This window comes from Chiloscyllium punctatum, chromosome 35 (assembly GCF_047496795.1).
Source record: "Chiloscyllium punctatum isolate Juve2018m chromosome 35, sChiPun1.3, whole genome shotgun sequence".
NCBI lineage: Eukaryota > Metazoa > Chordata > Chondrichthyes > Orectolobiformes > Hemiscylliidae > Chiloscyllium > Chiloscyllium punctatum.
The window spans coordinates 20,646,268-20,891,644 of record NC_092773.1 but is presented as its reverse complement, the minus strand read 5'-3'; the positions used below and the strand labels follow the sequence as shown (position 1 = coordinate 20,891,644).

The window sequence follows — 245,377 nt, the reverse complement described above, 5'->3', positions numbered from 1 at the left end:
CAACGAAGCCAAATTAGCAATCAAATTTGATTTCAAATAAACCTGGTGTCATCTGACTTCTGACTTCTAAATAATTTATGACTGGGGCAAATGAGGGATATTGGAATAATACATTGGTTAGTACTCTGTTGTGGCTGCAGTGACCTCAGTTTGGTTAAAAGTCACACTGAACAGCTTATGTTCCTGGAGATTGTTGTTGAGGTCCTGCAGCTGATCCATGATGAAGTGTTGGTGATGGATCACGCTTCTTGCAACTCACAAACCAGCGACTCCACCAACACAATGTCACAAGGCAGTGGCTTCCTGATGAAGGGCTCCTGCCCGAAACGTCGATTTTCCTGCTCCTCGGATGCTGCCTGACCTGCTGTACTTTTCCAGCACCACTCTAATCTTGCCGGTGGTTCATTAATAGCTGAGGTGATGTTCAAAGAAGCTTAAAAAAAACAGACACCAACAATGGCATTTAGGTGAAATTTAGCTTTAAAGGGAGAGGAGAGAGATGCGAAGGGAGAGAATTCCAGAACTTAAGGCCTTGAGAACAGGTTTTTAAAAGAGAAAAGAGAGATGTAACAGGAGAGAATTCCTGAATTTAAGACGAAAACAACTGAAATCAAGTTTGTCCATGGTGAAATAGAAGGAGATGAACAGAAACCGAATCGATTTGGCAAGTGACTTCCAATAGATTCAAAGTTGATCATTGACTTACTGAGAAATCATAAATGTAATGTGCCAAATTATAATGGTGACAGAAATATGTCAAGTAATGGTTATTAGTAATTCTACCTATAGCAGAATTAGGTAGCTTACTCATTGAACCAGTGGGTAACCAGTGTCCCTGAGTCAAAAGCTCTGAGTTTGAGTTCTGATCTCAGGTGATTGAATGGATGGAGATCCCCTTATATCTCAGGGGTTTTCATTGTTCCATACCCAGCCCTCATTTAGTAATACATTTTCTGACAGAACAGAAAGCCAGACCACTGCAAGGTGTGGCTGACAGTGTGAGTACACAACACAGTCACACTTCAACAGACCACAACCCCAGTCTCATTCTTGCCCATATTAAGCAAAGAAATATTGGTGTAGCATTGTCTCTACTTTGATGATGACTAACATGTAAATGTCCGATCAGTGAGTTACGAGGACTACTCATGATACAACCATCTCCGCTTCTTCCGCTCCATCTCTGGTAACCTGTGAACGAGCGTAGTGATTGATGATAGTGCTGCAAGAAAATTGAGAGAATTGGATGAGGTGGCAGGAAGAAAGAGGACTTTTCAGAGAAGCTGCAGTGGAGAGAGTGCAAGAGAAGGGGTATGCAGTCTATCCTGCAGAAGAAAGACTTCATGCCAAAGGAGAATGAAAAGGGAAATTTATCCTTCCAAGCTACAGAGAGAGAGAGAGAGACCACTGACTGTCAAGATCTTAGGATTGCAGCATTGTCCCTGTGTGGCTCAGGTGGTAGCCTTCTAACTGCTGAATTATAAGGTTGTAGATTCAAGTTCCAGCAACTACAACAGAGGTACTGGGCTGATATTCCAACAGTACTGAGGGAATACTGCTGTCAGAAGGTCAGTTTTAGGGCTTGCTGCTCTATTGGAAGAGTAATATTAAGAGAGTGTTACTTGGAGGATCAGCATCTAGCCAACACTACAGTGTCGAAGGGAGTATTAAGGGAGATCTGCACTACTGCAGCGACAGTACTCAATGAGTGCTGCACTGTTACAGGAGCAGCATTGAGGGAGCATTCAACCATTGTAAGAGCAGAAACAGAAATCATGGGGCCTGCTGCTGCTAATGGCCCAGATCTCCAGCCTTGGCCCCAAACCCAGCATGAACCAAGTGGCCCTGTCCACAAGCTGAGCACAACAGTCCTGGCCCCAATCCAAGCTCAACAGGCCCCAATAGCCCCACGTTCCAGTTATTGAACCCTGATACACCTTTGTCCTCATCCCTGACCAGCACTTTGGGAATGGTGCACTCTCAGAATAAAGTATTGGAAGAGCAATGTTGCAGGAACAGTTTGAGGGAGTGTTGCAATCTTCGGAGGGCAGGATTGAGGGAACGTACCATGAAGACTGACTTGCGCGAAGAGAGGCATTGAGGCATTGCTGTACTGTTGAAGTAGAAGTCTGAGGGAGCATCGCATTGTTGCAAGTATAGCATTGAGGAAGTATTGCTCTGTTGGAGGAATAGTACCGAGGCAACATTTCATTGTTGCAGATACAGTACTGAGGGAGTGGTACAGTGTTGGAAAGTTAGTTCTGAGAAAGTGTTGCACAACTGGATGGTCAGTTTTGAGGAAACATCTCATTATTGCTGGTTGGCACTGATGGAACAATGCGCTGCTCCTGGGACAGCACTGAGGGAAGATTGCACTATTGGATGCACTGAATTGTGGATTAAACATTACACTGGGATCAAACATCCCATCTGTCCGCTCAATGGGTGAAAAAGGGCAATATTTGAAGAAGAACAGGATATTAGATTAGCTTACTTACAGTGTGGAAACGGGCCCTTCGGCCCAACAAGTCCACACCGACCCTCCAAAGAGCAGCCCACCCAGACCCATTCCCCTACATTTGCCCCTTCACCTAACAGGACAGGCAATTTAGCATGGCCAATTCACCTAACCTGCACATTTTTGGACTGTGGGAGGAAACCGGAGCACCGGAGGAAACCCACGCAGACACGGGGAGAATGTGCAAACTCCACACAGACAGTTGCCTGAGGCATGAATTGAACCCAGGTCTCTGGCACTGTGAGGCAGCAGTGCTAACCACTGTGCCACCTTGCCAACCATCTAACAAAGAATATCAGACCATTTATTTCATTGCTGTTTGTGAGGGCTTGCTGTGCACAAACTGGGTACTGTATTTCCTACATTACAACTTGACTAGAAAAGAGCTTTGAGACGTCCTGAAGTGGGAAAAGGCATTGTGGAAATGTGAAGGATGAGAAAACAAATTAATTATGAACCCCGAGCACCTCCACCACCTGCCAAATCTTAGCATGAGCATGAGTCAGTCAGGATTTCAAACCATTTACCGAGTGTCACACCATATGTTCCGACTGGACAAGTGATATCTGCCCACCCTGTATTTCTTGACCACACTGTTTTGTACTGTGTGGCAAGCTGCAAACCACAGAAACCAGCCACACCCAGCAGGCCGTGAACAGAGAGTATTTCGCAACAACAGATGTTCCTCCCTCGATACCATTCACTCGTTATTGATCAACACATTGACTGAGCTGCACCTTTGTTTAAAGCATGTGCCTGTAGCTCAGCAAGTGCCACTTCATTAGTCAATGCAGAAAAATGCCAAGAATCTAAGGCTGCACTTTATTCACCTTCACTATTGCAGCAGAATCCATATATAATTAGAAAATGACATCAAACACCTTAAATGGAGGGTGTTATGGGGGAGGGGGGAGGGGGAGAGGTTCAGCAAAGGAATTTAGAACTTAGGGCAGACAGCCAAAAGCTGAGCCATTGAGGGCTCAGTAAAGAGACAAGACAGGCACAAAAAGGCTGTTTCAGAAGAGAGCAATAATCTGGACTTGGAGATGATAAATGATGGAATGGTTACAGCACAGTAGGAGACCATTCAGCCCAGGATATCTATCATATTTGGTGATGGTTCTGAAAGGCTTAATGTTCATATTACTTTGGTTCCACCCAATCTTCTGATGTCACATGCTGTGGGTGGAGTCAGGGAGTTGTCATGCATTCAGAGAGGGCACATCAAAGAGACCTTGGAGTACATGCACACAGTTCCTTGAAAGTAGATTCGCAGGTAGATAGGATAATGAAGAAGGCTTTTTTTTATTTCAAAAATATACTTTATTCATTAAAATGATTTGATGGTCTGTACATTTGGTCATGCCGTACATATGTCCACATTTACAAACACAGATTCGAATTTATCAATGTCATATACAGGTCTGTGCATTTCTCAATCTTATGCATATATTTGGCTGAGGCATCAGCAGAGCCCAAAACCGTCCGCATGGGCCCCCTGTTCTTCTTTAGGCAGGCAGATGTTACATGGTGGTCTTTCCCCACCGCGCCTTGGCGGCAGCTGCCCAAAGCTTCAGCGCGATCCTCAACACGTAGTCTTGGACCTTGGAATGTGCCATTCTGCAACACTCAGTCGGGGTCAACTCCTTCAGCTGGAAGATCAACAGGTTTCCGACCGCCCAGAGAGCATCCTTCACCGAGTTGATGATCTTCCAGGCACAGTTAATGTTCGTCTCGGTGTGAGTCCCGGGGAACAGGCCGTAGAGCACGGAGTCCCGCGTCACGGCGCTGCTCGGGACGAACCTCGACAAGCACCACTGCATTCCTCTCCAGACTTCCTCTGCATAGGCACATTCCAGAAGGAGGTGTGTGACAGTCTCGTCCCCCCCGCAGCCACTTCGAGGGCAGCATGCGGTGCGGCAGAGAGTCTGGGCATGCATGAAGGATCTCACAGGCAGAGCCCTTCTCACCACCAGCCAAGCCACGTCTTGGTGCTTGTTGGAAAGTTCTGGCGATGAGGCATTCTGCCAAATGGCTTTGACAGTCTGCTCAGGGAACCGCTCGACAGGATCCGCCCTCTCCTTTTCCCGAAGGGTCTCAAGGACACTACGTGCTGACCACTTCCTGATGGACTTGTGGTCAAAGGTGTTTTTCCTCATAAATTTCTCCACGAAGGACAGGTGATATGGAACGGTCCAACTACTCGGAGCGTTCCGCAGCAGCGAGGCCAGGCCCATCCTTCGCAACACCGGGGACAGGTAGAACCTTAGTACGTAGTGACACTTGGTGTTTGCGTACCGGGGATCCACGCACAGCTTGATGCAGCCACACACAAAGGTGGCCATCAGGGTGAGGGTGGCATTGGGTGTGTTTTTTCCCCCATTGCACCGGTCTTTGTACATTGTGTCTCTTCGGACCCGGTCCATCTTTGATCTCCAAATGAATTGGAAGATGGCCCGGGTGACTGCGGCGGCACAGGTCCTGGGGATAGGCCAGACCTGTGCCACATATAGCAATACTGAGAGTACCTCACACCTGATGACCAGGTTTTTTCCCGCGATGGAGAGCGACCATTGCCCCCATCTGCCTAGTTTCTGTCTCATCTTTCTGATCCGCTCCGCCCAGGTCTTGGCGCATGCCCCAGCCCCCCGAACCAAATACCCAGCACCTTCAGGTGGTCAGTCCTGACGGTGAAGGGGATAGAGGATTGGTCGGCCCAGTTCCCGAAGAGCATGGCCTCGCTATTGCCTCGGTTTACCTTGGCCCCCGAGGCCCGTTCGAACTGGTCACAGATGCACACGAGTCTGTGCACGGACAGCGGATCCGAGCAGAAAACGGCGACGTCATCCATGTACAGGGAGGCCTTAACCTGTAGGCCCCCACTGCCAGGAATAGTCACCCCTCTCAGGCTCGCATACTTCCTGATGGATTCGGCAAATGGCTCTATGCAACACACAAACAAGGCGGGTGAGAGGGGGCATCCCTGCCTGACTCCAGATCTTACAGGGAAGCGATCTGATTCCCACCCATTGATTGAGACTGCACTGACAATGTTGGTGTAGAGCAGTCTGATCCAATTTCCGATTCCCTCCCCAAAGCCCATTTTGGAGAGGACATCCCTCATATATGTATGCGATATCCTGTCAAAGGCTTTCTCCTGGTCCAGGCTGATGAGGCAGGTGTCCACCCCCCTGTCCTGCAGGTAGGCGATCGTATCCCTGAGGAGTGCAAGACTCTCAGAGATCTTCCTGCCCGGTACAGCACAGGTTTGGTCCAGGTGGTTCACCGATCCCAGAGCAGAAGGCATTTGGTATGCATGACCTGATTGGTCAGCGCATTGAGTATAGGAGTTGAGAGGTCACATTGCGACTGTACAGGATTGATTAGGCCACTTTTGGAATACTGTGTGCATTTCTGGTCTCCCTGCTGTAGGAAGGATATTGCAAAACTTGAAAGGATTCAGGAAAGATTTCCAAAGATAAATGCCAGGGTTGAAGTGTTGGTGCTATACTGAGAGGTTGAATAGGATGGGACTATTCTCCCTGGAGCATCAAAGGCTGAGGGGTGACCTTATAGAGGTTTATGAAATCTTGAGGGGCAAGGATTTGGTGAATAAGATCTTTTTCCCAGTGTAGAGGAGACCAAAACTAGAGGGCACAGGTTTTAGGTGAGAGGGAAAAGATTTAAAAGGGATCTAAAGGGCAACTTTTTAATGTAGAAGATGGTGTGTTTATGGAATGAGGTGCCAGAGGAAGTGGTGGAGGCTGGTACAATTATAGCATTTAAAAGACATCTGGATGGCTATATGACGAGGAAGGGTTGAGAGGGATATGGGCCAAATGCTAGCAAATGGGACTAGATTTATCTAGGATATCTGGATGGCATGGACAAGTTGGATCAAAAGGTCTGTTTCCATGCTGTACATCTCTATGACTCTTTGTAACTGTCCCAGCTCCCTAAGGTCAAAGTGATTATGCCTAATAAATGTACTTATTATGCTTATGCAAAAAATCCCTCTTGTTATCTGAGAAGAGTGCCTCTTCAGCAGGCACTCTACAATGGTGTATCATCTACCACGAATAACTAGTTAGGCCCAAGATAAAGCAAAAACAAAGAAGTATTGGTGGCAATGGCTGACCTTAAACAATCCTTACCCAGTACTTCACACCAGGAGATGTGATAAACAGCACAATGTACCAGTGATCATCTGATGAAATGTCTGTGCTGGCTGTCTGCCACAGTAACTGAATTAGTCCCACTCTTCTGCCCTTTCACAAAACCTTATCTTTTGTCTTCAGACAGTGTTCCAATTCCCTTTTGAAAGCCTTAATTATTTATACTCCACTACACTCTAATGCAGTGTTTTCCAGCTGGTAACTAATTGTTACATAAAACATTTGATCACCTCTGGTTCTTTCATCAAGTTCACCACCCTTATGCCAATAGGAACATTTTCTCACCATTTGCTTTGTCAAAACTCCTCTTGGTTTTACACACTGCTATAAAATTTCCTGTCAATCTTCGAGAAATGAAGAGAATAGTTCTAAGTTCCACAATCTATCTCCATTTCTGAAGCCTCTCATCCTTGGAAACACTCATACAAAACTTTTCAGGACCTTCTCGAACACATCTACATGGAAATCATGGAAGGATTGGAATTTCAAAACTTGAGGCTGCCAAAGATAATGTATTAATGGTCAGGATTAAGGCATAAGTGTCGTGTGGCTATATCCACCCTGGTCATGGTTTACTAGGAGGCCATAAGAAATAGTAACAGGAGTAAGCTGCTGGATCCCTCAGGCTTGGTCTGCTCATCAATAGGATCATGGCTGATCAACCTTACTGGTGTTTGTGGAAAGATAGCAGCTTTGCCAATTAGATTCCAGTGCGGTGACTCACAGTCCAATATCAACAATATGAGTGACATCATTGGAGTGACTTGAATTTGTGAATGGGAAGTTGTTCGAGTGGATGACACACTGAACAAGTTCAAAGAGTCCAAATGCCACAGGGAAGCTGTTCTTGGCTGCAGTGACTGTGTTCAGCCTGGTTGTAATGCCACGCAATTATGCAAATTCATTGTGCAGGAACTCGATTTCTGCAAAATTCCTTTACTGTTTCCTCTGGGCTCCCTCGTCATTTGCAATACTTCTGATGTTCCACGCCCATTGTGCACCCCAACATTTTCAATTTTAATTTCAAAGGTCCAACATTTCAGGTTTTATTCATTATCTTTACCAAGAATTCCTCTTTTGTTCCTATAACTGAGAAAGGCTCATGATACAATACCCCTTTTGTTGTCATAAATTATTCTTTTCTTTGTTCTTATCATTTACATTTTCCTGTTTGATTATGTCTCCTCCAATGGGCAGCATGGTGGCTCAATGATTAGCACTGCTGCCTCACAAGGTCTGGTTCGATTCCACCCTCAGGCAACAAGCTCTGTGGAGTTTGCACATTCTCCCCATGGCTGCGTGGGTATCTTCCAGGTGCTCCAGTTTCCTCCCAAAGACTACAGATATGCAGTTTGGGTGGATTGGCCATGCTAAATTGCCCATAGTGTCCAAGGATGTGCAGCCCAGGTGGATTAGCCATTGGAAATGCAGGGATAGAGAAGGGGGTGGGTCTAGGTGGGATGTTCTTCGGAGGGTTGATGTGGACTGGACAGGACAAAGGGCCTGCTTCCACACTATAGGGATTCTATTCGATGATCTCAGTTCGCCAACTAGAACAAGCCCAGGCTTAAACATAACAAGGATAAAAATGTATCCTTGTTGGATATGTATGGTATAGACAATGGACACCCAACAAATGGCTGCATGACTCAAACAGAATTATCCTTTGCTTGTTCATAATAGGCAGAGTACAGACCATACTCAAGTAACTCATTTTTGCAAAATTGTTGGAAGCAGTTTCATGATTCAGCAGCTGTTGCTGAATGATCCTTAGTGTGCTAATAACTACATCAATAATCAATTTAAAGGTAATCTGTTGAGTTCATAATGTTGATAATTTATGCTTGGTGAAAGTGACACATTCATTAATAGGGAGCCATTCTTTGCAAACATGAAGCATGTGATCAAGGCTTGAGCCTATTTTATATTACCTGAGAACTCGGTGAGCCTATTGTTCCTTGGTGATTTCTCCATGGCAATGCCTTGACACATCAGAGTTAACTTGCCAAACAATTAGTACTCTTTCTTCCTGTAGTATTAATTATCATCGTTGTTTGAAATTTGGCACTTTGATATTTTTCCTGACAAAGAGTGCAAGATGAAAAGCATTTTTAGTGATACAAATATGTATACCTTTGCTGGACCAGTGGAGAGTGCCTAGTTAGAGACAGTCAGAGAGAGAGAAAGAGAGAGAGAGACCTTCAGGACGATGGGTATGATCTGGTTAGCCTGGGTGCCCATATTTCAAAGGCTTAGAATTCCTCAAAGAAACTTAAAAACAAGTTTTCACTGGCTGGTACAAATGGAGATCCAAGAGTCAGCAGCAGCATCATCCCCAGGCCAAAGCAATGATTGATCCATTCTGATAGCATGTTAGGACAAGCTCAGAAAATCTCTCTAACTACTCATGTTGAGATTCTAAACAATACAATGGGCTAGATAAATTCATGCAGCAATGAAACCTGTCTCACACTGACTGTCACAGCAGCTTGTATTTGTGTCGTGCCCCTATTTTGATAAAATTGCCCAAGATGCTTCACAGGGACGTTTATCAGACAATGATCTCTTCGTCAACTTCAGCAAAATGAAGGAACTGGTTTTTGACTTCAGGAAGTAGAGTGGTTGGCATGCCCCTGTCTGCGCCAATGGTGCTGAGGTGGAGATTGTCCAGAGCATCACGGGAATGATGATCACTAACAATCTGTCCTGGTCCACCCACATCAGCACAACACCCAAGAAAGCACCACAATGCCTCATCTTCCTCAGGATGCTAAGGAAATTCAGCATGTCCACAAAACATCTTATTGATTTTTACAGATACAGGTTAGAAAGCATTCTATCTGAATGCATCACAGCGTAGTATGGCAATTGCTATTCCCAAGACCCCAAGAAATCACGGACAGTTGTGAGTACAACCCAGTCCACCAGACAAACCAATCTTCCAACGTTTGACTCCATCTACACTTCCTGCTGCTGCAAGAAATCAACCAACATTATCAAAAACCCCTCCCACCCCAGTTATACTCTCTTCCATCCTCTTCTGTTGGGCAGAAGATATAAAAGTTTGAATACACTTACACAGATTCAAGAACAGCTTCTTTCCCGCTGTTATCAGACTTTTGGACAGACATCTCGAATGTTAATATTGCCATCTCTCTGTCTCTCTCTCTCTCTTTCTCTCCCACACACACACAATCTCTCTCTCTACATCTTTCCTCCAGCTGTAATACTATTTTCTACTCTCTGGTTTGCTGGCTGATGCATTTTGTATGGTACGATCTTCCTGAAGAGCGCACAAAACAACACTTTTCACTGTATTTCAGTTCATATGACAACAATAAATCAAATCAAACTTTGATACTGATCCACCCAAGGGGGCAAGTGACCCAAGACTTGGCCACAGGTTAGCGGGATCACCTTAGAGGAGGAAAGACATCAAAAGATTTCCAGAGAGAACTACAGAGCTCAGAGTTGAGGATACCAGTAGCATCCAATGGAGCTGTGTTCAGAAGCCCACAAGAACCTGCAATTGGAAGAGTGCAAATATTTTGGAGGATTGTGGATTTTGAGGTGAGATAAGTTGGGGCAAGACGATGGAGATGGTTGAAAACAAGGATGAAAATTTTAAAAGAGAATCATTTCCCAATCAGGATCTGATGAGAGTCAAAGTCCAAAAATTTTATCATCCCCTGCTTTGAGTATGCTCAGCAATTGAATATCCAAAGCACTGTGGGGAAGACAATTCCAAAGATTCATGATCCTTTGAGTGAAGGTATTTCTCCTCATCCCCATCCACGATGAATCAGCCTTTTGGCTGGATGATAATGGTAGAATGGGAATATGCCAGGCCATGAAGTTGCAGATTTTGCTAGTTCAGTTTAGATTAGATTAGATTAGATTAGATTAGATTACTTACAGTGTGGAAACAGGCCCTTCGGCCCAACAAGTCCACACCGCCCCGCCGAAGCGTAACCCACCCATACCCCTACATCTACATCTACCCCTTACCTAACACTACGGGCAATTTAGCATGGCCAATTCACCTGACCTGCACATCTTTGGAGTGTGGGAGGAAACCGGAGCACCCGGAGGAAACCCACGCAGACACGGGGAGAACGTGCAAACTCCACACAGTCAGTCGCCTGAGGCGGGAATTGAACCCGGGTCTCTGGCGCTGTGAGGCAGCAGTGCTAACCACTGTGTGACTCTGTGACTTTTTATCCTTAGACTGTGCTCTGTGTTCTGGATTCCTCAGCCAAGCGCAATACCCTTTATCCAATCAAGCCTCCTCAGAGTCATCTATGTTTCAAACAGATCACCTCTAAAAGTTCTGAACTGCTCAGGTATCAGTTCAATTTACTCAACTTCTCATCCTTGGAAACCCTCTTTTGCAGGAAGCAATCTAATGAATCTTCACGACACATGCCTCCAAGTTAAGTGTATGATTCGATCAAAAAGACAATACATATTGTGATGGGCAAATGGGACTTGGTGCGAGTTAAGATACAGGCACAAGGAGTCATTATCTCCTGCAGGTTGTCCTCCTCTCCTGTCAGCAGTGCCTCATGTTCTGAGCCCCTGGGACACCAGCTGCCTTTTGATAGCCCACCATTGTGTCCATTTTCATGTATGGGCCCATATTGTCTGCACACTATTGGATTGAGGGGAGTATGCATGAGGTACATCTACCAAATCGCTGTGATCTCCATTAGGAGCAGGAGCCCAGATTATCCTATCTGGAATGAAAGGCACAAAGTCCAAACTCCTGCCTGTCAGACAATAACTGACTCAGCAAGAGTGGAGACCAGAACTTGAGGATTATACCTCTCCTTCACTCAATCTAAGCAGCCTTCCACACCCATCTCAGCAATCATTCCAAGTTAAGTTAGCGTAGTCTGTATTTCCGCGGGAGCTGTTGATCTGGTAATGCTGGACCCAAGCATGCAGTCACAGTTGTTTCCTCTGCGCATACTGAAAGAACACTGTTGAGCAATTCAAGTGACAACTTGAGACAAAGTCCAGCTAAGTATTTGCAGTAGGGGGTTCTGAGCAATGATGTGTGAGGGCTGGAACTTAAGGAATGTGCATGAAGCAGAGGCTTTGTTCATCCTCACTGCAGGGAAATGGATTCCAACAGTTAAATCTATAGCAATAACATTGCAGTACAGAGATAAATTACACGAGTAATGCATCAATGAATCATTAACAATCGCTAACCAACGTCAGTACAAAAGTAGATTGGGTAAGAACATGATGTGAGAACTGTACTAAACAATGATCTGAGAGTGAGTTGGCTGTCCCTCACTTTCTCCCTCACTCTGATCCTAAAAGTACTGGAGATACAGAGGAGTAAGATTATAGAAGGATAACAGCGGCAGACAATACAGACAATTCAGACAATACAATCTAAAAAGAAATCAATAATTATGGGGTAAGTCAAGCTGGGCAGGAAGTTGGAATAATGACTGCAATCAGTTCAGCCATGATCTGACTGAATAACAGAGCATGTTCCAGAAATCAAATTGTCAGATTTCTGATGTTTAGTGTAGAGTTGAATCTTGCCTGATCTGTGATTGGGATATGGATATGCCACAGGTAAGGATATCTACTCAAATACCATCCTGCCTCTGGATTCAGGGAGGGGATATTTTCCTGAAGTTTAACGATCAAGTGACATTACACAGTAAGGGATTAACCCACCCCTGCAGCTGCTGAGCTTTAAATTCAATCAATATACCCGGAATTGAAACTGATGGTGGCCACGAAACTGTCATTGATTTGATGCTTGAACAAAAGACATCTGGTTCACTAATTTCCGAAGGAGTGAAATCTGCCATCCTTTCCTGGCCTATGTGTGACTCATAACCACTGAGGAGATTGACTTTTGACTGCCCTCTGAAATGGCTAAGCTGCCCATTTCAAGGGCAGTTCGGGATGGGGAACAATTGCCATCTTTGCCAATGATGCCCACACCCCACAGAGTAGAGATGAGGACATTGAAGATAATTATGAAGATTACTATATCATTTCCTATTTATTTGTTCTTCATCACGATTAAATCACTCTGCACAGATCGCCTGCGAAGATTTCTAAAATCCCTAAAGCTTTGATTTCTGCTATCTGAGGATTACTTATGGAGATTAAAATCTCAGAGGTATTAGTTGATAACTCACCAATTATTATTTTCCTGAACTTGATTTTCTTATTCATGAAAGTGACCAATAAAAAACAAAGCATTTTGTGTAATTCAACATCATCCATTCCTCCAGGTAGATGACATCAATTGCTGTCCCCAGCATGGTGCTGTAATCTGACATCAGAACAGCAGCCCCATTGTTTGGCATTTTAAAGACACAAGATACTGTTATTGTTAGTCGTGAAGGTGATGGTGACAGACACATGTTCAAATTAGATTCTTCTTGGCAGAACATATGACAGAGATCACAATGAAACAAACCTATTGGAATAGCAAATGGATGATCAGAAACTGATTCAAATCGCTTACCAACCTTGACTTTGTATCTTCAGTGATGATCACAGAAGTTTGGTATCTTCAATTATAAACATATCTTCTCAGTCTTTCATTGTCTGTATTAACTTTTGGGACACTTTACTTTGACACAGTTCTGCTGTCAGGTGACCTCATCTACTGAATGTGGGTGTGAAATGTTCCCACATTTTGGATGGTTAGGATTGTGACCTCAATACCAGCTCTGTGGTCTTGGTGGACAAAGCAGTGATGACATGTTATAGAATGGGTTTGACTAGCTGGAAAGTAAATAACCATCCTGTTCGTTGTTCAGGAAACTCAGGCCATTAATAATGATGGATCTCTGCATCATGTATCAAGTCTTCACTCAGGTTGTTCCCAGAGTAATGCAGCCATGGTCATACCACTGCACCTTGTGTTTTGCACATTGTGCATTGATTCTATATTCAGCCTCAATAGCTATTCAGCCTTGCAAGCTTTTTTCTGACTTTTGTAACACAATATACTGCTCCTGTCTTTCCTCTAACTCACATCACGTCCATAACTGCGGCTGTAGTTTTGTAAATTGACTCTTTGTGTACTCAAAACTCTGAACATTAATTAGCAAACAGAAATTTAAAAGTAATGAAGGATTTGCAATCACAGATCAGGCAAGATTAAACTCTACAATTTGCAGACACCAGCGCAATGAAAAAGAGTAATAATCCAATTTTTTTTTCAATGTCCTTCTTCAGAATTTTGCTTCAGAATAACAAGGTTGAATATATGGAAACTAAGTAATTGGATGAACAAGGGCCACCAAAAATGGAAACAGCATATTGGGGCTGATTTTGAGAGGAGCAGAATTGAAATACAGGGTACTATTGTGAAATTTAGTTCAACCACATTCGCTGTGTTCCTGTCTCTGTGTTGCAGAAATTACTTGCAGGAAAAACATAGCAGGCCAGGCAGCATCCGAGGAGTAGGAGGATCGACGTTTCGGGCATAAGCCCTTTTTCAGGTCTCCAGCATCTGCAATCCTCACTTTCTCATTGCAGAAATTAATGTCAAGTTTCCGGAACTGCTATAAAAGACTGAGATGAAAAGATGTTTCTTCATTCAGAGAGTTATGGATTTTTCAGAATTCTCTATTACAGTAACCTATGGATTTTTTTTAGTATATCAAAACCGAGATCAATGATTTGACCAATCTTTGGCCTTTAAGGGAATCAAAGAACATAAGGATGACATAAAAAAGTAAAGTAAAAGTTGAAGATTGGTTTTGCTGTTACTGAATATTGGAGTGGCTTAGAGAGACCACATTACCTACTCCTGCTATTCCTTACTTCGTAATTAAAAAGAATGCAGAGACGCTGGAGAATATGCAAAGAAGATGTACAAAGATCGTGTACATTATCTTGGAAGGGAAACTATTGTCAGATACATTAGGGGCATTTAAGCAACTCTTGTCTTGGTCCGTGGAAGTTAGTAAAATGAAGAATATGTATGTTAGTCTGATCTTCATGTAGAATAAAAAGCCGGTACAAGCCGTGGGTGGCATGCTGGCACAGTGGTTAGCACTGCTGCCTCACAGTGCCAGAGACCCGGGTTGAATTCCCGCCTCAGGCGACTGACTGTGTGCAGTTTGCACGTCCTCCCCGTGTTTGCGTGGGTTTCCTCCGGGTGCTCCGGTTTCCTCCCACAGTCCAAAGATGTGCCGGTCAGATGAATTGGCCATGCTAAATTGCCCGTAGTGTTAGGTAAGGGGTAGATGTAGATGTAGATGTAGGGGTATGGGCGGGTTACGCTTCGGCGGGGCGGTGTGGACTTGTTGGGCCGAAGGGCCTGTTTCCACACTGTAAGTAATCTAATCTAATCTAATCTAAAAACATCGAGGGCCGAAGGGCCATTATTGTGCTACACTGTTCTATGTTCTATGTTCTAACACTTTGTATTTCCCAGTAGCAGCACCTTTATATATCCACTGCTACTCTGCCTTTCAGGCCATCTTGACCACTTTTTTACTCTCTTTTTTGTAGTTATAAGGGCAGGAAATAGAGGGAGAATGTTTATCAGCCAATTGAATGAGAGGATGAGCCATGGTCAAGCAGAGTGAACGATTACTGGAAGTCAAAGGGCAAACTAGCTGAGTTACATGGCAGGAACCACAGCGGTCAACACAACAGCAGCCTGTGGCCTGGGCCTTCACTATATTCATGGAAATCAAAATTAATGCACGAGAAATGGAGAAGATGCTGCAGTTGTAACAACCAACCAGAGTTGGATCCTGAATCCCAGCATCTGTTGTTTATGCTCAAAACAGCAAGACTGGTAAAGGATGCAAGGTGTGGAGATGGGGAGAACATTGGCACAGGATGCCAATGGACACTGACCTTCAAGGAAGTCAATGGTTGTGGGAGAGCAGACAGGGAAGTGGAAATAAGGCCAATATCATATTTTATTGAATAACAGAGTAGATCGAGGAACTACCTTCTGTTCAATAGCACTTGTATTTCAAGGACTTTGTAAGCAGTGAAATGTAATGTTTGACTGTGGGAGGAAGATTGTTTGGGATACTGCAGAACTCCATAGTGCAAACCACAAAGGATGAAAAGGGAGAAATTGAGATCATCATGTTCTGTTCCTCATTGAGGGTGGTTCAGAAAATTGTAGCTGCTGTGAAAATCATTTAAGTGATATCAAGCCACTGCTAGAAAGATATGATGACCCCGATGATTAAGGTACATAAACTGCAGAACTGATAAGATCGTGAACAGGGCGATTGAGGTTTCAGTCCAGATAACAGGGAAGCAACATGATAGATTAGTGAGTACATTTCTGCTGTGTGCAGCTTCTTATTTTGATCCTAATTTCAAACTCCACCCACTCCTCTCCAATGAGCTCAGTCAATAACAGTGTGCTGTGGTACTGGGCTCTCTTGAGCTAGCAAACTCTTTAACTTGGAACAATGCTCCATGTTGACTTCTTCAGTTTCCTATGTCATGGAGACCAGAACTGAACACAGTATTCCAAAAGTAGCCTAACCAATGTCTTGTACAGCCACAATATGACATTCTAACTCTTATACTTAATGCACCTACTAATAAAGGCAAGTGTACCAAATGCCTTCTTCACTACCCCATCGACCTGTGACTCCACCCTTAAGGAAATGTGAACCTGCACCCCAAAGTTTCTTTGTTTGGTAACACTCAGCAGGATATTATCATCGAGTGTAAAAGTCCTGCCCTGATTGCTTTACCGAAATGCAACATCTCAACATTATTGCCATCTTCAACTCCATCTGCCAGTTCTCAGCTCATCTGAACAAGGTCCCACTCTACTCTGAGATAAACTTCCTCATTCTCCATTACACCACCAATTTTATGTCCTCTGCAAACTTACTAACAATTTGTACTATCATTCACATCCAATTCATTGACATAAATAACAAAAAGTGGTGAGCTCAGCACCTATCCTTGCAGCACAGACCATTCATCCAAAAAGCCACCCTCCAGCACTACCCTTCAAGCCAATTTTGCATCCAAATGGTTACTTCTCTCTGGATTCCAAGTTATCTAACCTTGCCAACCAGTCTACCATAATGAACCTTATTGAATGCCTTGCTGAAGTCCATATAGACAACGTCCAACATTCGATCTTCATCAGTCTTCTTTGTCACTTCTTCAAAACCCCAATCAAGTTAGTGAGACACGATTTCCCATACTCAAAGCCATGTTGACTATCCCTAATCAGTCCTTGCCTTTCTAAATACATGCAAATCCTCTCCCTCATAATCCCCTCCAACAACTTACCCACCACTGACATCAGGCTCACTGGTTTATAGTTCCTTGGCTTTTCCTGACCATCTTCCCTCAAAGTTCTCAGATACACCTGACCAGGTCCCAGGAATTTATCCACCTTTAGGCACCTCCTCTGTAACATGGACACTTTTCAAGATATCATTGTTTATCTCTCCAAGTTCTCTAGTTTCCACAGTAGATGCATCCTTTCAAGTTTGACATCTTTCCAACAGTAAGAAGATCAGAATTGAATGTGGGTATTTCACAAGTGGCCTGACCAATGTCCACTGTACAGCCTCAACATGACATCCCCTCCTATACTCAATGCACTGACCAATACGGGTAAGTGTACAAAACACTTTCTTCACTACCCTGTCTACCTGTAAATACTTCTACACAGTAAATACGAGTGTAAAATACTCATTTAGCATCTCACACCGGTTCTTCGCATCTTTATGGGGGCCTAATTCTCCCTATGAATACTCTTTTTCCCTTTAATGTATTTGTAGAAACTATTCGATTTCTGCTATCTGAGAATTACTTATGGAGATTAAAATCTCAGAGGTATCAGTTGAAAACTCACCAATTATTATTTTCCTGAACTTGATTTTCTTATTCATGAAAGTGACCAATAAAAAGCAAAGCATTTTGTGTAATTCAACATCATCCATTCCTCCAGGTAGATGACATCAATTGCTGTCCCCAGCATGGTGCTGTAATCTGACATCAGAACAGCAGCCCCATTGTTTGGCATTTTAAAGACACAAGATACTGTTATTGTTAGTCGTGAAGGTGATGGTGACAGACACATGTTCAAATTAGATTCTTCTTGGCAGAACAAATGATAGAGATCACAATGAAACAAACCTATTGGAATAGCAAAAGGATGATCAGAAACTGATTCAAATCGCTTACCAACCTTGACTTTGTATCTTCAGTGATGATCACAGAAGTTTGGTATCTTCAATTATAAACATATCTTCTCAGTCTTTCATTGTCTGTATTAACTTTTGGGACACTTTACTTTGACACAGTTCTGCTGTCAGGTGACCTCATCTACTGAATGTGGGTGTGAAATGTTCCCACATTTTGGATGGTTAGGATTGTGACCTCAATACCAGTTCTGTGGTCTTGGTGGACAAAGCAGTGATGACATATTATAGAATAGGTTTGACTAGCTGGAAAGTAAATAACCATCCTGTTCGTTGTTCAGGAAACTCAGGCCATTAATAATGATGGATCTCTGCATCATGTATCAAGTCTTCACTCAGGTTGTTCCCAGAGTAATGCAGCCATGGTCATACCACTGCACCTTGTGTTTTGCACATTGTGCATTGATTCTATATTCAGCCTCAATAGCTATTCAGCCTTGCAAGCTTTTTTCTGACTTTTGTAACACAATATACTGCTCCTGTCTTTCCTCTAACTCACATCATATCCATAACTGCGGCTGTAGTTGTGTAAATTGACTCTTTGTGTACTCAAAACTCTGAACATTAATTAGCAAACAGAAATTTAAAAGTAATGAAGGATTTGCAATCACAGATCAGGCAAGATTAAACTCTACAATTTGCAGACACCGGCGCAATGAAAAATAGTAATAATCCCATTTTTTTTTCAATGTCCTTCTTCAGAATTTTGCTTCAGAATAACAAGGTTGAATATATGGAAACTAAGTAATTGGATGAACAAGGGCCACCAAAAATGGAAACAGCATATTGGGGCTGATTTTGAGAGGAGCAGAACTGAAATACAGGGTACTATTGTGAAATTTAGTTCAACCACATTCGCTGTGTTCCTGTCTCTGTGTTGCAGAAATTAGTTGCTGGAAAAACACAGCAGGCCAGGCAGCATCCGAGGAGTAGGAGGATCGACGTTTCGGGCATAAGCCCTTCTTCAGGTCTCCAGCATCTGCAGTCCTCACTTTCTCATTGCAGAAATTAGTGTCAAGTTTCCGGAACTGCTATAAAAGACTGAGATGAAAAGATGTTTCTTCATTCAGAGAGTTATGGATTTTTCAGAATTCTCTATTACAGTAACCTATGGATTTTTTTTAGTATATCAAAACCGAGATCAATGATTTGACCAATCTTTGGCCTTTAAGGGAATCAAAGAACATAAGGATGACATAAAAAAGTAAAGTAAAAGTTGAAGATTGGTTTTGCTGTTACTGAATATTGGAGTGGCTTAGAGAGACCACATTACCTACTCCTGCTATTCCTTACTTTGTAATTAAAAAGAATGCAGAGACGCTGGAGAAGATGCAAAGAAGATGTACAAAGATTGTGTACATTATCTTGGAAGGGAAACTATTGTCAGATACATTAGGGGCATTTAAGCAACTCTTGGCTTGGTCCGTGGAAGATAGTAAAATGAAGAATATGTATGTTCGTCTGATCTTTGTGTCGGATAAAAAGCCGGTACAACATCGAGGGCTGAAGGGCCATTATTGTGCTACACTGTTCTATGTTCTATGTTCTAACACTTTGTATTTCCCAGTAGCAGCACCTTTATATATCCACTGCTACTCTGCCTTTCAGGCCATCTTGACCACTTTTTTACTCTCTTTTTTGTAGTTATAAGGGCAGGAAATAGAGGGAGAATGTTTATCAGCCAATTGGATGAGAGGATGAGCCATGGTCAAGCAGAGTGAACGATTACTGAAAGTCAAATGACAAACTAGCTGAGTTACACGGCAGGAACCACAGCGGTCAACACAACAGCAGCCTGTGGCCTGGGCCTTCACTATATTCATGGAAATCAAAATTAATGCACGAGAACTGGAGTAGCTGCTGCAGTTGTGGCAACCAACCAGAGTTGGATCCTGAATCCCAGTATCTGTTGTTTATGCTCAAAACAGCAAGACTGGTAAAGGATGCAAAGTGTGGAGATGGGGAGAACATTGGCACAGGATGCCAATGGACACTGACCTTCAAGGAAGTCAATGGTTGTGGGAGAGCAGACAGGGAAGTGGAAATAAGGCCAATATCATATTTTATTGAATAACAGAGTAGATTGAGGAACTACCTTCTGTTCAATCGCACTTGTATTTCAAGGACTTTGTAAGCAGTGAAATGTAATGTTTGACTGTGGGAGGAAGATTGTTTGGGATACTGCAGAACTCCATAGTGCAAACCACAAAGGATGAAAAGGGAGAAATTGAGATCATCATGTTCTGTTCCTCATTGAGGGTGGTTCAGAAAATTGTAGCTGCTGTGAAAATCATTTAAGTGATATCAAGCCACTGCTAGAAAGATATGATGACCCCGATGATTAAGGTACATAAACTGCAGAACTGATAAGATCGTGAACAGGGCGATTGAGGTTTCAGTCCAGATAACAGGGAAGCAACATGATAGATTAGTGAGTACATTTCTGCTGTGTGCAGCTTCTTATTTTGATTCTAATTTCAAACTCCTGCCCACTCCTCTCCAATGAGCTCAGTCAATAACAGTGTGCTGTGGTACTGGGCTCTCTTGAACTAGCAAACTCTTTAACTTGGAACAATGCTCCATGTTGACTTCTTCAGTTTCCTATGTCATGGAGACCAGAACTGAACACAGTATTCCAAAAGTAGCCTAACCAATGTCTTGTACAGCCACAATATGACATTCTAACTCTTATACTTAATGCACATACTAATAAAGTTTATGGGCGGCACGGTGGCACAGTGGTTAGCACTGCTGCCTCACAGTGCCAGAGACCCGGGTTCAATTCCCGCCTCAGGCGACTGACTGTGTGGAGTTTGCAGGTCCACCCCGTGTCTGGGTGGGTTTCCTCCGGGTGCTCCAGTTTCCTCCCACAGTCCAAAGATGTGCAGGCCAGGTGAATTGGCCTTGCTCAATTGCCTGTAGTGGGTAAATGTAGGGGTATGGGTGGGTTGCGCTTTGGCGGGGCGTTGTGGACTTGTTGGGCCGAAGGGCCTGTTTCCACACTGTAAGTAATCTAATCAAAAGGCCAGTGTACCAAATGCCTTCTTCACTACCCCATCTACCTGGAAATGTGAACCAGCACCCCAAAGTCTCTTTGTTTGGTAACACTCAGCAGGATATTATCATCGAGTGTAAAAGTCCTGCCCTGATTGATTTACCAAAATGTGACATCTCAACATTATCGCCATCTTAAACTCCGTCTGCCACTTCTCAGCTCATCTGAACATGGTCCCACTCTACTCTGAGATAAACTTCCTCATTCTCCATTACACCACCAATTTTGTGTCCTCTGCAAACTTACTAACAATTCGTCCTATCATTCACATCCAATTCATTTACATAAATAACAAAAAATGGTGAGCCCAGCACCTATCCTTGCAGCACAGACCATTCATCCAAAAAGTCACCCTCCAGCACTACCCTCCATCTCCTCCCTTCAAGCCAATTTTGCATCCAAATGGCTACTTCTCTCTGGATTCCAAGTTATCTAACCTTGCCAACCAGTCTACCATAATGAACCTTATTGAATGCCTTGCTGAAGTCCATATAGACAACGTCCACCATTCTATCTTCATCAGTCTTCTTTGTCGCTTCTTCAAAAACCCAATCAAGTTAGTGAGACATGATTTCCCATACTCAAAGCCATGTTGACTATCCCTAATCAGTCCTTGCCTTTCTAAATACATGCAAATCCTCTCCCTCATAATCCCCTCCAACAACTTACCCACCACTGACATCAGGCTTACTGGTTTATAGTTCCTTGGCTTTTCCTGACCATCTTCCCTCAAAGTTCTCAGATACACCTGACCAGGTCCCAGGAATTTATCCACCTTTAGGCACCTCCTCTGTAACATGGACACTTTTCAAGATATCATTGTTTATCTCTCCAAGTTCTCTAGTTTCCACAGAAGATGTATCCTTTCAAGTTTGACGTCTTTCCAACAGTAAGAAGATCAGAATTGAATGTGGGTATTCCACAAGTGGCCTGACCAATGTCCGCTGTACAGCCTCAACATGACATCCCCTCCTATATTCAATGCACTGACCAATAAGGGTAAGTGTACAAAACACTTTCTTCACTACCCTGTCTACCTGTAAATACTTCTACACAGTAAATACGAGTGTAAAATACTCATTTAGCATCTCACACCGGTTCTTCGCATCTTTATGGGAGCCTAATTCTCCCTCTGGGTACTCTTTTTGCCTTTAATGTATTTGTAGAAACTGTTTGGATTCTACTTAACCCTACGTGCTAAAAATATCCCGTCCCATTTTTGCCCCCTTCATTTCCCTTTTGAATTATTATGGGGAAATTTTGAATTATTATACGGAGTCAGAGTCGGGGTTCAATGACAGACTTTATTGCACAAGGAAACACCGGAGCTCTGGGGAGAGAAAGACACCAACAGCACAGTGGTCAGCTGCGATTCTTCTCTCAACCCGGAGCACATGTCAAGACATTTTTGTACATCTTGTGATACAATAGGTCAGTGTTGAGATTATTGTCTTTGTAACATGGTTTGATTATGGTAATCACATGCAGAAGAATTGATAGTTTCGATACAGTCATTGTCAGTTCCAGCACTGCCTTTGTTAATTTTCAGTGCGGTCATTGTCAGTTTCAATGCAGACATTTCTGCATGGAAATCCATTGCTCTCATAATGGCTGCTAATCGCTCTTCCTGAGAAGGATGATTACTGCAGCCCTGGCTATTCGCACTCTAGATAGAGTCCTTACCAAGCTGTTAGCATTTCTATAAAAGGTGTTGGCTGGACCCAGACATTTTGGCGGGCAGTGTACATTACTCATATATTCTCTCCCCTACCCACCTTAAACTAATCAACTAGGTTGTGTGGGCATTGTGCTTGCATTCTGGTGGCCCCAGACAGTATCTGTATTTACTGTGCTGTCTGTCTCCATATTGTGGTCAAATGGCCAACTGATGGCTCAGCGGCCATCTTGTGTGTCCGTGTGCCTAGTGTCACCCTGCCCCATGCCATCTCCCACTTCAGAATACTCTGCTACTACCTTTCTTCTCCTCCAGGGATTCACTCAATCCCAGATGTCTAAATTCCACCTGCCATATGCCTCCTTCCTTTTCTTGACTAGACTCAATTTCTATAGTCATCCAGCTTGCCCTACACCTACCAGCCTTGTCCTTCACGTTAATAGGAACGCACTGCATTAGGTCTCATGTTATTCAGTATCCAGCCACTCAGTTGTATTTTCAGTATCCAGCCATTCATGACTCCTCTAAACACATCTTTCGTTTCTCTACTTAACCCCTTTACCACTCTGCTTGGCAATGCACCAAAATTCCTTTAATTTATCCCTTCCTGTTTCCTTTGATTTCTTCTTCCCATCCTTCCCTGCATATCATTTGCTCAAACTTCAAACTTTAACCAGAATAACAAAGGATATCAACTTGAAGTATCAACCTTGTTCCTCTCTCCCCAGAAAGCTTGTTGACAACTTTCAGGTTTTATTTAGGAATTACCAAGATTAACACTTAATGGTAAGGTCCTGGGGAGTGTTGCTGAACAAAGAGACCTTCGAGTGCAGGTTCAATCTTCCTTGAAAGTGGAGTCACTGGTAGATAAGATAGTGAAGTAGGCATTTAGTATGCTTGCATTTTTTGTTTAGTGCATTGAGTAAAGGTGTTGGGAGGGAATGTCATGGCTGTACAGGACATTGGTGAGGCCACTTTAGGAAATCTGCGTGCAATTCTGGTCTCCCTGCTACAGGAAGGATGATGTGAAACTTGAAAGGGTTCAGAAAAGATTTACAAGGATTTTGCCAGGGTTAGAGGATTTGAGCTGTAGGGAGAGGCTGAATAGAATGGGGTTATTTTCCCTGGAGCATTGAAGGCTAAGGGGTGACCTTATCGATGCTTATAAAATCATGAGGGGCATGGGTAGGGTAAATACAGAAAGTCTTTTCACTGGGATGGCTGAGTCCAAAATTTGAGGGCCGAGGTTTTGGGTGAGAGGGGCAAGATTTAAAAGAGATCTATGGGGCAACATTTTCATGCAGAGGGTAGTCTCTGTATGGAATGAACTGCCAGAGGAAGTGGTGGAAGCTGGTACAATTACAACATTTAAAAGGCATCTGGATGGGTTTATGAATAGGATGGGTTTAGAGGTCTACAGGCCAAGTGCTGGCAAGTGGGACTAGATTTATCTGGGATATCTGGTCGGCATGGACAAGTTGAAGAGAAGGGTTTCCATGCTGTACAGCTCTGTGAATCTATGACTCTATCAATATCTCCTGTATTTGCTTCAGGGTTGTTTCAGTAAGTTGCCTTTTAATTCTTTCTTGGAACTGGGCAGAAAGCCAGGAACAGATCATCCCATAAACAGCGTGTCAAGAGTGTGGTGCTGGAAAAGTACAGGCAGCATCCGAGGAGCAGGAGAATCAATGTTTTGTGCATAGGCCCTTCATCAGGAATCCCTCCATAAACAGCATGTCACAGCCTCAGAAAAACCAGCAATAAAGGAAACAATATCAAAATACTGCAGATGCTGGAACTCTGAAATTAAAAACAGAAAACAACGGAAATTCTCAGCAGTTAGGCAACATCTGTGGAAGGAGAGAAAAGCAAAGGGCACACCAGGTCTCACAAATATGAATTAGAAGGGAGACTGCCTCCTCCTTATCACTTAACCAGTTAATGTGAGATCAGTTGTTGTCAGTCAAACTCTTCGTTAACTCAGTAACAAACAAAGTGCAAATCTGGAGTCCTGAGTTCATTCAGTTAGTAATTTGATGCTGTGTAGGGTTAAGAATCATAGGGCTCCAATTTGAGGTGATTGGCAAAAGAAGCAACAGTGACACGAGGAGAAATCTTTTCTCTTCCACGAAAGGTTAGGATCTGGAATGTGTGTATGATCTGAGAGTGAGGCGGAGAAAAATCCAATCATGGCTTTCAAAAAAGAATTAGATAATCATCTGAGAAAGAAACGTTTGCAAGGATACCAAGAAAGAAACCAGGACTAATTGTATTGCTCTTGCAAAGATATGGCCACATTTTGTGCTGTAAGTGTTCAATGACTCAAGAATGCCAGTATCTATATGTGACTTTTGGGACACAATGTCTGACTTGAGTAGCAGCGCGGTTCTTCTGTTAGTGATAGAATACCTGACTCTCGGTAATTAAGTTGACCACAGTCAGAGGAATATGCTGGCTCTCACTCAAATTGGCACTCGACCTAAGATTGTTGACTCATGAAGGTGATGTAACCTGGTGTTGAAAGGGTGTTAACAGAATTTTTCTCCTGTCAGGTTTTTCCAGAATGTCTACAGGGACAGCTTGATCCTCACACATCTGATCTGGGGTCAACATTCACCCAGTGGGCATGAATCCAGACAGACACATAATCCAGTTTCCAACTGGTTGCCTTGGGGAGAGGCATCAGGAGGATGGGTGGGGTGGGAAACAGGATGTCAGCACTGGGCCAGAACAGGATAGAGAATGATGTTTATTGGCAGACAATGTGGGAGGGCTAGCCCCATTTCATCACCTTGCCTGACATCAGCTCTGACAAAAGAGAGAGTTTGGAGATGTCAAGGTGAGACAGAGAGTGAGCTGTAGCTAATGGTCACATTGACAATTAACTTACAAATGACAAATCACAAGCCCAGAGTCGTAATTGTATTACCTATCCAACACAAGAAAGTTGCTGAATTACCGTACCAAAGACGCAGGAACAATAAATGGGAAGATGCTGAAAAATAGTATGAGGGTTAATGACTCTGATTATGGCTCAAATTGGTTTGAGAAGAGAGTGAAGAGGTACGGGGATTTGGTTGAACTACTGCATGTCATGACAACCAAGTGTTGGATTGAGAGAGGGGCAGCAATGCAGAAAAGCCCAGAATCAGAACTTAGGCAAAGTCACTTGATTTCAAGGTTGAGGATCAAAAGAGGAACAATAGCGACACATGAGAGTTTTGAAGGTTGGTCAAATGATAAAGGAAAAAGTGACATGTTGGAGCTTTCCTGGGGTGGAGTGGGATAGGCTAGGAACTGACTTCATTCCTTCGTATGTGTAACTGGAATAAAGCCACTTCTCAGAATAAATGTATCTCTGCTGCTATGCAGTACAGACACAGCATAGGGACATTTCCCCTGGGCCAAAACAATCCTTGCATTGGAAAGAATCATTCTCCATTACTGAGATAACCATGACATCACACGGCATCACCAGTTAAGTGCTGAACCACAAACACCTCAATTATGGTATTTCAATTTACAGGCCGAGTTTGAGACCTGTCTTACTGTGCTAAAGACCTTTCTATCTCAAAAACCTAATTCCCCTTCCATCCATTTTTGTTTGGAATCCCATTTGTTTCTTCAAGTGTTTTTTTTTCTGAGGTTGGTCAGATAACATGTTGTCAAGTCCTCTGCCTTTGCAATCACACCTTGTGGACTGGGATGTCATTCAGACCAGAATAATGAGTTCTCTTCAAAGTTAGTCTCACTCACAGCCCTGCAAATGTTGCTTTGATGATTAATTTATCCATTTCCTTTGGTTATGGAATCTGCTTATATCATGCTTTCAGGCAGTGTGTGGCTGATTATCATAAATTAATCATTACGCTTGAAATAAATTTTTAAGTCACCTCTATCATTGATCTTAAAAGCTGCATCATTTGGTTAGTCAATTGCCTGCCAGCGGAAACATTTTTTTTACTCTATCAAAACAGTACAATATCTCTACTAAGTATCCCCTTCGTGTCATGTTTTCTCAGCTTTAAGCACAAGGAAACAATGTAGGACTTCAGGAAAATGTTGGCAGCGTTTCTGTGATGAATTTAATTGCCAGCATCCCCCATAAGTGATGTGAGACAATGTTTTCCTCTTGTACATTCAGTTACATTTGCTCATTTGTTTGCTATAATCTTAGAAAGATTTAGTGTCATTGGGTAAGCAAATCAACTGTTTATATTGGAGCTACACTGCAAAGAGCCATTACAAACATGACTCACTGGGTCTCCTGTACAGTTTAATAAAAAGATAGTAAAAGATTGAGCTTGTTACTCACAATACCAGAAACTGCCATTCCTGCTCAATGAAGCACACAAGTTGAAATAACAATAATGCTTCTATTACAGCTGTTGACCTCAAGGTTAACCCTAAACAAATCGAGATGAAGACCACCTGCTGATTATAAACCAGCAGCAATCAATGTGATTATAATCTAGGACATTTAAATCCATTAGCAGGTATGTTTAATGCCCGGTTCTCTTGGGCCTCAGTATTGCAATGGCCCCAAATGTAGAGCAATGGAGAGGAGAGTTGTCCAATATTCCTGTTTCTAGTCAAATGGTTAGTGTGTTCTATTAGAAAAGTGACTGAGGGCAAAAGTTTGCTGGGACATTGAACCCTGTCATACACTGTTTTAGACCATCTGAGTGGCAAGCACTTGGATAAGGTACGAGTATGGTGTCACTTGTGGGCCAGGACACTGGGAAGCAGAAGAATCTCCAGGGAAGGGGCAAATTACTAAATCTGCCAGTTTGGACATTCTAAAAACACACTTTCCCTGTTGAAATGATTATTTCTGAATGTCTGTAATTGTCTGCCAGACAGCAGTCAGCATTTCATAGAGGATTATGGAACCAAAGGATGGCCTTTGAACAGAAATTTAGGTGGCTAGAGGGATGGCTTTAATTCGGGGATTAGAGTGTTGAACTTCAATGGAACAGTTAGGGAACGACAAAGATGTATTTTGTTGGGAAAATAATGGGTTAGATGTTGGGCTTTGATGGATGAGTGATTGTGATGTCAGGGGGATAGTTCTTGATGAGGAGTTAAAGGACTAGAAAGATGAGCTTCAACCGGAGAGATAATACTGGTGGAATGTAAGGATATGTGAAGAGTTAAATCTTGACTCCCAACTTAGAATTTAACTCAAAATTCGAAGAGACTTTCCTGTGAACTCTGATGTTTTAAAGACTTGTTTTAGAAATAATATTCTGCAAATAGTGCAAAATGTTCAAACATTACTGGCTGATGAAATAACATGTGTTTTATGAATTTGGTTTGAGACAACTAAGGGTTATTGTACAAGGTAAAACACGAGAAAGTCAACAGGAAATTACAACTACAATTCCTTCAAGGTAGATATTTTCGTTTTGTCACCGACGTTTCTCCCTTGGATAAGGTTCCATCCCAGTTCCACCTACTCAGCATCCTCCCTTTTGCCTCTGACTGGTGTTATTTATATTCAAGAACCAGGATCAAACTTTGACAACTTTTGATAACTATTCTGTGCACAAGCGACTCACAGAGTCATAGAGATGTACAGCATGGAAACAGACCCTTTAGTCCAACCTGTCCATGCCGACCAGATATCCCAACCCAATCTATTCCCACCTGCCAGCACCTGGCCCATATCTCTCCAAGCCCTTCCTATTCATATACCCATCCAAATGCTTCTTAAATGTTGCAATTGTACCAGCCTCCACCACTTCCTCTGACACTTCATACCATACACACACCACCCTCTTTGTGAAAAAGTTGCCCCATAGGTCTCTTTTATATCTTTTCCCTATCAAAACCTATGCCCTCTAGGTCTGGACTCCCCCACCCCAGGGAAAAGGCTTTGTCTATTTACTCTATCCATGCCCCCTCATGATTTTGTAAACCTCTCTAAGGTCACCCCTCAGCCTCCGACGCTCCAGGGAATACAGCCCCAGCCTGTTCAGCCTCTCCCTATAGCTCAAATCCTCCAACCCTGGCAACATCCTTGTAAGTCTTTCCTGAACACTTTCAAGTTCCACAACACCACGCAGCAGTCCTTTCCAAGTTAGAAGGCCCTGGATTGATGTTTGCGTGAACACACAATTCAGGCTGGCACTTTATTGCAGTATTGAGGGTGAGCTGCACTGTTGGACGCAGTGTCTTTCAGATGAGATGCTAAGCCAAGGACTCCGTCCACCCTCTGAGTGAAACATATAATATTCGAAGATCGTTCATCAAAGAAGAATAGGGTAATTCTGTCAATATCCTGGCTAGATATTCAGCTCTCACCCAATGTTTGTACTATTACAGATTATCTGACCGTTTATCTCACTGCTCTTTGTGGGCGAATGTTATGAACAAATTGGCTGCTGCCTTTCCTACATCAAATAGTGACTACATGTTAAACAATTTATTGGTTTTCCAGAACATTCAGACATCCTGGGATTGTGAAAGCACTATAAAGTTCAAGCCTCACTTTCTTTCTTGATTTTCTATATGATGAGATGAGAGTGTTTGAGTAGTAAGTGAATCCTGAGAAGAGAGAGACTGATATTTTAAAATATGTATTCATGTCTGCATTTAGAGCATTGCTGGCACGCAGCATTTGTTGCCCATTCTAATTGCCCTTGAGAACATGATAGGGAGCAACCTTTTGGAACTGCTGCAGTCCAATTGGTGTAGGCACATGCACAGTGCTGTCAGGAAGAAAGTGAAGGGGGGAACAGTGGAAGTGTTTTGAGGATGTCTTCAAATGACCCCTGAGGAGGTAAAATTTCCCCAACCAACTCATGGAACCCTCTGGCTTGTGGTGAACAAACTTGGAAAAGTTCATTCGAGAAGGCAGTAAATAGAGATGGAGAGTCTTCACTGTGAAACTGCAGAAGTGATGTCACTGGAGGGGGTGCGCAGACCTCTAAACAACCCACCTTCCTGACACTTCATCTACAGCTATGCTGCATGAGATAGAGCTTGCAGTTCATGCTTTGGACACATTAGCCATCTGAGAACTTTGCAAATCTAAGTGGATGCAAGGCAGTATCCTCCAAAGGGCTGCCCATGAAGAAGCAGGTTGCATTCATTGCCTGCTTCTTCATGGTAGAATTACTGGCTTGGAAGGTGCTATTTCCTGACCCCCAGCTTTCCTGTGATTAACTCCTTAAATTCATCTGCAGGGCAGTCAGTTGTCATTGTGACAATATGTTGAAAAAGACTTTCTCCAAATCGGAAAAGCCTTGGTGAATTATGACAACACATCTTGTATATGACACACGACTGCCTCTGTGCATCAGAAGTGGAGGGAGTGAATGTTTGACCTGGATGGGGTGTCAACAATAGAGTTCTTTGTCTTGAATGATGTTGAGTTTCTTGAGTGCTGGAACTTTACTTATTCAGACAAATGGACAGTGTTCCATCATACTCCTGAATGTGCCTTTGGGGATGCAGAAGGTGATTACATAGAATACCCAGCTTCTGATTTACCCTTGTAGTCACAGTGTTTGTATGGCTAGTCCAGTTACGATTCCAGCTGATGGTAACCCAAAGGATGTTGATGGTGTGGTCTCAGCATTGGTAATAAATTGCACATCAAGGGGAGATGATCACAGATTCGTTGACTTGCTCTTGTGTAGTACAAATGCTACTGGTCAGTTATCAGCCAAAGCTGGAATGTTTTCCAGTTATTGCTGCTTATGGGCATGGATAACCTAATTATCTGAGGGGTTGCAAATGATGCTGAACACTGTGCAATCTTTATAAGTGATGTCATATTGGAAAGTTATTGACAGAGCTGCCGAAGATTGTTGGGTCTCGGACACTACGTGAGGAACTCTTGCAGTGACATGCTTGGACTGAGGTAATTGAAGAGTTTTCCCCAATTCTCATTGATTTCAACTGACCTGACTGCAGAATAGGTTAATTGGTAGCTTGATGCCACTTTCATCTCACTTGGACAGTTCACTTCTGTCTGGTCCAAGGCTGAAATGAGGTCAGAAATTGAATGGTCCTAGTATGACCCAAACTGTGCATCACTGAGCAGGTTATTGCTGAGGGACTGTCAATAACATCTTCCATCACTTTGCTATTGATCAGACATAGACTGAATGGGGATGTAAGTAGCTATGTTAAATTCCTCCTGCATTTTGTGGGCAGGACAAAATTGGGCAATTTTCCACATTGTCAAGTAGATTCCAGTGTTGTAACAGTAATGGGACAGCTTGATTAAATGCATGGCCAGCTCAAGAGCATAAGTCTTCAATAATATCAGGAACCTTAGCTGTTGCATTATCTAGAACCTTCAATCTTTATTTGATATTTTATGGAATGCTTTGATTTGAATGAAATCTAACATTTGTGATGTTGGGGAACATCAGGAGAAGGCTGAAGTGAATCACCTATTCTGAATATGATTATGAATGCTTCAGCCTTGACTTTGACAGTTGTGTGTTTGGCACCTTCAGCATGGAGAATGGCAGCTTTCTGCTCCTAATAATTATTTAATCACCATTCACAACTGGATGTGTCAAGACTGCACAGCTTTGATCTGCCTCATGAAGTGTGGGATTGTTTGGCTTTGCTTAAACTGTGCTGCTTTGCTGTTTACTGTGGATCCAGTCCTGTATTGTAGCTTCATGATGTTGGAGTTTCATTTCAGATCTGCCTGGTGCTGTTCCAGGTGGGCTCTCCTCTTATCTGCTGCATGTGGGTTAGTGAGGGTGAGGTCAAATAGATTTGTGAGGGCCAACCTGGCAGATAGGTTCTTCACGATTTGGCCAATCAATTTGAGTCATTCTTCGTGATGGACATTGAAGTCCCCTATCCAATGTGCATTTAGCATCCTTGAAACCCGCAGTACCTCTTCTAAATGGTCTTAGTGGGAGTCACAGCATTAAAAAAAAGCCAGGCCACTCTGAAATGAAATGACAAGGCAATTCTACACGCAAGAGGCGTTAGAAACTTGGAAACACTCTTCTGAAAATGGCAATCAATGCTCTATCAGCTGGTAATTTAAAATCTGGATGTATCATAGAATCAGGCCATTTGGCCCAACAAGTCCACACTGACCGTCCAAAGAGTATCCCACCCAGACCCATTCCCTATCCTATTACCTTAAAATTCCCTTGACGAATGTACCTAACCTACACAGCCCTGAACACTATGGGCAATTCACCTAACCTGCATATCTTTGGACCATGGGACGAACCTGGAATAAACCCATGCAGACACAGGGAGAATGCGCAAACTCCAGACAGATAGTCGCCCGAGGCTGGAATCGAACCTGGGTCCCTGTCACTATGAGGCAGCAGTGCAAATCACTGAGTCCACTGTGTATTCAGGGATTTGGGATATACTTAGCTCACAAATCAGCCAGGATCCCATTCAATGGTGGAACAGGCTAGATTCCTTTTTCCCACAGCCAGATGCCCTCTCCAAGTATCATATTTTCAGTGCCAAGGTCCCTTTCCCACTGCTACACCTCTTGTACCAGGTTCCCTCTCCCAGTGCCAGTGTCCATTTGTCCCAGTGCTATTTTTCTTGTGCTAGGTTCTCTTTCTCAGTGCCAGGCCTGTGTCCCACGGCTAATGCCCAGCTCCCCTTCCCAGGGCCATGTTCCCTTTCCCAGAGTAATGCTGCCTTTCCCAGCACCACACTCTGAAGGTAAGGCTCCATTTCCCGGTGCCAGGTTTGCTTTCTCAATGCTATGCTACCAGTGCCAGACTCACTCTCTGTCATGCTCCCTCCAACTGTGCCAGACTTCCTTTCCCAGTGCCAGACTCCTGAGTTCAGTACGAGGCTCTATCCACCAGTGCTACACGCCGAATACCAGACTCCCTTTCCCAGAGTGTGGTTCCTTTTACCAATGCCAGGTTCCCTTTACCAATGCCATGTTCCGTTGATCGATGCCAGGCTCCTTTTACCAGAGCCAGGCTCTATTTACCAATGCCAGGTCCCTGACTACCAATGCCATGTTCCATTGATCGATGCCAGGCTCCTTTTACCAGAGCCAGGTTTCCTTTACAGTGCCAGGCTCTATTTATTAATGCCAGGTTCCTGATTAACAATGCCAGGCTCTGTTTACCAATGCCAGATTCTTGATTACCAATGCCAAGCTCTGTTTACCAATGTCAGGTTCCCTTTCCCAGAGTGTGGTTCCTTTTACCAATGCCATGTTCCATTTATCAATGCCAGGTTCCCTTTACCAGAGCCAGGCTCTGTTTACCCGCAGCAACCCCACAGTTCCAGTTTCCTTTTTCTCAGTGCCAGGTCCCAGGTCTCGAATCTCTCTCTCACACACAATGTTAAGCTCTCAGGGCAGTACAAGCACAAAAGAAAAGTATTGCGCTTTCTGGGAATCAGAATTTTTTAAAAAGAGAATAAAAGTACACGCAAATGTTGAAAATACTCAGGTCTGGCAGGATCTGTGAAGAAACGCAATCAGGCTGCCTGTGCCAAGGCTCCCTCTCCTGGCACAGAGTGGCGTTTGGGGGGGTGGGGGAGAAGTGAGACTGCAACATCAGCCCCAGGGTTCCGCCCCATCCACAGCTTCGATTTAAAGCCGGAGCCGGGAACCAGAAGCAGCTCAGAGCGGAGAAGGCACAGAGAGAGAGGAGAGAGAGAGAGTGAGAGGGGGGGACACCGACTGACAGAGTGATACTGGGTGAGTAACCAAGGGGCCCGGCTCCGTTCTCAGCTGGGGGGGCTCAGTTGGTCCCATTCTCTTGCTGATCGTATTCCATCGGGGGGTGTCAGCCTTTAACCCATTAACCCTCTGCCCGCTCTCCAGTCCTTCTCCAATACCATCCCCGCCTCAAGTCTGCCCTCGATCACCCCATTCAGATCCCTCCCAGCCCCATGTGGCTGATCATAATTCGGCGTTGGTGTAAATTGCACCGCGACAGGGAGCGAGGGACTTGTTCACTGTGTTTCAGATTGAACGCCTATGGAGGAGACGGGAGAGTTAATCTCACCTCTGTTCGTTGCTTTTTATATCTATATATATATATGACTGTGAATGGTGGTGCGGAATCTGAATTTTGTTTTTTATTATTCACCAAGGAAGGTGTGTCTCTTTGTGTGTGTTTGTGTGCCAAGCCAGTCCCCAGTGTTCCTGAATGGGCGTCCAGGGCAGGAAAAGAAATTAATCATCTTAAGGTCCACCAGAAGTCCAGTGGAAGTCTCCCTGGATCTCACCGGGGGAGGTCACTCACTTGCGTCGGGTGGCCCTGTCAGGTTGTGGGAACGACCCCACCCCCTCCCAACATGGAATGAGGTGGGGGTATTCTGTCCACCGACGTAGGATCTGAGCAGGTTCAAATATAAGCAGTCTGCAATGCGAGCCATTCCAAAGAAATCCTGAATCTGTTCACGATTGGCAAAACCGAATGGGGGGGAAAGCAACTCCAGGCTATTTCTGCTCTGGAATCCTTTGAATTCACTTCCTCTTGCACACCTCATACTGGTGTGGAGAGGGTATCGTAGTTTACTGATCTGCCGTGGGGCGCCAAGATAATGGGCTGGGGTATTGGAGGTCTGACAATAAGGGATATAAGATTAGACAAATTCAGAGCAGGAAGGAGGGGAGCAGGTTAGATAACGTCAATGCGTGGAATGACTATTTCCAGCCCTGAAACAGCTCGGTAGCTCTCAGTTGGCATAAAAGCAATGGGATGAAAGGCCTCCTCCAAGGGTGTAAATGACCCTCTGTGTCTGTCCATTGAATGAGCATCCTCCCATCCTGTATAAGACCCATCCACATCTAATGGTTAGAAAGCACTCAAGAGGTCCCAAAGAGCTGTTCACTACTGTTTTGTGATGTGTGGCCACTGTTACAGTGCAGGGAACATTATGGCCAATATCGATCCAGCAAGAGTCCAGAATGTGATCATGTTCAGACAGTCTATTTCGGTGCTGCTGTCTCAGGGATAAATGTTGGCAAACACAATTGCCTGCAGCCTTCCCAGATTTTTCTGGAACAGCTAGGTTCAGAAGATCCAAACCCTTTCCCAGACTTCCACAGGAATGTTCCCTTGACAGGAAAGCTTCTCGGATGTGGCTGGTTTTGTGCTGGGCTTCCCTCTGTGCCAATGTTATTTCTGCTGTTTGTATGCAATGGATTTGGATGGTGACACTTGCTGTCTGTCAAACCACCGTGGGGTAATAGACTGCAGCTGCGAGTTTGCATTCTGAGTTTTTCATTGCAGTTTGTTTTTTTTACCTCTTGATTTTCAGCTTTGGACAGGGTAGGGAAATGACCAGTTTTCCTCCACATGTTAAAAACTGTGTCTGTGGTGAAGAATTGCATGACTAACTGGCTGAGCTGGCCATTTAACTCCTACCCAGAGATTTTTGCTGTTGGCTTCGCCTGATCTGAGTGCAAGGCTGGTGTGGCCTGGGTTTCCCAGGGGAGGCTATGCCTGGAGCTAGGGAGGGACAACACACAACAGTCCCACTCCCAACCCCCTGAAGCCAAAGTTATCTTTTGAGTGCAGCTTGTAGTCAATGCTGAGGCCCTGATTTCCCCCTCACCCATTCGAGGGTTCCTGCAGGGTCAGCTAGATTATTCATTGCTTAGCAACCAGAGTGCTGTGTGTATGTGTTGGGCGGTTTTTAGTCACTAGGTCAAATTAACTTCTTGTCTGATTATCACGGGAAAGGAGCTGAGGAGCAGAGGATGGAATTTAGAATCTGCATGAGTTTCTGAATTTCGTTATAGATGTGCAGATTAAAAATTGGCTGAGGGGCAGAAACAAATAATAACAGTGAACAACCTTTTTCTTCCAGATTACAGAAAAGGATATTGTTGGGTTTTCCAGGGCTCAGTACAGAGACGACTTTTTGATAATAACTTAAACAGTCTGTACAGCATGATTTCAAAATATGCAGATCATATGAAAAGTGTAATAGGCAATGAGGAGGATAGTAACAGACTTTGGGAGGACTCTGACAGCCTGGTGTGTTGAGCAGATATATGGCAGATTAAATTTTAACATAGGGAACAGTGAAATCACTCATTTTGGAAGGAGCACTGATGAGACATAATACACTTAATGGTACAGTTTCAAAGTGGTTGCGGGTACAGAGAAATCTGAGAGTGTATGTTCATAAAGTATGGGAAGCTCGGCTTAGAAAAGGACAGAGGAGACTTACCAGGATATTCCCAGAGATGAGGGCCCTCAGTTCTGAAGAGAGGTTGGAAAGTTCAGAGTGTTTTTCTTGGAACATCGAGTAGACTGGATAAAGGTTTTCAAACTGATGTGAGACTTTGATTGAGTACTGTGTCAATAACCAGAAGCTGAAAATCGTTAGTGAAAAATTAGGAGACATGTTTTCATTCCGGGAGTTATCAAGATCTGGAATATTCATATCTGAAACGGCGTTGGATGCTGATTCTGTAACGCATTTAAAAGCGAGTGAGACAGGTATTTGAGGACCCTAAAGACATAAAGCAGGCTGTGAGACTGAGTGCAGCTACTCTTTCAAAGTGCCAGTGCAAGCACGACAAGCTGAATGGCCTCCTCTGCCCGGTGATTCTGGTTTGAACTGCTTGAAGCTCTTCAACACGTAAAGCCATTTTTTTCTCTCATTTTTGCAGAGCAGAATCTTGCTTTGTTGATGCTTAAGCCTTGGAGAAGGGTGGAGCGCAGTGCAGCATGATTTTGAGGAGGAGGTTAAGTGTCAGGCAGTGATTCTCGCACACAGAACGAATTGAAGCCTCTTCATTAGAGAACTGTTTGCTCTTGACATCATGGGAAAAGGTCTGGGGTGAAATAATTAGGCACGCACAGTGATAGAAAAGTTTCAATGCCACTGAGAGAGCATTGTAGTGCTTCCTGTACTTTCTTTCTCTTTTTATATTCTGTCTGTGAATAATCTTTATGAAACTAGGCATGGGGCCAGAATCACTATTGCTTTGGCCCAGCCCATCTCAGATGAAGACTGGTGAGAGGGAGGCAACATTATTGCCTCTGTTCTCTGGGTGGAATGCAAGAGTTCAGTGAGAGAACAGGAAAGAAAGAAAGGGGGCCGCTTCTATCTTGAGCCCGTGTGTGGGAGAGAGAGACTTCGAGAGAACTGAGCTAACAGAGAATGGTGGCTCGGTGGTTAGCATTGCACTCTCACAGTGCCTGGGACCCAGGTCCAATTCCAGCCTCTGACAAATGCCTGTGTGTAGTTTGCACATTCTCCCCGTGTCTGCGTGGGTTTCCTCTGCAAGCTCCGGTTTCCTCCCACAGTCCAAAAATGTGAAGTTAGGTGAATTGGCCATGCTAAATTGCCCTTATTGTTCAGAGATGTGTAGCCCAGCTATATAAGGCATGGGATTGTAGGGTCATGGGGGAATGGGTCTGGGTAGGATACTTTGCAGAGCGTCAGTGTGGACTTGGTGGGCCAAATAGCCTGTTTCCACACTGTAAGGATTCTATGCGAATTCTGTCCAAAAAGTATATCGACCACACTGAGCTCACAGTCCTGGTATTGGTCCCTGGATGATTTCAGGATAAATAACATCTGGTTCTGACTTTTCTCGATTTCACTTGCTGACTGAGCAACCCAGGGTCAGCATACAGGTTCAGCAGCTTGAACAATGAGGTTTTCACAGACTGTGTAATGAAAATCCTTCATAGATGACCCCTTTTCAAATTACTGTGGTTTATCTCTCTCTCTCTCTCTCTCTCTCTATTCCTTCTATTTCTTTGTAATATATGCTGCTCCCCTCCCCTGGTGGGTAAGGAGATAATTGTGCCATCTCAATGTTTCATTTCTGGCCTCTGTGCTTAAAAAGGGTGTGCAGGAACTCTTGTACCAATGCCCAGAGCATGAGACAATGCCTTGCCGAGAGCTTGCTTTCTCATCCCTATAAGCCTCAGTGTGTCTAAGGCCTGCACACACCGTAAAATAGACGGCCCAGTTCACAATCTCTGCCCGAATCCATGTCACACACCATTGGTCCACTTAGTCGTCAGTGCCAGCACGGGTTGTGGGTTGAAATGCTACCCCACGACTTGGGCAGAAGATCCTGGCACACATTCCAGTGGAGTTCTGGGAGGAGTGCTACACTGTTAGAGATGCTGCGCCTTTCAGATGAGATGTGAAGCTAAGGCCACGACTGCCCTTTCACTTATGTGTAAAAGGGCCTTTCGCAGCGATTTTGAGAAGTGAGTTCTCCCTAGCGTCAAGACTGATCTGTGAACCAACATCACTTTGTGAAAGAAAAACAGTTTATCTGTTCTTTATTTTCTGGGATAATGTACGGAAATTGCAACTGTGCCCATGCTTCAAAAAGAACATATGATTGATTGCCTCAAGTTGCAAGGTTAAACCAAACTATCCCTTGCATACTAAGTTTTACAGGACTGCAGCAGTGAACAATTGAAGTTTGGAAATGAGAAAGATAAACAACTGAGATGAAGTATTAGAAGAAACAGCTAAACCACAACTCAGAGTCTCTTCACTCAGCCAGCAGGAGACCTCCTGCAGGCCCAGATTGTGGTCTAGCCACTGATCATGATGAACGGGGGAAGGGCAGTCACATGTGCTACTTAAAACCTAACACGCCAACCCTTAGGAATGGGGTCTTGGAAGCCATATCATTCCTGCTGCCGAACTGACTTGTGGCACGTTAGTGCCAACTTCATCTTGTACTATTGTTAATCGTGCAGTCGATTCTGCTATAATGTGCATTTCTTAAACACAAATTGGCTGGACCACAACTGAAGAATTTAAACCATTATTTGTAGAATGCGAACTTGCCTTACCTGTATTGGCTATAAAGCGATTCTGGTCCCATTGATTTAAATGGTGCTTCTATTACATGATTTTCTTATAATGAGGGGTCAAATGGGAGCAGAACTATCGCATTTTATCAGAATAGTCTGTCTCTAAACTGGGTGCACGGGGTGGGCGTTAACTGGGGAGGAAGTAGGAACAGACTGAAGATCAGAGAGGCCTGGGTTTAAGTCCCACCGTCACCAGAGATATGTAATAACTTCTCTGAACAGGTTGATTAGAAAATTAAGTTTTTTTTTCTCGAAGAAAAGAGCAACAATGGCCGATAGTAGTTGTTTCCAAAAAAGGAACATACTGAAGTGTATGCAGTGGTCAAGTTTGATGCTAGATGTTTATGACCGGTTTCTCAGGAAAAAAAATGCTTAAATTGTGCAAAGATTGGCTCTGGTTTTTATCATTTACCACCTGGCTTTCTGGAATTTCACACAGCAACTTTCTGGGCAGTAAGAGACCGGTATGGGGTTATGTACAGAGTAAACGTCTTTTATCCATCAAATAATTTCAGGGTAGCTATAGTCAGGTCAGAGACAAAGTAAAGCTCCGTCTACACTGTTCCAGCCTAACCTTGGATGAGATGTGTACTAGGAAATTGCAACACTTTTCTTTCGCTGTATCAAGTTGTAGATTTGAGGAAGATCAACCATTTAGTGCTAAATTTGCAATAGCTTGGTTCCCATTTTCCAGATTGACTGGGCATCTACAATTAAGTAATGAACCATTTCAGTGAGGGACCAGAGGTTGGATTACATCATCTCCGTAACTGTGATAGCCATTCACAATAATTTCTGATGACCGACTGCATATTGGAAACACCATCTCTGCCACCATCACCACCAGCTTCCCCAACACATGTTCTACACAGCCGCATGATCATTTCTGTTCCATTTAAACATATGACCACTTGATATTTTCACATCCACTTCTGTAATGTGTAGGCTGTCACTGTGTTGACCACATTCAAAGTCTACAGCACTGACCCCAAAGAAATCACTACTTCATTCCGCACGCTATTCCAATTCACATCCCCACTTTTGCGCACACAAATCTTTTATGGTTGGACAAGTTGAATATGTTGTTGTTAAAAAGGTATAGAAGCTCCTTGGCTTGGAGAAACTTTATTAGTTACATAAATGTTCAGAGGAATTTATTAGAAAGTTCTAAATTGCTGAAGGTTTTGACAGAAGCTATGAAGAAATTGCCTACATTAGTGTGAGGGTCACTAGCCAGAGGACACATAATTAATGAAAATGACAGTGGAACAAAGGGGGAGATGGGATAGATTCTTTTTGACACTGTTAGTTGTTTGGATGAATGCACTGCCTAAATGCAATGCCTGTCCAGCAGCAAGCAATAATTGATGCCATGGAATATTCTTCTTTTTCAGAAAGAAGTTTCGATAACCACGATAAAGGAAGAATATGGCTCTATTGAGAATTGTGACCACTATATCCCTGCTTTTCATCCTTGCTGCGGCATCTGAAGTAAGTGTCTCACTTTCACACTCCAATCATTCCCCTTCATGCAACATTTCCTCATTTCTTTCTTTTTGTTTGTTCTCTATCTCTGTCTCTCTTTTCTATTTCTCTGCTACACTCTGTTTTCTCACTCTTGTGTGGTTCTCTCAACTCGCTTTCTCTCATATTGATCTCTCTCCTCTCGCTTTCTCTCATTGATCTCTCTCATCTCGCTTTCCATCACTGCATCTCTCTCTCTCTCTCTCTCTCCCTCTTTCACACACAAGTAAAGGACTTACTTGAAATACTCAGCTTATGTTTGAATATATCTGATCCTGAAGTGATCTGAAAGCGTGAAGTATAACTGGTTAATGTGTCTGTATTGACTCAGGTGCAGAGTTGGTGACAGTGAGGAAGTAACTTTATTTCCTATTCTGTACCAGTACCACACATACAAAGGGCTGGCTACTGTTGAAATTAATTAATTTTATAAAGAGCAACTACAAAGTAAACCCTTGTTGGGAAAAGGGATCCAATAAACATTTAACATGTGCATTGGTGAAATATCATTGGCCTGGAATGTTAACTCTATTTCTGCTCAGAAGCTGCCAGAGTGTTGAGTATATTGGTTTTGCATTCTCCCCTCCTTTCCAACAAATAGAGAGGATTTTTTCAGTAATGTCTGTCAGTTCAATTTACACATGACTGAAGTGGTATGTGCAACTTGAAAGAGCAGCAGAAGCAGATTCGGTGATAACTTTCAAAAGGGGAAAAAGCAGTGGGGGTGGGACAAATTAGATAGCTCTTTCAAAGAGGCTGAATGCCTTCCTTCCACTCAGTAATATGCTGATCTGCTGTTCTGTTTCAGCCACAGCATTTGCGATTTAAACGGGGGACGAGAGGCTTAACGTCTAAGGCTACTCAAGGTAAGTTCCTTTCTGTAGACAAGTCTCAGTAGTCATGCTGAATGTTCTCTGCTATGAATATAGCAAACAAGCATGTGAACCGATGTTGATGATGTTGTTGTTGTTCTCTGCTGGGCTCTAACTGCTCTGCACATGCTCCATTGCCAGCTGAATTTCCCGAAGAACGGAATCTCCCATTTCCAACAGTTATGCAGTCCTTGCTGGGTGGCAACTTAGCAACCAGGTCATCTGGACTCAGTTATGTACAACAAAGCTCAGCCCCTCTTAACTGTAGCATGGATACTGCTTCCCTCCACATGTTCATGTAAAAATCCCTGTGATCATAAAGAGTTCCAAAATGGGCAAAGCCTCAATTACTCTGAACTGTGATGCCTGGTTGTGGGCAGAACGTGGGAACCATTTTGCTTGCAGCAAATTCCCACCAGCAGCTGTGAGAGTAAAGATTAGTCAATTGGGCTTTTTGATGGTGTGGCTGTGAAGGAATGTTGGTCAGAGCCATGGGAAAACTTGTCCTCTCCAGCAGTCTGAATGACTGAGATAGGTTTTAATATCTCGTCCCTGCCAACATTGTGGCACCCCAACAGTCCACCCCCGTTACTGGGGTGATACTCCCCCAGCACTGCCCCTCTGAGTTTTTGGTGCTTCCTCTATACTTCCCATTTGATGGATCAGCATTTCTTTTTAACTCCTTTTACAATGGTAAGGCATTCCTTCAGCACTGCTGTCCAATAATGCAGCACCCCCTCCAACTGTGCCTTTCCTCCTTCAATATTGCCCATCTGGCGTGCTGTGCACTTTCTATATTGCTTGTCCAGCAGAGCTGTGCTCCTTCCATGCTGCTTCTTCCAATAGCTTGACTGGAAGTAACCTTAAAAAAGTTGGAGCCATAGTTTTCAACGGTGAAGTTAGGGTGGTAGGAGTTTGAATATTACATCTGCAAAGTGGAAATTGATGCCAGATCAAATGTTAATGTTAAATTCGAGATGTCTAGATCATAGATGTGAAGGGACATGGAGCAACAGTAAATCCTTGGGTTGAGGTCACAGTCATGATTTCATTGATTGATGGGAAAAGCTTGAGTGTCTCAATGACTGTCTCCTGTTCCTCTTCCACTCCCATGAATTGCCTTGAGTGCCTGACAACATTTAAATGAGCTGCTTTTAAGGTATTTAGTATTTTTGTGTTCACTGTTCATTGTTATGACATTGTTAAGGATCGCTGTGCCTACAGTCACCATGTTGGGCTGGTCTGAACTTGCCTTAAACCTCCCAGCATGCGCTTATAGCTCAGCCCATTGTGCAATTTTCACTGTCAACAGTTTTTCTTTGTTTTAGGACATTGCACGAGCTCGGATGGCTCATTTTGGTACCAACATGATGAGACCTGGCTACAGATTGTGGGACGACGGATCAAATACTGCCGTTGTAACTGGCCTCGAATTCAATGCCACAGTGTACCAGTGCGAGGTGTGTGTCTGCATGCGTGTGCACCATGGAACCACACTCTGCTGTTTGAATCAGCATCTCAATTTACTGGAGCTTCTAACTCATCGAGAGCTGATCGTATACTCTGTTAATAAGCAAAAGCATGGTTTTCACTCTCTAAGTCAGTGTCACAAAAACAGGAAGCCTGCCCAGCCCCTCTATCTCACTACCCCCTGTCCACCCTCATCTCAGGTGGCATTGCCCGGTCGGTACAGAGGGAATGTTTCCATGGGTAAGAAAAAGCGAATCTAGAGGCCATCAATATAAGGGAGTCCTCAAGAAATCTACTCACTCTAACAGGAAGTGGTTGAAGTGGATCATATCAAGATGGATAGGAACATGATGATGGAGAAAGAGTTTCAACAATACCAGCATGGACAGGTTTAGTTGAATGGCCTGTTTCTATGCTGTACATTCTGTATAATCCTTCAGAAAGTGACTCCTGATTCTTCTCACTCGAGATGTCAGGTGCTGTGTGTAAAGGGAAGTTCACTGCTTAACTTCCAATCATTCTGAGAATGCATTTCTCCACACCATCTTCCTACAGTCTTGATCCTCATTCTTAGAACCATTTCTCCCCACGAACGTGGGCGGCACGGTGGCACAGTGGTTAGCACTGCTGCCTCACAGCGCCAGAGACCTGGGTTCAATTCCCGCCTCAGGCGACTGACTGTGTGGAGTTTGCACGTTCTCCCCGTGTCTGCGTGGGTTTCCTCCGGGTGCTCCGGTTTCCTCCCACACTCCAAAGATGTGCAGGTCAGGTGAATTGGCCATGCTAAATTGCCCGTAGTGTTAGGTAAGGGGTAGATGTAGATGTAGGGGTATGGGTGGGTTACGCTTCGGCGGGGCGGTGTGGACTTGTTGGGCCGAAGGGCCTGTTTCCACACTGTAAGTAATCTAATCTAATCTAAAAACATTCTGCAAACTTGATCCTCTTTTTTCACTGTTCACTCAGCCATTTCGTCCAGTCATTCTTTAACTGAACAGCACTCGGAGTAATGTTCTGTCCTTGATTCAAGGATATTGCACCTTTCCCTAGCCTCCCCTTGAGTCGATCAGCTGAATGACTCAAGTAACATTCCCCCTCCCACCAGTCCAGTGACCTTCACCTCCAATAAGTAACGACTCTCTGGAGCCCTTCCAAACAACATGACAACATGTTCGAAACCCAGGAAGAGGAGGGAAAGGTAGGCTGGCGGAAAGGGTAAAATAGTTTCTTGGAGTGACTGAAAATGATGTAACTAAGGGCAAAAAGCAATTTTTATGCTTGAAATCTTGAGTGCTAGATTGCTGGTGAGATGGAATGGTGGAGTTGACTGAGATCATTCTGACTGGTGGCCGTGTTTATTGACCCTCACAGATTGCACCCAGAATAAATGCTACAATGGGGGAATATGTCGCCAGGCCCTTTACTCTCAGCACTACATATGTAAGTGCCAAGCTGGGTACAGTGGTCCACTGTGTGAGTTCGGTAAGTAACATTTACCAGCTTTCTCCTGGAGCTTTCTGCAACCAGACTGATCTTCACTTTTTCCAACCACTCTGACACCCCCGCTCTCTGTTGCAGACACCAAGGCGCAGTGTTACCAGGATCGAGGGACCGGGTATCGAGGAACCTGGAGCGTCAGCCGCTCTGGAGCAAAATGTCAGAACTGGAATTCAACCGCAGTGTCCCGCACTCGTTACAATGGTCGCAGGCCAGATGCCCACCAAATGGGACTTGGGAATCACAATTACTGCAGGTACAAAACATTTGAAGAAAGAAAAACTTGCATTATTTTAGCCCCTTTCGTTATCTCAAAATATCCCAAAAGCCCGTACATCCAAAAAACTTATTTTTATGGAGTCCATGTTTTATGAATGGAAACATTTTGATCAAATACACACAGTAAGGAACCATATGCAGTGTTGCATTTATGAATAGATGCAGTATCAATTTTAATATTAGCTGAGGAATTAATTTTGGTAAGAGAAATCCCTATTTTTTTATCCAAGTAATTTTTTTAATGTCTTGTTAGGACAGTCAGGGCCTAGGTTTGGCATCTCAACCTCTGAAAATGCAGCACTCCCTCAATACTGCTTCGAGTGTCAGCTAGGATTACATACTGAGATGTCCAGAGTGAGACTTGAACCTCCAACGGGTTTGATTTAAAAGGTGAGAGTATTACACAGTAGGCTGCAGCCAGTCCCTGGTCTTTGCTGGCCCTTCTTTTAATTGTTGCTTGCAGATCCTTTCAATGGCCAATCTCATACTTCACTCCAATCATCTGCAAACCTCTGGAGTGACAGTTTGTTCTTTTAAAGGAGCCAACACAGCCCAGCCCCACTGTCTCTCCTACCAATCTCTCCCAATAGTTATAGCTGATTCAGCTCAAACTGAGGATTAGTGGTGTTTCTAAGAAGGAGAAAAGGAATGTTCAAACACAGCAAGAGTCCAGACATTGAGCTAATGTGTTCAATGTGTTTGTTTCTTCACCTTTTTCTCTTTGTTAATATGTACATCTTTCTCTTTTGCAGGAACCCTGACAATGATACAGTGCCCTGGTGCCATGTCTACAATGGCCACATCCTGACCTGGGACAAGTGCAGCATTCCTGCCTGCCCAAAGAGTAAGTCTCCCCTATTACGTCTCTCAAAGGTGCAGCGATAGCCATTTGTCTAATTGGGTGATGTCTAGGAAAACCCCCAGACTCCTATTGCTCCCTCACAAGATTCCACTCTCTCCTTTTACGTTGCCTCTAATGACACTGCCCTTGTCGTCAAAGAGATAGGGGCTTGGGAGTCTGTACAGGAGCTTTACAGTCAGAAGAGCAAGGGAGTTATTATTAACAAGGTTTTTGTTTGATGGTAGATCACAGCTCTGAGTGCTACACCAAAAATGGGGCAGATTATCGTGGAACCAGGAGTTACTCGCAGTCTGGGAGTCGTTGTCTCAACTGGGATTCTGAAGTGACCCGCCACAAGCAGCATAATGCATGGATACACAATGCTCATCGCTTGGGGCTGGGAAGCCACAGTTACTGCAGGTATAACTCAGAGGAAACAATTAAACTCTTTCTCTCTATCTCTCTCTGTCACGCTATCTCTCTCTCTCTCTCTCTCTCTGTCTGTCTGTCTGTCTCTCTCTCTCTCTCTCTCTCTAACCCTTCACGAACACACACAGCTTTTCTCTTGGTTTGTAGCTATTAGTCTGTTTGATCTTTCTCTTATTGGCTGGTCTGTGCTGAAAGTGCATCTCCTCTATCTTCAACCCTTGCCACTTAACCCTGTGTCGGTATGCGGACACTCTCTCACTCACCAGTTACCCTTTGTCAGGTTACTGCCACTCACAGTTTCACCATTAATCCCATGTCTGTTCACTGACACTTTGACAATTTTCTGTTCTTATTCCAGGAATCCAGATCAAGATATCAAGCCTTGGTGCTATATTATGAAAGGAAGAAAAGTCACCTGGGAATATTGCAACATTGAGCGATGTGCTGCATCAGGTGAGAATTGCACCCTGACCTCAACTCAGTTTATGTGGCGACAGCGATACAAATATTTACGGACACACAAGCACTTGGGCCTCACTGTTAGCATAAATTCATGTGTGTACAATTGCAGATACATGAGCACAGGTTCACTTGCACTCAGGCTGACTCCCAAATACAATTGCATGTCGATACTCAGACACATCGTTGCAATTGCCTGCACACGCATACGTTGACACACATGGTCATTACAAACACAAATATACATACACACATAGATAAGCACAGACGCAATGTTGTAGGTGGAGACTGACTGACTGACTGTGTTTGCACTTAGAGTCATAGAGATGTCCAGCACGGAAACAGACCCTTTGGTTCAACTCGTCCATGCCGAACAGATATCCCGACCCCATCTAGTCCCACCTGCCAGCACTCAGCCCATATCCCTCCAAACCCTTCCTATTTGTATATCCATCCAGACACCTTTTAAATGTTGCAATTGTACAACCCTCCACTACTTCCTCTTCCTCCACACACACACACCACCCTCTGCATGAAAAATTGCCCCTTAGGTCTCTTTTATACCTTTAACCTCTCACCCTAAACCTATGCCCTCTAGTTCTGGACTCCTCCAGATAGTGTATATTTTGAAATTTGAGGGAACTCACCCAATCATTTGCTTGATTACTTGTTGTTTTTACCATGCATGCAGAAGATACCTGTGGGAAGAGAGAGCCTCAAGCGATGCGGTACCGGATCGTGGGAGGAACCACCACCGACATAACATCCCACCCTTGGCAAGCTGCTATTTTTATCTACTATCGGAGGACAAAGGATTATGCCTTCCTGTGTGGAGGGAGCCTCATTAGTTCCTGTTGGGTCCTCACAGCGGCTCACTGCTTTCCGCGCAGGTGGGTGTAACATTGCAGTCACACTCGAAGGCCTGGTATCGCCAAGAGGCCTCAGGCAAGCTTCAAACTCAAGAGAGGAGGCAGGCTAAACTGACATTGATTTAAACAAAGAACAGTCCAGCACAGGAACAGGATCTTCACCAATGACATGACACCTTTCTAAACTAAAACCTTTTTTTCATCAATGCTGTCCCACTTTCCGTGCCTATATACATATCTGTCAAGATGCCTCTTAAACATTACTAGTGTGTCCACCGCCACCATCTCCTCTGGCAGCGCATTCCAGGTACTTTCTATCCTCTGTGTAAAGAAACCTGCCTCCTACAACTCCATTAAACCTACTCCCTTTTACCTTAAACCTATGTTCCCTCATAATTGACATTTCCACCCAGGGAAAAGATGCTGACTATCCATTCTATTCATCTTTGCATAAGTTTTAAAATTTCTCTCAAGTCATTCTTCATCCTTTGACATTCAACTGAAAGCAAATCAAGTTTGTCCAATCTCTTGTCACAGCTAGTACTCCCAAACCAGGCAACATCCTGTAAACTGTTTCTGATTCTGCTCCTAAGCCTTCACGTCCTTCTGGCAGTGTGGCAACCAGAACTGTGCACAGTATTCCAAATGTCATCGAAGTAAAGTTCTGTACAGCTGCGACATTAGTACCTTTTAAGCGAGAAAGAGATGGAATCTAAGGTGCTTTGCAAAGACAAAACGACATGAAAAAGTGCACAAATTTGTCTTCATAAAGCACTTTTCTTTTTATTCATTCGTGGGATGTGGGGCATGACTGGCTAGGCCAGAATCTATTACACCTCTTTATTTGCCTGAGAGCAGTTCAGTCAATCACATTTTTTCTGGGTCCAGAGTCACATGCACATCAGCCTACGTAAGAATGTTAAATTGCCCCTCTGTGATTCTGACAGGTATTTACAACAATCAACAGTGTTACTGTATTTAGTTGTTAGTCCTGCATTGTCCTCACATTTTTACTGAATCTAAAGTTCCCCCATCTGCACCAAACTGCAGCTACAGGAAGTTAACCAAGGGGCTTGTAACATTACATCTGGGCCACTACCTTCTTCTGTCATAACTTAATATCCCAAAGCACTTTGAAATTCATGAAGTCTTTCTGAACTGATGTAGTAAATATGGGATGCCAATCTGTGCATAGCAAGATCATCGAGCAACAATACAATACCGATTGTGGGTATAAATACTGTATTGGAGTGAACTTTGTGTTCTTCTTTGAAAGTGGGCTTTTTTTCCTTATCCTCCCAATAGAGACATGCCACGTGGCCATTTCTTTCCTAATTACTAGTGCTGAAAAGAGAGTCCAGTGAACACTTGGAGCCAAAATCAAATACAAATCTTGGAGAAAAAGACAGGTCCACAATCTCCACTACTGTTTCCATAGTTAAGGTTATCATGGAGAATGGTCTCCAACTAACCCGCCCTCTCGCTTCTGTGGTAGCTCTGAGAATTACACATGTAGCTGATGATAGAGCTCCATTAAGTGTTTTACTTTGTTTCTCAAACCAGCTTCAAAGCGCAAGAGATCAAAGTGATCATGGGGAGAACAATGCGCAAAGAGGCATCTGAGAATAACCAGATACTGGATGTGGAAGAGTACTTCATTCACAAGGAGTTTGATGAGAACATTTACAATCACGACATTGGTATGAAATTTATCATAATGTCTCCCTGCTGAAATCAGTCCCTCCACACGCAGGCCTCCCAATCACCATGCCGACCAGATATCCCAACCCAATCTACTCCCACCTGCCAGCACCCAGCCCACATCCCTCCAAACCCTTCCTGTTTCCAAGATTTGAAGTATAGGCTATTCTGCAATGATTGTTGGGAATGAAGTATTGGGGCTGGGACCTAGACTTACAAGAGATTATTACAATGACTTGCAGTATGTAAGCAGGTAAATCAGAGAAGAGGAAGGGAGTCTCAACAGTGTGTACCGGGGGGGGTGCTTTTACTATTTATTATTTGCTATCCAGTTCCACAGATGTACACCTATCCTCAAAGGCAATAAGATAGATAGATAAGCTGGCGAAGAAGGCCTATGGGATTTTTGCATTTGTTAGTCAGGGTTTTGAATAAGAGCAGTGAGGTTACACTCAAACTGTATCTAAGGTTAGTGAGGCACAACTGGGGTATTGTGTGCAGTTCTGGTTGCAACACTGTCAATAGGAAGTGATTGCACCGAAGACTGTGCAAAGGAGATTCACCATGATGTTGCCTGGGCTGCAGTATTTCAGCTCTGAAGAGAGATTGGATAGGTGGGAGATCAGAGCAGAGAAAACTGAGGGGGTACCTGTACAAGGGCAGAGATAGGAAAAAAATCTTTTACTGTTAGAGGAATCAATAAAAGGTGGCATAGACAGATAGTAAAGGCGAAGAGGTTCAGAGGTGGGATTCACTGCCTGAAACATTAGTAGAGGTGGAAACCATCACAACATTTGAGAAGTATTTAGACTTGAAGTGCCATAGCATACGAGGCCATGAGCCAAGTGCAGGGAAATGGGACTGGTGCAGATTGGTGCCTATGAACCATGAGGATATGATGGACCAAAAGGCCTTTATCTATGCTGTAAAACTCTATCACACAGCAAAAAATCTTTAGAATGGTCGAGAAAATGAAGACTGCAGATGCTGGAGATCAGAGTCACAAAGTGTGGTGCTGGAAAAGCCTGCTTTTCCAGTGTCACACCTTTTGACTCATCTTTAGAATGGTGACTGAGTGCAGTGTCTGAGCTTAAGAACATCAGAAACTGGTACAGATGTTCACATCCTTGAGCCTGCTCCACTATTCAGTAAAATTATGGCCGACATGGTTGTCACAAGAACTTCACTTCCTGCCTGACTCCCTGTAACATTCAATGCTTTGTTGATCAAACACGTGAATATTTCAACCTTGAGTATATTCACTAATCCAACATCCATTGCTGTCTTGGAGAGAGTATTTTGAAGCTTAATCCAGTGAGAGAACTCCACCTTAAGTGGCAAGCCCCTTATTCTGAAACAGTGATTACTAGTTTTAGATTCTGTCACAAGGGAGAGCAACCTCTCAGCATTGACCAAGTCAAGTCACCTCAGAATCATTAATGTTTTTAACATGATCACCTTTGATTCTTTTAAAGTTCACTGATAAGAGGCCCATTCTGCTGGACCATTTGACAAGCTCCTCATTCCAGGAATCAGTCCTGTGATCCTTCAATAATGGCCTCAGTTCGGGGCAGCAAATACTAACAGCGACTGAGACAGGAGGAGACAGTTTGTTATTGCGCAGCCTTGACTCTTGCTAAACTTTCCCTCCTTTCCTGCCTGTCCTCCTCCAGCTCTGATCAAACTCCAGTCGAAGCATGGCCAATGTGCCAAGATGACTCGTTATGTTCGTACAGTTTGTCTACCATGGGAGAAGCAGCAACTGCCTGCCTGGACTAAGTGTGAGATCTCTGGATATGGCAAACAAGAGGAATGTAAGTCCACCCCCTTAATATTTGTTTTTGTATCTGTTTCTTCTGATCAGAGGGTGGTTTTGGGAATGAGATTCCCTGACATTGAATGTTTCCAATAACCTCTGTAGATTCTGCATTCTACTCTCATCAACTGAAGGAAGGAAATGTCCGTCTCTACCCATCGCACCGCTGCACTTCAGCTCACCTGCACAATCGGACAGTCACCAAAAACATGATCTGCGCCGGAGACACTCGGGGCCTTGATGATGCCTGCAAGGTGAGTCAGATGCAGCTGGAGAAAGGAACTTGAACCCTTGATCGCCCAGGTCTTTTGACCTACTCCCAAAAGCTAGTGTGATACCACCAGGTCAAGACCAGAACTTTCTGAGCCGCTGATGGCGGGTTACTCTGTGTCTAAGCATGCCTGCTGATTCGGCATCCCCAAAACTCACCTGTTTCTTGTGAGGGATTGGGGAGGGAACAGTGGTTAACCTGAGGTGTTGTGGTCTCCATTCATCTGAGGATCCACTCACTCCCCAAAATCCTGGAAGAAATCTCGACTGAGTCTCTCTTTTTAATATTCTGCTGTTGGAAGTTGACAGAATGTAATGGCATGGAGAAGGAGACCATTTAGCCTATCATGCTTATGTTGGCTCTTTAGGAAAGGAATCCAATTTGCCACTCTTTTCCTATTTCTCAGTTACCTTCCAAATTTGCAAATTATGGTTGAGTCTGGTTTGCAGAGGGTAGATGTCCTCCTGTGGACTCTCCCAATCCACCCTGCTCAATATCTTTGCTGTATTCTGATCCCAGAATAATCCTCTGCCTGACTCTCTACCCTGACCCCAACACTACAATTGTTGCTTTTATTATGCTTATACAGGGAGACTCAGGAGGCCCCTTGGTCTGTCCAGTAGATGGTCGCATGATTCTATATGGGATCATCAGCTGGGGAATTGGTTGCGGGAAACCAGGACTACCAGGCGTCTACACCAAGGTTACTAACTACCTGGACTGGATTCACAAACACGTGGATGAAGCTTGAGGACTAAAGAGCAGTCTGAGACACAATCAGCAGCCTTTGCAACCTTCCCAACCAAAGCTGAACAATGGGAGTGTCCCCCTGCCCTCCACCCCAAGTGTAAAGAGGGGACAATGCCTGAAATGTTGCTCAGTGAGCAGCACTTATCTCCTCAAAGATTACTGGGCAGCCCATTGCCATTTGGGTTGAGAAAGACTTTTTATTCCAGTACTTTCTCTTGATTATCCAATGCTTTTGAAGCAATTTTTCTCTGCTTGCGCTGTGGCTGGTCCCTCTGAGTTCAAAGTCTCGGGTAAGGATCAGACTTGTCCCTTCAAAAAGCTGCTTCTTACACACACACAGACACGTTTTTAATCATATAATAATTTTAATAGTCTTTTTATTGAATGGTCAAACTGGCCATGAGGGCTTTTGCCTGAAACGTCGATTTTGAAGCTCCTTGGATGCTGCCTGAACTGCTGTGCTCTTCCAGCACCACGAATCCAGAATCTGGTTTCCAGCATCTGCAGTCATTGTTTTTACCTCATTGAGTTTCATCCATGCCAGGTCTGGTACCAGGCGAACTCTCCATTTTTTTCCCTTCTTTCTGTGTTCTCTCAGATTTCTTTTAAACATATGCTTGTTCCCATCGCTGCTTCACCCTGCTCTTAATAATCAGGAGACCCATGACTTTTTTTTTAATACAGCCAATTTTGTTCTAGGAATAATGTGAACTAACACCCAGTTGCTGCATTCAATTGGCTTTTTGTTAGCTGTTTGTGTTCTGCACTTATTCTATTGAAGGGTTCAGTCAATGATGAAGCGTTCAGATTCTCCGTTCAATAATGCTCCCTTGTCATATTCCATTGGATTCATCGCCGGGCAGTGATAGCAACCCTTCATTAATACAATGTGCAACAGTTACCTGTGAGAGCATTTGTATGTGCCTGTGCATATGTGTGAGTGAACGTGGTTCTGTCTGTCTATCTGTGTTTCTGAGGGACTGTTTGGGTGTTTATCTGACCAATTTTATGCTTGAGCTGAACATCCCGAGCCTGTGTGTCCATTACTCTTCTTCCTTTATTCCAAAATATCCCTCACACATAAATTTACAGATTTGAGGAACAGGATTGCAGTGTTGGAGGGTGTTCCATGCGATACCATCTGTAACTCAGCAAAAAAAAAATGCTTCCATTGCTGAGCACATCTGGGGGGTCCAAAAATAAATTTCCTTTCCGTGTGAAAAACCTTTTTTGTGGTGAAAAGAGTATAGGTGTATGTTGATAGCACCTTTGTGTCCTGTGATTCTCTGCACCATATACATTTACAATGTGGTGTGTTTTTACAGTTCACTCAGGGAGTCTGATTTTCTGTAGCGACATATGCAAGATAACTGGAGCAACAGATAGTGAAGGTAGACTCTCCGTTATTCTTTCCATCATATTACTGTTGAAGGGATTTGCAGTTTGATGTTCATCTGTCTGCCTGTGTTATGAATGTGCAATCCCTTGGCCACCATGTCTTAAAAGGTAGAACTTGAGCCCAGAGCTCTGTTTCAGAGTCAGGGACACTATCCAGTGTGCCACTAGACCTCATCCCTTTCACATCGACAATATGTTTGGGAAAATTAAGTTTGAAATATTTTAAGCACTCCTTTTGTGCTAAAATATTTATTTTGCTGATATCTTGAATGTTGTAAGATTTTGTTTGTTTAACTGGTTAATGTATGAATGCATTATTTAAAGATTTTGTATTGCACAATCCATGTTTTTTTAAAAAATAAAAGTTTTAGCTATTTGTTTAACTGGCCTGGTTCTTATTTTACTGTAAGTGAGAATGACTAAGATTCCTCTGGGTATTGGCAACTGGAATGTTTGTCTCATTCTTGTGCCCTCTAACCAGTGTTAGGATGAAGAAAAAAAAACATATGTCCCAGATATGTCAACCACTCTTGTATCCCATTCTGTAAGGACCTTAGCAGTATGAGAAACACACAGGGAAAGAGAGAGAAAAGGAGAGATAAAGTAGGATTGCACTGAGTTGCAGCAACATGCTCCCCCCTTCCTTCAGGTCAAATATGAGATGGCAATGACGGGCGAGACAAGGTCTATGGAACTGAAATCTATAAACAAGGAACCAGTCCTCCAGGAAGGAGAGGATATCTCAACATCCTCTACATCTTGTTGTGATCACTGTTTACACGCACTCAATTAAAACACTAACTGTGGCTAATATTTTGGGATGCTGATCAAAAGCACATGAACGGCTGAGGGCAATCAACAGCTGCAATGTTGGCTTCAGACTGTATTTAGTGCACGACACCACCTTGGTAAAAGAGTTGAAGCCAGTGCTGGGGTTGGTTGCTTGGAGGCTTGTGAGAAGTTGATGGCCACTTAAAGTACCCATTTAGCAATCATTATGGCATTTTTGATGACTGGCCATAATTGTGCGCGAAATCCAGATATTGAACCCAGATGTGTCACAGAATCATTTCAACACAGAATAAGGACATTCAGCCCATGCTCACTCTCTGTATTAACACATCAGTCATTCAGCACCTGGTTACATTCTTTAGGGCTAATGTTTTATGGTCTCAACTTCAGGTCATTCAACTCACATGTAATTTAAGGATATTCTTCCTTTTTGGTTTGTAAGTTACTTCGTTCTCCCATCATTGCCTCACTTCTGTGCAGGTGAATGAGTTGGGAATATAACAGGGTAAACAAGACTTGCATTTAATGTCTAATCGAAGAAGTGCATCCTCTGGCAACGCCATGCTCTTTTTGTAATGCCTTTCAATGTCACAGCACTCCTTCAACACCACACTGGAAGTCTAACTTAGATATCGCACTCAAGTCTCCAGATTTGGGCTAGCACCTTCACATTTGTACAGATGCGAGAGAGGTCCCAATGATGAAAAGATGACATTGATGATGCAGGGAGCCTCTTTGTTTCCTGCCGTCCAATGAAAAGAGTTCAGAGCTAGTCTGAGGAGTGGGAACTTTATTTCATTCTCTGTGGATTTGCACTTTGGAAAAAAGAACACAGGCATGAACTATTTTCTAAACGGTGAGAAAATTCATAAAGCCAAAGTACAAAGGGATCTGGGAGTGCTAGTACAGGATTCTGTAAAGGTTGACTTGCAGGTTGAGTCTGTGATTAAGAAAGAAAATGTAATACTGTCATTATCTCAAGAGGGTTGTAATGTAAAAGCAGTGATGTGTTACTGAGACTTGATAAAGCTCTGGTTAGGCCCCATTTGGAATACTGTGTCCAGTTTTGGGCCCTACACCTCAAGAAGGACATAATGGCACTGGAACATGTCCAGCGGAGATTCACACAGATGATCCCTGGAATGGTAGGCCTAACATACAATGAGCGGCTGAGGATCCTGGGATTGTATTCATTAGAGTTTAGAAGATTGAGGGGAGACCTAATAGAAACTTACAAGATAATTCATGGCTTAGAAATAGTGGATGCTGGGAAATTGTTTCCAATAGGTGGGGACACTAGGACCTGTCGGCACAACCTTCGAATTAGAGGGGGTCAATTTAGAACAGAAATGAGGAGACATTTCTTCAGCCAGAGAGTGGTGGGCCTGTGGAATTCATTGCCACGGAGCGCAGTAGAGGCCAGGACATTAAATGTCTTCAAGGCAGAGATTGATAAATTCTTAATCTCACAACAAATGAAGGGATACAGGGAGAGTGCGGGTAAGTGGCATTGAAATACCTATCAGCCATGATTGAATGGCGGAGTGGACTCAATGGGCCGAATGGCCTTACTTCCACTCCTATTTCTTATGGTCTTCTGGTCTTATAGATTACGACATTCTCTTTGGCTGATAGATGGTAACTGCAGCTTGGAGTACACCCTCAGAGTTGTCCCCAGAGATACAGTGAAATTGAGATGGTACAAGGGCATCATACCTTCCACATGATGCATTTTGGCGACTTGTACAAATAAAACACTTCGCCTTGTCTCTGAAGATCTCCTCGAAGTGCAGTAGCACTGACTTTAATGACAGGGCGGGGCTTGCTATTGGTCATTCAAAGCAGTGCCAACTTGTCCACAAAGCTATGTCATGCTTTGAGCCCAAATGTCATAGTGATGAGGCAGTGTGTTGGAAAGAAAAGGGAGCAACTCTGAATCTCCCTGCCCCACCTGCCTCATCTGGGGGTCATAGATCTGCCATTGTAAACCAATGGTAGAGACCAGAGACTCTGATCATACCTCATCCTTGAGTCAAGGGACAGCTGATGATGGCTGTAAGATATTTCTCTGTCCTTTATTACCCAGACCCAATATTAAAGGAGGCTCCTGCAATCCATGCACATGAATACTGTACCAGGCAGTCGCGTCATGAATCTTTCGGCAATGTGCCAAACCCCTCAGGGTTGATCTTTGGCCCAGTCCCACAAACACACTCTTGTTGTGACAGATTCTTCTTTAAAATAAAGACAAAACTGGAACTGAAAGGTTAGAAACTGTCAGGAGATACTGAACAGGCTGGGGGTTCTTTTCCCCAGAGAAGCAACAACTGAAGTGGAGTGAGCAGAGGGAGACTTTTACAATAATTGAGAGTGGATGTCCAGAAGATGCTTCCACACTTGTCAGGAGGAGACCAAAACTAAGTGCCCATAAGTATCAAGTGGTCACCGGAAAATTCAAAGCAAAATTTCAGGAAAAAACTTCTGTATGACTGAGAGTGGAGCCACAGGGTGTAGCATAGATTAGATGCATTTAATGGGAAGCTCAACTCAAAGAAAAGCAATAGTATGTGCCGCTTGGGTAAAGTGAGATTGGGGAGCAGGACCGTGTGGAGCGTTAATGCTAGTATACACATGTTGGACCGAACAGCCCGATATAGTGCTGAATTTTCTGTGCATATTGGATTAGGTTCCCTACTTCAGGCCCTTCAGCCCAATCAGCCCACACCAACCCTCCGAAGAGTGACCCACCCTGACCGTTTCCCTCGAACTAATGCACCTAGCAATATGGGCAATTTAGCATGACCAATTCACCTGACCTGCACATCATTGGACTGTGGGTGGAAACCGGAGCACCCAGACACAGGGAGAATGTGCAGACTCCACACAGGCAGTTGCCCAAGGCTGGAATCAAACCCGGGACCCTGGTACTGTGAGACAGCAGTGCTAACCACTGAGCCACTGTATTGGAGACATTTCCACTGTGAATTCTCTTGGATTGCAGTATCCATGATTCTGTACTGGGCAGGCACTGGCAATGACCCCCTCTTTAAATGCATTGAGGGAAAGGCTACTGCATCATCACATGAAGACAAGGGTGACAGTGGTGGCGGTGGTTGGAGATGCATAAGGAATAAGCAGCTGAAGCAGATTTCAGCAAACAATTGGAAGAAGAAAACCAGCCTCATTCGCTGAGGCTTAGCACTGGGATGAGCAGGATGTCTGGTCAGCTCCGGCAGCTGTGAGGTCAGGGGTGGGGGTGTGGTGGGGGGGCTGTTGGTTTGCTGAAAATACACATGAGGTACTGATTCAGAATGCAGCAAAACGTACTTCGGCCACAGGAATGAAGAGCTGCTTTGATTGGAATTTCCATTCCTTGAACAGCGGTGTAGAGTAGAGCAGAACATCTCAAATTACAGGTTTCATCGCGCAGGGAGGTTCTGATAGCTGGTTGGGACATGAACCAAGGCTGTCTGTTCTCTCAGGTGAACTCTTTCCACTTTGCTCTCTTTCCTTCATATTGTTCCTGTATACCTCCCTGCTTTACCATCGTCACCTCATCCTCCTGGTGTCAGCTGGGATTTTCCACGCATCATCAAAATATAAGTTGTTGCAGTTGCAAAACATTGCACAGCACTATCAGGAGGACAGCTAGAAGACAGTCCTCCCTGATCTCCTGTTTTCACCATCTACCCCTCAACCAGCATGATGAAACCATCTTGGGGCAGCACGGTGGCTCAGTGTTTAACACTGCTGCCTCACAGCCCAAGAGATCCTGGTTTGATTCCAGCCTCACGTGACTGTCTGTGTGGAGTTTGCACATTCTCCCCATGACTGTTTGGATTTCCTCTGGGTGCTCTGGTTTCCTCCCACAGTCCGAAGATGTGGAGATCAGTTGAATTGGCCTTTTTAAATTACCCATAAAGTCTAGGCATGTGCAGGCTAGCTGGGTTAGCCATGGAAAATGCAGAGTTACAGGGATAGGATAGCAGGGGAGGGGGTGGGGGGGGGCGGGGAGGTGGATTTGGGTGGGATGCTCTTTGGAGGGTCAGTGTGGACTTGATGGGCCAAATAGCCGGCCTCCACACTGTAGGGATTCTATGATGGTTTTAGTCCAGTCATCATCATGGAATCGTGCTATGTACAGAAGCTGCCACTTGAGCTGAGTCCTTGTGACTCACCGTGAATTAGGTGAGGGAACCCTTCCTCTGTCACTCACTGCTTCCATCCCTTCATGAGACCCCCTTCCTCCCCAACACAACACAACCCAACCACCCCCCCCCCCAACAGAAACTAGGACCAAGGGCACAACCTCCAAGTGAAGTGATGACCCTTTCGAACCGAGATGAAGAGAAATTTCTTCAGCCGGACGCTGACGAATCTGTGGAACTCATTGCTGCAGTGGGATGTGGAGGCTAGGTCACTGTGTCTATTTAGGACACAGATAGATCGGTTCGTGATGCGTAAGGGGATCAAGGTCTACGGGGACAATGGGGTTGAGAAATTTATCAGCCCTGATTAGATGGTGGAGCAGACTCAATGGGCCATGGCCTAATTCTGCTCCTATACATTATGGTCTGACGGTTTCCCCATGATCACCGCACTTCGCGAATGGGTTGATCCGCTCAATGATGTCAGCAATTGGCAGGAACAATCTGTGACATCATCAGCAGGAGCAGTCCATCGCGTACTGGGGAGGGACGTGCCCTCTGACTTTTAAAAACCCTTATTCCCACCATACCTGTCCACTGCCCATTCAACGCTACAGATGCAACAAACTGCCCCTCCAGAATTTCAAGCCGTACCGTGACCTCTCCGGTCCGGAAACCCAGCAAAAAAAAACCCAGCTGGATCTTCCTCTTGAACAGGTCCAGGTGATCCTCGTCAGCTGCAGCCTTGCGTCCGTGAGCAACAGCAGGAAAGTTTCTGGTTCTTCCTCTTGGCTCTGAATTCATTGCGTCCAGGTTGACGTCCTCCCAGAGCGACCCAGAGGGCTAGGAGGAAAGCACTTCTGAAGGAGGAATCACTCGGAACCGTCTCTGAGAGAAGACTGTGGGAGATAGAGAGAGAGAGAGAGAGAGAGAGACAGAGATAGACAACAGGTGGGAGAAAAGTCTGGGAGGAGTTAAAATTACAGCCTCTTCTCTCGCGCTGTTGGTGCTTTAATTCTGTGCAGTTATTGTTCAGTATTGTAAATCGAATGATGAAAATATAATACTTCCCTTAGTCTATTGGTCAAGCTAATTCCATTCACCTGTTTAACTTTCGTCATGGGAACATGGAAGATTTGGATAAATGGGGACAAAGAAATATTTAATCTGTGTTTTCTAATGTTTTTGTCATTGTTTTATAATGTAATTGTTATTGACTTGCATCGCACGCACTTCTTTGTAGTTGGCTGTCACATCTGGTGGCAAGGTATTTGAGTGTTGTATTCTCCAGAAAATTCTGAGACCCAGCACTCCCTTGCAGACAGGCATTTCGGTTTAGAGAGTTTCACAGTGTAATTATTGACCATTGAGAGTTGAAATTTCAAATGCAGATGCGATACTATGCCCTCGTGTCCTCTCCACAGGATCGGAGTCTGGTGAAGATTAGCCTTCCTCTGCGATTCACTCTGAGGGGGCCTTGCCAAAAGATTTTCAGACAGAGGGTGACTGAGAAAGTATGACTCACTCCCTATTCAGAGACTGTGGTCTCCCTCCCATCCAGGGCCCTGTCAAGTTATATCAGTGAGTCGGAATATCTGGTTTAACCCCATCACAGCCAAACCACTCTCTCTTCTTTACTCTTTGGAGTCGTGGCTGTTTCACAAACCCAATATTGTCCTTCACCTCTAAATAATCCCTTACAACTGGCTGCTGCTTGCTGCGCTGGACACACACGCATTCACACATACATTCACATGTTCGCTTACAATAATATATTCATTCTCACACTTGCATACACACACACATTCACATATTCACCCATATGCATGCACACTCCCATATACACACACACACACACTTCCACATACATATATTCTCACACACATTCATTCACTTACACATGTACTCCAAAATGCACATACTCTCCCATATACGCACACTCACACTCACATACACACACATTCCCAAATATATTCTCACATTCATCCATTTATATACACTTAGACACACATTGGCACACACATTTTCACACTCACACATACAAATAGTCACATGTTCATTCACATAAACAAACATTCACACATACATATACTCTCACATAAATTCATTCCCACACATACCCGTACCCAGACACACAAACACACTCTGAAAAAACACCAATACTAAAACACACACACTCACACACATGCATACACACCTACACACAATCTTAGATAGACACATTCACAGATACATACACAGTGAATATGTAAATATGAGTGTGCATGTATGAATGAGTGTGGGAGTGTGTGCACAGGTTTGTGAGTGTGAATATGTGAGTGTGAGAGCATATCTATGTGCGAATGTGTGTGTTTGTGTGAGTGCATATGGGACACACACGCATTCACACATACATTCACATGTTCGCTTACAATAATATATTCATTCTCACACTTGAATACACACACACATTCACATATTCACTTATATGCATGCACACTCCCATACACACACACAAACTTACCCATCCCCTCTCACACATTCACTCACCTGTCCACGCATATTTTTACACTTCCATACATTCACACACATTCTTGAGCTCTGTCTATCACTTGCTGCTTGGCATTGTTTGGCATGCAAGTAGTCCTGTTTGATAGCTTCATTAGGTTGATACCTGATTTTCAGGTATGCTGAGTGCTGCTCCATTGATCAATGGTTGTTCATCCTGGCTTGATGGTAATGGTTGAACGTAAGAGTGGGGTATATGTCAGGCCATGAAGTTTCAGCTTATGCTTGAATGCAATGGTGGCCTGCAGCGCCTCTTAGATAGCCAGCTCTTGAGTTGCTTAATCTATTCAAAGTCTATCCATTTAGTATGGCATTGGTGTCACACAGCATGATCAATGATATTCTCAATGTGAAGGCGTGATTTTGGCTGCACGATGGTGACTCTTACTGATACTATCATGGACAGATGCATCTGCAGTGGCAACTTTGTGAGGATGAGGTCAAATATGTTTTTTCTCTTTTATTGGTTCACTTAGCGCCTTTTGCAGACCCAGTTGAGCAGCTATGTCATTTAGGACCTGATCAGTAGTCATATTGCTACCGAGACACTTTTTGTGGTGGACATTGAAATACCCCATTTCTGTGCTTCCTCCAAATGCTGATTTATCAGCCAAGGGAGGACAGTATGGGGTAAACAGCAGGAGGATTCCTTGCTCATGTTTAACCTGAAGCCCCGTGATTTCATGAGGTCCAGAGTCAATGTTGAGGACTTCCAGGGTAATTGCTTCCTGTCTGCATACCACTGTTCCACCACCTCAGCTGTGTCTGCCCTATCGGTGGGACAGGATGTATCCACTGATGGTTATGGTGACATCTGGTCAGTTGTCAGGTATGGTTCGGTGAGCATGACTATGTCAGGCTGTTGCTTGACTAGTCTGTGAGACAGTTCTCCCCGTTTTGGCACTAGCCCTCCGATATTAGTAGAGAGGACTTTGCAGGGTCGACAGAACTGTTTCTGCCATTGTCTTTTCCATTGCTTAGGTCAATGCCGGGGACAAAGGGATGTGAAACAAATGGCATGGTGACAGTGATGGGTCCTTCAGGATGCCACCCATCTGACAACCAGACATTAAAGTAAAATCTATTCTACAAATCGGACTGCGGTCCAGAAAAGATCAGATCAGCAAAGTCTACTTCAGAAAGTCCGGACAAAATATGTTATAAGGAAGTGAAAACCACATGAAAGAACCCTTTGCTGCAGACAGGAAACGCAGTTCCAATGGCGTTCCCCTGCACCAAGATCATATTTCAGTTCATGCAAATATTGTGTCTCTTCAAGACAACCAAGTCAGCAGGTCACTGTCTGCAGCATGATTTAACCTTTCAGGGCAATGAACTTTCATGAGCTGCTCTCTGAGGAAATGGGAGTTGAAATTGTTGAACTCAGCATTGAGCTCAAAGGCTGCTGCCAAGTGCCCCCATCAAGATCATATTGGAACACTGCAGCAGGCTGAAAATCGAAAGGCTAATGAAAGCACAAGGGGGAGAATTAAAAGGACAGCAGTCAGGATGCTTCAACTGGGAGCATGCATGCAAATTGAAAAGACTGTTCCAAAAAAAATGACGTGTGCTCTGTGTCTGCACTACATTGTGCAGTGAATGCAATGCATGATATTCAACGGCTCGTGAATCTTTTGGAATTGTATGCAGGTAATTACACTTTTTGTGTTAATGCGGAAGAGACGAGATGTTTGTGAGAGGGCTGAATGTGTATGTGTGAGAGAGAGGGGACTGAGAGTGTGTGTGTCTGTGTTTGTGTGAGAGTGACTGTGTGTGAGGGACTGCATGTGAGGGAGTGTGTGTGTGTGTGTGTGTGTCAGTCACATTGGCCATGACAGACATGAAACCAACCTGGTGGATGACCGAAAGTGTACAACATCAATTGGGAATGCGGACCTGGGGGAGGGGGGATTTTTGTTTCACAATGGCTGATATATAAATATAACTCAGCATGTGGTTTTACAGGAACACCACATTCAAACATCCTGCAACTCACAAGGGATTTAACTCATGAACTCCCAGAAGCTCTAGGTCGATGATCAGACTTGACGACTAACTAGACCCTTGGAAGGTGACGGGGAACAGCTCCCATTCACCATGGGGTGACACGGTGGCTCAGTGGTTAGCACTGCTGCCTCACAACGCCAGGGACTCGGTTTTGATTCCTGCCTCAGGTGACTGTCTCTGTGGAGTTTGCGCACCCTGCATGTGATTCCTCCGGGTGCTCCGGTTTCCTCCCACAATTCAAAAGATGTGCAGGTTAGGGTGAATTGGCCATTCTAAGTTGCCCATAGTGTTAGGCGCATTGGGCAGGGGTAAATGTAGGGTAGGGGAATGGATCTGGGTAGGTTACTTTACAGAGGGTTGGTGTGGACTCGTTGGGTTGAAGGGCCTGTTTCCATACTGTTGGGAATCTAATCTCTAATCTAATCAGAAATCTCAAAAGCATGAGGCCTGGTTGCTGGAAACGACATCAGCAGAACAATTGTGGGTGCTTTATAGATTGCTCCAGTTTAGTGCAAGCTCCTGGTCCTTCCTGGACACATACATATTACACGCTGCCCACAGTCCCTATCATGGAGACTGTAACTCATACACTGAGCTCACACTGGAGGTGTACAAAGGTATCTCAGTGGTTGACAGCTGTAGAATGAATAGCAATTATCAGGGAGGCTGGAGGGAGATAAAGACTGAGATAAACACACACACATGGAAAATAGAGAGAGAAGGGGAGGGAGAGAAAGGGACAAAGGAACAGAGGAGGAAAGAGTAAAATAGAGGAAGTGAAAGAAATAAGGTTCAAACGACTCTCACAGGGATACAGTGAAAGAAAGGAAGTAATAAAGTTGGCAGCTTGTGAAACAAAAGAATTGTTGCAACATATGCAGAACTTCTGCTGTTTGTTCATTATTTCATGAACGTGTTGAAGGACGCGCTGAAGCTTGGGGCAGCTGCTGCCAAGGCGCGCTGGGGAAAGACCACCGTGTAACATCTACTTGCCTAAAGAAGAACAGGGGGCCCGTGCAGTCATTTGGGCCCTGCTGACACCTCAGCTAAAAATGTAATCGTACAGACCTGTAAATAGGAACGATTACTCTGTTTCGGTATGCAAACAAATGGAATGCTTCCATATGTTTGGCACGTCCAACTGTACAGACCATCAAAGTATTTTATGAATAAAGTATATTTTCGAAATTAAAAAAAAGTTTGTTCATTATTTCATGAACTTTCTGAGATTCTGCCTTTTTAAACATTGATTCATTGAATTGGGGTGTCACTAGCTGAGCCAGGATTTTGACCGAGCAACCACTGAAGCAACAGTGATATATTTCCAAGTCAGGATTTTGTGTGACTTGGCTTGGAACACGCAAGTGATGGTGTTCTTATGTATCTGTTGTCATTTTTTTTCATCTAAGTAAAGAGAGTATGGTGCTGTTGAAGAGGCGTTGAAGAGGTATTGCAGCGCATCCTGTGGATTGTACACTTTTCCATTGTGCACTGAGAAGGGCAGTGAATGTGAACTATCGTGGCTGGGTATGGCAATCAAGTGGACTCCTTTGTCCTGCATGGTGTCAAACCTCTTGAGTGTTATTGGAGCTGCAACCATCCAGTCAGCTAGGGAGTATACCTTTGCGCACTTGTCACTTTCTCCCTCAGAGCACTGCAGATGTACCTGCACCAGATCCACTGCATCAGCTCAAAAAGGCAATTCACCATCACCTTCTCAAAAACATCTAGAGATGGGCAATATATACTGGTCCAGCTCATGAAGCCCACATCCCCTGACTGAATGGAAAAACATCACGGTGGGCATGCTTTGGGGAGAAACAGGGTTAATTCAGAAAGCCAAAACTTTGACTGGCACTTGTGGTCAAATGCCAACTTTTGGCAGGGACAGAAATGTTCCAGGTCTGACCACAGCCCACCACACACACCTCATTGCCCAACAGCAATTACTTACTGCCAAATGTCCACTGAACACCACCCAGCACTCATTGCCGATTGCAGGGGGACACGAGGACCGTAGGGCCATGGCCTGATTACTGGGCATGTGGTGTCATGAGTTAACCACTAAGTATGCGACAGTGTCCCTCTGAAGCTGCTCACATTCCCACGCCAGTCAGCACAACTATGAAGCACATTTTTTTAATCACCATCAGCCCAGGAACTTCACTGGGGACATCATTCTAACCCAACAGTATACAGTTTCTTGTTCCTCATTGCCACTTTTTTTTATATAAGATGCAAACTGAGTGAGCTTATATTGGCTGACAGTGAAATATTTTTTGCAACAGTTTTACCCATCCTTTCAAACTATTAATGCCCCTTTGCAATTTTACACTTCCAATTACATTGCCACCTAGCTTTGTGTGATCAGCAAATTTGGAGATGTGACTTTCTATTCCATCATGTAGATCATGGACAGGGTGATTAGTTGAGGCCCCAACTTAACTACCTGTGGGACGCCACTCATCACATCCTGCTGATTCGAGTCCCTGCAGTACAAGGAATAAGGTAAATGGGTTTGTGGCGCAGATTGAAATTGGCAGGTGGTAGGCATCACAGAGGCATGGCTGCAAGAGGATCAGGATTGGGAGCTGAATATTCAAGGACAAACATCCTATCGAAAAGATAGGCAGGTGGGCAGAGGGGGTGAGGTTGCTTTATCAGGAAGAAATGTAATTAAATCAATGGTAAGAAACGATGTCGGGTCAGGTGGCGTAGAATCTGTGTGGGTAGAATTGGTGAACCGCAAAAGATAAAAAAAAACATAGTTGGGAGTTACGTACAGGCCATCAAACAGTAATCAGGAGCTGGGGTGCAAGATACACCAGGAGGTAGAAAAGGTGTGTGAGAAAGGTGTGTTAGTGGGCGGCACGGTGGCACAGTGGTTAGCACTACTGCCTCACAGCGCCAGAGACCTGGGTTCAATTCCCGCCTCAGGCGACTGACTGTGTGGAGTTTGCACGTTCTCCCCGTGTCTGTGTGGGATTCCTCCGGGTGCTTCAGTTTCCCCCCACAGTCCAAAAATGTGCAGGTTAGGTGAATTGGCCATGCTAAATTGCCCGTAGTGTTAGGTGAAGGGGTAAATGTAGGGGAATGGGTCTGGGTGGGTGGCGGGTCGGTGTGGACTTGTTGGGCCCAAGGGCCTGTTTCCACACTGTAAGTAATCTAATCTGATTTTCACTGAAAGGCAAGCTTACATGGGGGATTTCGATATGCAGGTGGATTGGGAAAATCAGGTTGGTAGCGGATTGCAAGAAAAGGAATTTGTGGAATGTCTATGAGAGAGCTTTTTGGAGCAGCTGGTGGTGGACCCTACGAGGGAACAGGCAATACTGGATTTAGTGTTGTACAATGAGGCAGATAGAGAAGGGGTCTTCAGGTGATGTTACCCTAAGGAGGCAGTGATCATAATATGATTAAATTTGCTCTGCAATTTGAGAAGGAGAAGATAGAATCAAAGATTACGGCATTACAGCTGAATAAAAAGAACGACAGAGGCATGAGAGAGGAGCTAGGGAGAATTGACTGGGAAAGGAGCCTAGCAGGAAAGACAAGGGAACAGCAATGCCAAGGGAATTCTGGGAGTAATTTAGGAGACACAGCAGAGATTCATCCCAAAGAAAAAGCAGCATGGTACAGGGAGGATGAGGCAACCATGGCTGACTAGAGAAGTCAGGGATAGCATAAAAGCAAAAGAGAAAGCATGTAATGTGGGGAAGGGCAGTGGGAAACCAGAGGATTGGGAAGCTTACAAAGACCAACAGAGAGCAACAAAAAAATAAATAAGGAGGGAGAAGATTAAATATGAGGGTAACCAAGCCAGTAATGTAAAGGAACTCTGGAAGAGTTTATTTAGAGATAAAGGGCAAAAGTGGACATTTGGCTGTTGGAAAATGATGCTGGAGAGATAGTAGTGGGGAACAAGGAATTGGCTGAGGAACTGAATAATTACTTCGTGACAGTCTTTATGGTGGAAGACAAGAGTAATATCCCAAAAATTCAAGAGAGTGAGGGGGCAGAGCTCAGTATGGTGGCCATTACCAAGAAGAAGGCTCTAGAAAAACTGAATGGCCTGAAGGTGGATAAATCACCTGCACCAGATGGACTAGACCCCAGAACCTTAAGGGAGATAGCCGAAGAGACAGTGGAGGCATTAGTGGTCATCTTTCAGGAATCACGAGAACCATGGAGGGTCCCAGAGGACTGGAAGATCGATGAGCTGGCACTCCTGTTTCGAAAAGGAGTAAGGCAAAAGATGGAAAATTATGGACTGACAAGCCTAACCTCAATCATGGATAAGATCTTGGAATCCATCGTGAAGGATGAGATTTCTGAACACTTGGAAGTGTCTGGTAAAATAGGGCAGAGTCAGCACGGTTTCATCAATGAGAGGTCATCCGTGACAAACCTGCTCGAATTCTTTGAGGAAGGAGCAAGCAGGTTAGACCAAGGAGGACCAATGGATGCTATCTCTCTGGACTTCAAGAAGGTCTTTGACAAGGTGCCGCACAGGAGGCTACTGAGTAAGGTATGGACCCATGGTGTCAGAAACAAGGTGCTAGCAGATAGGAGTCTGGCAGAAAGCAGAGAGTGGGGATAGAAAGGTCCTTCTCAGGATGACAGCCAGTGACAAGTGGTGTTCCACAAGGCTCAGTGTTGAGACCACAACTTTTCACTTTATACATTAACAATCCAGATGAAGGAACTGAGGGCATTATGACCACATTTTCAGACAAAACAAAGACATGTAGAGAGACAGGTAGCAGTGAAGAGGCAGGGAAGCTGCAGAAGGATTTGGATAGGTGAGGAGAGCGGGCAAAGAAGTGGCAGATGGAGGACAATGTGGGTAAGTGTGAGGTCATGCATTTTGGTAGGAAGAATAGAAGCATGGACTATTTTCTCAATGGGGAGAAAATTCAGAAGTCTGAACTGCAAAGAGACTTGGGAGTTCTAGTCCAGGATTCTCTCAAGATAAATTTGCAGGTTGAGTCAGTAGTTAGGAAGGCAAATGCAATGATGGAATCTATTTTGAGAGGACTTTAATATAAAAGCTGGGATGTTTTGGCTCTATAAGGCTCTGGTCAGGCCACATTTGGAGTATTGTGCATAGTTTTGGGCCCCATGTTTCAGGAAGGATGGACTGGCCCTGGTGCGTGTTCAGACGAGGTTCACGAGAATAGTCCCAGGAATGAAAAGCTTAACATATGAGCAACGTTTGAGGACTCTGGGTTTGTACTTAATGGAGTTTCGAAGGATGTGGGGGTTCTAATTGAAACATACATAATACTGAATGGTCTGGACAGAGTGGATGTTGGGAAGATGTATCCATTGGTCGGAGAAACGCGGACCTGAGGACATCACCTTAGAGTAAAGGGAAGACCTTTTAGAACAGAAATAAGGAGCAACTTCTTCAGTTTGAGAATGGTGAATCTGTGGAATTCACTGCTACAGAAGGCTAAGGAGGCCAGGTCATTGAGTATATAGAAGACTGGGATTGATAGGTTCAAGGCCATCAAAGGTTACGTGGAAAAAGCAGGAGAATGGGGTTGAGAAACTTATCAGCCATGATTGAATGGTGGAGCAGATTCGATGGGCTGATTGGCCTAATTTCTGTTCCTGTATCTTTTGGACTTATTCTTCCTTCACTCTGTCTCCAGCTGCTCACCCTACTTCCAAGCCAAGTCAAGAATTTGCTTTTGATGCCATGCGATTCAACATTAGCTAACAATCTCTTGGGAGTCTCTTTATCTGGAATTTGATGGGAACAATATATATAGACATTCCTTGAACATTACTTTAGACTTGGCTTCAAAATTATTCAGTCAGCTTGGTCAACTATGACTATCCTTCCTAAACCCATAATAGATTTCTCTGATCAGCTGAAAAATGTAAAGCTGTTGTTAGAACCCTCACAAATTTTCCTTTTTTTTAACCACTTTTGAATTGTGAGCTGGAGATGACTTGTGGACTTTGGGACAGGTTGGGGAAAAAGGTAAAGACTGGGTGATCCAAGATGGAGGACGGGAAACATTTCTGGCTGTAAGAGCTGCTCCTTTTTTTGAGGTATTTTAGGTGTTGGAGGTGACTTCCTCGAATTCCAGGAGCAGCAATTGTTGTTTTATATGCTGTTGCATTGTTTTGGAACTTTTGGAAATAAAAGTCAGAACAACAGCAGTTTAAAAGGGAGAAGAGCAGACAAAGGAAGCACATGATGTGGACAGTGCAGGAGAGAGAGAGGGAGGGAGGGAGAGAGAGAGAGAGAGAGAGAGAAAGTGAGAAAGTGAGAGAACCTGCACAGTTACCGCCTTTGCTGTTTTAAGTTGTGTATCACTGGACATCAGAGTGCATCTGGGAAAATTTACAAAAAGTGAAATTCACAACTAATCTTGGAGGAACTGTTGGGCAAAGTTCACAGCACAGAATCAGATAAGTTAATTGTTGTTTTAAGTCTGTCCAAGAGAAAGGCTGCAGCAGCGAGTATAGTGAATTCTTTCTTGATTTATATGTTTTGGGAGATAAGTCTCTTGATGAAACTTAAAATATAAGCCATAGCCATTAATTTAACCTTGGGCAGTGTTTGTAGAGGAATAAGATGGTGTTATTTTCTGGGTCTGTAGATTGTGAAGGAGCAAAAATTGTCTTTGCAGTGATATGTACTTCTTGTCAGATGTGGGAGTTCAAAGAGAGTTTAAGGGTAACTGCGGATTATATCTGCCATAAATGCTGTTGGATGCGAATCTTATCAGATCAAGTGGATCAGTTGGAGAGACAGATAGAAGCGATGAGGAATTTGCAACAGCAACAGTATGTGATGGATGGCAGTTATAGGAAGGGGGGAAAGTCTCAAATACAGTCATATAGAGGGGTTAACTCCAGGAAGGGTGAGAGAGGTCGGCACCTAATGCAGGATTCTTTTATGGATATACCCATTTCAAACAGGTATGCTGTTTTGGAAAATGTAGGAGGTGATGGATTCTCAGGGGAACGTAGCACGAACAGCCAAGTTTCTGGTATTGAGACTGGCTCTAATGCAAAGAGGGGTATGTCGGGCACCAAGAGATCAATTGTGTTAGGGGATTCTGTAGTCAGAAGTACAGACAGACGTTTCTGTGGTCAGCAGAGAAAAAGCAGAATGGTGTGTTGTTTCCCTGGTGCCAGGATCAAGGATGTCTCAGAGAGGGTGCAGAATGTTCTCACGGGGGAGAGAGGCCAGCAAGAGGTCATTGTCCACACTGGAACCAACAACATTGGAAGGGAAAGATTGAGACGCTGAGGGGAGATTACAGAGAGTTAGGTAGAAATTTAAAAAGGAGGTCATCAAGGGTAGTAATATCTGGATTACTCCCAGTGCTACGAGCTAGTGAGGGCAGGAATAGGAGGACAGAGCAGATGAATGCATGGCTGAGGAGCTGGTGTGTGGGAGAAGGATTCACATTTTTGGATCATTGGAATCTCTTTTGGGGTAGAAGTGACCTGTACAAGAAGGACGGATTGCACCTAAATTGGAAGGGGACTAACATACTGGCAGGGAAATTTGCTCAAACTGCTTGGGAGGATTTAAACTAGTAAGGTGGGTGGGGGGGGAGGGGCGGGGGTGGTGGATGGGATCCAGGGAAATAGTGAGGAAAGAGATCGATCTGAGACGGGTACAGCTGAGAGCAGAAGTGAGTCAAACAGTCAAACAGAGACAAAGTAGGACTAATAAATTAAACTGCATTTATTTCAATGCAAGGGGCCGAACAGGGAAGGCAGATGAACTCAGGCCATGGTTAGGAACATGGGACTGGGATATCATAGCAATCACGGAAACATGGCTCAGGGATAGGCAGGACTGGCAGCTTAATATTCCAGGATACAAATGCTACAGGAAGGATAGAAAGGGAGGCAAGAGAGGAGGGGGAGTGGTATTTTTGATAAGGGACAGCATTCCAGCTGTGCTGAGGGAGGATATTCCCAGAAATACATCCAGGGAAGTTATTTGGGTGGAACTGAGAAATAAGAAAGGGATGATCACCTTATTGGGATTGTATTATAGACCCCCCAATAGTCAGAGGGAAATTGAGAAACAAACTTGTAAGGAGATCTCAGCTATCTGTAAGAATAATAGGGTAGTTATGGTAGGGGATTTTAACTTTCCAAACATCGACTGGGACTGCCATAGTGTTAAAGGTTTAGATGGAGAGGAATTTCTTAACTGTGTACGAGACAATTTTCTGATTCAGTATGTGGATGTACCGACTAGAGAAGGTGCAAAACTTGACCTACTCTTGGGAAATAAGGCAGGGCATGTGACTGAGGTGTCAGTGGGGGAGCACTTTGGGGCCAGCGACCATAATTCTATTAGATTTAAAATAGTGATGGAAAAGGTTAGACTAGATCTAAAAGTTGAAGTTCTAAGTTGGAGAAAGGCCAATCTTGACGGTATTAGGCAAGAACATTCAAAAGCTGATTGGAGGCAGATGTTCGCAGGTAAAGGGACGGCTGGAAAATGGGAAGCCTTCAGAAATGAGATAACAAGAATCCAGAGAAAGTATATTCCTGTCAGGGTGAAAGGGAAGGCTGGTAGGTATAGGGAATGCTGGATGACTAAAGAAATTGAGGATTTGGTTAAGAAAAAGAAGGAAGCATATGTCAGGTATAGACAGGATAGATCGAGTGAATCCTTAGAAGAGTATAAAGGCAGTAAGGAAATCAGGAGGGCAAAACAGGGACATGAGATAGCTTTGGCAAATAGAATTAAGGAGAATCCAAAGGGGCTTTACAAATATATTAAGGACAAAAGGGTAACGAGGGAGAGAATAGGGCCCCTCAAAGATCAGCAAGGCGGCCTTTGTGTGGAGCCACAGAAAATGGGGGAGATACTAAATGAATATTTTGCATCAGTATTTACTGTGGAAAAGGATATGGAAGATATAGACTGTCGGGAAATAGATGGTGACAGCTTACAAAATGTCCAGATTACAGAGGAGGAAGTGCTGGATGTCTTGAAACCGTTAAATCCCCAGGACCTGATCAGGTGTACCCGAGAACTCTGTGGGAAGCTGGAGAAGTGATTACTGGGCCTCTTGCTGAGATATTTGTATCATCGATAGTCACAGGTGAGGTGGCGGAAGACTGGAGGTTGGCAAACGTGGTGCCACTGTTTAAGAAGGGCGGTAAAGACAAGCCAGGGAACTATAGACCAGCGAGCCTGACCTCGGTGGTGGGCAAGTTGTTGGAGAGAATTCTGACGTACAGGACGGACATGTATTTGGAAAGGCAAGGACTGATTCGGGATTGTCAACATGGCCTTGTGCGTGGGAAATCATTTCTCACAAACTTGATTGAGTTTTTTGAAGAAGTAACAAAGAGGATTGATGAAGGCAGATCGGTAGATGTGATCTATATGGACTTCAGTAAGGCGTTCAACAAGGTTCCCCATGGGAGACTGATGAGCAAGGTTAGATCTCTTGGAATACAGGGAGAACTAGCCATTTGGATACAGAACTGGCTCAAAGGTAGAAGACAGAGGGTGGTGGTGGAGGGTTGTTTTTCAGACTGGAGGCATGTGACCAGTGGAGTGCCACAAGGATCGGTGCTGGTCATCTACTTTTTGTCGTTTACATAAATGATTTGGATGCGAGCATAAGAGGTACAGTTAGTAAGTTTGCAGATGACACCAAAATTGAAGGTGTAGTGGACAGCGAAGAGGGTTACCTCAGATTACAATAGGATTTGGGTCAGATGGGCCAATGGGATGAGAAGTGGCAGATGGAGTTTAATTCAGATAAATGCGAGATGGAGTTTAATTCAGATAAATTCAGAGAAATGGGAAAGCAAATCTTAGTAGGACTTAAGCACTTAATGGTAAGGTCCTAGGGAGTGTTTCCAAACAAAGAGACCTTGGAGTGCAGGTTCATAGCTCCTTGAAAGTGGAGTCGCAGGTAGATAGGATAGCGAAGAAGGCGTTTGGTATGCTTTCCTTTATTGGTCAGAGTATTGAGTACAGGAGTTAGGAGGTCATGTTGCGGCTGTACAGGACATTGGTTAGGCCACTGTTGGAATATTGTGTGCAATTCTGGTCTCCTTCCTATCGGAAAGATATTGTGAAACTTGAAAAGGTTCAGAAAAGATTTACAAGGATGTTGTCAGGGTTGGAGGATCTGAGCTACAGGGAGAGGCTGAACAGGCTGGGGCTGTTTTCCCTGGAACGTCAGAGGCTGAGGGGTGACCTTATAGAGGTTTACAAAATTACGAGGGGCATGGATAGGATAAATAGGCAAAGTCTTTTCCCTAGGGTCGCGGAGTCCAGAACTAGAGGGGCATAGGTTAAGGGTGAGAGGGGAAAGATATAAAAGAGACATAAGGGGCAACTTTTTTATGCAGAGGGTGGTACATGTATGGAATGAGCTGCTAGAGGAAGTGGTGGAGGCTGGTACAATTGCAACATTTAAGAGGCATTTGGATGGGTATATGAATAGGAAGGGTTTGGAGAGATGTGGGTCGGGTGCTGGCAGGTGGGACTAGATTGGGTGGGATATCTGGTCGGTATGGACGGGTTGGACTGAAGGGTCTGTTTCTATGCTGTATATCTCTATGACTCTATGACCAGACCAAACAAGTTTTGTTTCTTTGTGAGGCCAAGCCTGGAAGCAGCACAGTGGCACAATGGTTCGCACTGCTACTTCACAGCGCCAGAGACCTGGGTTCAATACCCGCCTCGGGCAACTGTCTGTGTGGAGTTTGCACATTCTCCCCGTGTCTGCGTGGGTTTCCTCTGGGTGCTCTGGTTTCCTCCCACAGTCACAAAGATGTGCAGGTTAGGTGAATTGGCCATGCTAAATTGCCCGTAGTGTTAGGTGCAGGGGAATGGGTCTGGATGGATTGCTCTTTGGAGGGTCAGTGTGGACTTGTTGGGCTGAAGCGCCTGTTCCCACACTGTAAGTAATCTAATCTAATTGTAGGGCAGATACTTGATTAAACAGAGTCTAACAGAGACAGTGACCCAATGAAGAGCATAGTGTTTAAATATATAGAAGCAGTTGGCTATTACAAGGTCAGTTCATAGAAATTGATTCTGACAAGTCTGAAAGAGAGTCCATGTTCAAAAAGATGGCAGTTCTTGACCTTCTCTTGGGAAATAAGGCAGAGCAAGTGACTGAAGTGTTAGTAAGGGAATATTTGGGGCTGGTTGTCATAATCTTATTAGTTTTTAAATAATTATGGTAATTTCACAATATCTTTCCGATAGGAAGGAGACCAGAATTGCATGCCTCTTAAATGTTGCAATTGTACCAGCCTTCCATAAAAGTTAACGTTCTGAATTGGAGTGAGGCAAATTTCAATGGTATAAGATAAGAACTTTCAAAAGTTGATTGGAGTACACTGTTCACTGGTAAAGGGATGAGTGACAATGGGAGACTTTCAAAAGTATGATAACAAGATTTCAGGGGCATTGCATACCGATTAGAATGAAGGGTAAGGCTGGTAGGAGATGGGAAGAATGGACAAATGAAGATATTGAGATTCGAGTCAAGAATAAGAATGAATTATATATTAGACATAGACAATTGGGATCAATTAATCTCTTGAAGAGGGTAAGTGTGTGGGGGCGTTCATAAAAAGGAAGTCAAGAGGGCAAAGAGGGGATATGAGATAACCTTGTCAGATAAGGTTAACGATGATGTAAAGAGATTCAGCAAGTGCATTAAGAGCAAAGACCAACTCGAGAGTAAATAGGCCCTGCTAAAGATCAACAAGGTCATCTACGTGTTGAATCCCATGTGATATAAGAGATGCTAAATGAATATTTAACATCAGTTTTTACTGTGGAGAAAGAATTGGAGGCGAGAGAACTTGGGGAAATAAATATTGATGTTTTGAAAACAGTTCATATTACAGAAGAGGAGGTGCTGGAGGTCTGAGAAAACATAAAGGCAGATAAATCTCCAGGACCTCATTAAGTGTATCCGAGGATTTTGTGGGAAGTTAGGGAAGAAATTGCAGGGATTCCTGATGAAGGGCTTTTGCCCAAAACGTTGATTTTCCTGCTCCTCGGATGCTGCCTGACCTGCTGTGCTTTTCCAGCACCACTCTAATCTAGACTCTGGTTTCCAGCATCTGCAGTCCTCACTTTTGCCTCGGAAATTACAGGGACCCGAGCAGAAATATTTTGTATCTCCTGCAAATAACAGTTGAGGGACCAGAGGACCAGAGGGTGGTTAATGTTGTGCCTTTATTTCAGAAAGGCTGTAAGGAGAAACCTGGGAATGAGAGTCCTATCAGTCTGATATCAGTGGTCAGTCATTCTTTGGAGGTGATTCTGAAAGATAGGATTTACAGGCATTTGGAGAGGCACGGGCTGATTATGGATAGTCAGCATGGCTTTGAGTGAGAGAAATCATGAAACTTAATTGAGTTTTTTGAGGACATAACCAAAAAGGTTGATGAGGGCAGAGTTGTTAATGTTATTTAAATGTACTTTGGTAAAGCCTTTGACAAGGTTCCACACGGTAGACTCATTAATAAAGTTAGATCACATGGGATTCAGAGTGAGCTTGCCAATTGGATGCAAAATTGGCTTCATAGTAGGAGACAAAAGGTGGTGGAAGAGAGGCCTGTGACCGGTGGTGCTCTGCGGGAATTAGTACAGAGTCCACTTTTGTTTGTCATTTATATAAATGATTTGGATAAGAATATAGGAGGTATGATTAGTAAGTTTGCAGATGGTGCCAATATTGGTGGCAGAGTGGACAGTGAAGAATGTTATCTAAGATTACAAAAAGACCTTGATCAATTGAGTTAATATGCTGAGGAGTGGCTGATGGAGTTTAATGTGATGTATTACATTTCGTTAAAACATGCAAGGAAACCTGAAGAAGGGCTTATGCCCAAAACGTTGATTCTCCTGCTCCTTGGATGCTGTCTGACCTACTGCGCTTTTCCAGCAACACATTTTTCAGCTCAGTTAAAACATGCAAGGGCAGGACTTACGCGATTAAAAGTGGGGCCTTGGGTTGTTTTGTAGAACAGAGAAACCTGGGAATTCAGGTTTGAAATTTGCATTACAAGCTGACAGGGTGGTTAAGAGGGCTTTTAGCAAGCTTGCCTTCATTGTTCAGATCTTTGCGTTATAGGAGTTAGAATGTCATGTTGAAGTTGTACATTGCATCGGTAAGGTGTCCTCTGCAGTACTGTACACATTTCTGGTTGCCTTGCTATATGAACGATATTATTCAGTCAGAGAGGATTCAGAAAAGATTAGATTAGATTAGATTAGATTAGATTACTTACAGTGTGGAAACAGGCCCTTCGGCCCAACAAGTCCACACCGCCCCGCCGAAGCGCAACCCACCCATACCCCTACATCTACTCCTTACCTAACACTACGGGCAATTTAGCATGGCCAATTCACCTGACCTGCACATCTTTGGACTGTGGGAGGAAACCGGAGCACCCGGAGGAAATTGCCAGGAATGAAGGGTTTGAATTAGAAAGATAGGCTGGGAAGTTTCTCCCTGGAGTGTAGGATGTTGAGGAGTGACCTTATCGAGGTTTGTAAAATCATGAGGGGTATAAAATAAGGTGAATGGCAAGGGTATTTTCCCTAGGGTGGGAGAATTCAAAATTAGGGGGTAATTTTTAAGGTGGGATGAGAACGTTTTAATAAGGACATAAGGGGCAACATTTTTACACAGGAAGTGGTTCGTGTGTGGGTTGAACTGTCAGAGGAAGTGATGGATGCAGGTACAGTTACAATATTTAAAAGGCATTTTGATAAGTACATGACTCGGAAAGATTTGGAGGGATGTGGGCCAAAATCTGGGACTTATTCAGCTCGTGAATGTGGTCAGCATGGACTGGTTGGGCTAAAGAGTCTGTTTCCATGCAGTGTGACTCTATGACTCGATGATGATATGACTCTATGACTGTATGGAAATGAGACCTCAGGAAGCGTCAATCAGTCCATCAGAGCAGAATCAGAATTAAAGATGTTGTCTTGAACTACGTTTTCTGAGAGATGGTTATTGGCTGCTGCTGAGGTAGCATGAAGATCGGAAAGGTCCCTGCCTGATCTGTTATGCCAGTTTCTGGAAGTCTAAAAAAATAGAAACCCTGATACATGAGTGAACCGAGAAGGTGATCCTCATTGTCAGTTCCAGAAAAGCAACCACTGAGTCCACATTTATGCCTGTGAAACAATGTATCATGAAAGTAATTTAAGTAATCTGGCCAGTTTTGTTATTTTCTTTCATTATCCCTTTACAGTCATTTTCTTTCTGTCTTCTGTGTGAATAGAGGTTGAAAACAAATGTTTCAGATTTAAAGCCTGGTTATTAATCACATTGCTCTGTTGTTTAATTTTTCCTTTGCTAAAGTTATGACATATTTCTTAAATTGTTTGATATGCAAAACTGGGATCTGGAATTAATTATTCACAAAATCTGGGATTAGTTTTTAAAAAGTCTTATTAGGAAACATTGGTATAATAATTATGGATATTTGATAGTTTAATTTGACTGAGTAGTGAATAGGGGAGATAGGAAGACAATAGTGGTTCAGCTGTCCATATCCGTGTTTTAATTTCAACCTTATCGGCCTTAGTCATTTTCTGACCACTGATGTTGGATGACTAGTTTATAATGTCCCAATTTCCCTCTCTTACCTTTTCTAACTGGCCCAGTGACGCATTCACATAAAAGAACAGTAACTAAACTGAGAGAAATTGAGAAGCTTGCAGTCACAGACATGAATCACTTGTCCCAGAATTCCAAGTATCTGACCTGTTTTCATAGCCACAGTACTTGAGTATGACTGGTCCAGTTCAATTTATGGCCAATGGTAACACTATTCATATCATTGAGATGTGATTGTGGGATGACTAGTGCGAGGAACCCAATGATCAGTGACAATTGTGATTTCAGAAGGAATGATAGAGGGGGTAAAGGAGGGAGGAAGGCACTGTTTATAAGGGGCAAGATCTGTACATGACAGAGAGTATCTCAGATTGAAGGGTCACGATGTCGAATCAATTTGAGTGAAGTTAAGAAGCAACAAGGCAAGAAAGCATTAGTGGAAGTTGTCTATAAACTACCAATAACAATGTTTGGCATAATATGTGTCAAGAAATTAAATCTGCTCGTAATAGTTGATTTTAATTTGCATATAAACTGGTTAAACTAATTAATGCTGGTGTGATGAAGGATGATTTCCTGGATTGTGTATGAGTTGCATTTCTGGAGTTGTACATAGAGGAACCAACTTAGAATCGGGCTAATTCAGATTTGTTGTTATGTACTAAGAACGAGTCGTTAATAAGAATTAATTAAGTCTAATTATATGAGGTTATAATCCTGATACAATAGCGTATTTAACAATGATGGTAAATGGGCAAATGTTCGTATTTAAAGCAGGTTTGCATTATCGACAACAAATATACCATTCCCTGAGAAAGATGAAAACCGACAGGAAAGATGAATCAACTGTGGCGAACAGGAAACGATTGCATGAGGTCAAAGGAAGTGACTGACAAGTATGACAGATAGCAAAAAGTGGCAACCTCGGGTGTGGCACCAATTTAGCTTTCGGCAAAGGATGAACAAGAAACTAAGAATGGAAAAGTCAAGATGAATGCAAGCTAGCGTGAAACAGAAAGGCAGATAGGAAAAACTTCTTTTGGTACATGAAAAGAAGTAGATTAATGAAAACAAAATTGGGCCCATTACAGATGGAGTTGAGAGTGTGGTGCTGGAAAAGCACAGCAGGTCAGGTAGCATCTGAGGAGCAGGAGAGTCAACGTTTCGGACAGAACCCCATCATTAAGATTGCCTGATGCCAGAAACATCGATTCTCCAGCTCCTCAAGTGCTACCTGACTGGCTGTGCTTTTCCTGTACCATACTCTCGACTCTGCTCTCCAGCATCTGCAGTCCTCACTTTCTCCCCATTACAGATGGAAGCAGGAAAATTTTTTTATTGAGAGAGTAGAGAAATGACAGAGAACCTAAACAATTATGTTTTGTCTGTCTTTATAGAGGATGTTGCAGAAAGTCTACAGACAATGCTCAGAACCAATGGGAGTTGTGAAAATTAAAGTCATTAGTACTCATAAAGAGGCAATGCTGGAAAATTAATTTGATCAAAGCTAAATAAATACCCTGTACTAGATGAGGTACATGCTAGAGTATTGAAGGTGGTGGCTATTGTTGTGGACTAGGCCAGATCACTCAAGGCATTCTTAAACAGGCAGCTCAGACCATAACTTTGCAATTTGTTTTGGTAAGTGTCCAGTGAAAATTACCCAGATTAAGTTAGCTAGTTTGAATAGTAGATTTTAAAACGGACAAAAATTTACTCACAAAATTACATAATGGACTGAATAAAGAACCCCAAAGAACTCAATCTATCCAAGCTAGACTTAAGTATGCTGTTCTGAATATGCACAACAGTCCCAATAAGCAAACTCCCTCGAAAAACCAGTTTCAATAGAGCACATGCTTATAGGTTGAAGTTGAAGGGCAGAAAGAGAGACAGAGAATTTCCACACAGTTCTCTGTCAAACTCCCAGCCAGTTCAGGATTGAACTAAACTGCTCAGCTAGGGGTGGCATGGTGGCCCAGTGGTTAGCACTGCTGCCTTATGACACCAGGGTCCCAGATTCGCTTCCAGCCTCTGGAGACTGTCTGTGTGGAGTTTGCACATTCTCCCCATGTCTGCGTGGGTTTCCTCTGGTTTCCTCCCACAGTCCAAAGATGTGCAGGTCAGGTGAATTGGCCATGCTAAATGGCCCATAGGTTAGGTGTGTTAGTCAGAGGGAAATGGGTTCAGGTGGGTTACTCTTCGGAGGGTCGGTGTGGACTGGTTGAGCAGAAGGGCCTGTTTCCACGCTGTAGGGGAATCTAATCTAGAGAGCTAACCACTCCCCTTTCATTATATAAGTCACTTCTAAAACATGCCCACTTTGGCCTGATGTCTCACCTGTTTACAAATTAACAAAAAGCCTCTCACAGTCCTTTCCATCTCTGTACCAAACCAGACTGATTGGAGCCCGGCCTGGTTTATTACCCCTCTGAAAAAAATCAACAGCAGAGTCTCCTTGAGCCAAGGAACAGCTTTTACAAGAAAAAGGGGCCAGCTTTGTGACACCTCCCCCCTTTTAAAACATGAACTATCAATACCAAAAGATGGCTTCATTTTTAACCCTTCAAAACCCCACTTTGTAGTCTAAACACTACACCAATGATAAACATGCAAACATTCACAACCACATGCAAATTCAGGCCGCAGGACAACCACCACTGAATGCCTCTGTATCTCATTTGAGTCTCGATGACGCATCAACAATCACGTCTTTGTGCACAATTGTCAAATTGAATGACTTCAGCAACAAGCTCCATCTAAACAGTCTGGCATTTTTGTCCTTAAATGTTTTCATAAATGTCAATGGGTTATGATCAGTGCACACAATTGTCTCAGATGCATTGCTGGTAGTATAAATACTGAACTGTCATAATGCCAACACCAAGCTTAAAGTCTATTTTTTCACTGTTGAATATTTCTGTTGATGATCATTCAACTTCCTGGAAAAATACCTGCTGGATCTTTTGACCCCCTCGTCATCCTCCTGCAGCACTAGCATCGATAGCCACCTTGAAAGCCCTCAAGTCATCCAGAGTGGCTAATACACAGTTTTTAGGCTGACAAATGCCTTCTGACAGTCCCTTGTCCACTGAAACTTCTTGCCCTTGTTTAACAATTCGGTGAGTGGAGCAGCCACACTGCTAAAGTTCGGCACAAACTTTCGGTAAAATCCACTCAATTCCAAGAACCATAGTACTGCCCTTTTCATCGACAGTGTGGGAAATTCCCCAATTACTTTCACTTTCGTATTCCATGGGGTCATTTGTCCATGTCCAATAACATGGCCCAGGAAGGTAACTTGGGCTCTGGCAAATTCACTTTTAGCTAGGTTTACCACCAAGCCTGCCTTCCAAAGTCAATTGAATGAGTCCGATAAACGGTGTAAATGTTCCTCCCATAAGTGACTAAAAATCACCAGGTTATCAATACACACCACACATTTGGGCAATCCGGCAATGACTTTATTAGTCAGCCTCTGAAATGTGGCTGGAGCATTTTTCATACCAAATAGCATGACTTTGAACTAATACAAAAAGGCGTTACAAAAGCCTAAATTGCCTTTGCTCTCTCTGACAGGGTACTTGCCAGTAGCCTCTGAGCAATTCCAACTTAGAAACGTAAGTTGCTTGTCCCACTTCGACACAGTCCTCCAACCGTGGAATTGGATATGTATCAGTCTTTGTCATAGTGTTGACTTTGCAATAGTCCACATATAATTGTTGGGTACCATCTGGCTTTGGCACCATGACGATAGGTGAGCTCCAGTCACTGTGACTCACTTCGATTATGCCATTTTGGAGCATGCGCTCTACCTCCTTCTGAACCTGTACCAAACTTGGAGGGTTATGCCTATAAGGATGTTGCTTAATCAGAACAGCATCTCCTATATCGACATCATGCACAATTAGGTTAGTACTTCCCAGTTTATTTCCACATATCTCCCCATGTGATAGTAGTAACTCTTTCAGGTCATTTCGATTTTCGATTGTGGAAGGTACCTCAATAATGTATCCCAATTTTTGACAACTTCCTCATTGTCCAATTTGATTTGAGGAATGTCCAATTCAGGATCCTCTGAACTTGGTTCTTCCCTCTATGCTGTCATCATTAACACCTTCTCCTCTTGCTTTCCTTCCCTCTCAAAATACCTTTTGGGCACATTCACATGACACACTCTGTGAGATTTCTTCCTGTCTGGGGTCCTTATTAAGTAGTTCACCACACTCAATTTCTTCTCAATTTAATAAGGTCCACGAAACCTTGCTTTTAAAGGCTCACCTGTCACTGGAAGTGACACCAACACCTTATCCCCAATTGTGAATTTGTGATCTCTTATCTGCTTCCTGTTTCATTGTATCCTGTGATACTTTTAAATGCTGTCTCTCCAACTCTCCAGCTCTATTTAATTGTTTTGTAAAATTTGACACATAGTCCAAAAGGATGGTCTCTGAATTCTGACTTATTAATTTCTCCTTAATCAATTTTAACTGTCCTCTCACTTCATGCCCAAAAATTAATTCAAATGGACTGAATTTGGTCAATTCATTCAGTTCATCTCTGATCGCAAAAAGTACAAACGGAACTCCTTTATCCCAATCATTTGGATAATCTTGACTGTAAGCCCTCAACGTGATGTTTGTTGCCATCTCTCGAGCGCTTCCTGCAATTCTGGATGGTATGCAGTAGATTTGAATTGCTTTATTCCCAAGTTATCCATAACCTCCTTGAATAGTTTGGATGTGAAGTTTGATCCTTGATCTGACTGGATCTCTACTGGTAGTCTGTATCTCGTACTAATTTTTCTACTGTGATGTTGTGTAATGAGATTGTCTCTGGAAACCTCGTCAACACATCCATTATTGTTAATAAATACTTAATTCCCTCTTTTCGTTTGAGGTAGGGGACCTACACAATCAATCAAGACTCTTGTAAAAGGTTCCTCAAATGCTGGAATAGGTGTTAAAGGAGCAGGTTTTATTACTGCGTGTGGTTTTCCAACTAGCTGGCAAAATTCAACCACATCTTTTTATAGTCCAGACCAGTAAAAATGTCTTTGTATCTGAGCCTGTGTTTTCCTTATCCCTAAAAGACCTCCAAGTGGTAACTCATGTGCCATTCACAGCACCTCCTTTCTACACCCTACTGGCAAAACAATTTTTTTAATAAACATTTTTTATTGAAAAGCTTTTTTAAACCTTTTACAAAACTTTTAAATATAAAAAAACCATCAAAACAGAAAAAACAGTACAAAGAATACCATAACATAGTACTATTGTTACTAAACAACCCATTATTCTACCAACACAAACCGATCTACTTAATTAAGACTAAACTACAAATATATTGAATAAATATGAGCTTAAATTACATTCAAGTTACTTAAATTATATCATGTTTTAATACTTTGTTCTGTCTTACTCATCACACCTCCACTGAGGCTCCCATCCCTGGGAGTACCCCCTACAGTACCCATCTTTTCCTTCCAGTCTCCTCCTCCTGGGGCCCCACATGCCCCCACAAAGGGTCCCACAGCTATACCACGGTCCTGACAAATATTGCCAACAAGTCAGTTTCAATATAATTTAGACAGGGCCGCCACTTCCTATAAAACTGTTCTGTTTTGTGGTGCACCATATTTGTAAAGTAATCTTGGGGGAGATGCTCGATCACCAGCTTACACCATCATAGGACCTGGTGGTTTTTTCTGTCATCTACTTGAGTAAAATGTTCTTGCTCGCACAATGGGCAAGGATATTACACAGTCTCTTCCCATGTTGCCCCAGAGAGGGCAGGTTTGGCAGCCCCAAAATAAGAATGACTGGATCCATGTTAATTTCAGTCCCCAGAATGTCCGTTAACTCCCTTACTATAGCACTCCACTATCGTTGGATCTTGCAACATGACCAATAACAATGTGTGAGAGTGCCGATATTAATTTTACATTTGGGACATTCTGGTGACACTCCTCTCTTAAACTTAGCTCGCCTGTCTGGTGCCATATGAACCCTGTGTAAGATCTTCAATTACATAGCCTGTGATCTGTTACATACTCAGATTTTCCTTACATTCCCCCAGATATCTTCCCATATCTCTGGTGAAATGTCCTGTCCTAACTCTTGGTTCCACACCTTGCAAAGTCCTTCCATGACCCCCTTTTCTGTAAATGATATTAAGTACTAAGTGAAAGAGTACCCGTACACTGGAGTACCCGTACACTTTTCTCCACATCTGATTTATAACATTGGGCCGGGAGTGTGGTCTTCCTCTGTGTATAGTCCCTTACCTGGAAGTATCAGAAAAGGTCCTTATTGGATAATCCATATTTCTGACTTGACTGACTGGATGACATCAGGACCTCTCCCTCAAATAAACCTCCCAAACATGGAATTCCTTTGTTTTCCCATGTCTTAAAGCCAGAGTCCATTGCCCCAAGTTTAAATCCTTGGGCTCCTACCAATGGGGTAAATGGCAAATTCTTCAACCAATTGCCCTCATCTTGCCTCATTATCCTCCTGGCTTTCACCGTCTTCAAGATAATTGGATAATTTCATTGCTGGGTCACAGATTTCATATTGTCCACAAATAATATATTAATTAAAGGACACTTCGACTGTGAGGCTTCAATATCAAGCCATATCAATTCTGAATTCCCCTGTACCCAGTCACCAACATATGTTAAAATGAGATTAGATTACTTACAGTGTGGAAACAGGCCCTTCAGCCCAACAAGTCCACACCGACCCTCCGAAGAGCAACATTTACCCTACATTTACCGCTTCACCGAACACTATGGGCAATTGAGCCTGGCCAATTCACCTAACCTGCACATCCATTGGACTGCGGGAGGAAATCAGAGCACCCGGAAGAAGCCCACGCAGACACGGGGAGAATGTGCAAACTCCACACAGACAGTTGCCTGAGGTGGTGAATTGAACCCAGGTCTCTGACGCTGTGAGGCAACAGCGCTAACCACTGTGCCACCATGCTGCCCCCAAAGCACTTGTTTGATATTTCTTCAAATGCGGAAGATCTACCCCTCCCGCAGCTTGCAAAAGCTGTAATTTAGTAAATTTAATTAGAGGGTATCCATGGCACCAAATAAAGGACTCCAGCCAACCATTAATCCTCCATAATACTTGTCTAGTTAACAGTAATGGGAGCATTCTCATGGGATATAACAGTGGGGGAAGGACTTTCATCTGAATCAGGGTTGTTCAGCCCAGCCATGGTAACGGTAATCCCTCCCATTGCTGCAAGTCCTGCTTTATCCTCTCTAGTAATTGTACAAAGTTAGCCTTATCTGGCAGGTGGAAGGAAGGGGTAGTAAAAATTCCCAAACCTTTTGGTGACCACCTAAACAGGAATTACATTTTATCCTTCAAGTTAGGCAGCTTCACTAAGCCCCCAACCCGCATGGCTCCCGATTTGGTGAAATGGATCCTATAAACCGAGAAAGTACCATGGAAATTAATTGTTTGGATCAAGCAGGGAATCGACTTCTCCGGTTTGGCCGAGAATGAAAGGATGCCGTCAGCATGAAGGGTAATCTTATGATCCCCCATTCCCACCTTTGGCACTACTATTTCAAAGTCTCTTCTAATAGTTTTGGCTTATGGTTCAATCGCCAAGGTAAATAGCAGCGGTGAAAAAGGTCACCCCTGTTGACTACCTCTTCTCATATTAATGTTATTTGACTTAACCCCATTTGTAATAACTGCTGCCTTAGGATCATTACACAGTACTGCTACCCATCTGGCAAAGGATCCCCCCGCCAAACCAAAACGCTCTAGAACCTCAAATAGATTCGGCCATTCTATCCGATCAAAGGCTTTTTCTGCATCTAAGGAGACCACCAACCCTGGGATCAAACTTTGCTGACATATCTGTACTGTACTCAGTCCTCTCCTAACATTGTTCGAGGAACTGCGGCCCTTAATAAAACCTGGTCTTCTTTTATAGTATGGGGCAGAACCTTCTCCAACCTCAGAGCCAACATCTTCGATAACATTTTGAAATCTACATTCAGTAGCGGGTCCTTCCCTTTCTTTAAAATAAGGGAGATATTTGTTCCCCCTGGGAGTGGACGGCAGACAATCCTGTGTTTCAGAGTATATGTACATCCCCAGAAGTGGTTCCACTAATATGTTCATGAATTCCTGATCAAATTCAGTTGGGAATCCATCTGGCCCTGGTGCATTGCCACCTTGGAGATCCTCATTGTTTCCTGCACTTCCTGGACTGTTAGAGGCGCATTCAAAAGGGAAGCATGCTCCTTCCTCACATTGGGGTGGTCCAGATTTTCAAAAAAGGGCTACATTCCCATTGTACAATGTACACTCCCCTCCGACCGATATAGCTCTTCAAAATATTCCCTAAACCTAACATTGATCTTTTCCGAAATCACGGGGAATCGCACTAGTCTTCTCCCTAGCAGAGGTAATAGATTGGGAGGCTTTTTTCCTCCTAGCTAGATAAGCCAGATATTTACCAGGCTTATCTCCGAATTTGAACAGTCTTTGTTGGCAAAGGAGACATCTTTTTTTGGCCACTTGTGTGTGTATTGAATCGAGGGCAGACTGGATAGCTGTGACCCGCTGAAGTCTTACCAATGGCGGTTTGTTATGATATATTTTCTCAGCTACCTTCAGCCGGGCCTTCAGCAACCCCTGCTGCTCCTCCCTCTGCCTTTTTCTAGTCACTGAAGATGAAATAATCAGACCTCATAAATATGCTTTACTGGTCTCCCAAAGTATTGCTGGATTACTAGCCGTACCTGAATTAATATCCCAAAAGGTCCTGAATTCCCTTGTAATATATTCCCTTGTAATAACTATCCTCCAGTGACATGCATTTGTTCCATTGCCCTTAGCTTTAAGATCTGAGTATACTGGCGCATGATCCGAAACATCTATATTCCCTAATTTACATGCAAATATTCTGTCCAGACCGTCAGATGGCATAAAAAAAAATCAGTTCATGTATGACATTTGTATGGATTGGAATAGAATGTGAAATCTCCACACATCCACGAATCCCAACTCATCACACATGTCCACAAACTGCTCAGACTGTGTGGGTGTATCTGCCAGACCCTTTGGCACCCTGTCAATATCTGGATCTATTCGGCAATTAAAATCTCCTCCAATAATCAGACGATGAACCCCAAGAATCATTAATTCAGCCACTGCATCGATTAGAAATTTAAGAGGGTTTACCTGGGGACAATATACATTTAGAACACCATATTCTTCTCCATGTATTAGGGCTTTCAAAATAATAAGCCTTCCTTGATCATCCTTCATCCGCTCCATTACCTGGAAGGGGAGGTTCCTTCTTATCATAATAGCTACGCCTCGAGTCTTAGAACTGAAGGATGAGAAAAACACCTTGTCATAACCCCCCTGCTGTAGTTTCAAATGTTCTTTGTCAGTTAGGTGCATCTCTTGCAGCAGGGCAATATCCTCCTTTTCTTTCCTGAGGCTCGACAAGACCTTCTTTCTTTTAACAGGAGAATGACTCCCTTCTATATTCCAGGTGCACTACCTGAACAAATCACTAGCCATGGTCATCTGGGACAGCCCGTGGTTTCCCGGGAGGAAGGAACTTATCTGAGGCATGACGAATTACAAAGATACTAACGCTATAAAATCTAAGAACTATTCCGATAGAAACAATTACATCTAGGAAAATAAACACTGCATTTAACTGAAACAAGTACCCAAATATTCCCCCATTTGCTCGGGATCTTCCCCCCTGGCCATAGAGGGCACCCTTCCCAATCCCTGTTACCATCTTAACTCCCTCTAGCTGAGGCTGTGCCCTAGCCCCACGCAATTCACAAATAATAAAGACTTGTTATCTACATTCTGAAACAGTACCATTCCCCACCCACACGTCTTAGTCACAAATACAGTCACCCCAAATGCAAAATCAAAGAAACAACGTTAAAAAAAAAAGGGGGAACCTAGATATTACCCAGCCGATCAATATATAAAATTGTTCCAATTTAATAAATTTAGAACAAAACCATACATGTGCAACAAATAATCACAAAAAAGGGGAAGAGGGAGAGGGGCAAGGAGAAATAGAAAGGGGATAATTAAAAAAAAACCCAAACCAATGTTTGCAATAATGCCCCCTCCCCTCCCGTCCCAACTCAGGTCCTTCATTTTCAGAGATTTCTCAAAGTCCTTTGCCTTTTCAGTGGAGTCAAAGTTATTTACTGCTTCCCCCATGGATGAGATGTAACGCGGCCAGGTACCTCATGGAGTATTGGATGCTTACGTTCCTTAATTCTTTTTTAACATCATCAACTGTTCTTCTCCTCTTGACCAGGGCTCCTGAAAATTCTTGAAAAACCATTATCTTTGAACCTTTATACATTAAGATTTGTGAATATTCTTTCCCAATCTTCTTGATGCTTCCATTATTGACTGTTTATCTTTATAATACAGGAGCTGGACTCGGACCAGAAGGGGGGTGCTGTTCCAGCCTGGGCCTGCGTGTTATGATCTGGTAGACCTGCTCAACACCTACCAGACCCAACTCCAACTCTAGCTGCAGAAACTTCGGGAGCCACTCCTGCAGGAAGCCAGCGAGATCCTCACCTTCTTCACGTTCTGGGAGGCCCACGATCCGTAAGTTTATTATTCCATTTTTATTTTCTCGATTGTCGACTTGATCCCGTAGGACCCGAGTCTATTCTTCCAGCGTTCGGGTCCTTCCTCCCGAGACCTCAGCCAGGGTCTCTGATGCTGCGGTCCCTTCCTCCACTGCCTCCAGTCCTCATTCCAGGTGCTGCATTTCCTGCTCATGTTTTTCTAACATGGCGGAAAGTGGTTCTACTGTTGCTTGAATCCACTCTCGGAGTTCAGTGGACTCTAAGAGTAAGTACTGCTGACCTGCTGGATCCAAAGGGGCCATCTCAGCAAACTGAGCACTAGCTGCAGGCAACCCCGATACAGTAGGGGAGTGCCCTGTCTGCTGTCCTCCTTTCGGCCCCTTTCCTCTACCGGTCTTCATCCTGGCAGTAAGTTTCAATTAATACTTTTTTCTCCTTGAGGTGGTTAAAAAGAGGGGGGTGGGGGGTGGGTAAAGGTCTACTTTGCCCAGGGATATGGCAGAGAGCCCAGTACAGCAGACCACTCTGACTGCCGCCATCTTGGATCCTTGGCAAAACAATTTGATGAATCTCTGCCAGTTTCTCACCTGCTTGAATGTGTGATGGTCACCATTTCCTCATTAAGACATTGTTTGTTAAGCAATAACACACAGGAATGCTTTCACTTTCTTTCTCTGTAAATGCCCTTTGGTATAACTGTTTTAAGTTCTCATCTCTCTGCTGTAATTCAATCAGCTTAGCAGAGCTAAAGATGTTTGCATATTTACCGATTTGCTTCTGCTCTGTGCCACTTATCTGATTAAAAAAAAAGCCTTGGATAATATTATGTCAGTTTCCTTACCTGCGCCTTTTTATCTCACCTGCTTCAACTTGTGCCTCTGTGACCTTGTGATCACACAATCAGGGAAAATTCCTGGATCAACAATCTCCATGTCTTCAGTTGTCTGCGTCTCCACTGGCTTTTCAGCTAGAGTAGGCAGCACACCTACCGGTGAATCAGCTATATCATTTGCAAGGACAAATTGTATTCCCGGATCCGAGAGTTTGTCCAGGACTCCTGCCACAAATTCTCCACTCTTCTCTGGACTCTCTATCCTGACTTTACATAATTGAGCACTTTTTGTCTCAGCATGAATTCCTGTCACCAGGACCTTTTCTGGCAATAGTCCTTCAGGAGTGCGTATCTCCTCATCCCTCAGCATTACAGACTGAGAGAATCCTGTGTCCCTTAATGTTTTAATCTCCTAACCTACTGCTCCTGACCTATGTGAATAAACTTTACCCTTGCATGTATATTTTTTCAGCAGATCTGGTACTTCTTCCTTAATCAACCTCTGATCACCTCATACACTCTGAGGCAGATGTCTAACTTTCCTTGAGCGTTTTGTTACTAGTCCCAACAAATCTCCCTGGCTTGTCTGGTATTCTTACATCTGGCTTTCCCCTAGCCCACCACTGCTGTGATTTTATGTGGCCCACTTTATTACAATGAAAACATCAGAGTTTTTGACTTTTTTGTCCCCTTCAAGGGTTTCTTCTTTACCCTGTGCTATGTTATCCTGATGATCTTCACTGAGACCTGCCTTTCCCTTTCCACGTGAGGATTTCTCTTTGCCCCAACTTCTATTCCTCATGGACTGAAATTGATTCTGGAAGCCAAACTGGGTTTTATGGACCAGCTCATAATCATCAGCCCCTTCAGCTGTGAACCTCGCTGCTTTAATTCTCTGCTCTTCCACAGGAGTTTGCACTACTTCAGGCAGTGAATCTTTGAATTCATCCAAAGTAATTACCTCTCTAAGGACATCAGAGGTTTGCTCGATTTTTGAAGCTCTTATCCATCTCTCGAAATTACTCTGTTTGATCCTTTTCAACTCAATACAGGTTTGACCAGGTCCTTCCTTCGATTGCTGAAATGTTGTCCATAGGCTTCTGGTACAAGCTCAGATGCACTTAAAATGGCTTTTTCACCTCCTCATACTCCACAGATACCTCCTCTGGTTGTGACGCAAAGACCTCACTAGCTCTACCTACAAGTTTTGTTTGGATCAACAAGACCCACATTGCTCCTGGCCACTGCATATGTTTAGCCACCTTTTCAAATCAGATGGTAAAGACTTCCACGTCCTTCTCATCAAATTGAGGCAATGCTTGAACGTACTTCAACAGTTTCTTACTAGGTATCTGACAACCAGGGGCTTGCTCATCCTCAATCTCCTCCTCACTGAGCCTACCTTCCGCCTTTATCTCAAGCCTTTTATGTTGACTTTACTTTCTAAGTGTCAGCTTTTGAAGTTCAAAAGCCCTCTCTTTTACTTCCTCTTCTGCCACTCTCTCTTTTTCTCTCTGTTTGCTGCCCTCTCTTTTTGCCTGTCTTCTGCTTTTAATCGGAACTCAAACTGTTTCATTTCAAAGCTGCTCCCTCCTTACGTCTTGCCTCTAACTTGAGCTGCTTCATTTGCAATTGAATCCTTGCCATCTCTGTAGATTCTGAGGGTTCCTCCAGCAAGTTTAAATGCTGAGCTACTGCTGGAATTCTCTCTCCTCACAGAAGCAGGCAGGCCCAATTCCAGCTTCTCTGCTCATTCCTGCAGCCTGGTCTTATTCACTTTTTGCAAAACTGCCAACACCACCACATCCACATCCAGAAAATGACGTGCAAGAACTGTAACAAACACTACATTGGACAGACAGGCAGAAAACTAGTCACCAGGTTACATGAACACCAACCAGCCACAAAATGGCATGACCCTCTCTCACTAGTATCCTTACATACAGATGAGGAAGGACACCACTTTGACTGGGACAACACATCCACTTAGGACAAGCCAAACAGAGACACGCACGAGAATTCCGAGAAGCATGGCATTCCAACTGGAACTCTATCAACAAACACATCGTGTTAGACATCATCTACCACCCCCTAAAAAAAAATGAACAGGAAGTGACTTCACCACAGGAAATAACATCACCAACCCACAGAAACCCAAACATATAAATAGAAAGCAGGAATCATGTACAGTGCTTCGCCTGAAGGCCCACTGAAGATGTTACCCAGTAGGGTGACGAAACATCTGGAAATGAACCTTCCAGCTCAGTGAGCAAACCTACACCCAAAACCTCAACATGAGCTACAAATCTTCTCAAAACTCACTTACATCCAGAAAATGTTTGGCGACTGAAAGAGCCTTTACTATCCCAAGCTTTATCTACCCAACCAAACCAACACCCGAAATAAAGACACTAGCACTTACCACTCGCTGTGTGAAATCCCGCAAAGAGCGCCCAATCTGTTATGGACTAGGCCAGACCACTCAAGACATTCTTCAGCAGGCAGCCCAGACTAAAACTTTGCAATTTGTTTCAGTAAGTGTACAGTGAAAATTACCCAGAGTAAGTTAGCTAGGTTGACTACTAGATTTTAAAACTGACAAATGTTTATTCACAGAATTACATCACGAAACATGCACAACAGAATAAAGAGCCCCTACAGAACTCAGTCTATCCAAACTAGACTTCAGTATGCTGTTCCAAATATATACAACAGCCTCAATAAGCAAATTCCCTTTAAAACACAGTATAAATGGAACACATGCTTACAGGTTGAAGTTGAAGGGCAGAAAGAGAGAGAGAGAGAGAGTTTCCACGCAGCTCCCTGTTGAACTCCCAACCAGTTCTAGACTGAACTGCTCAGCTAGAGAGCTGACCACGCCCCTTTCATTATACAGGTCACTTCTAAAACATGACCACTTTGGCCTGAAGTCTCACCTATTTACATATAAACAAAAGGCCTCTCAAAATCCTTTCCATCTCTGTACCAAACCAGACTGATCGGAACCCGGCCTGGTTTATTACCCCTCTGAAAAACATCAATGACAGAGTCTCCTTGAGCCAAGGAACAGCTTTTAGGTTAAAAAGAGGGACTAGTTTTGTGACACTATGGAGACAACGGATGCATTCGAGTTTATCTTTCAAAATTTTATGGAATGTGGAAAGGTTCTCGCAGACTGCAAAGTAACAAATGTCACTCCACTATTTATGAAAGGAGGGAGTGGAGAAATGGAGAAGAGTCAGCAGGAGGAATAATGTTCAAACCTATGATAATTGGACACACCAACAAATAATGATAGAATTGGGTAGAGTTCACATGAATTGATGAAAGTGGACATTATTAACCCTGTTGAACTATCTTGAGGATGTTACTTGTAAGGATCTAAAATTTGAATATTGGCTGTTGTCAGAAGCAACAAGTATATGTAGATTTTTATTAACCACGAAGTGGCTTTTCAATTTAAAATAACACAACAAAATGGCTGCAAGTAATGATTTGACTCTGTGAACCTGTACTGCTGCTTTGCTAAATAGAAGATAAGGGAATACAATGGATTTTTCACAATATGAATTGTAAGACAGTGATTTAGTATTTGAACTAACCCTGTACGAGCAAACATGGGGTGATTCTGTACGTATAACAATCTGTTTCCCAGGAAATATCCCTGGATTAACCTGCTGTAAATCATGTCACCTTATTTCATGTGATTGGTCTTATTGTAATTAAGGCTATACTGTCTCTTAAAAAACCTATAAATAATGTGTAGTTTTCAAATGTAATTGCACAATTTTGACATGGAGTGCGGGAAGCTTTAACGTCTGTGTTGCTGGACAGAATTGCGCCAAGGTGCCATGCTTCATTAAACTGATAACCTTGCTTTATGCAGACCACATTCCGTTGATTCTTTTGACCGATCTTGACCCAAAAGGTCCCTAAAGAGGGCTCTAGATCTTCACTTGTAGCTTAGAAGTATGGTGCATTTGCATTTTTTGATGGCTTTTGGTAAGGTCATAATCCAATGAAGTTCGTAAGCACAATTAGAGTGTACGGGTTTGGCGGTAAAATATTGGATTTTGGTTAACAGACAGAACAAACAGATCATTCTCAGGACAATAGACTGTTATTAGCAGGGTACCACAAGGACCATGGTTCACAATTCATACAAATAATTTGACTGTTGGGACCAAATGTAATATTTCCAAATTTTCTGACGACACCACACTGTCAATTCTAAGTTCTGAAAAGACTGCAAGGAGACTCAAAGCTGAATTAATGGATGAGAAGATAATAGATGGACTCGATTGTAAATAAATGTGAAGTTATCCACTTTGGTGGAAAAACCAGAGAAGCAGAATATTTCTGAAATGGTAAGAGTTTGGGAATGTTGATGACCACAAGGACCTTGGTGCCCATGTTTATGAGTTATCACAAGCTGTCATTATGGGTGCACCCAGCAATTAGGAAGATGGTATTAGTCATTGCAAGAGCGTTTGAGGACAGTTAACCTCCTGCAGTTGTACAGAGTCTTGATGAGGCTACACCTGGAGTTTTGAGTACAGCTCTGGTCTTCTTATCGAAGAAAGAATATATTTGCCATTTCGTGAGTGCAATGGAAATTCACCAGACGAATCTCTGGGATGGCAGGTTTGCCTGATAAGGAAAACAAAATTGAGGAACATTATGGGCAGGATGGTGGGTCAGTGGCTTAGTCCCTCACAACACCAGGGATCCAGGCTCAATTCCAGCCTCAGGTGACTGTGGAGATTTGCACGTTCTCCCCGTGTCTGCGTGGGTTTCCTTCGGGTGCTCCGGTTTCCTCCCACAGTCCAAAGGTATGCAGGTTAGGTGAATTGGTCATGCTAAATTGCCCGTAGTTATCAGGGATGTGTGGGTTAGGTGCATTAGTCAGGGGTTAAGTGGAGAGTAATAGGGTAGGGGAAGGGGTCTGGATGGGATACTGTTTGGAGGGTCAGTGTGGACTTATTGGGCCAAATGGCCTGTTTCCACACTGAAGGGATTGTATTCTTCAATTAAATGATCATCTGAACTCTCGACATTTTGAAAGAATAAGAGATGACCTCACTGTAACTGACTAAATTAAACAAAAAACAGGGTGGCTCAGTGACTCAGTGATTAGCTCTGCTGCCTCACCGCACTGGGGATCTGAGTTCGATTCTAGTCCTCGGGTGACTGTCTGTGTGGTGTTTTGTGCATTGTCCCCGTGTCTGCATCGGTTTCCACAGGATGGTCTAGTTTCTTCCCATAGTCCAATGACATGCAGGTTCAATGAATTGGCCATGCTAAATTGCCCCATAGCATCCAGGGATGTGCAGGTTAGATGGATTTATGTGGTTGATGCAGAGTTCAGGGGTAGGGTGGGATGCTCTTCGCAGGATTGGTACAGACTCGATGGGTTGAATGGCATCTTTCTGTAATGTAGGGATTTTATGGTTCTATTAAGTTTTTATAGTGAGTGATAGGGTGGATGCAAATCGAGTATTCCCCCAACCAGGGTACAAGGAATCAGAATAAGGGCCAGGTCATTCATGACTCAGAGGACTTTGGAATTCTCTCTTCCCGGGCTGCAGAAACTCAGGCAAAAAGGCTTGTTCAAGACAAAAAGCAATAGATTTTTGGATGCTAATAATATCAATGGATATGATGAAGTGGATAAAAATGACATTGTCAGCCCTGATCTGTTTGAATGACACAGAAGGTTCAAAAGGTCAATTGGCCAAACTCCTGCTCTGACTTTCCCAGGATATGGATATTGAATGGGCTCACTGAAAGTAGTGCTTTTGTCATACAGGCATACAGCACTGAAACAGGCCATTCGGCCCAAATTATCCATGCCTACTGGGTTACCTAAACTGAAGTAGCCCCATTTGCTCATATCCTTCGAAACCTTTCCTATCCATGTGTCTGACAAGATGCCTTTTGAATGTTGTAATTGTACCTGCCTCCACCACTACCTCTGGCAGTTTGTTCCATGTATGCACCACCCTCTGGGAACAAGTTGGCCCTCAGGACCCTCATAAATCTTTTCCCTCTGACCTTAAACCTATGCCCTCTTGTTTTGGACTCCCCTAACCCAGGGGAAAAGATCTTTACCAATTTACTTCATCTGTGCCCCTCATGATTTTATAAACCTCTGTGCGGCTGCCTCTCAGCCTGTTATGAACAGTGGAAAAGAGTCCCATCCTAACAAAACCTCTCCTTGTACCTCAAACCTTCTAGCCTCGGTCACATACTTGCAAATCTTTTTTGGATTCTTCCCTGTTTAATAACTTTCTTCCTGTAGTAGGGTGACTAGAATTGTACGCAGGAGTCTAAGTATGACCTTAATCAGTGTCTTGTGCAGTTGTGACACGATGTCCCAAATTCTTACTCAATGCCTGATCCTGTAGGTTCTCTCCTGTTGGAGCTATCACTTGCCAGGCACCTCAGTGGCTTGAATATCACTTGCCAAAACATTTTTAAAGTTCAGGTCTGACTGTATATGAACACATCCAACTTTGTATCTGAGGGCCTGTGAATGGTGCTGAACACGATACAGTCATCAGCGAACATCCCCACTTCTGACCTTACAATGGAGAGAAGGTCATTGAGGAAGCAGCTGAAGATGATTGCACACTCCTTCCCGAGGAACTGCTGCAGAGATTCCCTGGTCATGAACTAATTGACCTTCAACAAGCAGAACCGTCAACCATGGTACTCAATAAAACTTCAACCAGTGGAGAGAATTGCTCCTGATCCTTCACTGATTGCCAGGGAACCATTATGCCAGATTCACTAAATTGCACTTTTGACACCAAGGACAGTCACTGTCATCTCACCTCTGGAACTCAGCAGGTTGATCCATGTTTTTGAAACAAGGCTGCAATGAAGTCAAGAGCTGAGTGACCCAAGTGGAACCCAAACCTAGCATCAGTGAGGTGCATCTGTATCCTCAAGTGGATATAATAGATTCCATGATATCTTGGAGTTGGAGCTGGAGGCTTTGAATTATTCTGATCTAGCCTATATTGCTTCAACAATCACTGAATCAAAGTTATTGCCTTTATCTGTCTTGCCTGCTTACAAGATGTTGATTGAATTTGTCTTTATTCCAGCAGTGAATATGAGTAATTCATTGTATGTGAGGAAGAATGAAATGTTTCTCAGAGACAGGGTGCAGTACCACAGGAATGGCAGATTTTGTTTCTTCTTTTCATTAACTGTTGGCAGGAACTCAATAGCTCAATTGTTGACATTTGATGGAATAATGTCCTTCCTGAAATCTCAGGCAAAACAACATACTGACTCATGAAGACTCATGTTCGAAAAGGTCACCGCAGAAATTCAAGCAGCAACTAATTGGCCTCTGGCGCAGTCAAGTGGACAAATGCAAAACTGCAAGAACAGCAAAATGGATGGCAGGCAAGATGATGGGCCACTTTTGCACCAACGAGGTAGCTACCTGATGAAGGAGCAGAGCTCCGAAAACTTGGACTTTCAAATGATCCTGTTGGACTATAAACTGGTGTTGTGTGATTTTTAACTTTATCTGAGAGATGGAATATGGGCATTTAATTCTCATCTCGAGCTACTCACAAAGGGATGGTGGTGAGCTGCCTTATTGAATCCCTGCCTTATGTGTGCAGTAGATATTCTCACAATGGTCAGAGATTAGTACTGAGGCAGTGTCAGAGGGTCAGTACTAAGGGAGTGTTGAACTGTCGGAGTCAGTACTGAGGGGGTGCTGCACTGTCGGAGGGTCAGTACTGAGGGAGTGTTGAACTGTCGGAGTCAGTACTGATGGGGTGCTGCACTGTCGGAGGGTCACTGCTGAGGGTGTGCTGCACTATTGGAGGGTCACTGCTGAGGGTGTGCTGCACTGTCGGAGGGTCAGTGCTGAGGGAGTGCCACACTGTCAGAGGGTCAAGACTGAGTGAGTGCCGCACTGTCAGAGGGTCAATGCTCAGGAAGGGCCACACTGTCGGAGGGTCAGTACTGAGGGAGTGCTGCACTGTCAGAGGGTCAGTGCTGAGGGAGTGCTGCACTGTCAGAAGGTCAGTACTGAGGGAGTGCTGCACTGTCGGAGGGTCAGTACTGAGGGAGCGCCACACTGTTGGATGGTCAGTACTGAGCAAGTCCTGGACAGTCAGAGGGTCAGTACTGAGGTAGTGCTGCACTGTCAGAGGGGCAGTACTGAGGAAGTGCCGCACTGTCAGAGGGTCAGTACTGTGGGAACGCAGCATTGTCGGAGGGTCAGTGCTGAGGGAGGGTCGCACTGTTGGAGGGTCAGTGCTGAGGTAGTGTCGCACTGTCTGAGGGTCAGTACTGAGGGAGTGCTGCAAGTCAGAGGGTCAGTACTGAGGGAGGGTCGCACTGTCGGAGGGTCAGTGCTGAGGGAGTGCTGCACTGTCAGAGGGTCAGTGCTGAGGGAGGGCCGCACTGTCGGAGGGTCAGTGCTGAATGAGTGCTGCACAGTCAGAGGGTCAGTACTGAGGGAGGGCCGCACTGTCAGAGGGTCAGTACTGAGGGAGTGCTGCACAGTCAGAGGGTCAGTACTGAGGGAATGCCACACTGTCAGAGAGTCAGTACTGAGGGAGGGCTGCACTGTCAGAGGGTCAGTACTGAGGGAGGGCCGCACTGTCGGAGGGTCAGTACTGAGGGAGTGCTGCACTCTCAGAGGGTCAGTACTGAGGGAGTGCTGCACAGTTGGATGGCAGTGCTGAGAGCTCGCTGTACAAGTGTTGAATCTCTGCTGAGGCAGCATTTGTCCATGCTCGGGGCACTCCGGAAGGAGTGCTGCAGTTGGAGGACCAATGCTGCAGTCTTCTGGAAAACAGTGTTGGACTGTGAATTCCATTCAGGACAAAAGATTCCAGATTGATATGATTTTGCAGAGCTTCAGAGAGTTATCCTGTAGCTAACATTAACTCCTCAGCTACCACTAAAACAGATTGCTTGTTTTGACTTCCTTGTTGTTTGCGACAGTTTGCTGAGTTGTTCATTTCCTACATTAGTGAGCCTCAAATAGACTGTGGGTTTTTGTAAAAGACCTTGGGATGGATTGAGATTCTGAAAGGGGCTATAGAAATGCAATCATTCTTTATATCGCCAGGCTCCTGATCACTGCATCATGTCTGCATTGGTGGTACAGGTTTGGTTGCAGTGAATGCTCCCATTGTTCAACAGTGTGCTGAGCAGAATTTAACTTGAAGAGTGGTTTTCTTCTATGGTGTAGATACAGCCCTGGTAGGAGACAGTGAGGGATTGGGGAACGTACTTTTCTTTCTGTCAAAATGCCACAGGACTGCACACTAGATCCTGAAAGCAAGTCAGGTTTAAAGTCAAAATTCTCCCACATTTTAAAATCTTGCAGCTTTCAAGAAATCTTTGAGCAGCGTTTGCCAGCAAAGTAACACTGAGATTAATAGTGCTCACAGTGATCATTGTACAAACTATCCAAAGGCTTGTGATCAAAGGTAGTATGTGTGCTGTTGCTGGGGACATACTTTTTAAAAGAAATTCCTTTTTCCTTTAACTCAATCACTCTTTCCCTCTTTTTCTCTGCCTGATTTGTCCCCCCCCCCTCCATTTCACCCCCAATTTCCTCCACCTTTTCCTGAGATTTTACGCGTGAACTGTTGAAGGAATCAACTGTTGTTCCCATCATTCACAACTTCGGCTCACACCGCCAACAACTTTCGAGGGAAAAATACCTCGTGAGGTGACAGGTGAGGGAAATTATCTCTCAGGGGGACGGCTGTGAGATGCCTCCCTTGCCTGTAAAACCTAAACTGGTATATTTACACTTGCGTGACATTCAATAACACGGGGACCCTTGATTCCCAGAGAAATTGGGCACAGTCCCTGGCTTACTTCTGCAGACCTCAGTTGGATCAAATGTGACGGGGCCAAGAAACATTGTACAGCTCGTCAGGACAGACTCAGGAATTCCACACTCATCAATTCCCACACTTCCCTCCTCGACTGCTCTAATCAGGACAGAGCAAAGTGCCCCAGCGCTTGCACTTTCAACAAAAGCTCATTAGCTCTGAGAGACTGCATGTTCACCTTCACAAACAGGCACACTTGCGTGGTGTGTAAGCTGCATGGTACAGTGCGAAAAGTCTTCAAGATCAGACAGAGAGACAGAAACCAGGGATCCACACATACACACACACACACACACACACAGTCTTCAGAGATGGCAGGACAAGTTGAGAACACACACACACACACACAGTCTTCAGAGATGGCAGGACAAGTTGAGACCACACACACACACACACACACACACACACACACACACACACACAGTCTTCAGAGATGGCAGGACAAGTTGAGAACACACACACACACACACACACACACACACACACACACACACACACACACACACACACACAGAGTCTTCAGAGATGGCAGGACAAGTTGAGAAGCCATTAAAAAGGCAGAAGGTGTCTTTGGCTTTATTAAATCAGGTGCAAAATACAAAAGCAAGAGCTGAACCTTTAGCTACCATGGGGTGAGCTCCAGGTGGAGGACTCCATTCCATTCTGAGCATCACCCTCCCTGCCCACCCCTACACATACTCTTAGGGAGGAAGTCAAGGTGGAGAGGTGTTTCACTGGAGTGGCTGAGGGATGAGGGGCCTCAATTACATACAGGGACTGGTGAAACTGAAGGTGTTCTCCTTCCAGCAGGGGAGGTGGGAGGGGAGACTTAACAGGGGGCTTCCAACTCCCGTCGGGGTGCGACGGGCAAAACAAGGAGGATCTGTCTTCACTGGTGGGGACGTGGTGGTAATTGACTCCCAGGGAGAAAGAGAGGGAGGATGAGGAGAATTTGGGTTTTTAAAGGAAGGAATTGTTGTGCTCAAGAATGCATGGCCGGAAACAGTTGGGACAACAGCCTTAAAAAAGACAGGAAACCAGAACGGGCGAATTTGTCAACTCTCTCAATGAACAGGCGCGATGGTCTCCTCCGAATCCAAAACATGTTGAAACGCGAAGTGGAGCAGGTAGGGATAAGAATCCCTGGGGAAGAGAGAATGCGAGGGAGAACCGGGGCGGGGCTGCTCTACAACACCCTGTGTCCGAGACAGGTCTGGTGGCCACCCTTTGCTGGCGCCGTTTCTGAACACCGTGCCCTCCGGCAGCCTGGCGTGACAGCCCTTCCCCCGTCAGTGCCTGCACCCACACCACACGCGCGCACACACCGGCTGGTTTCCCCTGCGTCTCTCCTTGGCTGCTGGGAACTGGTGTCTTTTAAGCACGACCCCTGCCCCACACCCACCACCACCCCCACCCCCCCCCCCCACTACTCTCGGTGGGCAGCAGCCCCTCACCCGCACCTGCCCACGTCCTGCACAAACCCCACTTTTGTTGGTCGGTAATCTGCTCTTTTCTGTTTTTTATTATTATTATTTAAGCTTTGCAGGTTATGTACAGTCATTGTTAGCTGTGAGGAGAGGGCTAAAGAGAGCCCGGGGTCAGTGGTGGGGGGGGAGGGGGGGGAAACGGGTAAGGTGAGCCGCTCAGAAGATGAGGCAGCCCCAGTTGTCCTGGGAGCGTTGGGGTTGAGAGGACGGGACCGGGCTCCTTCGGCGCCATGTTCGCTCGACGTTGGCCGGGGAACGGCCGGAGCTCGTCTTGCGCCTGTCGCCGTGGGGACGGCAGCCCAGCGGGCCCGCCACAGCCAGCGCCCTGCCAGGGGGCCGGGCGAGGACCAACTCGGTGGCCACACTAGGCCCACCTGCCTGCTTGAGGCCTGCTGCGGCCTGCTCCTCACTGCAGCTCACCGAGGACGGCGTGGAGCACTGGCTGCTGCGACTGCTCCCCATCTCCTCCTCCTCCTCGTCGTCCTCCTCCTCATCGTCATCGTCATCGTCGTTGTCATCCTCCTCCTCTCCCTCCGCCGAACTGGCGCGGCCCTCGCCCGCCACCAAGGACTGGGAAGAGGTGTGGATGCTGCCCTTCCTCCTGGCAGGCCCGGGCCTGGGCCTGCGCCTGGGCCTGGGCCTGGGCCTGGACTGACCCGAGGTGGACGGCAGGCTGAAGCTGCTGCTGCTGCTGTGGCCAGGGCTGCAGCGTCCACTCGATTTATCGGTCTGCGTCTGGGCGTCCGACACAGTGACGGTGCATTGGCGTCGAGGCCTCTTGAGGCAGCCCCGGCCTGCCGGCCGTCCCCTCTGCCGCGGCCTGGCCTCTCCCTGCTCACAGCCGGCGGCCATCGACTCCTGGACCAGCCGCAGGTTCACCTTGGTCTCCCCATACGACCGCTTGAGGGGATAGCCATTCTCTCTGATCCTGCTCGGGTAGGCCTCGTCCGTGGAGCTGCACAGCTGCTGCCCCCCCTCCTTTTCCAGCTGGCCGCGGGTGTGTCTCAGCTGCGTCCCCGCCCCCGGGTTCTGGCAGTCTCCCTCCCCTGGGTTTCCGCAGTCTCTCTTCCCAGTGCTCTCGCAGCCCCTCTCTCTGGGGGCCCCACAGCCCCTCTCCTCGGGGGTCTCGCAGTCACTGTCACAGCCACTCTCTCCTAGGTTCTGGCAGCCCTTCTCCCTGGGGGTTTCGCAGTCCCCCTCCCTGGGGGTCTCACAGTCCCTCTCCCTGGGGGTCTCGCAGTCCCCCTCCCCGGGGGTCTCGCAGTCCCTCTCCCTGGGGGTCTCATAGCTCCATTCTCCCGGATTCTTGCAGCCCCTCCCCCCTGGGTTCCTGCAGCCCCTCTCCCTTGGATTCTTGCAGCCCCTCTCCCCTGGGTTCCTGCAGCCCCTCTCCCCTGCAATCTTGCAGCCCCTCTCTCCTGGGTTCCTGCAGCCCCTCTCCCCTGGATTCTTGCAGCCCCTCTCCCCTGGGTTCATGCAGCCCCTCTCCCCTGGGTTCCTGCAGCCTCTCTCCCCTGGATTCTTGCAGCCCCTCTCCCCTGGATTCTTGCAGCCCCTCTCCCCTGGGTTCATGCAGCCCCTCTCCCCTGGGTTCATGCAGCCCCTCTCCCCTGGGTTCCTGCAGCCCCTCTCCGCTGGGTTCCTGCAGCCCCCTTCCCCTGGGTTCATGCAGCCCCCTTCCCCTGGGTTTCTGCAGCCCCCTTCCCCTGGGTTCATGTAGGCCCTGTCCCCCAGATTCTGGCAGCACCCTTCCCCTGGGTTTCTGCAGCCCCTCTCCCCAGGGTTATTGCAGCCCCTCTCTCCTGGGTTCCTGCAGCCCCCTTCCCCTGGGTTCTTGCAGCCCCCTTCCCCTAGGTTCATGTAGGCCCTCTCCCCCAGATTCTTGCAGACCCCTTCCCCAGGGTTCCTGCAGCCCCCTTCCCCTGGGTTCATGCAGCCCCCTTCCCCTGGGTTCCTGCAGCCCCCTTCCCCTGGGTTCATGCAGCCCCCTTCCCCTGGGTTCCTGCAGCCCCCTTCCCCTGGGTTCATGCAGCCCCCTTCCCCTGGGTTCTTGCAGCCCCCTTCCCCTAGGTTCATGTAGGCCCTCTCCCCCAGATTCTTGCAGCCCCCTTCCCCTGGATTCCTGCAGCCCCCTTCCCCTGGGTTCCTGCAGCCCCCTTCCCCTGGGTTCCTGCAACCCCTCTCCCCAGGGTTATTGCAGCCCCTCTCTCCTGGGTTCCTGCAGCCCCCTCCCCCTGGATTCCTGCAGCCCCCTTCCCCTGGGTTCTTGCAGCCCCCTTCCCCGGGGTTCATGTAGGCCCTGTCCCCCAGATTCTGGCAGCCCCTCTCCCCAGGGTTCATGCAGCCCCTCTCCCCAGGGTTCATGCAGCCCCTCTCCCCAGGGTTCATGCAGCCCCTCTTGCCTGGGTTCTGGCAGCCCTTCTGCCTAACCGGGGCCTCCACGTGCTTCCTTTTGCCCTGGGCCTTCCTTCCTGGCTTCAGTGTGTCAGCTGCGGTGGCCGGCGCCCCTCCCCTGATCCACCTGGAGCCCGCCCATGTCGTGTACGCCCTCAGCTCGTAGGGCATCTCCTTCGGGTAGGCCGGGCGCTGGCCGCTCAGCTCGCCGGCGGAGGCACACTTCCCCTGCGATGTGGAGGCCACGTCCAGGCCCAGGCCTGCGCTCCAGGGCTCCCATGGGCTCTTGCCTGGCGGTGCGGGCGCTGGTTCTGAGGCGGTCTCCGATTTCCTGTCCGCTGCCACGATGCAGGGCTGTGGTTTCCTCTGCCGCCGCTGCCTGCGAGGGCGCCCCCTGGGCCGGGGCCGCCGACATTGCGACCGCCGCTGAGACTGTCTGCTCTGGTATATCATCACCTTGTTCCCTGTCCTCACCTTGATTTTGGTCTGGTGTTGGCAGGACGGCTCCTGGTCGTAGCGTAGGTCCAGCTGCGAGCTGGAGGACGGAGGCAGTGGCCCCTCGAACTGTTCCCGGGCGTGGAGGCAGGCGTCTGCCTTGTCTAGCTTGTCCATTGCTCTCCTCCACTGTCCTGGCCCAGTCTCGCCTAGTCAGCCAAGGGGCCCGGCCGTCTCAGAGTCCAGCTGCAGCACAGGCCCCCCAGCTGCCGGCCTACCCTGGGGCCGGGGCGCGCGAACACTGTGCTCCCGCCTCATCAAGCTCTGCTGCGGTTTACGGTGAAATCAGGCAGCCCTCTACCGCATGGCGGGCATCTTGCAAGGTGAAGAAATCAGTGGGAGGGCACCGCCAGAGGGGACGAATCAGGTCACCTAGGAGAGAGAGAGAGAGAGAGAGAGTGCACAGCAATGTTCAACTTTACAATCCAGCTCGTCCTCACTCACTCTGTCTCTGACACATACACACACACAAAGGCGAGGACACAGAACGAGACCTCCTGTGTTAGCATCAGCTGAATAAACCTAAACTGCCCGTTCTAATCCCACTTTCCAATAGTTTGTGGGACTGAAGTGAACATCTCTCCTCCAGCTTGAGACCCTTCGACTCCTGTTAGCTGTGAAACAGGCTGGTTTGGAGTAGCGCAAGGCCCGAGCTGCAGTACAAATGAATGGATGGTTTCCAGATCAAACAGGATAGCCACAGACCTTTGGATTTATAAGTGTTCTTCTTATTTCCTGTCTTATCCTTCTGCCATTTTACTTGAGTCTGTGTACTCTGGTAACTGACATCTCTGCCAAAGGAAACACGTCTCCCCCTGTCCCCGCTACACAAGCCCCTCAAATCTGTCCACCCTGATTAACTCACCCAATTACTGTCCTCTGTTTTAAGGAAAACAATCCTGGCCTACCCAACCTTTTTCTCTCCACAGAAGCTGCTTGACCTGCAGAGTTTTGCCCTCGCACTTGGTTATTCAGCACTGGGCAGCAGTGTTGGGAGTCCTAGAATCAAACAGCGCAGCATCAGACTCTTCGATCCAATCAGTCCATGCCAATGATAATCCCAAACTCAGCCAGTCCCATCTGCCTGTGCTAGGCCCAAGTCATCCCAAACCTTTCCTGTTCATGAACTTACCGAAATGTCTTTTAAACATTGTAACTGTACCTGCAACCACCACTTTGTCTGGAAATCCATTTCGCACATGAACCACTCTGCGTTAAAAAATTGTCCCTCACGTTTTGTTCAATCTTTCTCCTCTCATCTTAAAAATACATCCCCTAGTCTTGAAATGCCCCAACCTCAGAAAAAGATGCCTGCCATTCACCTTCCCGTCTTGATTTCATAAACCTCTCGAAGGTCACCCCTCAGCCTCCAAGGCTGCAGTGAAAAGAGTCCCAACCCATCCAGTTGTGTCTTTTGATGTGATCATTAAACAGAGTTATCAAAACAAAACCGTTTTCAAAAAGACTACAAAATCTGGGCATGTATCAATAAAAATTAATGACAAGTTTGCCAAAGAGAGGGGGATAAAATTAAAAATCACATAACACCAGGTTATAGTCCAACAGGTTAATTTGGAAACACTAGCTTTCGGAGCACTGCTCCTTCATCAGGTCGGTGTGGAACAGGATCATTAGATGTTGGGGTGGCACAGTGGCTCAGTGGTTAGCTCTGCTGCCTCACAGCGCCAGGGACCTGGGTTTAATTCCAGCCTCGGGCGACTGTCTGTGTGGAGTTTGCACATTCTCTCCATGTCTACATGGGTTTCCTCCCCCAGTCCAAAGATGTGCAGGTCAGCCATGCTAAATTGCCCATAGTGTTAGGTGCATTAGTCAGAGGCAAATGGGTCTGGGTGGGTTACTTTTCGGAGGGTCGGTGTGGACTTGTTGGGCTGAAGGGCTTGTTTCCACACTGTAGGGAATCTAATCTAATTTATAGCAAAAGATCACAGTGTCCTACAACTGAAATGATGTATTGAACAAACTTAGATTTCTATAAAATCTTTCATTTTTTCAAGTGGGTAACAAGTGTCAGTTCATTAATATGTTAAACCCAGAGCTTCTTTCAAGTCACATTCTCGAGATAACTTAAGGCTTTATTAAAAAAAGGTGATGTCCTTCGTTACCTTTGTTATCTCGAGTATGTGACTTGAAAGAAGTTCTAGGTTTTACACTTCAATGAGCCAAAACCTGCAACCCATTCTAAAAGATCAAAGACTTAACAGCAATGGATGTAGGTTTGCTCGCTGAACTGGAAGGTTCATTTCCAGATGTTTTGTCACTATACTAGGTAACACCATCAGTAAGTCTCCAGATGAAGCACTGCTGATCTTTCCTGCCTTCTATTTATATGTTGGGTTCTACAGGAAATAGCATCACCAACACAAAGATCCCCAAACATATAAATAGAAAGCAGGAAACATTAGCAGTGCTTCGTCAGGAGGCTCACTGATGATGTTACATAGAACATAGAACATAGAACATAGAACATAGAACATAGAACATAGAACAATACAGCACAGAACAGGCCCTTCGGCCCACGATGTTGTGCCGAACTTCTATCCTAGATTAAGCACCCATCCATGTACCTATCCAAATGCCGTTTAAAGGTCGCCAATGAATCTGACTCTACCACTCCCACGGGCAGCGCATTCCATGCCCCCACCACTCTCTGGGTGAAGAACCCACCCCTGACATCTCCCCTATACCTTCCACCCTTCACCTTAAATTTATGTCCCCTTGTAACACTCTGTTGTACCCGGGGAAAAAGTTTCTGACTGTCTACTCTATCTATTCCTCTGATCATCTTATAAACCTCTATCAAGTCACCCCTCATCCTTCGCCGTTCCAACGAGAAAAGGCCGAGAACTCTCAACCTATCCTCGTACGACCTACTCTCCATTCCAGGCAACATCCTGGTAAATCTTCTCTGCACCCTCTCCAAAGCTTCCACATCTTTCCTAAAGTGAGGCGACCAGAACTGCACACAGTACTCCAAATGTGGCCTAACCAAAGTCGTGTACAGCTGCAACATCACCTCACGACTCTTGAATTCTAGTGTGGTGATGAAACATCTGGAAATGAACCTTCCAGCTCAGCGAGCAAACCTACATCCAGAACCTCAACCTGAGCTACAAATCTTCTCAAAACTCATTAACTTAACAGCAATCTAGGTTTATTCAATATATTGTTTCAGTTGCATGTTACTGTGGTCATTTGCTATAAATTCTGTGCATTTTTGATCCTGTTCCACAGCTACCTGATGAAGGAGCAGCACTTGGAAAGCTAGTACTTCCAATTAAACCTGTTGGACTATAACCTGATGTTGTGTGATTTTTAACTTTGTCCATCTCAGCCCAACCAGCAACTCCACATCAAAGAGAGGACGGTCATTACAAAGGTTCATTTAGTTGAATGATACCAGAGCAACACATACCCGAAATGTCTTCATTTGACTTGGTACTTTAAAATTGCTTGTGGAAATGAAGTCAAAATCTCTCCTCCAGCTTGAGACCCTTCAACTCCTGTTAGCTGTGAAGCCAGCTGAGTTGGAGTAACACCTGCATTCCCCCCTCCCTTCCCCGCTTACACCCCACACAAGTACCTCACCGCAAGTCAGCACAAAAAGTCCTGGAAATGAGACTGGCCGAGAGACATCACAGGACCAATGGATAAAACGAGACGACACGTCACACGTGACACATATGGGCTGAGGTAGATGGAGAGAAAGTTCAGACAGGAAAGACAGAAAGAAAGCAGTGTGAGACAGCCAAAGGACGGGGACAGAGCACTGCATGTCTCGGGATTTTGAGGTTTTAGTTTGATAGTTCTTTTGTGGGACACCGCTGACTAGGGCAGTATTTATTGCCGGGAGGACAGTTAAGAGTCAACCACATTTCTGTCAGTCTGGAGTCACACGAGGAAAGAGCAGCAGTTTCCTTCCCTAAGGGACATCAGCGAACCAGATGTTTTTCTTTTTGACAATTGACATTGGTTTCACGGTCATCGTTAGACTCTTAATTCAAGATTTGTGAAATCGTCAAATCAAGCAGCTTCATAAATAAAGAAATCGTCTCTGACTAATTAGAAGTTTTTTTTCGAGGAACCAGAGTGGATCGAGAGGAACTAGCAGATGTGTTATATGTGGACTTTAAGAAAGCGTTCGACAAGGTATCTCGCAAAAAGTTACATCATAAGAGCCCAAGGTGATGGGGGTAGTAGTTTTGACATGGGTAGAGAATTGGCTAATGGAAAAGACACAGTGATTGGAGTTAAGGAAGTCTTTCTCAGGTTACTAACCCCTGTTCCGAGTGGGATTCTACAGGGATCAGTGTTGGGACCACAACTGGTTACAATACACGTTAACGACTTGGAAGGAAGAGGAGTGTGTCGTGTGGCCAGATTTGCAGGTGACACAAAAACGAGATGGAAAGGCAGGTTGCGAGAGGGATACAACAAGTTGGCAAATGGAGTTCATTTCGGAAAGGAGAACAAAAGAACAGACCACAACTTAAATTGATAACAGCTGCAGAATGCGGCAAGACAAAGGGACTTTGGGGGAGCCTGTGCATAAGGCACAGAAAGCTAGCACACAGGTAAGCAGGTCATAAGGAAGGCTAATGGAACATTAGCCCTTATTTCAAGGGGGTTGGAGTACGAGAGTAGGGAAGTCTTACTGCAATTGGACAAGGTGCTGGTGAGGCCATATCAGGAGCACTGTGAGCAGTTTTGGTTCCCCTTATTTAAATAAAGATAATGTTTCACGTGGAGGCAGTTCAGAGAAGGTTCACAAGGATGATCCCGGGTAGGGAGGGATTTTCTGAAGAGCAAAGACTAAACAGATTGGGAAAGTACCAATAGAGCCATAGAGATGTACAGCATGGATACAGACCCTTCGGTCCAACTTGTCCATGCCGATCAGATATCCCAACCCAATCTAGTCCCACCTGCCAGCACCTGGCCCATATCCCTCCAAACCCTTCCTATTCATATACCCATCCAAATGCCTCTTAAATGTTGCAATTGTCCCAGCCTCCACCACTTCCTCTGGCAGCTCATTCCATACACGTACCACCCTCTGTGTGGAAAAATTTCCCCTTAGGTCTCTTTTATATCTTTCCCCTCTCACCCTAAACCAACTCTAGTTCTGGACTCCCCCAGCCCAGGGAAAAGACTTTGTCTATTTACCCTATCCATGCCCCTCATGATTTTATAAACCTCTGTAGGGTCACCCCTCAGCCTCCGACGTTAACGGAGTTGAGAAGAATGAGAAGTGATCTCTTTGAAATATACAAGTTTCTAAAGGGTCTTGACAGGGCAAATGCTGAGAGGATGTTTCCCCTTATGGGAGAGTTTAGAACAGATGGCATAGTCTCAGAATAAAGGTGTGCCAGTTTAAGACTGACATCAGGTCAAATTTCTTACAGAGTGGTTAGCGCTGCTGCCTCACAGCACCAGGGACCCAGGTTCGATCCCACCCTCAGGTGGCTGTCTGTGTGTGGAGTTTGCACATTCTCCCCGTGTCTGCGTGGGTTTCCTTTGGGTGCTCCGGTTTCCTCCCACAGTCCAAAGATGTGCAGGTTAGGGTGAACTGGCCATGCTAAATTGCCCACAATGATAGGTGCATTAGTCAGGGGTAAAATATAGGATAGGTGCATGGGTCTGGGTGGTTCACTCTTCAGAGGGTTGGTGTGGACGTGTTGGGCCAAAGGGTCTTTTTCCATACTGTCGGAAATCTAATCGAATAGAGCATGGAAAAAGACACTTCAGTGGAACCATGCCAAAAGTAATCCCAAACTAAATTAGCCCCATCTGCCTGCACTTGGTCCCTATCCCTCCAAACATTTCTCATTCATGTACTCATCGAAATGTTTTTTAAATGTTGTAACTGTACTCGCATCCACTGCTTCCTCTGGAAGTTCATTCCACACATGAATCACTGTCTGTGTAAAGACTAGCCCTCATGTCTTTTTAAAATCTTTCACCTGTCACCTTATAATTATGCCCCCAGCCTTGAAATCCCTCACCCTGCCATTCACCTTATCTATACCCCTCACGATTTTATAAACATCTGTAAGGTCACGCCTCAACCTCCGACACTCCAGTGAAAAAAAACCCCAGCCTATCCAGTCTCTCCTTATAGCGTATCCCCTCCAGTCCTGGCAACATCCTGGTAAATCGCTTCTGAACCTCTCCAGCTGAACAATATCCTTCATGTAACAGGACAACCAGAACTGGACAATGTCACCCAAAAGAGGCCTCACCAATGTCCTGTACATCTTCAACATGACGTCCCCAACTCCTTTTCTCAAAGGTTTGAGCAATGAAGGCAAACATGCGAAATGCTTTCTTAACCACCCCATCTATTTGTGATGCAAGCTTCAAATAATTATGTTTCTGAGCCCCTTGTTCTCTCTCTGTCCTACAACGCCACCCAAGGTCCTATTTTAATTGTATAAGTCCTGTTCTTGTTTGTTTCACTAAAATGCAATGTCTCTCATTAATCCAAATTAAACTCTATCTGCTGCTATTCAACTAATTTACCCAAATGATCAAGATTTCTTAATAATCGAAGATATATTTATTCACTGTCCACTATATCGCCAATCTTGGTGTTACCCATAAACGGACTAACCAAGCCTTCTACATTTTCATCACAATCATTAATATAAATGACAAACAGAAGTGGACCCAGCACCGTTCCCTGTAGAACACCACTAGGCACAGTTCTCCAGTCCGAAAAACAACCCTCCACCATCACTCTCTTGTCCCCTGGCACTGAGACAATCTTGTAACCAATTCTTCCCTGAGGTCTGAGTGTCTTTGGAAGTCTTTGTTACAGAGAGCTGTGGAGACAGAGTCTTTGCAGAGTCGGATGCTCAATCATGATCTTATTGAATGGTGGAGCAGAATCGAGTGACCAAGTGGCTTACCCCGGTCCGATGTTTCTAAACTTATAAGATCATCGTTAATTTGTGCAACATGCCGTGGGGTGGTCACTAAGGCATCAATTGAGGGGTGGGGGGGGGGGGGGCGGGGGCAAGGTCACAGATGATGCATACCAGAGTTGGGAGGCACCATTTAGCATTCACTCGGTGAAAGTGAGGATTGCAGGTGCTGGAGATTAGAGTTCAGAGTGTGTTGCTGGAATAGCACAGCAGGTCAGGCAGCATCCGAGGAGCAGGAAAATCAACATTTTGAACATAAGCCCTTCATCAGGAATGAGGCTGAGAGCCTCAGCAGTGGAGAGATAAATCCACCCCAAGGCTCCCAGCCTCATTCATGATGAAGGGCTTTTGCCCGAAACGTCAATTTTCCTGCCCCTCGGATGCTGCCTGACCATCTGTACCTTTCCAGCACCACTCGAATTTAGCATTCACTGTCAAAGAGAAGACTCAGAATGTTCACTACAGTGAGGCATGAGAGCATGCTGGGACACACTTCACACATGACTCATCAGACCCACCTTTTCCGACATTAATCCCTGAACCGAGCACTCACCACATTTACTGATGGTCCTGTTGGATGAGCATGATCTCTGCCTCAAGACTGTCAGACCAGATCAAATATAAACCGGGTGGAACAGTGACATCAGTGTCCAAGGACAGGAGTGAGTGTGATCTCATAAAGGGACAAAGTATTATCACAAAGGAGTGAGCAGCACGTACTCTCAGGACAGGGACAGTGCCATATTAGACACAGAGAAAAACAACTTCGACTTTTTTAAACCAAATGTAAATCTCCCTCTACTCTTTTTAACCTGAAAGTAAGGCTCTCTCTACTCCTTTAAATGGAAAGTAAATCTCCCTGTACTCTTTTAACTTGTAAATAAAGCTCGCTATACTCTTGTAAACTGAAAGTAAATATTACTCTATTAAAGCAAAAATAAATGGAAAGTGAGGCCCCCTCTATATTGTCCCCATTACATATTCCAAGGATAGGACAGCACAGTGCCAGATTCACACGGGGCGAGATACAAAGTAAACAGCCCTTAATTTTTAATAAAGGAAGTCATGTTGTCTTGACACTGTCTCCTTTGAGCAGAGGGAAAGCACAGGGTTAGGTACAATGTAAAGCTTTCTGGACTCTTATAAATCGAAGGGAAAGTTCCCTCGATACCATGGAGACAATGAGGTCTGCAGATGCTGGAGATCAGAGTTGAGAGTGTGTTGCTGGAAAAGCACAGCAAATCAGGCAGCCTCCGAGGAGCAGGCAAATCGACGTTTCAGGCCAGAGCCCTTCATCAGAATCACGATGCCTGACCTGCTGTGCTTTTCCAGCAACACGCTCTCAACTCCCTCGATACTATCCCAATCAAACACTCCCAGGAGAATGACAACACTGGGTTAGATACAGAATGAAGCTTCCTCTGCACTGTCTCCATCCAACACTCCCAGGACAGAGTCAGACACAGAGTCAAGGTTTCTTTACTCCTTGAAACAAAGTAAGGAGGAGTTCATTGAATGCATCTGCGAGAGTTTTCTTGAACAGTATATAATGGAACTGCCAAGGGAGCAAGCGGTCCCAGATCTGGTCCTTTGCAATGAGATAGGAATAATTAATGGTGACATAATTAGAGATCTTCTTGGAAGGAGCGATCACAGTATGGTTGAATTTAGAATACAGATGGAAAGTGCAAAGATAAAATCCAATACTAGGGTCCTGTGCTTAAAGAATGGAGAACACAATAGGATGAGGGAGGAGTTGGCTAAAGTAGGCTGGAAGCAAAGACTTTGTGGTGGGACAGTTGAAGAACAGTGGAGGACTTTCAAAGCAAATTTGTCAAAGTGCTCAGGAACAGGATATCCCAGTGAACAGGAAGGACTGTAGGAAAAGGGGTAATCTGCCATCGATGTCTCAGGAAATAAGGGTGGTTATCAAACTGAAAGAGAAGGCATACAAAGTGGCCAAGATCAGTGGGAAACGAGAAGACTGGGAAAGCTTTAAAGGTCAACAGAAAGCCACAAAACGAGCTGTACAGAAAAGTAAGATAGATCATGAGAAAAAAAACTAGCTCAGAATATAAAGGCAGTGCAAATATATCAAACAAAAAAAGAGTGGCTAAAGTAGACATTGGTTCTTTCAAGGGTGAGAAGGGGCATTTAGTAATGAGATATGAGGAAATGGTCGAGGAATCAAAGAGGTATTTTGTGTCAGTCCTCACAGTGGAAGACATGAATAACATGCCAGTAACTGACAAAGAGACAAAGGTAGGTGAGGACCTGAAAATAATCATTATCATGAACGAGGTAGTGTTGGGCAAGTTGATCAAGTTAGGAGTAGACAAGTCTCCTGGCTCTGATGGAATGCATCCCAGGGTGTTAAAAGAGATGGCGGGAGAAATAACTTATAGTAATTTCCCAAAACTCAGTGGACTCGGAGGCAATTCCAGCAAATTGGAAAACAGCAACTATGACACCACTATTTAACAAGGGAGGTCGACAAATATGGGGAATTATGGACCAGTTATCTTAACTTCTGTGGTGGAGAAAATACTTGAATCTATTATCAAGGAAGAAATAGGAAGGCATCTAGATAGAAATTGTCCCCTCAGGTAGACACTGCATGCGTTCATGAGGCCAAGTCGTGCTTAACTAATCTTTTGGAATTCTACAAAGACCTTACAAACAGGTTGGACAACAGGGACCCAGGAAATGTGGTGTACCTAGATTGCCAAAAGGCATTCAACAAGGTGCCGCGCAAAAGGCTGCGACATAAGATAAAGATGCAAGGTGTTACAGGTAATATATTAGCACGAATAGAGGATTGATTAAGCAACAGGAAGCAAAAAGCTTTTCTGACTGGCATTCAGTGACTACCGGTGTGCCTCAGGGATCAATGGTAGGAATGCAATTACTGACAATTTACAGGGATGATTTGGAGTTGGGGTCCACATGTAATGTATCAAAGTTTGCAGGTGATGCTAAGATGAGTGGCAGAGCAAAGTGTGCAGAGGACGGTGAAACTTTGCAAAGGGACATAGATAGAACATAGGACATAGAAAAATACAGCACAGTACAGACTCTTTGGCCCTTGATGTTCCACCGATCCAAACCCACCTAACCTACACTAGCCCACGATCCTTCATATGCCTAACCAATGTCCGTTTAAATGCCCAGAAAGAGGGAGAGTCCACCACTGCTACTGGCAGGGCATTCCATGTACTTACGACTCGCTGAGTAAAGAATCTACCCCTAACATCTGTCCTATACCTACCACCCCTTAATTTAAAGCTATGCCCCCTCGTAATTGCTGACTCCATACGTGGAAAAAGGTTCTCATGGTCAACTCTATCTAAACCCCTAATCATCTTGTACACCTCTATCAAATCACCCCTAAACCTTCTTTTCTCCAATGAAAACAGCCCCAAGTGCCTCAGCCTTTCCTCATACGATCTTCCTACCATACCAGGCAACATCCTGGTAAACCTCCTCTGCACCTGTTCCAGTGCCTCCACATCCTTCCTATAGTATGGCGACCAAAACTGCACACAATACTCCAGATGCGGCTGCACCAGAGTGTTATGCAACTGCAACATGACCTCAGGACTCTGGAACTCAATTCCTCTACCAATAAAGCCCAGTACACCATATGCCTTCTTCACAGCACTATTTACCTGGGTGGCAACTTTCAGAGATCTGTGTGCATGGACACCAAGATCCCTCTGCTCATCCACACTACCAAGTATCCGACCATTAGCCCAGTACCCCATCTTCTTGTTACTCTTACCAAAGTGAATCACTTCACACTTAGCTACATTGAACTCCATTTGCCACCTTTCTGCCCAGCTCTGCAGCTTATCTATATCCCGCTGTAACCTGACACATCCTTCCTCACTGTCAACAACTCCACCAACTTTCGTATCATCCGCAAACTTGCTCACCCAACCTTCTAGCCCCTCCTCCAGGTCATTTATAAAAATGACAAACAGCAATGGTCCCAAAACAGACACTTGCGGAACACCGCTAGTAACTGCACTCCAAGATGAACCTTTACCATCAACTGCTACCCTCTGTCTCCTTCCAGCCAGCCAATTCCTAATCCAAACCTCCAACGCACTCTCAATGCCATACCTCCGTATTTTTTGCAGTAGCCTACCATGGGGAACCTTATCAAACGCCTTACTAAAATCCATATACACCACATCTACTGCTTTACCCTCGTCCACCTCCTTAGTCACCATTCTCAAAGAATTCAATAAGGTTTGTGAGGAATGACCTGCCCTTCACAAGACCATGCTGACTATCCTTGATCACATTATTCCTATCCAGATGTTCATAAATCCTATCCCTTACAATTCTCTCCAAGAATTTGCCCACAACAGAAGTGAATCTCACCGGCCTATAGTCACTAGGGTTATCCCTACTCCCCTTCTTGAACAAGGGAACCACATTTGCTATCCTCCAGTATTCTGGCACTATTCCTGTTGACAACGAGGACATAAAAATCAAGGCCAATGACTATGCAATCTCCTCCCTTGCTTCCCAGAGAATCCTAGGATAAATGCCATCAGGCCCAGGGGACTTATCTATTTTCACTCTTTCCAGAATTTCCTACACCTCTTCCCTACATACCTCAAGGCCATCCATTCTAATCAATTGTGACTCAATATTCACATCGGCAACAATGTCCTGTTCCTGAGTGAATACTGACGAAAAGTATTCATTCAGTGTCTCCCCAATCTCTTCAGCCTCCACACACAACTTCCCACTACTATCCTTGACTGGACGTATTCCTACCCTGGTCATTCTTTTATTCCTGACATACCTATAGAAAGTCTTTGGGTTTTCCCTAATCCTACCAACTAAGAACTTCCTGGCTACCTTACAACTCTCAATCGCCCTAATTGAACCTTCACACTTCATCTTTACATAGGCCGCCCTCTTCCCTTTAACAAGGGATTCCAATTCCTTATTAAACCACAGCTCCCTCACACGACCCTTTCCTCTCTGCCTGACAGGTACATACTTATCAAGGACACTCAATAGTTGCTCCTTGAACAAGCTCCACATATCGATTGCGCCCTTCCCTTGAAGCCTACTTTTCCGAGCCACGCATCCTAAGTCATGCCTCACCGCATCATAATTTCCCTGCCCCCAGCTATAACTCTTGCCCTGCAGTGCACACTTATCCCTCTCCATCACTAGAGTAAAAGTCATCGAATTGTGGTCACTGTCCCCGAAGTGCTCACCTACCTCCAATTCTAACACCTGGCCTGGTTCGTTACCCAGAACCAAATCCAGTATAGCCTCACCTCTTGTTGGCCTGTCTACATATTGTGTCAGGAAACCCTCCTGCGCACATTGGACAAACACCGACCCATCTAACGTACTCGAGCTATAGCTTTCCCAGTCAATATCTGGCAAGTTAAAGTCCCCCATAACAATCACCTTATTCCTTTCACTCTTCTCCTGAATCATCCTTGCAATCCTTTCTTCTATGTCTCTAGGACTATTAGGAGGCCTGTAGAAAACTCCTAACAGGGTGACCTCACCTATCCTATTTCTAACCTCAGCCCAAACTAGACCATTTAAGTGAGTGAGTATGGGTCTGACAGATAGAGTACAATGTTAATAAATGTGAAATTGTCCATTTTGGTGGGAATAACAGTACAAAGGACTATTATTTGGTAAGAATTGTAGCATGCTGCTGTGTGGAGGGACCTGGATGTCCTTGTGCATGAATCACAGAAGGTTGGTCTTCAGGCACAACAAGTAACGAGGAAGGCAAATTCAATTCTGACTTTCATTGCTCAAAGGATTGAGTTTAAAAGCAGGGCACTTGTGTTGCAACTGTATAGGGTGCTGGTGAAGCCACATTTGGAGTACTGTATACAGTTTTAGTCTCTTTGCTTGAGAAAGGATGTACTGGCACTGGAGGGGGGGTGCAGAGGAGGTTCACTGGGTTGATTCTGGGGTTGAGGAGGTTTGTTTATGAGGAGATTTTGAGTAGACTGGGATTATATTTATTGGAATTTAGAAAAATGAAGGGGGGGCGGAATCTGATAGAAGATAGAAACTTATGAAGGGAGAATCTCAGATAGATGTGTTATGGACCAGGCCAGCCACCCTCAAAACATCTCAGGAAAGTAGCTTGGACCCTACTTTTGCTAGTTGTTTTAAGCAGGTGTACAGCGGATATTCCAGGAGGGATGCAGCTGGTCAAACCACTTAGTTTGAAACAAAACAGAATGAAAACATAAACAAAAGAGAACACAATACAGAATAACTTAATCTGCCTGAAAACCCCACAGATTATCTCGATTTAATGATGCTGTCACAAATAATTGCAATAATCCCCATAAACACCCCTTGGCAAAAAAGAAAAAATCCAACGCAGGTTCATACAGGAGAGATGTCAGAGAGAGAGAGAGAGAGAGAGAGAGAGAGATGATCAGCATGGACCTGCTTCTTTGGGTCCAACAGCTTCACCACTGACCGACTGCTTTCAGTAATCAGCCAGACTGCTAAAATCAAACCAAACCAAACCAAACCAGAGAAAAGCTGAGCTGGGAGAACTGGCCACTGCCCTTGCATTGTACATGTGTCTCTTTTTTAAAACTTAAAAGCCTTTTGTTTGAGGCAGTATCTGTTAACTCTGAAATCCTTCAAACCGAGAGCTTTCGGAATTGCTGCTTTTACGACCGGTCTGCAAAAAAGAAGCCAAGGACACCATAACTTTGTCAAAGGAGCAGCATCGTCTCAGGAGAAGCGAGGATGGCGAGTGAAACTAGGACAAGAGAGTGTAGCCTCAAAATTAGGGGCAAGAGATTTCGGAGTGAATTGAGAAGGAACTTCTTCACCCAGAGGGTTGTGAACCTGTGGAATTCCCTGCCCAGTGAAGCGGTTGAGACTTCCTCAGTAAATGTTTTTAAAGCTATGATCGATCATTTTTTGTACAGTAATTAAGGGTTATGGTGAGAGGACAGATAGGTGGAGCTGAGAGCATGCAAAGATCAGGGCAGCACAGTGGTTAGCATTGTTGCTCTACAGTGTCAGCGATGCAGGTTGAATTCCCACCTTGGGTGACTGTTTGTGTGGAGTTTGCACATTCTCCCAGTGTCTGCTTGGATTTTCTCCCACTTTCTAAAAGATGTGCAGGCCAGCTGAATTGGCCATGCTAGATTGCCAATGGAGTTCAGTGCAATAGTCAGAGGGAAACGAGTCTGGGTGGGTTACTCTTCAGAAGGTTGGGTTGGGCTGAAGGGCCTGTTTCCACACTGTAGGGAAACTCATATAATGTTACTGAATGGCGGAACAGGCTTGAAGGGACAGATGGCCCACTCCTGCACCTCGTTCTAATGTTCTTAAACATTCCTCGATGCTTTTAAACTGACAATAACGTTCCTTACACACTGTCCCTATCAAACACTCTCAGGTGAGTTGCATTGCTACCTTATGGGCGGTATGGTGGCTCAGTGGTTAGCACTGCTGCCTCAGAGCACTAGGGTTACAGGTTCAATTCCAGCCTTGGGTGATTGTCTGTGTGGAGTTTGCACATTCTCCCCATCTCTGCGTGGGTTTTCTGCAGGTGCTCTGGTTTCCTCCCACAGTCCAAAGACGTGCATGTCTGGTGAATTGGCCATGCTAAATTGCCCATAGTGATCAGGGATGTATAGGTTAGGTGCATTAGTCAGAGGAAAATGGGTCTGGGTGGTTTACTCTTCAGAGGGTTGGTGTGGACTTGTTGGGCCGAAGGGCCTGGCTCCACACTGTAGAGAATCTAACCAATAATTGCATACTACATCATGTTAAACAGAATTTTGCACAGGTGAAAAATAATGTTCATGGTCAAGTTTAATTTAGGTTTTTACATTTAACTATAGAATTAGTTATGCTCAAGTTGCTCAAATACTTTATTAAAACATTGAGTTTCAGTCCTGTTCCAGAGGTACAGTAGGCACGAGGAAGCAGATCTCCCTGAATAACTATACTCCTCATCAAAGTGGAGTTGATCTCTTGAAATTGTTACGCTCCACCTCTCTCCTCCACCAGAACTCCAATCATCAGCCAATGCTCTTGGCAAGATTTATCTTGCCCTCTCTCTCTCTCAATTGCAATATTCCATTCCCCGGACAGGACTGGCTCTGTCATTACTCCCCCTGCCAGGCTCTGAAGTAGCCCTGAAACTGGTCACTCTATCCAAATGCACTGAACGTGAACCTATTGTTCCTAATCAACCTGTTGAGTGATGTGATTGTACACCTCTGGAGCCAATGAGACTTGAACCAGGCCTCTCAGGGTACGGACAGTATTGCTCCATCACAAGAGGGCCCCTGCACTGAACTTGAAATCTGATGAAAGAAACTTGCAGCAGGTGTAAAGGTTTCGGGTAAAGTTTGGGATATTGAAAGGCTGCATTGTTGGGGTTTTGCTGATGTCGCTGAAGATTTTTCTCTCGGACTTGTCCTGGTGAATCCAAGATGGCAAGCTTCAATGCATGTGAGGTTCTCAGCAAGATTCAGGTCTTATACTTTGCAATGACTATTGGATATGTTAAACAATGGTGATGTGAAGCAATTCCCTGACTTAGGCTGTGCAGACAGGACAAGTTCAATACACCACTGAATTTCCTGAATTCATATTTGCAGCACATTCACAAATGGTGGTGAAAGAGTTTGGTACCATGTCACATCATATCCAGAGTAATGCTACACATTTCGGATTAGCATGCAACTGTTCAAGTTAAAGCTGCCTCAAGTGTTACGCTGCACAACACATCAAGTGCTACCCCAGTTCATCTGCTCCCTGTTCTACATGTCATAGCGTCATAGAGATATACAGCACGGAAACAGACCCTTCGGTCCAAACCGTCCATGCCAACCAGATATCCCAACCAATCTAGTCCCACCTGCCAGCACCTGGCCCATATCCCTCCAAACCCTTCCTATTCATATACCCATCCAAATGCCTCTTAAATGTTGCAATTGTACCAGCCTCCACCACTTCCTCTGGCAGCTCATTCCACATACGCATTACCCTCTGTGTGAAAATGTTGTCCCTTCGGTCTCTTTTATATCTTTTCCCTCTCACCCTAAACCTATGCCCTCTAGTCTGGACTCCCCGACCCCAGGGAAGAGACTTTGTCTATTTACCCTATCCATGCCCCCTCATGATTTTATAAACCTCTATAAGGTCACCCCTCAGCCTCCGACACTCCAGAGAAAACAGCCCCAGCCTGTTCAGCCTCTCCCGAGAGCTCAAATCCTCCAACCCTGGCAACATTCTTGTAAATCGTTTCTGAACCCTTTCAAGTTTCACAACATCTTTCCGATAGGAAGGAGACCAGAATTGCACGCAATATTCCAACAGTGGCCTAACCAATGTCCTGTACAGCCGCAACATGACCTCCCAACCCCTGTACTCAATACTCTGACCAATAAAGGAAAGCATACCAAATGCCTTCTTTACTATCCTATCTATCTGCGACTCCACTTTCAAGGAGCTATGAACCTGTACACCAAGGTCTCTTTGTTCAGCAACACTCCCTCGGACCTTACCATTAAGTGTATAAGTCCTGCTAAGATTTGCTTTCCCAAAATGCAGCACCTCGCATTTATCTGAATTAAACTCCATCTGCCACTTCTCAGCCCATTGACCCCATCTGCCTATACTCTGAGATAGCCTTCTTCGCTGTCCACGACACCTCCAATTTTGATATAATTTGCAAATTTACTAAATTTCTCATGCTCGCATCCAACACATATACCTTGAACTTGGTAGAGAAAATATGATTACCCACGCCCTGTGTTGTGTGTGTGTGTCTCTCTCTTTCTCTCACTGAATTGGCTGCAGCAATCACCTTACAGTGAATCCTAAACTCTGATATTCCTGTTGTTCTGAAGCATCTCGCTGTTTACAGGACCATCACACTATGACCAACTGGCAGTTCCTTAGTGATATCATCATCATAGAATCACTACAGTGCAGAGGAGGCCATTTGGCCCATCAATTCTGCACTGACCCTCTGGACAGCATCCCATCCTACACACCCTTTTTTCTTCTTATTATGACTAACCCAACCAACCTGCACATCCCAAGATGCTGCAGGGCAATTTAGCACGACCAACCTACCTAACCTGTATATCTGTAGAAGGATACTGAAGCACCGGGAGGAAACCGAGGCAGACATAGGGAGAACGTGCAAACACTACACAGCCACCCAAGGCTGGAACTGAATTATGAGGGAGTAGTGTGAACCACTCAGCCAACCATGAATGAAGCAATTTAGAATACTCCCAAAAAAAATTAATTGGCCTCTAACTAATAGATCCAGAAGACCATAAGGTACAAGAGCAGAGGCTGGCCATTCAGCCCATTGACTCTGCTGAGCATTCAACAAAATCATGGATTGATCTGATGATCTGTAACTCTATTTTCTTGCCTTTCCCCCATTATAGGAGCAAGCTTCCTCCAACCAAGGATGAAGATTCAGGATACAGTGGACTTGTATTCAGTTAGATTAGATTCCATACAGTGTGGAAACAGGCCCTTCGGCCCTCCAAGTCCACACTGACCCTCCAGAGAGTTACCCACCCAGACCCATTTCCCTCTGACTAATGTACGTAACACTATGGATAAATTAGCATGGCCAATTCACTTGACCTGTACATCTTTAGAGTGTGGGAGGAAACCCTCATAGACACCGGGAGAATGTACAAACTCCACACAGAAAGGTGGGAATTGAACCTGGTAGGTGAGGCAGCAGTGCTGACCACTGAGCCACCATGTCATACAAAACTAGTGCAAGGAGAGGGCCAAAGGATCTTTCCCAAATCTGGCTTCAATGTGAAAACACAATCATTTCCTTAATCTTCAGCTCAAATTGGAGGAGAGATTGACGACACACTCTGATTTTATAGTAAAAAGCAGTATTTTTATACATTTTGTGTTACAATGATCATACACGACATAGTTAATGTACCACCTCCTTCTCTTCTGTGGGACCAATCTTGTAAACACCTGATCAATGATGGACACTCTTATGGTTGTGAGTTTTTTTCTCATGCCGTTTAACAGTTACCCCTCAGCCTTGGGAACTTTCTATCTTTGAATTACAATTTCATTATTTCTACATTGTTACAAATCTTCAAAATCTTTATCCTTGAATGTTTCTTGTAACTTGTTGTTTAGACAATGCTCCCTTGTGCCTTAAAAACTCACTTTCTCAAAGGCACCGTTATTTTTCACTTATGCTGAAGAAAGCTTTTTTTTAAAGTCTGGCCATTTTTGTATCACTTAAAAACACAAGCTCCAACACCCATAATCCTCTATTTCCTTTCTGATCACTAATCTGTCTGTCTCAGCCTTGATTGTACTTAGTCAATAAAACAGGTTCAATTCTCCCATTTTTCATTGATTCAAAATTCCATCCTGTCACGTGGAGTCAAATGTTATTAAGGTTTTATAGTCTTTAAAAATAACTTTATTAAAATAGCTTAAAAAATACAAATATTTATTTGACCAAACCAGTTTCTATGCTTGAGACGAGTGCATTAAACTTCCTTGCTGAAGAATGGACGCTAACACGGAAATTGAGAATGTTATGCTGTCCTTTTGCTTCAGCATAGTCTGTAGTCGCTGAGCATGGAGTTCTTTCCAATGTTCCAAGGCCAAAGTGCAGTGCACTGCCAGTCTGTGCTGGCTCCAGCAGATCGCGTGCTAAATGCTTGCATTTCTCATCAAACGTTTCTGCAAAAGCATTCCAAAATTTCAGTGCACTTTGGTTCCATGACTGACTATACATTGATATATGTCGTTCGCTGCTTTTACCAGTTCCATGTCACATAGAGTCTGCAGTAGAAATGTAATCGAGGCTTTTTTACCCTGTTTCTGAGACCAAATACAAAGCATCTGATAATGTCCTTCCCTAATGTTATTTGCATTGTTGCGTTCAGCCTCGTCAATTTCATTTTCAGTCAGCTGAAGTTTCCGCATAAACTCCTTGAATTTCCTGATAGGGACGTCATCCAGAACGTACGGGAAATACTGTGACAAATCTGAAAAGACATCAGCACGTTAAAAGATTTTCATTTTCACATCGTCACTATCAGAGAGCTAAATTACCCGAGAGATCAGCCATGCACCACACAAGAGAGTGCAGGGCGTGCAACGTTAAATAGAGGGCTTCAGGCTGCAGTGAATCAACTCATTTTACTGGAGTGTGTGGTGTTTTTGTTCATCTTCATTCTTGGAAGGAATGTAGCCATCTTGGGAAAGGACAACATTTGTGGCCCACCTCTTATTGCCCCTGAACTGATCAGCTCACTCGGATCAATTCAGATAGCAGCTAACTCGTCATTGCGTTATTCTGTTAACTTCAGAACTGTTCGTGGATTGAGAGAATCAGAAATTACTCTGTCTGGAATAAGCTGGTAAGAGACAAGGATGAACGGTTATGGAGGAATTGAAAACAATTCGCCACGCCTCAGAAAAGAAGGAGTTACAGCTCCATAAAGAAACCTGTTCGAACAACTGCCTGCCATCTGACTGCCTTACTCCACAAGGGCAAATGCAGAAAATCTTAAGGAGTTAATTTCAGGACAAGCTGTGTTTTAAACAGACAGCTAACACTGAATATAACAAAGAATATGGTGGCTCAGTGGTTAGCACTGATGCCTCACAGCGCCAAGGACCTGCGTTTGATTCCAGCCTCGGGCAACTGTCTGTGTGGAGTTTGCACGTTCTCCCTGTGTCTGTGTGGGTTTGCTCCGGTTTCCTCCCACAATCCAAAAATGTACAGGATCGGTGACGTGGCCCATCGTGTTGGGTGCACTGGTCAGGAGTAAATATTGGGGATGGGAATGCCACTGGGTGGATTTCTATTCACAGGGACGGTGTGAACGTGATGGGCCTGTTTCCACACTGTTGGGAATCTCATCTAAACTGATAAACCACCCCTGACAAGAAAATAAGCTGCAGACTTTTGAGGGCTTCACCAAGAATGTCACGTTGTGAGCTTGAAGGTCAGAAAATACGATACAAGTTCCAGGATTCTTTTTCAGCAGAATCCTGGAGAACCATGCTGGGTAAGGATCGAACCCTGGACACATCCAGAGACCGACACTGTCGGTTGGGATCATGGCTCAATTCCACCGTTAATGGGTAATAGCCAAGTTGGTCTGTGAGGCTTAACTTGCTGACTTGGGGGTCTTAGTTTGGTCATATTTGGGCGGCACGGTGGCACAGTGGTTAGCACTGCTGCCTCACAGCGCCAGAGATCCGGGTTCAATTCCCGTCTCAGGCGACTGACTGTGTGGAGTTTGCACGTTCTCCCTGTGTCTGCGTGGGTTTCCTCCGGGTGCTCCGGTTTCCTCCCACAGTCCAAAGATGTGCAGGTCAGGTGAATTGGCCATGCTAAATTGCCCGTAGTGTTAGGTAAGGGGTAGATGTAGATGTAGGGGTATGGGTGGGTTACGCTTCGGCGGGGCGGTGTGGACTTGTTGGGCCGAAGGGCCTGTTTCCACACTGTAAGTAATCTAATCTAAAAATATTTACCATGAAGTTTAAATGATTGTTTCAGTATTTGATTGTCTGTTCCTCAGCAAGTAGCCCGTCTGCTGATGTGAGCTTACAAACAATTGCAAGTTCAGAACTAAGTTCTGGACTTGAAATGTTAATTCTGCTTTCTCTCCACCGATGCTGCCGACCTGCTGAGTTTTTCCAGCAAATTTGCATTTTTGTTTCCCCAGACCATGAGCCCAGGTTTCTGGGTTTGCAGTCAATGACATTATCATCATGGCACCTCCATTCTCACAGCTAAGGGAGAATCACAAAGGGAAGGGACTGGATCAGAGACTGTTCAGTCTGGGCAAATGGATCCAACCCCTGTATGATCGACAGCAACCCAAGCTTAGATGTGTTCACTATCCAGGAGTCTGCCTATCTCGTGTGACAGCTGACAGTGACGTCTGCTTGGGCTGTTCTTGTGATATATCAGAGTGAATCAGCACCTTCATATCTCACAGGAAACAGGTGACACCCTGTCCTTGCAACAGCAGAAACCTCAGCTGAGATGTACAGCTAAACTCTGGAGAGATACACATGAGGGTTAGGACCTGATTCTCCCACGAACTCTCCCTCCAGCCAACGTTGACCCACCCGTGAACAGACTGCTCACCAGAGCCTGACAAATGACAAACGCAAGCTACTGCATCAATATCGCACCTTTTGCCCAGTGAATACCCACAGAAAAATTTCACAAAGAAGTTTCAACAGCCAGTCGCAAAGGGAGATAACAGGACAGGTGACAAATAGTTTGGTCAAAGAAGCAGATTTTAAAAAGAATAGCGATGATGCGAGAGAGGTGCAGGAAGGCATTTTCAGAGCTCGGAGGCAAGTCAGCTGAATACACGGCCACCAATGGTGGAGCTGTAGAGACTTGGGATACTCAAGAGGCCGGAATTGGAGGAGCACAGATATCAGAGAGAGGGCCGGGGCTGGAAGTGATCAGCAGGATAGAACAGGGGTGAAAATCAGAGGAGGAGACAGCAAAAAAATCAGGATTAAAACCTTCAAACTGAAGAGAAACTGAAAAGATTAGACTAGATTCCCTACAGTGTGGAAACAGGCCCTTCGGCCCAACAAGTCCACACCGACCCACCGAAGCGTAACCCACCCAGACCCATTCTCCGATATTTACCCCTTCACCTAACACTAGGGGCAATTTAGCAAGGCCAATTCACCTAACCTGCACATTTTTGGACTGTGGGAGGAAACCGGAGCACCCGGAGGAAACCCACACAGCCACGGGAAGAATGTGCAAACTCCACACGGACAGTCGCCTGAGGCTGGAATCGAACCTGGGTCTCTGCTGCTGTGAGGCAACAGTGCTAACCACTGTGCCACCGTGCCGCCAAAGAAATTACTCATCAGCCACAAGACCCCAACAAAGTAAATCACCAAGAAGCTTACCTTTGCTTTGAGACAATTCTTCAACAAGCTGAAAAGGATGAGGACTTTCCTGTAAAATACAGGTTAATGAACTGAAATTAAAAGGTGAAGATGTTCAACCTTTTGTAACTGTACCGCAGGTTGATGCTGACAATTCCCGTCCAGGTTCTTATGTGCACACATATTGTTGAGCGTCATGAGTTCAGGGCGAACAGGGATGAGCGTTTTGCGAATTGTCATGCTGCTAAAATTTAATGCCAAACCAAGTTGGTACGTTAAATCAAAAGTGAGAAAACTTCCCGCAGAATTCAATTTAGCGCGTCAAGTGAAATGGATTAAGCTGCTGAACTCCGAAACTACAACAGAAGGAAAAGGGGTGCGACAGGCCTCAAGCCATTTAGTCAGATCTTGGCTGACCTTCGGCTTGAATGCAACCCCTCCCCATGCACAAAATCCGAATGCCACTGCCCTTCAGGTCCTTCAGGGAACAAAATAATCTTCCAAACTCTGTTGAGGATAAACTTGATGCCTGAGAATTCATGACCCTCTGAGGTAGAAAATTAAAAAGGTTTGCCAACCTCTGTATGAAGAAATTTTGACCTCACCTCAGCCCTAAATGGCTGGAACTGTGACCCCAGCATTTGAGATTCCCAAACCAGAGAAAGCCACCTCTCACCATGCATTCTGGCAGGTCGTTGAGAATCCATTACACATTTCGACCTCTCATTCAGCTAAATTCCAGGGAGTATGGGGCCAACTTACACAATCTCTGCTTATAGGACAGTCTGAGAGAGATCAATCCAGTGAACCTTTGTCACATTCCCTCGAAGCCATGTACATGGGAGTTCAGAACTAGGGAACACATTTTTAAATGTAAAAGGAGAAAGATTTGTCAGGGACCCGAGGGATGACTTATTCACACAGAGGGTGGCACGTGCATGGAATGAACTGCCAGAGGAGGTGGTGGATGCAGGTAAGTGACAACATTTATAAGACTTTTGGACAGGTCCGTGAACAGGAAAGGTTTGGAGGGACATGGGCCAAATGCAGACAAGTGGTATAGTTTGTTTTGGGAAACTCATCATCATGGACGTGTAACACCGAAGGGTCTGTTTCTGTGTTGTATTTCCTGAGAGGTAGAGAGCAAAACTGTGCACAGTGTTCCAGATGTGGTCTTACAAAAGCCTCACATCAATGCAGTAGGCTTCCTGAACTCTAATGCTGTCACCGCATTGTAGTAAGGGTCAGCATGCCAGTGGGTCTCCCAATTGCTTGCTTCACCTGGATTTTCACTTCCTGTGTCTCACAGACAAGGGCACTCAAATGCTTTGAAACACCAACATTTCCCAGTCTCTCACCTTTTCAAACTTATTTTGTTTTTCCAATCTTCCCAACAAAATGGGCAACGTCATATATTCCCGTATTTACAACTTAAAAATACGGGGTAGACCATTTAGGACAGAGATGAGGAGAAACTACTTCACCCAGAGAGTGGTGGCTGTGTGGAATGCTCTGCCCCAGAGGGCAGTGGAGGCCCAGTCTCTGGATTCTTTTAAGAAAGAATTGGATAGAGCTCTTAAAGATAGTGGAGTCAAGGGGTACGGAGATAAGGCTGGAACAGGATACTAATTAGGAATGATCAGCCATGATCATATTGAATGGCGGTGCAGGCTCGAAGGGCAGAATGGCCTACTCCTGCATCTATTGTCTATTGTCTATTGTCTGTCTTGCCCATTCACCAGCCCAAGGATGAGGCTTAACGTGGATATGTTTTCGCGTGGACTTACCTTGCATTGAACAGGAGACTGCTCCCCAGGCTGAGTGCTGAATGAATGCGACAATGAAGCATCTCCTGTACAACTGGCCTCAGCTCGTGCGTGAGGTGGACTGAGAATTCCCATCTGTGGTTTGAGCTGAGGCTTCCCCAGCAAAGGGTCACTCACGGAGCCAGACGTCATCCCAGGTGAGCTTTGCACGAAACGAGTCGAGCTCCCTGGTAATAAATTCATCCTCTCATCCTGATCTTGGCTCAGATCATTGGCCAGTTTCTCACCAGTGGTAGCTGCGCTCCTAATATCCTGCTGGGGGAAGACAGATATCATAGAACCAAGGAAACAGGCAATTTGGCTCACCAAGTCCACAACTCACCCTCCGAAGAGGAACCCACCCAGACCCATTCCCCTACCCTATTACTCAACATTTACCCCTGACGAATGCATCTAACCTACAAATCCCTGTACACTGTGGGCAATTTAGCACAGCCGATTCACTTAACCAGCACATCTTTGTACTGCGGGTGGAAACTGGAGCACTCGAAAGAAACCCATGCAGACACGGGGAGAATGTGCAAACTCCACACAGACAGCTGTCCAAGGTGGGAATTGAACCCGGGTCTCTGGCTCTGCGAGGCAGCAGTGCTAACCACTGAGCCACTGTGCCTTTCTCACTTGATTGCTCGATAGCTGAAGAGGAAGCACTTCGTGAAATGATTTCAACAGGCAATTGGACAGGCACTTGAGTAAACAAGTTCTCAGAGGTGGGGCAACGTGACTGACTAGATTGCTGTACAGACAGCCAACATGAATTTTGAGGGGCAGAATTGCCATCCTCTGTGCCAATAATGACCTGACTTACTGAAGGTTGAAAGCAAATCTCTGTGGAATTCGGATACGGTTTATTACAGATCTGTCCGGAACTCTGAGACATTAGACCATCTTGGCACAAAACGCCGGGTTGCTCCTCATACCCTGTCCAGAAGATCATGATGCATTTTGTGACAAAGGGATTCTGGGAAAAGAGCTTTGGAGGACCCTACGATGTATTCAGAATTGAAGAGGAATTGACTGATGATCAGAAAATAGATGCAGTGCTGTGAAGTGGGGGAATTTAGCTCTTACTCTGCTTCTCCGTCTGGGTGGGGGGGGGGGGGGGGGGGGGGGTGCGTGTTGGTTTTGGTGGTGATGGTGATCTCTGCATCACTTAATCAATCAGGTAACAAGAACGGTACAGCAGCTGTCGGCAGCCTGGGAGTGGGTGACCTGGCCTCTCTCATCACCCCCCACTCCATCCAATAAGATCACGACTGAACTCGAACATCAACTCCGTCAGCCCAGCTGATTTTCCCATTTCTATCGATATGTCTCAAATGTACTCATTAATCAGACTTCGTGGGTGGAGAATGACCAGAGCCAAACCTGACCAGCCATCTACAAACTGTAGCTACAAGAGCAGGTCAGAGGCTGGGAATCCTGTGGCAAGTAACTCATCTCCTGACTCCCAAAGCCTGCCCCAAATTGACAGGGCTCATGTGCGAATGTGACGGAATATTCCCCACTTGCTCTGGATGGGGGCAGCTCCAATAAACACTCAAGAAGGTCAACACATCCAGGGAGAAAGCAGCCCCCGCTTGATTCGCGCCACACTCAAAAACATTCACTCCCTCCACCACTGACGCTGAGTTATAGCGGTGAGAGTACCACCTACAAGCTGCACTGCAGAAATACACCAAGGATTGTGAGACAGCACCTTCCAAACCCATGACCACTACCATCTAGAAGGACAAGGGCACCATTTACGTGTGAACGTCATTGCCTGCAAGTTACCATCCATCCCAAAGGACATGAAGGCTCTACCTACAGCACGTGAATTGCAGTGGTTCAAGGTGGCAGCTCCCCACCACCTTCCCAAGTCAACTTGGAAGGCGAAACAAAATGCTAGCAGCCAGTAATGCCCACGTCCCACCTGCGAACGAGAAAAGAACCCGGATCTGAAAACATATCGCCACTCGCTGAGTCGAAAAACGTGGAATGCCCTCTGGAATAGCACTGTGGTTCGATGTACAGCAGAGGTTCAAGAAGGCAGCTCATCACCACCTTCTTAAGGGCAACGAGGGATGGGCAATGAATGCTAAAAATGTCCAAGATTCACAACCCTCTGAGCAAAGACACCTCTCCTCATTTCAGGGTAAAACGCTCCTTTGTACTGAGGTTATGTCTCTTCAAACCCAAGTTCTCAAGCCCTATCAGAACTTCCATTATTTCAATGGAACCAACTCGTCAAAAAATACCCAGGCCGCTCAGCCCAACCGCCAAGCTGATGTTAATGCCCCTTGAATCAAACCTATAATTTCGGTCACTGGTAGGATGTGGGCATTACTGGCTGCTAGCATTTTGTTCCCCATTCCAAGTTGGCCTTGAGACACTTACGGGCATCTCTCATTCTCATAAACCCCACAGTCCACACCAATACCCAGGCTTGACGGACTAGGCCTGTATCCTCTGGAATTTGGAAGAGTCAGAGGTGACTTAATTGAAATGCCTCAGATCCAGATGGGACTCGACTGGTGAGATGTTGAAAGGACATTTCTTTTTAGTGGCAAAAGTGAGGAGTGCAGATGCTGGAGATTAGAGTGGGGTGTGTGGTGCTGGAAAAACACAGGCAGCGTCCGAGGAGCAGGAGGATTGACGTTTCGGGCAAAAGCCCTTCATCAGGAATTAGATTAGATTCCCCACAGTATGGAAACAGGCCATTTGGCCCAACAAGTCCACACCGACCCTCTGAAGAGCGACACCCCCAGACCCATTCCCCTACCCTATATTTACCCGACGAATGCAATTTAGCACGGCCAATTGACCGAACCTGCACATCTTTGGACTGTGGGAGGAAACCCACGCAGACATGGGGAGAACGTGCAAACTCCACACAGACTGTTGCCCAAGGCAGGGATGGAACCAAAGTCCCTGGCAGTGCGAGGCAGTAGTGCGAACCACTGAGCCACCGTGCCATCCCAGACTGCTAGGATTTCCATTCCTGACGAAGGGCTTTTGTCCAAAACTTCGATTCTCCTGCTCCTCGGATGCTGCCTGTGCTTTCCCAGCATCACACTCTCGCTTCCTTTTAGTGGGACCTCCAGGACCCAGGGTTGGTGTTCAAAAATAAGGGGTGGCCGGACTGAGGACACATTTTCTTTCTGTCAACAGGTTAACAGCGTTCAGAACTCCCTTCTTTAAAAGCCAGGATCCTTAAGTATTTTTAAAGTGATGAAAAATGATCGGGGATGCAGGAATGTCAAGCTGAGGCTAAAATCTGATCAGTCACGATCTTATTGAATGGCAGAACAGGCTCGACAGGCCAACACTTGTTTCTCGTTGTGATGTCGGTAACATCAGCCCTTGCAATGGGCCCAGTGTGAACCCTGCAGCACCTCTGTCCCTCTGTCCTGATGAAACCAGGCCAGAGTTGCAAACCAAAACAGAATGGCGGAAAGCTGCTGCTTCTCAAATCATGAGCTGACAGTTTGTGGAAGTTGAGATTTTACAGTCTCCTTCCCCTTTGTTCCGTCATGGGCATGTCCCGACTTGCCCTCAGCCCTCGGCAGTGTGTCTGCAGACTCGCCCATATCATTGATGCCAAGGCTGCGCCAACTGAGCACCATTCAGGGGCAGTTCAGAGAGGGTTGGTGATCGGGACCCTGTCACAGCCAAGTTCATCACTTCACCACAGAGAAAAACACAAATTGCTGGAAAATCTCAGAAGCTCTGGCAGCACCTGTGGAGAGAAAGCAAAGTTGGAGTGCTGGGATCATTTCTCCACAGATGCTGCCAGCTCTGCTCAGGGTTTGGAGCTATTTCTGCTTCTGATTTCCAGCGTCTGTAGTTCTTCAGATTTTTTTTCATCATTGACTCACCACTGAATTGGTTCCTGTTGATCTGGAGGTAGGATCTGTAACGCACAGAGATGACATTTACATTACAGAAACAAAATACCAGCAACATGACCGCAGGCTATCTATACTCATCTCCCGAACCACCATTCCCCCATGATGAATGCATGTGTACAATATTTATACGCGACACTGATTATACTGCTCATACAAAATTGGCTGGTCAGTGGGAGCAAGCAAAAGAGGGAGGAATTGAGTGTGAGATTCAGAGGTCCAAGACAAAGGAATGAAGATTAGTCACCAGAGTCAAAGAAACAGGAGCAGGATTCGATCATTCAGCCCCTCGCACAATTCAACACCATCGTGGCTGATCATGGACTTGAGTGGAATTTCGCAATCTCTCACAAAGAGACCTGTCAAGCCCATCCTCAAATGTAACGTGTCACTCGCTGCCTCTCGGGTGCAGAATTCCAAATCCCTGCGAGGGAAGAAATTCCACCTTATCGAAACAATCGCTCCCTTCTCTGAGACTGTGTCCCCATATGCCACGTGACCAGAACCTTGTACTTCCAGTAGGCTCACCTCTCGTTCTGCCATTATGCTCGTTCTCATGATTTGTTGTCGCACTGTCATGGTTTGATTCTGTGGCCACCTCCTTCAGTGTCCTGTCACAGTCGGCTCTTTGTTCTGCGTCCTGGTGAACACCATTGCCAAATTTGGACTGCAACCTGCTGAGGACAGCCAGGGCTGAACAAAAAAAAAAGACAGGGATAATCAGAGCACTTTGGCATTACCAATGAGCCAGGGTTCACGTGTGTGGGATCCACAACGCAACTTCAAATCCTATCACAGACCGAGCGGGTGCCACATTGCCAGAGGGTCGCTATGGCTGGAGTAGCACAATGGAAAGGTTCGGAATCAGGGAGGGTCAGTACTGAGGGAGTGCTGCACTGTCAGAAGGTCAGTACTGAGGAAGTGCTGCACTGTCGGAGGGTCAGTACTGAGGGAGTGCCGCACTGTCGGAGGGTCAGTACTGAGGGAGTGCTGCACTGTCAGAAGGTCAGTACTGAGAGAGTGCTGCATTGTCAGAGGTTCAGTGCTGAGGGAGTTCCGCACTGTCAGAGAGTCAGTACTGAGGGAATGCCGCACTGTCAGAGGGTCAGTACTGAGGGAGTGCCGCACTGTCGGAGGGTCAGTACTGAGGGAGGGCCGCACTGTCGGAGGGTCAGTGCTGAGGGAATGCCGCACTGTCAGAGAGTCAGTACTGAAGGAGTGCTGCACTGTCAGAGGGTCAGTACTGAGGGAGTGCTGCACTGTCGGAGGGTCAGTCCTGAGGGAATGCCGCACTGTCAGAGGGTCAGTACTGAAGGAGTGCTGCACTGTCAGAGGGTCAGTACTGAGGGAGTGCCGAGTCGTTGGAGGGCCAGTGCTGAGGGAGTGCTGCACTTTCAGAGGGTCAGTACTGAGGGAGTGCTGCACTGTCAGAGGGTCAGTACTGAGGGAGTGCCGCACTGTCAGAGGGTCAGTATTGAGGGAGTGCCGAGTCGTCGGAGGGCCAGTGCTGAGGGAGTGCTGCACTGTCAGAGGGTCAGTACTGAGGGAGTGGGCACTGTCGGAGGGTCAGTACTCAGGGAGTGCCGCACTGTCAGAGGGCCAGTATGAGGGAGTGGGCACTGTCGGAGGGTCAGTACTGAAGGAGTGCTGCACTGTCGGAGGGTCAGTGATGAGGGAGTGCCGCACTGTCGGAGAGTCAGTGCTGAGGGGGTGCGGCACTGTCGGAGGGTCAGTGCTGAGGGAGTGCCGCACTGTCTGAGGGCCAGGAGTGACAGAGTGCCACACTCAGAGGTCTGGTACCAACGGAGTGCTGCCAAGGCCAATTGTTTGCCCAAAGTGAGTGTTTGTGGGAGTACACTGTGCTTATATTAATACTCCGTAATTGACTGTGCTCAAATGTCTGTCATTGATTGAGAAGGGGCTTGAGGGCAGTTACTGAAATGCAGGATGTTACGAGGAATTGGGAAATTTGGAAGCGAGGGGGGACCGGTTCTAAGCCAAACCATAGCAGCAGGCAAAATGTTTGGACGTGAGCAGAAGTGGGTGAGCAGTGGTATATTTGGGACAGTGGGTGATGGCAGTCCTGATAAGGAAGGCTCTGGTACATATCTGCTCCCTTAGATGTGAGGACAGGCAAACAAATATGCCTTAAATCTGTCAACTCATTCATACATTTACCTTGGCACTGATTCCTGCATCCATTTGCCTGGGAGTTACCTGTCGCCTTGCAGCACTCAATTTTCTTCCAGTAACAAGCAAGCAGAAACATTACACACCCAATAACCAGGGAAATAACTAATACGATTGCAGCAATTTCACCTGAAAAAAGACAACATTCCATTTACTCACAGTTGGGACACAACAGCAAAACTCTTCTTGCACATCAATTATGGTAAATACTCACCTGCTGAAGGACGTCTTGCAGGGGATATTTTAATTTCACACACAGTGTCTGATGTCGGAGTACATGCAGTTTTCACAGTCTGACCTTCCGGACAGCTGGAAAACCAGATGAAAGAATTAGAATATTCTAACAAGCACAAATGGTCGTATCACAAAATATACCAGCATTGGGAGTGTTTGATGGGGACAGTGCAGAGTGAGCTTTACTCTGTATCTAACCCCATGCTGTCCCTGTCCTGGGAGTGTTTGATGGGGGACAGTGTAGAGAGAGCTTTACTCTGTATCTAACCCCGTGCTGTCCCTGTCCTGGGAGTGTTTGATGGGGACAGTGCAGAGTGAGCTTTACTCTGTATCTAACCCCATGCTGTCCCTGTCCTGGGAGTGTTTGATGGGGGACAGTGTAGAGAGAGCTTTACTCTGTATCTAACCCCATGCTGTCCCTGTCCTGGGAGTGTTTCATGGGGAACAGTGTAGAGAGAGCTTTACTCTGTACCTAACCCCGTGCTGTCCCTGTCCTGGGAGTGCGTGATGGGGGATAGTGTAGAGAGAGCTTTACTCTGTATCTAACCCTGTGCTGTCCCTGTCCTGGGAGTGTTTGATGGGGGGACAGTGTAGAGAGAGCTTTACTCTGTATCTAACCCCGTGCTGTCCCTGTCCTGGGAGTGTTTGATGGGGGACAGTGTAGAGAGAGCTTTACTCAGTATCTAACCCCGTGCTGTCCCTGTCCTGGGAGTGTTTGATGGGGGACAGTGTAGAGGGAACTTTACTCTGTATCTAACCCCATGCTGTCCCTGTCCTGGGAGTGTTTGATGGGGGACAGTGTAGAGAGAGCTTTACTCTGTATCTAACCCCGTGCTGTCCCTGTCCTGGGAGTGTTTGATGGGGAAGAGTGTAGAGAGAGCTTTACTCTGTAACTAACCCTGTACTGTCCTTGTCCTGGGAGTGTTTGATTGGGGACAATGTCGAGAGAGCTTTACTCTGTATCAAACCCCATGCTGTCCCTGTCCTGGGAGTGTTTGATGGGGGAGAGTGTAGAGAGAGCTTTACTCTGTATCAAACCCTGTGCAGTTCCTGTCCTGGGAGTGTTTGATGGGGGGACAGTGTAGGGAGAGCCTTACTCTATATCTAACCCTGTGCTGGACCTGACCTGTGGTTATTTGATGGGGACAGTGTAGAGTGAGCTTTACTCTGTATCTAACCCCACATTGTCCCTGTCCTGGGAGAGTTTGATGGGGAACAGTGTAGAGGGAGCTTTACTCTGTATCTAACCCCGTGCTGTCCCTGTCCTGGGAGTGTTTGATGGGGACACTGTAGAGAGAGCTTTACTCTGTATCTAACCCCGTGCTGTCCCTGTCCTGGGAGTGTTTGATGGGGACATTGTAGAGGGAGCTTAACTCTGTATCTAACCCCGTGCTGTCCCAGTCCTGAGAGTGTTTGATGGGGGACAGTGTAGAGGCAGCTTTACTCTGTATCTAACCCTGTGCTGTCCCTGTCCTGGGAGTGTTTGATGGGGACATTGTAGAGGGAGCTTAACTCTGTATCTAACCCCGTGCTGTCCCAGTCCTGAGAGTGTTTGATGGGGGACAGTGTAGAGGCAGCTTTACTCTGTATCTAACCCCGTGCTGTCCCTGTCCTGGGAGTGTTTGATGGGGGACAGTGTAGAGAGAGCTTTACTCTGTATCTAACCCCGTGCTGTCCCTGTCCTGAGAGTGTTTGATGGGGGACAGTGTAGAGAGGGCTTTTCTTTTCGTTAAAAGAGTAGAGAGAGTTTTCCTCTCTATCTAACACTGCGATGTACCTGTCCTGGGTATGTCTGATGGGGACAAAATGGACGTGGTGATGTGCCTGAGTGCAGCCACTTCCAATGAATGGAACAGTAAATTTCTATAAATTCACAGCCAGACTTGACTTTGCAGGTTCGAGGAGCCTATCAAGCCCACCTGAACCCAAAGGGGATGACACACACACATACACACACACATACACACACACACAATGTAGATGTGGGATCAACTCACCTGGTTCTACACTTCCTGCATATCTCACAGGACTGCTCTGGCGAGCAGAATTTTCCTGCTTTGCACTGGCACACCGTGTTGTTCTGTGCAGAGCAGGGAGACACGACCTCCTGATCTGTGGAGCAACACAGCAAGCAATTGAAATTGGTCCATTTGCAGGCAGAACAAAGGACAAGCAATTCAAAGCTGCTTCATACAGATAGCATAGTAGGGCGGCAAGAGACTGGAAGAAGACAGCAAGCCTGGCAGCATCAGCAGGTGGAGTGTTCTTCCAGCCCCCTGCCTGTCTGCTTTGGGTTCCAGCATCTGCAGTTTTGTTTTTGTGTCAGACAGACAGCAGAGCACAGTGTGAACTTCTGTGCTGCAACATCTGACAAACCGAACCCTCTGACCTGGAGCTTGGGGAATTCAGAGCCACAGCTGGTGATACGTCTTCCTGATTGGTCGCACAAGGGTGGTAAAGACGTCCCTCTCATAGACATTCCACAAATTCCTTTTCTTGCAATCCGCTACCAACCTGATTTTCCCAATCCACCTGCATATCGAAATCCCCCATGATCACTGTAAGCTTGCCTTTCAGTGAAAATTAGATTAGATTACTTACAGTGTGGAAACAGGCCCTTCAGCCCAACCAGTCCATACCAACCCACCACCCACCCAGACCCATTCCCCTCCATCTAACACTACGGGCAATTTAGCGTGGCCAATTCACCTGACCTGCACATCTTTGGACTGTGGGAGGAAACCGGAGCACCCGGAGGAAACCCACGCAGACACTGGGAGAACGTGCAAACTCCACACAGTCAGTCGCCTGAGGCGGGAATTGAACCCAGGTCTCTGGCGCTGTGAGGCAGCAGTGCTAACCACTGTGCCACCGTGCCGCCCAGAGCAAAGGTGATTTAATGCAAAGCAGAAACGTTTCAAAGTTTAACCCAGGAATAGTTTTAACTCTGACTTCTTACCTTCTCTACAAGAATGGCAGGCCAGGCAACTGTCGAGGCCATTAGGATATTCAGTATAGTCTTCTCCCTTGGTACAAGGTTGGCAGTTGCCCCTGGTATAGAGTGTCTTACAGCTGTCAGCCACATAGGTTCCTGTAATCGGTGAGCAGGCCATTAACGAACAAGTCGGATCAATAACCACTCCCTTGCGATGAGGGGCTAGTTGGTCAAACTCAGTGGGGCATTTTAAAATGATCCACAAGTGACAGTAGTATTCCTTCACTGCAGATTCCACAATCACAGCAGTTCCATTCAAACAAATGGCAATGCCCTCACTGGGTCACTCCCAGCTCCGTCCTGCACGCGTCAGTTAACTGAAGGTGAATGGCAATGGGGCTAAAGACAGACAGGTCTCCCGCTCCAAAGTGAAGGTAAGAACCCACCGTGACGTTCCCCGCGGTCACTTTGCCAACCAACCTGCAACATCTCGCTTCCAACATGACCATAAAACCACAAGATCGGAGGGGGAGTTCGGCCATTCGGCCCATCTAAATGCGCATGCAGAGGGCAATGAGGTGCAATCCCCATCAATAGCCATTTCCCCAACCTGGGCAGCGCCGAATCAGGACATTACCCCATGACTTTCTCCACAAAGACCAACCATGGGATTGTTTGTGGCAGAGAGAGAGAGAGAGAGGGAGGGAGGAACTAGTGTTACAGCTAATGCCCCGTTTAATGGGACATGGTGCTGAGTCTGATGCACCCCGACATCATCAGCGTTAGCACTGTGTTTTATGGGAAAAACAGGTTTTATGAACTGAACACCAACCAGCAGAGCCTCCCAACAGCCCATTGCCAGGCAACACAATTTGGTATCCATGGAAGGATTTGCATTTGAGGGTCTGGAAGCATCTGTAGACAGAGAAACAGAGTCATGGTCATATCTCCTTGAGGGGTGATGCCCAAAGGCCTGTCGTCAGCAGACCTCCAATTGCATGTTCAGCTCACTCCAGTCCGACAACAGAGGAGCCCCTCCCTGACAACGACATTTGGCCAGATTCGGGCAAGATTGGCGGGGGCGGGCAGAGGGGGAATGCTTTACTTTATAAGCTAGCTCCCTCCTTTTTTACTGAGCATTCGAGTTAAGCTTGCAGCGGGTGTGACAATCCCAAGATCAGGCCTCTTGTTCACGACCGGCTCCCAAGTACTGCCTCTGCCGTGAGATTATTTAGGTGTGGTCAACAGGGAGAAGATCCTGACTCACCTGCAGGACACTTGCGGCAGCACAGATTGGCTCTCACCGGGTAATAGTCCTTTTTCGAGCAATCAATATCTCGGGCAGTCCAGTTGTTCTGAGTCAGCGCACTCCAGACCTGGTTTCCGATGTTCTGCTCTTCAGCCTGGTCATGCTTCCCGTGCTGGGGCGGCCCTTGAACTGGAACCTTAAGGGGACCAAGGAGGTTTGATAAAGTGAGGATGAATCCTTCAAAGCAAGGCCTCCAAAGGCATTTCACAAGCATTATCTGACACAGGCTCACAGGTCGACGTGAGGGAATACCCAAAGCGGCGCACAGGAAGATATTTTGTAAAGGAGGGGGAAGAGACAGAGAGGTTGAAGGACCCACCTTTACTTTGAAAACCTTCCCTTTAATTTTGTGTGAAGAAACTGAAAAAAAGCAAACACAAATAGATATTGCCAGCTGACTGAGGATGCCAGAATCTGTTCAGTGTGCAGACAAGGGTGATAGAGATGTACTGCATGGAAACAGACCCTTCGGTCCAACTCCTCCATGCCAGCCAGATGTCCTAACTTGCTGAGCCTTGTTCATACAAAAACTGATGGTCGGATTTACACAGGTCAATCACTTAGGATTGAAAAGCTTTTCGGACTCAACATTTCCTTTGGAATTTTTCTGGAAGTTTTCTGAATAAATATTTGCTTGGGGAACGCTCATGAGGCAAGACTTCCAAAGTTAATCCACGGTCTCCAAGATAAAGAACAACTTTACTCAGAGAGTAGTCAGGGTATGGAATGCTTTGCCTCCATCGGTAGTAGATTCGCCAAGTTTAAGTGCATTTAAGTCGTCACTGGACAGTCAAATGGACTTACATGGAATAGTGTAGGTGGGATGGGCTTCAGATAGTATGACAGGGCAGCGCAACATCGAGGGCCGAAGGGCCTGTACTGCGCTGTAATGTTCTATGTTCTATAACTGCAGACACCAACAGTTAAGTCAAAAAACTGGGAACATTATTGTCAAAGCTGAAGAAATGAGGGACGGTGGTGTTATGATTCCAGCTGCTGGTTGGACTGGACAAGTCAAAGAGAGTCAGAGAGTCATACAGATGTCCAGCACGGAAACAGACTCTTCGGCCCAACTTGTCCATGCCGACCCAATCTAGTCCCACCTGCCAGCACCCGGCCCATATCCCTCCCAAACCCTTCCTATTCATATACCCATCCAAATGCCTCTTAAATGTTGCAATTGTAACCAGCCTCCACCACTTCCTCCGGCAGCTCATTCCATACACGTACCACCCTCTGGGTGAAAATCTTCAGGTGAACTATGACTTGACAGCTCGTCAGTTCAATTCTTGCAATTTGGCCACCATGGTGGTCAGTCACTGATCATGGTCACATGAGACAGGCAACGTACTTTTAAATAAGAACCCACATATGCTACACAGAAGTAAAGGAAATCCCGAAAAATAGACAATAAGCAGCAAAATAAAAGCTTCAACCTGGTTTCTCAGTAAATATGATTTATACTCAATCCCAAAACAGTAGAGTGTCACTCTTACCTGAACTCTTTAATTTCTGAAATACAAGGTTGCATCTGTCTTCCTACATGTCATAAAAGTTCAACTTTAAAACACTTCATCAATTAAATTACCAGGGAGATTGTTAATCGCTTAACTAAAGTCACATGCTTTCTTGAAAATTTAATAATGACTCACGATTTAATAATGACTTCCTCGTCTTGTTTAAATTATGCCAAGGTCCCTTCACAGAATTCAAACAAAACTCACATACCTCTACTTTAGAATCTAAATTCCCAATAATGATACATAATTGAACCTTCCTTTTGTCAAAATTGTGAATATACCCGTCCTACTTTACTGGTCAGACCACAAAACGCTGATGGAAGGCTTGAAATATAATCTTTGGCAGCAGAGATCAAAAAGCATTACAACAAATACTTTGTTATGAACAAAACAATTCAGGGGGCAGGCTCATACAAGGACCCCAACCCCCACGGTTGTTGAAAAGAAAGGTAATTGTTAAAATTAATTCCAAGCTGTGTAATTTAATCTCTTTCAGTTGGGAACTTAAAAAATTCCAAAGAGCAAGTGCAGAAATGTACAGAGTAGCACCCCACTCCTCCTTTGAAATGTGGCACTGGAAGATGCCATTCAGTCCCCAAAACGTACTGCAGCATTCAGTGAGATTGGGGCTGATGTCTATTTCAACTCCTGGAGCAGATCTGCCATGTCAAGCTTACGGACAATGCGAGGATTAAACAGGTCTGCAGTCAGCCTCGTGATTATTAGTAATCTCCACTTGTGGTTTTGTTATTGAGTCATTCATCCCTCCTTGTGTGTAATAATATCTCTGAGCAGGTTGATAAGAAAGTCTCTCTTCCTTCCCCCCTCTGAACTGAGGGAGTGGCACCTTGGATTGAAACAGTCTAACGCTGTGAACTTTGCTCCATGAATACCACAGCTTCCAGTGATGAGATTACTTTCCCTACCTCGTTCTGCATGCGGTGCAGTTTGTCAGCAGAGCCATCAGGGATACAGCAGGGAGGTATGGGACTGGGTGGGGTGAGGAAATTGCTTTGCGTCATCTGATTATGGACTTGAAGATAACTGAGCAACTCATTTGTTATTCTTCCATCTTGAAGAAAACCAGTTTGTGCTGCTTTCATCCCTCTGTGGCCTTAACCCCTCCCCTTCTCAATCAATCTTTGGAGAACTCTGTGTTTGTCCAATTCTAGACTCTTGACCATCCCTTATACCCACTGAACTAATTTGGCAGGGGCATGGGAACCACATGAAGAGGTTAGTGGACAGGAAGGAGGCAGTAACTAAAGCCTGTCGGGAACTAGATATTGAGGACAGCATGACGAAGGGGAAGAGTAGGCAGGAAGTGGTGGATGAACGCAGAGGGACTGGTAGTCTGAGGTGCATTTGTTTTAATGCAAGAAATATCGTAGGTGAGGCAGATGAACTTAGGGCTTGGATTTGTACCTGGGAGTATGATGCTATTGCTATGACTGAGACTTGGTTGAGGGAAGGGCATGATCGGCAACTAAATATCCCAGGATATCAATGCTTCAGGTGGGATAGAGAGGGAGGTAAAAGGGGTGGAGGAGTTGCATTACTGGTCAGAGAAGATATCACAGCTGTGCTGAGGGAGGGCACTATGGAGGACACGAGCAGTGAAGCAATATGGGCAGAGTTCAGAAATAGGAAGGGTGTGGTCACAATGTTGGGGCTGTACTACAGCCTTCCCAACAGTGAGCGTGAGACAGAGGTACAAATATGTAGAGAGAGAGAGTTCAGATGTCCAAATATAGAGAGAGATCAGAGAAAGATATTGGAGCAACAGGTGGTGATAGGAGATTATAATTTTTCCAACATTGACTGGGATTCACTTAGATTAGATTACTTACAGTGTGGAAACAGGCCCTTCGGCCCAACAAGTCCACACCACCCCGCCGAAGCGCAACCCACCCATACCCCTACATCTACCCCTTACCTAACACTACGGGCAATTTAGCATGGCCAATTCATCTGACCTGCACATCTTTGGACTGTGGGAGGAAACCGGAGCACCAGGAGGAAACCCACGCAGACATGGGGAGAACGTGCAAACTCCACACAGAGAGTCGCCTGAGGTGGGAATTGAACCCGGGTCTCTGGCGCTGTGAGGCAGCAGTGCTAACCACTGTGCCACCGTGCCGCCCAAAACTTAGTGTTCGAGGTTTCGATGGAGCAGAATTTGAAAGGAGCATCTTGGAGGGTTTTCTCGAGTAATATGTAAGTAGTCCAACTCGGGAAGAGGCCATACTGGATCTGGTGTTAGGAAATGAGCCTGGCCAGGTGGTTGGAGTTTCAGTGGGGGATTACTTTGAGAATAGTGAACACAATTCCGTAAGTTTTAGAATGCTCATGGAAAAAGACGAGAGTGGTCCGAAAGGAACAGCGTTAAAGGCCAACTCTACCAAAATTCAGCAGGAGCTGGGGAATGTGGATTGGGAGCAGCTGTTTGAAGGGAAATCCATATTCGATATGTGGGAGACTTTTAAAGAGAGGTTGATTCAAGTTCAGGAGAGTTATGTGAAAATGAGGGACAGACTTGACAAGATTAAGGAACCATAGATGACAGGTGAAATTGAGAGACTAGCTAAGAGGAAAAAGGAAGCGTACTAAGATCTAGGCGACTGAAGACAATCAAATCTTTGGAAGAATATCGGGAATGTAGGACCAATCTGAAACGAGGAGTTAAGAGCGCTAAAAGGGGGAATGAGATCTCCTGAGTGAGCAGGGTTAAGGAAAACCCAAAGCCTTTTATTCATAATTAAGGAGTAAGATGGTAACTAGAGAAAGGGTTGGCCCACTCAAGGACAAAGGAAGAAAGTAATGAAGGGAATCAGAGAAAATGGGTGAGATTCTTAATGAGCACTTTGCTTCGGTAATCACCAAGGAGAGGCTCATGGCAGATGTTGAGATTAGGGATAGATCTTTGATTACTCTCGGTCAAGTCAGCATAAGGTGGGAAGAAGTTCTGTGTATTCTAAAAGGCATTAAGGTGGACAAGTCCCCAGGACCAGGTGGGATCGATCCCAGGTTACTGAGGAAAGAGAAAAAGGAAAAAACTGGGGCCTTAACAGATATCTTTATAGCATCCTTGAACACAGGTGAGGTCCTGGAGGACTGGAGAATTGCTAATGCTTTCCCCTTGTTTGAGAAGGGTGGCAGGAATACTCCAGGTTATTATTGACTGGTCAGCCTGTTGTCAGTGGTAGGGAGGCTGCTGGAGAAGATACTGAGGGATAGGATCTATTCCCATTTGGAAGAAAATGGGCTTATCAGTGATGGGCAGCATTGTTTTGTGCAGTGAAGATCATATCCTACAAACCTAACAGAATTCTTTGAAGAGGTGACAAAGTTGTTTGATGAGGGAAAGGATGTAGACATCATATACATGGACTTGTAGGCTGATGGAGAAGGTGAAGTCGCAATGGGTCCAGGGTATTCTTGTTCGATGAATTGAGAACTGGCTGGGCAACAGGAAACAGAGTAGTAGTGGAAGGGAGCTTCTTAAAATGGAGACCTGTGACCACTGGTGTCCCACAGGGATGTGTGTTGGGACCGCTGTTGTTTGTAATATACATAAATGATTTGGAGGAAGGTGTAGGTTGCCTCATTAGCAAGTTTGCAGGTGACATTAAGATTGATGCAGTAGCAGATAGTGAAGGGGACTGTCAGAGAATACTGCAGAATATACATAGATTGGAGAGTTGGGCAGACAAATGGCAGATGGAGTTCAATCCAGATAAATGCGAGGTGATGCATTTTGGAAGATGCAACTCCAGAGCGAACTATATGGTAAATGGAAAAGTTCTGGGGAAAATTGAAATGCAGAGATTTGGGTATTCAGGTCCATTGTCTCCTGATGGTGGCAACACAAGTCAGTCGAGCAGTCAAGAAAGCATACGACACGCTTTCCTTCATTGGACAGGGTATTGAGTACAAGAGTTAGCAGGTCATGTTACAGTTGTATAGGATATTGGTTCAGCCGTATTTGGAATACTGTGTACAGTTCTGGATGTCACATGACCAAAAGGGTGTGCATGTTTTGGAGAGGGTGCAGAGGAGATTCATCAGGATGTTACCTGGTACGGAGGTGCTGGCTGTGAGGAGAGGTTGAGGACATTAGGATTATTTTCATTCGAAAGGTGGAGATTGAGGGGGTTTCTGACTGAGGCCTACAAAAGCATGAGAGGTGGAGACAGGGTAGACAGCAAGAAGCTTTTCCCCACAATTACTTGGGATCCCGAGTTCAAAGTGAGAGGGGAAAAGTTCAGGGAGATATGCATGGAAAGTTCATCACTCAGAGGGTGGTGGGTGCCAGGAACGCATTGCCAGCAGAGGTGGTAGAGGTGGGCACGATAGCATCATTTAAGATGGGAGATACATAAATGGGCAGGGAGCAAAGGGACACAGATCCTTAGAAAATAGGCAGCAGATTTAGACAGAGGATCTGGATCAGTGCAGGCTTGAAGGGCCGAAGGGCCTGTTCCTGTGCAGGAATGTTCTTTGTTCTTTGAAGCCATGCCTTTACTGCCTGAACGCTCAACTCTGGAATTTCACCTCGAAACTTTCTCTTCCTTTGTAACGTTTGTCATTCACCCAGATTTTGGATACCTTGCCCTAATATCCACAGACTGGTTTGGTGTCAGAAAGCTGTCCCCTGGGAGGTTGACAGAATGGAAGGTAGAAATGCAAGTTGTTCCTTTGATTATTTATCAAAAAAAAACCACAAGAGCTGAATGCAGAACCTAAAACGACACATGAATTCACTGCTGGACCTGTCCGGATGCACACACAAAACAAAACGTCACAATGTTGCATCAGCCGTTTCCCTGAATGATCCCATTTTTTCTGAGAATGATGCAAGTCACCCCACGCCCGCAAGTTGAACTGGCCTTCAACTTCCTGCACAACAACAAGCAGCCAAGGGAAGCACCATTAAAAGTCACAAGACACCGACTTTAAAAGCAGACAATGAGGGTGGGAGCGTGTTTACCAATGCAGTTACACTTCAGTTAACAACGCTGAATTTGAATGTACTGTATACTGTGACAGGCAGCAGTAAGGTCAAGGCCAGGACTGACCCTCTGATACTGGATCTCAGCATTCAGCACTGCACCTCCAACTTCGCAGCACTCCCTCAGTACCGCTTCTTTAGCAGCATGGTACTCCCGCAGCAGTGACCCTTCAACAGTGCAGTACTCCTGCGGCACTGACCCTCAGACAGTGCGGCACTCCCTCAGTACTGACCCTCAGACAGTGCGGCACTCCCTCAGTACTGACCCTCTGACAGTGCGGCCCTCCCTCAGTACTGACCCTCCGACAGTGCGGCACTCCCTCAGTACTGACCCTCCGACAGTGTGGCACTCCCTCAGTACTGACCCTCTGACAGCGCAGCACTCTCTCAGTACTGACTCACCGACAGTGCGGCACTATGACAGTATTGCCCCCCCCCGACAGTGGAACACTCCATCTGAACTGCACCTCCAACAGTGCGGCACTCCCTCAGTACAGAATCTCCAACAGTGTGGCACTGCCTCAGCACTGACCCTCCGACAGTGCAGCACTCCCTCAGTATTGACGCTCTAACAGTGCGGCCCTCCCTCAGTGCTGACCCTCCGACAGTGCGGCACTCCCTCAGTACTGACCCTCCGAGAGTGTGACACTCCCTCAGTACTGACCCTCTGACAGTGCGGCACTCCATCAGTACTGACCCTCCGACAGTGCGGCTCTCCGTCAGTACTCACCCTCCAACAGTGCGGCTCTCGCTCAGTACTGACCCTCTGACAGTGCAGCACTCTCTCAGCACTGACCCTTTGACAGTGTGGCACTCCCTCAGTCCTGACCCTCTGGCAGTGTGGCACTCCCTCAGTACAGAATCTCTGGCAGTGCAGCCCTTCAAATGACTCAGTGGTGAAAGAGGCACACACGGAACCAGGTGTCAAGTTGGACTGATGGATTTCATTTTCTTCACGACATGTTCAATAAATAAATATTTCACCTCTTGCTGCTGGAACCTTTGGCAGAGCTCTATAATGCACAAGTGGCGCTTGTACATTCCCAAGTTGGAAAAAAAAGGGAGATTCCACCACATAATAGACTTCCATAGCCCGGGGCAACATGAAATCATTCCACAGCTAAACCAAAGACCACTGCTTTAAATGTTTTGAAGTATACATCTGGAGACCCTTGTCTCTGCCACTTACATTCCAGTAACAAATATTAAAAATACAGGACATTGCAGATTGTGAAGAACACCCTTTCCAGACAGAATCTTAACATTTGCAAGAGGGAGGTCAATTGAAAGTGAGTTCCTGTGACAGGAAACGCAATTTAAGGAATGCAATTCAAGTTCAGAACTTGTTAAGTGTCACTGTTCAGCGTAGGTGTAATGAAGCACATTCATATCTTTCTGGTGACTTGTTAAACACAGCCCAGTGGTGAGGACTCTCACTTCTGAGGGTTGTGCATTCAAATCCCCATTCTTGGCCGCAAATTTCAAAGGTCAAACTTACGACCTTGTCAGGAGCACTGCCTTTCAGTTTAGAGCTCAGTCTCCTTCTTGCCCTGCTTGTAAATGCCCCTCAGGGTGGGAGGGGGAGGACTTCCAAAGGAAGAGTGGGGTATTTCTTCCCCTGTCAGACCTGGCTGACATGGACCCTTCAACCAACATCAACAACATGACCATATTGCTGCAGTCAGCTTGGCCGCTGCGATTCCAACAAACATTGACTACATTTCGAAAAGTACGTCACTTGGGGGGACATCCAGAGGGTGTTTGTAGCTTTTTGATGTTTTATGCATTCATGTCACTTGCTCGGCCAGCATTCATTGTCCATCCCGAGGTGACCTGGAGAAGGTACTGTGCCGTTTGGGAGTTCCAGGCATTTGACCCAATGACACTGAAAACGCGGTGATATGAGTGGCACGGAGGGGAATGTGCTCCCAGTGGGGTGGTGTTCCCAGGTATCTGCTGCCCCCTGTCCTTCTCGATGGTCACGGTCATGGGTTTGGAAGGTGCTGTCTCAGGAGCCTTGGTGAACATCTTGAAGATGGTACACACTGCTGCTGCTCTGTGTGGTCGTGGAGGGAGTGAACGCAGGGTCAACCAAGCAAGCTGCTTTTGCACGGATCTTCTTGCATGCCATTAGAATTTGTACTTGTCCAGAATATTTCAATATCATAAGGCCATAAGCCATAGTAAAAGACATTCAACCCATTGAGTCTGCTCCACCATTCAATCATGGCTGATAGGTTTTTCAACCTCATTTTCCTGCTTTCTCCACATAACCTTTGATCCTCTTGGCAATCAAGAACCTATCTATCTCTGTGTTAAATATACTCAATGACCTGGCCTCCCCTGCCTTCTGTGACAATGAATTCCATAGATTCCCCACTCTCTGGCGAAAGACGTTTCTCCTTATATCCATTCTAAAAGGTCTTCCCTTCACTCTATGGCTGTGCCCTTGGGTCCTAGTTTCTCCGACCAATGGAAACATCTTCCCAACATCCACTCTGTCCAGGCCGTTCAGTATTCTGAAAGTTTCAATCAGATTGCCCCTCATCCTTCTAACCTCCATCGAGTCTTGTCCCAGGGTCCTCAAACGTTTCTCATATGTCAAGCCTTTCATTCCTGGGATCATTCTCGTGAACCTCTTCTGGACTGGTTCCAAGGACAATATATCTTTCCTGATGTGTGGGGCCCAAGATTGCTCGCAATACTCGAAATACGGTCTGACTAAAACATGGCCCACCGTATTTCTGGCTTGTCCAATTCAGTTTCTGGTCAATCATAACCCCCAGAGTGATGATAGTAGAGCATTCAATGATGGCGATGTCACTGAATCTTATTTCTTCATTTTTCTCCCCCGAAGAATTTGTACTTCGGAATCTGTACCTCTGTATACACAAGACAGTGCAGCAAATGGTGACTTGTAAACTTTTCCCTGTACTCATTTAAGTACATGTGATAATAAAGTTAATTCTAAGAACATCAAGGGATAATGGGTGCCACAGTGGCTCAGTGGTTAGCAGTGCTGCCTCACAGCACCAGGGACTTGGGTTCGATTCCAGCCTTGGGCGACTGTCTGGGTGGAATTTGCGTATTGTGTTTGTTGGGTTTTCTCTGGGTGCTTTGGTTTCCTCTCACAATCCAAAGATGTGCAGTTTAGCTGGATTGGCCGTAGGAAATGCAGGGATACAGGTATAAGGTAGGGGGCAGGTCTGGGTGGGATACACTTCGGAGGGTCAGTGTAGACTTGATGGGCTGAATGGCCTGCTTCCACACTGTAGAGATTCTGTGATGCTCAGATTCTGTCCGGTTGAAGATGGTCATTGCCTGACAATTGTGTGTGGTGCAAAAGTTACTTGTCGCTTGCCAGTCAAGCCGGAATATTGTCTAGGTATTGCAACATATTAGATTAGATTCCCTCCAGTATGGAACAGGCCTATGGCCCAACAAGTCCACACTGACCCTCCGAAGGGGAACTCACCCAGACCCATTCCCGTTCCCTATATTTAAACCTGACTAATGCACCGAACACGATGGGCAATTTAGCATGGCCATTGCAACACATGGACTCGAACTGCTTCAGTACCTGAGCTGTTGCACATTATGCTGAATATTGTGAAACCCCAGCAGGGATCACCACTAATCCCATCAGGTCATCCTTAGCTGATCTTGGTCAAATAAGATTCTAGACCCACACTTACGACCTTCTGACAGGAGGATGATCACTGATGAAACAGCTGAAAATAGATGGGCTTAGGACATGACACTGAAGAACTCATGCAAAGACAGCCTGGTGTTGGGATAAATGGCCACCAACGAACACAACCATCTTCCTTTGTGCTCAGTGTACTTGAACCAGAGGAGTATTTTTCCCTGATTTCCATTGAGTCTAATTTTGCTCGGGCTCTAGTGCGATCTGGCTGATGTTATTGCTCGACACGTCAGTGCCCAGACTGAAATCCAGTTTGAAAGATCACATTTTTTTTGTTTTTTTTTTCCTCCCCCAAGGTTTCAATGAGATGGTCTCTCATTAAAACGCAAGCACACAATGTTGCAGAATTGGATTTAACAACAAAGCGAAAGTTATGATGCAGAAGAAATGAGGATAAAATTGAATAAGCCAAACTATTTACATTTAAAACAAGTTTAAAGATTTAAAAACAAAAAACATGAGGTACAATCCCATACATCCCAAGTTTGGAGATGCTGGTATTGGACTGGGGTGGACAAAGTTAAAAATCACACAACACCAGGTTATAGTCCAACAGGTTTATTTGGAAGCACTAGCTTTCGGAGCACTGTTCACTTGAGAATGTAACTTCTTAAAAAAAAAGTTCTGTGATTTACATATGGAGAACTGAGACCAACATGGTCATTCTAAAAGATGAGAAACTGAAACAATCCAGGTCTTTTTCAATATATAATTTCAGTTAAATCACAGTGTAAACCTTTGCTATAAATTCTGTGTCTTACAATCTTATTCTCCACAACCACCTGCTGAAGCAGCAGTGCTCCGAAAGCTAGTGTTCCTAAATAAATCTGTTGGACTATCACCTGGTGTAGTATGATGTTTAACTTTATACATCCCAAAAGCACTCTTTTCCAGTACTCACACTGGAGAAAGTGTGATAGAGAAAGAAATTATTTTTCTGCCACTTTGCTCGGGCTAAATCTAACAGTGATTTCAACTCCCAGTCTTCAGATTTTGATTGCCTCTTCCTGGTGCCTTCATACATCTCAACTTAAATTGTCTCAGTTTCAAAAAAACCCCTTCAGGGTTTAGCCAAACACTTCTGGACTAAGTTAAAAATCACAGTTTCAATGTATAATTTCAGTTACATCACATTGTAAACTTTTGCTCTAAATTCTGTGCCCTACGATCTTATATTCCACAATCACCTGATGAGGGAGCAGCGCTCTGAAAGCTAGCACTTCCAATTAAACCTGTTGTACTATAATCTGGTGTTGGGTGATTTTTAATTTTCTACGCCCCAGTCCAACCCCGGCATCCCAAATCATGACTTCTGGACTCAGATTTTTACTCACCTCCTTACACTGAGGTAATCTATTTCTTAACAATTCTAAACTATCTTCACCCTTTCTCAAGAACAACTGCTTGACACATTCAGCTTCAGCTAAGACTTCTGCAAAACTGCTTAACAGAAAATTTAAAAAGTTATCATTTTCAATAGACTTTTCCTATTCAAAAGGAAAACAAAAACGATTCCTGACCTTCTAAATTGAAAACTGAATGCACAACTGTTAACTTTGATGAATGGGAAAAATTCTCCCACAGTGAAACAAAAACTTACTACTCTCCCAGAAATCTCTCTCACACAGTGTTTTAAAATAAATTACCATGGCTAGAGAAATGCTTACAAGACAATCATTAGACCTCTCAAATGTACAGGAAACACATATGCCACCAAGTCAAACTTCAAAAAAGCCAAAATTACATAAAAATATGTGTACATCAAACACGTTACACAACAGCTCCTTATAACACACTCAGTCAAATGCAACCTTAATGTCAAGGGTGTCATCTCCTGTATGTTTGTAACTAGAAGGATGCAAGCATCAAAATATAAGATCATCCTCAATTTGACCAACCTTTGGATGTCGTAAAGTCAAACAGGGAGTGCCAAATGAGGCAATCACATTCCAATTAACTGGCAAACAAGTTCAACAGGTCTCTCCATTTCCTGTCCTGTGCCGAGACAATGGCTTTCTGATATCAAGCTCTGACCAAAACTGATCCCACTTCTGGTTGGCAGTGAAGATTTGGTCATTTTGGTGTGAGCCTGGAGTCTTATTTACCCAGATCAGCTAAAGGTGACAGGATGGGATCAGTGGAGATCCCTGCTGGGGTTTCACAATTTAACACAACTTTAAATCTTGCCGAGGAATCAGAGTGGACACGAGCATGAAGGACACAAGTTCATTTATTTTTCTTTAATCTTCCGCGGGGCCTGAAAGTCCTGGCAGAAACTGAAAAGTGGCAGATCAGTTCTTGGCATCTGACAAGGTAGAAATCGCACGACTTGATACATTCCAGGTCCCACCCATTTCACCTTCCAACATTGCTCAAGACTGACGCATCGAATATCATCAAAATTTCATATGGCAACAGAATCAGTTGTAAACATTTGTTGGAGAGGAATGAAAAAACATTCTGCGCTCATTGAGTTGGAGAAATCACTATGAAACCAACTATTGGAAAAAAAACCAGAAAGACCATTTGTTCTGACATAAATGTTGAATTCGGACATAACGAAAACACAGCCAACCCAGTCAGTCACCAACACCTATGAAGTAGAGAGACAGAGACATGCCCACAGCTAAGCACCTCCACTTAGCATTCCATCCGCCATCTTTAACTTTCACTCTCTCCATCACAGAATTACACTGGCAGTACCACGGACCAACGAGAACAACAACTGGCCTTTGTGTGACCTTCTAAACCCATGACTTCCACCTTTAGAAGGACAAGGGCAGCAAACAGCTGGAAACACTATCCAGCTGCAAGTTCACCTCTAACCCACTCACCATTCTGACTTGGAAGTATATCGCTGGTCAAAATCCTGGAATTCCCTCCCCAATCGCATTATGGGTCTGCTGGCACCCCAAGGGCCACAAGCAGTTCAAGTAAGTAGCTCATCACCACCTTCTCCAGGGCAATTTAGAATTGGTCATCCCAGGAATCAGTCTGAGGAACTTCCATTACACTCTGTCTTTCACAAGTATGTCCTTCCTAAGGTAAAGGGGACAAAACTGGACACAGTTCTTCAGCTGTGCTCTCACCAAGGCTCTACTGAACTGCAGCAAGGAATCTGTTCTCCATTGGTGACGAAGGCCAAAACCTAACTGTGACTATGAACAAAAGTCTTCCAAAATGATATAAATTGTTTGTTGTTTTACACAATGCGAGTGCAGAAAAGCTGGACTATGTTCTAAGGAGATAATACTCATACTTTTGACCAATACTGTCATGAACAGGTCTAGAACATATTGTAAAAACATTAATGTAAGGTTGTCCTTCATACTGAGTGGGCTAGAATATTGGGTAAGCACCATGCTGTATTTATACACAGCACTGGCTCAACCAAACCTAGGATTACTGCAAGCATTTCGGAGCACCAACATACTGGAATGGTGTACTGACCCTGGAGCACAGACTGACCTAAAGATTAGCTAAAAGGGTCAAATTACAAGGAGAGATTCCACTCGGGAGGGTTGTATTCCCTGGAAATCACAGGTTGAAGGTGTTTTGTCAAAGTTTTCAAAATACATAGTGGAATAGATAGAGTAGATAACGAGAAACTGCTTGGCCAGTCAGGGGATCTAGAACTAGGGGTAACAGACCAAAGATTAGAGCGAGATCCTTCAGGAGTGAAATTATCAAACACTTCGACAGGCAGAGGATGGTGGGAGTTTGGAATTTTCTTCTGCAAGTGGCAATTGACATTAATTCAGTTGTTAATTCTAATAATAGATGGTTGTGATCCAAAGGTATTAAGGGATGCAGGGCAAAGATGGGTCTTTGGACCGAGGTCACGGTCTTGCTGAATGGCAGGGGGAAAGTTTGAGGGGCTGAATTATCTGCCCCTAGTCCTCTGACCTTACATGTGTTCACTCCTAAATCCACACGAATCAAGAGCAGGACATTTGGACCTTCAAGCCATTTGGTAAGACCTCACCATTTGGTAAGAGCATAGCTGATCTGATGGTGGCATCAACTCCACTTGCCCCGTCCTCTCCCTTGTCAATCCAGAGACTGCTTTAAAAATATTCAATGATACTGTCTCTGTCACTCACTGGGAACCGAGTCCCATGTAACCATGACCCTCGAAAATATTCTCCTCATTCTCCATCTTTGAATTTGTAAACGGTGTCTTCCTGTCCCTGTCTTGCCCACGGTCTTTCAGCATTTCCTTCAGGATCGGATATGTCCCATTCATCTCCCTTCCCATTCTTAACTGTGAAGGACATAGGCCCAGCAAGTCCTGCCATTCCCAGAACATTCCCCAGCCAGGAATCAGGAGTGAGCTTCCTCCAACCGGCTTCAAATGTATTTATTTCCTTTTTTTAAAAAAAAACGAGGAGACCAAAATTGCACACAATATTTGAAATGCTCCAAATGCTCTGTGACACAGGAGTGCAACATCCCAACATTTCTATCCCATTCCCCCCTACACCATTTGCCCTCACAGTTCTTGGATAAATTTAAGTTGTGCTGCATTAAAACATCCCGCAGCACCTAAAATGAAATCACCAGAAGGGAACACATTTGCTCGGAGAGCTAAATGTTTTGTCAAAGAATTTGGTTTTAAGGAGTGCCTGAAAGGATTAAGGAGAGGTCTGGGGAATTCCGAAGTTTCCGGGCCTCAGCAGCTGAAGGCAAATCTGCCGATGGTGACAGGGAGGCAGTAAAGGAGGGCAAGGAGCTGGACAGAGAGAGGGGTGAGCCCTTACAGCTCTCCAGCATTCCCTGCCCCAGCTCAAGGGTACTTGAGGAGCTCTCTTGAAAGAACCAAGGAATGAAGTAGCGCAAGTGGAGTTGACACGACCAGGGCGATAGAAGGTCCTGTGTACACAGCCAGGGTTCTGAGAGGGCCCTATACACACGGCCAGGGCTCTGTGAGGGTACTGTCTACATAGCCAGGGCTCCGAGAGGGTCTTGTGTATACATGGCCAGGGCTCTGTGAGGGTGCTGTACATACGGCCAGGGCTCTGAGAGGGTTCTGTCGACACAGCCAGGGCTCTGAGAGGGTCCTGTACACACAGCCAGGGTTCTGTGAGGGTACTATCTATACAGCCAGGGCTCTGAGAGGGTCTTGCACATACGGCCAGGGCTCTGAGAGGGTCCTGTGTACACAGTCAGGGCTCTGAGAGGGTCCTGTGTACACAGCCAGGGATATGAGAGGGTCCTGTGTACAGAATCAGGGCTCTGTGAGGATCCTGTGTACAGAATCAAGACTCTGAGATGGTCCTGTGTACAGAATCAAGACACTGAAAGGGTCCTGTGTACACGGCCAGGGGTCTGAGAGGGTCCTGTGTACAGAATCAGGGTTCTGAGAGGGTCCTGTGTACAGAATCAAGGCTCTGAGAGAGTCCTGTGTACAGAATCAAGACACTGAAAGGGTCCTGTGTACACAGCCAGGGGTCTGAGAAGGTCCTGTGTACAGAATCAGGGTTCTGAGAGGGTCCTGTGTACAGAATCAGGGTTCTGAGAGGGTCCTGTCCACACAGCCAGGGCTCTGAGAGGGTCCTGTCGACATAGCCAGGGCTCTGAGAGGGTCCTGTCGACACAGCCAGGGCTCTGAGAGGGTCCTGTCGACACAGCCAGGGCTCTGAGAGGGTCCTGTGTACAGAACCAGGGCTCTGAAAGGGTACTGTTTATACAGCCAGGGCGCTGAGAGGGTCCTGTACACACAGCCAGGGCTCTGAGAGGGTCCTGTGTACACAGCCAGGGCTTTGAGAGGGTCCTGTACACAAAGCCACGGCTCTGAGAGGGTCCTGTGTACGCAGCCAGGGCTCTGAGAGGGTCCTGTGTGTAGAACCAGGGCTCTGAGAGGGTCCTATCTACACAGCCAGGGCTCTGAGAGGATCCTATACACACAGCCAGGGCTCTGAGAGGGTCCTGTGTACAGAATCAAGACTCTGAGAGGGTCCTATCTACACAGCCAGGGCTCTGAGAGGGTACTGTACAGATAGCCAGGGCTCTGAGAGGGTCCTGTGTACAGAATCAGGGCTCTGAGAGGGTCCTATCTGCGCAGCCAGTGAGGCACAGAGTTGCGGGAGAAAGTTTGCAAAGGGCAGGCCACAGGAACTCCGGGCGGCAGTGAATATTTGAGGGATCTTACTCACCAGGAACACAGACACCAACACAGCCAAGTACATGGTGCGGCCGCTGGGCTGGGACATACTCTCTCTTCTCACCCACAACAACAACAACTCTCTCCAAGGCTCAAGCAGTCGGACAAAATCAAACAAAAGCCCACCGTCCTCGGAGACAGCTCGGGACGCGATCCTTCGCCAAAGCAACTCCAACCAACCACCCGGCAGCGCTGCGTGAGGAAATGAGTCAGGATCCAACAATGTCAGTTTTCACAGAGAGAGAGAGAGAGAGAGAAGAGGGAGGGACAGAAAGATGAAGGGGGGGGGGGGTGGAGGGAGGCAGCCTGATATCAGTGACAGGGAAGGGGTGGAAGATGGAGGGAGGAGGGAATGATGAAGGGGGAAGGTGAGGGGAGGGGGGGAAGGTGAGGGGAGGGGGGGAAGATGAAGGGGGAAGGTGAGGGGAGGGGGGGAAGGTGAGGGGGGAAGGTGAGGGGAGGGGGGGAAGATGAAGGGGGAAGGTGAGGGGAGGGGGGGAAGATGAAGGGGGAAGGTGAGGGGAGGGGGGAAAGATGAAGGGGGAAGGTGAGGGGAGGGGGAGATGAAGAGGGAAAGATGAAGGGGAAAATGATGAAGGGGAAGGTGAGGTGAGGGGAGGGGGGAAGATGAAGGGGGAAGGTGAGGGGAGGGGGGAAAGATGAAGGGGAAGGTGAGGGGAGGGGGAGATGAAGAGGGAAAGATGAAGGGGAAAATGATGAAGGGGAAGGTGAGGGGAGGGGGGAAGATGAAGGGGGAAATGATGAAGGGGAAGGTGAAAGGGAGGGGGAGATGAAGGGGGGAGGGGAGGGGGAGATGAAGAGGGAAAGATGAAGGGGGAAATGATGAAGGGGAAGTTGAGGGGAGGGGGAGATGAAGGGGGAAGGTGAGGGGAGGGGGGAAAGATGAAGGGGGAAGGTGAGGGGAGGGGGAGATGAAGAGGGAAAGATGAAGGGGAAAATGATGAAGGGGAAGGTGAGGGGAGGGGGGAAGATGAAGGGGGAAATGATGAAGGGGAAGGTGAAGGGAGGGGGAGATGAAGGGGGGAGGGGAGGGGGAGATGAAGAGGGAAAGATGAAGGGGGAAATGATGAAGGGGAAGGTGAGGGGAGGGGGAGATGAAGGGGGAAGGTGAGGGGAGGGGGAGATGAAGAGGGAAAGATGAAGGGGGAAATGATGAAGGGGAAGGTGAGGGGAGGGGGAGATGAAGGGGGAAGGTGAGGGGAGGGGGAGATGAAGGGGAAGGTGAGGGGAGGGGGGAAAGATGAAGGGGAAAATGATGAAGGGGAGGGGGAGATGAAGAGGGGAGGGGAGGGGGAGATGAAGGGGGAAATGATGAAGGGGAAGGTGAGGGGGGAAATGATAAAGGGGAAGATGAGGGGGGAAAGATGAAGGGGAGGGGAGGGGGAGATGAAGGGGGAAGGTGAGGGGAGGGAGAAAGATGAAGGGGGAAATGATGAAGGGGAAGGTGAGGGGAGGGGGAGATGAAGGGGGAAAGATGAAGGGAGGGGGAGATGAAGGGGGAAGAGGAAGAAGGGAGAGCAGAAAGATGAAGGGAGGGCAGAAGATGAAGGGGTTAAGATGTGGGAGAAAGATGAGGGGGGAAGATGAAGGTAGAGGGACGTTGAAGGGGAAGTTGAAGGGGGGAGAAAAATGGGGGGAAGATGATAGGAGGGGGAAGATGAAGGTGGGAAAGATGAAGGGGAAAGATGAAGGGGGGAAGAGGAAGAAGGGAGGGAGGAAAGATGAAGAGAGGGCCGAAGATGAGGGAGAGGGGAAGTTGAAAGGGGAAGAGGAAGGGGGAGAAAGATAGGGGGGAGAATGAGGGGGAAGATGATGTGGGGGAAGATGAAGATGGGAAAGTTGAAGGGGGATGATGAAGGAGGGAAATGAAGGGGGGATGATGAAGGAGGGAAGATGAAGGGGGAAGATGAAGGGGATGATGAAGGGGGAAGATGAAGGGAGGAGGTGGAGAGATGAAGGGGGCAACGATGAAGGGGGGAAGATAAAGGGTGGGAAAAATGAAGGAAGAGGGGCAAGAATGAATGAAGGGGTCAGGGGAGAATGAGTGAGAGGTGTGAGGAAGGGGCTCTGGGGCAACAAGATGACTGGAGGAGGTGGGGGGATTGAAGAGGAGGAAGAGGCATGTGGAAAAACTGAGTAAGAGAGATTGCAGGGAAGAGAGCAATGGCGAGGGTGTGAAGGAGAAGAGGAGGCATCAAGCAGATTGAGGGGAAGGGAATGGGAAGGAGGGATGGAGGTAAAACAGCTTTTGGGAGAACGGGGGAGGAGAGACTTTGAATGATGGAGAGAGAGAGAAAATGAGGTGGAGGAAGGTCTGACAGACAATGGGAGGAGGAGTGGGAGAGAGAATGGGACAGAGGGATGTGACCATGGGATAGGGAGGAAGAGAATGTGAATAGTGGAGAGAAATTGGGAGGGGGAGGGTGAATGGAGGGGAATGTTTCAAGGAGGTGGGTGGGTGAAAATGGGAATGGAAAACAGAACAAAAGCAGTGGAGGCAGAGAAAATTGGACAGAGGAATTGGAAAAAATGGAGGGTTAAGAAACAAACCTGTTTTGCACAATATCAAGGGGAGCACAGGCATATATGGTTAAACTATACACCTCTTTTGCTAAAAATACTCATACACACATTCTGTTGAAAATTACGAGCAGAACAGATCACCCTGCTGCATTGTTGAGTCCACTCCTTCCCTAGCCCATGTTCACTACTGCAAGTTAAGAAGGCATACAGCTTTTATTGGGAGAGGGATTGAGTTTCAGAACCATGAGGTCATGTTGCAGCTGTACAAAACTCTGGTGCAGCCACACTTGGAGTATTAAGAACAGTTCTGGTCACCACAATATAGGAAGGATGTGGAAGCTTTGCAAAGGGTTCAGAGGTGATTTACTAGGAAGTTGCCTGGTATGGAGGGAAGGTCTTACGAGGAAAGGCTGAGGGACTTGAGGCTGTTTTCATTGGAGAGAAGAAGATTGAGGTGACTTAATTGAGACATATATGATAATCAGAGGGTTAGATAGGAGAGACAGTGAGACCCTTTTTCCTCAGATGGTGATGACTAGCATAAGGGGGCATAGTTTTGAATTGAGGGGTGACAGATATCGGACAGATGTCAGAGGTAGTTTCTTTACTCAGAGAGTAGTAGGGGTGTAGAACGCACTGCCTACAACAGTTGTAGACTCGCCAAGCTTCAGGACATTTGAATGGTTATTGGAGAGACATATCGATGAAATTGGAACAGTGTAGGTTAAATGGGCTTCAGATTGGCTTCACAGGTCGGCGCAACATCAAGGGCCGAAGGGTCTGTACTGCACTGTGATGTTCTATGTCCTAGGTGTACTAAAAAGTGCACGTTTCAGTAATCGCCAAATTCAACAGCAATGGGACTTCTGTTGTGTTTGGTTACACTGACCCGTGCCTGACAATGTATGACGAGGTAAATTACTCTCACTTCTCTGAGCTCACTCTTATTACAAGGTCAGCTAACTAACAGTCTAAATAAAGTTTCTGATTATGTCACACTGCTTCCTGTAAATTAATACATTATCCAATCAGACCACACAATTAGGTACACTCAGTTAAAACTTGTTTGATAAGTCTCCGGAAAGTAACTGGAGTGTTTTTAAACCTGAATGGCAGGATTTGAGGTTGACATTGATGCATTCCATTTGGTGTCAGAGATTCTGATATTGCCTTTGCACTTTACATCATTGGTCCCCTCCCCTTCATAATTAATCTGAGTGAGAAATGAAGTGCTGCCAACTCTATCAATACAACCTTCCAAACAAGGAATTGGATACGAATCTGTTTTTGTCACTGCATTTGCTTTTCTGTAATGTATTCATAACCTCATCAACGCATCAGGCTGAGGAATTAAAGCACTGGGAGGCTCCAACTGCTTTGACTCAGAACACAGGAATCTGGTGTATTGTGTGCAGTTTTGGTCTCCTTATCTCTGGAAGGATATTATGGAGAAGACATTTGGGTGGAACGGAGAAATAAGAAAGGGATGATCAACTTATTGGAATTGAATTATAGGCCCCCCCCTAATAGTCAGCAGGAAATTGAGAAACAAATTTGTAAGGAGATCTCAGTTATCTGTCAGAATAATAGGATGGTTATGGGAGGGGATTTTAACTTTCCAAATATAGACTGGGACTGCCATAGTGTTAAGGGTTAAGATGGAGAGGAATTTGTTAACTGTGTACAAGAAACTTTTCTGATTCAGTATGTGGATGTACCAACAAGAGAAGGTGCAAAACTTGACCTACTCTTGGGAAATAAGGCAGGGCAGGTGACTGAGGTGTCAGTGGGGGAGCACTTTGGGGCCAGCGACCATAATTCTATTAGATTTAAAATAGTGATGGAAAAGGATGGACCGGATTGAGAAGTTAATGAGATAAAAGGTAGTGGGGGGGTGGGGGGGGAGTTTGGGGGAGGGGCGCTGGGAATACGATAGGTGGAAGGAAGTGAGGATGATAGGCCGGAGAAGGGGTGGGGTCGGAGAGGTCGGGAAGAAGATTGCACGTCAAGAGGGCGGTGCTGAGTCTGAGGGTTGGGATAAGGTGGGGGGAGGGGAAATGAGGAAACTGGAGAAATATACATTCATCCCGTGTGGCTGGAGGGTTCCTAGGCAGAAGATGAGGCGCTTTTCCTCCAGGCGTCGTGTTGCCATGTTCTGGCGATGGAGGAGGCCAAGGACCTGCATGTCCTTGGTGGAGTGGGAGGGGGAGTTAAAGTATTCAGCCATGGGGCGGTTGGGTTGGTTGGTGCGGGTGTCCCAGAGGTGTTCCCTGAAACGTTCCACAAGTAGGTGGCCTGTCTCCCCAATGTAGAGGAGACCACATCGGGTGCAGCAGATACAGTAAATGATGTGTGTGGAGGTGGTTGGTCTGAATGTAGTCAGAGTCCATGTGGGGTCAGTCTGTTCTGTAGGCAGATGCTGAGGAAGGAGATGTGGCTGTTGTAGCGAGTCTGTTTCAGGACGTGGCTGAAGGGCTTCAGGGCAGAGGAGATGACCTGGAGGGGGCAGTGAGAGAGGGACTCACTGAGATCCTTGTAGAGGGAGGAGGAGAGCTTCTTCAAGGTAGGCATCTTTGCAAGAGGATTCGCAGTAGGTTAAGATCAACTAGGGGAAAGTGAGGACTGCAGATGCTAGAGACCAGAGTTGAAAAGTGTGGTGTTGGAAAAGCGCAGCAGGTCAGGCAGCATCCGAGGAGCAGGAGAATCGACGTTCTGGGCATAAGCCCTTCTTCAGGAATGAGGCTGGTGTGCCAAGTGGGCTGAGATAAAAGGTGAGGGTGGGGGGGGATTTGGGGGAGGGGCGCTGGGAATACAACAGGTGGAAGGAGGTGAGGGTGATAGGCCAGAGAGGGGGTGGGGGCGGAGAGATTGGGAAGAAGATTGCAGGTCAAGAGGGCGGTGCTGAATCCGACTGGCAATACAACTTGATGAACTTCTGTGAATTTCTCATCTGCCTGAATATGTGATGGTCTCCATTTTCTCATCAAGACATCATTATTAAAATAGTAAAATTCCGGAATACAGTCAGATTCTTCTTCTGTTTGTGCTTTTCAATATAATTGCTTTGGTTTTTCATCTTTCTGTTGTAGCTCAGTAAATTTCTCTGAACTCAAAATGTCCACGTTATCCTTTATCTGTTCTTGTTTCTTTTCAACCACTTGATCAAACATAGTCTCTGATAATTCTACTTCAACTTCCTTATCTGTATCCTTTGATTTCTCCTCCTGTTTCAACCTGTGGTTTTGTGACCTTTTTATCACACTGTCATGAAGAGTGATAGAGTCATAGAGATGTACAGATGTACATAGGAAACAGACCCTTCGGTCCAACTTGTACATGCTGACCGGATATCTCAATCCAATCTAGTCCCACCTGCCAGCATCCGGTCCATATCCCTCCAAACCCTTCCTATTCATATTCCCATCCAGGTTCCTTTTAAATAATGCAATTGTACCAGCCTCCACCACTTCCTCTGGCAGCTCATTCCATACACGCACCACCCTCTGTGTGAAAAAGTTTCCCCTAAGGTCCCTTTTATATCTTTCCCCTCTCACCCTAAATCTATGCCCCTCTACTTCTGGACTCCCCCAGGGAAAGATTTTGTCGATTTATCCTATCCTTGACTCCTCATGATTTTATAAACCTCTATAAGGTCACCCCATAGCCTCTGATGCTCCAGGGAAAACACTCCCAGCCTCTGATGCTCCAGGGAAAACACTCCCAGCCTATTCAGCCTCTCCCTATAGCACAAATCCTCCAATCCTGGCAACATCCTTGTAGATCTTTTCTGAACCCTTTCAAGTTTTACAACATCCTTCCAGATGAATGGAGACCAGAATTGCATGCAATATTCCAAAAGTAGCCTAACCAATGTCCTGTACAGCCGCAACATGACTTCCCAACTCCTATACTCAATACCAAAGGCCTTCTTCACTAGCCTATCGACCTAGGACTCTACTTTCAAGGAGCTATGACCCTGCACTCCAAAGTCTCTTTGTTCAGCAACACTCCTGAGCAAATGGGAGAGGTGAAATAAGAAGGGATCTTGTTGTGCGGGGTTCAAATAATATGACGGAATTCTTCAGGAAGATGAAGAGTGAAGTCATCACATCTGAAAATAGTGTCCTGAATCTAAATAAAGGGAACAATGAGGAGATGAGGCATGAGTTGGCAAGGATGAATTTGGGGGACCAAACGAAAAGGTTTAGGGAGAAGCAAACTTCATATTTAAAAATGATGTGAGTGAATTACAATAATTATTTATTCCTGTTTGGTGCAAGATAAAAGAGGAACAGTGGATCAACCATAGCTCACAAAAGAATCAATGGATAGTATTAGATCCATATCAGAAAAATATAAAATAACCAGAAAAAGCAGTAAGCCTGAGGACGAGGAGCATTTTAGAATTCAACAACAGAGGAAAATATTTGCTCAAAAGGGGGAAAATAGAGTTTGAGATTAAAGTTATGGAGAACATAGAAACTGACTGTAAAGCTTCTATAAAGATGTGAAGAGACAAGAGTTAGTAAAGACAAATGTTGGTCCCTCACAGTCAGAACTGGAGAAATAAAATAAGGAACAAAAAAATGGCAGAAGAGTTGAATATATACTGTCTTCACAAAAGAGGGTACAAATTACCTCCAAGAAACCTCCAAATTACCTCAAGAGTCTCATGAGAGAGCACAATCGAAGGAAATCAATGTTAATAAGAAATAGTGCTGGGAAAACTAATGGTGTTAAAGGTGAACAAATCACGAGAGCATGATCATCTACACCCCAGAATATATATTGGATGGAGTGTGATCAGCTTCCAAAATTCTACAGACTCTGGGCAGTTCCTACAGATTGGAAGGTGGCAAATGTCAGCCCACTATTTAAAATGGAAGGGGGAGAAAAGCACAGATTATTGCAGATCAGTTAGCCAAATATCAGTTGTGAGGAAAAGGCTGGAATCTGTTTGTAAAAATGTGCTAACAGAACATTTGGAAAGCATGAACAGAAGTGGACAAAATCAGCATTGGGCTATGAAACAAATCATGTGCTTACCAAACATACTTTTTTTTTGAGGATAGAACAACTGGAATAGTTAAGGGAGAACCGGTGGATGTTGTGTATTTTGATTTCAGAAGGCTCTTGAGAAGGTCCCTCAGAAGAGACAAAGTGAGAAAAGTTAAAGCACATTGAATGGGGGTAATATATTGATATGGATGAAGAATTGATTGATATTAAGAAATAGAGAGTTGGAATAAATGGGTCTTTTTCTGAGAGAAAGACAGTGATGAGTGGGGTACTGCAAGGACCAGCACTTGGACTCCAGCTATTCATGACATGTATAAATGACCGGGATGATGGAACCAAATGCAATATTTCCAAGTTCACTGTTGACACAAAACTGGGTGGGATTATGGGTTAGGCAAATGCAAGGAGGTTTCCAGGTGACTTGGACAAGTTGAGGGAGTGCACAAGGGTAAATGCAGTGCAATGTGGGAAAGTGTGAAGTTAGACATTTCAGTGTATGACGATGCTGTCACTTTAAAAAGGTTACTTTGTCCTTTTTTTTTCTGAAGTGAGGTCATAAAGGTAAAGATCCAAAGAGTCTCAAACAGCTTAACAGTTTAACAATGGAAGGCAAGTGGCCAGTTTTCCCAGTTCAAGTTTTTACTGGCTTTTATTAGCTCTAGTAATCACAAGATGTTTTGCGTACCAGAAGCGTGGCAAGCCTCAGTGAAGAATTCCTGACTGATTTTCTCTTAAATCCCTGTCCAAATGTTGTTCCCTCCTGCCTGTAAGAATCTGTGTTTGAATTTCCCTTTTTGCCAAGGGGTGTGTTTAGGTATTTATGTGCTAAATTCGAACTATTAATTTGTCAACTTGCTGAATCGGGTCGGTTAAGTTTTGCAATAGTTAAGTTATTCTAAATTCCACTTTCTTTTGATTGTGTATCAAGTGTAGTGTTTAAATAAGTTCTGTTTTGCTTAAAACCAAGTGGTTTGACCAGTTGCATCACATCTGAAATATCCCCTTTACATCTGCCTTTAAAATAAGGAAATGTGAGGTCTAGGCTAGCTCCTTGACATATTTTGAGGGGTTCTGGTCTGGTCTATCACAGACTTGGGGCTCTTGTCTGGAAAATTCTATAATTCCATTTTGGATCTAGGGTTCAAGAACTGAAAGGTGGTCACTGCGCAGGCCCCGAACTGGGCGGTCAGTGGGCATGCGGTAGGACAGCCTGTGGTCTGGGAGGGCAGGGCACATATGCAGGGCTGCCCCCACTCTGAACTGGGAGAAAGGTGCAGGTGCAGGAGTTGACCTCCCTTCTGCCTCACTCTGTAATTGGCCGTGATCTTATTAAATGGCAGAGCAAGCTCAACAGTCCCAACATGTTTCACCTGCACATTCGCAAATGTCATTTATTGTATCCGTTGCCCGCGATATGATCTCCTTTCCGTTGGGGAGACTAGACGCCTTCTCTCAGAGTGCTTTAAGGAACATCTCCGGGACACCCGCACCAATCAACCACACTGTCCCGTGGCCCAACATTTCAATTCCCGCTCCCACTCTGCCGAGGTATTTGCATGTCCTGGGCCTCCTCCCGACGCTCCCTCACCAACTGACACCTGGAGGAAGAACGCCTCGTCTTCCGTCACAGAACCCTTCAGCGCCATGGCATCGATGTGGACTTCACCAGTTTCCTCATTTCCCCTCCCCCCACCTTATCCCAGTTCCAACCTGCCAGCTCAGCACCATTCTCATGACCTGTCCTACCTGTCCATCTTCCTTCCCACCGATCTGCTCCACGCTCCTCTCACCCAATCACCTTTACCCTCACCTCCATCCAATTATTGCGCTCTTAGCTATGTTCTCCACAGCCCCAACACCCTCCCATTTATATCTCCACCCAGGAAGCTCCCTGCCTCATTCCTGATGAAGGGCTTTTGCCCGAAACATTGATTTTCCTGCTCCTCTGGTTCTGTGCTTTTCCAGCACCACTCTAATCTTGACTCTGACCTCAAGCATCTGCAATCCTCACTTTCGCCTCGATAGGCCGAACAGGCTAATCGTGAATCTTGTGTTCAGACACATCTCCTCGGGATTGCACCTAAAATGTAAGCGGAGCATATGATCTCTCGGAGTACTTCCTCTTGAACAACAGGTCAGAACTTAAAATCCTGCTCTAATCCATAAGACACCTGAACAAAACTTGAGAGACAGGGGGAAAAGGCAAAAAAAACCCCAAATGTCCAAACTTGCTTTATTTATGTGCAAAGCTACAATAATTGGGCCCAATAAGGTTAACAAAAGTCAAAGTGCAGTGAGAGTTAACACAACAAAAACCTATCAGCGAGGCACCTTACTTCATCTTCCAAGTTTCATTGGTTTAAGTGCAGCAATGCGGGCTTTTAAATGAAAGGCGCTCCCACTTTCTGTACGAGACAAATTTTAGATCTGACAATATATTAAGTTGTATTTTAGACTGATTAAAATCAAATTGAAAACTCCTCAATTAAACAAAGTGACACAAATCTGGAAGGGTTAGAGTTGCAGAGTCCTCGGCCTAGGGTACTTGAGACCATGACTTTATGCTTAGTGGTTTCTATGGAAACCAAGAATGGTCAGGAGTCTAGGGATCAATCACCGAAGGTCCAGCACTGTAACATGTGTCTCCATGATGGAAGTATGTGAACAGGCCTGCAAGGAACAAACAGATAGAGATTAATCTGTGTTAGCTATTTCTCAGTGAGTAGCAAATACCATCATCACACAGTTCCCCATTTACAACAGCGCACAAATTGAGGCTGACCCTTTCAGTGTAATACCAAGGAAGTGTTGCACTGCAGGTGGTGTCCCCCTTTGGACGATGTATTAAATTGAGGCGCCGTTTGCCTTTTTAGGGAAATGTAAACAAATCCTGTAGCACTATTTCTTGAGGACAATTAAGGGAGTTCTCCCTGGAATACTGGCCTGTATTTATCGCTTCATTAATAACACAGATCTTATAATCTGCTCATCTGACAGTTTCCTGTGCAGGTACCTCCCATATTTTCTGAAATACAATAGTGAATACGTTTCAGACTACCTCTTTGGCTCTGAAGCGCTTCAGGTCACCCGGTGATCACAAGATGCATTGTATAAATGCAGGGTTTTTTTCTTTTAAGGGAGTGATTACTCACAACACAACTTCTGGGAAAACGAGCAAATAGCAGTCAAAAACCAACAGGAATCTTTCCAACAGGAAGCATAACAGAGTTTTTCCAAAGTGTTTTCTCCTGAGTATTGACGTCAGCAGACACTCACGAGTCTCAAAGTTAGTGGAAGTCAGGACTCCCTGGTGTCACTGCACAGCCAGACACTCACCCTCCAATTATTGAAGATTTTTTTGGGGGGTGGGGGGGGGGGGGGGGTGGGGGGGGGGAAGAGTGGGAAGTGTTCTCGGAGGTCCACATGAGGGCTCGCTTGTTTTCAGTGATGTGAAAGCATTGAGAGGCCAGTCCTCACCAGTGCCCATGGTTGGCCACAATCAAACCTGGTTGTGACCATTCATGGAAGGATGTCAGAGAATTGAGCCCAGTTTAACAGACACCACACCAGGCCAGACCAGGTGAAACTGACAAGCTGTTTCTTGCAAGTGATATCACTGGAAGAGAAATTGACGAGGCTGATACAGAACTGACAGTCTGTACAAGGGTAGATCAAGGGTTCTGAGCTGAGCTGAGCTGAGAATCAAGCCAGTTTTTATAGGAATACTGTACAACGATGCTAATTAAAAATAGGGAAAATACAATGGTTTTGATAATTAAGTAATCCAGTTACCATGCTGATAATCGCAAAGCAGTTATCAGAAGAATGTCCTCAATCTAGATACAATGTAGCATCCTGGCAGCATCAAAAGTCTTTAATGGGATCAGGAGATTCCAGTTCTGTTCGAGGGTAGGTGAGAATGTCCTTTCCTTGGAGGAAAGGTATTTCCATTGTTGGTCTTCTGTGAGCAAGGTATTCTAGTGCCTCTCCATCTGACCTGTCCTTTGTGCGGCTTTGGTATTACTGGGTACGCGACTGTGCTTAGGGCTTTGGGACAGCTGTGATGATCGGGTCCAGGGAGCTTATTGTCAGTTTGTTTTGGGAAGTGTATTCCCTGGTCTGCGAGTGACTGTGGTCATGTCTGGTTTCCCCTGTCAGCCTGTTTGGTCAATGCTGAGGCATTCTGGATGTTTCTTGCATGGTTTGGACAGGCTTGGTTTTGTGTGTTCTGTGTGGCCATGCTGTGGGTAGGCAGGGTGGCAGATCTTTTCCCACAGGGGATGAGAAGCATCGGGCAACCACAAAATAGACTAGAGTAGACTTTCTACCCAGAAAGCTGCATGCAGCAAATGATACTTACATTAAACAGTGGTGGGTCCTTGGGATGCGGATGAAAGCCTTTCTGCTTACAGAAAGAGATTTCGTCCATGCCGTGGTCAGTCAGTCTGAAGAAGCCAGTCCTGCGCAAGGACAGAAACTGGTCAGAGCACAGGGCAGGAAATGTCAACTGGTAGCAATCCTTCAAACAGTTCAAACATCTCCCTGGTGTTACGGAAAGGTCTGTAGCAAGTAAGGTCCATGTTGAAGCAAACTGTCAAATAAGCACAGCTGCTGCAGCAGCCCTGCGACCTCACATTCAACCAAGTAATGCAGCTGGCCATTCAGGCCAAGCAATCACACTTAAACTCATTCCATCACTGCCCCATTTACACCTTTCCCCCAACACTTTTCAACCTTACTAATAGCTCTTGATCCTTCTCCTTGGACTTCCCTTGTTTACACTGCACACAATGATGTTAAAACAGTCCAGATTGCTGTGACAAGCTCAAAGATCACAGCTTCAAAACGGTTCGGGAATTGGAGTTTACGGTTGACGAACTGCATTGACTCACAGCGGCAACACAACTTCTGTTGCGTGTCAGCTCTGGTTCAGGGGCTAGCACCTGTACCGGAGGCAGAAGTCTGTGGGTTCAAGTCTCTTTCCAGGGTTTCAGCACCAAATTCTGGGCTGACACTGTCTGAAGCACTATCTTGCAGCTGAGATTTTCAGCCAAACTTCCACTTGGATAGAAAATTTCTCATGCCCAATATTTTAAATGGTGAGCAAGGATGTACTGGCCCTCAACCAACATCGCACAAAACCACCAAGCAACCTGTTTATGAGCACGTGCTGTTTGCAGGACTTCTGCTTATGAATATTGGCTGACCGTGAAGACGACAATGGATGCCTTGTGAAGTGATAAATAAATCTAAGTCTTTTGCACTGTATGCAGCAGACTGTGCAGCAAACTGACCAATACCTATTTCCAGAGCCCGCTCGAAACCCTCCTCAGAGAACTGTCCTAGCTATGGGACGGGACTTGACAGAACAACTGTGAACTGCACTTTCTTGTGACCACACATCTAGCCATTAATCCAACTGAAGGGCCAGCCAGCAAGTTCAGAACAATTCGTTGCAGCCCCCCCAACACTCACACAGACACATACACACAGGCATGCCAGCTCCCTGACTCATTACAATTCCCAGTATCCAGCCAGCTCTGAAGAGTTACATTTCTTAACTTCCCATCTCACAACAAGTAACTCAAGGCTGGATTATCAAATAACATATGACCAGGGGGAACTGGTACACGAGGCCACATCTCCTGATGGTGATCTTAAGGTTCTGAAAGAGTTGGGCCCACTGAGAATATTGGGTCAATGCGAGTCTCACTCTTGACATTTTCACTGACCCTCCAGCCTCAGCCGCTTTCGGAGGGATAGTGTTCCAGGGATTCCCCCCCCTGCTCCCGCTGCCCTGCCCCACCCCGCCTCCCCGGACATGCTTCCTGATTCCAATCCTGAGCATCCTGGCTGGAATTCTGAGGTTCTTCCACTCCCCTCTGGACTTTCTCACCAAAGTCAAAGGGTACACGGAGATGCTCGATGAACCCGTGAACCATGTCGGTTGGACATGGTTTCCACTCAGACTTTGCCTTTGCAACCTGTTGTCACAATGCCACCCTTGAAATGTGACGCAAGGACTTGTATCCTTCTAATAGCATGAAACTGAGCACCCACGAACCCTGGTGTATACTTACTCATGATATTTGGGGGAACAAACAATAGCTATGGCCTCTGGGAGCATGATCTGGTAGGAGCTGTGGGTGTGAAGATCCACACTGGATAGGAATGCAGTCTGGGTGGGATGAGTCTGGAACACAGACATAAAGCAAGTGAAAAAACAAGTGACATGCATGTTACCACCAAGATGACCTGGCTGTCAAGCTACTGCAGAGGGGAATGGTTACAGTCACTTGACAGGAGACGGTGCTTGTAGGATGGGGCTCAGTTGCTCCAGGATTCAGGAGTGGTCCCACATCCCAGCAATCCACAATCCCTGCCGGCCCCTTTCCAATCCTGGCCTAGCCGTTAGGAAGGATGAGAAGGTGCGAGAAGAAAATGCCAGGCCGAACCTCATGCATGCTCTCTGTTGACTGATTCTGGGTTATTTTTAGGCCCCGAGTCTCAGGAACACAGAAAAATAAAAGATAGTCAGCGAAAAGAATTTCTCCTTTCCTCCTGAAGGTGCAGAGCCCATACATCCACAGATCCCCACACACTACCAGCCCAACTTCTCACTCACTAAGCCATTATCAGTGCAAGCATCTCAGCAATGACGATTGGCAGTTTATTTAGAGTCACAGAGTCAGACAGCACTGAAACAGATCCTTCGGTCCAACCAGCCTATGCTGACCATAATCCCAATCTAAACTAGTCCCCCCCTGCTGTGCTTGGAACATATCCCTCCAAAACATTTCTTATTCATGTACTTCGCTACATGTCTTTCAAACATTATCGTGCTGACATCCACCACTTCCTCTGGTACTTCATGAATCACACACAGTGTAAGATTAAAAATGGCCTCTAGTGTATTTTTTAAATCTTTCTCCTCTCACCCCTAAAAATATGCCTCCAGGTCTCGAAATTCCCCACCTCAGGGAAAGTACACCTGCCGTTCACGCTATCTATACCCCTCACTATCTTATAAACTTCGAGAAGGTCACCTCTCAATTTCCCATGTTCCAGTGAACAAAGTCCCAGTCTGTCCAGCCTCTCCTCATAATTCAAACCCTCCAATCCTGGCAACATCCAGGTAAATCTCTTCCAAACCCTCTCCAGTTTAATATCCTTCCTGTAACAGGGAGACCAGAACTGGGTACAGTGTTCGAGCAGAGCCCTCACCAATATGCTGTACAACCTCAACATAATGTCCCAACTCCTGTACAGAGGGGTCTAAGCAATGATGGTGGGCTGTGTGATTCCAAAGCTCAGTTCTGTCTGTTTCCAGGGAGATGCACTGCTTGATGATCAGGATTGATCTCACTGCCTGTGCAGCACAGTGTGAACATGTGCCCGACCATGGTGGGACTCAGCAATGGAACAGGGATATTTCCTTCCTGGTGTTAAAGGTCGTGGAGAAATGCACTCACGTGGATCCAGCCCAAGGTTATGAGGTCATCTCGGTCCTGAATCAGAAAGAGCTCCTCTTCGTTCTCTGTATTACAGTAATCAGGACCTGCAGTCTGTTTAGGCACCAGCACATGGGTTATAGTGAACTCATTCTGCATCTGCAGGTAAAACAGACAGGTCACAATGCAGCCCTGCTACACCTGCAAAGACATGCCTGAGGGGAAGGGTGCAAGTACACCGGTGCACAATGGCACTGCTGGCCAGGCCAGTATTTGTTCTCATCCCGAATGGCCGTTGAGAAGATAGCGGTCAACTGAAGTCCACGTGAGCCCATTGTGCTGTTAGCAGTGGAGTTCCACATTCCTGTGGAGGGGGCAGCCAACATATTTCCAGGTAAGGATGGTGAATAGCTTGGAAGGGAAGCTGCAGAGAATGGTCTTCCCATGGATCTGCTGCCCTTTTCCTTCAAGACAGTACAGGGCATGGGATCATTAGGTGCTGTTTAAGGAGGCTGGGTGAGTTTAGATTAGATTAGATTCTCTACAGTATGTAAGGACAGCCTTTAGGCCAAACAAGTCCACACCAACCCTCCGAAGAGTAACTCACCCAGACCCATTCCCCGACCCGATATTCACCCCTGACTAATGCACCGAACACGATGGGCTATTCAGAATGGCCACTTCACCTGACTTGCACATCTTTGGACTGTGGGAGGAAACTGGGACACCCAGAAGAAACCCGTGCAGACACGGGGGGGGGGGGGGGGAAGAACATGCAAACTGCACACAGACAGTGGCCTGAGGCGGGAATCGAACCTGGGTCCCTGGTGCTGTGGGAAATTGGTCGAGGTGGACTACTCTTCGGAGGGTCGGTGTGGACTTCTGGGGCCGAAAGGCCTGTTTCCACACTGTAGGGAATCTAATCTAATCTTGAGTCTCTGGGGCTCTGGGGGTGCACTAGTAGTGTCCATACTTCTGAGCCAGGAGGCCTGGGCTGAAGTCCCACCTGCTCCAGCGGTGTGCGATAACATCTCTGAGCAGGCTTGTTACACAACATCTCCACTCAACTATCTACACCCATTACCCATTATCGCTCGAATTAATCATTTACCTGCGATCGGTGAGCTTCACCAGACCTGTCCAGTGGCTGAGGGGGTGGGGGGGTGTGGAGGGACCCCTCCAATTATAAAACCAGGGATTCAATGATTCACTTATGGTTCCTACCAGTTTGCCGCAGAGAATGCCACAGGTCTCCACTCCTCGGGCAGTGTTGGCCTCAGTGAGTTGGAGGAATTGCTGACATAGGCTCTTCGGCACCACCATATTCCGTAGCCTGTCTGCTGAAAAATCTGAGCAGGGAAACACAAATTCCAATTTATCTGACCCACCAATATGCACGATCCTTTCCTCATCCTGGATTTTCTGGTCCTCTGGCAAGCCCCTAACCAGTCACCTCATCTGCTTCAGGAATCAGAGCGAGGGCTGGCCACCGTGCCAGTATACTGGCAATGTCACCTGACCAAGCTCCCCATTTGGGAGAACGAGCCAATTTCAGTCAGGGACAGGGAAGCCTGTACTGTGTAGACATCTACTGGAGTGACTGCAAAGAGATTCGTGCAACATCCCCAAACAAGCACAAACCAGGAGGAAGGGAGGGGAAGACCTGACATAATACATCAAAATACTTCAAAATATTTAGCAGTTTGATGATCAAACCTACATCTTTCAACAAACTGAATTTCACTGCTGATTATGAGACTAATTTGCAAAAGGTCCAACAGGTTTATGATACACCTGCCCCTCCACACGTCATCTTACAAATCTTCCTTTCTCATGCACCTATCTATCTTGCCTTAAAATATTATTCATCTCAGCTATTCCTTGTCGGGGAGCAGGATTGGTTCAAACATCAGGGCTGTTTTGCAACTTGCACAAAGCCCAGCAAAGGGTCCCCTGCTCAGGGTTGTGAGCCATTGCTGCTGGTAAAAGCTGAGGGCCTTCTATCCAGAGCGGCTTTTGGGAAAAAGACTGCGCTGAAAAAGCATACTGCTGACGCAAGTCGCAGATGGGCCTTGTGTACAAGCAAAAGAACGGGGAAGTGTTAGACTGTGGTTCAGAGAAATGCACAGTGAACCCTTGGACAGGTCACCATTACTGCCTATGGTAGCGAGCTCCCCATTCTCACCAATCTCTGGGTGAAGCAGTGTCTCCTGAATTACTTTTTGGATTTATTAATGGCTAGATTATATTTATAACCTCCAGTTCTGGTTGTTCTTGCAATAGCTCCTCTATGACTATCCTATCAAGTCTTTCTCATATACTTAACGACCTATAGAGTCATCCCAACCCAATCTAGTCCCATTTGCCAGCTCTTGGCCCATATCCCTCAAACCCTTCCTATTTATATACACATCCAGATGCCTTTTAAATGTTGCGATTGTACCTGCCTCCACCACTTCCTCTGGCAGCTCATTCCATACACATACCACCCTCTGCTTGAAAAAGTTGCCCCTTAGGTCTCTTTTATATCTTTCCCCTCTCATCCTAAACCTATGCCCTCTAGTTCCGGACTCTCCCAGCCCAGGGAAAAGACTCTTGTCGATTTATCCTATCCATGCCCCTCATGATTTTATAAACCTCTCGAAGGTCACCCCTCAGCCTCTGACACTCCAGGGAAAACAGCCCCAGCCTGTTTAACCTCGCCCCGTAGCTCAAACCCTCCAACCATGGCAATATCCTTGGAAATCTTTTTGGAACCCTTTCAAGTTTCACAACATCTTTCCGATAGGAAGACGACCAGAACTGCACGCAGTATTCCAACAGTGGCCTAACCAATGTCCTCTACAATGTAAAAGTCAAAGCTAAAGAAAGAACTGGAACCAGGTCTCTTCCTGAGAGTAATTCAATGGAACAACTGAGGAGACTGTGCAAATGACGGGGTGTAAGCAGATCTTACTGTTCCAGTTGGTTCCAAATGTTGTGGGTTTCTTTGATCGATCTACGATGGGTGGCATTGCATTCGGGAGAGCTGCAGTGGGCGAAGCAGGAGGAAGATTATCTGGTGGCCCCTGAACACCCGGTACCAGGGGGAAGTCTTTGGACAGGGGGGAGTTTGCAGGTTTTGCATACTCCTCCAGCACCTTCAGCCTCTCCTTCTCCAGCTCCTTGCGCCTGATCATCTCCTCGAAGGCGTGGAACTGCTCCTGCTCGACCTGCTGTTGGCGCATCTGTGCCACTCGCTGCTTTTCGTCCTCCAGCTCCTGCTGCCGGGCCAGCTCCTGTGCAAACTTCTCAGCCTCCCTGCGCTGGAAAGGGGAAGAGAGAGGGGGGCGTCAGCATTTAGACTCTGCACAGGCCAGCTTCTCAGCGTCGCACCAGGGGGCTGGCGCCTCTACCTAGAGCAAGAACTACAGCAGCGGAAGGACTTCAAAGCTTGCACAGCACTTTGGTATATTGTGAACTGATGATCTCGTAAGACAAAAGCAAAAGACAGCCAGAGATATATAAATGCTCACAATTTAATAACTTCTCTTAGCGACAAGATGTAGGAGCAGAAGCAGACCTTTTGCCATCGCGTCTGCTCCACCATTCAGTGACTGATGTGATCATCCTCAATGACATTTTGCTGCCTTTTCCTCACACCCTTCCCGATTAAAATTCTGTCCATCTCAGCCTTGAATACACTTAGCATCCCAGATTCGACAGCCCTCTGTAGTAAGAAATTCCACAGATTCACGACCCTCAGAGAAGAGATTCCTCCTCATCTCTGTCATTAATGAGTGATCCTTATGTGAGGTAATACTGCCTGGTTTGAGCCTCGCCAATGCTTTTTGCATCTACTCTATCACACCACCTCACAATATTCTGTTTCAATAAGGCCTCCCCTCATTCTTTTCGACTCCTGTGAGCAGAGGCCCAACATAGTCAACCTCTCCGCACAAGGAAATCCCTCCGCACTTCGGATCAACCTTGTGAATCTTCTCTGGGCTGCCTCCAATACCAGCATACCTACGACCCTCTGCAGACTCTGCGCGTCACCCCACCACTTGGCCTTCCGACCAATTAGTCATAACGTCTGTGGAACTATCAAACACAGAGCTGGATTCAACCACTTCCCCTGAGAGTTTCACACTCAGAAACCACAGAAAGCGAGTCACAGTCAGTGCCATCGTGTGGCGTGCCTCATGAAAATGCCACAGGGGGAACCGCAAGGCAAATGCTGAGAGTTTCATTGGTGATAGAACATAGAACATAGAAGAATACAGCACAGTACAGGCCCTTCGGCCCTCGATGTTGCACCGATCAAAGCCCACCTAACCTACACTAACCCACTATCCTCCATATACCTATCCAATGCCCGCTTAAATACCCATAAAGAGGGAGAATCCACTACTGCTACTGGCAGGGCATTCCATGAACTTACGACTCGCTGAGTGAAGAACCTACCCCTAACATCAGTCCTATATCTACCCCCCCTTAATTTAAAGCTATGCCCCCTTGTAATAGCTGACTCCATACGTGGAAAAAGGTTCTCACTGTCAACCCTATCTAACCCCCTAATCATCTTGTACACCTCTATCAAATCATCCCTAAACCTTCTTTTCTCCAATGAAAACAACCCCAAGTGCCTCAGCCTTTCCTCATAGGATCTTCCTACCATATCAGGCAACATCCTGGTAAACTTCCTCTGCACCCGTTCCAGTGCCTCCACATCCTTCCTATAGTATGGCGACCAAAACTGCACACAATATTCCAGATGCGGCCGCACCAGAGTCTTATACAACTGCAGCATGACCTCAGGACTCCGGAACTCAATTCCTCTACCAATAAAAGCCAGTACGCCATATGCCTTCTTCACAGCACTATTTACCTGGGTGGCAACTTTCAGAGATCTGTGTACATGGACACCAAGATCCCTCTGCTCTTCCACACTACCAAGTAGTCTACCATTAGCCCAGTAATCCATATTTTTATTACTCTTACCAAAGTGAATCACTTCACACTTAGCTACATTGAACTCCATTTGCCATCTTCCTGCCCAGCTCTGCAGCTTCTCTATATCCCGCTGTAACCTGCCATATCCTTCCTCACTGTCTACAACTCCTCAGACTTTCGTATCATCCGCAAACTTGCTCACCCAACCTTCTAACCCTTCCTCCAGGTCATTTATAAAAATGACAAACAGCAATGGTCCCAAAACAGATCCTTGCGGAACACCGCTAGTGACGGCACTCCAAGATGAACCTTTGCCATCAACTACTACCCTCTGTCTTCTTCCAGCCAGCCAATTCCTAATCCAAACCTCCAACTCACCCTCAATGCCATATCTCTGTATTTTCTGCAGTAGCCTACCATGGGGGACCTTATCAAACGCCTTACTAAAATCCATATATACCACATCTACCGCTTTCCCCTCATCTACCTTCTTAGTCACCTTCTCAAAGAATTCAATAAGGTTTGTGAGGCACGACCTGCCCTTCACAAAACCATGCTGACTATCCTTAATCACATCATTCTTATCCAGATGTGCATAAATCCTATCCCTTACAATTCTCTCTAAGACTTTGCCCACAACAGAAGTGAGACTCACTGGCCTATAGTTACTAGGATTATCCCTACTCCCCTTCTTGAACAAGGGAACCACGTTTGCTAGCCTCCAGTCCTCTGGCACTACTCCTGTAGACAAAGAGGACACAAAAATCAAGGCCAATGGCTCTGCAATCTCCTCCCTTGCTTCCCAGAGAATCCTAGGATAAATGCCATCAGGCCCAGGGGACTTATCTATTTTCACCCTTGCCAGAATTTCCAACACCTCTTCTCTACATATCTCAAAGCCATCCATTCTACTTATTCGTGCCTCAGTATTCATATCGACAACAATGTCCTGTTCCTGAGTGAATACTGACGAAAAGTATTCATTCAGCGCCTCCCCAATCTCTTCAGCCTCCACACGCAACTTCCCATTACTATCCTTGATTGGACCTATTCCTTCCCTAGTCATTCTTTTATTCCTAACATACCTATAGAAAGCCTTAGGGTTTTCCCTAATCCTACCAACTAAGGACCTTTCATGTCCCCTAAGGACCTTTCATGATCTTGCTTTCCAGTATTTTATCCAGGCTCCTCTACACAGAAGATCCTGCTCTAGGAGCGTCTCTGCACTTGTGGAAGGTTATCCAAAATGAAGGGAGACCCAAGCAGCTTGGTGTGAGCTGAGCTCTATTTACCTGTAGCTCCTGATGCTCGGCATATTCGATGGCGTACCGCTGCAGAAGCTCACTCTTCAGCTGCTCAGCTCTGGGAAACGCAATCTCTTTCAGCTTCTGTCACACAGAGAGAAAGAAAATCCAATGTTTTACAGCCGTCAGCTCTTCCCTTTCAGAAGTACACTCACAGCGTTGGAGTGACACCGAAAAGACTGCACTCTTTTCAAAGCCTATTTTGCAAATCCCGAGCCTAAGCATGGAACAGATGGAAAAATAATGGGTCATCAAAGGATAGTTTTGTGGCATTGCTCGCACCAGCTTAAACACAGCGAGATACCCTAGTGTCTCATCCCCTGATCCACCCACAATTATACATTCCCCTCGAAGTTTTGGGGTGAACTGACTGACAGGGACACTCTCTCGGTCTCAATGAATGTGGAGTTCATTCGCTGTCGATCCAGCCACTTGTAAACCATTTTACAATAATGTCACACTCCAACCACAGCAAACTGCAGCGTGTGTAGATTATCTGGGCTGTGAAATTAAAAATATTCGATTGGTTTCAAAATTTTCTCTCTCAGATTTCAGTGACATGGACAGATTGGAGATGTTGGAGGCTGTTTTCCTTGGAGAAGAGAAAGTTGAGAAGGGACTTGATCGAGGCGTTCAAGATCATGAGGGAGATGGATGGAGCAGATGGAGGGAAGCTGGTGTGGAGGGGAAAAGGGTGGGAGGCAGAAGGCACAGAGGCTAGCTGAGTGATGACGTGAGGACAAACATTTTCACACAGATGGTGGTTAGGACCTGGAAAAGTACTGTCCAACATTTGGTGGGGGCAGATTCATTCGAGGTTTTTAGAAGAGAGAAGCCATTTGCAAAACTACGGGGAAAAGGCGAGGGAGCGGGGCCAGCCAAGTTGTGCTTGCAAGGCGAAAGTGGGTACCAAAGATGCTGGAGATCAGAGTCAAGATTACAGTGGTGCTGGAAACGCACAGCAGGTCAGGCAGCACCCGAGGAACAGGAGAATCGACGTTTCAGGCAAAGGCCCTTCATCAGCAATTTGTGTTTGTTGTCAGCTGTATATGCTGTGACCATTTGGTGAAAATTCAAAGAGTTTCTTGGGGTCTTAACAAAATGAAAATATTCTGGAAATGTTACAATAACTTCATCAAACAAAAAAAATCATCCTACATATATTGATTTACTTCCTCCATGTGTGACAAGTCTATTCCCTTTGTCCTTCAAGCAGGCCAATGGGATGGCCTGGAAATTGGGATCCTCAGCTGTACTGTCGGTCATACTGTAGATGGACAGTTATCCAGCTTTCAATCCCCCTTTTCCTCCCTGAATATAATTACCAATGTTTGCTGTGGTTGCCTGTGCAACATAATCTACAAACAAAGGGACGGCACGGTGGCTCAGTGGTTAGCACTGCTGCCTTCTGGCATCAGGGACCTGGGTTTGATTCCCACCTCAGGCAACTGTCTGTGTGGAGTTGGCACATTCTCCCAGTGTCTGCGTGGGTTTCTGCCGGGTGCTCAGATTTCCTCTCACAATCCAGGATGTGCAGGTCAGGTGAACTGGCCGTACTAAATTGCCCATTGTGCATTCGTCAGGGGTAAATATGGGGTGGGGGTGGGGGTGTTTATACTTTGGAGGGTCGGTGTGGAATTGTTGGGCTCATTTCCATACTGTCGCAAATCTGATCTCATCAGAAACGGACTCTGGCCAGTCAAACCACGTATGGGTGCAAGCAGCAAAACTGATCCTTGCTAGTTATGAACGTTGCAAGGTTGTGTGTTGAGATCGGCACAGTGTGACCATTGTATTCCAGTCACAACACAAAACGCACATTGTCCCGCCTACGCTGGCTTTTCAAAAGTATGGAACCCAATATAGCTGAATAAAATGGGCCGGGAAAAGACATCAGTATCCCTACTCACTGATCCACTGTGCTACCTCACATTTGCTGCAAGTGCCATTTCAGTGTGGGATTTCTTAACTGATTAAGCACAATCAAAGCGCAGAGTGCTTTCCCCACACTGTGTCGGTGTAAATCTGTGCAAGGGCACAGAACATGTTAATTCAGGCAGCAGAATGCAAAGGGACTGCAGTGTAGATAAACCAGGCTGCTGGAACAGAAAAGACTCGACTGGGAGTCAGCCACATCAACTTGATGCAACACCTTCCCAGAAGAGAGTGTCAGCTCCTGCACTTTCAGTGAAGGAAAGCAGAAAGAAATTGTTTCCTACTTTAATGGTTTCCCTCTTCTCTGGTATTACGCTGGTCTTATAATCCCGATGCTTCGGTAACTTTTCCAAGAATAGCCTGGGTAAGAAGCAGAAAACAACCAAAGGGACACACTTATATTCAGCTGACACACGGCAAAGTATAACAAACATAGAAAAGCTCCACCAAAATTACACATCCCGGCCCCTCCCAAACCCGTGACCGTGACCACCCAGAAGGACAAAGGCAGCAGATATATGAGAGCACCCCCCCCTGCGAGTTCCCCTCTGAGCCACATACTATCCCCAATTTGGAAACATTTCACCGTTCCTTCAGAGGTGTTGGGTCAAAATCCTTGAAACCCCTCCCCAGCTGCTCAAGAAGGTAGCTACACATTGCTTTTGCAGAAGAAATTAAGGATGGGCAATAAATATCAGCCTTGGCAGCAATTTTCTCATTGGATCAATGAATAAAGAATGAAACATTTCTAAAATATTCTTCACCCTACCTTGTCAAAAAATGTACTGCAATAGTGCACATCATGTCAGGCACTGACCCGCCGACAGTGCAGCCCTCCCTCCGCGCTGACCCGCCGACAGTGCGGCCCTCCCTCCGCGCTGACCCGCCGACAGTGCGGCCCTCCCTCCGCGCTGACCCGCCGACAGTGCGGCCCTCCCTCCGCGCTGACCCGCCGACAGTGCGGCCCTCCCTCCGCGCTGACCCGCCGACAGTGCGGCCCTCCCTCCGCGCTGACCCGCCGACAGTGCGGCCTTTGACTAAACTCCACAGTGCAGTTTGATGTTGGGGTACTTACGTGATGTACTTATTGTATAGGACAAATGCACTTTCTAAATTGCCTTCATCGACGTAAACGGACGCCATGCGAATGATTTCGACTCCGGAACGGAAGTATCTTCGTGGAGGGACATCATCATTTACATCCACTGAGCTTCCCTTCTTGGTGAGAGCCCGTACACGTTCCTCTGGAGATAAGCTGACATCAGAGTGTTCTGGCATTGCTCACTGCCCACTCTACCTAAGAGAAAGGATTGTCAGCGCCAGGTCAAAAGACAACAATTATTTCTCATTCCCTCCACTCTGCCTGAGTCACTGCGAGGGCCATTGGGATCTCTGAGAAAATTAGTCCAGGTCTCTGACCCTGAACATTTTCCATAAACCCCTTGCCCCCAGGTTCAGTTGCAATGCTTTTCCAGTTGAAGATCCTGCAGCTACTTCCTATTGATGACCACACATGAATGCTAGGAGAAAGTGAGGACTGCAGATGCTGGAGATCAGAGCTGGAAAATGTGTTGCTGGAAAAGCGCAGCAGGTCAGACAGCATCCAAGGAGCAGGAGAATCGACATTTTGGGCATAAGCCCTTCTTAAGGAAACACATGAATGCTAGCCAACCTTCGGGTGACTATTAGAGGGTACATCCTGCCTGTGAAACTGAATCCACATTGCGGGCAGAAACACAGAGATAATAAAGAAATGCCGCACCAGAATGAAGACCGAGATGTGCCAGACAGGGTAAAAAAGGGTGTCATTTATCCAGAGACAATTGGCAGTTGGAATATGGAAAGTGGAAGAGGCCATTCTGTCCAAAGCATTGCTTTCTCCATTCAGTGAGACCAAGGCTAATTAATGTCCCAACTCCAAACACCACACCTCAAAAGCTTTGATTGACAAAGGCCTATGAAACTCAGATTTAAAATTTACAAATGATCTCCCATCCATTCGCCTCGTGAAAGCACTTTTCTGTTTTTTTAAAACTATTCAATGACTGAACGTAGTCAGCGGATGATGTCAAAACTGGTGATGTAGTGGACATTAAAGAAGCTTACATCAGAGTACAACAGGACCTTGATCAGATGGGCAAACGTGCCGAGGACTGGCAGATAGCATTAATTTAGATAAGTGAGGTGCTGCATTTGGGGAAGGCAAATCAGGGCAGGGGATTATGCACTTCATCCTGGGATGGTCCTGGGATGTATTGCTGAGCAGAGATCTTGGAGTGTAGGTTGAAAATGGAGTCACAGATAGACAGGGGAGTCAAGAAGGTGTTGGGTACGCTCGCCTTTGCTGGTCAGTGCACTGAGTATCGGAGTTGGGTGGTCATGTTGCGGCTGTACAGGACATGGCTGAGGCCACTTTTGGAATATTGCATTCATTCAATTCTGGTCTCCCATCTATCGGAAGGGTGTTGTGAAACTTGAAAAGGTTCAGTAAAGATTGAAGGATGCTGCCAGATTTAGAGGGTTTGCAGAATAGGGAGAGGCTGAATCATGAGGGGCATGGATAGGGTGAATAGTCAAGGTCTTTTTCCAAGAGAGTAACGGAGTCCAAAACAAGATGGCATAGGTTTAAGGTGAGAGAGGAAAGATTTAACTGGGACATAAGGGGCAAATGCTTCACACAGAGGGCAGTGTGTGTACGGAATGAGCTGCCAAAGGAGGAAGCTGGTACAACATTGAAAAGGCATCTGGATGGGTATATGAATAGAAAGGGGTCAGAAGGAGATGGGTCAAATGCTGGCAAATCCGACCAGATTAATTGAGGATATCTGGTTGGCATGGATGAGTTGGACCGAAGAGTCATCACTATGAATCTCTCGGTAAGACCATACCTAAGATTCACAAACCTGTGATTGAAAAAAGTAACCTCTGTGCTCAAGGTCGAACCTTTTATTCTGGATGGTGATCTCTTGCTCTGGACTTTGCAGCTAAGAGATACAGCTGCCCAGCATCCAGACTGTCACACCCCATCTCTTCGCACTCACTTTCTTATAAATCCCAGGCAACATTGGCCCGATGTACAACCTCCGGTCACACGACAATTTTCTCATCCCGGGAATCAGAGACAAAACTAGCATCTGCGGGAAAAGCTCAGCAGGTCAGGCAGCATCTGTGGAGAGAAATCAGAATTAATGTTTCGGGTCGAATGACCCTTCCTCAGTCACTCAACTCGAAGCATCAACTCTGATTTCTCTCCAGAGATGCTGCCTGACCTGCTGAGCATTTCCAGCATCTGCAGTTCTTTTGGTTTATAATCAATCTGAGAAGTCTTCAGTTCACTCGCTGTAGGGCAAGGGTGTCCCTCCTCAAGTAGAAACACCAAATTTTGTGTATGGTGGAACACAATACTCTACATATCATCTCACTAAATGCCATATGTAACTGCAGTAAACATTTTTGATCTTATTTACTAATGCCTTTGTAATACAGGCCACCAAGTTTTTCTACTTGCTTGCAATACATGTTCATTCATTTTCTGTGATTCATGTACATGATCTGTTTTTCCCAATATCCATGTTGATCCTCCCCAAAGATGTTGTGATTCTCCAAGCACTGTGATACCAGCTCTGGTCTTGTTTGGATACCAAGAATTATGCACAGGATCTATGTTGCAATCTTCTTCAGTGTGAGCTATTCTGAGAAATGTTAGAGAATTGCTTGCAGTACAGAAGGAGTCCAGTCTGCCCTGCCACACTCTCCAAGAGAAATTCAGTTAGTCTCATTTCCCGACCTTACCTGCTAAACCTGTCTTCGGAAACGAGGTTATCGAAGCTGATTCCACATTTCCTAACCTTTGTCATGAATTTATGAAAGCGATATCTACCCTCATCTTCTGCTTCCATATTGGTTGCTTTTAATCAGCTGGGATGTCAGTGTTGTCACTTTGCCCTGCACTGCAAGTTAAATAGTGGGAGATTCTCAGACTGCAACAAACCCAATTAGTCAACGTGTTGCCGATCAGTTAAGAAAGCTGGATGTGGGTGACAGGACACTGTATAAAGGACTTGTGGTAAAAATGCCATGGACAAGTAACGAAGACTGAGTTCGCATCAGTTTCACAGCAGAGAATGTAAAGAAGAGGATGAGCATGAGAAGCAACAGATGAAGAGGGTATCAAAAAGATTGCTAACTGGCAGGTGTGAGATTGAGTGGATAGAGGGCAAATCTCACACAGATAAAATTTATATCTAAAATTTACTCTCCTGGGTGGCATGGTAGCTCAGTGGTGAGCATTGCCGCCTCACAGCACCAGGGAGCCGGGTTTGATTCCACTTTGAGGTGACTGTGTGGAGTTTCCACGTTTTCCCTGGCTATGCATGGGCCTCTGCCAGGTGCTCTGGTTTCCTCCAACAGTTCAAAGATGTGTCGGTTCGATGGATCGGCCATGTTAAAATGCCCCTAGTGTCCGGGGATGTGCAGGCGAGTCCGATTGGCCATGGGAAATGCAGGGTGACAGGGATGAGGTGGAGGTAATGGGTCTGGGTGGGATGCTCTTGGGAGGGTGGGTGTGGACCCATTGGGCCAAATGGCCTGTTTCCACACTGTCAGGAGTCTATTCTATACAAGTGCAATGGACTTCATTGACAAGAATCTGGGTCCTGGTCTTGTCGTCAAGGGGTGGGGTATGGTTTCTATGGGATGAGCCCTGTTGTGAAGAAGTGGGTTTTGATCTCTAGGGGAGACAGTGGGTTGTCAGGGAGCAGGTTTGATTTCTAGGGGTGGTACCTGGTTGTCAGTGAGCGGGTTCTGTTCTCTGGGGAGGTACCGAGTTGTCAGGGAGCAGGTTTTGATCTCTAGGGGAGTTATCTGGTTGCCAGGGAGTGGGTTTTGATTACTGGGTGAGATACCTGGTTGTCAGTGAGCGGGTTCTGTTCTCTGGGGAGGTACCGAGTTGTCAGGGAGCAGGTTTTAATCTCTAGGGGAGTTATCTGGTTGACAGGGAGCGGGTTTTGATCTCTCTAGGAGGTACCTGGTTGTTAGGGACTGGGTGTTGATCTCTAGGGGTGGTACCTGGTTGTTAGGGACTGGGTGTTGATCTCTAGGGGTGGTACCTGGTTGTTAGGGACTGGGTGTTGATCTCTAGGGGAGGTACCTGGTTGTTAGGGACTGGGTGTTGATCTCTAGGAGAGGTACCTGGTTGTTAGGGACTGGGTGTTGATCTCTAGGAGTGGTACCTGGTTGTTAGGGACTGGGTGTTGATCTCTAGGAGAGGTACCTGGTTGTTAGGGACTGGGTGTTGATCTCTAGGAGAGGTACCTGGTTGTTAGGGACTGGGTGTTGATCTCTAGGAGAGGTACCTGGTAGTTAGGGACTGGGTGTTGATCTCTAGGGGAGGTACCTGGTTGTTAGGGACTGGGTGTTGATCTCTAGGGGAGGTACCTGGTTGTTAGGGACTGGGTGTTGATCTCTAGGAGTGGTACCTGGTTGTTAGGGACTGGGTGTTGATCTCTAGGAGAGGTACCTGGTTGTTAGGGACTGGGTGTTGATCTCTAGGGGAGGTACCTGGTTGTTAGGGACTGGGTGTTGATCTCTAGGAGAGGTACCTGGTTGTTAGGGACTGGGTGTTGATCTCTAGGGGTGGTACCTGGTTGTTAGGGACTGGGTGTTGATCTCTAGGGGAGGTACCTGGCTGTTAGGGACTGGGTGTTGATCTCTAGGGGAGGTACCTGGTTGTTAGGGACTGGGTGTTGATCTCTAGGGGAGGTACCTGGTTGTTAGGGACTGGGTGTTGATCTCTAGGGGAGGTACCTGGTTGTTAGGGACTGGGTGTTGATCTCTAGGAGAGGTACCTGGTTGTTAGGGACTGGGTGTTGATCTCTAGGGGAGGTACCTGGTTGTTAGGGACTGGGTATTGATCTCTAGGGGTGGTACCTGGTTGTTTGGGACTGGGTGTTGATCTCTAGGGGTGGTACCTGGTTGTTAGGGACTGGGTGTTGATCTCTAGGGGAGGTACCTGGCTGTTAGGGACTGGGTGTTGATCTCTAGGGGAGGTACCTGGTTGTTAGGGACTGGGTGGTGATCTCTAGGGGTGGTATCTGGTTGTTTGGGACTGGGTGTTGATCTCTAGGGGAGGTACCTGGTTGTCAAGGGGCGGGGCTTGATTGACAGGAGGCGGGTTTGGATTGATGGGGCGGGGCTTGGCTGATGCTTTGTGGTCAGGGGCGGGGCTTGATGAACAGGGGCGGGGTTTGACCTGATGGGGGCGGAGCTCGGTGATCGGGGCGGGGTTTTGGCTGTAGGGGAGGGTCACGTAGGTCAAAGGGCAGAGCTTGCACTGTAGGGGAGGCGTGTTCTGATGAAAATTGTGTTAATACCAGGGGCACGGGTTGCTCGAGCTCACGGAATCTGGTGAATTCCTGTGGGAGCACCGCCCTGAACCTCTCCCGAGACCCTGCAGGCGGTTTCGAAGCCGATCCCTGGACTCTGCCCCGGTTCTCGCTGCCCTCAGTGTAGAACCCAAGCGTCTCCCGTCCACTGTCAGCACGGACGGCAACCCCGATACCGTCTACTTCACTCCCTGGTTCACTCACCCGCTCAGCAGCACCGCTCCACTGCTCTCTTCCTGCTTACCCGAGGAGGGATTGAAAACAGCAACTAGGCCGCGGTCCCACCCACTCCGGCTGCTCCACGGGAGAAAGGACGGTCCAATCTGAGCGCAGGGACGCTAATCCCGCCCATCGACCAATCACCGTGCGGCGACGGTTCACCATATCCATCGACCAATCGAGGCCTGGGGGGGGGGGGGAGAGCGGTGTGAAGCGCCGCAGCTGACCAATCACAGCGCGGTGACGTCGTCCAAAGACACTCACCTTGGTCCTTCCTTGTAGTCACGTGGGCTCCTACCACAGACAGTCCATTGTCAGCCACTGCTGGTCCCCATCAGCGGCTATTCACATTCCCAGGCTGACCTTTGTCCATCCAACTGTTTTTCTTGCTTGCATCTCCACCCATCATGTACTACTTCCTCTTCCTTGCCAACCCTTTCTCTGGCATACGTGCACCAACCTTTTCCGAGCTACAACCGGTTGCGAAAAGCGGGCACTGCAACCGAAACGCTAACTCAGCTTTCTCTCCCCCGAAACTGCCAGAACGGCTGAGTTTTTTGCAGCAATTTCTGTTTTTACTCAGCCAGCTGAGTTGAGTTGAGTTTGTCCACGCCAAACCTTGTCTTCCCATCCTGCACCTGATTAAAAATTCTCATCGCTTCACTCCCCAAACCTCCAGAACTAAAGAAGCCTTTTTCCCCAGTTGTTGCTCCAATTTTCTGCAATCATGACGGCGTGGTGTATTTTCAACCCCAGGAATAATCTCTTCAGTCCACTATAGTCATTTGGTTTCCTGGTAAAGTCTGCATTTGTTCTTCATCACAAATTCTTCTTGCATGATCATTTGGAAGGTGGGTCTGGAGTCCCACTTGGGTTACACCAAGTAAGGATAGCAGATTTCCTTCAGGAGGGGACATTAGTAAATCTTACGAGCTTTCATGACATGACAGATGCATGGTCACAGTTATTGAGGTCATGTTGTCTTCCAGATTTTTCATAGGATCATAGTTGTTTTATTGGCCTTTCATCGTTGTCTCTTCATATAATTAGGTGAAAGTGAGGACTGCAGATACTGGAGATTAGAGTCTGGAGTATGGTGCTTGAAAAGCACAGCAGGTCAGGCAGCATTCAAGGAGGAGAATTGACATTTCGGGCAAAAGCCCTTCACCTAGAATGATTCTCACTTGACTCTTCATGTAATTACTCCCATTCAGCTTTCTCCCTGCACAATGTTCCTTTTCAAATAAGTCTCATTCTATTTTGAATGCCTTGATTGAATCTGCCTCAGGTACAGCATTTCAATCCTTAACAACTTGCCATGTTGAAACTTCTTCTCCAATACTGTATTTGCTGCTTTTGCCAATTACTTGTTCTTCCCACCAAAATTAATCACTTCACATAACTCTATAACTTTATTTACACCCTGTCTACATAAGTCACCAGCTTGTTTACAATACTTCAGAATTTCATATCATCCTCAAATGTTGAAATTCTACCCTCCACTTCCAAAATCTAACTCATTAATATATGTAAGGAAAAACAAGGAATGGGATCTCATCACTTTTCTGGGTTTGTGTTTGCACCATTGTAGCCTTATGCTTTGGCGGCTGAGTGCAGTATTTGGAGCCTTGGTCCAGCAGTTCTTGCCTGAGATACAGTAACAGTATCTCAATATTTCCTGTAAAGGGCCTGCAGAGGGCTCTGCTGATAATTGCACGAGTTCAGAACAAGAGCAAGACACCATTCAGCCTTTGGAGCTGCTCCAACATTCGTGATAATCATGGCTCAACAGCCTTTTTCTGTTTTCCCCATTTTCCTTTAACCCTTTTAATGCCAAGCGCTCTATCCAATTCTTCCTTAAAATCAGACAATGTTTTAGCTGAGACTGCTTTCTGTGGAGACTCACCACTCGCTGGGTGAAGAAATTTCCCCTCATTTCAGGTCCTAAATGGTTTACCCTTGGTTCTGGATTCCCTGGTTATTGGCAATATCCTTTCTGTGGCTAGTCTGTCTAATCCAATGGTATATTGACCTTCATTTGAAGATTTGAATTCCAAAGTGGTGATGTCTCCCTGCAGTTATACAGGGCCTCATGAGAGTGCACCTCGAGTATTGCATGCAGTTTTGGTCTCCCTACGTAAGGTACTACTTGGTATAGAGGGAGTGCATTCTGGATTAGTGGTGCTGGAAGAGCACAGCAGGTCAGGCAGCATCCAAGGAGCAGCGAAATCGACAAGCCTTTTGCCCGAAATGTCGATTTCACTGCTCCTTGGATGCTGCCTGAACTGCTGTGCTCTTCCAGCACCACTAATCCAGAATCTGGTTTCCAGCATCTGCAGTTATTGTTTTTACCTCGTTGATAGAGGGAGTGCAGCAGAGGTACACTGGGCTGATATTGGGACTGTCCTATAATGACAGACTGGTTTGTCTAGATCTGTACTCATTCAAGTTTACAAAGATAAGGGAATCTGATTGCAATATATCAAGTTTTAACATAGTTTAACAGAACATAACACAATAGTATAGTACAGGAACAAGCCTTTTGACCCACCACAACGTTTATACTGATCATGATGCCATTTAAACTATTTTTGCATCAATCTCTATGGTCAGACATTCCGTTCATACTAAAGAATATGGGGAAGGAATTAAGTATCATCACTAAAGATATAGTATGAGTCAAACCAATGGGACTAAAGGCAGAAAAGTCACCTGGCCCTGATGGCTTGCATCCTCAGATCCTAAATGAAGTAGCTGCAGGGAGACTGGATACTTATAATTTTTTCCAAAAAGCCTTGGATTCTGGAAAATTGTAAAACTGCCAATATAACACCCCTAAAAAAAGGGGAGAGGCAAAAAGTGGGTAATGATAATATCTATTGTTGAAACCAATTCGTACATAATAGCAGCACATATGAAAAATCATAATCTAAACAAGTAGAGTTAGCATGGCTTCATGAAAGGGAAATCATATCCACTAATTTATTTGAGTTTTTCAAGTAAATCTCAACAAGAGTGGACAGAGGGGAACATGAAGATGTGTTGTATTAGGACTTCCAACAAACTACCTCACAAAAGCTATGAAAGCTCATGGTGCTGGACATAGAATATTGCCACGTCCAATGAAATTGCTCATGAGCAGGAAACAAATAGAAATAAGCATTTTGTTTCCCCAGATTGATGATCGGTAACCAGTGGGGTTCCACAGCGATCCGTGCTGGGACTGCAATTGTTCCTCATTTATATTCATGACTTGGAGGAAGGAAGTGAATGTATTGTTGCCAAATTTGCAGACGACACAAAAATAAGTGGAAAGGCATGTTGCGTGAGGGATACAAACAGTTTACAGAGATATATCGATTAGGTTATGTAAAATGACAAATGGAGTAGAATATCACTTTGGAAGGAAGAACAGTATTACTTAAATAGAGAAAAAGCTGCAGAACAATACAATATAAAGGACTTTTGGGTGAAACACAAAGCCAGCACACAGGTCCAGCAGATAATCAGGAAGGTTAATGTTGTGTTGGCTCTTATTTCAAGGGGGTTGGAGCATCAGAGTAGCAAAGTCTGAATGCAACTGGTGCTAGTGAAATCACATCTGGAATACTGAGAACAGTTTTGATCCCTTTATTTGAGAAAGATATCATTTCATTGGAGTCAGTTCAGAGAAGTTTCTTGGGGAATTGTCTCATGAGTAAATGCTAAACAGATTGGGACTGTAATCACTTGAGTTTGGAAGAATGAGCTCATTCATGTATCTTATTGATACATGTCAGATCCTTAAGGGGCTTGACAGGCTAAATGCTGAGAGGATATTTCCCCTCGGGGAGAGTCGAGGACAAGAGGACAGCGCCAGTATAAAAGGGTGCCAATTTAAGTCTGCATTGAGGAGGAATGTCTTTTGGGGTTGAGGATCTTTAGTTTGCCACAGAGTTCTGCGGGGCAGTGTCCTTGAGTATATTTAAGGCTGAAAGAAATAGATTCTTAAATAATTGGAGAATCAAGGTTCTGGGGAAAATATAGGAAAGTGGACATGAGGAACGTAAGAATCCTATTGAATGGCAAAATCAGGCCAAAGGGGCCAAATGGCCTCCTCCTGTTCCTATTTCTTTTGATTTCATGGCTGGTCAGACTCTATGCTGGGATGCATCCTCTGGTCTGGGAATCGAAAACTATTGGACATAGTCTCAGGGTGGGGTGGTGGGGCCGGGGGAAGGATAGACCATTGGGACTGAAAAGGAAGATGTCTTCACTCAAAAGGATCAACTTGTGGAATTCTCTCTCTCAGATGACTGCAGAGATGAGGACACTAAATATATTCAAGAAAGATAGAGATGTATATTTTTCATTTTAAAGACAGCAAGGGGTATGGAGACAAAGGAAGAATACAGGATTGAGAAAGAGGATCTACTTCATCATATTAAATGGTGAAGCAGATGCAAAGGGCTGAAACACCTAGTCCTGCTTCTAGTTTCTCTGTTTCATACAACTTGCCATGGAAAGAATCTGGTAAAACAATTAACTTTATGCAGTGACATCCAGAGTCAAGGATCAGGAGAAAGACAGTTCCTTTCAGTTGGAACACCATCACCTTTTGCTGTTCAGGGAGATTGGGAATTCTTTGCAGTACACTGACCTTACAAGTGAATATACCTTGACTGTGTCTCGGTTCGCTTCTCTTTCTTTGTTACCCATAGTTCAGCTGTCACTTTTCCAACCAACTTTTGACCATTTATGAATTCATTTAAATTCCACGAGCTGCAGTGGGAACACTGGAGTCAAGTGCCTCTGGATGCCAAGACAATTCATCAGTTTGATCAATGTTGCTTTGCTTTCACAGGTTCATAGTTGGGGGAATGAATTCTTTCAATGTCGCAACATCTAACAGTGCATGATTTTGGATGCGCCATTTTGACGTGGACAAGGTAAGATTGGTGTTATCTTCTCAGTCGCTTCTTGCAGAGGGGGACAAAAGAAATCTAAAATTGATTTTAGATGAATTGTAGCAGTCATCCTGGCCTAGCCCCTATTCTGTTGAACCTGCAAGCTTCTGAGGCACCAAGTGGGGCCTCTCGGCAACAAGTTTGTGCTGGTTGGTGACAGTCACCATGTGGGACCGGTTCTGGAGTTGCCTGAAATGTTTTTGTGACAGACAATTTACTGCTTCAGAGCCTTAAAATTCTGCTTAAATGAAAAAAAAATGCCCAAAAACTGATTGCACAGTCTGGTGCTGCTATTACAGAGGCTTCATATTTAATTTCTTTTTCCTCTGAGGACTTGAGTTTTGAAGCATTGTGGAAAACTTTATTTCAATCGGAGGCTGAAGGGTGACCTTATAGAGGTTTATAAAATCATGAGGGGACATGGATAAGATAAATAGATGAGGTCTTTTCCCTGGAGTGGGTGAGTCCAGAACTAGAGGGTATAGGTTTAGGGTGACAGGGGAAAGCTGTAAGAGACCTAAGGGGCAAATATTTCACTCAGAGGGTGGTACGTGTATGGAATGAGCTGCCAGAGGAAGGATAGTACAATTGCAACATTTAAAAAGGCATCTGGGTTTGGAAGGATATGGGGCTGGGTGCTGGCAAGTGGGACTAGATTGGGTTGGGATATCTGGGTGGCATGGACGAGTTGGAGTGAAGGGGTGTGATTCCATGCTGTACATCTCTATGACTAGGACTCTACTCTCTTGTCAAATAAAATCAAAAATTCTCTCATTCAGGGATGTACAGTTTTTCCAGACAAGAAATATTCAAAGAAACTCATTCCACTTCGTTCAAACATCCCTGTGGTCATGTTGGGATTGTGTATTGAAGGAGCACGGTTTAGACTTCAAATGAGAAATGACTCGAATAATCCAGAGACATTTCCACTCTGAAACCATCTCTTCCCATTTATCCAATTCAGTTTCAGAAGATGAATCTATTCAAAAAAATTGCATTCCAATTAACAACTGGCTGTTTCTTCATCTTGTTCCTGGTTCTTCTGCCACCAAAAATACCTTCTCCTCAGTTCGACTACCAAAGCCATGTTTGATTTTGATCACTTCTATCAAATCTCCTCTGAGCAATCCTCAGATTCTCCAAATAATTGAAGACCCTTCACCTGACACCATTCTAATTAATGTCGTCTGGATCCTTCCAGACAACCTTGCTAAAATGTGACTTGCAGTCTGAACTTGAGACTCAACTGTAGACCTCCAGTCCTTTGTTTGTTAAGTTTAAACTGCTTGCTCTCAGCTCAAGTCCAATGACTCCACATCCACTTGTGATTTAAAATTCAGTCTTCCTTACGTATCCAGTCATGTTTAATCTTCGTATTCACACCCCATTAATCGAAGTTCGTGAATTTTGTCGTCACAGAGGGCTACAGCACAGAAAAAGGCCCAGTAAACCTGTCTCTCCAGTATGTCCCAGGATGACAATGGTCAAATGAATTCTTGTTCACAATCCTGGAATCAGAAAACTGCAGACAGTGGACTGGGACACACATTTATTTCTGAATTTAGTTCTGCATAGTGCCAACAAAGAAGGTAAAATAACCTTTTCTGTTTGATTCAGGCAAGTTATGTTTAAAAAGACAAAAAAACTTTCAGCTGTGTCACATTTGACAATGCAAGCTGAAAGCCCAGGGAGAAAACACACAAATTAAGATGACACTTTGGTATCCAGTATCACTGCTAGAAGGAGCCACCAGCAGAATTAAAATTTTCTCACAGATGGCACTGGTCACCGACAACTCCAAGTCTGGATTCTCCTTGGGATTTTGGGGCGGAGGGTTGGGGGTGGGGGGGAAGAGGAGGTGCAGTGGGTGTTGCTTGGAGCTAAGCCTGAATTCCACTGAAGCCAGAAGATGCTGATCAGAAATGAGACTCTGATCACAGCCAGCTGAATGCTGTGGAATTTGCACAGTGAGGTTTTAAGCTGGCTGAGTGTAATGAAAATTAAATCATGCAAAAGGAACAATAGAAGAGGGTAGCCATTTTGAAATATAATATTCGACAACTTTGGTGCATCACTCTCTGATTGGCCCAGGTGAAACCTCAGGGGAGATCATACATTGTCCCAGAACCTAAATATCATTGAAATAAGTTTTCAGTGGAATGCCACAGATAGAAACCAGACAAGAAACTGGGAAATGACAAACCACCCATCACTTCAAATCTACTAACTGCACATTCATTCTGCTTGTCCCTCCCTCCCCCATTCCCCTTGGGCTTGCTGAGTATAACTGGAAACAAAGGGCTTCCAAAGTTGTGGCTGTGAGACATGAAAAGTTTTAGTTGGCCAACTCGGGGGCAGGACGATCACTGGCACAGTGCAGTGGTCTCAGGAAATCAAGGAAGATCCTCAGACATGTCATTCAACAGGCTCTGCATCAACTGATGAGAAACATTAGGACACTGATCTCAAATCCAGACCAGCTCCCATTCAACTGCTCTATTTCATCTTAAACAACGCTTCATAATGAAGCAGTCTTTATAAAATCGCAATGCTAAATGTGTTCACACATAGCAAATTAAAATTATTAAAATATCTGCAATTCACATTTCAGTTGTCCCACCGAAGATGTGTGTTCAGCTTGGCCTGAGCGCCCGAATTTAGTTTCCAGCCTTTGTTACCCCTCCCAACATGCCAGGGTTGCTGATAATTCTGGTGCTGCCATGGCGGCTGATTGTTCCACTGCCAGGAATCCGACCGACCGCCCCACCGAGAGGCCTCTGGCTGACCATCCCACTGTGAGGCCTGCAGCTGACCACTCCACCCTGAGGCCTGCGCCTGACCACCCCAACGTGAGGCCTGCGCCTGACCACTCCACCGTGAGGCCTCTGGCTGACCGCCCCACCGTGAAGTCTTGGTTTGACAATTCCTCAAGGCAAGTTCCTGTTCTCCATAATCACGATTGGAAGATAACATTGTTTTCCCATTGTACTGAATGGTTTGGCTCCAAGCACCAGCCCCACGCACTTGTCCCTTGGGATGCTGCACAGGCTGGAAGGGATGAGCAGACTGTCTTGGTGGGCAGGTGAATTGGCTGAACTCACGAAAACCGTTCGGTTTGGGGTATTTCCCTTTAGAAAGTCTGTAATGAACAGTAAATGTATTATTTACAGGTTAACAGAGCAAATAGAAAACTTGCATTTCATATTCTCTGTGGAACAGTGCATAATATGTACCCAGATTTTAAATTAAATGTGACATTTAGACAAGTATCATACTCAGTGGATTGCAAAGACAAGTTACTGTACTCATCTGGATATTTATCTTGTACCAAAAGGATCCCACAAATTGAAAACCAAATGACTAGTTAATCTGTTTTAAGTTGAGGAACAAATATTGGCCAAATCACCAGAACATATACCCTGGCTCCTCTCCTAATAGTACTTGAATTATACAGCATTCCCTCTGATTTTATAGTGCTCCCTCAGTACTGACTCGCCGACAGTCCGGTGCTCCCTCAGTACTGACCCACCAACAGTGCGTCGCTCCCTCCCAGTACTGACTTGCCGACAGTGCGTCGCTCCCTCCCAGTACTGAGCCGCTGACAGTAATCCCTCACCACAACCCTTTTGACGGTTGTGCTGGACAGACAGTCCACAAGGCGAGTTCAAGTCCTACGGTGAACTCTCCCCACACCAGCATTGATGTCCACTTTACAAAAAAACGTTGTCACGAAACAAATAAGGGCTTCTTTTCCCATGAACATTTCAAAGTGCAGGAACTAAACACTGGCAGTGAAGACTGACTGCTGACCTGTTGTTATCTCACTGAATCATGGACATTATTGCTGCTGTGCATGATCCCAGTGTCATTTGCTACTCTCTGGTCAGTAACTTCCAGTGAGCAGGATTTGCAAAGGCTGGATCACAGATTTTTAATCAGTGAATTTAATACAACCTGGGGGTCGAGTATGCAACAAATGGATCCTTAAGGCCTGAGATTCAGAAGTGAACTGGCCTAGTGACCAGGGAAGCTGCAAAATACCAGGGAACTGAAACGACACGGCAACTGCAGCTGGCTTCACCAAAGATTAGTTTGGGGACAGAATTCAGGGGTCCTCCCTGCCGTGAAGCACATTGCTGTTGCAGTGCAGTTGTTAAATTTAGGCTGTTCATCAACAGGCTGCTAACTGTCATTTCTAACTTACTTGTTTCCTTCCACACTGCCAATCCCTTCCATTTTTTCTTCTGTGCCAGCCGACCTGCTTTCCACCTTTGCTGCCCTCTGCCTCTCTCACTTCCTTTTCCCACATGCTGGGATCTCCTCTCAGCCCCTTTCTTCCCCTGCTCGCACCACCCTTCTCCTGAGCTCCTGATAATCACTATTTCAGGGAAGTGAAGCAGCAAAGGTGAAGGCAGTGATGAGTGAAAGGATCAGTGAGCTGGAAGGGGAGGGAGGGAAGTGGGGGAGAGCTGGGGAATTGGGAGACAGTGCGCTGCAAACAGAATACAGCAAGCAGGAATTAAGTTGAAAGAGTGAGTGCTCTAAGTTACGAAGTGTTACTCATTTGCAAAGATGATTCTTGGGCCAGTGAGATTCACAAGTTAGATTCACAAGTCAGGAAGGTAACCCAACCTAATGACATTTTCTTGGGGGAAAAGGAACGGGTGATCTCAAAGGGAATCTGTCTTGCTAAATAGTCATACAGCACAAAGGGAGACTCTTTGGTCCAATGACTCTATGCTGACCATAATCTAAAAACGGCCTGAGCTTGGCTCACATCCCTTCAAACATTGATTCATTTGCTCATCCCAATGTCTTTTAAATGTTGGAACTGTACCGACATCCACCACTTCCTCTCAGATTTCATTCCACACACAAACCACTCTCTGTGTAAATAAGTGACGTTGACAAACCCTTCCCAAACAAAAGAAATTTGTCATCAAACTGATTCTATTTCTGGACCTAGTATGCAAAGGCACAATAAACAGAAAGATACACAAGAGACTGCTGTTCCCTCAGAGGTTAGACACTCCCCTTGATCGCACATGTGTCGTCTCAAATACCGCCTTACAAGAGGCACAACAGAGAATAATGAACCAGGCAGGGCAGCAGAGAGACCATCACCCTTGTGAAGACCTCAGCCAGACAGTCATGCAACAGATTCAAAACTGAAGCTCAAGGGAAGCAACAAGTTTGGCACCCAGTACCATTCCAAAGCTGGACACCAAGTCTAACCACCCATGCCAGGCAAAGAAAACTAGCTCTCCAATGTACCCCATTTACCCTCACACTTCAACCAAAACCTGGAAAACAACATTCGGTACAATGCCAGAATACTATACCTCACAATGGGATCAGATGCGGGCTAGTTGACCCAGCCAATCTCTGCTCTTTTTTATCTGCATTCTCTTTTCTTTAAGCCAGCTGGCTATCCTTTTCTTAAACACAGTAATCTCTGTTCAGTTAGTGAACTTGTTCCAAAGTCATTCAAACATCGAAGTGAAAAGAATTCCTGTTCTGTTCAGGCTTAAACCTCTTCAACTGAATCCTCCCATAGATGTTCCCTGCATTCGAAATCCTTTCACCATTGTGAACTGGGTTCCATCCACTCATTGCTTCATCACTGATCTATCTTGCCCTACAATCTCTGATATGCCAATGACAGTGAAGTCTTTCTTCACCTTTTTGTTTCTTCCTAGCAGATACAACCTCTGAAGCTGTAGTGTTTGTTCACAGCTGCCTCAACATCCTTGCTACAAAGCTCAGTGTAAAAGTACACAAATGGTGATCTGCCTCATAATTTCTGTTCCAGTTCGCAAAACACCTTGTGTGTGAATCATTTTGCTTGATAACTGACCTTGTCCAATTGAGGTGTCGAGGTTCACAAACTTCCAAGTCTCCCAGTTTGTTTGTCTGTCCAGCAAACTGTCAAAAGCCTATATTTCACTTGACTGTTCACCCAGCTCCCAGACATGCGAACTAAACTTTCACACAGGAACTGAAAACAGAAAATAACGCACAAACCCAGCAGGCCTGACACCATCCGTGAAGAAGAACAGCATTTCATGTCTGACTGACGGAGTGTGCTCTGAAATGTAACAAGCTTGAAGTGTAGCAGAGGGGGCAAGGGGAAGGAAGGAGTGTGATAAGGAGAGGGAGGGAGAGATTAAGTGATAAAAGGGGCAATGGTCTAACTCGAAGTGATGGCATAAGTGGAGAAACAAAATGGTTGATAACAAGTGAATGGGAGGAGGAGAATTATCATTGACAGTTTAACTGTTCAAAAATACTGTCAAGAATTTGTTCTCAGTCCCTCTTGACAGTTTGAGGATTTCACACATACCAGATCATACATCACCTTTAAGCAAGGTAAGTGAGCTCACTCTCTACACTCACCTCTCTTGTTGCTTGAATTTGGGTTGTTGGATGTGAGATTCCTTCTGCTTTCCACCCCGTGCGCCAATTCCTTTGTTGCTGCACAGCAGACACACAGAAGAAGGTAAAGTCAAAACATTGTCTTTATTCAATTTTATTGTGCAATAAGACAAAGAACCTTACTTAAATCCCCAAACTCCATGCAGGAAGTATTTTGGCATTCTAGAATAAACTTCAATTGATATTCCCAGAGTAATAAGCAAAAACTGAGTGAAAGAGAGAGATGTCCAGAAACCCTATTATCATTCTGTCACTGTCCTTGCAGAGCTTCAATATTGCCAATGGACCAGGAACAGACCAAATACTGTTTAGTCAGCTTCCCATTTACGAAGGCCCTGATTCAGTGGAACTTACCTCTGGCATGGCCCCTGCAGAAGATCCTGTATATAATTCTGTCTTTCTATTTGGTATCCTCGCGATTGATTGAACACTGCATGAAAACAACCAAAGGTGAACGGATTTTTAAACTGCTCATCAGCCCAACAGTCAGGTAGTGAAACCCAACAACTTACAATTGATTGCATTGTGAGGCTCCATCCCATCCACATCGATCAAGTACCTTAAACAAATCAGAAAGAGGAATCAGTGAAAGAACTGTGAATGAGAGCATTTCCAGTCATCGGTGGATCAGAACTGAGCAAACACTGATGTCAGGGAGCGCAGTACTCAGCAAGTGCTGCAGTGGTCCAGCAGCAACAGTGAAGGACTGCCACACTACCAGCATGGATCTGTATGAAAGGAGCACAGCATTATTCGCGAGGCAGCAATGAAGGATGCTGCACTGTCACAAGGCTGTAGTGAAGGAATGCTCACACTCGGAGGGAGCATGTCGCAGCCTGACCGTTATTTGAGGCAATACCATACATGCCAGTGCCAGCGACGCAGCGCAGTGTCGGACCGCCAATGCTGGACACCCAATAGGCAGCTCCGTCAATTTAAGAACATCAGTAATTCATTCTACAAAAGCAAATCACAAAGAGATAGTTGCCAGAATTGTTCGACTTGCACTTTGCTCACTGACGTGGTTATTCATACACCCAACAACATACCTGCAAATGAGATAGCCAGTTCTGTTAACTCCATGAGTGCAATGAACTCCAACCAGTTTATCTGCAAGTAGACGCACACAGAGAAAGGTTAAATACAGAGGGTGATCCCAAGTCCAGTACCTGTTGCAGGAGTGCATGATGTGACGATGCTGCTCCTTTTTAACAAGGTTGTGTCGTCATTGGTCTTTTCTCAAAGAGATCATAAAAGACACAGACTCTGAAATGGCTGGGTCTGGATGAGATTACAGCCAGTTTGATTACAACGAACAGATACTGCCTCAGGCAAAAGATTTCCAAGTTTGTAAAAAAACCATTTGTACATAGAAAGGGGAGTGGCCAGTACTCCCAGATCAGCTTTTCTCTGGTTTGGTTTGTTTTTAGCGCAGTAGTGTTCTGAAGCTGCTGAACCCAAAGAAGCAGGGCCCACATTGGCCCCCTCTCTCTGACTTCTCTCCTGTAAGACCGTGTGTTTGATTTTACCTTTTGTGCCAAGGGATGTTTATGAAGATTGTTGCAAGTATTTGGAATAGCATCATTAACTTGGGATTATATGTTGGGTTTTTGGACAGGTAAAGTTATTCTGTATTCGGTTCTCTTTTGTTTGTTTCATTCGGTGACATTGTAAATTCATTCTGTTCTGATTAAAACCAAGTGGTTTAACCAGCTGCAACTCTCCTGGAATATCCGTGTTACACCTGCTTAAAACAACGAGCAAAGTTAGAGTCTGGGGCACTTTTTTGAAATATTCTGAGGGAGTCTGGCCAGGTCCATAACAAATGGGCACAGCCAGACACTGGACATGACAAAATTGTAGTGTCGGGAGGGTCAGTACTGAGGGAGTGCCGCACTGTCGGAAGGTCAGTGCTGAGGGAGTGCTGCACTGTCGGACGGTCAGTACTGACAGCATGCCGCACTACCCAAGGGCAAGTCCTAAGAGTGCAGCACTGTCAAGAGTCACTACTGAGGGAGCACCACACTTTTGGAAGGTCTGTCTGCCCTCTTGAGGGAGATCCTTCAAAGTATTTGAAGAAGATCAATGGAGTTCTCCTCGGTGGCGTGGACATAAATTCTACTTCAACCAACACCATTTCAAGACAGGATTGTCTGCGTGTTCTCCCACTGCTGTCTGAATATTTGCTGACACAAGTGCTGAGGTTACAACAATTACTAGATCGGAAATCAAAAGGACTTCATTTGCTCAAAAAACATTTTACAAAGTCCAAAAAGGTATCCAGATTCCCTCACGGGACAGGAAGCAGACAACAAAAGCAACACAACAACACACAAAACACCCAAAAGGAGAAATCACTGACTTCAGCCACACAACTCAGTCTCAGGACCCACAAGATAAAGCACTGCTTGATCCCAGCTACCCCAGTCACCAGCTTATCGTGGGCGAGTGACGGCGGAGCTGGGCTGGCAAGCTTACCGTTATCCTTGTTATCTGACAGGAAGTTTTGGACAGCTTGTTTAAATGTCAAGATGGTTTTTGCAGTTGGCACTTCATGACCAGCAGTGAAAATTTTCTTGTAGACCAAACCTTCTGGCAGCTCCTACAACCAGAGAATATTATACTGAAAATGAGCTGGCATAGTACCAAGAAAACATAGATTCACATCTGTTAACCCTTCAGGATCATCACTCATGTCTTTGCAATTTCACCCACTGTGCAACCCTGTCCTGACCTTTATTAACATGGATCTCAGAGCTCCCTGTGGGCACGACCCATGTTTCAAAATTCTTACAGCCTCCAATACACATTCTGCTCAGTGTACTTGGCACACCCTGCATTCTGAGGTTCACCAATCTCTGATTCTCTTGCACATCAGTAGCACAGTAAGCATTGCCCATTGCAGGTTTACCCACCATGCAGAAATTGGGAATTGCATTTCTGGAGAAGTAAACCCAAAGTGTTCCCATGAGTAAGATGCCTTTGAGCAGAATCCCTCAATGGTAGTGCTTAATGGCAATTGCCATGAACTTCAACAGTTTGCAGAAACCCTGTATACAAAATCATAACAGTGTCCACTGAGCTCCCCAGGCCCGCCCAGCGAATGGTTAATAGTCGAGGCACTGTCATCGTTACCTGAGGATCATAGTAACGCTTTGTAAAGGTAAGGTCAATGATTTTTCCCAATTCCTCCCTCTGCTCTTTGATCTGTCTGAAGAGGTCAGTCGGTGAGAAAAACTCACAAGGTTGCAGGTGCCTTTCGAATATCTGAAACAGAAGTATATTAAGGTGGTAGAGGTTCATGACCAGTACAAAGCCATTTCCATTTTGTGTCTTTCAGAAGAGGCAGGCATCACTGTCCAGACCAGTATTAATGCCAAATTGACTTTAAGGTGGTGATGGTGAGCTGCTGCAGTTAGAGGTACACATATAATGAACAAATAGGAGAAGTGGGCCACTCAGCTCAAACTATTCACGATGGCTGGTCTAACTGTGGCCTCCACTTCACTGTCTGAGCCCCACAATCCTTGACTCCCTTACTGATCAAAAATCTGTCAAACTCAACCCTGAATATATCTAATTACCCCCGGACAGCAGTGGAGCTGAGGTTAAGAATTCCAAGGATGAACAACACTCAGAAAATACTCTTCATCACATCAGTTTTAAAAGGAGGCCCCCAGCTTTTAGCTGGTTAATCGGCTAGTTAGCCTGATTTCTGTTGTCGTGAAGACTTTAGAGCCCATTATTGAGGTCGAATTAGCGTACTTGGAAGAGTGTGGTAAAATAGGGTTGAGTCAGTGTAGCTTTACCATAAGACACAGGAGCAGAAATTAGGCCATTCAGCCCGTCGGATCTACTCCGTCATTCAAGGGCAGAATGGCCTACTCCTGCACCTATTATCTATTGTCAATCATGGCTGATAAGTTTCTCAACTCCCATTCTTCCAGTTTCTCCCCGTAACCCTTGATCCACTGGATACTCTCGAACCTGTCTATCCCAGTCTCAAATATACTCAATTACCTGGCCTCCATAGCTTTCAGTGGCAATGAATTCCATCGATAGACTACTCTCTGGCTGAAGAAGTTTCTCCTTATCCCCATTCTAAAAGGTCGTCATTTACTCGAGATCTGTCCAGGCCATTCAGTATTGTGTGCATTTCAATCAGATCCACCCCATCCCCCGGCATTCTTCTGCAATTTGTCATGTATAAATCCAGAGTCCTCAAATGTTCCTCGTACGTTAAGCTTTTCATTCCTGGGACCATTCTTGTGAACCTCCTCTGAACATGCTCCAGAGCCAGGACATCCCTCCTGACCAGAGCCTGAGAAGTACACCCCTGCTTTTATATTCAAGTCCTCTCAAAATAAATGCCATCAATGTATTTGCCTCCCTAACTACTCACTCAACCTGCAAATTTACCTTGAGAATATCCTGGACTTGAACTCCCAAGTCACTTTGCACTTCAGACTTCTGAATTTCATCCCCATTTTAAAAAGTCAATGCCTCCATTCTTCCTAAAGTGCAGCATCCTCACCTCCTCAAGGCAATCTGTCCCTCTCCCTATCTTTATATTGTCTTCAAACTTAGCCAGAATGCCTTCAGTTCCTTCAACTAGATTGTTAATGTACAAAGTGAAAAGTCATGGTCCCAACAGTGAGCCTTGCAGAACACCACTTGTCACCAGCTGCCAACCCTTTTATCCCCACTTTCTGCCAGACAGCCAAGCTTCTATTTATGCTGGCACCTTGCCTCCAGCACCACGAGCCCTTATCTTACTCAGTAGCTTCCTTGTCAAGTTAATGTGTAAACTCAGTTGTTCATTAGAAAAGCAACTGCAATGTTAGCATTCTTTTCAAGAAGGCTGAAATATAAGGATGTACTGCTTTGCTCGCATTATCTTCCATTCGCAAACTTTTCCTCAGTCAAACTGTTGAAATTCCTTCGCAAATGATATGTTCCTCACAACTTCCTTTCCCACCTAACTCTGTGTAATTAGCAAATGAGGTTACAAGACATTAAGACAGCTTATAATTAGTTGATGCCTGGCAATGTTCACTATGTTCATATGCTGAATATTTCGTGTTAGCTGGCCAATTGTCGATACATGCTAAAATGTCCACCAGAACACGATGAGCACTTATGTTCAATAGTAATCTTTTGGTGGAACAGTACTGAATCCCTTGTCCAAATTAACATGAAATATGTACAGGTTCGACTTTATCCATCTTGCTTGTTTGATCCTCAACAAACTCTGAAACTTGTTAAATACAATTTCCCTTTCATAAGGCTCTGCTTGAATGAATTATGATTTTCTAACATACTGCTAACATGTCTTTTAAACACAATAATATTCCCAAATTCCTTGTCCTGTCTGACTTTGACACGTTAGAAACTTAGAGAAATCATTGAGCCCCTCAGCCTGTTCTGCCATTCAACGAAATCAATGGCTGAGTTATTATCTAACTCCACATTTTACACATATTAATTGCTATGGGGACAAAGATATCTTTCAAGCTCAGGTTTAACGTGAACAACCGATCTGGTATCAATTGTTATTCGTGGAAGAGAGTACCAAACCTCCATTATCTTCAGTGAGTACTAAACTTGAATGATTTCATTACAGGCAGGTATGCCTCACATTTGTAAGATTGCACCCCTTCAGTGTACAACACCCCGAACTTAATGCCCATTGACCTACTCTATCTGCAACTTTGGGCAATCTCAATCAAATCACCCACCCGCTAACTTTTCAAGTTCCAAGAAATGCAACTTCGGTTTGTGCAATCTTTGGCAGCATGGTGGCTCAGTGACCATCCGAATGGAGTTTGCACATCCTTCCCCCGTGTCTGTGTGGGTTTTCTCTGGGTGCTCCAGTTTCCTCCCACAGTCCAAAGATGTGCAGTTCGGGTGAGTTGGCCATGGAAAACATAGGATTATAGGTTTAAGGTCAGGGGTTGGACTGGGTGGGATGCTCCTCACAAAGTCAGTATGGACTTGATGGGATGAATGACCAGCTGACACACAGGAGGGATCGTATGATTCTGCGATTCTCTTCCTCTGGGTGAATGAAAACAGTGTGCCTTCCGAAGGTGTGGAGTTGTCAGGTGTAGTCTAACTAGTTTTGTCTAACCAGACTAAAGAGAGTCACACAGAGAAACCTGAGTTGAAAAGTGTGGTGCTGGAAAAGCGCAGCAGGCCAGGCAGCATCCGAGGAGCAGGAGAATCGTCGTTTCGGGCATAAGCCCTTCTTCAGAGTGTTGGGCCTGTGGAATTCATTGCCGCAGAATGCAGTGGAGGCCGGGACGCTAAATGTCTTCAAGGCAGAAATTGATAAATTCTTGATGTCACGAGGAATTAAGGGCTACGGGGAGAATGCGGGTAAGTGGAGTTGAAATGCCAATCAGCCATGATTGAATGGTGGAGTGGACTCGATGGGCCGAATGGCCTTACTTCTGCTCCTATGACTTATGGTCTTCAGGAATGGGGCCGGTGTGCCAAGCGAGCTGAGATAAAAAGGTGGGGGGGAGGGGGAGGGGCGCTGGGAATGCGATAGGTGGAAGGAGGTGAGGGTGAGGGTGATAGGCCGGAGAGGGGATGGGGGCAGAGAGGTCGGGAAGAAGATTGCAGGTCAAGAGGGGGGTGCTGAATCCGGGGGTTGGGACTGAGATAAGGTGGGGGGGGGGGGGAGAGGGGGACTGAGATAAGGTGGGGGGGCTGGGGGGGCGGGGGGGGAGGGGGACTGAGATAATGTGGGGGGGGGTGGGGTGGGGGGGGGTGGGGGGGGGTGGGGTGGGGGGGGGGTGGGGGGGGTGGGGTGGGGGGTTGGTGGGGGGGGGTGGGGTGGGGGGGGTGGGGTGGGGGGTTGGTGGGGGGGGGTGGGGTGGGGTGGGGGGGGGTTGGGGGGGGGGAGGGGGACTGAGATAAGGTGGGGGGGGGAGGGGGACTGAGATAAGGTGGGGGGGGGGGGGAGGGGGACTGAGATAAGGTGGGGGGGGGAGGGGGACTGAGAAAGCTGGAGAAATCTACATTCATCCCTTGTGGTTGGAGGGTTCTTAGGCAGAGAAACCTGTCAGGCTTTGTGATGATCTTCTGTACCTTGTTCAGAGGGACTTTAAAGGCGATGAATCTTGTCCCCGGGAGCCGGCGTCCCACAGCAGAGTATTTCTGCCATCTGCGGAGAGAGAAGAGGAGACATTAGACAGAGGGAGGCAGCAACAGGAAAGGAGAGCTTCAGGGGAAAGGACATGGAACAGACTGAAAACCGAGCATCCCCACCAGGAGGGAGAGGCTCAGTCCCGGACAAGACCATGACCACGGGGTTGTGAAAGGCCTGACCTGTCCGGGATCTTGTTTTTGCTCATGGTTTGACTCCGGTCAGCACTGCTCCGGCCGCTGTGGTCCCTCCGGCCGAGCCAAGTGACACTCTCCACCGACACACACAGGCCGGGAAGCCGGCGCCAGCACAGGGCCATTGCGCAGGCGCGCATTGCACCGGTGGTTGACGGGAGATGGAGATGGAGGGGAACACAAGGCTGGGGGAGAGGGGGAGAGGAACACAAGGCTGGGGGAGAGTGGGGGGGAACACAAGGCTGGGGGAGAGGGGGGGGAACACAAGGCTGGGGGAGAGGGGGGGGAACACAAGGCTGGGGGAGAGGGGGGGGGGAACACAAGGCTGGGGGAGAGGGGGGGGGAACACAAGGCTGGGGGAGAGGGGGGGGGGAACACAAGGCTGGGGGAGAGGGGGAGGGGAACACAAGGCTGGGGGAGAGGGGGGGGGAACACAAGGCTGGGGGAGAGGGGGAGAGGAACACAAGGCTGGGGGAGAGTGGGGGGGAACACAAGGCTGGGGGAGAGTGGGGGGGAACACAAGGCTGGGGGAGAGGGGGGGGAACACAAGGCTGGGGGAGAGGGGGGGGAACACAAGGCTGGGGGAGAGGGGGGGGAACACAAGGCTGGGGGAGAGGGGGGGGGGAACACAAGGCTGGGGGAGAGGGGGGGGGAACACAAGGCTGGGGGAGAGGGGGGGGGAACACAAGGCTGGGGGAGAGGGGGGGGAACACAAGGCTGGGGGAGAGGGGGGGGGAACACAAGGCTGGGGGAGGGGGGGGGAACACAAGGCTGGGGGAGAGGGGGGGGGAACACAAGGCTGGGGGAGGGGGGGGAACACAAGGCTGGGGGAGGGGGGGGGAACACAAGGCTGGGGGGGGGGGGGAACACAAGGCTGGGGGAGGGGGGGGGGGAACACAAGGCTGGGGGAGGGGGGGGGGAACACAAGGCTGGGGGAGGGGGGGGGAACACAAGGCTGGGGGAGAGGGGGGGGGAACACAAGGCTGGGGGAGAGGGGGGGGAACACAAGGCTGGGGGAGAGGGGGGGGGAACACAAGGCTGGGGGAGAGGGGGGGGAACACAAGGCTGGGGGAGAGGGGGGGGGGAACACAAGGCTGGGGGAGAGGGGGGGGGGAACACAAGGCTGGGGGAGAGGGGGGGGAACACAAGGCTGGGGGAGAGGGGGGGGAACACAAGGCTGGGGGAGGGGGGGGAACACGAGGGGGGAGGAACACAAGGCTGGGGGAGAGGGGGGGGAACACAAGGCTGGGGGAGAGGGGGGGGAACACAAGGCTGGGGGAGAGGGGGGGGGAACACAAGGCTGGGGGAGAGGGGGGGGGAACACAAGGCTGGGGGAGAGGGGGAGGGGAACACAAGGCTGGGGGAGAGGGGGGGGGAACACAAGGCTGGGGGAGAGGGGGGGAACACAAGGCTGGGGGGGAGAGGGGGGGGGAACACAAGGCTGAGGGGGGGGAACACAAGGCTGAGGGGGGGGAACACAAGGCTGGGGGAGAGGGGGGGGGGAACACAAGGCTGGGGGGGGAGGGGGGGAACACAAGGCTGGGGGGGGAGGGGGGGGAACACAAGGCGGGGGGGGGAACACAAGGCTGGGGGGGAGAGGGGGGGGGAACACAAGGCTGGGGGGGGGAACACAAGGCTGGGGGGGAGAGGGGGGGAACACAAGGCTGGGGGAGGGGGGGGGAAACACAAGGCTGGGGGAGAGGGGGGGGGAAACACAAGGCTGGGGGAGAGGGGGGGGGAACACAAGGCTGGGGGAGGGGGGGGGAACACGAGGGGGGAGGAACACAAGGCTGGGGGAGAGGGGGGGGGAACACAAGGCTGGGGGAGAGGGGGGGGAACACAAGGCTGGGGGAGAGGGGGGGGGAACACAAGGCTGGGGGAGAGGGGGGGGGAACACAAGGCTGGGGGAGAGGGGGGGAACACAAGGCTGGGGGGGAGAGGGGGGGGGAACACAAGGCTGAGGGGGGGGAACACAAGGCTGAGGGGGGGGAACACAAGGCTGGGGGAGAGGGGGAGGGGAACACAAGGCTGGGGGGGGGAGGGGGGGAACACAAGGCTGGGGGGGGGAGGGGGGGAACACAAGGCAGGGGGGGGGAACACAAGGCTGGGGGGGAGAGGGGGGGGGGAACACAAGGCTGGGGGGGAGGGGGGGGAACACAAGGCTGTGGGGGGAGAGGGGGGGAACACAAGGCTGGGGGAGGGGGGGGGAAACACAAGGCTGGGGGAGAGGGGGGGGGAAACACAAGGCTGGGGGAGAGGGGGGGGGAACACAAGGCTGGGGGAGAGGGGGGGAGAGGGGTGGGGGGAACACAAGGCGGGGGGGAACACAAGGCGGGGGGAGAGGGGGAGAGGGGGAGGGGAACACAAGGCTGGGGGAGAGGGGGGGGGGAACACAAGGCTGGGGGAGAGGGGGGGGGAACACAAGGCTGGGGGAGAGGGGGGGGGGGAACACAAGGCTGGGGGAGAGGGGGGGGAACACAAGGCTGGGGGAGAGGGGGGGGGGGAACACAAGGCTGGGGGAGAGGGGGGGGAACACAAGGCTGGGGGAGGGGGGGGGGAACACAAGGCTGGGGGAGAGGGGGGGGAACACAAGGCTGGGGGAGAGGGGGGGGGAACACAAGGCTGGGGGAGAGGGGGGGGGAACACAAGGCTGGGGGAGGGGGGGGGGAACACAAGGCTGGGGGAGAGGGGGGGGAACACAAGGCTGGGGGAGAGGGGGGGGGAACACAAGGCTGGGGGAGAGGGGGGGAACACAAGGCTGGGGGGGAGAGGGGGGGGGAACACAAGGCTGAGGGGGGGGAACACAAGGCTGAGGGGGGGAACACAAGGCTGGGGGAGAGGGGGAGGGGAACACAAGGCTGGGGGGGGGAGGGGGGGGAACACAAGGCTGGGGGGGGGAGGGGGGGGAACACAAGGCAGGGGGGGGGAACACAAGGCTGGGGGGGAGAGGGGGGGGGGAACACAAGGCTGGGGGGGGGGAACACAAGGCTGGGGGGGAGAGGGGGGGAACACAAGGCTGGGGGAGGGGGGGGAACACAAGGCTGGGGGAGGGGGGGGAAACACAAGGCTGGGGGAGAGGGGGGGGGAAACACAAGGCTGGGGGAGAGGGGGGGGGAACACAAGGCTGGGGGAGGGGGGGGGAGAGGGGTGGGGGGAACACAAGGCGGGGGGGAACACAAGGCGGGGGGAGAGGGGGAGGGGAACACAAGGCTGGGGGAGGGGGGGGGAACACAAGGCTGGGGGAGAGGGGGGGGGAACACAAGGCTGGAGGAGAGGGGGGGGAACTTAAGGCTGGGGGAGGGGGGGGGAACACAAGGCTGGGGGAGAGGGGGGGGAACACAAGGCTGGGGGAGAGGGGGGGGGAACACAAGGCTGGGGGAGAGGGGGGGAACACAAGGCTGGGGGAGAGGGGGGGGGAACACAAGGCTGGGGGAGAGGGGGGGGGAACACAAGGCTGGGGGAGGGGGGGAACACGAGGGGGGGGGAACACAAGGCTGGGGGAGAGGGGGGGGGAACACAAGGCTGGGGGAGAGGGGGGGGAACACAAGGCTGGGGGAGAGGGGGGGGAACACAAGGCTGGGGGAGAGGGGGGGGAACACAAGGCTGGGGGAGAGGGGGGGGGAACACAAGGCTGGGGGAGAGGGGGGGGGAACACAAGGCTGGGGGAGAGGGGGGGGGAACACAAGGCTGGGGGAGAGGGGGAGGGGAACACAAGGCTGGGGGAGAGGGGGGGGAACACAAGGCTGGGGGAGAGGGGGAGAGGAACACAAGGCTGGGGGAGAGTGGGGGGGAACACAAGGCTGGGGGAGAGGGGGGGGAACACAAGGCTGGGGGAGAGGGGGGGGGAACACAAGGCTGGGGGAGAGGGGGGGGAACACAAGGCTGGGGGAGAGGGGGGGGGGAACACAAGGCTGGGGGAGAGGGGGGGGGGAACACAAGGCTGGGGGAGAGGGGGGGGGAACACAAGGCTGGGGGAGAGGGGGGGGGAACACAAGGCTGGGGGAGAGGGGGGGGAACACAAGGCTGGGGGAGAGGGGGGGGGAACACAAGGCTGGGGGAGAGGGGGGGGGAACACAAGGCTGGGGGAGAGGGGGGGGGAACACAAGGCTGGGGGAGAGGGGGGGGGAACACAAGGCTGGGGGAGAGGGGGGGGGAACACAAGGCTGGGGGAGGGGGGGGGAACACAAGGCTGGGGGAGAGGGGGGGGGAACACAAGGCTGGGGGAGGGGGGGGAACACAAGGCTGGGGGAGGGGGGGGGAACACAAGGCTGGGGGGGGGGGGGAACACAAGGCTGGGGGAGGGGGGGGGGGAACACAAGGCTGGGGGAGGGGGGGGGGAACACAAGGCTGGGGGAGGGGGGGGGGAACACAAGGCTGGGGGAGAGGGGGGGGGAACACAAGGCTGGGGGAGAGGGGGGGGAACACAAGGCTGGGGGAGAGGGGGGGGGAACACAAGGCTGGGGGAGAGGGGGGGGAACACAAGGCTGGGGGAGAGGGGGGGGGGAACACAAGGCTGGGGGAGAGGGGGGGGGAACACAAGGCTGGGGGAGAGGGGGGGGAACACAAGGCTGGGGGAGAGGGGGGGGAACACAAGGCTGGGGGAGGGGGGGGAACACGAGGGGGGAGGAACACAAGGCTGGGGGAGAGGGGGGGGAACACAAGGCTGGGGGAGAGGGGGGGGGAACACAAGGCTGGGGGAGAGGGGGGGGGAACACAAGGCTGGGGGAGAGGGGGAGGGGAACACAAGGCTGGGGGAGAGGGGGGGGGAACACAAGGCTGGGGGAGAGGGGGGGAACACAAGGCTGGGGGGGAGAGGGGGGGGGAACACAAGGCTGAGGGGGGGGAACACAAGGCTGAGGGGGGGGAACACAAGGCTGGGGGAGAGGGGGGGGGGGAACACAAGGCTGGGGGGGGAGGGGGGGAACACAAGGCTGGGGGGGGAGGGGGGGGAACACAAGGCGGGGGGGGGAACACAAGGCTGGGGGGGGAGAGGGGGGGGGAACACAAGGCTGGGGGGGGGGAACACAAGGCTGGGGGGGAGAGGGGGGGAACACAAGGCTGGGGGAGGGGGGGGGAAACACAAGGCTGGGGGAGAGGGGGGGGGAAACACAAGGCTGGGGGAGAGGGGGGGGAACACAAGGCTGGGGGAGGGGGGGGGGAACACGAGGGGGGAGGAACACAAGGCTGGGGGAGAGGGGGGGGGAACACAAGGCTGGGGGAGAGGGGGGGGAACACAAGGCTGGGGGAGAGGGGGGGGGAACACAAGGCTGGGGGAGAGGGGGGGGGAACACAAGGCTGGGGGAGAGGGGGGGGAACACAAGGCTGGGGGGGAGAGGGGGGGGGAACACAAGGCTGAGGGGGGGGAACACAAGGCTGAGGGGGGGGAACACAAGGCTGGGGGAGAGGGGGAGGGGAACACAAGGCTGGGGGGGGGAGGGGGGGAACACAAGGCTGGGGGGGGAGGGGGGGAACACAAGGCAGGGGGGGGGAACACAAGGCTGGGGGGGAGAGGGGGGGGGGAACACAAGGCTGGGGGGGAGGGGGGGGAACACAAGGCTGTGGGGGGAGAGGGGGGGAACACAAGGCTGGGGGAGGGGGGGGGGAAACACAAGGCTGGGGGAGAGGGGGGGGGAAACACAAGGCTGGGGGAGAGGGGGGGGGAACACAAGGCTGGGGGAGAGGGGGGGAGAGGGGTGGGGGGAACACAAGGCGGGGGGGAACACAAGGCGGGGGGAGAGGGGGAGAGGGGGAGGGGAACACAAGGCTGGGGGAGAGGGGGGGGGGAACACAAGGCTGGGGGAGAGGGGGGGGGGAACACAAGGCTGGGGGAGAGGGGGGGGGGAACACAAGGCTGGGGGAGAGGGGGGGGAACACAAGGCTGGGGGAGAGGGGGGGGGGGAACACAAGGCTGGGGGAGAGGGGGGGGAACACAAGGCTGGGGGAGGGGGGGGGGGAACACAAGGCTGGGGGAGAGGGGGGGGAACACAAGGCTGGGGGAGAGGGGGGGGGAACACAAGGCTGGGGGAGAGGGGGGGGGAACACAAGGCTGGGGGAGGGGGGGGGGAACACAAGGCTGGGGGAGAGGGGGGGGAACACAAGGCTGGGGGAGAGGGGGGGGGAACACAAGGCTGGGGGAGAGGGGGGGAACACAAGGCTGGGGGGGAGAGGGGGGGGAACACAAGGCTGAGGGGGGGGAACACAAGGCTGAGGGGGGGAACACAAGGCTGGGGGAGAGGGGGAGGGGAACACAAGGCTGGGGGGGGGGAGGGGGGGGAACACAAGGCTGGGGGGGGGAGGGGGGGGAACACAAGGCAGGGGGGGGGAACACAAGGCTGGGGGGGAGAGGGGGGGGGGAACACAAGGCTGGGGGGGGGGAACACAAGGCTGGGGGGGAGAGGGGGGGAACACAAGGCTGGGGGAGGGGGGGGAACACAAGGCTGGGGGAGGGGGGGGAAACACAAGGCTGGGGGAGAGGGGGGGGGAAACACAAGGCTGGGGGAGAGGGGGGGGGAACACAAGGCTGGGGGAGGGGGGGGGGAGAGGGGTGGGGGGAACACAAGGCGGGGGGGAACACAAGGCGGGGGGAGAGGGGGAGGGGAACACAAGGCTGGGGGAGGGGGGGGGGAACACAAGGCTGGGGGAGAGGGGGGGGGAACACAAGGCTGGAGGAGAGGGGGGGGAACTTAAGGCTGGGGGAGGGGGGGGGAACACAAGGCTGGGGGAGAGGGGGGGGAACACAAGGCTGGGGGAGAGGGGGGGGGAACACAAGGCTGGGGGAGAGGGGGGGGAACACAAGGCTGGGGGAGAGGGGGGGGGAACACAAGGCTGGGGGAGAGGGGGGGGGAACACAAGGCTGGGGGAGGGGGGGAACACGAGGGGGGGGGAACACAAGGCTGGGGGAGAGGGGGGGGAACACAAGGCTGGGGGAGAGGGGGGGGGAACACAAGGCTGGGGGAGAGGGGGGGGGGACACAAGGCTGGGGGAGAGGGGGGGGGAACACAAGGCTGGGGGAGGGGGGGGGGAACACAAGGCTGGGGGAGAGGGGGGGGGAACACAAGGCTGGAGGAGAGGGGGGGGAACTTAAGGCTGGGGGAGGGGGGAGGAACACTAGGCTGGGGGAGAGGGGGGGGAACACAAGGCTGGGGGAGAGGGGGGGGGAACACAAGGCTGGGGGAGAGGGGGGGGAACACAAGGCTGGGGGAGAGGGGGGGGGAACACAAGGCTGGGGGAGAGGGGGGGGGAACACAAGGCTGGGGGAGAGGGGGGGGGAACACAAGGCTGGGGGAGAGGGGGGGGGAACACAAGGCTGGGGGAGAGGGGGGGGGAACACAAGGCTGGGGGAGAGGGGGAGGGGAACACAAGGCTGGGGGAGAGGGGGAGGGGAACACAAGGCTGGGGGAGAGGGGGAGGGGAACACAAGGCTGGGGGAGAGGGGGGGGAACACAAGGCTGGGGGAGAGGGGCGGGAACACAAGGCTGGGGGAGATGGGGGGGGAACACAAGGCTGGGGGAGGGGGGGGGGAACACAAGGCTGGGGGAGAGGGGGGGGGAACACAAGGCTGGGGGAGAGGGGGGGGAACACAAGGCTGGGGGAGGGGGGGGGGAACACAAGGCTGGGGGAGAGGGGGAGGGGAACACAAGGCTGGGGGGAGAGGGGGAGGGGAACACAAGGCTGGGGGAGAGGGGGAGGGGAACACAAGGCTGGGGGAGAGGGGGAGGGGAACACAAGGCTGGGGGAGGGGGGGGAACACAAGGCTGGGGGAGAGGGGCGGGAACACAAGGCTGGGGGAGATGGGGGGGGAACACAAGGCTGGGGGAGAGGGGGGGGAACACAAGGCTGGGGGAGAGGGGGGGGAACACAAGGCTGGGGGAGAGGGGGGGGGAACACAAGGCTGGGGGAGAGGGGGGGGAACACAAGGCTGGGGGAGAGGGGCGGGGAACACAAGGCTGGGGGAGAGGGGGGGAACACAAGGCTGGGGGGGAGAGGGGGGGGGAACACAAGGCTGAGGGGGGGAACACAAGGCTGAGGGGGGGGAACACAAGGCTGGGGGAGAGGGGGAGGGGAACACAAGGCTGGGGGGGGGAGGGGGGGGAACACAAGGCTGGGGGGGGAGGGGGGGGAACACAAGGCAGGGGGGGGGAACACAAGGCTGGGGGGGAGAGGGGGGGGGAACACAAGGCTGGGGGGGAGAGGGGGGGGAACACAAGGCTGGGGGGGAGAGGGGGGGAACACAAGGCTGGGGGAGGGGGGGGGAACACAAGGCTGGGGGAGGGGGGGGAAACACAAGGCTGGGGGAGGGGGGGGGGAAACACAAGGCTGGGGGAGAGGGGGGGGGAACACAAGGCTGGGGGAGAGGGGGGGGAGAGGGGTGGGGGGAACACAAGGCGGGGGGGGAACACAAGGCGGGGGGGGAACACAAGGCGGGGGGGAACACAAGGCGGGGGGGGAACACAAGGCGGGGGGGGGAACACAAGGCGGGGGGGGAACATAAGGTGGGGGGGGGAACACAAGGCGGGGGGGGAACACAAGGTGCGGGGGGGAACACAAGGCGGGGGGGAACACAAGGCAGGGGGGCGAACACAGGGCGGGGGGGGAGGAACACAAGGCGTGGGGGAAACACATGGCGGGGGGGGAACACATGGCGGGGGGGGGAACACATGGCGGGGGGGGAACACATGGCGGGGGGGGGGAACACATGGCGGGGGGGGAACACAGGGCGGAGGGGGGGAACACATGGCGGGGGGGGGGAACACATGGCGGGGGGGGGGGAACACATGGCGGGGGGGGAACACAGGGCGGAGGGGGGGAACACAGGGCGGGGGGTGGGAACACAAGGCGGGGGGGAACACAAGGCGGGGGGGGAACACAAGGCGGGGGGGAACACAAGGCAGGGGGGCGAACACAGGGCGGGGGGGGGAACACAGGGCGGGGGGGTAACACAGGGCGGGGGGGGAACACAAGGCGGGGGGGGGAAACACAAGGCTGAGGGGGGGGAACACAAGGCGGGGGGGGGAACACATGGCGGGGGGGGGAACACAAGGCGGGGGGGAACACATGGCGGGGGGGAACACATGGCGGGGGGGGAACACATGGCGGGGGGGGGAACACATGGCGGGGGGGGGAACACATGGCGGGGGGGGAACACAAGGCGGGGGGGGAACACAGGGCGGAGGGGGGGAACACAGGGCGGGGGGGGAACACAAGGCGGGGGGGGAACACATGGCGGGTGGGGGAACACAAGGCGGGGGGGAACACATGGCGGGGGGGGGAACACATGGCGGGGGGGGGGAACACATGGCGGGGGGGGGGAACACAAGGCGGGGGGGGAACACAGGGCGGAGGGGGGGAACACAAGGCGGGGCGGGGAACACAAGGCGGGGGGGGGAACACATGGCGGGGGGGGAACACATGGCGGGGGGGGAACACAGGGCGGGGGGGAACACAAGGCTGGGGGAGATGGGTGGGGGAACACAAGGCTGGGGGTGGGGGAAACACAAGGCTGGGGGGGAACACAATGGGGGGACACAAGGCGGGGGAAGGAGGAACACAAGGCGGGGGAGGAACACAAGGCTGGGGGGGGAACACAAGGCTGGGGGGGGGAACACAAGGCTGGGGGGGGGAACACAAGGCTGGGGGGGATCACAAGGGCGGGAGACACAAGGCTGGGCGGGGACACAAGGCTGAGAGGGGGGAGATACAAGGCTGGGGGGGGAACCACAAGGCGGGGGAACACCAGGCTGGGGGGAACACAAGGCTGGGGGGGGGAAACACAAGGGGGGGAACACAAGGCAGGGGGGAACACAAGGCTGGGGGGGACACAAGGCTGAGGAGGGGGAGACACAAGTCTGAGGGGGTGGAGACACAAGGCTGGGGAGTGGAACCACAAGGCTGAGGGGAGGGACCACAAGGCAGGGGAACACAAGGCTGGGGCGGGGAACACAAGGCGGGGGGGGGGAACACAAGGCTGGGGGGACGACGCAAGGCTGAGGGGGAGGAACACAAGGCTGGGGGGGGGACCACAAAGCTGGAGGGGGGCAACACAAGGCGGGGGGGGGAACACAAGGCGGGGGGGGAACACAAGGCGGGGGGGAACACAAGGCTTGGGGGGAACACAAGGCTGAGGGGGGGGAACACAAGGCTGGGGGGGGGACCACAAGGCGGGGGAACACAAGGCTGGGGGGGGGGGATCTCAAGGCTGGGGGGGGACACAAGACTGAGGGGCGGAACACAAGGCTGGGGGGGGAACACAAGGCTGAGGGGGGGAACACAAGGCTGAGGGGGGGGAACACAAGGCTGGGGGGGTCACAGGCTGGGGGGGGGGGAACACAAGGCTTGGGGGGGGAAACACAAGGCTGGGGGGGGTACCACAAGGTGGGGGAACACAAGGCTGTGGGGGGAACACAAGGGGGGGGGAACACAAGGCTGGGGGGGCACGGGGGGGGCACAGGTGGAGGGGAACACAAGGCAGGGGGGAACGCAAGGCTGAGGGGGAGGAACACAAGGCTGGGGGGGGGACCACAAGGCGGGGGAACACAAGGCTGTGGGGGGAACACAAGGGGGGGAACACAAGGCTGGGGGGGAACACAAGGCGGGGGGGAACACAAGGCTGGGGGGGCGAACACAAGACTGGGGGGGGACACAAGGCTTGGGGGGAACACAAGGCTGAGGGGGGGGAACACAAGGCTGGGAGGGGGGACCACAAGGCGGGGGAACACAAGGCTGGGGGGGGGGGGATCTCAAGGCTGGGGGGGGGACACAAGACTGAGGGACGGAACACAAGGCTGGGGGGGGAACACAAGGCTGAGGTGGGGGGGAACACAAGGCTGGGGGGGGGAACACAAGGCTGGGGGGGGGGAACACAAGGCTGGGGGGGTACATAAGGCTGGGGGGGGACCACAAGGCGGGGGAACACAAGGCTGTGGGGGGAACACAAGGGGGGGAACACAAGGCTGGGGGGGCACAGGTGGAGGGGAACACAAGGCAGGGGGGAACACAAGGCTGGGGGGGGTACACAAGGCTGGGGGGGGACCACAAGGCGGGGGAACACAAGGCTGTGGGGGGAACACAAGGGGGGGAACACAAGGCGGGGGGAACACAAGGCTGGGGGGGGACACAAGGCTTGGGGGGAACACAAGGCTGAGGGGGGGGAACACAAGGCTGGGGGGGGACCACAAGGCGGGGGAACACAAGGCTGGGGGGGGATCTCAAGGCTGGGGGGGGGACACAAGACTGAGGGGCAGAACACAAGGCTGGGGGGGAACACAAGGCTGAGGGGGGGGGGGGACACAAGGCTGGGGGGGGGAACACAAGGCTGGGGGGGGGGAACACAAGGCTTGGGGGGGGAACACAAGGCTGGGGGGGGTGCACAAGGCTGGGGGGGGACCACAAGGCGGGGGAACACAAGGGGGGGGGAACACAAGGCTGGGGGGGCACGGGGGGGTGCACAGGTGGAGGGGAACACAAGGCAGGGGGGAACACAAGGCTGGGGGGGGTACACAAGGCTGGGGGGGGACCACAAGGTGGGGGAACACAAGGCTGTGGGGGGAACACAAGGGGGGGAACACAAGACTGGGGGGCACAAGGGGGGGGGCACAGGTGGAGGGGAACACAAGGCAGGGGGGAACACAAGGCAGCAGGGGGGAACACAAGGCGGTGGGGGGCAACACAAGACAGGGGGGGGAACACAAGACTGGGGGGGCGAACACAAGGCTGGGGGGGAGCACTGGGGAGGAACACAAGGCTGTGAGGGGGGAATGGAGGGGGGAAACAAGGCTGGGGAGGGGGGGGGGAGGGAAACAAGGCTGGGACTGGGGGGGGGGGGGGGGAGCGGGAGCAAACAAGGCCGGGGGTGGGGGGGGGATGTAGGGGGGGAGGCGGGGCGGAAACAAGGGCAGTGGTGGGGGAACAAGGCTGGGGTGTGGGGGCATGGAGAGGGGAAACAAAGCCGAGGGTGGGGAATCGGAGGGGTAAACAAGGCCGGGTGGGCGGGAAACAAGGCTGGGGGTGGGGTACACAAGGCCGTGTGTGGGGGCGTGGTGGGGGGGGCAACGGAGGGGGTGATCAAGGCTGGGGAGGGGAAGGGGAACAAAGGCCAGGTGGGGGGTGGGAACGCAAGGCCGAGGGGGGACACAAGGCCAGAGGTGGGGGGTGAACGGAGGGGGGAAAAAGGCCGAGGGTGGGGAAACAAGGCCAGGGGTGCGGGGACGGGGGGGGGGGGGATCAAGGCCAGTGGGGAGAGGGGGAACAAGGCCGGGTGTGGGGGGACAGAGGGGTAAAACAAGGCCGGGGGCGGGAAACAAGGCCGGGGTGGAATACACAAGGCTGGGAGGGTGGAAACAATGCCGGGTGGGTGGACACAAGGCCAGGAGGGGGGGACACAAGGAGGGAGGGGGAAGTTGGAGGAGGGGGACAGAAGGCTGGGGGGGGACACGACTGGAGGTGGGGACACAAGGCTGGAGGGGGGGACACAAGACTGGAGGGGGGGACACAAGGCTGGAGGGAGTACAATGCTGGACGGGGGGGGACAAGGCTGGATTGGTGGACAAGGCTGGGGGGGGACAAGGCTGGAGGGGGGTGCGGGACAAAGCAGAAGGGGGGACAGGGAGAGGGACAAGGTGGGGGGGTGGGGGACAAGGCGGGGGGGGAACAAGGCGGGAGGGAGGGGAACAAGGCGGGGGTGGAGGGGACAGGCAGGGGGACAAGGTGGGAGGGAGCGGGATAAGGTGAGGGTGGAGGGGACAGGGAGGGGGACAAGGTGGGGGTGGAGTGGTTCAGGAGGACAAGGCAGGGGGGAGGGGGACAGGGAGAGCGGGGACAAGGAGAGGGGGGAATAGGCGGGAGGGAGGGGGACAGGAGGACAAGGCGGGGGGGAGAGGGAGAGGGGGGACAAGGAGAGGGGGGAATAGGCGGGAGGGAGGAGGACAGGGAGAGAGGGGACAGGGAGAGGGGGGACAAGGCAGACAGGGAGGGGGACAAGGCGGGACGGAGGCGGACAGGGAGGGGACCAAGGTGGGGGTGGAGTGGACAGGGAGGGGGACAAGGCAGGGGGAGGGAGACAGGGATGGGGTCAAGGCGGGAGAGAGGGGAACAGGGAGAGGGGGGACAAGGAGAGGGGGAACAAGGTGGGAGGGAGGTGGACAGGGAGGGGATGGAGTGGACAGGGTGGGGGACAAGGTGGGGGTGGAGTGGGACAGGAGGACAAGGCAGGGGGGAGGGGGAGAGGGAGAGCGGGGACAAGGAGAGGGGGGAATAGGCGGGAGGGAGGGGGACAGGAGGACAAGGCGGGGGGGAGAGGGAGAGGGGGGACAAGGAGAGGGGGGAATAGGCGGGAGGGAGGAGGACAGGGAGAGGGGGGAACCAAGGCAGACAGGGAGGGGGACAAGGTGGGGGTGGAGGGGACAGGGTTGGGGGGGGGGAACAAGGTGGGATGGAGGCTGACAGGGAGGGGAACAAGGTGGGGGTGGAGTGGACAGGGAGGGGGACAAGGTAGGGGGAGGAAGACAGGGATGGAGTCAAGGCGGGAGAGGGGGAACAGGGAGGGGGGGACAAGGAGAGGGGGAACAAGGTGGGAGGGAGGTGGACAGGGAGGGGGTGGAGTGGACAGGGTGGGGGACAAGGCGGGGGGAGGGAGACAGGAAGGGGGACAAGGCGGGGGGGGAGACAGGGAGGGGGACAGGGAGGGAAGGGGGACGAGACAGGGGGAGGGGGACGGGGGGGTTAAGGAGGGGTGAGGGGGACAGGGAGGGATGGATGGAGACAAGGCGAGGAGGGGGACAAGGTGGGGGAGGGGGACAGGGAGGGAGGGAAAGGGGGCAAGGCGGGGGGAGGAGGACAGGGAGGGGGGCAAGGAGGGGTACTGGGAGGGATGGAGGGGGACAAGGCGGGGGGGAGGTGTGAAGAGTGGGGTGGGGTAAGAGAGGGAGGTACTAAGGGGAGGGGGGAAAGGGGTAAGAGGAAGAAGGGTGGCGGGGGTAGAAGGCAAGTGGAAGTCCATGGGTGGTGGACATGGTGTTGGGGAGTGTGGGTATACTTCAGGTATGTGGATATTGGACAGAGTAGAAGTCATGGGTGCATGGAGATCTTGGGGGCAAAGTGGAAGTTGGAGGGCGGGGGGGGACTGGAGGTCCAGGGATGAGCAAGCGAATGGATGTCGGTGCAGGACGTGCAAGCGGAAATCCGGGGGATGAGGCATTGGGGATTTGGGGTAGAGGTTGAAGAGGGATTGGAGTCGAGGTCAGTGAGGAAAAGTGGAGATATGGAGGGTGGGGAGATGGACATTGGGTCCCAGGCATGTGAATGGAGGTCTGGGTGGGGTTGCAGGTCTGAGGGGGAGGAAATGGAGGTCTTGGAGGTAACATGGAATTCAGGGTGAGTGGAAGTCAGGAGGAGAAGTGGAAGACTTGGAGGGAGAGTGGAAGTTGGGGGATGGAGAGAGGTGGTTGGGAAGTGGAAGTCCTGGGATGGGCGGAGTGGAAGTTGCTGGGGGAAGAGGAAGTTGGGAGGGGGTAAGTGGAAGAGTCGGGGCAGTGGAACTTGGGGGGCGGAGAGAGGAAATTGGGGAGGGGATGGGGGTGTGGTAGAGGTGTGAATTGAGGCCCTGGGAGCAATAGAGGTCTTGAGTGGGGTGGAGGGATGTGAGGAATGGAGGTCTGGTGGGGAAATTGGAGGGCTGGGGGAGAAATGGAAGTCTGGTGGTGTAGTGGCAGTTGGGAAATTGGAAGTCAAGTGAGGGTAGTGGAACGAGAGGGAGAGTGGAAGTGGACAAAGTGGAGGTCGGAGGAATTGGAGGTCGGGGATGTGGAGGGGGATGTGCAGGTCTGGGTGGGGAAAATGGAGATGCAGGGGAAGTGAAAGTCATGGCTGGAGGAAATAGAAGTCGGGATGTGGAATTGATAAGATGGATCATGTGGATGTCGGGGTGAGGGGAGATGGCGAGGTCAGAGAGGTTGGCAAGGGGAGGGGAAGTGGAAGTGGTTAGGAAGTGGAACAGGAGTGGGAAGTGGAAGTGTGTGATGTGCAAGTTGTGGAGAAGTGTGGGAGAGGAGAGGAAGTCCAGGGCGGGAGGGGAGGAGTGGAGGTGGGAGAATGGAGGTCCACAATGGGCAATGGAGGTCCGTGACAGGGAATGGAGTACTGGAGAAGGGGGTGCACGGTAAAGATGAGGTTGTGTGTTTTTGCCACTTGTTGGTTCCCTTACCACCTGCTATGTCCTTTAGGATCTGACCAACTCGATCAGCAGTACTGCGACCAAGCCACTCTTGGTGATGGACATTGAAGTCCCCTGCCCAGAGTACACACTGCAGCCTTGTCACTCTGAGTACTTCCTCCAAGTTTTGTTCAACATGGAGGAGTATCAATTCATCAGCTGAGGAAGGATGGTATGTGTTCATCAACAGGAGGTTTCCTTGCCCATGTTTAAGCTGAAGTCACGAGACATCAAGAGGCCCAGAGTCACCGTTGAGGATTCCCAGGGCACCTCCCTCCCTGCTGTGTACCGCCATCTCTGCTGGGTCTGTCCTGCCGGTGGGACAGGACATATCCAGGAATGGTTATGGTGGTATCTGTCACATGGTCTGTAAGGTATGGTTTCCTGAGTGTGACTAGGTCAGGCTGTTGCTTGATGAGTCTGGGAGACACCTCTCCCAAGTAAGGGCTGCCATCGTCTTTTCTGGTGCCTTGGTTGATGACAGGTGATCCAAGGTGATTTCATTGAATCTGGAATTAAGATTCCACTGCCGACCATGAAACCATTGTCGGGAAACTCCATCTGGTTCACTAAATCTCCCATCCTCACCCATTGTTGCCCAGATGTAACCCCAGACCCACAGTCGACTCTGAAATGGCCTGATTTTTTTCCAAAAATTTAGTTTGAATTCCACGATCCGCTGAATTGGGATTCGGAACCCAGAACGTGAGCCGAGCTTCCGCATTAATATTTGACGATCATTCTACTTGGCCACCACCTCTCCTGAAGGACAGGGGGAGGGGTCTGGAGGGTTCATTCCTCTGTGTGGGTGATCGTCTGTTTGGGGAGGTGGGGAAGGGTGATCTGAAGAAGAGGGAAAGTGGTGAGGGGAGAGGAGGGATTGGGGGTGATGCAGCGGGGGGAGGAACTGGGGGAAGCAGAAGTCCTGGGGATGTGGAGGAGTGGGGTGGGAGTGGAGGGTTGAGGATGAAGGGGGAGTAGGAGGGTTTAGGAAGGAGGGGATCCAGGCCAGGAAGTGGACTCTGGCTGGTGGAGGAGAGGGTCATGGTTCGGGACGGGTGGTAGAGGTCCTCGGGGTGGGGAGGAGAAGGGTGCGGGGGTGGGAGGATTTGGGGAGAAAGGGGGAAGGTTTAGGGAGGAGGGGATCTAGAGTAGGTAGTGGACTCACTGGTTGGTGGAGGAGAGGGTCAGAGTCATGGATGGGTGGTAGAGGTCCTCGGGGTGGGGAGAAGGGTGGAGGGGGTGGGTGGAGAGAAGGATGAGGGGGTGGGGGAGAAGGGTGAGTGGGTGGGGAGGAAGGGGTGAGTGGGTGGGTTTAGGGAGGAGGGGGTCTCGGGCAGGAAGTGGACTCTGGCTGGTGGAGGAGAGGGTCATGGTTCGGGACGGGTGGTAGAGGAGCTCGGGGTGGGTTGGTGGGAGGAAGGGCGAGCGGGAGGGTTTGGGGACGGGAGGTGGTCTCGCAGGTGGAGGAGAGGGTCAGGGTGGGCGGTCGAGGTCCTGGGGAGGAGAAGGGTGGGTTTGGGGATGAGGGGAGAGTGGGAGGGATTGGGGGTGAGGGGGGTCTCGGGCAGGAGGTGGACACACTGGCAGGTGGAGGAGAGGGTCAGGGATGAGTGGTCGTAGAGGTCCTCAGGGTGGGGAGGGAAAGGGGAGGTGGGAGGGTTTGGGGAGGAGGGGGGGGGTCTAGGGCAGGAGGTGGGCTGACTGGCTGAGGGGAGGAGAGGGTCAAGGGTCAGGATGGAGTGGGGGAGGGGGGGGAGGGGGAACGGTTCGGAATCCGAGGGCGATTGTGACGTGTCGTATCAACGCGGTACCGCGCTTGCGCAGGAGTTCGAGCCGCCTCAACCGATCGGAATTTGAATGTTTGAATTGATCTGACGGTTTTTTTTCCCCCTCCCGCCTCCCCCCAGCGCTCGCGGGAGAGTGGGCGGGACCCTGTGTCCGTGCTGCACGAGAGCCCTGTCCCTTGTCCAGCGGCGGCTCCCGCTCCTCACGGTCAGAGCTGGGAGCGCCACACAATATTCCATCCCCCGTTCCCGAGGATCTGTCCGTCCATGACCCGGGGCGGGGAGAAACCCAGTCAAACCTCACCGCTTCAAGGAGGGCTGCCCACCCACCAGACCAGGAGGACTTGGCTTCCCCCCCCCCCCCCCCTCAGAAGGACCCCAGTCTTTCAAATCCAACCTTTGAACCAAGGAGGTGGCAGCAGCACAGGCCTGGAATCTTCTCAACCCCGAGGTTAGGCGGATTCTCCATCAACAAGGAGGCCAAGTGGGCTACCCTCTCCTGCTCTGTGTCTTGCGTGTCTCTCTGTTGGCACTTTCTCAACGGCTCAGCTTGCTCTCGCTTTCCTTTTGGTCTCCAGAAGATGCCTGGCCGCTGCCCGGAGTGTGGCTCCTCTGAGGTGGTCGAGGATTCCCACTACAGCCAGGACCACCTGGTGTGCACGGAGTGTGGCTTCCTGCTGACCGAGGGGCTGCTCACCACCACACGCTCCGAGGAGACCTTCTCCCAAGGTACACCAGCCCCGTTTTTCATCAGGGTCCCAGCGGTGCGGAAAGGTAGAGTCTGCACCGACCAGCCGAAGAGCGTTCGACGAGGCGAAACTGAGGGACCGCAGATGCTGGAGATCAGAGTCTAGGTTAGAGTGGTGCTGGAGAAGCACAGCAAGTCAGGCAGCATCCGAGGAGCAGGGAAGTCGACGTTTCGGGCAAAAGCCCTTCATCAGGAATGAGGCTGGGAGCCTCCAGGGCGGAGAGATAAATGGGAGTGGGGTGGGTCTGGGAAAAGGTAGCAAAGGGTCAAGTCTGTTTCAGGACTTCAGGGCAGAGGAGATGACCTAGGGGTTGCAGTGAGAGAGAGAGACTCGCTGAGACCTTTGTAGAGAGAAGAGAACTTCTTCAAGGTTGGCATCCTTGCAAATGGATTGGCAGTAAGGTTATAATCAACCAGGCGAAAGTGAGGACTGCAAATGCTGGAGATCAGACCCAGGTCCCCCACCTGTAATTAGCTTGGGAGGTCCACCTGCACATATTTGGACTTTGGCAGCGGGAAACCCATGCATGCACGGGGAGAATGTGCAGACTCCACACAGACAGTCGCCTGGATCTTGGTGGCACCTATGGTAGCATGATGATCCGTGGTTAGCACTGCTGCCTCACAGTGCCAGGGACCTGGGTTCAATTCCCTCCTCGGGCGACTGTCTGTGTGGAGTTTGCAGATTCTTCCCTGTGTCGATGTGGGTTTTCTCTGGACGCTTCAGTTTCCTCCCACAGCCCACTGTGCCTTGGTACACATGACAATAAATTCAGTTCAATTCAATTCACAGTCCAAAGATGTGCAGGTTAGGTGAATTGGCCATACTAAATTGCCCATAGTGTTAGTCATGGGTAAATGTTGGGAAATAAATCTGGGTGGGTTACTCTTTGGAGGGTCAGTGTCAGCCAAATGGTCTGTTTCCACACTGAGGGAATCTCATCTAAAAAAATGCCTGAGGCTGGAATTAAACACGGGTGATGATAGCCACCGTGCCACCCCACTGCTGAATGATTCCTGCCGTAGTTCCCTGATCTTGAGCAATACAGACGAAACAAGGGGATCCCATTAGACCAGCAGAGCTCATGTTCATCCCTCTCAAATATCTGGGGGAAAGGAAGTTTGCTATGCCTCCTGCTCATGATTGCCACGATGGTTGAGAAACTTGAATTGTCTCCATAATATAGACTATTATAACACTTATTCAATAGCCTGCCTATGCAATTTTTAAATGCCCCTCCCTGCTTCTTGTGGTAAACATTTTTCTTTTTCTAACCTGCATTCTCTTGCTGCAGGCTCTGAATCACTGGAAGCATTGTATCTCAATTTCTTTATGCTCTTTTTTAACTCTAACTCTTCAATCTTGATAGTAATGATGAAAGAAAAGTCAAAACTCTTCATTCATAAATAAAACCATATACTGGAAATCTAAATGAAAAATAGAAAACATCGGCGAAACTCAGCAGGCGTGGCTGCATTTGTGGAGAAAGAAACAGAATTAATGTTTTGACACTGATATGACTCTTTTTCATCTGAAGATGTTGCCAGACGTCTGCAGCATTTTCTGCTTTCGTGGAGTCAGAAATATATAGCATGGAAATAAACACTTCGGTCCACCTTGCCCCATGCCATCCAGATATCCTTAATTAATCCTGTCCCATTTGCCAGCATTTGACCCATATTTTTCTAAACACTTCCTGTTCATGTACCCATCCAGATACCTTTTAAATGTTGTATTTGTAACAGCCTCCACCATCTCCTCTGGCAGCTTATTCTATACATGCAGCACCCGCTGCATGAAAAAAAATTGCCCTTGGATCCCTTTTAAATCATTCAAATCATAATGCTTTTTTTGTTTGTGGTTTATTTCAGAACTGTATGTCTCTGTGTGTTAGAGTGGTGATTATGATCAAAAGAGATTGTTATTCAGTCATCCACTGATGAGATTACCTTGCTTAGTTTTGTCCTGCCCAAGTTATGGTATTAATCATAAATTGTTTATTTTTGTTTAAGTTATAAACTTGGTGTCCAAGATGTGTGATCTGTATAGTCTGTTTGGGAACAATTGGGCAATTTTGAGGGTCATTAAATAACTTAATTTCACTTTGTTGTAAATCCAGTGATAATTAAGGCTGATTTTAATTTGGCTTGCTATTGCTGGCCGTAACATAATTTCATCAAACAAGACAGTGTTCTAAGTGAACTGCACATAGTGCAGTCTGAGGGAAATTTTCTGCAAAACTTGAATAATACCTTAATTGTCATATGTTATTCCTCTGACCAGAACACGTATTTAGCCTTTAAACAGTCTTCTGAAGTTGAGGCATCACTTTTAATGTTTTGGGTAACTAAGCTCCAAAATCCATCTTCTCTTCCACCCAATGTATCATTAATATCTTTACATTTTGGGGAGGAGAAATGACATGCACATTGGGTACCAGTGAGAATGTGCACATTGAGGAAGAAGATCTGTGCTGGGGGAAGGTGTATACATGTCTCAATGTTAAATGGCACTGTTGAACGTCATTTGTTTCAATCTTTTTCCACAGCAGTGAGATATAGTGAGAGCACAGCAGAGGTGAAAAAGCCTTGTCGCAACCAGATACAAGGTAAGATATGAACACTGAAAGTAGAGGTCAGAAGCCCACACCAGAAATTAATATTTTGGATTGATCATCATTTTGGGATGTCTTTTGGGAACCGCTCTTCTGCTTTGGTCACTAACATCATAGTAAGTGTTTCAAAGCAAGAAATGCAAAGTGATGCATTTTGGAAGGTCGAACTTGAATGCCGAATACAGGATTAAAGATAGGATTCTTGGCAGTGTGGAGGAACAGAGGGATCTTGGTGTTCATGTACATAGATCCCTCAAAGTTGCCACCCAAGTGGTTGTTAAGAAAGCATATGCTGTTTTGGCTTTCATTGACAGGGGGGTCGAGTTTTAGAGCTGTGAGGTTTTGCTACAGCTTTACAAGACTCTGGTGAGACCACACTTGGAATATTGTGTCCAGGTTTGGTCGCCCTGTTATAGGAAAGATGCAGAGGCTTTGCAGAGGGTGCAAAGAAGGTTTACCAGGATGCTGGAGGGCTTGTCTTAGGAAGCGAGGTTGACTAAGCTTGGACTTTTCTCACTGGAGAGAAGGAGGAAGAGAGGTGACCTGATCGAGGTGTACAGGGTAATGAGAGGCATGGATAGAGTCAATAGTCAGAGACTTTCCCCCAGGGCAGGATTGACTGGCACGAGGGGGGGTTATCGTTTTAAGATATTAGGGGAAAGGTATAGAGGAGACGTCAGAGATAGGTTCTTCATGCAGAGAGTTGTGAATGCATGGAATGCGTTGCCAGCTGTGGTGGTGGAAGCAGAGTCATTAGGGACATTTAAGCGACTGCTGGACATGCACATGGACAGCAGTGAATTGAGGGGTGCGTCGGTTAGGTTATTTTATTTTATATTAAGATTAATCTTCGGCACAACATTGTGGGCCGAAGGGCCTGTTCTGTGCTGTATTTTTCTATGTTCTAAAGCCATGGTTTGAGGTTGGGACACTCGGGGGGAATGTTATCTGTCTGAAAACAACATGCACCATACATTGAGGCTAGACATGAAATCATGTTGATTCAGTGTCAGTGTTTGGTCCCTGAGGGGAGATGAACTGATGGCTGAGATCTGAAGTGTTCATTGGCAGCACTATGTTAACTGTTCACTTGGAGGAAGGTAGGTAGGGATTTTGTGTGTGTGAAAGAGGGAATGGGAGATGACCTTCACACCCCTGACAAATATTTGGAATTAATCAAAACAAAGGAAATTGGAGACCTCCTCAGTTTTACATATGTGATCTTGTCTTTTTTAAGTGAAAGTCTTACTGTAATTTAGGAACTGTTATGAACAGCAATCTCTTTCAAATACAAAACTGACCAGTTTTCATTGCTGTTGATTTCGAGGGTTCACTCACATTGGAGAACTTCTGAGCTGTTCCAAATAATGTTGTGGGATTTTTTCATCCCATCTACGAGGGTACCAGGCAGAAATAGTCACTTTCAACAGTGTAGCTGCCTCAGGGCAGAACTGGCCCAGACTTTAAATCGTGCACCAGTCCCTCATTGTTTCTGAGTACAAGATGATGCCAGTTATATTATTACTTCTTGTGTTTCCTGGTGCTACTGCTCTAACCTGGTCGTTCTCCAAATCTGCACCTCTCTCTCTTCTCTCCCTCTTCCTGCAGGTCAGAAGAGGGTACATGACCTGTGTCGGATTTTGCGAGTACGTCCAGTTGTCGAAGACACAGCCAGCGAGCTTTACCTGAAAGCGTATGAACATCAAAGCTTCCTGCATGTCACTCTGGAGAAGAAAGAAGCCTTGGTGGGCTGCTGTGTTCACATCTCCTGTCGCCAGCACAATTGGCCTCTGACCCTGAGTACCATCTGCTCACTGCTTCACGTGGAGCCCACCCTGTTCTCAACTGTCTACCAGCACCTGCTGAAAGAGTTAAGATTGGATATTCCGACTCTCAGCCTTCTGGATCTTGTGAAAACTCACTGTGATGGGTGAATATATCCACCTTTTATCCTCTAACTTGCACCTAGCGTCCACTGTGTTTAAGTAACTTCACTGCTGCAAATGAGACTCATTAAAGCTGCTTTGCTGTAAGTAAGGATTGTAAGAAACAGGCAGTCAGGTACGATGTATGTGTAACTTTGGCATTCTGCCTCTGTAGGCCACAGATGTTGTTGTCTTTCCCACCCACTCTAACAGGATATCTGATTTCATTGGTTTTGTGGGTCATTTTTCCTGTTTTTTGGGTGTACTGTATCCTCGTGTGGGTGGGGGTCACAAATATGCAGAACACTTGGGTTTAAGCTGCCTGATGCAATGGTGTCGTTTGCAATGAGTTAAGCCTTGTTTGAAAGAAATCCCATCAGCAAACTCAGGATGCTCAGGATGCAATATCCAAACATAAAATGGTTTCAAGTGATCAGTTTAATTCTGAGTTCATGAACAAATGACCTTCTCTTTTCTTCCTCCTCCTTCCCTGCTAACGTCCCGATCCCTCTGCCCTCGCTACAGCCCAGGTTTATCCTCAGAGTCTGCATCATGCCTGTTTCCACCCACATCCCTGACTGAATGTGTACACTGCATTCTTTGAGCTTGTGATGGAGTTTCCTGTCAGTTTTGAGGCTAATGCGATTTATGAGCACCTGGATGCCATTGATCATAGCGAGTGGTTTCTACTACCCCACCATCGCTCCCTGAGGTGTTGCTTAGCTCACATGTTCTGATTGAGGGGCACTGGAGGTACAATAACAAACAAAGACCCTCTGTTTCAAACAACCTGACCACCATAAATGACATGCTGTGTCTCACGAAAGTTTAATTTCCCCCACCACAGGTAAAACCATGCTGGCACCTTTGTTACAAAACAGACAGGCAGAGAGGAAGAACATAGCAAGCCAGACAACATTGGGAGGTGGAGAAGGTGATGTTTCGAACGTAACCCTTCGGGTTACACCCGAAACACCAACCTCTCCACCTCCTGATGCTGCCTGGCTTGCTATGTTCTTCCAGCCTCTGTCTGTCTGTTTTGGATTCCCATACCTGCAGTTTTTTTGTCACCTGTGTTATCACATGGAGATAGATAGCCAAACCAAATCAGACTTTCAACTCTTTTTTTCACAACACAGGGACATTAAATTGTCAAACGCACCAAAACGTCAGTCCAGTGGTTCAGAGCTATAAATAACCAATTCCAAACTTTGTGAATAGAGCCATACAGCATGGAAACAGACCCTTTGGACCAATTAGTCCATGCCAATTATATTCCCAAACTAAACTTGCCCCACTTGCCTGCGTTTGGTCCATATCTGACAGATTGTTGTGAAAACTGAAAGGGTTAAGAAAAAATTGACAAGGATGTTGCCAGAGTTAGAGGGTTTGAACTATGAGGAAAGGCTGAATAGGCTGGGGCTATTTTCACTGGAGTGTTAGAGGCTTGGTGATGGCCTTATAGAGGTTTATGAAATCATGTGGGGCATGGATAGGGTGAATAGACAAGGTCTATTCCCTGGGGCAGGGGAGTTCCAAACTAGAGGGCATCGGTTTATGGTGAGAGGGGAAAAATTTAAAGGGATCTAAGGGGTAACCTTTTCATGCAGAGACTGGTGAGTGTATGGAATGAGCTGCCAGATGAACTGGTGGAGGTTGGTACAATTGAGATTTAAAAGACATCTGGATGGGTATATGAATAGGAAGGCTTTAGAGGGAAATGCGATGAGATTACTTTCGCATATCTGGTCAACATGGACAAGTTGGATGAAAGCATCTGTTTCTGTGCTGTTCATCTCTATGACTCTATATCCCTCTAAACCTTTACTATTCAGGTACTTAGCCAAATGTATGTTAAATGTTTTAGCTGAATTTGCATCAATCTATTCCTCTGGTTGTTCATCTCACAAGCGAACCACTCTTGGTGAAAAACGGTTGCCCATCACATCCTTTTTAAATCTTTGCCCTCTCACCTTAAAAATATGCTCCCTAGTTTTGAGCTCCCCCATTCTAGGGACAAGACCTTTGCTATTCACCTTACCAATGTCCTTGATGATGATGTAAACCTCCATAAGATCTCCCCTTCAATCTCCTACGCTGTAGTGAAGAAATTTCCAGCCTATGCAGCCTACTTTTATAAGTCAAGCCCTCCAATCCTGGCAACACCCTGGTAAATTCCTGTAACAGGGTGACCAGAACTGCATGAAGTGTGATGTGATGGAAATCTACCCGCTTGCCCGATGGGAGCAACTCCAACAACACTCAACAAACTCGACAGCATCAACAAGGAGGCAGCCTGCTTGGTTGGTACAACAGCCACAACTATTCACTCACTCTGTGGGAACACCATAACCTGTCAGTTCTCCTCGAAGCCACTCACCATCCTGTCTTGAAAATATATCGCCATTCCTTCAATGTCAGTGGATCAAGATCCTTGAATTCAAGAAGGTAGCTCATCACCACCTTCTCAAGGGCAATTAGGAATGGGCAATAAAATGTTGGTCAGCCAGCAACATTGACTGAAAAAAAGTTAATTTCCAGACCCTAGTTTTGTACTATAAACAAAAGGCTTAATTATTCATTAAATACACAGTAACTTCAGCAGAGAGAACATTCATCAGCTTACAATGTTGTTTAATGTCTGTGCCTTAAAGTGCAAACTTTTTTAAAATTCCATTTACAGTGAAGAGATACATTATAAAACAAACAAAACTGATCAGATCATTTAAATGGCATTGTTTCACAGGCATAAATGTGCACTCAATAGTTGATTTTTCTGAAATGTTGATCAGGGTCACTTTATCAGTTCAGCGAGGCACAGTAAGCGATACTTCTTACTCAACTCTCCGTTCTTTGGGCTTCCTGAAGCTGGTGCAGTAGGTTAGACAGGGAGCATGTAAAAGCTTCATGCTGTTTCAGAAAACAGAGTTTAAAAAAAACTTTATTTCTAGCTCCATCCTGACAGACTGAACGACTCTTCCTGAGGCCTCAATTACTATTGAACAACTGCCAGCTGTTGGTACACAGGATCTCCTCCAGACTTGCCAGAACCAATTCTCAGGTACTGACCTCGCTTAATAGCCAACCTCTTTCTTTTCAAACCCAAAACTCTTCCCTGGATCGATGCGTCAATTCAAACCTTATAAAGAAACAAACTTGTTTGTTCCTTTAACCCTAAGCTGTTTCAAAGTCATTTCCATTTCTCAATTCAAAATTAATGAAATAAATAAAAATCACCTGAGAGATCTTTATAAATTTGGATTTAATTATCCCTTCGTCTCTAACTTGTGTGAAGTGTTGATTGTCGACAATCAACTCTTAATAACTAGGATGCTTTAAACTGGGAAACAGGTGAATTGACCGCCAAAGTCTCCAAATGACTTAAAATGTGAGGAGACCAAAACAACAATGGGTATTTGCAGGATTCCAGACAAGATCTTAGAGGTCTTGCCGATGGGTAAAATACTTTTGTCTTTGAGACCTGATGAATGCACCTAAAACCCAAGTTTCTCTAGCTATTATTTAGAGATGTCCACAATGTGAACCCAAATTTCCTTTCTTCATACATTGTCTTTGATGCTGTTCTCTTGAATGATGTGTGTGGTGTATATCAAGCATAACTCTATACATTTCAAATACACATTGCCAAATGGCTGGGTAATGGTCTGTGGACCCAGGTCCAAATCTCGCCATGGGAGATGGTGAATTTTAAATTCAATGAAGATCTGGAATTAGGAGTATGATAACCATAAATCTGTTATCAATATCAGAAAAACACCCCACTTGGTCCATGAATGTCCTTCAGGGTAGGAAACTGCCATCCTACAAAACTCAGAAGTGACTTCAAAACTCACAGCAACGTGGTTGATTCTTATCCTCCCTCTGGGAAATAAATGCTGAACTAGCCAGTGAAGCTCTCCTCCCATCAATGAATACGCAAAGATTTTCGTTTGTCAGCAAATTTACACTTTGTTAATAAAAACTGTAGAGAGCAATCGTTCCAGTGCTGATCCAGGTGACCCGTGACCAGTCTCCCTACCAATTGAGATCTGTCTTGCCATTTCTGGCAAGTCAGTTCACAGCCCACGTCAATGTATTATCATTAACCATGTACCGTACTTTCATCAAAGTCCTCGTCTCATCCCTTGTTGACCTTGAGAAGTGGTGGTGAGTTACCTTCTTGAACCACAATGCCGTAAGGGAGGGAAATCAAGGATTTTGACTGAACTACAATGAAGAAGCGGCAATATATTTCCAAGTCAGGATGGTGAGTGGCTTGGAAGGGAACTTGCAGGTGGTGGTGTTCTGTGTATCTGTTGCTTTTGTCCTTCTATATGGAAGTGGTTGGTAGTTTGAAAGGCACTGTCAGGATCTTTGCTGAATTTCTTTAGTGCATCTTGTGGATGGTATACACTGCTGCTCCCGAGTGTCGGTGCTGGAGTGGGTGAATGTTTGTGGATGTGGTACCAATCAAGTGGGCTGCTTCCTTGTTGATCCTATTAAGTTTATTGAATATTGTTGGAGCTTCCCCCAACCAGACCAAGTGGGGACTTTTCCATCTCACTTGGGATTCTCACTGCCGAATGCCTAACTTCTGCAGCCCCAGTATTTATTAAGCAAGTCCAATGTGTCTATCAACATCCTAGGTATTCTCTTGACCAGTATGGGATTTAGTGATGGTGATGTAATTGAATGCCAATGGGTGCTGGTTCGATTTTCACTTGTTTGACATGATCATTACCCATCGGTGCTAATATTACCTGCCACATATTAGCCTGAACCTGGATTTTGTTCAGGACTTGCTGCATCTGGAGATGGACTGCTTCAGTATCTGAGGAGTTTTGAATGTTGCTAAATAATCAACCGTGAACATTCCACTCCTAACCTTATGATGGAATCGAAATTGTGGATGAAACATTTTAAGATGGTTGAGTTTTTGACACTACCCTGTGATTGCTGGGCCTGCAATTAGCCAGAGCTAATCTTGTTTTGTGCAAGCTCAAACTCCAACCAGTTCCTTATGATAATGTTCTGGTGAGTTTTGTTCGGGCTTCTTGATGTCCACACAGCCTTGAAGTTGGGGACAGTCATTCTCCCCTCTGAAATTCAGCTGTAACGAAATCTGGAAAACAGAGTATGTTTTTGCTGTACGTAACGTGTATCCAGTCTACTTTTCTTCTGAATGTCACTCTAATTGTAGTTTTTTTTGTTTTTGTCCCTCTCTGCAGTTTTAATTTGTTCCAGAATTCTGCATCAATCCCATCTCAGTTTCTGGAGAATAAAGACAAGGTGGTGGAACGTGCCATGCAGCTTGTGGAGTTGGCCAGTGAGACGTGGCTAGTGACTGGGAGACACCCAGTGCCTATTATCACGGCAGCTGCTTACCTGGCCTGGCAGTCACTGTTCCCTGGACACCGTCTGAAGTGCAGCCTGGGAAAGTTTTGCAAGTTGGCCGGAGTCAGGCAGCCCCCACCTGCCTCTCAGCGGGTGAAGGAAATGCTTGACATTCTAGTCACGCTGGCATCACAACTGGCCTGGCTGGTCCCACAGCAGCTTGATGCCAAGACTGTGGTGAAATACACCGATGATATTCTCCGCCACCGTACCCTGTTACTCAGGCAAACGCTAAGTTTCGCGAGTACAGAGAACACAAATGGGCATATAGACCCAAGTGAAGGAACAGAAACGAGTGGGGAGGCTGAGGCTGGGAACAGTAGTGGGGAGATGGTACCCTCCGTTGTGGAGCACCTTGGAGATGTGTCAAGGCGGAAGCGCACAATGCCAATCTTCCTCCCGCCATGCCTCAAACAAAGGAAATGGAAGAAGGCATGCCCAGAAGCAGAGACCACCCTCCACACTGAGCCAACCACTGGAGAGGAGGAGATATCTGACAGTGAAATTGAGCAGTACTTGAGGACACCTGAGGAGGTGGCAGCCTTCAAGTCAGCACGTGCCATCCTGTAAATGGCACTCACTAATCACTCATTCAATGATGCTGGCAGTGCTTGTTGCAGAGAAGCAGTGCCTCTTTGTGCTATGTCCAGAGTGTCTGAGGTGAATGAAGACTGAAAGCTACAACACTCCTGCTAGCTGGTAAATTAGTATGTTGTTGCTGTGCAGAAGGTGTTTTCAGAATGTCACTCTCATTGTAGTTTTTTTTGTCCCTCTCTACAGTTTTAATTTGTTAGTTGTAAATTGGACTGATTAGAGTTACATGCATTGTGCAATCTGGTGCCAGTAGATATTAAATTTCCAGTGGGACTGCCAGTCACTGAATTCAATAGCCAGAAAATCTGTTTTAGTGATGTTTCAACATTTGACTAGGTCACTCCATCTATTTGGTACCATCAAGCAGCACCACCTCCGAAATATTTAATTCAGGAGCATAACATTAAATCTTTTATATTTTAATGTCAAAATAACATTTTCATTGTCCTTTTCCCAGACAGACTGGACAAGCTTATACCAATCCCCATAGCTTTCCTCTGACAAAGGACTCATTCTCGATAAAACAAGCACCTCATTTTAAAATATGTCCACTTTTATCTCCTGATTTGAATCTATCTACAAACAACAAGACAACAAAACCCCAGGCGTATTCATGTGATTCGCTCGTCATCAGCCATACATACAACTGAAAAGTGCACAGCTATGTTAACCTTAGAAAAGTCAAATTCTTTCACCCCATTAAATATTTGGAAGTAACAACAAACAAAATCTTGTACCTGACATGCCCTGAGTCATGGTCAAGTGTAAAGCAGAAATGGTGCATGGCTGAAGGTGACAAGAATGAGAAGGGAAGTGCGATTCAGACATAACACGCAGGTTCCAATGGTGACTTATCCTGTTGACAGGACTCCATCTCTGAATTGTGTCCTGCTGACAGGAGGAACAAGTAATTCCATAGTTCAAATTTAAGGTCAGATTCTGAAGAGGATGAGAAGAAACGTGTTGTAAATTCACTAGTAGGTGATCAAACTCCACTGAACTTAAAAAGGGGAACTAGAAGAGAGATGGGTTGTCAATGTGTTTGCTGGAAACATTCCAGTTCCACTTCACTGGTCTCTTCAGAAAGAGCGACGCAGTCAGTCTTAATCTGGTTCTGATGGGTATTTAACAAATGAAATTGCAGCTAACTCCTTACAGAACTCTTCCAGGACAATGACACCCTTCAGAATTGTGACATGATCCACCCTGCAAAATTAACAAATCAAAAATCAATTTCATTCAATATTTAAATCCGGTCATGAGATGAACAATCACGAATGTAAACAATGCTGTCCTCTGCTCTCATTACACCCTTCAGTTCATCCTGATAAAGCAGGAATCAGCTCCCTGACCAATTGGAAAGGACAGTTATTCAAAGTGTTCAAACTTGACCAGTATCAAAAATGATTTGAAAGTTGTGGTACAGAAATCAAGCTGAGTTTGGGCTTTTATCTTGAGAAGTGGACTAAAGCTTGAAGACTGCAGTGCGACAGAGTCGGAATTGGGCTTGCAGAACGAAGGGGCCAGTGTGAGGATGTGTAGACTGAGGAGAAGTGGAGTAGGAATGGGGATTTGCAGACAGAGGACAGTCATATGCAATCAAATTCTCCTCAACTCTAACGAATACAAGCCCAAACTATTCCACCTCTACTCAAAATCCTTCCCAACCCCAGACTAATCTAATGAACCTCTTCCGGACTGCCTCCAAAGACTCTTTCCTTAGATAATGGGACTGAGACTGTTCACGGTATAATAGCTGTGGTGTGACAAATGTCCTTACATAGTTTTAGAAAAACATTCTGCTTTACGCACTCTGTTCCCTTTGGAATAAAGGCCCTCCTTTTATATTACCAACTGAACTTGGATGCTAAATTTATATGATTCATAAGTTAAATAAATCAAAGTGTATTAAAAATATCTGCTTTGACAAAGCTTGTCTTGATACAGCTAAACACATGAACTTGCAAATGGCTGAAGCTCCTGAACATTAGGAACGTGCTGAAAAATTCCATGTCACTTACATACTTTCTGGTTCCAATCCAATCAGTTGTCTTCTGACCAACAGGAGCTTGGAAGGAAACTGTGGGATTCTCTGGATTCTCTGCATGAGATCTCCTATTACCTGAGGCAAGCAGAGAATGGGAGTTTCGTTACAGCATCAATCTGATTGGGTGACAGATTTTCTTTTAAAGTCACTGTGGTGATGTGAGCATCGCTGGTGCGGTCAGCATTTATTGCTTGTGACAATGTGGTGGTGAACCATGTTCTTGATTCGCTTAAATCCATGCAGTATTAGTATGCTAACAGTACTTTTTCAGAACAGTTGCATGGTTTGCTATCCGTTTCAGAGGGCAGTTAAGAGTCAAACATTGCCGTGGGTCTGGTAATGATGTGTGATTATTATACCAAATAAATTTCATTATCATGAGTAATAAGGTTATAATTTTACTGCAGAATTATTATTCATTTGCATTTAAAATCATCAAGCTGCTGTGATGGGATTTGAACTTGTCTCTTCAGAGAAGTGTTTAGACTGCTCACCTAGTTGTGTTACCATTTAGTCATAGTTATTACCTTGCAGTCATAGAATCCTCACAGTATGAAAACAGGCCATTCGGCCCATCAAGTCTGCAGTGCCCCTCAGAAGAGAATCCCACCCAGAACTGAACCCTCCCACCTCATCCCTACAATGCTATATTTTCCATGCTAATCCACCTAGCCTGCACATCTCTGGACACTATAGGCAATTTAGCATGGCCAATCCACCTAACGTGCACATCTTTGGACTGTTGGAGGAATGTGGAACACCCGGAGGAAACCCTCACAGACAGGGGGGAGAACATGCAAACTCCACACAGTCGCCTGAGGGTGGAATTGAACCCTGGTGCCTGGCGCAGTGAGGAAGGAATGCTAACCATTGAGCCACGATTCCACTTTGAGAACCCCCAGTTACTCTCACAAGATAGCATCCAACACTTTTCTTACACGATCATTCTCAGGATGTAAGTGAAGCTTACGTTTATTGTCCTGAGAAGGTTGTGTTTTAAGATAATGCCACATAATGTATCTTTAAATGTGAGTTAAGAGAATTATTGGCCAGGACACCAGGAAAATCCACCAGAGGGCAGACAGGACTTCAGTTTAATGTTTTGTGAAGTCAAGAATTTCAGGTGACTTTGAAGTCATGAGCATGTAAAGGTGGCAGGAGAGGGGTCCATTTGGGTCTTCAAATGATCAAATAACCATGTTTTATCAGATACCAGTCTAGAATTCAATTTCGGTTTGCCATAAGTTTGTGACACTGGGTTGTTCGCCCCACTGTGTGCGCAACTGGACTGTCCTGCTGACTTATAATGGTAACTTCAGTCTGTTTCATGTTAACAGCTGCCTGTTCATCTAATCTTCAGCACATCCTGGCTGCTAATGACTGATTGATGGGAACAAAGTAGACAAATCAAAGTAACAGATCAAGTACTCACCCGGACTATGATAGAGAAGAGAGACCTGCAGCTAGGGATGAGGTTAATGTATGGATCCAGCAAATACTCATGGAGGTGAGGATGAGGGAAAAGTGCTACTTTCGATATCACTGATGTGACTTGCAAATTCAGGTCATAAGGCTGAAGAGAAAATGTTAAGACCATAATAATAATCAGTACTATTTAGTGCAAAAAATTATTTCATTGAATGCAAGATTTTCATTATCTTTATGAAGTACTTGGGATGTATTTTCTTTAATGGTAAGGCAATTTATAAATATCATTTGTTCTTGATCAGGAGAAGCTGAGGGAACCTCTGGTCCTTCCACACCTCTATGGAAAGTACGCGTCTTTGGAGGGAAGAGGCATTGAATTTTATGGCATCTTTCATGATTTCAAGCAATCCTAAAGTGCTTAACAGCCAATAAAGTGCAGTCACAGTTGTTGGAAACATGGAAACAAATCTGTGTGCATGAAAAGCAGTGAGATAATGGCCAGTTAATCTATTTCTGGCCTGTTCTCTTAATTAGTGATGTCTCATCTTTGACATCCACCAGAAGGCAGCTGGTGCTTCAGTATCTGTAATAGTTGTGTTCCCTTTGTACTGGCCCTCTGACAAAGCAGTGCCCCCTCGGTGCTGACTTTTTGATAGTGCAGCAGTGCTCCCACTATGCAGCATTCTCTAGGTCCAGGTCATTCTGCTATAATGCGACCGTTGTGTTCCTCTGCAACGTCACGCTATACAAAATTGTGTTATTGCAAACCGTTGTAGAAAATCACACTGGAGAAGATCACGAATATTAATTAGGTATACCCGTTCAGCAGGATGTGTGTTTTTCAAACATCGTCCACAATTCATCAATTGCGTTTTAGCAACTTTGCACTGACAAAATGTGCATTATATCAGAACAACTGCGTCAGTACTCCCTCAGAACTGAGTATCTGACAGTACGGAATTCCTCAGTAACAGCATCTCTGACAGTGAAAGACTCCCTTCAGAAAAAGGATTTTGACAGCTGTATGGCTCTCCCTCAGTATGCCACTGAGCATCAGACTGGATTTTATGCTTCAGTCTCTGGAGTAGGACCTGGATCCATTACCTCCTGATTGAGTTGAAATGCAACCCACTGAGCCACAGCTGACCCTGCTGCAGAATCTAATCTGGCATGGATTGTGCACTGAGTCACGGCCAGGAAATACGGAAACCATCATTCTCAAGCCTGTGATAATCAATCACCTGAAGTTCTGCTGTCCCTTTTCTTTTGATAGTTACCTGATCCAAGATCTGTGCCATTCTGTCAAACAGGACTTTCAGGAAATGACCTTCGTAAAATAGCCCGCCTGAGTCACAGCTTTCCACATTGCTGGGGACATGTGGCCACTTCCAGTCCTTGGCATTGACACAGCAACCCTGGAACTACAAATCACAGAACAGGAATATAGCCTGGAAATCTACACTATGTCAGTAGGATGCATCATATCTTTGGAAGCAGACACTTAAGGCTTTCGTAAGCATAAGCTGTAAATTGCTCAGAGAACATTAATGTCTACCAAGAGTCTCAGGACAACACAGATACATGTCAAACAGCAGAACCAGGCAAACTTGGGTGGGATGATGCATTGTTTCAGGTGCTGCTGTAATGAGTATAGGCTGTACCAACATTGTTGGAGAAAGGTTCATTTTCATTCCCTGCTGTTGGAATGTGACCTATACCTCAGAAGTACATTTCTAACACAATTCCCCAAAGATGGAGTGTGTAATTGCAGCATTTTGTTTTAGACATTGGGAACAAATTTTACTTTTTAATTGTTTGTACAAGGCTACAGGGAAACTTCAGTTGTATGGAATAGACACCATTTTTCTACACCAGCAAGGCAAACAATCGGCTTACCATTCGATGTGCATCCACGAGGTATGTGTCGTACCCACAGCCTGCCACAAGGTGAGAGGTTTTCACTGTGTCAGGAACGAGACACAAAAAGCTGGAACACAAATACACACAAGTTAAATTCTTACAGCGGAACCGGTTGAGGACTTGGATCTTTGCTTTTTAGTCTTTCCCATTCAGTGTTAGCTATGACGCAGTGAGCAGAACTGTTGGTTTGCTAACAAAAGGTTGTGGGTTAATGTTCCACTTCAACACCTTAAGTCCAAGCTGACACACACTGTGTAACACTGAGCGGGTACAACACTGTTGGAGGTGTTGGCTGTGGATGAATAAGGGCATATCAACCCACTCACATTGACATATAAGATTCTCTAGCACTACATTAAAGAAGGGAGTAATTCCTCGTGTCCAGACTGATATTTAGTCAAGCTCACACAAGCAGCTTATCTGCTAATTGTCAGAGTTTGACATCAATTGACTGCTACATTTTCAATAATTCACTGCATTTCAAAAATACTTCATGGCTGCAAAGTACTTTGGAGTGTTTGGTGTTCAAGAAAGGTGCTAGTCTTTCCTTTTGGGGTTGTGGGACTGAGTCCTATCTGACTCTCTCCAAGGCCACACTTCTCTCGTACCAAACTAGAATTTCCTGGATGATACTGTAATCTTTCTGACACAAGTGATCACAGATAGAAAATTACAGATTGAACGCACAATAGCACAGAGAAATAATTACAAACAACACGCACAGAATAACAGATTTTGGAGAATGAGTTACAAATTGGAATCTAATTGAGAAGTTTGGGGTGTTTGTATAGAGAATAACAGATACCCAAGAGTGAGTAACAGACTGGAATTTAATTGAGAAGTCTGGGGTGTTTGTATAGAGAATAACAGATACCCAAGAGTGAGTAATAGACTGGAAACTAATTGAGAGCAACAGCAGTGGTGTTTGTGGAGAACAACATATATCCAGGAATGAGTTACATGTGGGCATCGATTCAAGGGATTGATGGGCTAAGGGCCAAGGAATGGCAGATGCAGTTTAATGTGAGGTGTTGCAGGTTGGTAAGGTAAATCAGGGCAGGACTTATATACTTAATGGTAGGGCCTTGGGACTGTTGCCAAGCAAAGTGACACAGGGTGAGTACGTGAACAGGAAAGGTTTAGAGCCAAATGCTAGCAAAGGGACGAGATCAGTTGAGATGATCTGGTTGGCATGTATGAGTTGGACTGAAGGTTCTGTTTCTATGCTGTATGACTCTGTGACATTCACATGTTGACAGCAAGGGAAGCTAAGATCTGGCCCTCACTTTTCAGGGGGCAGGAAGCTGAGGTCTGGCCCTCACTTTTCAGGAGCAGGGAGCTGAGATCTGGCACTCACTTTTCAGGAGCCGGGAAGCTGAGATCTGGCCATCACTTTTCAGGGGGCGGGAAGCCGAGGTCTGGTCCTCACTTTTCAGGGGGCGGGAAGCCGAGGTCTGGCCCTCACTTTTCAGGGGGCGGGAAGCCGAGGTCTGGCCCTCACTTTTCAGGGGGCGGGAAGCCGAGGTCTGGCCCTCACTTTTCAGGGGGCGGGAAGCCGAGGTCTGGCCCTCACTTTTCAGGGGGCGGGAAGCCGAGGTCTGGCCCTCACTTTTCAGGGGGCGGGAAGCCGAGGTCTGGCCCTCACTTTTCAGGGGGCGGGAAGCCGAGGTCTGGCCCTCACTTTTCAGGGGGCGGGAAGCCGAGGTCTGGCCCTCACTTTTCAGGGGGCGGGAAGCCGAGGTCTGGCCCTCACTTTTCAGGGGGCGGGAAGCCGAGGTCTGGCCCTCACTTTTCAGGGGGCGGGAAGCCGAGGTCTGGCCCTCACTTTTCAGGGGGCGGGAAGCCGAGGTCTGGCCCTCACTTTTCAGGGGGCGGGAAGCCGAGGTCTGGCCCTCACTTTTCAGGGGGCGGGAAGCCGAGGTCTGGCCCTCACTTTTCAGGGGGCGGGAAGCCGAGGTCTGGCCCTCACTTTTCAGGGGGCGGGAAGCCGAGGTCTGGCCCTCACTTTTCAGGGGGCGGGAAGCCGAGGTCTGGCCCTCACTTTTCAGGGGGCGGGAAGCCGAGGTCTGGCCCTCACTTTTCAGGGGGCGGGAAGCCGAGGTCTGGCCCTCACTTTTCAGGGGGCGGGAAGCCGAGGTCTGGCCCTCACTTTTCAGGGGGCGGGAAGCCGAGGTCTGGCCCTCACTTTTCAGGGGGCGGGAAGCCGAGGTCTGGCCCTCACTTTTCAGGGGGCGGGAAGCCGAGGTCTGGCCCTCACTTTTCAGGGGGCGGGAAGCCGAGGTCTGGCCCTCACTTTTCAGGGGGCGGGAAGCCGAGGTCTGGCCCTCACTTTTCAGGGGGCGGGAAGCCGAGGTCTGGCCCTCACTTTTCAGGGGGCGGGAAGCCGAGGTCTGGCCCTCACTTTTCAGGGGGCGGGAAGCCGAGGTCTGGCCCTCACTTTTCAGGGGGCGGGAAGCCGAGGTCTGGCCCTCACTTTTCAGGGGGCGGGAAGCCGAGGTCTGGCCCTCACTTTTCAGGGGGCGGGAAGCCGAGGTCTGGCCCTCACTTTTCAGGGGGCGGGAAGCCGAGGTCTGGCCCTCACTTTTCAGGGGGCGGGAAGCCGAGGTCTGGCCCTCACTTTTCAGGGGGCGGGAAGCCGAGGTCTGGCCCTCACTTTTCAGGGGGCGGGAAGCCGAGGTCTGGCCCTCACTTTTCAGGGGGCGGGAAGCCGAGGTCTGGCCCTCACTTTTCAGGGGGCGGGAAGCCGAGGTCTGGCCCTCACTTTTCAGGGGGCGGGAAGCCGAGGTCTGGCCCTCACTTTTCAGGGGGCGGGAAGCCGAGGTCTGGCCCTCACTTTTCAGGGGGCGGGAAGCCGAGGTCTGGCCCTCACTTTTCAGGGGGCGGGAAGCCGAGGTCTGGCCCTCACTTTTCAGGGGGCGGGAAGCCGAGGTCTGGCCCTCACTTTTCAGGGGGCGGGAAGCCGAGGTCTGGCCCTCACTTTTCAGGGGGCGGGAAGCCGAGGTCTGGCCCTCACTTTTCAGGGGGCGGGAAGCCGAGGTCTGGCCCTCACTTTTCAGGGGGCGGGAAGCCGAGGTCTGGCCCTCACTTTTCAGGGGGCGGGAAGCCGAGGTCTGGCCCTCACTTTTCAGGGGGCGGGAAGCCGAGGTCTGGCCCTCACTTTTCAGGGGGCGGGAAGCCGAGGTCTGGCCCTCACTTTTCAGGGGGCGGGAAGCCGAGGTCTGGCCCTCACTTTTCAGGGGGCGGGAAGCCGAGGTCTGGCCCTCACTTTTCAGGGGGCGGGAAGCCGAGGTCTGGCCCTCACTTTTCAGGGGGCGGGAAGCCGAGGTCTGGCCCTCACTTTTCAGGGGGCGGGAAGCCGAGGTCTGGCCCTCACTTTTCAGGGGGCGGGAAGCCGAGGTCTGGCCCTCACTTTTCAGGGGGCGGGAAGCCGAGGTCTGGCCCTCACTTTTCAGGGGGCGGGAAGCCGAGGTCTGGCCCTCACTTTTCAGGGGGCGGGAAGCCGAGGTCTGGCCCTCACTTTTCAGGGGGCGGGAAGCCGAGGTCTGGCCCTCACTTTTCAGGGGGCGGGAAGCCGAGGTCTGGCCCTCACTTTTCAGGGGGCGGGAAGCCGAGGTCTGGCCCTCACTTTTCAGGGGGCGGGAAGCCGAGGTCTGGCCCTCACTTTTCAGGGGGCGGGAAGCCGAGGTCTGGCCCTCACTTTTCAGGGGGCGGGAAGCCGAGGTCTGGCCCTCACTTTTCAGGGGGCGGGAAGCCGAGGTCTGGCCCTCACTTTTCAGGGGGCGGGAAGCCGAGGTCTGGCCCTCACTTTTCAGGGGGCGGGAAGCCGAGGTCTGGCCCTCACTTTTCAGGGGGCGGGAAGCCGAGGTCTGGCCCTCACTTTTCAGGGGGCGGGAAGCCGAGGTCTGGCCCTCACTTTTCAGGGGGCGGGAAGCCGAGGTCTGGCCCTCACTTTTCAGGGGGCGGGAAGCCGAGGTCTGGCCCTCACTTTTCAGGGGGCGGGAAGCCGAGGTCTGGCCCTCACTTTTCAGGGGGCGGGAAGCTGAGGTCTGGCACTCACCTGTTGACTATTCTGTTAACTTCTGGTTTCCCATCAGCTTTTGTTGTCTTTTGCATTGCTGCTGGTGGAACAAGCCAGTCAGAAGCAGGGAATCTGCCGCCTGTGTATATGTCAGTGAAGAAAGGATCTTCTTCAAATTCTCTGGAAAAATAAAATGAATGGAGTTTGACCTCTTTGGGTCAGGCCCAATGGCTCACCTTCCATGACATTATTCCACTCTTCCAGAAGAGGGTGGCACAAGATAGTGGTTATTTTACTGAACTGATAACACACAGGCACCCTTCAAATGTAACCTCGCGAGCTGGGGAAGGAAATCTGGCCTGTACGTGACTCGAGGTGCATATGAATGTGAATAATCCTCAGTTACCCTCTCAGATGGCCCAACAGTCACCTAATTTCTCACCACCATCTCAAGGAGAATTAGGATTGGCCAGTACCCATATTTCATGATTAAATAAATAAAAATTGCCCGGCTCTGTAAGAAAAATCAGTATCTAGCCTGAAATGTGACTATTTATGGCATTGTTTTCTATTTATATGCTAAACATTAGGGTGTGTAATGACAAAGGACAGGCATTGCAACTAAAATTGGTAATCTGACAGCTGGATGCACTGAATCAAGGAATAGCCCCCTCACCCTGCCACCATTTATGGCTGTCATCCAATGCAATCCTCATCCTGGTTAATGTGAAGGAAACCATGGTTTAAAACTGCATAGGTGTCTATCACTATCTACACACTCAAAGCTGATTGACAAGAAGGGTCTGCTGTTCGGGACACTAAACATCTGTCCAAGCTTCTCATGTTTATAGGGCCGCTTCAGTTTCCAAGACAAAATCTCATGGACTGCATGTGAAGTTTATGTTAACACTCCTGTTAATATATTTCACATGCCAGGTCGAGTTGATTTCGGCACGGTGTGAGCAGCACTCACAGCAGCCTTTCCCAAAGCTCCCAGCACCTGAAGTTCAAAAAGGGAAAAGCAGTGAGTAAAAAGCAAGAGCACAAACTGAGGTGCGTCACCTAGCTTAGACCCAGAAGTTTTGCCAGTGAAGCAAACTGGTTAAAAACCACCCAAATTTCACACCGTCACTGAAACCACAGTGCAATGTCAAGTCAACTTGAATCCCCTTACTCCATCTCATCCAGTTGTTCGTTGTCTGCAGCTCTTTCCTCAAGTCCAGTACTGTTTCCGATGTAGCAGCAGCTCATCAAGTTCCGTAGCACAAGGTTATAAATTATATGTTCCTGAGGTTTCTGTAAGAGCTGTTCAAAGAATCTCAGTGTGGCTATACTGATCTGTGGGAAAAGTAGAAAGAAGGCAACTCACTCACATAGCTGCAAATACACAATGAGCTTCAAGCTATCAAACTGAGATCGAGCCAGAGGCAAGACTGTCCAGCTCGGATACTATATTCAGTATGTATCTCGTTGACAGAAGTTTTCAGTTCAGCAGCTGACTAACCTTTAAGCAAAACTGGATGAGCGTGTGAGGCTAAATCAGGAAGGCTAAGGGAATGTTGGCACCAATTTCAAGGCAGTTGGAAAGGAAGTCTAGGCAACTGGACAAGGTACTGGTGAGACAAAATCTCGAGTACTGAGGGCAGTTTTGGTTCCCTTAATTGAGAAAAAGTACTTCATCGGAGGCAGTTCAGGGCAAGCTCACAAGGATAATGCTGCTGGTATGCAGGCACTGTTTTATGAGCAAAGGTTAAATAGGGTGAGACTCTACTCACTGGGGTTGAGAAGACAGAGGTGAGTCAAGATTCAAGTGGTGCTGGAAAAGCACAGCAGGTCAGGCAGCATCCGAGGAGCAGGAAAATCAATGCTTCAGGCAAAAGCCCTTCATCAGGTATTTCTGAGGAAGGGCTTTTACCCGAAGTGTTGATTTTCCTGCTCCTCGGATGCTGCCTGACCTGCTGTGCTTTTCCAGCACCACTCTAATCTTGACTCTGATCTCCAGCATCTGCAGTCCTCACTTTCGCCTAAACTGAGAGGTGATCTCATTGATACATTTAGGATTCTTCAGGGGCTTGACAGGGTAAATGCGAGGAGGATTGTTTCGCCTCAAGGGAGAATCTAGGACCAGACAGTATCATCTGTGAATAAAGATTGAGATGAGGAGGAATTTCTTGTCTGAGAGGGTTGAGAGCCTTTGGAACTCTTTGTCACAGACAGCTATGGGGACAGAGTCCTTGTGTATTTTTAACGCTGAGATAGATTCGGGTTCAGTCGGGAATCAAGGGTTATGTCAAAAATGTAGTAAAGTGGAGATGAGAAATGACAGATTAGCCAAAATAAGTATCAAAGTAAGAGAGTGCCAATTTAAGACTTGGACGAGGAGGAATTTCTTTTCTCAGAGGGTTGTAAATCTTTCTAACTTCTCGTCACAAAGAACTGTGGGCCAGAGTCCTTGTGTATGTTTCAGATGAGATAGATCGATTCTTGATCAGGAAGGCAGGAAAGTGGATGTGAGGAATGTTCAGCCTTGAACCTATCAAATGGCCAATCCCTGTTCCTTTTTGTTGTGTGTTCTGAACCGCACCATTGCTGAGGTCAGTGCACCTACCTGTGGCATCTACCCATTACCTAAAATACCACTAGAGAATTGTGATGTCACCTCATCGGATAGATGGTTGCAACGTTCTATCAGCTGGCTGCGGAGCGTGTGGGGGGCTGGTTCTGTGGGCACCTCCGCCTCTCTCTGGTCTCCCAGTAAAAACAAAACGAGTTCATCCAGCAACCGGGACGCTGTGGTATGCATCACGACCCCCATCAGCAGTGCAGTGGATAAGAGAATCCCCATCTCAGATCTGTGGACAACACAGTCAAGCTATTACGCCACGGCTTCAAGAAAGTCCTGATCAGAGCAGCAGTTTCTGCTGAAGAGGGAAAAATTTTCAGCATAACGTTTGGCACAGCAAGCCTTAGAACTGGATAATCCTATGGGTTACCATTGTTCAGAAATGAATGCAAATACTGTAGCCACAAAAACAGGACAGAGACTAGCAACTTTGTGGCGACGAACTCACCTCCTGACTCCCCATAGCCTGTCCATTGTTGATATGGTATAGGTCAGGAGTGTGATGGAGTACTCTTCATTTGCCTGGATGAGTGCGGCTTCAAACCACACTCAACCAGTTCTCACGATCCAGGTCTGAACAACTCATTTTTCACACGGATGATCCCTGCCAATGGTTGGCCGAACATATGATGATCGGCTGAAGATCCCGGGACTGTATTCATTAGAGTTTAGAAGGTTGAGGGGAGATCTAATAGAAACTTACAAGATAATGCATGGCTTTGAAAGGGTGGACGCTGCAAATTTGTTTCCATTAGGCGGGGAGACTAGGACCCATGAGCACAGCCTTAAAATTAGAGGGGTTCAATTTAGAATGGAAATGAGGAGACAATTCTTCAGCCAGAGTGGTGGGCCTGTGGAATTCATTGCCACGGAGCGCAGTAGAGGCCGAGACGTTGGGTGTCTTCAAGGCAGAGACTGATAAATTCTTGTTCTCGCCTGGAATTAAGGGCTACAAGGAGAGTGCCGGTAAGTGGAATTGAAACGCCCATTAGCCATGAGTAAATGGCAGAGTGGGCTCGATGGGCCGAATGGCCTTGCTTCCACTCCTGCGTCTTATGGTCTTATTTGATTGGCATCCCATCCATCACACACCGTCCAACACTGACTTACAATGTCAGCTGTGTGTGTCATCCCCATGATGTACTACAGGAACTCACCAAGGCTCTCCTGACAGCATCTTCCAAACCGGTGATTTCAACCGGTGATTTCGGGGCGGCACGGTGGCACAGTGGTTAGCACTGCTGCCTCACAGCGCCAGAGATCCGGGTTCAATTCCCGCCTCAGGTCACTAACTGTGTGGAGTTTGCACGTTCTCCCCGTGTCTGCGTGGGTTTCCTCCGGGTGCTCCGGTTTCCTCCCACAGTCCAAAGATGTGCAGGTCAGGTGAATTGGCCATGCTAAATTACCCGTAGTGTTAGGTAGGGGTAGATGTAGGGGTATGGGTGGGTTGCGCTTCGGCGGGGCGGTGTGGACTTGTTGGGCCGAAGGGCCTGTTTCCACACTGTAAGTAATCTAATCTAAAAAAAACCCTTGAGACGGACAAGGGGCAGCAGACAAGTGAAGACACCATAATCTGGAAGTTCGTCTCCAAGCCACCTACCATCCTGACTTGGCAGTGTATCAGTCAGTTCTTCAGTGGCACTGGGTGGAACTCTTGCCCAAACAGCATTGTACCTACGCCACATGGGCTGCAAGAAAGCCACTTAGCACCACTTTTTCAAGGGCAACTGGGATCCATTGTCAGTGACTTTGGTAACATAAGGTGTGAATGGAATTGGCAGATCAGTTTCTTTAGCTGGTCAGACAACGTGGATGAAGGGAGTGAATCAAGACAGACGGGTTTGCTCATGGGGAACAAAGGGGGATTCCAAGGTCACATCTGATAAAGGGAGCACCTTTTACTCAAAGTGATGTAAATATATACCTGATTGGTTAAGCCTTTCTTCCCCTACAGATTTACAGTAGTGATAACTACAATTAACATTTTCATCACCTTAGTGATAGAGTTGGAAATCTAACAAAATAAGTCTAATAATTCTAGTCTAAAGCGTTAATTGCAAATTTGAGAGATGTTAGGAGAGGTTATGTTCCCCATGTCACATGAACTGGATGCTGCCAGTATCCTTGATTACCACATTTGCAGGAATTCTCCCAGCTGCAGAAGCCAGAGCTCTGAGTCTCCCTCAAGATGTGTGTGATTAAGAGGGGTTTGGAGGGTGAATAGAGAGCAACTGTTCCCCTTGGTTGAATCACGAGATGGCATAGCTTTAGAGTAAGTGACAAGAGATTCAGAGAGGATTTGGAGAAAAAGCTTTTTCAGTCAGTGGGTGGTGGGAATCTGAAATGCATTGCCTGGGAATGTAGTGGAGGCTGAAAACATTACAACCTTTTGAAAGATATTTGAGTGAGTACTTAAGATATCCTAACATTCAAGTATATGGGACAAGTGCAGGAAATTAGGATGAGCGCACTTGTCGTAGCAGTTATGTCAGTGGGCCGAAGGGCCTTCTTTGTGCTGTATGAATCTATGACTGAGCACAGTTTCTCACAGCAGGTGGAAATGCTTAGTGATAGTTTAATGGCCCGTATTTTTTTCAAGAAGAGAGTAACAACTACTTACACCTGCAATAGTTGTGGCTCCAAGACTGTAACAAAGAAACGTCTTCTGATTTCCTGGGCCATAGCAGCTGCAGTTACCTGAGGCATGGAAGAGCAAATGGAAACGTGAGTCATCATCGACTCTGGACACAGGCAGAGGCGAGCTCTGAGTACAACACAGGACGGGGCCTGTCAGCCAGGGTGGCTCGCAAACAGACTGACAGATGACAGGGTTGTTTGTGAATCGCCCAAGCTCGCAGGCCAGAATTCTGGGGACACTGAATCACCAACAGGAGCCCAGAAGCTTTTTCTGAAAGGCGAGATCAGTCGTACACTTGGTGTCATACTCCCGAAAACCACGCACATTCTTCCTTGTCAGGTAACAGTGTCGTCTATTGAATGCTTTGACTGAATGTGCCTCAAGGGCAATTTGTTCCAGCCCTTTACCACTTACTGTGTGAAAATCTTGTTCTCATGTTGCTTTTGCTTCTTTAAGATTAGATTAGATTCCCCACAGTGCGGAAACAGGCCCTTCGGCCCAACAAGTCCACACTGACCTACTCCCTGACCTACCCCTGACTAATGCACCTAACACTTTGGGCAATTTAGCATGGCCAATTCACCTGACCTGCACATCTTTGGACTGTGGGAGGAAACCGGAGCACCCGGAGGAAACCCACACAGACATGGGGGAGAATGTGCAAACTCCACACAGACAGTTGCCCGAGGTGGGAATTGAACCCAGGTCCCTGGCGCTGTGAGGCAGCAGTGCCAACCACTGAGCCACACTTAGAATCACTTCCAATCTGTGCCCTGTCATTCTTGAGTCCTTCAAAAACAGTTCCTCCCCTCTTTGCCATGTCCAGATTCCTC

At 47.2% G+C, this 245,377-nt stretch overlaps 6 protein-coding genes and 1 long non-coding RNA gene across 16 annotated transcripts in view; 3 read left to right on the top strand and 4 right to left on the bottom strand.

Annotated features, from left to right (window-relative positions):
* Nucleotides 1–33,141: 33,141 nt before the first annotated feature.
* On the top strand, nt 33,142–52,945 carry plat (plasminogen activator, tissue). 3 transcript variants are annotated; one of them, XM_072554238.1, is made up of 14 exons: nt 33,142–33,296; nt 39,807–39,903; nt 40,745–40,802; nt 42,137–42,268; nt 43,647–43,757; nt 43,854–44,028; nt 44,804–44,895; nt 45,138–45,312; nt 45,680–45,774; nt 46,475–46,670; nt 48,213–48,349; nt 50,024–50,164; nt 50,272–50,420; nt 51,027–52,945. In XM_072554238.1, exons 2-14 carry the CDS (start codon nt 39,841–39,843, stop codon nt 51,186–51,188), a joined length of 1,686 nt encoding a protein of 561 aa, XP_072410339.1. In that variant the 5' UTR covers nt 33,142–33,296; nt 39,807–39,840; the 3' UTR covers nt 51,189–52,945. The 3 variants fall into 3 exon arrangements, with proteins under 3 accessions (XP_072410339.1, XP_072410336.1, XP_072410337.1); XM_072554235.1 differs by having other exon boundaries at nt 33,144–33,296; nt 46,472–46,670; XM_072554236.1 differs by lacking the exon at nt 33,142–33,296 and adding an exon at nt 33,592–33,610 and having other exon boundaries at nt 46,472–46,670.
* An 8,615-nt stretch (nt 52,946–61,560) lies between these two features.
* On the top strand, nt 61,561–187,979 carry LOC140459747 (uncharacterized). The gene is made up of 3 exons (XR_011953858.1): nt 61,561–61,722; nt 87,152–87,334; nt 187,718–187,979. It is a non-coding gene; the product is annotated as an uncharacterized lncRNA (long non-coding RNA).
* On the bottom strand, nt 120,263–153,341 carry LOC140459744 (uncharacterized). Of its 2 annotated transcripts, none has more exons than XM_072554232.1 (11): nt 153,077–153,341; nt 136,643–136,820; nt 135,400–135,531; nt 134,438–134,552; nt 132,421–132,515; nt 132,195–132,335; nt 130,545–130,709; nt 129,987–130,021; nt 126,088–126,381; nt 124,322–124,370; nt 120,263–121,407 (listed from the first exon to the last, which is right to left on the bottom strand). In XM_072554232.1, the coding sequence occupies exons 1-11, from the start codon at nt 153,131–153,133 to the stop codon at nt 121,121–121,123; spliced, it is 1,548 nt and encodes a 515-aa protein (XP_072410333.1). In that variant the 5' UTR covers nt 153,134–153,341; the 3' UTR covers nt 120,263–121,120. The 2 variants fall into 2 exon arrangements, with proteins under 2 accessions (XP_072410333.1, XP_072410334.1); XM_072554233.1 differs by having other exon boundaries at nt 126,088–126,378.
* LOC140459743 (STAM-binding protein-like) lies at nt 162,865–182,992 on the bottom strand. Of its 5 annotated transcripts, XM_072554229.1 has the most exons (11): nt 182,860–182,972; nt 179,314–179,438; nt 177,348–177,569; nt 176,557–176,632; nt 174,326–174,421; nt 171,055–171,403; nt 169,323–169,447; nt 168,120–168,257; nt 166,728–166,840; nt 165,008–165,107; nt 162,865–163,317 (listed from the first exon to the last, which is right to left on the bottom strand). In XM_072554229.1, exons 3-11 carry the CDS (start codon nt 177,548–177,550, stop codon nt 163,261–163,263), a joined length of 1,257 nt encoding a protein of 418 aa, XP_072410330.1. In that variant the 5' UTR covers nt 177,551–177,569; nt 179,314–179,438; nt 182,860–182,972; the 3' UTR covers nt 162,865–163,260. The 5 variants fall into 5 exon arrangements, with proteins under 5 accessions (XP_072410330.1, XP_072410328.1, XP_072410329.1 ...); XM_072554227.1 differs by lacking the exon at nt 179,314–179,438 and having other exon boundaries at nt 177,348–177,565; nt 182,860–182,992; XM_072554228.1 differs by lacking the exon at nt 179,314–179,438 and having other exon boundaries at nt 182,860–182,986.
* Nucleotides 187,980–189,352: 1,373 nt separating the features above from the next.
* LOC140459746 (RNA/RNP complex-1-interacting phosphatase-like) lies at nt 189,353–201,733 on the bottom strand. The gene is made up of 9 exons (XM_072554234.1): nt 201,591–201,733; nt 201,351–201,426; nt 197,391–197,522; nt 196,734–196,857; nt 195,305–195,365; nt 194,768–194,814; nt 194,610–194,685; nt 194,217–194,294; nt 189,353–190,959 (listed from the first exon to the last, which is right to left on the bottom strand). Exons 1-9 carry the CDS (start codon nt 201,725–201,727, stop codon nt 190,428–190,430), a joined length of 1,263 nt encoding a protein of 420 aa, XP_072410335.1. The 5' UTR covers nt 201,728–201,733; the 3' UTR covers nt 189,353–190,427.
* A 16,875-nt stretch (nt 201,734–218,608) lies between these two features.
* Nucleotides 218,609–232,305, top strand: LOC140459742 (transcription factor IIIB 50 kDa subunit-like). Of its 2 annotated transcripts, XM_072554225.1 has the most exons (5): nt 218,609–219,045; nt 219,173–219,368; nt 221,892–221,951; nt 223,566–223,887; nt 229,111–232,305. In XM_072554225.1, the coding sequence occupies exons 2-5, from the start codon at nt 219,176–219,178 to the stop codon at nt 229,844–229,846; spliced, it is 1,311 nt and encodes a 436-aa protein (XP_072410326.1). In that variant the 5' UTR covers nt 218,609–219,045; nt 219,173–219,175; the 3' UTR covers nt 229,847–232,305. The 2 variants fall into 2 exon arrangements, with proteins under 2 accessions (XP_072410326.1, XP_072410327.1); XM_072554226.1 differs by having other exon boundaries at nt 218,613–219,323.
* LOC140459741 (FHF complex subunit HOOK interacting protein 2A-like) overlaps nt 230,274–245,377 on the bottom strand; it is a 26,122-nt gene continuing 11,018 nt past the window's right edge. For both annotated transcript variants that reach the window (XM_072554222.1, XM_072554223.1), the window contains exons 9-17: nt 244,527–244,603; nt 241,943–242,135; nt 240,458–240,621; nt 239,323–239,463; nt 235,242–235,332; nt 234,623–234,766; nt 233,350–233,490; nt 231,892–231,992; nt 230,274–231,076 (exon numbers count right to left, since the gene is read on the bottom strand). In XM_072554222.1, the coding sequence (XP_072410323.1) occupies nt 230,974–231,076; nt 231,892–231,992; nt 233,350–233,490; nt 234,623–234,766; nt 235,242–235,332; nt 239,323–239,463; nt 240,458–240,621; nt 241,943–242,135; nt 244,527–244,603 (1,155 nt within the window). In that variant the 3' untranslated portion in view covers nt 230,274–230,973. The remainder of the gene's footprint in view (nt 231,077–231,891; nt 231,993–233,349; nt 233,491–234,622; nt 234,767–235,241; nt 235,333–239,322; nt 239,464–240,457; nt 240,622–241,942; nt 242,136–244,526; nt 244,604–245,377) is intronic.

What these genes read in the sequence shown, in the direction of transcription:
- LOC140459746 (XM_072554234.1), bottom strand. Translation starts at nt 201,727, where the DNA reads ATGGCCCTGTGCTGGCGCCGGCTTCCCGGCCTGTGTGTGTCGGTGGAG. An exon ending in AGCGTTACTATGATCCTCAG is followed by an intron (nt 196,858 to 197,390) that starts GTAACGATGACA and finishes CTCTGGTTGTAG; the next exon opens with GAGCTGCCAGAAGGTTTGGT. An exon ending in AAATTCAAGCAACAAGAGAG is followed by an intron (nt 190,960 to 194,216) that starts GTGAGTGTAGAG and finishes TGTTCATTACAG; the next exon opens with ACTTTCTAAAGGGAAATACC.
- plat (XM_072554235.1), top strand. Translation starts at nt 39,841, where the DNA reads ATGGCTCTATTGAGAATTGTGACCACTATATCCCTGCTTTTCATCCTT. An exon ending in GGAAGCCACAGTTACTGCAG is followed by an intron (nt 45,313 to 45,679) that starts GTATAACTCAGA and finishes TTCTTATTCCAG; the next exon opens with GAATCCAGATCAAGATATCA. An exon ending in CATTTACAATCACGACATTG is followed by an intron (nt 48,350 to 50,023) that starts GTATGAAATTTA and finishes GTCCTCCTCCAG; the next exon opens with CTCTGATCAAACTCCAGTCG.
- LOC140459744 (XM_072554232.1), bottom strand. Translation starts at nt 153,133, where the DNA reads ATGTCCCAGCCCAGCGGCCGCACCATGTACTTGGCTGTGTTGGTGTCT. An exon ending in GCATAATGGCAGAACGAGAG is followed by an intron (nt 130,022 to 130,544) that starts GTGAGCCTACTG and finishes TGTGCGTTACAG; the next exon opens with ATCCTACCTCCAGATCAACA. An exon ending in AGAATTGTCTCAAAGCAAAG is followed by an intron (nt 121,408 to 124,321) that starts GTAAGCTTCTTG and finishes ATGTCTTTTCAG; the next exon opens with ATTTGTCACAGTATTTCCCG.
- LOC140459742 (XM_072554225.1), top strand. Translation starts at nt 219,176, where the DNA reads ATGCCTGGCCGCTGCCCGGAGTGTGGCTCCTCTGAGGTGGTCGAGGAT. An exon ending in TTGTCGCAACCAGATACAAG is followed by an intron (nt 221,952 to 223,565) that starts GTAAGATATGAA and finishes CTCTTCCTGCAG; the next exon opens with GTCAGAAGAGGGTACATGAC. An exon ending in GTGAAAACTCACTGTGATGG is followed by an intron (nt 223,888 to 229,110) that starts GTGAATATATCC and finishes CCCTCTCTGCAG; the next exon opens with TTTTAATTTGTTCCAGAATT.
- LOC140459743 (XM_072554227.1), bottom strand. Translation starts at nt 177,550, where the DNA reads ATGCCAGAACACTCTGATGTCAGCTTATCTCCAGAGGAACGTGTACGG. An exon ending in TGTTCCCCCAAATATCATGA is followed by an intron (nt 165,108 to 166,727) that starts GTAAGTATACAC and finishes GTCCTTGCGCAG; the next exon opens with GACTGGCTTCTTCAGACTGA. An exon ending in AGGACCCACCACTGTTTAAT is followed by an intron (nt 163,318 to 165,007) that starts GTAAGTATCATT and finishes TGTTCCTTGCAG; the next exon opens with GCCTGTTCACATACTTCCAT.